This window comes from Coloeus monedula, assembly GCF_965178545.1.
Source record: "Coloeus monedula genome assembly, chromosome: 9".
NCBI classification, from domain to species: domain Eukaryota; kingdom Metazoa; phylum Chordata; class Aves; order Passeriformes; family Corvidae; genus Coloeus; species Coloeus monedula.
Window position 1 is genome coordinate 10,980,033 of NC_138789.1, and position 288,358 is coordinate 11,268,390.

Sequence of the window (288,358 nt, forward strand, 5' to 3'; positions counted from 1 at the left end):
TGTGTGTTTGTGTCTGTATAGATAATGACGGTCAGAAAAACAATAAAGGGAAACATATGCTTTGTACTGGAATTTTATCTGTTGCATATTATGGCAAAAATGGTGTCTTGGAGAACATACTGCTCTGGTGATGAACTTTCATTTCATTAAATGAAATGCACCATATGGTGCAAAATGCTGCTGTTCTTTGTTTTGCATATACTTATGTCCTCTTCTTTCTGATACTGTGAGAGGGTGGGAAAGGTGTATTGTTGGTTAATATAAAATTTCTAATTTATAATACTCGATCTGCATTGTAGTGGATAGATGTTTGCATCCATAAATAATTAAACTTACAATTTTTGTTGGGAATTAATTGATTACGTCTTAATATTTACATCTGTAAGTTTGCATTTGCAAGGACAAACATGAATGCTAGGCTGAAGGTTGCCTGAAAATCTGGTCTTGCATATTCTATGAAAAATATTACTCACATTTCTCACAGGTGAATAAACTGCATGCATGGATGAATCTAGTTAATTCAATGGTTTAATAAACCTAGAATCCCAATGAGGTTATAACAAATCCCCCTGACGTCTTGGAGTTATGAGAAAGATGTATAAAATTATATGCAAGCAGAAGAGCTCTTTCTAAATTTGAGGAGTCTTTTGCACATTATTATTTTGTTCTGTTCACTACATGAAATAACTTCTCACCTGTGGCTCAGTCATGATAAAGTATTAGATCAATTATTTTTTGAGGGCAATATCTCGGGTCAATTTGCATGTGACTAGATTTTTCTTCCATCTGGGTAGTTTTGAAGCAGTTAGGTAGGACGAAAACAGATGCCTCTCTCTTCCCTGTGAGAAAGATGGCTGGTGTGAACTGGAAATTTCTGCAGTTTGCTTGTCAGGGAGCAGCACCTTGCAGTCAGGTGCCCCATTTTCAGATGTTAAACACTTGTGGGTCCTGGATCAGAACCAATTCTCTAGGTATAAAACACAGGAACAGCAAGTTGACTAGGACTGACTGATTTAGCAAAGCAACTGGAACTAATAGAACTGAATAAATCCAATGACGAATGCTGGTTTTATGGTCACTGTACTCTGAACTATCATCTGGACAACTAAGCAGTCTAAAGCCTGGTCAGTTCTTGAATGCTACACCTTCGAGAAAAGAAATATCAGACAGAAAATCATAATTCCATCGTAGGTTTGTTTTGCTGCATTTTGATACAGAACCAAAATCCTAGGCTAAGGATTGAGTTGGCCTTTTTCAGTATCATGAATGTGGTGTTATTTTACAGGCATTCACAAGGAGAGGATACCCATTCCAAGAAACCAAAATATGTGGGAAGGGGTCTATATTTTCTGGTGGAAAATAAAGCAGACACTGCAACTGCATGTTGCCATGCACAAATCCTACTGCATGCTCAGGAAAATGAATCTGTTGTTCTTCACATCTTCTGAAATGGGGAATGAATTTTGCCTTAATTTTACACTGAATTAAATAAAAAAATGCAGGTAAAGCAATGCTGAGTACTGTTAATCTCTCTCAAAGATGCACTCATAATTTTAGAAATATACTTGGAATACAGTAGCAGAAACTTACACTCAGATTTTCATTTAGTAAAGTTCTGTGGAGTTTGGAGGGAAAAATAATGAAGCTGAAGAAAAGGACTTTTGATAAGATTTTCCACTGAATGTGCTCCTGTATAAAATTTTAATTTTATTAATAGGTTAGGGAGGATAAAATGCACAAAATGGTAGCTAAATACATGGAAAACCATATACTCTGCCCTGGTTTAGAAGATCCTAAGTATATGAAATTGAAATGTAGCTGAGTTGATTGTGATCTTATATTCATTATACTTCAGCACTGCTGGCAGAATCCTTTCTAACCAAATGTGCATAACATGCTTACTTAGCACTTCCACAAAGCCTTGAGTTTATAATGACAATTAAAGCACATCTTTTCCAATAATTACACAATCTGGATTTGGTCTGTGGTAATATAAGAAAAGTTAAATCCCCCATTTTAATATCAGAAATCCACTGAATTACAGGTAGTTTCCCATTCTGTATGTCACCTGCATTAGCATTTATATTCCTTCTTGAATCTGCTCAATGTACATTTCTGTTTATTGTCATGAATATACTTCTAAAATATACCTGCAGTCTCATGTAGGCCATGGCTGGGACCCAGCAAAGCACTTTGTTTATCTCTGCCTTATCTCATTTACCTCACAAACGAGGGCAAGTGTGAACAGCAAACTTTCTACATGACAAAGGGTCACGGTGACAGCCTGAAGAGGCAGCAGCTTGATGTCATCAGCATCTTCATAGTATTCTTTTAGAATCCTGTTTCTTTTTAGAAATGAAGACCCGCTTTTCCTACCCGCTTCTGGAGGCTGGGTACTGTCCTGCAAATCTTGCTTCCTCAGCAGAAAGAGGTTCTCCAAGAAAGCAGTGCCCTAAATTCTGCTGTTCACCATTTGAAAGAGGCAGCCAGGTAGAATTTATTTCTCTCAGGAATTTTTCTTTTGCTGATTAATTGTTTTCCACACTAGGCTATTATGTTGGTAAAATATTTATAACCATTATGATGAAAATTACTAGGAAATGAATTCACACAGTCCTGCTACCTTTAGATTGTTTTTTTTTTTTTTTTTTGCCAGGACTTCCAAACACTGCTGTGGTTTTGGCTTGCCTCTCTAGTCTTGCTATTCTTTTCTGTCACACTCAGTAATTGGCCTAATAAAAGGCAGTAACAAGAATTTATTACACCTTGGGCGATACTTGAAACAAACTTTATTTGCTGGAGCAGCACTTTTTGTCTACTCGCTGCTGTATATTTTGACAGTCCTTCTAAATATTAAATCTGACTTTATTAAAAGTTAAATCTTGGTGCTTTTTTTTGTGATTGCTGCTGTTTTTGCAGTTTCTTAACCAGACTAGTAAATATATAAACATATCTTTTAAATGAAGCTTTTGGAGAAACAATATGAGCTGTGGCTTCATCTGCTTATTGCCAGAATCCACAAAAAAGGTATGAATTAAAGACCAGCTTCTATGATACCTTGTTAATTTAGTTTTGCAATAATGCTTATGATTAATTAAGAGAACAAAGATGAGAACTATTCAACTTTTCATACCTTTTTCAGGGTTGGGATTTGATGAAATCTTCCTCAAGCAAATGATGCCCTTTACCTTTTAAGTTTGCAGAAATGATAGCAGTAAAATTCAAGCCAGGCTAGATTGTTACGATGTCATTTCCACTTTTGAAGCTGGGTTTCTTCCACATAGCAGATGGTAAAATCATAAACTTTTTTTTGTTTGTTTGTTTTCTAAAAAGGCCTTAAGAAATAGCAATACGTCAACCTGGAACTGTTTATGCAGGATTTTTTATTCTTTGAAATCTTCCAGTGTTAAAGCAACAAGAAAACATTTATAATGTCCTTTGGTGGAATCTTATTACACTTGTTATATATGTAAACTGATATTCTTTGATGCCAGCACGTTGCCCATACAGAGAAATCTCTGCACAATTAAATGAAAGGAAAAAGAAAAGGACTAAATAAAAAGTAATAGTTTTCTCTTATCTGATTAGAATTAAATACATTAATAAATTGTCTGGTAACACAAATAGGCAATAATACAAAAAATCTACATTGTACATTATTTCAAGAAAAATAACTTCATTTGAATACAAAAGGATAAATACACTTTTTGTCCTATAGCCACTCTTGTACAGTAGGTGAACACAGCATCTTACTGATGCAGTGCTGCTAAGGTATACAAGGATATGACTGGCTTGAATTTTATTGAGGGGGCTGTTACACATGTGCATCACTAACATCAGACAAAGAAATCTTTCAACCAACAAGGGTTACAGAGCAACGTTCACTAAAGCACAGGTTGGAAAGGATTTGGGGACTGAAGCAGGCCAATATGGCAGCTTTTACAGATTTCCTTATACCCACAATGCACTGACAGCAAAGAATGCCTTGGTTTGGTCTGTCCACACACGGCGGAGGTACAGTAGCGCACCGGAGAGGAGTAGCAAATGTTGTTGGAATTCTCTTCCCGTTCCGGGGGCTGTCAGAGCCATTTGTCCTGCAGCCAGCGCTGACTGATTTGGCAGAACAGGCAGCTGCCAGCGTCTCTCGAGCCAGAGGTGAACAGTCTTGACCCGCAGCCCTGTCCGTAACTGAGTGATATGGCTTAGTTCAGTTCGGCCTTCTTAGTTCGTATGTGGTTATTTTTACTCTTTTCCCCGTTTGCGGCTCCAGCAGCGAACGCCGGGGTTCCGTCCCGTTCCCGCGGGCACAGCGCCGTGCCCAGTCCGGGGCCGTGCCCAGTCCGGGGCCGTGCCCAGTCCGGGGCCGTGCCCAGTCCGGGGCCGTGCCCGGTCCGGGGCCGCGCCGGCAGCAGGCGCAGCCTCAGCAGCGGCCGAGCGCCGTGGCCGCCAGCAGGGCGGGCGGCAGCAGCAGCGCGGCCCCGAGCGCCGGCGGGCCCTGCCCCGAGCTGCGGCTGCAGCCGCCCGGCTCCCGCTCGCACTTGAGCTTCTCGCACAGGATGCCCGTGTAGGCCGGCGGGCACTGGCACCGCACGTTGTTGATGCAGGTTCCTCCGTTCTGGCAGTGCAGCAGTTCGTTGTCACACACGTTTGCTGCAAGATAGCAGGGGAGGGGGGAAAAGAAAAGAGAATAAATGTAAGTTCATCTACAGGAGAAACTGCACGAAAACCAGAATTGAATTGAAGCTCCACCTCCCTCCTCTTCCTAAGGCATATGAAAAGGGGCCGTGCTTTTTCAAATATTCGATTTTTTTTTTTTCTTAAGGCTGTATTCTTGGAAAACCATCTAATTCACTTAAGACCACCAACTATGATATTAATTAATTTTATATGAAGGACTGTTTAATAATGAAATAATAAGAATATTAATACATGCCTTGTGCTAATGTCCGTATCTTTATAGTTACTACTGAACTGGAACTGTAGGTGGTGTGTGTTACTTGAAAAGGGCAATGTAACTAGAGCTTCTGGAAACCATGAACAGTGGGTAAAAATGCAATATGGCTTTGCTGAAGTAAAAAGATTTGCATGAGAGGGCAAGGTTTTATAATCAAGAACTATGTGTATTATTGATCTGAAAAAATTGTGCAAAAAAGATAAGGCGAGCACAGGCAAGAAATTTAGCATGCTGTTGGATGGGGATTATATAGTATAGACATCTGGAAATAAAAGATAATGTTATTTCCATTATAGATCAACTATTTCATCCTAATTAGATTTGGTACTTTGGTACATGGCATCTTAAAGCTATCTTCGATATTGTAGGTATTGTAGCTGATAATAACTTCAGAAATCAGATTTGACAAGAGAGTTAAGAGAAAATAATACAGGCAAAACTTTTAGAGCTGCATAATATTATATTATTTGAAAAGCTGACAGCTTTACTTTGTATTGCTTAATATCAATTGAAATATTTCATGGGTGAAAATGCAGAGGTATGAGCAATGTACTAATTAAATGTGTCAATCAGTGTTTTATTTCAGATGATATCACTAGTAGATATGTGCTGGATTACAGCTCTGCCTTCCACAGGAGAGGCAATTTTAGTAAAGAACTTGCACCTACGATCTAGGTAGCAGGTAACAGTAAAAAATTTAACTTAGATAATTAGGGAAGAGATTATTTGGTTTAGAAGCAGACTGAACATCATAGGATGTTTATGTATACCTTAGCCTGAAAATACCCTAAACAATTCAGAATAGAGAAGGTGTTGGTAATTTTATCTTAAACATTACTGTTTATTGCTACAAAGAAGTATAGTTTCGCAAATATTAATTTACTTATTTTTAAAAGCAGTCCAAATATCACGAGAACTACAATTGAAATAGTCCAAGTTCTTAAGTGGTGTAATTTTACATAAATTTGTACAATTCTGTGCACCAGTAACCTCACTGGTAATCTTTTCTGTCCTGGCTTGCTTTCAGAAAAATAATTTTCTCACCCTAGAAGGTCTCTCCAAAGACTGCTGATGTTCTGCATCCAAGTGGGCCGAGTAATGCAATATGTTGGAAACTTGTAGATGCAATTGAGAGGGAACAGTAAATCTTTTTTTTTTTAGTGATTCCTTTAGCAATCAAGGGTTTTTACTAAGAGCTGTGGATTTAATATCGTTGTCCAGTTTCTGAATTGCAATGGAAAAATTTTAATAGTAAGGTACAATAACACATCTTGTTGATGACCCTATGTCTGAATTTAAATGTTCTATACATACATTAGAAAAAAAGTGTAAGAAACAGTAAGTCACCACCAAATAAATGTGATGAGATTAACAACCCAGAAAATACCACTGTGACAGGCAGAAAAAATTAACTGTATTTTTAAGTCAATATTTGCATTGCATCTCTTATAACTGAGGCTATGTATCTTTGAAGTCTAATTTATTATTCATATTGTATATATTTAGCCATCTCAAGATGCAAAATCAAAGTACTTTATCTGATGGTACAGCTACTGAATCTGCATGTTCTAGACTACTCATTGCTGGGATGCTTCCTACAGTTCAGGCAGTGCAAATTGGGAAATACCTGTCCTATCAATACAGAGCCTTGTTTACCTTGACAAACTCAGTGGGACTCAACAGTTCATTAAATACCACTTCTTAAACAGCAGAGGAGATGTTTCACTTCACATTTCGCCTGGAATAATTTATCCAAATTTTCTCAAATATTAAGTCAACCATAGTTTAAAAAAATTATTATAAAACAAATATCTTTCCTATTTTAAAATTTATTTTGCAGACTGTAACCTGTTATTTTAGGAGGCTCTTGGCCCAGATCTGATCTGTAGTTACAGGTTGCTGGAGATGGGTGGCTGAAGGGGTGTTTTGCTCCACACTGACTGCTCTGCCTGACACACCCATGCAGACTGCTACCGAAGGCCTCTAAAGACAGCCATCTACAAAATTCTGGATACAACATTACAGATGCTGGTTTCTAAATCAGACCACTTCTTTCTCATTAGAAAGTTTTTGAAATGTGCTTAAAGAAGGGATGGATCAAAATCTTTTATTCTTGCATGCTTTTAAATGTTTGCTCACAGGAATGCAGGTAGATTTTATTGTTCTCAGCAAAATACTGAATAGCTGAAAATTCTGGAATTGTTGATCTTGTATTGTCACAGCTTTCTTAATTTTGTGCTTGTATCTCTTTCTCTTGCATGCACACATATATGCACATATATGTATCATGTAGATAGCAATTGTGAGCTGAAGTTAAATGAAAAGATTTGTGAAGTGACACAAGTAAAAGACTTAATTCTGAAGTCATCACGTTGAGGACTATTAAGACCTGTGTGGCTGAACTAGCTGTTGGTTTGCTGGCAGATCTTCCCTAATTAGAAGACAGGACATCAAACTGGTCACTTAAAAACCAAAACAGGTATCTCATTTGTTTTGGAGAGCTTTGCAGGCCTTTTTGAGGGGTATTTCTGAGCACAGTCTCCAGATCTGTGCTACTGCATGAAATGAAATATTTAAAGTAAACTAAAGAAAATAGTTTTAAAGTTGTTCTCATAATTCATCAATTTACAAGCTAACTATGGTCTGGTTATAGGATGCTTAAAACACTGCACAAAGGAAACAGAAAAAAAGGCACATGCAGAAATGGATTGCTATTTGGATGTGTATTTGGAGCTTTGCTGTCCTTGGGGCTACCTCCCCCTTCCCACCCAACAAACCTCTGCAATTAGTGAGAGATATTAATAAAATCGTGATGACTCTTTTTTAGGGTAATAGCTCTGTGAATGATGGCAAAAGATGCCTTGCCATAAGTGACAAAATAGTCTTGATTTTTAATTGCAATGCTGATATGTTTAGGAATGGAATAAAAAAGGAAAACAAGGGGAAAATACCTGTCTTTGAGCTGGCTCAAGGGGTAGTCTTAGCCTTTCATAGATATGCTAGTGTTCCATAGAATTTATATTGGGTATTTAATGAAATGCATTGAGAGTAACACAGCAGTTAGACAAATGACTACTTCCCTCTTCAATGTTCAAATCTGAATAATACATGAAAATTCCTGAGTCTCTCCAAAACTCAGCTTTAATATCTTTGCAGCTTCTTGAAAGAAAAGAGTTAGACAGCTCTGGCTTGATTTTAGTTCTGAAGCAGCAATGGAGACAGGGAAGCACAAATGCAGGCATTGTTCTCTTCAGTCTGGAGGGGCACCTCAGGCAGAGCCTTGTGCTCTTGGCTTAAGGTCTTTCTGGTTACTGTGTCTGGGCAGCTGCAGGGTACATGCCCAGGGCTTTAGGTCTGCCTGCTGCCCAGACAGAAAAACAAGATGCTACTGAACTTAAATACAGTTTCTTCTGCACTCCTATCTTTCCCATAGGCCATCCAAGTGGGAAGAAAACAAAATTTGTACCTGTCTTTATGCTACCTTAATTTTGTACAGCTTGCCTACAGTAGCATCTTATTCAGGTAGGACAGGCTATTGTCACACTTTCTGAGCTGGGATAGATGGTGTTCTCTTTCTGCATCAAAATCTGGATTTATGATGAAATTTTCTTTGTGGGAACAACATAAAGATCATTAATGATAAAGTCACAGAAAGAAAAAAAAAAAAAAATCTTAGAGGTCCTTGCTTCCTTTCTTGAATTCTGAAGACTTAAATTTCAAACAATGTTTTCTACATTCGGTTCTATCACTGTTTTTCTTCAGTGTTTTCCTTTTGTGGCATCATTTGTTATGGCCTTCTCTCTCCCCTCTCTTTCTTTTAAAAACTATTCCTTCCCTTTTCTCCTTTTTGTCTCCCAGATCATGAGTACCACAATCCTTGGACAGGTTGGTGGGTTGACAGCTCTGAATATATTACACAACATATTTGTCTCTTCTAAAGCACTGCTGCAATCTTTACCCCTACTTCTGCTGCAGTGAATTTTCCATACTGTTCATCAGTGGTTTTTGTGACTGGCACCACTGAATTTTTGACCTTGGATTCCATCTATTGTTCATAATTTTGAGAGCATGCAGGTCTCAAAACTGAAGAAATTATTCTTGCCTGTTTTTTCTCTAATGCATTTTTTTCCTTGGTACTTCTTATTTAGTAAAGAATATTACTGGAACTCATGAATGAGGAAGGTTTCAGCACACATGCTAACAGAATATTGTCTGTGCATAAGTGAGTAAAAACCCAGCACAGTGAAACTCAGGTTTTCAGTAATGATGTTTATAGGTAGCTCCAATATATGCAGTGATTGTCTATATATAGGCACTGAACAGCACATTGAAATGTCATGAAAAAATTGGGAGGTTTTGTCTCGCTGCATAAATAAGTTCAGTAAATCCAGGCCAAGCACAAGCGATTTCTTGTCAAATGCAGAATTAGTTCCTATGAATACTATGAGCAGCCTGTAACTAACATGCATTATTCTCTAAAATTGTGATCCTTTAATCAATAAATGGTAAAAACAATCTCAGAATATAAAAGAAATTGCACTGAATGAAGCTTGTGTGTATGCCTAATAAGAACGTGGGCATCTACACATACATATATAGCAAGAAAACCTCAGCAGTTGTGACAGTATTAGCAATATTTTTCCCACAATTTGTCAAATAGGCAGAAATGGAATTGGGGAATGCAAAACACTTAGTCTCATTCAAATGCAAAGGTGTGAAATTCTTTCCAGTTGTATCCAGCTGCATGTTCCTGCTGAACATAAGTGACTGCAATCAAAATATTGTAAATTGGCAGAGTCAGCGACAAGCATCTTCATTATTTGGAAAAAAATCCTAAAAATACAATATATACTTGCTGTGTGTTGAAGATCTCTATGTGGAACTCCACTGACTCATGAGATTTCATCCATATAGCATAGATGTCTGGAAAGAGGGTATAAGGCCATGGGGAAAACAGAAGTAGTCAGGCTTCTCCTGAAAGGTTACAGCTACTGCTGTTACAGTTCGTGTTGCACAGCATATGACAAAACCTCAAGTTTTTATAGCTTAAGTATCTTATTCATTTGAATAACCAGTGAGTAATAACCGAGTTGAAGGCTTTGTCACTGAGATTTCTTCCCCTGCCTGTCTTCCAATTAGAAGTACTTACTTTATTCTAATTATTAGAATTCAATTTATTGTTACCATTTGCATTACTGCTAAATGGCTTTAAAATGTTTTGCTACCATGAATATGTGTTAGCATTGATGAGACTTCTTCAATGGTTTTAATCCATAAACATACCTGATATGAAAAACAGCTATTGCTCTTATAAATTAGATATTCGCAATAATTTCTTTGTTTGGAAGTGCCACTAATTCAACATTTGCTGTAGTAGTAAAACTATCTTAGGATACTGTCAAATCAAGACAAGGTAGATACTTTGATAGCATGTAAAGAAAACTGGTTTGCACTTATCTACCAAAGCACATTCTTATGTTAGGACTAAATAAATCACTGTAGACAAGTACAAGCCTAAAGCATATCTTACTGTGTCAAAATTATGGTCACAAAATGACAAACATTAATACAAAGATCTCTGGTGCAAAGTTGAAACAATGTTGTGATTAATTACATTTCCAGCAGTACAAGGAAATAAACATTGACCAAGTGAGAGTAGTTTCTAAGGGCAGACATCTCCATCTTGACTTGTCTTAGAAATGCCTGTTAGAAGCCACAATTGAAATGACACTGATGTTTTTATCAAACCAGTTTTATTAAGTTATCAGAGAGTAAATGAATAGGGGAGTAATGGAGATACTGTGTTCACTTAAACTTTCCAGTAAAATTTTTAGATTGTTTGCCTGCATGTAATTTTTGTTCTTTCTGCACAACTCTCAGTTCAAAGCTAAGCCAGTTCTAATCAAATTGCAGGTGAAATGTTCAGAGTTTCTACAAGATGATGTAGCTGTAACTCAGAGTTCTGCCCAGCACACAGCCAGAGAATGGATGGTGATTCCTCTCTCCTGCAAATAGGCAGCAATTTATCCTAGCATGCATGGGTAAGCTTAGCTGATTGTCTCACCACTGAAAATGCAAAATCCTTTACAGAATACGTGGGGTTTTTAACCATGATATGAGGATAGTAGAGGTAGAAAATTACTGTTTTTCACAGGTTGTGTCTGTGCTTTCTCATTTTTCATCTCTCTTCTTAATCTAAAATCCTTGGGTTTAATTAATAAAAAATAATGAGAAGAAATACATCTAACCTGTCAAAAGGACATGAGGGAGAGCTGAGTTTTGGAATCGATACTCTGACATGATAGCCATAGTAGCTTTGGTAGAAACGACACGTGATGGTGTATTAAAATGGATGAAAACAAATGCAGATTTAGTAATCTAAGAATTAGAGTTGAACTAATACCTTTCAATCTTCCTTGGTTTTGGGAAATGAATGATTTAACCTTTCAGTTTTCTGATTTTGATGGTTCCAGTTTTATACTTCTGCAAAAGAGGATGATTCCCAAAGTGTGGGGAAGAAAAATTTCCCTATTCTTTTTATTGCTTTGCTTATGGAGGAGCACCACTGAATTGGTATGACCCTGATCATACTTTAGGGTAATCTCAGGAGAGCAATAAGCTGCATCACAGCTTTAGTTGCTCAACAGGGACTACATGCCCCTATCATTCATATTCCACTTACAAAGCTGTAAGCTGCAGAGCCATTATTTCTATCTGCCTGGAGAAAAATGAACATTCTTACATGATCTGTCTTCTCTTTCCTTAACTAGGAAAAGAAGCAGTTGCAACTACAGAGTTGTTTGGTTTTTAATATTGCTAACAGCAAGGTCAGGGTTTAGATGTAACCACTATCAATAAAAACTGGCTAAGCACAAAAAGTCCTCAGATGCAAAAGATGAAGTCCTCAAAAGGCCCTGTGAATGGTTGGAGGATGGAATTTGGTTCCCTAAATACAAGCAGCTACTGCCACTGGCCATGCCAGAAAGCATTTGAGACATGTACATGGAGCTGGCAGGTATGTCCAGGAGCTCTGGGAGATTTAACTGGGGAGCACTGGTGGGAGGCCTGGCAGGGGCTCCTGGGCCCTGCTGTGCTGGCAGTCTCTGGCTCTTGCAGCTTCCCCATGTGAGGTACAGCTCCCCTGCTCCAGCTGTGCACTGCAGGCTGTGCCTGACCCTGTGGTTGCCACCAGAGCTGCTCTGATCCCCTGGCCTGGGGGATTGTGTGCTGGGAAACTCCCTGTCCTGCTGTCCCTCACCCCTCCTGTCCTGCTCCCGGCTCAGTGGCACTTTGAGGAACGCCCAGCTGCCCCTGCTCCTTAGACATCTACGGCCAGTTCAGTCCTATCCAAAGAGCCGTCGGTGTGGCCTTGCCTGCACAGCAGCATTTTCTGCTTCATGCACAACAACAGGATTTTCTTGTAAGTTCTCAGGATCTGTGAAACAGACCTGCAACAAGTATTGCTTTTACAGAGCACAAAAACACAGGAGAAAGCCTGGAAAGCAAACCAAAGCAGGATCATGCAAAGGTCAGCAATTCAATTACATGATTATGAAGTATATAAAAGGTTAAATGTTCCTGCTTCCTTGGCTGCTAAGGTGTTTGATTTGGAATAATGTTACAGACACAAAAGTATGCAAAGAATTTGTCTTTGTTTACAGAGAAAAAAAGTTTCTCGTTCAGCTATTCTTCCAAATGAACACTAATTGAAGACTTTCAAAATCCATGAAATAGTCCCAAACTCTTAATACTTTATTTGGTAGCACAACCAGACAGATAATCACAACTGAAAATACTTCCCAATGATTTAGGAGCTTAGAATTATTCTAAGTATCTTCCTAAATTTTTTAGGGAAGAGGAAAAAGAGTGTGACAGAATGTGTTGTTGATGGCTTCTATTAATAGTCACTGCTGTTCTAAAGTTATTTGTGATGTAAAATAATTTGAATGTTGCAAACTTTTGTCTCACTACTTTGGCTTAAAGCCAAGTGCTTTAAGCAATTGGGTCCAATGGGATCTTTTGAACAACTGGTAAAAAATTACTGGAAATATATGTTATGATCAACTTCTGAACTACATAAACCAGCATTTGTAATGGAAACACCAGCAATCTTTAATTGTGACGGGTATGTCACTAAATGGAAGTGTGACTTATCAGCTCTTTTACAGTGACCACAAGGGAAGGTAAAGCTGAGTTTATATTTACATGTCGTTATGTATTCCTTCTGTGTGCATTTTTCAAAAGAAAGGTTTAAGTTATCAGGATAATGTTCTACTACAGGAGACCAAAACACCAGTGTGCAAAAAGGTAATGGTGTAGCAGCTCTCAGGAGATGAACATTCAGAATTTATGTGAACATTAGTTACAATGCAAAGGTAAAGGTAAAACATTTACATAATTCCTACAACACCTATGAAGTGAGGGATGGGGGTTTTTGTTAAAGTAACAATGCTGGGAATCAGGAGATCTTTCTGAATCTACATTGATTTATTGTTTTGAGTGTGGATGAAATGCTGCAGAGTGCTTTTGCTGAGCCAGCTCTAGAATGGGGATAAAAACACTGTCCTATAGGTCTCAAAGTTCTTCAGAGAAAAACTTGTTATTGCTAGTGAACAATGGAGAAGTTGATGCCAAGGAAAGTCAAATGAGTTGCCTGTGCAAACAAAAGGAGGGAATGATGCAGGTCCTGTGAATTCCTGCTCTGTTTACTAGATTGCACTGCTGATTAGATAAACGCAAGAGCAGAGCTGAATATTGTTTCCAGGGGAGTTTGCTGACAGTCAGCTTTAAAAAGGTTTCTAAACTATGAAGTTTAAAAAAGGACTATGCAATCTTGTCCAATTGTCATATGTGATTGCATAAGATGATTAAATACTCTGACAATTAGAAATACCAATGTCATGTATCATATCTCCTTCTAATCTCACCAATCAGAACTTCAGCTGCTTCATATTCATACAGAAGGAGCACAGTAAAGATTTGCAAATTTTTTATCCACTCTGCTTCATCTGACCTATAAAAATATTGCCTGTTATTGTCTATTTTTGTATGACAGTAAAATTGAAAAATTAATTCAACAGGCAGATTCTTGTATCATAATTCCTGCCTGAGATATACCAGATGATAACATGCTCTCTTGTGAGTGGGATTTTAATTGGTGCAATGCTTTACTTTTCCACTCTTTTCATCAGAATACCAATAAGATGATTCAAACAGCTGGCATGTAGCACTCTGCAAAAATAAGAACTAATAAATTAATGTACCAAATAATTAAAGTTATTAGTTGCTTCATGCTAGTTTTCATCAACAATATTTATTGCTACACACAGACTTGCTTCAGGTTATCAGTGCATTAATCTTCATGACAGGGCAACCACTAGATGGGAAACCCCAGATAATGGTTGCTCGCTTTCCAACACAATCTTCTTCAGGCACACCAGGTTTTCTGCAGTGTTTTACCCAGGTGTAACCAGTGTCATGGTCTTAGCCAGTGTTTTACCTGAAAACGTTTAAAGAACTGACTTATCACACAATTAAACAGAAATGTCCATAAGACGTTCATTATCACACACCAACCAATAGAGCTGAAGCAGGCACACAGGCAACCTACAGAGTGTTCACACTATTAATATGCAGGCTACTACTACTAAGTTGTTGCAATAGTAACAGAATTACATTAATCTTATTTAATCAACTCTAAAATTTTGCTACAATGTAGAAAAGGATCTGAAAAACAACAGACCTGTCTTAGACTTAGAAAGAGAATACATAGCATGGTTTGTGTGGGACAATGTCTGAAAAGTTCGTTCTACGAGCCTATGAACTAAAGATAATGTCTCTAACCATGGATGCTGATATTGCTTACTATGATAAAGTGTTAAGATAATTCAGGATACTAAAAACACTAGAGTTAAAATATTCTTATGAGTAAGAGCTGTTTCCCCATGCGCTTTATGTGGTTCTAGCATTACTTTTGACATGCTGATTAATGTACTTATATTTCTGTTTATCAATTGTGATGCACAAAGGTGTTAAAATTTAATTATTAATGAAGACTGAAATAACCTGGTATCCTCGAAGAATAGATAACTGCCAAATGTGATTTCACTTCCAATTACATTCTTTATTTTGATTGAAATTATTTTCTTCAAATTTTAGTTCGTCAAGTCATGCCAGAATTGAAAAATACCAAGGATGTCTCCATTAATCTAGATCAAATAAATTACTCTGGATAGTGTGTTTGATATTTCTAAAGATATATCAATAGCCTTAAATTTAATGATAGAAAGAAGTAGTTGTGTTACTTAAAAAGCCTTCCACCTGCACTTAAGACTGAGAAACCAAGACCTTGGTCATTTTCTCCTGCTCCTGAGAGGCTGTGTGTACAGCAATGTCACAAACCTCTGGTTTGGGAAAGGAAGGGTCGCATGAAAAACTCTCAGTTTTTATGAAAATGTACTTTTATCTTTATACATTTATACTTTATACAACAGTATATTCTTTTAGAACATAATGTCTGACTATATTTCTTTTAGAACTCTCAGTGAAAAAGGAAACAAATTTCTGCACAACAGAACTGGCATGATTAACCTGTATTTCCTGACAAATTTACCTCATTGGGTCCAGTCCTGTCGTCTGCCCCAGGCAGCCCTCTACGTTACATAATATGAAGTCCCACAACTCCTATCACGTGTTTGTCCTGCTCTTCCAGCAGCCTTGGCAGTGATGGCAATGGAAATCTGCCTGATCAGATCCCAGCTCCTTGAGAGCTTTGTATCCCTTGACATTGCCTCTTATGGCAGGAGGGTGTTTGCAACATGCCTGTGCTGATGTCTGCATGCGCTAGCAGAGGACAAGGAAAGGCTGTCATTCCAGGTAGGGTGAATTTTTGTAGGCCTGGAACCTTGTGAGGGACAAACAGTGAAGGTAAACAGCAGTGGAGCCTTCTCCTTCCCCATGCAGCCACAAGGCAAGCAGGGCTGGCAAGCATGGCCAGCCAGCACAGTGCCTGCTCAGGTTTCAAACACAGGCCCAAAGTGAAGTGAGGGTACGATAGGAGTGTGAAAGGCAAAGGTTTTCTGCTGTGAGACAGCATTTCTGAAGTGGTACCATGGCAGAGCTGAGTGGGATGCTGGTTTTCTGAAGACTGCCAGAAAGCTATGGAATGAGTAGCTGTTTAGCTAAAACAGCAGGAGGAGTGCTAAAGGGAAGTAGTTAGAACTGGAACAGAGGGCTTTGGGCTAAAGCCAGGGTGGGTGGGAGTAGGTGAGGGAGGTGCTCAACACATCTTAGCTGGCTCAATGTTTTGTATTTGCAAAACACTCAGGGTCTTCTAATGCTGCAGTGCAGTGTGGGCTGCAGCATCATCACTAAGTTGTCATGTTGCCACTGAATAAAAGATATAACTGGAGTACACTTCTCTAAGCATCTTTTCACTTTGTTTTAAATCAGTAATGGTTTAGCATGAACTAGCAAATCTCTCAGGTCATTGCAGAAAAATTATTGCAGTGTATGGCTTTATTTTGACAGGTGGTGTAAATCTTGACCCAAATTTTCATACCTTTGCAGAAGTTATACAGTGTACATGCTGCCTTTCATGTTTCTCCCCAGTTGTGTACCAAAGGGCACGTGTGCAAATGTAATTGGAAGCATTTCAAAGCATCCAGCTCAACTTCTGAGATATTTGTGTTGCAATACGCTGTTGTAATCTGTCTCTAAGATATGTGGAATAGGAGGCTCTTCCTGAGAGCTGAAGCCTCCTTGCAGAGCTGTGCTTTGCTGCATAATGTCAACATAATGGAGCTGATTTAAGGATGCTATGCTTGCCCTCAGTATGAATTTCCTTGCACTCACAGCCCCAGTTTAAATCTCATTGTGGGATTCTCCTGTTCTTGCAGTCAGTAGGAAGTAAGTCAGGTTTTTGAATTTTGTGAGAGTAACTTGTCCTCCTTGGATGCTCGTCACTGCTTATTGTCTCATGATCAAAATGCAGCTTCAGCTCTTTAAAGGAACAGCTCCATGTGATGAAACTCTCTTTACTCTCCTTGGAAATGAAATTCTAAATTCTTCAAAGTAAGAGTCCTATTTCAAGGATCTTTTGCCTTAAAAAGGAAGTTGGATTCCCATCTAAAGTATGTGTGCCATTCAGAGCTCAGTGGGGCAGCATCTCATTAACAGACCACCCTGCTGAACTGTCTCCCATGGACTGCTATTTCTATACTGAGAACACTGGAGTTTGTTCCTCCTGCACTTGTCAGTGTATTTGGGGACTGGGTAGTGTATGTGGGGAACAAACCTGGTAGCTCTTTATTTTAGCCCCTGTGAGCCCCTGATCTAGAGCTGCTTGGTGCTATTTCTTAAAGCTCACATAAATATCTATTAAAGGGAGAATTCCTCCTCCAAACAGATTATGGCTGAACTCCTTATAACCTAGAAGTTTTGAAGGGCAAGAATAGATCCTTGGGTCTATTGGAAAAGATTCCAAATTTAAGCAGGAAATTGAGTAAGAACAGGGGTTAGTGTTGGATACTGGTTCCTCAAGATGGAGCAATATTTTGGGTTATCCACAGAGAGATTTTGTGAATCTGGAAAATAAACAGGGTTTCATAAATGTCTAAAAAGTGTGAAAGATTTGGAAAGCTATTCCACTCAGTCTCTAGGAAGTGAATAAAGTGGGTAAATTGATCTACAGATAAGTGCAAATCAAAATACTGGCTCTAGATTCAGCCAATGGCATCAGTGCAATTGTTACTACGTGGCTCTCCATGTCCTTCTGAACAAATAGACAGACAAGTCATTGGCAAGAAAAAAAAAATGCATATAAGGAACTGCCCTGTCCAATATGTAGTTATAAAAATACAACATAGTTTTGGGTATAACACTTTAATCATACTTAACCTCAGCTGCCCACTGAAATCAGTGATGTTAATGAATACAGTCCTTTTAATATAATTATTTCAAGTTGATTTCAGACACAAGTAGTCTTCCATACTTCTATATTTATATATATATATAAATGAATTACCAACAACTAAACTACAATCAAACTCTTCCCCCTTTTCTGTAGACAACTTTGAACTTTTGGCACTATCACATCTTTCTCTTCTCACCTGGTGATTATAGGTAACAATTTTATTAACAATTTAATTATTCTCTTTAGAAGCCAAGATAATTATAAGGGGCTTGACTTGGCTTCTGCTGAAAGTCTCTTTTAATGATTTTGCCATTGACTGTAGTTCAGCGTGAGAGAAGAACAGATCATAATCAACAAAACCGTATCTCAAAATTGTGCAGAGTTGGGAGAAATCAAAAGAGCAATGCCATTAATATTTTACTGAATATTTTGGTACTTTTGTATGGGCTATGAGTCCCCTCTAAATTTATACTGACGGGATCCTGTAAAGCTCTATTCACTTTCATAGTGAATTTGTGCTATAAAAGGTAGTAGTCAACGACCTGACAAAACCTGGACTGACATTTATGAGATGAAGCTTTTGTTCCTGATTTTATCATACCCATGTTCCGTTTCAAAATCTTTCCTTGCATGCTTAACCTGAAGAGGAATTTGAAATAGCTGGAAGGGCTGGTCCATGTCTCAGGTATATGGATCTGGGAGAAGATGGTCATGTAGATACTTATTAGAGAGATATGAAAGAAAAAGCTAAAGGGGCAGAATGCTTGCAGATGATTTGGTGAGCTGGTTGTATTTGAGATGCAGAGTAAAGTGACTATCAAAAAAAAGGGACAACAATTTAAAAGGATTCTTATAAAAATTACATTGTTCGCAGCAGAGTAAAAAAACTTTGTAAGAAAATACATTTACAAAAGGTAAAGAAAAATGTTGCAATTCTGATGAAGTGAAGGAAAAAAGAGTTACAGCTGAGCTGTAAGAACAGGTTAAAGTACCAAGGCCAGAAATGATTGAGCAATTTAGTAAAGTCATAAACATTAGCCATTAATTTTTTTTTTCTGAACATAGGGGAAGCCAGACCTTTCTAGAAAGGTTTTAGGGCATACAAATGCTTTTTAAGGTAGAGAAGGGAAAGATCTATTAACTATGGAAGAGCTTAGGAAGGTTACCAAACTCCTGCCTAGGGTGATGGGGGCACATTCTGGAGGTGCTTATACAACACCATTATTTATACAGCCCATTATTTAAAAATTGAAGTAGTCTGTTGCATCAGCTCACCAGAAGCAAATATTATTGATCCAAGAACTTTTAAAAAATGAAGAAACAAAATTTTGACTGCTACTTGTGATTTTTCTAATTTGATTTTTGTAATTGTCAGGATGGGCTTGATTAACTATAAGAAGGACCTGTGTCAGGTGTGATTTTTATAAAGGTTTTCAAGGAGATGGAGAGGAACTAGAGACTGGCAAGTAAAACTTCTGCAGCAAGCAAGTTAATGGAAATTATAATGAAGAACAGAATTAGCAGTTAGATTAGTGAATATGCTGAGTATGAAAGAGAGAAATAATGTACAAACTTAGGAAAAGAGTTTTTAAGCAATCAGGTAAGCATACGGATGCAAAAGATCAGGTTGATAATGTATCTTACTCTCCAGAAACTATTTTCCAAGATCCCTCAGCAGAGATTTTTTTTTCCTTTTCCTTTTTTTCTTTATAGAATAATCATACCTTGAGTAATAAGAAACAGGCTAAGAATAAATGTCAGGAACTACTGATCAGTCTTATGAGGACTTACACACAGAATTCTGCTAGAAGAGTGAGTGAAGCATAGTGTAATAAATTTGCTCAGACTACAAAGGTATTGTGGCTATAAAGACCTTCAGAAGAATTTCTAAGGTGCTGGGTGACAGAAATTAAGTGTTCAAGAGTAATGTACTCCTACAGATACTTGGCTCTACCATTAAGAGTAGTTCAGGGTATTTTATTGAAAATGTTGACTGAACGCTCTTTACCGGTCAGAAAAGCAAACAGATTACTGAATTTTTTAAGACAGGAAAAAGAGTGAAAGGGAAACACCTCAATGTCCCTATATAGCTTCATGATGTGCCCATCTCTTGAACACTGCATGAAGTCCTGATATTGAAAAGATATATAGTACTACCATAAAAGGTAGAATGAAAAGCTGTCACAGATATAAGCAGGCCATGTAAAAGGAGAGATTAAATAGATTGTTTCTTCAGCATAAGAAACGGAAGATAGATTGAAGGAAAATAAAATGTACATCTGTAAAATCACAGATCTTATGGAAAAGGTGAATTGGAAATGTTTATTCATTTATTCTTCCTCTCAAGAGGAAGGATAAAATGAAATTCCCAGCCAACCAGTTAAACAAAGACAACATTATTATTATTATTATTACTATTACTATTACTATTACTATTGTTATTATTATTACCCTTTGGGTAATTGTGAACTTGTGCCCAGAAAATTTGGATAGCAAAAGTGTGAATGTCTCAAGAAGTTATTAGGCAAATTAGTGGATGAAAGACTCACTGAGACCAATTAAATATGAAGAGACAGATGAGTTCTTTGGCTAAGAAAATCTGAATCCAGAGGTTGGATGCCTCTGCTGTATGAAGCTCATACAGCCCACCACTGTCACATAGAGGGCACTGGTCCAATTCAGAACAGCTTTAGTTGGTACTGTGAGATGTTCTATTGTCTGCAAGCATGCAAGCATGAAGATAAACACATGACTAGCAGGAGTGAAAGGTTTTGAAGACCAGCTTTAAAATAAGCCAGGGAAAATGGTCAGAAAATAGGGTGAGATGGGAATTGGGAAATGTAAAAAGGCACTTCTGTTAAGTGTTTTAGTTAAGAGCTCATATCTTGAAAGGTCTTGATTACATTCAGAAATTCTTTGCTGAAGTACTCAACTTACTGATACTAAATAATAACTCCCTTAGTTTGACTAAATTTCCTTAAAACCTTCAATCTGAAATTTTTAACCCCACCTCTACAGATTACTCATAACACTGTCAGTTAATCAAGACATCCAAAATATTTTGCACAAGTATGTCAAATAGTAGTAGTATAAAAAAAGAGTATCAATAAAAAAAGCCTTGAGTTCATTAGCAACAGATACTACAATAGTCAGCTATGTAGAAGCATAAATCTGACATGTGATTACTTTAGGATTACATCGATTCAGCATGTTTAAATTCAAAGCAGAAACACACCTTAACATCAGGTGTGCTCCTGTACCTAAAATAACTCTGAAATTCATCAAAAGTGCAAGCTTGTCTTTTAAAATTTAAATTTACAGGTGGAAAAAATCATAGTATACCTATTTCCATGGCATTCATTTATTCATGTGTAATGTTAAAAGGCATTTTTTTACTTTTGATACCACTGGGGGAGCTTAACTTCTGTTAGTGGAGGCTGTCAGCACCTTGCAATTTAAAACCCATCAGCTCCTTCTAAACTAAACTTTGGTTTCCATACTGTTGTATTTGCATGCGTGTAAAGGAAGTTAAAACAGTAACTCCTGAAGCCTTGATAATCAGCATGTGCTGGTGTCAGCAATGTCATCAGTTGCATCAGTGCCAAGATAGGAAGCCTTGGCTATCTTTATTTGCCTCAGGTCAGTAGTTTTTATCTGCTGTTAAGTAGGATGGAGATTACTTTACTTACTCCTAAATAGTCCTTTTAAGGCCCCTTCATAAAAATGTCCCGTCTGGGTGTGTCTGTGCTGCTATTGATCTTTTTATTCTGTCCTCATAAAAAGGCAGTGAGCAGGCAAATTACATACAAGTTATGGCCACTGAGCAGGCTTAAAAGGAAAGTGTGACAGATTTTTCAGAGGAAAAGAAGTCCTGCTCATCACTGTTCAAATGAACATTTAATAATTCATAACAACTGAGTTGTAAGTTTCCTCTTCAATACGTTTCCAAATGTGAATAGATTAAATAGTAATTGCTATCAAACTTTATGTTCTATTTCATGTACCTAATAAAAGTTTATCTGGTGGAGCTTGCTTTGTATCTTTCTGATCTATTCCTAACTGACTGCAATATACTCTATTAAAATATTTATCATTGTGTTATCAAATATTAACCATTTTAAAATCATCTGACTGAAGAAAACAAATAATGTTACTTGCCTAAGTTTTCATGAATTTCCTGATATTTAGTTGTTCAGAACTCTCCCTTGATATAGCACTAAAAATACCAAAGACCCTACAAATTGTATTCACTCTTTTTGAATTGGGCTGTTTTGGAAATGCACACGGCTCACATCCATCACCACTGTCCATTTTGGCTCTGCATGCAGAATCCTAGTTTTGTTGTCTGTAAAAAGTTATGATTCTGCTTCAGCACAAGAGAGTATTAGAGAATTGTTGGTTTTTCTATAGGTTAGTGGAATTTTTAAACTATTTTTAGGAGAGTACAGAATTTTTTTTTTTTTTAAGGGAAACCTTTTAAAGACCTTTTCCTAATTATCCACCTGCTCATTCATTTGAAATTATGTGGCTTTTTCAGGTAAAAATACTGGCAAGCTCCTAGGGCATAGAATGATCTAGTGACAGGGAGAGGAGAATATTCCTCCCCCAGATGTGCCACAGTTGCATGGCAGCCCAGCCCAGCATGACTGGCTGCCAGGCTTCCATCCCTCCCCAGCTGAGTGGGTTATGCTCTCCCAGGGTGCTCCTGCTTGTTCAACCAGTGGATGATTCATATCACAGAACTAACACAGCAGAAAACTATTCTTTTTTGGTTAGTGTCCTGCTGAGTTAGATCTGAAATCATTCAGTGAAAGGTCAAACAAGTGACTGAGAGATTGCTAGGGGTGTGGGACTAAATAGTGGGGAATTGGGAGAAGAGGGATTGCAGCACTTGCAATTAGAGCAGTTTGGACAGCCATGAAATAGCAGCTTTGAACCTGACACGTGGGCAAGATCAAGAGGAGAACAACCTCTCTGCTCCAATCCAATCCCTCACCTTGCTGGGGAAAAATTGTTCTGTTAAAGGTCAGGTGTATAAATGTTGCTACTGAACCATTTCCTTTTGCTTTGGAGAAGGCAAGTCCTGATCACCCGGTGATCAGAATAAATCTCCTGAAGAGCTGCAGTCTGTTAGGAGCCTGGTGCCTCTCAGTAACATGGTAACTATGCTAACTAGTCCCCTCTTTTGAGCCTGCTCTCTGCTTGATTTTATTTGCCTGTTATTTTCTTTGGCTTCTCCACACACAGGTATTACCTAATTTACAACCCCATCCTGTTCATACAGGCCTTCCAGCACAGAGACACTGAGATAATGAGCTCTCACCAATATACCCCTCTAGTCTATTGCTTCTGCAGGTTCTTCCATTTCCACAATATCCCACACACTTCATGGGCAGCAGTGCTAAAAGATTAAGGCATGGTCCCCAACCTAGACATGCTTCAGGAATTATGCAGATCTGTATAACTATGGAGAGCATCTTGTGTTTTCATCTCCTCTGTGCTCTTCATAGAAAAGAGGTGCCTCACTTAATAATTTCTGTTAATATACAGTGTTTGTGTTCTGACATGTTTACTCTGAATAAAATATCCTCTCCCCAGAGAGAGATCAACCTTCCTTTTCTCCTTCAAAACTAGCATCTCATTAAAAAATAACATTCCATGATATTCATACTTTGGTGAACAACTTTCTGTGTATCCCAGTATCTGTATGGTTATTCTCTGGATTGTGTATTTTGGAAGGAATCTATTAATAAGCACATTGACATTGTTGTTTCTCAGGTTTAAAAGACCCAGGATATCTGGATGGCATTACACCTATATAAGTCACCAGCGTGCTTCCTGAGGAGAGCAGAACCAGTGTTTTGCATCATCTGAGGATCAGGTGTGATAACACTGATTTTGTATTCTTGCCTTGCTTGTCTTACATCTGTAAGCCCTACTTTGCCTTGAGTTGCAGCAGTGGGGTTCTGGATTAATGTAAAGAGAATTATTCTGGATTTGAATTTGGAGCCATTTGAAAGAGAGTCTGTTCCTCTTGAATCCAAACCCTGGTACACACACACAATTTCTTTAGTCTGCATGACAACCATGCAAGATAGGTATTTTGAAATCAGTATTTTGTGTATAAAGACCAGGGGCAGTTGATTGTTCCCTGAGGACAACAATGCTCAGCCCTAACAGAACTTTATCCTTTTCAATAAATTCTTTTTATATTTTGCTTCCCTTCAGCTCCAAGTATGGCAGAGTGCTTACTAGCACCAGCCTTGGCACCAAAAGACACCAGAACTGGAAGTATATACAGTGCCTGTGCAGAGGTGAGTCCCATTTTATCCTGACCAGCTAAAAGCATTAAAAATGCTACTGGTAAAAAGATATTAAAATATATAGGTGGATCTTCTATGACTCCCCAAATAGGCAGTTGCAATGGTGAACTGGAAAGCAGGTCATCCTGGTTCTGAATTTCTATTTCTTTTTTTTTGTATTGTCCCCTAGGCACAAGTTCAGTGTGTAGGTATTGGATACATCTGCGTACAAATGTGTACAAGATCATAACATTCACTGGGGAGACAATTGCATTTATATGTATTTAATCTGTCTAGAAAGGAGTGCAGGGTGTATGTTTTTGAAGAAAGATTTTTAAAGAATTAGAACCATCTAATATGTCTTCTCCTCTTTTCTTGCTGAACGGTAAACCAAATCTTCCAAAACAAAATGTTAGTATGAGTTCCAAGTTCACAATTTCAAGTTTAATTTTCTTTGGCAATTCAATCTGCATGGTGATTTTGATCAAGTGCCTCAGCTTCTAACATTTGTAACACATGATAAAATCCACCCCAAAAAAGTTCATATTTAAATAATGATATAATTAAGTTAATGCACACTGTGACAGTTTATGAATTATCTGACAGGCTGCAGAGTAACACAAGGTTAGTCTGGAAGACAGATACAAGCACTAAGTGCAGTTTGATCACTGAAGATAAGAGTGCAATCCTTTGCCTGCTTCTATTTAAATAAACAAAAAAGGGTAAAATGAGATAGATTGTTCAGACATTGATATAAGGCATCTAGCTGAGAACTCATTTGCTAATTGTTTAAGATTAGCACCACTGAACCAAGATGATTTAAAACATGATTCACTATGGGGTGCAAGCTACCATCGGTAACTCTTACTCGCCCTAGGCCGTTGTAGTGCTGTGGGTTCAATGTGTTTACTTGGTCTTTGACTGAAGGGAGATAGAGAATAATATTAGTCATTGAACCTTCCCTCACCTTTTCTCCCGTGAGGAAAATGCCTAATGAAAATTCGAGCTATGCTGCCAAGCTGATATTGGCAAAAGAGCCACTTTTTCTTTACCTGATTGGATAAATATGCAGCTGGTTTTGGAATCAATGCTTCTGTGAGTGAAATTAAAAAGTGTTACTTTAAAATGCTGCTGTATGTATAAAATGGACATTAGTTACTTGAAATTTCATGGCCAAGAAATACAGAAGATGCAAGACTATGAGCAGTACCCGTAGAAAATCAAGTGAATGCTCCTGCTTAATATTTTGGCTGTGTGTAAATGTTTCTATCTTTTGATACAGGTTCCTTTTATCAAAAAGCACAAAAAACTGGCCCAAATCAGCTGTAGTTGCAGGTTAAATTTCTTGCCAGGCTTGGAGCTTTTAGTTCTGTTTTAATGTTCATTTTTTAAGGAAATAGTTCAGTTTCTATAAAATAGAAAAATCAAATATATGCTATGCTGTGTAATTTCTCATGTTCCAGGAGTTCTAAAAGGGTTTCAGGACCAAACTGTTCTGTTCTCAATTCATTCCCTGTGCTTTGATCTTGCTGGTGAGAAATCCATTGTGGGTCTGTGGCAGGAGGCCCCGCTGAGTCCCAGCACATTCCCCGCACGCCCAACGCCCGCAGCCTCAGGGGTTCTGGGGAGGGCTCAGAAGCAGCGCCAGGCACAGCCACATCTATTGTGCCTCTTCTTCTGAGGGCAGCAAACCCTCCTGTACCAACCAGACCCTGCTGACCGCTGTGTCTCTGCAGCACAAACCGTGAATGCAAGAAGATAACAGCTGCTATCACAGCGCTTCTTATCTGCGAGGCAAAGTCTAAAATTGCATCTGACCCCGGTGTGCGCAGAGACGCCAAGCGAGGAGCGCTCTGCCCGGATCCTCAGAGGGTTTAGATTAAATCACTAAGAGTGAGGTACCTAAATGAATAGTTCTGAGGATAATAGCTTCTGTGACTTCTACTTTGTGTGGTACAAAATAGACTCCAAACTGCAATTTATCAAATGATATATTGCAGGCCTTAGAAAACACAACTCGGCTTTTGTGCTGTTTTTTCCCTAACGGGTTTACTAATATATAAAATTATGACACTTAATTTACTTAAAAAAACATACATGTAATTAAACTACCTATGGTACAGATTTAAATTGTTTATTTACAGGTGAAGTTTCTGGTTGCCCTAGGTCAAAGGTTTTTTAGCAACAAAGTTCCATAAGAACAGATTTTCTTAATAATGCCAATAGCCTGTGTCTAACAAAAAGTAAGCACATACTGGTCTGCGTGTGTGTATCCATCTTTGCATATCTATGTTTCTGTACAGCACAGGCTTAGGGAAAAGCAGATCAAAACCACATGCTACGTGTCCAGACAAATAATCTTTTTGAGCTTTGCCAAGGCAACAGAATGAGTTCTTATTTTTCCTGTATATTGGGGTCTGCTTGCTTGCCCAGTCATTTGTTTAGAATTCAATGGGAGAATAACAAAGCTAAAACAGACACACTTCAAAATTAAATTAATTGGAATTCTGTTCCTCCATGATAAGACTTGAAATGAGATTTAAATCAGTGTGTGGTTGGTAAAACGTGACAATTTGATGTATGTTCCATAAAACTGACAACCACATCTAGTTGTTTTTCTTCTGAAATTGATCAGATAATTTGGTCAAACTTGGCGAATATCTGACATTTACACAATCAGACTGAGATTTGTTCAGAAAATTGCAACATAGTGAGGGAAACTCAATTAGTTTTGTCAGCAAATATAAAGGCACTAGCTTGCATTTCCAGAAACTGTCCAAAGCTTTTACAGATACTCTTGATTCAGCTAAAATCAAGCTAATTATATGCTGGGCTCAAAAAAACTCTCATTAAAAGAACATTATTTGTGTTATAATCTCCAAACCTGAAAAGATAGGAAATACTGAAATTAATAAACAATTTCTTTGTCGAGCTAGTATAAATATATTATTATATTACTGCAAAACTTGTGCCACAGCCTTCCAGACTTGTTCACTATCTCAGCTACTTACTATCTTTTTTAAACCCACTGTGTGGACACAGTGTTAACGTTATTCAAATTCTGTGCAGAGAACCATACTGATTTCTGTTTTCATTTTTTTCCCCCTTGTATTTCCTGTCACTGCAGTATTTCCAATGCTCCACAAATTCTAATAGTTGTATTATTGTTGTATTGCCAGTACCTAGGATAACGTACAGGGTAGTGACAACCTTCTTCTGCATACAGGGTGCAAGGCAGAGGGAGACTCTGTGATTTCTGAGTGCATTGTTTGGGAGGTAACTGGGATCTGATCTGCTGAAGAATTAATAACAGAGAATTTTGAAACACTACCTCACCTGCTTCCTGCCCAATAATTTTTTTAATCATAACTCAAGTAGAAGCAACAGGAGCTTGCTGGTAGAAGCTGAGGAAGTCCAGTTTTCTCAGGTAGCACTGAACAGTGTTGCCCACACAAACTTCTTTTCATATCCTATCTTTAATGCTATTTGGTTAATTATCACAGTATTTCCTGAATTTTTTTATTTATTAGTTTTCTTTCCAGATATAATTTGTTGAGTTGTCACAAGTCCAGGTTTTCTGATTCAGAGGTACTCATCACTTTGAGAGGCAGTGGTAATCTCTAGCTTTATCACTTTCTTTTTTTTGGTCTTAAACTTATATAAGATTTGAATTTGTTTTTGAGTATTTAGAGCATTTGTATGGCTATTGACCAATTTTATAATATTTGGATGACTGGTGTCAGTAATTCCATTTCCTTGTGTTTCTCAGTCTTAAGAATCAAAAGCAAGCTCTTCTAGAAATCTGTCTTTAATGTGTATAAGTTTAAGAATGCAGAGAGGCAGTGAAAGAAGGTGAAAGAAAAATGTGAGAGGACTCTCCAGAGTTTCTGGAAGTAGATGATCAAAATGGTTATGAAGAATAAATCTTAAGAATTTACTACAAACAAAATGTGCAATAAAAGTCTAATCCTGTATATACAGTAGTGATATTTCTACTCACTTGTTTACAAGACCCGTTAACCAGAAGAGAAGCTAAATTTATAACTAAGCATTGAAACAACATGTGTTCTAGTACCATTTAAGGAAAATTTTGGCGCTTATTTTAAAGGATGTCGAGTATACTTCCATTTTTTTTTCAACCAGTAGCTTTCATCTAGTTTTCACTAATTATTACAGGTACCAAGCCAGTGTTTTGCAGTTATTGTCCAGGGATAGTTTAAAGGTATGAAGGTATCATTAACTTAGTCAAGAAGCTGAAGATTAGGACAGAAAAAAGTGAACATGCAGAGAAATCACCTTCTTTTAGTAAGAATTCTGAATTTGGAGTTAATATGCTGATGTTTTAGTATACCAAACTCACTTCACAGTTGCCAAGACACGTGTATTTCCCTATGCCAGTGGGAGCTCCTCTGGCTGTTAGTGGGACAGAGAGAGGACACTGCAAGTGTATTGGATGAACGGGACGGCACTGCCAGCGCCCTCAGCTGGAGTCTCCCAAGGTTCAGGCATTATGGCATTGGTACGGCCCAGAGCATTCGCTCGTTCTCTGCTCCCAAGAAGCGGCACATGACAGCACACAGACGAGAGGCAGCGGAGCTGCAGGAGAGGGGCGACTCTCAGAGTTACTTACGTTGACAGCCCAAGCTGTGCCAGATATATCCCGGCAGACATTTATCACATTTAGGCCCTGATGTTCCCTCCTTACACTCACAAAATCCTTTGTCATTACAGCGATCATGGACTGAACCAAAAGGGTTACAATAACAGTCTGCAGAAACAAGACAACACATACACACTGGATTCAGGTCTACATGTGGAGATAATTCATTCAATACCAATAAAGGGTGCATTTCCAGTGCTAAAGGTAAAGGAAGACTGTCTATTAAGGATATCTAGAGTAGTGAATATAACTACTACATGTCCATTTATTTGTTTGCACGTGTCATTTCAGGAAGAGGCATTTTATGATGCAAAGAGAAAGTAAACAGAAAAGATATAAAGGCAGAAGATACCATGGTCTTTGAGGGTGATTGTAACAGATTCTCTTTGGCAAGAGTATTTTTGACAATTTAATGAACATTAGAAAAGCTTTGTATAGTATGGATATATCCATGTGCCATCAGGGTGAAATATTTTGCTTTATTAAAATAGGTTTCTCTGTATTACTCAATATTTTCAGAAGTGCTGAATGTCTTTACAGGGCTATATAAATGCACTTTACTTATTTCCAAGATAGTCTTCCTTTATAGGTTTGAGCAGTATAATAATTTATGTGAATATTTGCCATTAGATTGATGAGATTGTATTTATCAGTGACATTAATAAACCTTTTGCATATTCTGCAATGAAAAGCTTGAGATGAGCACTTATGTAATGCAAAACCTTTAAGAACAGGCTTTATGCAGCCATTTTAATTTCTCTCACCTCCCAGCGTGCAGATGGAAAATGCAGTGAGGCTCATTCCCCGCTGTATATTTTTCACATGTGTTCAGCTAATTAAAGAATAAGTAGGGTAACACATTTCCTCCCACAACACTTACTGTGTTGTTCATTCACAGCCCTTTTCTTTAATGTGATTACAATATCTGTGTTCGGCTTTTAGCCAGCTGAACAAAGGCAAGGAGCTTGCAGAGCTCATTTTTGGTACTTCTGTTCTTCACCTTAGTTACTCAGATTTTTTTGTTTTCAAATGAAGGACGATCTTATTTGTATGTAGACCCATGTAGACCCAGAGTAACTTCACTGTTAACTGAGACCACAGACACCTCTTGGGAGCATCTGATCTCTGCTGCTTCCTGGTTTGGGGCAACCTGCTGGGAGTCTAAATTTGTATGTCTGTGAATCAGTGCTACTTTGATGACTACGTTTGGCAGTTGTTCCCCCGCATTAGGTTAAACCTCAGTGGTACCATAAATGAAAAAATGGAGTTGAACTGGGAAGTTACATATGTACATATCTCCAATGAAAAAACTGTAACAGGAAAAAAAATCACCAGAAAGACATTTGTCGTCTGTTGTCTCACTGCTTATTAACTATAAATTGCAGATGGCACTTTGAACATTTGGGATGCTGAAGAAGAATAGTTACCTTTGGCAAAAGGGTTTCACAATAATAATAGAGTCAATTAGCTGGCAACATTCGTTAATGAAGTGGAAAACTGACATGCCAAAAATACTGTGCAAGGCTGAGTATTATAGCAAAGTGAGTGCCATTTGAAAAGCTTGGAATTCTGATGTTAATCAGATGTATCAGATGTTTATGTAAAAAGGCATAGACTTGCGATACATTTTGAATGCGGGAAGTAAAATTTGCTTGAAGAATATAGAAAACCTTGAAAGACAAAAGCTTGGAATTACATTAAAAACAGAGGGCCCAATTCTTGTTAAAAAATAGCTTTGTTAGACATAATGAAGTTACAGTGATTTAAACAAGAATTTGTGAAAAAATGTATAGCCTGTGTTACTGGATGTTATATTTTCCAGAGAACAAGACCCTGAACCAGTGAAACCTTTCCTTAGGAGCTCTATCCCATAAGCGTGTAGGAAGTTCCAGGCCCATTTCGTGCTATTCAAGGGGAAGTAGACAGTAGGAACAAAGCTTTAAACCAGGCCCTTTTGCAAAACTAGTAGATCCAATCAGAACACCCAACAGACTGATTCTAGCCTCCATCTTTCCCAGTTGATACCACAGTAATATAACCTACAGAGGCCCACAGAACATTCAGGGTCATTGTCCAACACAGTATCACAGGCTGTGGAACACTTCCCAAGGCCTACCAAATACTTAAGACATTAAAAATTTCAAAGGTCAAAATTTCAGTGTGCCACAGGGACACAATGAGTACCTCCAATGCCCTCACAACAACAGGGCACTAAATAACACTAAACTAACAGGTCCTGATCACCCTAATAAGCAAACCACACACAGGTTCCAGGGTGGGGGAAAAAGCCTCTGCAGATCTGAACTGAGAAAGAATTTTCCTCCTAACCTTCATCTGGTGACTCTTTGTAAGGTTGGGAAGATAACTGAAATAGTCAGCTGTTCTCTGGGGTTCCCTCTATCAATGTGATGCTGCCAACAAAACACAATGAAGTAAATAAAAAAGAAGATGGGGAAATGGGTTGAGGCTTGTAGGCTTGCTGCTTACCAGTCTGGGCTGGCAGTGGCTACAGGACAACCCTCAGGGTTCATTTAACCATTTGTCATTAGGGCTTCTGGTGTTAATTGAAGATGAAGCCTAACTGACTGCAAGGGTGGCTTTGTTGAAAGTGTGACAGCAATCATCAGGTCAGTATTTACGATGTGAGGCAAAGGCCATGTTTTATTACTCTGGGTCTACTTGGTGGTTTCCATGCTATCCTTGCTTGTCAGTGTGTGTATTTACTGAAAGTTACGAGGGCTTTATCAAGAAATAAAAAACTCTTCAAGCTGTTAAATTATTTTTCACATAGAATGAATAATTTTTAACTTCAAAATACCTTGCTTGATTCAGGAACTGCAGTTGCCCATATGAGGTAATTTTGCAGTTAACATACAAATCCACAAATTTTTGATATTTCATTTTTGGAAATAAAATCTATTTTGACTCTAAAGAAATTAACGGCATCAAGAATTTAGATTTAAGACCACTGTATAATACATTGCGTTTGGTTCACTGGTAAAAACCTTCTCGGTATTTGAATTCTTAAAAATTAAACATTTTACATTTTCTTCATTTATTTAGCATCAGCTAAGATTCACAGATTTGTTATCCATGTACTTACCATATGTATTTCTGAAAACTGTGTAAGCAGTTTTGATAAATCAGAGCCAAAGCCCTATTAATAAGCTGCCATTCAACTAGCTTATCCAAACATTTGTTACCTTTCTACATATATGGCTGAAGAGGAAAGAATTAGCCTGGAAAAATGACTTTCATACGGGAATAAGACTTGCATGTATCACTGGAAATCTGCTTATTAAAATGTTCATACCAACATTTCACTTGTAGTTAAACCACAGAACACTGCTTTTAAACTCGGAGAAAAGAGAAATGAGCGTTTCCAATAGAGCAAGACTGTGCTTGACCTTAGAAGGGTGGTGAATCCATCAACTCTCTCAGAGGTGAAAATACTCCATGTTTTGCCCAATTAAATATTAGGAGCCCCAGATCAAGACAGCACTTTAAGAACAAACTTCTCTGTTTTCTGAAAAGTGCTTAGGTGTCTGTTCATTTCACGAACTTTACACAAGAAGTAGGAAAGACCTCTTAAGCTGCCAAATCAACTAGGACACATACATTGGGAAACATACATTTTGTATGATAACTGTGATCCTGAAAACTCAGTTCAGCAAGAATGTTATTTATTTAAAATGAATTACCTAATATGTAGCAAACCAGGGTTTGATCCTATAGTCATTTCACATGGTACTATTCTCATGGGAGACCAAGAGAATTCTGCGTGCATTAAGGTGGAAACTCAGCAAATGTTTCACATTGCCTTTTTTTTGTTTTCAGATTCATGCTAAATGAAAGATTTTAAAATTTTATTTTCTCAGTGTCTCAGCAATTTCAAAGTGCACAGTTGTCTTACCATGATATTCTAAATATACCACTCATAAATTAATGTTAAAATTACTTATTTTTGGCTTTTTATTTACTAACTTCCTTGTCTTATGTAGCTGCAGCTGCTGTCGTAGCATTTCAGTGTACATGGGAAAACAACACACTGAATGAGCTGATGAAAAATTCCAAACAGATTAATTTAGAGTCGTATTCATTAGGCCTATTTAGGCAGCTGAAATTATACAGCCCTGATGTCATACCAATGATGTCTGTCATCTGCATCAAGCAAATATGTGGGACAGTGATTTTTTTCCAAGAACATTTGATTGTGTTAATCTCCTCAGCACAGTCATACAAAATCATGACTTGCCTACTAAAGTTCTTATTAGCTCAGACTAATTACTGTCAAAGGAGATCATGCATTTCCTGAATGCATTGCCAAGCAAAGTTAAAAGAAGGACACATGAAATGCAGTGCATGGATGGATCCGTGTGTTTATCACAAGATAAAAATGTAAATCTGTCAAGTTACAAACTCAGACAAATAATAGAAACCTAAATAATTTCTGGCCTGAATCTCAGCAATGGATTTTAAAAGACATTAAAATATAATTTATTCACCCATAGTCTATTTTGGTTTTACAATATCTGCTAGCTACTCTTTGCTTCCTGGAAGACAGAAAGAAAAAAAAGTCACAATGAAAATCCAGAACAAGTCCTACTGATGCTTATGTCTATAAGAAACATTATATAATTAAATTCTCCATCTCTGTTTGTTATTAGAACATATTTAGTGGCTACCTGTTAATTACTGGCCATTGTACAGGGCCTCCTTTATTGACTATGTTCAGGCTTTACCTAAAGTGTCTGACTTGTGCTGTGTACTATCTGTGGTGACATGAGAACAATCCATATTCTTCCAGGGTGATAAAGATCTTAAACTTTTTCCTAATATGCTTTTCTTATTATGTTCTGACATTTTCTGCATTTCTGCAGTTTGAATATTTATAGTAGATGCTTGTTTTAAAGCACTGTTTTCACCTAGGAATCCCTTTTCTAAGTTGACATCATGTCACACTGATTTGACAAATTCTGTTCCTAACTTCATGGGCATCATTTCAGTTTCTCCTCTAAGGAGAGAGGAAGTAACATTGCATTTACAGCCCTGTGTCTGGGAGCAGAATTAGCTGCAACCTGTTTTTGTGAAATTTAGAGAATAAAAGGGGTTAATAAAGATCCCTCCCCATGTCCTCTTGATGCAGCTGGCAAGTTTTGTAGGTCTCCAGGCAAATGTTCAAGAGTCTATACTAGTAATTGCAAAAGTCATATTGGGAACAGGTATTTAAGACTCAACCCCTTGATTTCCACGTGTGACCCCAGTGTGGCTCCCTCCTGTGTGAGGACAGCACATCCAGTTTCTCAGGGGCTTCTGGGGAAAGTCAGCCCAGGACCTGTAGCCAGAGAGGTTCGACATCATTTATGGATTCAAAATGCCTCCTTGGGGCTACCAGGGCAATAGAAATGAGGTGAGAAGTCCACACAGATGTTCTTATCCATTGAAAAAGCTCATTCTGGCTTAAGTGGCAAGTAAGCAGCAGTGGTCCCTAGCAGCTGCCAGGAGCTGAAAAGGCACAGAAGAAAAGGAGCAGTTATCCCGGGACTGACCTATGCACACATTTTCATCGTCCAGCTCTGCAGAAGCATTTCTGAAGTAGCCCAGCCTGCATAACTCGCAGTGCTGACCTCTAGTGTTGTGCTTACAGCTCACGCAAATGACCGTATTGAGCAGCTCGATGTAACTGCACCGGTTGGAGTGCCCGAAGCATTCACAGTCTTTCAAGGAAGAACAGAAATGTATACAAAGTGTATACAGCAGCAGAGTAATAGCACATTACATGCTTAGTAAAAATGAACCATGAGCAGAAGTATGAATGAATGGCACATACATGTTAATCAATGTAACATGGACAGCAGCAGATGTATATCTGCAATGGAAGTGGAGTTGGTTTCAGGCAGGTTAGCGTGACCCGACAACCATGGCATGACGTCGGAGGTTGGCTGTTGTTGGCAGACCTGATGGAACTGAAGCATTTGCAGTTGTAAACCTTTCAGGGTTACTGGAGGCTCAGTTTCCGCTGAGAGAAATGCACATATTTTTGCACGTTTGAGATGAATATAAATCAAGACCCGGGAAAAACTTCCTCATATTAAAAATGTTAAATTCAGTGGACAAAATTGCCAAACTTCATTATGCTTAAATCCACAACTGTAAGTAAAATAAAAGCTTTTTTTTCTGACGAAAATGGCAACTATTCAAAAATGCTACTGAACTTGAGGTGCTATAACTGGTAGGCACCTTTAGAACCAGACTCTTTTATTTCAAGGCCAAACAAATCTCTAGTTTGACAATTTTGGCCAATGCCTCCTAAAACAAGATTAACAGTGAAGAAAAGGAAGGAAGACAGTTACTGGAGAATGACATCCACTGTACTTTTTAGGTAAGCATTAACCGATTTTTGTATTCTGAGATGAAAAACAGTTGGGCCAGGAAAGATTATGAAAATTCTGAAATATGTACTGACTAGAAAGCATGCTTACTGCAGCCATCTGAAATGAGGTTGGCATGACAGCCACCTTCAAAAAACCCCTTCATTAAATACAGAATGCTAGTGCCTTTTAGTCTTTAATCACAAGCAATGCTTGGCTTTATGCAGAATGAAGGAGAAATTAGAAATGTATCAATAACATTGTGGAAGACACAGCTCTGCTTTGTGTAGAATGCTTGTGTAAGCCTCATCACTCAACTCTTGGGATTATGAGCCCAGAATGAATGCAGGAAAGGTTACTAGGATGATCAGAGAAGTTGAGTCTATTCAAAAAGTGAAGAGTAGGAAAATTTGGCTTGTTTAGTCTAGGAAACTGATGATAGAAGATATCACCGGGCTATAAATACATCAAGGAGATAAGCCTCCTGCCATCCTAATGGACAACACTGGCACAAGAACAAATGGGTGTTAAGTGGCTACTGAGAAATTTCAGCTGGAAATTAGGAGATGGTATCTAGCCATTTAGGGCAGTGAGGTTCTCGAACACTTTCCATTTGTAGCAAAACAACAGCGATGCATTACAGATGTAGTTTATTAACTGGTGGAATAAATTACAGGATGTTTTCTGCAATATTGGAGCACTGCATGCAGTGACTTGGAAGGGCTTTGAGGTCTTGAAGTTAACTTGTCATGTTAGATAAAGCTGTAGCAGAGGGTGTAAAATGCTTCCATATATGACAGAGGCCAAGTCCCCTGTGCTGCCTTTCCTCTGGTATGCTCCTGCTTATGCTGTGGCACCTGATCATCCCACTGATGGTGGAGTAGGGTATCACATACAGTATTTGTGCCTGTCTGTATTTTTGTAGAGAAACGACAGTCCCAGTACATGTTTCTGAGTATGCTCTGCACTCCTAATACATGGATATTTCTTTGGCTTTTGTCTGATGTACTGGACCATAAATAGATTGCAACGTAAATAGATTACATTTTTTCTTACACACTTAGCACAACATATGTTTCAATCTTGAGAGCTGCCTTTCTGCTGCCAGAAACCATTAATCCATTTTACATATACGCATTTACTTAACAAATATTTCTTGTTCTCTTCAATGTTATTCTGCTAAACCAGTGTTTTGTGGTTTGTGCTAATCTGATAATTTTGATGCCAGTAATGGCTGGAGTACAGGAAAACATTTGGTATGTCAGTCTCAGTATGTTGCCACTTGACACAATTGAGTAGGGAGGAAAAAAATGTAATGTTTCTTGTCTTTTGCAGCTGGTCAGTCTGATTCAGCATCTCAGCCAGCCACCCTGCAGCATTTCTCCCCAGGTATATCCATCTTGCAGTGAAAACTGCCTGTTGTGGAGCAGACGAAATCTAAAAGTGGAAACTAGCACTAGCAAACAGGAGTCATGGAAAACTGTTGTGATTGTGTTTATGTGTTTGATTTTTAAAGTAAGAAAGACTGACTAGTGATAAGCAATCTGATCTTCCTGAATCTTGTGTTCAGAAGCAAGGTTGTCTTAGTCTTTCTGTCTGACAAAGGACCTGTTGTCTGCTACCAACAGAGGATTTGTTTTGGTAAGATGATACTGTATTGGTATGTTGGTCATACTTGTTGCTAAACATTTTCATACTCCAGGTGAATTTAGAGGAAATAATTTGCCTATATACTATAAAGAAAAGCTGACTATGCTACATTATCTTCTGTATTTAAGGCAGCGGAAAGAAACGGAGAATATTATGTGAATGAATGACTCCACTACTTCCACTCTGAAATTGCAATATGACCTCCAATAATATTACTACTACTACACATAATTAACAATTACAAAAGCACAAGAAACAAAGCTGCACATTAAGCAATTCACTCTGTAACAAGGATTGCTCCAAGTTATGATTTGGAGTGAAGAAACATCCAGTAATTATGAACACATGCTCCTAAACTTATGCAGAAGGACTGCCCAAGTTCAGATGTGGATCATCAACATGAAAGGTAAACAATGAGACCAGTTCTTAAACTTGGTTGCATTTCTATGGGTATTGCTCTTTTGTAACAACTGTGCTGCGTGAAACAAAGTCTTTGTCTCAAAGTTAACTAATGCTAAGGTACAGGAATGTTCTAGGAGTCTTCATCAGACTAGGAAATGCTACATGGTGTAGAAAAAAACCACAGTTAACTCAAAACCAGTCTAACATCTGATCAAACATTAGCAATGGCAAAAGGAAAAAAAAAAAAAAGGCAAGTAACAATTAAATCAATTTTGTGATAACGTTTGCTTCCCCCCTGCCTCCCCACCATGTTAGTGCAATAATTTGTTGCTGTTGGCCTGGTCAGTGAATCATTTTTACATCCCTCTGTGCTTACAAAACTAAGCTATGTAAAAAGTCCTCCTATGATCAGACTGGAATTAGTTTCTCTACTGGCTACATGAGGTGCTACCCTAAACCACTCAAACATAGCACGTAGAATTGCATTCAGAACCATGCCAGCTGGGAAGCTGTCAGTGCTGTATGCCTTCTAGCTTTTCATGTGGTTCTCCTTAACCAGAAAGTTAGACCTGTCAGAAGCACAGCTTAGGGTCTTTAGGCACACAGCTCTGGCTAGCAGCCTAAGCACTTTCACGCACTGGAAAAGTCATGGAATCACTGAAAGAGATGGGGGAAAAGTATCAAAATCAGGCTGCAAATGGTTTACCAACCATTGTGAAATGACACGAGTTTCTTACAGTGTTAGAAAATGCTTTCAGTTTTGAGTACCACATGTCAGAAAAGACACAGATAAGTTGAATAAGGAGTGAATGGTTCAGAAACTAAAATCTCAGAGAAGAGGTAATAATGATAGCTAGATAGGTTTAATGTGAAGGAAAAAGGGATTGCCATGTTAGATATGATCATTGTTTTTGGATGATTCAGGGACTGTCAAATCCCTTGCAAACTCACAGAAGCATTGACTCTGAGCCTCCCTGGCTATTTTCCAATGCAATGATTTTATTGAAACAATCTCGATCCTGTTGCAGAAAGCATGATAAAATTACCCACTGAAGGAGGCTCATGAAGAGGTTGACAATCTAATAGTTTTGTTTCTATAAATTGCAAACTTTCCCCCATTCTAATGTTATGCATTTACATCTTTGAGATGACTTTGAGATACTATTATTGTGGGGACGAGGTTCAGCTGAAGCTTCAGCTGCAACCATTAAAACATGAAATGTCATCACATGAAACAATGGTAAACACACATGGAAGGGTAGCATCATTTCTAAACTAAGGTTGCATGAGATAGCTATCAGTGTCACTTTTTAATTAAAAGCACAAAGCATATTTCAAGAAAAGTGCATTCACAAATCATTAAATTTTCTTTTTCATTTTCCAGTCACTCCATGTTCTTCCTCCATATACTAAGGCAAACAAAGGAGATTTCATTGTAACCTTAGAAATTACCTGCTTCATAACAAACAGTATGGCTTATTACCATGATCTCATCAAATGGGTCAAACTAAGTTCAAGCATTTCTTAATAACCCTTTTCCTTGTTAATATGTATTTCATGAATAATGAGATATTCACAATAGCTACAGAAAGACAAAACATCTTCATACATACTCTACAGATAAATTGATGAGGAAAAACAATGAAAAGATCTCAGGGTTCAGACTGTGAATGACAGATATGCAAAATGAAACAGGTTGCCTGTAAAAGAGAATATTGGCATCCTTTATTATGTCCATATAATTCCATAATTTTTTTAAAACACTGGAACATCAGTTAAAAATGCAATGCCTGCACTCTGAATTTTCACACTTACAATAAAATGAAGACATAAGGCACACTTACAATGCATTAAAGGACACAACAATGCATTACATTCCATGGCATTTACAGATACTACTTGAGGACATGGACAATTGATGTTTTATGGATTGTTTGCCTTCAACTAATCTGCTTATGTTTCCTCTTTTACAGTTTATGCATATCACTGAGGAAAACAAGACTCTAGTAAACATTTGCTTTCTAAGAAAGGATCTGAACAGTCATATTAATATATTTAACTCCTTTAAAAATAAATGCCATGTCACTCTATTTGCCACCAACAACTGTCTAAGAAGCATATTTATTTTTCTTTGTATGGCTTGTGTTTTTGTGACTTAATGCTTCTGTTGTATTCAATGAAGATGCCTCACCAGTAAACTAATGGGTACACTTCACAGATATTCCAGATTCATACAGTGCAATGTTTTCACAACACAGAGCACTATGGGATCACCGTATGAATCCTAGAATTCCTACCTCTCTTGTGGTTTGCAACTTGAACAGAAGAAACAGTTGACATAGCTAATTTGGGAGCAACTGGATAGGTAATAAAATGAACAGCAAATTAGAAAAGGTATCATGTAGGAAAAAATCAAAATATTAAACATCTTTATTCTCTAACTTTTAACAATGGTTGGTTTTTTTTGTAAGGAAAGGGTAAAAGTTACAGAAAATGAGTTATACACTATCAATTATTGAATCATTTGAGCTGTAATATCCAAGATCAAGAAGGGAATATAATTCACATCCATGCACTTTGGCAGTTTTGTGTTAGAGGTTATTTGGTGGTTTCTCCCAACCCAAGACAAATGACTATATGGTAACCAGAGTAGTCTGAAAAGGGTTTTATTGAATTTGAATGCATATTTATTCTGGCTAAATAGTATAAACCTAAACCCCACAATAAATTAATTAGATATAGGCAGATTTCTGTAATCATTCTTTTCATACACAGTCCTTAACTGAAATTTTAATCTACACTATATGTTAAACACTGTGACAATATGTGGCAAACACACAAAAGCTGAATAGAAATGCTTTAAAGTTTTTGTGTTTTGTGCTCCCTACCAAAACATCAAAACTTAATTTATTTAAATTCTTTTTTTTGGGGAAGAAACACTGAATAATTCTGTGCTGTTAAAGATTTATTTTGCAATGAAGTTAGGTCTTAGATCACACACAGTATAATTAAGCAATGAAATCCATTAGAAATGCTAAGTATAATTTAATTGGGAATGTTTTGATTTAAAGTTCCTCTGAATAACACAGGCTAATCCTTGCAGAGAGCAGAGGAAAAAAGATCGGTCTGGGTGGGCTTTTTTTTTGTTTGTTTGTTTAAAAAACACATGCAAAAACCTGGAAAATACAACATGAACTAAATGAAATTATTGGAATTCTAGGTATTACTTTACCAGGGATAGTTACTTTTAAATATACATGAATATCCAAACTAAAGTACACTGCTAATCCTTACAGACAGCACAGATCAATTAATATTTTCTGTTTTGCTGGGCATATAGAAACTTGCACATATAACATGGGAGAGTTCACATGCACATGCATATGTTTGATCTGGTGATTGTGATCCATAGATTTAATTACAGCCCTTCCAGTGTAATCCCCAACAGATTCTCAATACATCTTATTTGGTTTAGTGGCTATTTTCTAGATTGCCTTTTCATTAATTCTATTCTCCACCTCTATAGCACGAAAAGGACACCCTTTGAAAATGAAAGCAAGCCACAGGCCAGATTTCTGCAGGGACTTTTGGGGGAGGAAAGGGCAGTAAATAAGAACAAAAGGACATTATTTTTATAATGAGCAATCACTTTGAAATGTGAAGTATAGCTGAATACTTCCACAAATAACAAAGAATCTTAGTTTTATTCATCATCTTAAAAAGTAATCTTAGTTCTTTCTGTGCTCATCATCATGCCATGTCTGTGAGTAATTTTTTGTGTAGCACTCAAATTGTAGAAAACCATGGGTCTGTCCTGCAGAGAACTTGCTTGTATTGTGGATGGCATGAAAGCTGAGAATGCTTCTCAGCTCACTTGGGAAAACAAAGTGGAAGCAAGACGTTAAAAATGGGTTTGATGTAGACAATGACAACCTTTGTTCACTTAAAAATCTTAAAACTTACTCAAAATATAGATTGTGCCATCTAAACAAGTCCAAAATGATCTTGGGCTTTCTGTGTATCACAAATTTTAATGTTTCTACTGTTCCCATACTCGCAGTAATGTGCAAAGTCGGAGTGTTGGAAGACTCTTTCAGGTAAGGTTTGTTTTATAGTTACTTTCTTACAGGATAGCATTACTTAGCACCAGAGCAAAATGAGTTGGATTATCATTGTTACTACTTTTGCCACCACGTGGGACTCGTTGAGTGCAATTTCAGTACTCTTAGACCACTAGGAATTTTACAGCATCCTACCTTGGTTTGGTTTAGAAACCTCAAGGGAAGAAATATTCGGCCATATCCTATCAAACTTTGGAGGATCTGCATGCATCAGGAAAAATCAGGTTTTGTTATTTACATCTGTGATATTGTTCTAAACAGGCAAGCATATGGACAAAGACAGAGATTACACACAGCTATTACTGGACTAGTCTAAGTTGCACTAGAACAGAACATGACTCCACAGTGAACAAGAAAACAAGCAATTGATGATTCCCAAAACACCAAATGGACATAAAATACTGTGCATAACAATTTCTTTTCTGTGGCTTAAAATATAATTTTTCGTGAAGAGAAGATATCCTAGGCCAATATATATGGTTCTAACACCAGGAACAAAACAGGAACATACTGTGTTAAATCTGCTCTGCAGAGATAAAATGACAGTATCAGACAAATATGGATTTCTTACCAAAGACACATATCTTACTGTAACATCCTGTTTCAGGGCCTTTTGAGTGAATTACATATCTGTTATCAGAAGAAATATATTTACCAGTAGAGTGGGCCTTTTCTTTGGCTCTCACACTTCGTGTGTTTCATCTATTTCCTATCACCTCTGCTGATGTATTTTACAGCTTGATTTTTTTTTTTTGTCGTAACGTTAAATGTCTAAATTTCTTGTAAGTTCTACAAAATGTGTTACTTGCATGAAGCATTTTGTGTGAACAAAAGAATTAGCTGTGTCTCTTTAGAGCTTTATCTCCTTTGGTTAATGAGTTATGGGGCTGGGAAGTGGGGAGTGACAACCCTTAGCAGAATGGTGCTGGGTGTTGGAGGTGAAAGTGAAGGGGATGGGGTTATAGGAAAGGAAAGAAAACTTTTTTTTCTGTGTTTCCATCTGCCTAGCTTTGAACATTAGATTTGGACCATGTTTTTATCATCTTCTCTGAGTACTGCAGTGGTTGAGTCTTGTCTGAACCAAACAGAAAGGGTTACATCAGCCTACACTGTGGTGATATTAGTGGGGAGAGAGCTGTTCCTTCACTTCTATTTATGAGGAATTCAGCTGGGTAGTGAGTAGATTGCAGTTCTCATAACCTGATTGGCATCAAGGGGCTAGGCCTGTATCTTTATCAAGATGGTGAATTTCACTGTTACATCCATCTTAGCAGAAAACCTGTAGAGAAGCTATGACAAAAGGAGCGGGGCTTCAAACATCTGACATGGAAGGAGGACACCCCAAATCATCTTTTGACCTGTATGTCAAGGGTGAAAAGAAATTGTCTGGGTGGGGCTTTCTGTCCCTAAAATCCTTCCACACAGAGAACAATTAAAGGAAAGGATGGGGACCTGCATTATGCCATTCACTGTTAGGCAGCCTTCTGCAATAGAATGGGTCAAGTTGTAATATAATCACATAACTACAGCAAATTCTTGCATTTCTGTGCTTTTTCCTTATCAATCAAGAAAACAGAAGAAAGAAAAACTGAGTCAGTTTGGTAGATTCTCAGTCTATGTATTGGCTAACATTAACCTGCCTCTACAGGTCAGATCCACCAATTCCCACACATAGGAAATGCAAATGCCCCAGTCCGAGTGGAAGACAGAAAGTATCTAAAAGCTGTACCTAGTGAGGTGGTGTGGTAACCCTCGCCCCCTCCACTGACAGACTGCCACCATGCACCTGGAGACCACCTTCCTCGTCCTCAAACACTCACTGACAAATTACTTGCACAATTAATTCCCTGTTAAAATTTTGGTAGCTTTAGGAACACTTAAGACTTGACCTAAGCATTTTAAAGTGACCTGACATTAGACAAAACATAAAAATCAGTAGGTAAAAAAGGAAAAGGAATCGTTATGGACTGTGTTGTCCTGCTGTCCCCTCAGCAGTTTTTTCTTTTAGCCATTGTGCAGCATCAGAGTTGTTGCAGAAGACTGGTCACATTTTGGACTGGAGCTCCCAATATCCTTGTGTTGTTGAATACTGTGTGGCACACCTGCTACAAAAATTCACATGTATAATGGTCTTCAACTGAAAAGGCCTAGGTATTACCAGAGGTAAAATTAATAGTGTCAAATAACTTTGTAATGCCTTAGAACTAACCCTCTGGAATTTGTCATTTAATAAACTATAGGTCCTATATAGTAAATCAGATACTTTACATAATCAAAGTGATATAATCAGTAATATTTAATATATAATTTATCCTGATTATGACTTAAGTAATCTCGTGTCCAAGTAAAATCACTCCTTGTAAGGCAGAAAAAAATAATTTACGTATTTCTTAGAGATTCTATAAATGCTATAGATCCATGCTTGTTTTAGCAAACTTACTTAAAATGGAGGTTGTGACTTACTGCAAAATAATTTAAAATTCCCTGATCCTTTAAATTAGATAACACTGAACTGAGTTTCTTAATGGGCACCCAAAACAATAGAGCATATTTATAGTGCCTGGAGAATACCATTTAAGTATTATTACTAGTGATTATTACTGGTTATTACTGATAATTATAACCATCTTAGAAGGGACTTCTGGAGGTCATTTATTTGCACAGTTTCTCATGGCAGGGTCAACTTTAAAGTTAGATGAGGTTGTTGAGGGTCATATCCAGCTGAGACCAGCTGCTGCTTGGTAATGTGGTTAATGCTCCTGAGACTTAATGCTTCTGTTATGTGCTCTTTTCAGTCTTTGGTAAAGAGGATATATTTTTCTCATATCCTTTATTCATGGCCTGTATTTCCATCAAGATTACAGGTTTCTTGATAAAGGTCTTTCTTCAAATCTTTGAATTTTTTTTTTTAATGGAGATGACTTTAAATGCTTTATCTGAAAAGGTAGGTGAGATGTCCAAGTCAAAGAAAGTTGGCTGTAATTCCACATGTATATTGGAGCAGATGAGTCATCTTTTGAACAGGCACTGGGAAGATTCATTTAGCAGCGAGTTATTCTTTCACAGCAACCTGTGAAAATATTTTAGTCCTTGGTGGTTACCACTAAGGGTTTTATTTATAGAGAAGGTGACTAGATAAACCAATCTTTTCCAGAACAGTTCCATGTCTGGAAACTGCATTTTGTAATTAGAGTCATTATTTGCCAGAGTAATAAATGAATCTTGGTGTAGGTATTCTATAAGATGTGCTATTTCAATCTACTGTAATGTATTCCTTGACAGTTATTCTGGGCAAAAAAGACTAAGAAATGTGAAAGAGACTTTCTATATGTATGTTTGAGTGTTATTATTTAAAAGTGAAGCTACTGTAGGCATCTTTAAGAGTAAAGGTATGCAAGCTGTGTGACTGAGCAGAAAATCAGATAGGACATTTTAAATTTGCATGGTATATTTTTGCATTTTTAGTTACTATTGTTCCAAAGCCAATTATATGTAGAAAGTAACTATTGGGGAAAAAAAAAATCTTACTTTCATGAAGTAAGGAAAAAACTTACTGCATTATATTTATTGAGTGTATGATAATTTCCTTTTTCTACTCCCATTTTTTTTTTCCCCCCTTACCTCTGGTATTAAACTAAGAAAATCTGTCTCAAATATTCACTGGAAGTACAGTCTGCACCATGGGCTACATCAAGGTTTCAAATTGGGGAAATAAAGGAAACGAATGGGTTGTTTCAGCCTAATTCCAACCAGACAGCTGCACTTGAAAAAACCTGTCACGATCTTGGCAGAAATTAATTGGCATTTTGTTGGTTTCTCACTCCAACCAAGTACTGAGCTGGCAGAAAAATTAAAATGTATTCCCAGTGAGAGGGGCTGTCCCTCCTCTGGGATGAGAGCAGAGGTGGTGGAGCGCAGGATTCTCCGCTGCTGCCTGGGCACCTGAGCTCTGCAGCCCACAGGGCCTGATCATTCCTCAAGTGATTCTGCGGGCCCAGCCCACAGCAACGCATCTGCTCAAAATTACTACTCATAAATCTGTAAGTCTTAAATAATGCTCACTAGTGGCAGACAGGGAGCACTTGTGTTGGCAACTATCATTATTAATTTAATTTTTAATAACAATAAGGAACGCTAGTGAGATACGCTGATTAAGGTGTTTTCTAACTTCTTTCTATTTAAAACAAAAAAAAAATTAGAAGTGTATCAGTATAAACTTAATGATTCAGTAGAACTTCATGTCTCCAGCCATAGAAAGCTGGCCTTGCCACTGCCTATTTTAAACCATGAGTAGGCAGCAGTAAATATCTGTTCTAAATTACAGATGTCTGCTGAGGACAGTGGAGTTATGACAGTTGTTTTAGGTGCTAATATTGGACAAAAAATTAGGATTACTAAAAAATAATGCTCACTAAAATCACTGGTAGATTTAGTAGCTGCTGGAGTAATTGAGTGTTTTTATATCAGATTGTATTCCACCACTTCTTGCAAGCATCATGATATCATTGTTACAGCATTTCTACCTCCTTTAGTATTTTTGAAGTTATGGTAAACTACCTCACATAAATTTTGCCTTTTAGCACTTTCATTAAACTGTAAAATCTAAGCCACTGAAAGAGAGAAATGCTGATTTTTTTTTTTTTTTTATCAACCCTTTATTAAGTTAAAAAGAAAAATACTTGGCCAATATTAGGCAATCTTTCTTGGAGCAATGTAGGAAGTTTCATACCTGTTCCTTTGAAGAAAGGAGAATTCTGCATAAATGTGAAGATGTGGTTGTTTTATGGTAGCTCCTCAGCCATAACAGCTTTTATAACTGTTGGAAGAATTTAAATGTAATTAGTCCTTTATGTGTCCACTTGTTGTAGACTAAAAAAGAAAGCGATCTTTTTAGAGGCTTAAAAAGATAATCCAATGATCCATCTCTGAAAACTTTCAGATATCAGAAAAAAAATCCACTGATTTGAACAAATTGTTGGCTGATTCTCAAAATAGTGAGGGCTGAGGGAATTCTTCAATTTAAAGTATTTCCACTAAAATGTTTGTAGAAGTGCCCAATGAATTCAAGTATTTTTGGAACAAAACATTTAGGTTCATTCTCATGAAAAAAAAAGAATTACTTTGTTGATAGTTTGCAGGGGTAGTGTTCTTTTTTATTTGGACTGCTTTTTCTTATAAAAATGCTGAAATTGGCTGATTGCCTGGAATTATTGTACAGTAATTCACAACTGATGAACAGTAAATCAAGGTCTTTTTTCTAAAAATCACTATGCTGATTTAGAAACCTCATTCTTTGCTTAAGTCTGTGAAATAAACTGATTACATGTCTAAGGAGCAGAAAGAAAAAGATGAGAGGGTAACACAGAAATGCATTTTTTTCCTGGAAATTTCTCCCCAAGCTTTATAGATCATTAGATTTTAAAATATCTTTTTGGATCATGTCAACTCTCTATAAACTTCCTTGAGTAACTGAGCTCAACTTGCCTATTGCAACTGCCATGTGTTTTGCATGGGTACCATGGTACATATTGAAATGTTGATATCTTATTTTCTAGAGTATCCCATCATTTGATTATTTATTAATGGTTAAAAGAAAGACAACTGTGAACTGAGTAATTTTCCATATATTACAACAAATCAAAAAGCATTGAAAACACTTCTTGATTGATAGACTGATTTAAACTAACTCAAGATAATGACAGTAAACTGGAAAGAGGAAACAGCTCTAAACTGTCAGTGGCCACATCTATGAGACTGCTGAGCACAGCTCTTCTTATCTGTTAAAATTGGTGGATCTGGCAATACCAAAACTGAAACAAAGGCTCCCCTAAAATCCCACCCAACAACCTCTCAGTGCTCCCTGAGGCAGCACTGGTGATTTCTGACCCTGCCCTCGAAATCACTGCAAAGAGGTGGTTTCTGCTCAGTGCTGGGCTCAGTTCTGCTTTCTCACCTTCAGGGGCCACATCCCAGCTATACAGAACAAAACTGGCTTTGTTGTGAATCCTACTAGGTGAAACTACCTGTAATGGATTTATTTGGAATGTAAATTTCTTTCAGATCCAGTATTCAGATGAGCACATCATATCACAAAGGCTGTTTGTATTTTCTTTCAGCTCAGTCATCTTTTAATATAATGGAAAAATCTAATTTTTAAAGCAAAAGATTCCAAGTTCTTCAAAGTATTAAAGAAGGGAAAACAAATACTGGCTTGATCTTATAATAAGTTATCTAGATAAGGTATGCCTTAGACTAGAAGCTTGACTAACAATATTATTTATTAAAAGATCAGATTTGGATAAAATTAAATTGAAATGAGAACATTTTGCTAATATGTCCAAAATAATAGATACAGTCTGAAGACAATATTTAAATGTGTTATGGAGGTAAATATCTTAGTGGTCTCTCAACAGTAAAGCTTTCTTTAAAACTTGACCTCAAATAATAATAGAAAAGTAATGTGCAACCTAGTTATGCATGTTTATACCCTGCTGACATGTGTTGGGTATATACTCTAGTCCAGAGCTTGGCATGGTGATGGCTTCGATCACATAATTGAAGATTTAATGAGAGAACTTCTTGGTTACTGCAAGAGGGCAAAATCAGGTCCAAAATACTTTGTGTTATTAAAAAAGAAAAAAAAAATCTACTAGTATTTGCTCTCACCACCTTTTAATATATATATTTACCATATTAAAATTTCATGAGAAATATGAAAAACAAATAAAGCTACACTCATCCAGACACTATTTTAGCTCCAGAAGAATACCTACTAGATTTTTCAAGGTTAAGAAAACAATAAAATAAGAAAGTGCCCATTCAGTTTTCTTTTTTTTTTTTACTTCTGTGTCTTGCATTCATTATCATAAAAAAAAAGGTCTCTTAATTTAAAATTGGCTATAAGGAAGAACAAAAACATAGAGAACAAAGCAGAAAATACTGTTTGATTATTGTGATTGCATCTTGCACTTGGGTGCATGGTCTGTCTCTAAACTCTGACTCATCTGCCAGCAGCAGGCTTTAAGGTGATAATCACCCACACAGAGCTATTTGCACATCATGTCTATCCTATCCTCTATCTAATTATACCCTTTGTAACAAACTGTTTAGCATAATTAGTGGAGTTATGCTTTACAGGAAAAAAAGACAGAAGCAATAGTTTAGAAGATTCAACTTTTTGAAGGCATACATGTATAGATTAGTAATGTCGGTATTTGGTCACAATAGAGAACATTCTGATGCACTGGTCTATGTAAAATCGTACAATCATTATTTTAGCAAGTAAAATAATGTAGTTTTCAGAATATTTACATATTGTATTTAAGCATTGCTTAAAATTATGAAATGGTTTTGGGACTCATTAATTGCTAACACTTCAACCAGTATTTTTTCAGACATGGCTGAAAAATGCTGAAAGGGCCAGCATTGTAATCAAGAATGCTGGAAATGGTCAGAGAACCTATTATTTAATTGATAGACAACAGCAGGTACAAATGACCTTAATGGGAAAGCTCTGGGTTTTGTTTGTTTTGTTTTCTTCTAGATGATCAGAAAGGATGTTTACTAATGACCACTCTTTCTTTGTGTTCAAATTTTAGTGCTGCTTTAATACAAAATCCTTTGAGGTAAAAAAGAAAAATAGAGAATAATACATATATGTGCACACAGATAAATATATTTTATTTTTCTTTGCTGGCTTGCATTGCAGTCTTGAAAAAGTGTTAAATGAACATTGCTTGAGGTGGCATCTTCTTTGCATGATGGAAGTTCAGTCTTTCTAGCCACCCTGCCCCAACCCCATCCTCCTTATAAACTAGAAAGAGCTGGGAGTACACAAAAGCCAATACCCCCCTGTAGGTGTTTGCTGCCAGGCAAAATGAAACCCAGACTGTATCTCCCGAGAGTAACTTCCTGTCCCCAGATGGGAAAAAACTCTGCTGATATGAAAACAAATACTTCATTAGCATAGACAAAACAAAAATCATGCAGAATCCATTAAAGCAGCCACAACTAATTAATCTTGTTTGGTTTTGTGTGTTAATTGGACTTCTGTTAAATTCTCTTTGAGAACAGGAGAAATTATGGATTCTATCCTTTTTTAACAAAAATTCTGCTATTCCTGTGTTATAGGAAAGATGTTCAGAACATTGAGCAAGTAGAGTTATTTCCTCCCTGAGCTCTTTAAGAAAAAACACATGGAAAAAACAAGCAGAGTATCAGTATTTACTTGTGCTCATGAAGAGATGCTCATACTTCACCCTTTTCAGGTAGGCAAAGAAATTTGTTGAATTCTACCATATATTATTCCAAGACATTTACAGCAGAGTAAAGATAAAACGTAGATTTGCAGAAACTCTTATACTTCCTACAGAATGTTAAGCAGAATTTTCTCCATTTGTAATAAGTAAACTGTGCTAATCACCCCAGTGTAAAATACAAAGAGGTCAACAAGGCATCCTTTCAGCTCACCATTGTTCAAAAGGTATTTGAGTTTCCCTATTAAGTTTTCAAAGGCCAACATCTGCTGATGCTCAGAAATGGTAGATGTGGTGACGAAGGCTGTATGGAGTGTGAAGTGAAAACACAACCATATAGACCATGCAACACACTACTAAGAAACTATAACACAATCAAACTCCAAAGAGCTATTTCCCATTCATCCCATTTCTGTTATTAATGGCAGGCATATTTCTGAGAATGGTGACATAAACTTATTCTCTTTCATTTAGTTAATTTTTTTTGTTATGAAATATATGTATAAACACAAAGTTTTGAAAATAGCATATCACTATGAATCTGCAGTCATAAAAATACCAGAGGAGACACTAGAGCAGGCAAATGACATTATTAAGATTGAAGGCTTTCACTTGCACAATGTCATTGATGCTGTTTTGCTGTTTAAAGCAGAAAACAGATGCTGTGACATTTAGCCGCTAACACTGCTCTCACTTGCAAGGGAGATAGTTTTGATGGCATTTAACTTGGCTGTCTAGAGCTTAACAAATCAGTGCTATTCATGAGCTTAAGTAATCTGAGTTGATTATAAATTGATAGTCCTGATCCTGCATCATAAGAAGTGAGACAGTTTTACCCAAATTATTAAAAACTTTTCAGTTGGATATTGGGTATGGCAAATTGCATTTAACAACTGTGATATTGTATAACTGATAGTCCTGCATTATGCAAGTTGTGTCTAAAGTATCAGCAAAGCTGAGGCTGTGGGGAATATTCTTTCTGTGAGCCACGGCAGGATCCCATTTCTCCCTCCCTGCTTTATTGGCAATTAACTAACGTGCCGTGACTGTGTGCCCTCCTCAGTTGTGGAGCCCAGCTGAGGCTCACAGCTGAGCTGCTGTGCCCTTGGTCTCTTCACGTGTTTTCTTTAAGTAAACATCTATTTTATTGATATAGTAGTTCTTTACAAAACAGTGTCATGATTTTGTTATAGCTTAAGAGTAGTATTTTGGTCCTTTCATTGCATACTGGAAAGCATTTTTCTGTAAAGGAACACAGTTTAATTTATTTTGTGGAGTAAAGCCGAGTTCAAAGCCCGCTAGAGTTAATGCAGATTCCAGCAGATACGCTGCATTTGCTAATGTACTTCATAGAAATGAAAGCTATTCCATTTGTAAACTTTTCCATTTGCTCTTTGAATTTATACACACATATACATACATGAAAAGTATTGGTCCTATACTTCTGTTATTAGCAAACACTTTTTTTCAAGATGCTCAACAAATATTTTCTCTGCAACAGTCTTAATTCTTTGTGTCACATTCAGTTTTATAGGACTCAGTGCTCATCTGCTGATAAGAATCGATCAGAAAATCTGGGGCTGAATGCAGATGTAAGGAGTGACATTCTCTCCAACCACGTAATAACAGTTACATGTTAATGCCAGAGAGGAAGGCCAATACAGAGCCCCTGCACCACAGGGCATGCTGTCAGAGGAACATTATCTACATCAGAAAGGGATGTTGGGAAATCAGATCCATGAAGCTGAATGACAGTGCAAAACAATACTGGTTTTATTACTTACTACCAATACTGGAAATACTGGGTATACCTGTAGAGAAAGAAAACACAAAGAAGTATAGTTAGCTGTTTGCTGTAGTTGGCTGAGCTATTACATCTAAGATTCTGAAAACATTTTCAGAGTACTTTATCAATACATAGTTAAACTCAAGCATCTGCCATTACATGCCCAGTCCTTTATAAATGCAGTCTTTAGACTTTTCAGTATGAGGCTGCAGAGACCACTAAAATGCACTGACAGATGGGGTCTATACCAGCTCTCTGAACTTCATGAATTTGTTCAGAACAGTTTTGTATTTCAACTAACCAGCCATTAGGTTTAATGCTCTAGATAAAAATATCAGTCATGCATGTATTATGCAGATCTAGGAGAGTAATTTAACCAAGGGATAGATGCATTGCTAACTGCTTTGGCCAGCTGCTTAAATCAGCTGGTACCTTCTGTTGCATTAATTGTATATAGCTATTTTTCCCTCTTTTACCTGACAGTTATCTAAATTAAGCTATGTAAAAGAAATGTAATTGAGTGGAACAATCTAATGCAGTAGGTTGGCCTTATTGATTAAGCCTCTCATTGATTTTTTTTTTTTTCCTGTGTTCATTTCAATTCCTAAACTGAATTAATGCAAGGAAACCATTCCAGAGGCAGGTGAGATTTACCATAAGTGGTGGGGCTGTAGAGGAGTAAAACTCCTTTACTGGATAAGCAATGTGGGATCTCATGTTGTATAATGCAATCCCAAGAACTAGCTTCTTGTCAGGTCTGCTCTGAAACCTAGGCTTTGTGTGTAGCACAAAACCATGGATATGAAATCTTTCCTGAAATGCCATTTTCTTAAGATAAATGCTATTGTAGGTTAACTTAGGTTAGTCAGAAACTGCAGATCAGCATTGAAATCCTGGATATTTGCATCCTCTTCCTTAAATACAGTTTGCCTTTTTAAAGTTTTATTGACTTTTGTGGCGTGCATTTTGTTGCAGGAATCTGTCTGTTTCTCCATTAAACATCTGCTACACTTCTTCAACATCTATCTTGAAGTTCTCCCTTACTCAGAGATGGCATGGACCTCACTCTACAATTAAGTAAACTGGAATGAAGGAGTATCTTGAGAATAAATGATATTCAATGTAAGCAAGGTTGCAGAGTCAAGCTGGGAACACTCCTAACTTGTGGCATGGCTAAGACAATGCTAAGTAACAGAATTTGCAGAATTGGGACCAAACCCAGATTTGTTACATTTCACCACATCAGTCCTGGGCCACATGTCAGAATTGCAGCTCTCTGGTTTCATATCCTGTGGCACCTGTGGCCTGACAGAGCACCTTAGACAGCACCTCCTGCTCACTCGGGCCCACACTCAGATGTTTGCAAACTTAATTATTTCTACTTCTGCTGAGATCAACATGTATTTTCTGACATTTTAGCACCATGAGCTATCAAAAGCTAAATGCAAATATCATCATAATAGAACAATGCAGTCATAGTTCTAACAGTAACAAAAAGTGTTTTTTTTAGTTAGGATAATTAAAGAAAACTTCTATCCCCTTGTTTTAAATGTCAAAAACACAATCAATTTTCAAATAATTTTCCCTGAAGTTTCAATAGGAGCTTGCTTAATTTTTTGCAAGTCATTGTAGCTGGTTTAAATTAGCAGAATTAGTTTTTCTTTATACACTCATGGAACCTACACAAATATTAGATAAAAGACAAAAACTGTTCTCGCACTCACACTTGCACTGTGAAATGGTATTTGTATTTCCTCTGGGTATACTCCCCCGCCTCAAACCTGTCTCCTACACACACATACAAATATCCTTTCCTTTCTCTCCTGAACAGATTGTAGCAAAAGAAGAGGTTTTCCTGCAAGTCTGCTCTCCTCATATTATCGTACTTCAAAATTTTCAATGAATTCACAGTGATAAATGCTTCCTGGGCAGAGAATAATGAACACAAGATGCCTGCTAGCCTGAGGGCTTTGTATTAACCTTGCAAAAATATCTTGAGGTTCTGTTTCAAAAGCTGTTTTGCTGTTTCTGTACAGAGTTTCTTAGTTAGTGTGGTCTTTTGTAACCAGACTGATTTTTGTACTACCAGGTATCCCTGTGTGGGGTGACTGGCCTTGGTAGTGCACTACTTTATGCCCTTCTTACTAAAGAGAGTGAGAATGACACTTCTGAGTTTGTCTGGAAAGGAGCTGGTTATGTAGGGCCATGAAGCAGGATCTATTAACACACTGTGAAAACCACACATATGATGGGGAAATTATTCTTAGAAGGAGTGTTTGTGGGAGATCTGGAGTTACATATTGAGGCTAGCTCTTGAATTCAGCTGAGCTGTATTTGGTGCAAGTCCTTAGGTAACGAGGCACAGGAGGTATGATTCTGCTCTCCTTCTCTGTCAGTGTGGAGGCAGGCAAGGGCCTGAGCTCACGGCTCTGCGTGCGCCACCGCTGCTGGGGACCACCACAGGCTGCGGGGTCATCCCCCCACTGCTGGGGACCACCACAGGCTGCGGGGTCATCCCCCCACTGCTGGGGACCACCACAGGCTGCGGGGTCATCCCCCCACTGCTGGCCCTTGGCATGAAGCTGGTCTGTTACATGGCATGGGTTGTTTCCAGTCAGGCTTGTACTGAAATTTGTAAGTACTTTGCAGCAGTGAAGTGATGGGGACAGGTTAGAGAGATGAAGGATCAGGCCCATTACCTCCTTTTATGGGCAATTTTATTGAGCAAGGTATAAAGAGTAAATATCCCCCAAAAAATCCCAAAGGGATTGAATTTACATATATTCAGTTGTTAAACCAAAGCAATGTTCAGCCTAAATTATCTTCCAGTTGAAATGGGATGGTTACTAATGGTAATAGATTTATAGAGAGGGGACATCAAGTAAAGCATACAAAGAAATTTCAGAGGTAGGTACTGCCCCTGAGATGGCAGACATTGCAGGAGAAAGTCACTAATACTATTTATTATTTTTGACTTGACTTGAGGGTGGTGGTTTGGTATATTACATGTTCACTGTAAGTGCATCTAAATATATATGCATTACTTGAGAGGAAAAAAATCTGCTGTTTTCCTTTCATATGATCTTCTGCATCTGTCCTGTAATTTTCTCATTTCCCCTGCTTCCAGAAATGGGTTGCTTTAGCTCTTAGCCACCATCGAGCTGGCTATTGAGATGGAAGAAAAAAGCAAATAAGATGCTAGCAAAGAAAGCCAAGTTTTTGATTTTGTCTATAGTTTGTGTCAGTGTGAAATCCTTAACACAAAGGAAATGGATCAAGCTTTCAGTGAGAAGGACCACGCTGCTGCTTCTCAGGGCAGGTCATACCCTGCAGACCCTCTTAGCACCTCCATTGTCAATGCCCTCATGTGCTTCTGCAGGACTCTTAAACCGGAACAAAACACAGAATTTTTCATAGGAGAGTCAGAGCAGGGATGTTAATGCCTCATCTGCTAGGATATCTGTCCTGCAGCATGACAGCACTCCCTGCAGTGAGTCTTTCTTCACTTTGCAGCTCTTCCATTGAGGCATGATTGCAATATCAGACACTCAGCATCAATTTCAGAACTTCTGAATTCTGTAGCAATTTAAAGCCCTGAGAAGCTCGATGATACTGGTGTCTTGTAATCCCTCAAAGGGACTGATCATTATGATCATAGGAGTAAACTTTTCATGTATTGTTAAACCTGTATTCAGACAAAGGACTACACACAGTGAAAGAAAATTCTTTGGAAATTTCATGTGTTTCATTGCAAGAGCCCCAGAACTCCTGCTACCATTAATTTTGCAGCTGTTTCTCTGTAAAGATTGAAAATTTTTCAATTCATAGAAAAAGAACTGCTTTGATGAAGCTTGTTATCCCTCACCTCTGCTTTCCCAAGCAGTATCACCAGAAATAAATGGGACAGAGGAAATATTGTTTTATTGGGTAACATCTTTTAAAATTTGGACTTTTTTGTGTTATATTTTAGTGAGTCCAAACCAGTATTGAAAACTAACTCTGTCTAGAAAACACCCAGTGAGATCAGAGGATTTTTTTTTTCATGTAATTGTAACTTACTGATAGAATATTAGAAACTTTGAAAAGCCTGAAACTCAGACCATTTTTAGCACTTTGAATATCTTAAAACAGACACTTTGGCTTCCCATGCTGCTGCTGCTTAAGGACCAGAAGTCTCTTTCATTTCACCTCTTCACTGTATATGGCAAAAATAGAGTTGTTTGAAACCAGTGACGTATGGAAGCAATTCATTTCCCAGCAACAGATGTCACCATAGCCAGCACAAACAGCCAGCTCAGCAGGGTCATGCAAGAGGGTAGAGTGCTGAAGGATAATTTTTCAAGGCCTATTTAAAAAAAATACAGAATGTTATTTATAGTGCATTGTTTTTAGGTAGGTACCTGCAATGTTTCACTGGCTACTGCACTGGGTACCCAGTTGAAGGAAAATGAGTTTATCACTTGCAGATTTTTGCAGTTTTTCCTGACACTCCTGTTTACCTGAATGCTCTTGATACACTGCAGTTTTGCCCTCACCACTAGGTTTCCCAGCCTTTTGTGTGACATGTTCCTGTGGCTTTATACCTCCTGCAAGCTTCATGGGCTAAGATTAATATGTAATATAAAATAGGAGCACTATGAAGCTTTGCTGTTTTGTAACTTATTATTGATTCATATTTTCCTTTTTCTGTTTGAAATACATTGCCAAAAGCATCAAGGAGCAATATTTTATAACTTTAACATAAGTGTCCCATTCCTTCAAATTGAGTCACGAAGAAGGCACTGGAAAACTCCTTCCAGTTGCTTGGGAGAATGGGCCCTGAGAAAATGGGGCACTCTCTGCTTTATGAGTCTGCTTTGACTGGAAAGCAGGATGTGTGATCCTTTCAGTTAGAGGGATGCTCGTTCCTTGGATTCCTGACAAGAAAGCACAACTTCCTGGCCAACTTAATTTATGCTGGTCCTTCAAGATGGTTTTGTGTCAGCAATGTTTATGGGAAAAACTGAACATTGATGAGATTAACCAGTGCAGTTCTGGAGGTGCCATAAGTTTTGCCAGAAACTGTTTCTGTGGCAGCTGTGCTGCATGGATGCCTTGTAAGTCTTTTCCCATGCTGGGAGGTTTAAGGCTGTGCTGCTGGGACAGAAGCTGTATGATGGGAGGGAGACCCACTACAGGAGAAATTCAGTAAACTGACTGAGACTGCCTGCCTGACTCTTGACTGAAAAGAACCACCAATGTTTCCCATGTTCTGGTCAAGTCTTTGTTTCATGTTGAACTATGAATTAGGAAAGTCCTGTAACAGCTGGGAGGGGGTTTTGCTGAGTGTCAGGCATACTTGATACAGGTTATTGGTTGTGCAGGCTTTGATCCATGGCAGCTCAGTGCAGTCTGAGACAGCTCTGTCTGATGGAGCAAAGAACATAAGTGCTAAAGATGATCTAAACAATGGGAGGAAGAAAAGGGCTAGTGTTGTCAGACACATGCAACTTCTGGGGAGAAAAGCTATCCTGTAATACCAAGTAGAGAGAATTCAATAAGTTCACTTTGTGTGTCAAAGCATATTGCAGAAAAAACTATCTACAGAATGTGGCAGCACAAGGGAATGAATGTAATCACAAAATAGTCAATAAGAAAGAGTGGAAATACAAAATAAATGCTGTGTGGAGACAAATGGAGAAATATTGTTAGTGCCAGTAAACAACAGAGTACTTGCTGTCTTTCACAGGCAAAGCATGGAAAAATGTTTTGCATTCTCCTGAAAAACTCATGATGACTTAAAATGAGAAGGATAAAGAAAACAGCTTTGTATCAGGGTTTCCGCTGTGACTACAGAATAATCTGGAATGGTCTTCTGTTTAACGAGCTGTAGGTTGAAAAGGTATGGTGAAGTCTTACTGGCCACAAAAAATGGCAGAAACAGAGCAATGGAAATAACAGAAGTTCCAGCTGGGAAAGATTTGGAAACAGCTGTTGAATCTGAACAATTTTCACAAATACAGAGAATCTCAAGAAAGAGTATCTTTTTATTTTGTGAAAAGAAGAAGAAAAAAATCCGAGAGTTTCATTAATACTGCTATTTTTAGCTGTATCTTATTTAAGCATAGTCATGTAAACTTCAAATATATTTAAATTTTAAAATAATTTTGTCTTAGATAAAAAAGATGGCCTTTGAAAATTGGAGGAAAGAGAAGTATCAAAGGGACACTGTATTACTGGATTATACAAAGTGCCCCCAGGGAACTGAAGTAATAAATGAAGGGAAGTTGCTTCTATCAGCATATTCGGAATTATTTCAGAATCCACACCTGACCAGGGAGACCGTAACACCATGGTTGCATTGCTGACTACACAATGGAAATGGTGACATAAAGGCAACAAGGTAAGTGAAATTACATTGGTTGTGCCGAGAGTTTACCCAATAATGCATAACTTCATATGCTCCAACACATGCAGCCATAAATCAGGAAGTGACAAAAGAAATGAAGCTTTTACATCCCATAAATGATTGCTGCTTGTAGCAAGGAGTCAGACAACCCACAAGAAGAGAAGCTGATTTAATTCTGAAGCAGTGCATAGAACATAATTCAAGAAGTAGTTATCAGAGAACCACTTCTGGACTGAAACTCAACATGCTTGTTGAGAAGGAAAAGGATAAAAAAAAAATCCACTGCAGTAATATTTAACTTTGAAAGAGCGAGGAAATGAAAATGAGGAAGTTTGATAAAAGAAAAGTGAAAAGAACTCTAAAAAGATATGCAGGAAAACAGCATGGAAGCAGGCTGGAGACAAGTGTATGAGAGGCTCAGAATAATCATACATAACTCATCTCTTTTTTTTAACTTGTAAAAGTTAACTCTCTTATAAGAAAAAAAAAATCAAAAAATCCAAACCAACACAAAATTGAAAACAACAGAATGTAATGATTTTGGAAAGATACCCTTCAGAAGTGTAAGTCTTCTCAATGGAGAAGATATAGGGAAAAAAGCATAAAATCTGTCAATTTATATATAAACCACAGTATTTTGAGAATCAACTTCCTATGGACATAAAAGTTAGTCATTATCTTTTGTTAAAAGAATCACACTAGAAGCAGGAGGCCCAGAGAGAGAACTGGGAAGATAGGCAATTGAGGTATAATGGTAAAATAAGGTAACACTATGACTAATTAATAATTAATTTAATATTTAGTAGTAAATTAATTGTTTTCACTGATGTTTGCAACAAAGATTCTCACATGCTGAGGAATTTTCTCAAAGTCTGTTAGCATCTGAAGTAAAGGGTATTGAACAAGAATTGCCATGAGGAGATGTTGCCCCAGGAAGTGTTTTAAAGGAACTCAAATACAATATTTCTGAACTAACTATTACAGCATATAACCTGTCATTTAAGTCAGCCTTGAGGCCAGAAGAAATGTTTTAACTGTGGTACAGTCTTAAAAAAGGACTCAAGGACTGATCCATAGGGTAACAAAATACAAAACAGACACATTTTTATGTTATTTTAAAAGAGCCATGTTGTTGTCATGTTTAGAATATCGTGTGTAGTTTTAGCCTTACCAAATAAAAAAGTGACATCATAGAACCAGAAGAGAACAAGAGAGCACAGATGACCAGAGATGTGGCATGGTTTACGATAAGATGAAATAGATCAGGATTTGTCATTTAAACAGGAGTGGAGGAGTGGGGAAGGTCAAGTCTATGTAATGATAAGTGGTGTAACAGATGTAAACAGAAGAGCATTATTCTTCCTTTCTTATCTAAGGAGGTACTGGCTTAGCCATAGAAAAACATTTAAGGCAAGCAAAATAAAATACCTTTCACTCATTCTCACTAAAATATGAAATGTATTGCCATAAGGTATCACTGAGTTCAAGCTTATGTCAGCTGGGTGTCTCTCTCTGTTCAGCAGCAAGCAACCCCTGTGGTGCAGCTCAGATAGCCAGTTTATTCATGGTAACTGAGAAGGTGAAGAAGAAATCCTTCATGCTTTTTCCTGTTTGCCATCAATTCCTGCTGCCAATCACTGCTGAAGTCAGGATTTGAGAGGGTAAGTGGAGTATTCGTCAGCTCAAACAAGGTTATGTTTTCATTATAATATCATCATCATCAACCCCAGAAATGACTACCTGTTATTTGCAAAACGTTTTGCTTTTTGATGAAACTGTATATTTGCTAAAACTCACTAATGTTGTTCTAACATAAAGTTGTTTTAACAAGCTTCAGACACTCTTTCAGTAGGTGCTAATTCCACAGTTCTGTCTGGTGTGTGCTCAACTGACTGGGAATGAGGTAAATGACACAGCAAGCTGCATTTAGCTAAAACCAACCTGGTAAATCTCACCATATTTCCCAAACATAGCTTTAAAGTATTAATTCTCTGAGTCACATTCACTTTTTATAACAGGAAAAAAAGTGAACACTCTTACAAAATGTTTTTCCTTGCCTTTTGGAAGTTCATTTTTTTCTGCTCAGTAAGAATTTTATCATAACTTCATGCCCCCACACTTCATGGTTTGTTACTTGGTCTATTACTCTCACATTTTACTTGATAAGGTCCTGCTTCCTATGATCTTAATTTCTGAGTTTTGATTCTTCACAGCTGCTGCTTTGAAGTCTTAGATAACATTCTGAGCATTGCGTACTGCTCCTGGTTTTAAACTTTTCATTCAGCTGCATACACAGCTCTGTTTCTCTCAAATAGCTTTTTCAATAAACTGTTACATCTAATATTCTAAAATGAATGTTTTGCCTTTAATCAGGGCAAAACTGTGGACTCTTTTCTTAAAATAAGCTAGTAACTTCTGTCGAAAGGTTTATCCTCATTTTCAGTCCTTTCTTCAAAGGATTTTAAGTCCGTTACTCAGTTCAGGAGGATTCTGAATCACTGTGTATTTCATATATTGCATGAACGGGAGGACTGATGTTCATACTTGTCTTTGTGCCCTCTCTTTCACCACCATGTTTTATTTTGACCCAATCCTGTCCAGGACCAGGAAATGCTGCTGTCAGTAACTTCTTCCTTTGGGTAATATGAAAGTGTGCTGGAATAGTACATATGTGTATTGTGGAGTGGCTGTTAGCTGGAATCAAGCAGATATAAAACCTCAGGTTTTGCCCTTGCTTTCTCTCTTCAACACTTGATCTACAAGAGTACATATGAATCTGGACTGCAGGTAAACATCAGGTAAATGTGTCCCAACCTTTAGATCTTTAGTTATTAATATGAAAAATTTGGCCTTAATTTTCTTTTTTTCACTTTTTTAAAATGGATAAAAAATGAGCAAGGACCTCATCTCACACACTGAGGTGAGAGTGTTGCCAATCTCAAGACAATAAGGATGTATGAATGGAGAGCTGAGGGCACCGTGGCTGGAGCAGTACTGCAGTTATTCACATTGCTTTCTCTCACTTGTGTGTGTTTTTTATGTGAAGAGTCCTAATCTTTTCACTCCTTAGCCCTTTCTGTGCAGTGTGCAGGGATGTGTCTATGGATATAAACATGTGGTTCTCCTGGAAGTCATTTACAACCATGTGAGAGGAACAGATGAGGTATACTTACAATTAGCACTTACAAATTGACACCTTGTCCAATTATACATGCCGAGTGATAAAGGAATGACAAACCTCTGCAAGCATTAATCTTCCTTCAGAGTCATGATATGGGGCAGAATTGTAATAATGAAATATCCTTATTATACAAAACTACTTACAGATATTAGCTGTGCCCTTAGGTATAGGCAGATAAGAACCTGGGCTCCATGGTCGGCCCTGGTAATTCTTCTTGCATTTTCCACAATCTGGGCCCGTTGTGTTATGCTCACATTCACAAAGTAGTCTTTTGTTTTCTTCTTTACAGCCAGTAGCGTGAAGGTTGCACTTACACCTAATTTTAAAAGGCAAAAATAAAACAAAGTGGGATATTTAGAGGTGAGGTGAGTTTAAGTTCAAGTTTTAGAAAAGCGTGTCCTATGGCAACCACTCGATTTATGTGTTGTGCCTGCAGTATTGTTCTACCATGAAAGCATGACATGACAACACATCACTGCAAAGAGCAAGTTGCAGGATCTTCAGCTCACATAGGTCTAAAAGCAGAAATGTCACCAAGACTCCAAGATGCTGAATCTTTTCTTGTGTTCACTAATGCAGCTCCACTGAGAGCAACTAAACGATTAATAATTTTTACTATAGACAGGTCTATAATCTTTCAAAAATTCAAGAGTTACTATTCTCAGGAATAAAAAAAGTCCTCTGCTTATGTCCTTATGGAATCTGATCCAAATTAAGGTCCAAATTGGGCCCTGGGAGCCTGAGAAAACAGACTTCATTTAAATATCCTCTGTAATGCCACACTTCAGTAGCAGGAAAGCTCACTATAATGGTGTCTTGCCATTCTTGTTCAGCAAGTACTGTCTTGTTCAGAAAGGAAATTTCTTTTCCTGCTTTAATTCAATATAGCTGTAGTAGCTGAAGGTCAGACAAAATATTTTGGTAGGCACATTTAATTTTACTTGGGAAAGAAACCTAATTGAGCCTTGTGACAAAATCATTAGATAAACCAGATTCTGCATCTGGTCTTAGAACAATTGTATTTTCCTTGAATTTCCGTCTTTTCCTGAAACTGGGACACTTACAGAATGGGAAGTGAGTTTCATGAACAGTAAGGTATTTTCACCTCTTTCCATCCCTTTCCAACAGATGTCAAAACCAGCTAAAGTCTATTCCTGTTTGGGGCTGGAGAGAAAACCAGTATTTAACGACCTTTCCTGTTTGTTTTCCTAATGACTGTACATCTAGTTATTTACAGGGCTCTCATGTGGGCATTTGTCACCTGTTCCATGCAGTGACCAATAATTAGAGCAGAACATCACACAGAATGGCCAAGTGCAAATTAACAGCTGTCAAGCTGACTGCCATTTGGAAGGAATATGACCTGAAGCAATTGGCCACATACATATATATCCCCAGGGTAAAAGAAGCTTGCAGTTGTCATAAGTAGCTGTTGGAGAAAACCCACAAGAATATGTAATACAGTAGATGGTGGAGCATTCTCCTCAGTGCTAGGAATTGCTGTTATTTGAGCAATGCTCATTCTAAAGAGAAACAGGTTCAACACCTTTGAAATTGAAATTACCAAAATGTATTCAATATGCTGGACAAGAGAAAGAGAGTAATTTTTACACAATTTCCAAAATATCAGTACTTGAAGACTAAATCAATTGTGAATTTTCAGTGACTAGCCACTGCAGAATGGAAGATGCCTGTCTGAGCATCAGTGGATGACATCTGCCTATTCACTAGACATTGAACATTTTGGTAAAGGGTACGCTATTAGAAAAAGCCATGGGTTGTTTTACTGTCTACAGGAATATGAAACTGGAAGACTCCAAACAGGAGACATATACAGTAAGAACAAGACCAAAAAATAGAGGAGAAAAGCAGGAGAGACTGTCGAGTAACTAGAACAAATTAGAGAGAGGAAGAGACTGGATTTCTGTCAGGAGGAGATTTCTGTTTTATTGTAGGGACTCATCAGTGTCAGAGGCAGCAAACTGATCTAGGCAAGAAGAAAAAAAGGTTGATTCTGAGGGAAAGTTGTAGTACTTAGTGCTCTGACAGGGTGCTGCAGACTTGTCGGGAAATGAGGTGGGGAAGATAAAGGTATGTCAATCTGCTAATTGGTGTAAATATGCACAGATCTTTTAACCTGAAAATAAAGAACAGTTGTGTCACAAAACCTTGTGCAAAATCTCTTTGCACTTCTTAGATGCTGTGCTTCTCATATGTTCCTGAGGAGAGACTGACCCTTCCTTAGTTTTTCTTGCATGGGTAAAAGTCTTGGGTGGACTCTGGCCTTCTCCATCTCCTCTGCTTCCATGCCTCTTCATACTATATATATATATATGCAAAACATATGCATATATTTATATGTATGGATGCATACATGCACACACAATGCAGTATAATCTCACTATTTCCTTTTACTGCCCACTTTCCCTAATCCCACAGTGTCCCACCTCTTTACAGGCTGCCTCCTCTCTTTCCTTATTCCCCAGGCAAGAGAGCATGGGCAGCACAGCTCTGCTGCCTGTTCTGGTGCCCAGTTTTTTCATTTCTTAGGGCAAGATTGGTGCAGAGGAAATGCTTCTCAGCCCAAGGTGCTGCAGCACGCCCACACCGGGCAGCTGTTCCGGGGTGCACATGGCAGCTCCAGCAATGGGCAGGGTTCTGCACAAGGCATCTTGTGTGACTTCAGCCACCAAGCCCCACCAGACAGAGAGAATGGGACATCCTGGAGGGCTGTGGTTGGACCAGATACCGGCAGCTTTGCATGAAAACAGCAATGTGCATTTTCTTCTAGAAGTAGCTGGCAACCTCCTGTCAAATTTTAAAACCCTGTTAACTGAGATTTAAAACCAACAGCCCCCATATGGGCATTCAGATTAAACACACACAAAACAGACAAAGTAGGGACATTTTGGCCACTTAGCTTCCTAAATGGCAGAATTGCTAAATGGCTTTTCTTGTCCTAAACCAGTAGAATAATCAAAAATTCATTCAATCAATGCCTTTATGGAAATCAACTTATTTATATGCTTTGTATGTATTTTTGAAAGCTTTCCTAGCAGAATTACCCAGAATACTGCATCCTGTCTTAAAAGAAAATTCCAAGTAATAATAAAAAACTGAAAAAAAAACCCCAAACCAAACCCCAAAGCATTCCCCCCCCCCCCAAAAAAAAAAAAAAAAAAAAAAAAAAAAGCAGTGGGAAGAGACTGTAGCCTTCTAGGAGTATGACTTAAAGAGAATAAGAGAAACAATAAATTTGATCACTGAGAAAAAAATAAAGGACTGATCTAGAGCTTTTCTGGGCAGAGGACAGTCCAAATCTAATGTTAATAACAGCAAAAAAAGAGCCAACAATGGTTAATTTCCAAAGAATCCTCAGAATACTTCAAACTTAGCTGTGTACACTTTCTAAGGAGAAGAAGGTATGGAACAAATGTGGTCATTATATTTTACTACAAGACTAGCTAAAAATTAAGGTTAAAAATATATTTATATTTAAAATGTCAGATTTGACTTACTGAGAGTTAGTTATACTAGGCACAAACAAAAAATCTTTAAAAAACCCCCTAAACCCAAACCACAAAAGATCAGATAATGTGTGGTAAAACTTTGCCTTCTTAGTGTATAGAGAACAGAAAAGTTGGGTTTGGCTCATGATTATCAGTGTTATACAAGTATGAAATAATCTGTAGATAATAAAATCTGAAGAGATTGAACTGAAAGTCTTGTTGATGTCAGAAACTGTATATAAGGAGTAAAAGAGTGGAAGTATAAGTAAAATAAGACATTCAGAAGACTGAACCAGAGGCTCTGATCTTGCTCTTGCACCATTTTTTTTTGTTGAAGCCACTTGACAGATCTTGAAGAGATTGATCATGATTTCCACTGCAAATCAAGGATGTAGCTCAATAGTGAATGTGTGTAAAATGCAGGCAGTGCTAAAACTGCAAGAGAATAAAAAGCATCTGTAGAAAGCAAACTGGAGGGCACCGTGTCTGGGGAAAACCAAGCCAATATCAAAATCTGTGGTGTATGTGGAGAGAGAAACAGGGAAATAATATTTCATATGCTTTTATCTTTTTAGGAAGGCTGCACCAGGAATTGGGCAGTCTGTCCCAGGGACCTCATCAGTGTACATATGCACAGTCTCAGAGACTTCTGCAAAGAGAAATGCCTGTTGTGCTTGAGAGACAGACTTCTCTGGATGACTGAAAGAGGTAAATGAGCGTAGCGGGGCTGAGAGATGACTAGAGTACAATAAAAAGCTGCTTCTATTTGCAGGATAGGCAGTAAGGGAAATAGAAATATTTAGGGTTACAGAAAGAAGGCTATTTTGGTAAAAGTAGCACCCAGACGGACCATGAGAGAAGCACTCTTGCAACGAGATACATTGGATTGTCAGCGGTGTGAAAACAAAGCAGCAGAGTCTGGACCTTAGGAACTTCAGCTGTCAATCAGCTGAGCACCACTGATGGGGGAGCTGACTTGGGCTCCCAGCAGATCACTGTCAAGATGTGCATAGCAGCTTCCCACGGAGGATATCCAAATGGATCTCTTTCTTATGGAAGATTACCTTTCTTTTCTACTCCAGAGGTAAGGAAATATTTTGTTACTGTATATGAATATCCATGGTGATAAATTATTTCTGAAAATCCTAGGTCCCATTTGTAATTTCATTAAACACTTGCTTTGAAGGCTGTTCCTAGCTATTACTGCTTTCAATCTGAGATATTAACAAAAGGTCTAATTACATTTACATACAAAACACATTCAACACAACATTTCCCATAGCCTGTGTTGACGCTTCCGTTAGCAGAATGTGGTTGCTTTGGCTGCTTGTATAAGAATGGAAAAGATCTGAAAACCTAAAAAACTGGTTCCACCTCCTGTGTACCGAGTTCCATATTATCCATAGTTATTCCATGCCTGTCTAGTTTCTTGAAATCCAAAGAAGAAAGTTCAAGTCCTGTACAGGGTATTATGTACACACACCCAGAAATGCAATTACTGGGTAGCAGTGGGTGGGTAGCAGCTGCTGGCACACCAAGTGGGTTTGTCTGTGCAGAGAAGGGATGACAGAGGGAGCTGTAATCAGTACAGAAGGTTTGAGAGCACAGGTTAAGGTCTGGCGAACAGAAGAGGATCGGTGCTGCAGCCTCTGCACTGCACTGGCAAACAGCTTAAGGGCAAGATTTCATGTAAGGACACATCAAATGTTAAGGGCAAAGTGCAGTTCTGAGATACAGTACATGCTCACTGTAAATGGCACTGCTGAGGTCTAATGCTTGTACGACTTTACAGAGAATGACTGAAGTCCATGATTATAAATATCAACAACTCCATGGACAATTAGGTCATGTACGGAGAGATGTGGGCCTTGAAATGGCTTTCTACCTGAAGGGAAAAGCTGTCTGCCATTTATATCTGGTGACAGTTTTTGAGACTTTTTTTATTACTGCTCCTGGTGGGGCAGCTCTGTCAGTTCTGAGCTTGTGGAAGTGAATGCCATGGCCCCACACTACTTGTCTGTATTTGGAAACTTCCACCCTGATGTTTCTGCAGCACAGTGAATATCCATCTTTGCACTTCAGCCTGTGCGGACTCTCCCTGCTAAGCAGCCTGGTTATACCACATGCAAGAACACATTTCCCTCAACGTGCAAATTCAATTTTGAATCACTGGAGATTGATATTGCTGTCCAATGCTATAAACCCTAATTGTGTGGGAGAAAAAATTTGTTTTTCTGACCACTCATCTCTGACAGACTCATTATTTTGTCATAAAGCAATTGAAATGATATTTTTGGCAGTTACATAAGGCCCAGGAGCGCTCTGGCACACTGAAGGAGCAGTGCTGTTGTAGTGGGAAGCCCTGGGTGCACTGTGCTCCTCACAGACTCTATTTACATAGAGACAAGTGACATTAAAATGCTGTAAATATCACTAAGGTAATTGCTAATAGCGTGCTGACGCTCTCGCAGGGGAGTGACAACCAACAGACTGGGGGCACGTGAGGGGATCCTTGATGTTCAGGAGACCATTCATGAGAAAGAATGACAAGAGAAGCTCTTTGATACATTTTTAACGACTAGCCATATGTTCCTCACTTAGATACATCTTTGAATCATTCTAGGTCATCGCCAAAGTTTAGAAGATTAACTTGAAACCAACTTGGAAGCCTTCTGCACAGACTCTTCACTTTTGCATGCCACGAGTCGGCTCCCTGCTCCCAGGTAAGCAAAGCCTGAACTTGCAGAGGAGTTGGCGTGTTTGCTCTTCACATTACTGCCCACACAACGTAAAATACCATCCCCACACAGTTTTAATTAGGCATTTTAAAACACTGTTGGCAATGCTGGGAGCCTTAGTCAGCTCCCCAGTGCTAGCAACTACTTCCAGCACCTTGTTACAGTTGTCCTACAGGACTTGGCTGCGTTTATGATGACATCAAACGTGTTAAGGCTGTCATCTACATTATGCCTCTCAAGCTTGCTAATGACCTTGAGGCAGCTTCACCAGGGAGATTTAGTTTTCTAATGTACTGTAGACAAAGATGAAAATCCCACATTACAAATACATTTGAAATGATACCTCAGCCAGGAAGGAGGATGAGATATAAGTTGAGAAAGCAACAGTCAAATTATAAACACCTTTAAAATATACCATGAAATCTTTTGAAACTGAATTATCATCTTTCAAGTTTAAAAAAAATTTTTTTTACTCTTTATGAGACAAATTTATCATAAGTTGAGAAATTATATATACAGGTAAGTTACAAAACTCTTGCACCATTGAGTGTATGAGGTAAACATCATTACTTAGGTAAGTCTGGTTATTCTTTAATTTTCTCTGACAAGTGAACACGTTTTCATTGAGGCTCCTGGTCTCAGAAACACCATGTCTGCTGAATATTATTATTCATTATATTGTAAGATTTTCCATGTCATGTCAAAACCCCAAAGTGTGCTGATCCTTATCCTAATCTCCTAAACTTAATAGATTTTGCAGGGATAAAAACAAGTATAAAGGATACTGTTGTGAAGAAATAAAATGACTGCTGGTCAATTTATTTCTGTGGGGATGCAGCAGACACACTTACATAAAAGTGGCAACGAGATAATTACTGCAATCTTGGCTACCAGTGTTCACTGTAAGGACTACCTGTCTGAAGAAGTTCTGAGCTAAAAGGGTCAAAACCACCTAAGGACAGTTGACAATCAGAAAATGGCATGGATTGCTGCGTGCAAGTAGGTCTGCTGAACACATGTGCCAGCTCACATGAAGCAAAAAAGTAACTTCTATTTTCTATTCATATTTTTTTGAGTCGTATGAATATCTCAGGTCCACACTGCTGTATGGAATCGAAATCCAAAGAGGGCACTGCATCTTTTTCTGGACATTAGGAATAAGACCCCTGTGGTCTGGTGGTAAAATGTAGCCACTGTAGTGTGAGTAATGAAATGAGAGTCCTTTTTTTCATGTGTTTATTTCTGGAAATGCATTTGGTCATCAGTTTTTTCTCCTGTCCTTTTCCCTGAATTTATCTAATACATCATAATCTCTCACTGAAAAAAAAGATTCCTTTGTGGAATAGGGCTACATCAATAATAAGGGATAAACAAATTCAATAATAACAAATATAACTTTGTATAGGTAAATATATTATTCTTTCATTTGCAAAGCAAGGACTAATGTTGGATCAGGTTTTTAAGCTTCTTAAATCTGTAAGTAGCTTTGTGGTTAGAAAAGAAGTTTAACCTGTGCTCAGTAATCCTGCTGCACCTTAGTACCTTAGAATCCAGAGATTTACAGAAGCCTCTTCAACTTTATTCTTTACTGTTTCGTTTTCACTGCAAAATTTGGGAGGAAATTGAATTAGATTCCCACAGGCAGTATGGAAAATTGGGGAAAATAGCTTCTTATTCTCCCTCAGCTGAATATAATGTATCTAGTGGGGAACAGCAAAGCCGAGGCACAGAGAACAGGTTTGCTTTGCTTTCTCAGTGGCCTACTTCCAAGCACTTTGGAGAGCTTGAAATTAAAAAAGAAAACAAAGTCCAAAAGGGCAGCATAATTCCCTTTCCCACAGTCCCAAGGCTCACAGAAAGCTTGCAGGGCATGGAATTGCCCACTGTTTGCATTAAGCCAACCCAACAATACGAGTATGCAAGTGCTGAATTTAAATATTAATGTGTTTATAAGATTTACTGTGTTCACATGCTAGTAAACATTTATATATACTGTCAAGTAAATGCTGGCCATACAAACAACTACAGGATCCCTACTGATCAATTTATATCTCAACCTGTATTTGATTAAGATTGACTATTATCTGATAGATGCATACTGTCTTGCTCTAGAAGCAAAATATCGAGGCAGGTCCTTCTGGCTTTGCTTCTCCTTTTCTCTTGCCCCCTGCAGACACAGGCCACAAGTTACCATACCTTGCCAAATAAACTGTAAATGTTTCTGAAATGCAGTAGTTTACCAGATGACAGCCTTCCAGACAAACAGAGGCAACTGAAAATGTTGCAGCCTAGACCAACAGCACTCATCACAAACACAGAAAGGAGGAGGCAGTAACCTGAGCAACACCTCAGTAGTTAAGCATTTATAACTGTTCTGATTTTGTGGCTGGATAAAAAATGTCACTGACCAACAGATATGAATATATTCAGGCTTTCTTCAGTCTCTTAGATCCGAAGTGTAAAAATAATCCACTGATGCTTATGTCGAGTAGAACAGAATGGCTAATTCTGAGTTATTTCAGTTTACCACATAAAAAATTACCTATCCTTAATATTAAATACTTTAATAAACTTAGCCAAGTGGAATGGACACATGCTTTTTCTAACTTTGATTCCATATTCTCTAAGTGTTAAAGTGGAAATAAATGTCTGAAAATATAGCTGCTGTTAGCTGCTGTAGAGAACTAACTTGCATTCCCTTCCTAAACATTCATTTTTGCTTTTTTGTTTCAGAGGTATTAGTGTTTATGGAAATGTGTCAATAAAGAAAGTGATTATAAAATCTGCTAGAGTTTGCCAGCAGCGTGTTCTGCAAATACTTTCACTGGTGAACACGCTCTGTCAGATTCTTAGCCGATGTAAATCCATCTGGATGCTGTAGATTCAGTGAATTTATGTTCGTTCACACTGCCTGAAATGAAGCCTAATTTGTTTCCAGCTTTCAGTCATATTATCCTAGGCATGGAGGCTGTATTTTTTAAATAGATAATGACAGATAATCTTTTTATAATTTTCAGTGGCAGGTGCAAGACCTTGAATAATGATGGGATGGAAACTGGGAGCCAGTGGAGGATAAGGAGCCAAGGTGTGATGTGCTTAGGGACAGGACTGCTGACAAGGCAGGATGCCAGTATTCCACATCGTTTCCATGCATCTATTTTGCTCTAATCTTTAACCTCAGAAATAGGAAGCTGTTCTTACCTACGTGAAGGATGCCAAATGGGAACAAAGGCAGTCATGTCTCTCCCAGAGAGGAAGCCAAACCTCTTGTGAAGATGAAGATCAAGCATGACAGTTTCTTCCAGTGCTGCCAACTGGTCATTTAACACTAGTGATTGTTTTGGTAGGTTCCCAGACTACCAACCAAGAACTGAGAAAAAGCAGCTGATGTAAACTCTAAGGGCATCAGTGTTACAATTAGTTTTGCTTTTTCTTTCTCTCCCACTCGAAAATTTCGTTCTTTCTCACTAGAATCCCTTTGGTCTCACCTACTGAGTTGCTGTACTTCACACAGCAATTGATGTCTTGATACAGGGATGGGATGACAGGGCAGAGGGGGAAGCAGGTGTTGCAGAGGTACTACACTGCTCAGGTGTTCTGAGTTGTCATGATGTATCTCCTGTTTTTATGTTTGCTCTAAATATAAAGAAAAACTTGGAGATGCTAAAAACCTGAATAGCCTCAGCTCCCCTTAGTGTTATATATCAGAGAGGCAAGTGGCACTGGGACAAGAATCTATCTCTCTCACCCAGCTGGAATAACACAGTCTGCTTGGCAGTACCGTGCTGTTATCTGTCAGTGCAAAGAAGTTAAGGAGCAAGTTATCTGAGATTTTACAACTGCTTATTGCCATCAGGACATTAAGAAAGAAAAGCTTTTGGTATTTTAAATTTTTTGGTGCTGTCCAATGTCCTTCTTAGCCAGTCTTAGTTTGCCATCCATCATTGAGCAGTTAGTCATTATCAACAAGTCAACAGACATGAAAAGACACCCAAAAACCACGCTCATGTTAACCATGATAATACTACCAGGCAGAATGTAACCACTGTATTGCAGCAATTGTAAAAGTCCGTACCACAACCTGCTAGACTGTTAAGACTGTGGCTCACAAACCTTGGATGAAAGGTGCAGCTATATATCACTGCAAAGTTTTATAGTTTACAAATTTAGAAAGAGAAGTTAAGAAATCTTTAGGAGTCACTTTTTCTTCTCTTTTTTCCTGATACAAATCTGAACACTAGATTTGAAACTCCCGGCATTGTGCTAATGTGCATCAGCACTTTTAAGTTTATTAAGAAATCCATTGTTCTGGGTTTAATTTAATTAATACGTACCAGTCTTACATCTGCTCAGCAGCACTCCCAAGAAAGATGCTCTGAGATGCTAGTTATTGCACCAAACTTCCTGTCTTTATTTGTAAGTAGTATTTCACAGCATCAGCTGCCAGCTGGTCCCAAATTCTTTTTCCCAGCACAACACTGAAAAGGAACAATTTGTTGTGTGGGAGGTCTAAAACTGTGGTCATTAAATTACCATCCAAGTGGACATGGTTTACAATACCATTCAATAATGTCATTTAACTATCTGCAATGGGAGAAATTTTATTCTTGCATGCAGTAATACCCCAAATGAGCTGTTACAAATTTGTCTCCATGACTGATGCAGGACAGACCTGGCTGAAGCAGAAATATCTTTACTAGCTTAGAAAAAGACTCAGGGCGTAGCACCTATTGTGTCACAGTAGGGAATAAAGTATATTTTGTCAAGAGAGCAGTGTTTCTGCTACATGAGAAACAAGCAAGGTTAATTTCATACTGATTTTGGTAACCTTTGGGGGACTTTAATAGAGAGAAAAGCAGCATAAAGATATCCATGGTGCGCAGAGAATTCAACACCAGGGAAACCAGCTCTGTGAAGCCGTACATCTGCTGCTCTTTTAAAAAGGTTTCAAAGCACTTCTGTTTAAGAGACCTCCCAAGGACTCATTTAAAAGCTCAAACGTGTCCCCAGTAGTCACTGCTGTGAATGGTATATATGGGAGACTGGGTATGGGCTGCAACTGGCTGCCTCCAAGGGAGAGAAGATATGCCTTGTGCTGCTCCGAGCAGTACTGCAGGAGGAGCAGTGGATGTCCTGGGCTCACTGCTGTCCTCACTGGCAGAACCTCTGCACCCCCGGCAGCTGCAGAGCTGGGAGGGCAGCACCCCTACATGTAGGCACAGAAGGGGTGCAGAATAGCCCACCACACACACACTGGCTTTTGGACACCAGGGAGCACCTGGAAAGGTGAGACCTCTGATAGCTTAAATGCAATGAATAGCTAGGTCCTGCTCCTACTGCATCAGTAACAAGAAAGGTTTTCCTGTGGGTGCTTCTATCAGGATTCCGTGAGAAACCTCCCCTTCTCATTCTCTGCCAGGCATCTGTTATGACCAGCTCTGCTTTAAAGCCCTCTTGTTATGTTTATGTCTGTAGGTGAGGGGATTTTACAAATCAGAAAGTCCTGAGGAGACTTTCACCTGCTGTCCAAACAAACACAAAGACCAGGGAAAAAATTTTTTCCAAGAGGAAGATAAGAAGATGTGTTATATTGGGGAAAAAAGTGAACACAAAGCAGAATCATTTAGGGAGCCTGTCTAACCCTGCCAGAGGTACTGGTTCAACCCAGCTTGTGGCAGCTCCTATGGCTGCCCTGAGTGGCCAGGAGCCATGCAGGATATGGAGCTGGAGCAAGGGAAAGGAGCCAGCAGGAAAGCTTCAGCAGTTAATCAGGAGACTTCTCTTTGAAAACAGCCAGAAAGAAGCCAGACTTTTCTCCAACAATAAAAGGTCTATTGAACATATCCTTGGTTTTTTGCTATGTATGTTGGCCACCTTTGCTTTAGGTGAACCACCAATACACACAACCAGCAATAAAGCACACCAAAAAACAAAGGCTAAGCTGTCTTTCCAGTTAATATTACATATGACCTAACAGTCCCTGAAAAGCCCAGGATGTAAGTGCTTTAAACAGACAAAATTAGATTTCCTTTCTTTTATCTCTCTTGTTTTACAGGAGATGTATTGGGAAAAGGTAAAGAAATATTGATAAAAGCACTCTTATTTTCAATATCGCCACGAGATGCCTAGGCACTGTTTGGCCATTTAGAAAAACCGCTGGGGTAAGCGAGGGCCTAAGTAGAAATGTAATTCAGGTGGTTGCCTTTTGAGACTTCTGAGAATCCAGACATGAAAACTTTTGGCATATGATTTAGTGGCCTGTCCTCTTACTGGATATTTTAAAATGATAAATATCTAAAATATTTTTGAATTGTGCAGACACAGCCTAGCGAAAAACTAATGCTTGATTCTGAAAACTAGCTTAACATTTCTCTTTTCAGGCTTATACCTTCACCTCATCCGCACAGAAGCCACTGCTCAAGGTTTAGCGCTGCAACCACTTTGAACCACCCTTTTTACCTAGGTAAACTGTGTCCTGCTGTTCCCCACCCATGGTTTGCTGTTCTGCTGGTTGTTGCTGGTATTACCTCTAGGTGTTACTGAATTTAAGGCTTTGGAATGCCCTCTCTCCCTGTGCAGCACTGCCGTGCTTCCCAGAGCGAGGAGCACCAGGCACACGGCCACTGCTCTCTGCTGGGTCCTGCTGCTGCCTCTGCTTGATGCCTTTCATGAGGGCGAAGGAGAACAAGGTGCTTACTGTGAGGGCAGGTTAACTGATCTCTTTTTGAAAAACCATGTTGCTGAACTTGAACTTTAAGGATAATTATAAGGCAGCTCTGTTCTTTTCTGGGCTGTGTTCTGGGGTATTCATGATTAAACCAGCAAAGCTGAGGGTGCTTAATGACCTGTTCAGAGCAAGTCAGGCTGAGTAAAGATTTCAAAAGTGGTTTTGTCCTGGTGTTTTCTTGTGTTTCATTAAGGTTGACTTTTAAAATGCTTAGGCTTCACAGCTCCATCTAAAATAATTGGGAATTGGTAGCTGCTTATTATCAAAGCAGACACTTCCAATCCACTTTAAAATACATACAGCTTTTACTGTTCCTCCTTTGCATTGTTTTCTTTTCGTTTTTCATCTCGATTGGAGGTCATAACTTGAAAGAGAAAAGTGAAAAAACAAAACAACATTTCTCAGTGTTTATCACGCTAGCCTCAATTTTTTAACTTCCAAATTCCACACAATATAAGCTCTTTTTCACAGAATAATTCTCTCTGGAATGATTATGATAAGAATCATTTGCCAGTAGTGCAGTTGCAAGTAATTGATTTTTCAGTTCACTGACTGAACAGAAAAAAAATGGGGGAAAAATAATTCGTGTCAAATGTGTAGTTTTATTTTCAGATTTTAAATCCCAATTTAGAATTTTTTTTGGACAATTTTAAAAGAAAAATATTTCCAAAGGAAAAATTGTGCCTTTTTAGAGTTTTCAGAAAAATTAGTCAAAAGTATTTATTAATGTGGGTTAAATTCTGAAGATACTTTCAGCCATCATGGACAGAAATTTCTTCTGTGAATAATTTATACTTCAAAAATACTAATCCTTTCTCCTGCTGAAGAAAACTCGATGAAAAGTGAGCTGCTGAAGAAGCAACTTAGCATCCTATAGCTAACTTAAGATACTGAGAAAGAGATACTGGGTCACCTTATCTCTAGCCCTGTTGGTATAACAACACAACAAACACAATGCTATCTGTTGGAAGTAATTTTAAACAGTTTAGGAAATAAAGTTCTAAGTGTATCTTTTTAATTTGGGAAAACAATTCTTCTTTCATCTAATGTATTTCAAAGGCTGATTTTGTGTAGCAAAAGCTTATTTTCTTTTTCAAAAATACCATATGACAGTACTTTTTAATTATAGACACTACTTATTGTTATCTTGAAGCCAATAAACTGGCTAGAATCTGCAAACGTTTTATTATGTTGTATTAAAGTCAGTGGAATTATACGAAGATGGGAAAATTGAAAATACTTTTTAGTATTAGAATTCTTGAGCTAGATGATAAAGGGTCACATTTTTACTTGCTTTTTTCCTAAGAAAAATCTGAATGTAATAATTTAAGTGCAGAATCACAGAATATCCTGAGTTGGAAGGGACCCACAAGGTCTAGATGGTCTGAGGGTGTGACTCCTAATGGCTGACGTGGTCTTCTCAGAGGTGGGTGGCCAGAGCAAGGCAGTCCTGGGCAGAGGCAGCCAGAATAGAGCTCTTAGACCTCAGATGGTGAAAGGCAGAGGGGACCTGGCTTCTGGCACTGACCTTGGAGCAGTGAGCGGGTTGATGTGTGGACATGAGCAGGTGACAAGTGTGGACATGCATACAGGCATGCGCATCGTGGTACCACCAACCCTGATTTTCCCTGAGTGCCAAAACAGCTCTGCCACTGTGTTTAGTACTTGTCCTAGCGTCAGTGTGACATGGGACAAGAGACATTGTGTATGTCATTGTGAAATGGGGTTGCTGACACTGCTTTGGTAAGTTTAAGTGGCAAAAGGCTGGTAGTTTTAGAGCCTTGTATTTTAAAGTCTTAAAACTCTGACCTAATGTCAGACAAGAATAAAATAGTGTTTGCTTTTGGCCTTCAAGTTCTCTGGAACATTCATTATTCATGTTTGTTTTTAACAAATACTGGGTAAATCAAAGAATGTTCACACAGAAGCTGCAGTGTCCACTGAGAGGTTGGGAGCATGTTTTTGTTTTCTATGAAAACAGACATGCTGGGGGGTTGAATTTGATCCAGTGACTATAATATTCCATGTACCAGAAGAACTAAACAACTTCATTTATATTTTAAATGTTTCAAATCAATACTTCCCTTCATATTCTGTGACCCCCGCCAGGAAACTCTTATAACTGAAAATTTAAAGAATAGATTTTAAGTTATGAATAATGTAAGGCTGTCATAGGGGAAAGCAACAGTGAAATACTGCTGACAGAAACAATCAGTACATGTTTATACTGAAGAACAAACCTTAGCAATTCCATCTTGTATAACACAGCTTTTAAAATCCTATACGAACTTTTCAGTTTTCTCTGAAATGTCAAGCAGGTTTCCTCAGCCTCCAAATCCACTGGAAAATATACAAGCTGTTTCTGTTTCTCAAAGAATAAGCTAATCTGGAAGTAAAATGCATGCATATATATATGTATATATATATAAATAGCACTATGAAAAATAATAGAGAACTAATAGATGAAGGTAAAGAAAGAGCTTATGTTTGAAAAAAACCCCAAAAGTCCTTAATATAGGGAGGTCTAGCAGTATCTATTTCTCAAGCAGCAGCTTATTACAAGGAATAGATCTAGCAAGATGGGACAGGCTCCATTTTGGGGCACAGACAGTCAGATGGTGAACAAGAGCTTCCCTGCACTAAAGCATTCTTCAGGGCATAAGAGTGCTGTTCAAAATGAATTGAGTTTTGTTTGCACACTGACAGAGCATTGCCATCCACTGAAAATAAGAAGAGGTATTTGTCCTGAAGGCCTGATGAGCAGGAAAAGACACAGTGCCCTGACAGAATCCTTATAAAAATGCTTGCATGACACAGAGCTTTATCTTTAATGAATTTGGGCATAATTATCAGAAACTCCCTGAATTATGCAAATAAAAAACCCCAAACCAAAAATATAATGCTGCTTCACTAGAAAACATTTTTGTAAGTAATACTTCTGGGGATGAAGGAGTTATTGTTTGTGTCTGAGGTGTTTTATAGCTGTGTTCTCTTTCTCAGACAATGAGAGCTGCAGAGGAGAAGGAGGGAGACAGCTCACTGGGATTTAGGATGGTGCCCACAGCAGTCGTGACCTCCTTTCCCCACCATTGCTGTTCATTTTCGCTCCTCATCTATTCTCATGCCTGCTCAGCGTTTCCTCCTGTTGACCTACACAAGCCAGGAGGGGGGAGCATTACACAGGACTCAGAAGTGTCCGCAAATCTTGTTAAAGCAGTTCTCTGCTTGCAAGCTGGGCAAAAAACATCAGGAGAGAAAAAGGGCAGCACTTGTAGATTTTCTGGTCTACACTGATTTATCATGATATATAGCAGATTGACTGAATCAAATGACTTAGTGGCCATATAATCATATCACAAAGGGGACAAGCTTCTGGCATCTGTTCAAGCTGCTTCTAACAGAAGTTGAATGTAGCTTGTTTTTTTTTTTTATTAATCTTTTTTTTTCCCTATGCAAATCACTCCTTTATTTTGTCTCAGTTTTATTCCTTCATAATATTCTCTGAGTTTTCAGATGCTGACATACCTGTGAAGATAAAGAACTCTATAAAATAAGGAAGATAAGTCTTAGTCTGTAACAGGTTTCTCTTGAGATGCAAGCACTGCAGAATGGGATCTCTGAGAACACCCGTGACAAAACAGCTGCCCCCTCTCAGCCCTTGCTCCTGGCTGGACAAGTGCCCTGCTCTCCCTCACACCTCAGGGCAATTCTTTCTCTTTCTTGCTTGGCTAATGTAGTTACAGCAGCTGAATTTTCAAACCTGTTTTTTTAAAAAAATGTGCTAAGTTTATGAGGATATAACAAGTCCACATTTTATGTGTTTGGAATTAGGGGGAAGCTCCTGCATACAGGACACTGAGACTGGACTTTATGTTGTATTAACTGTTTGCATTGCAGCAATATTTGAACAACTCTCCAAAAGGTCTCTCTCCTGTTACAACATACACTCAGCCCATTTTAAATTGCTGAATCTTTTTCAGTGGCAGTAAGGCCTTTTTTTGTGGGCCTAATATGTGCAAGAGATTTTTCAAAAGCCCTGGTATAATAAACCAGTCAAAATTTACAAAATCTCCTATTTTTTCCAAGAGTCAGCACTAAACCACTGTTACATAATTTAATTTTAAATGCCAAAAGTCTCTAAAAATCTGTGAGTGATGCATCGAGTGATGCATCAAGTAATGCTCTTTGGATGAAGCCTTTAGAGCATATGTATCTCCTCTCCACAATTCACAAGCCAGCTGAATGTCAGCCATACACTTCTTGTGCATTTGTTAGTCAAACCCTGGGTAGGACTGTGCAGTGAGGAAACCAGTGAACAACATCAAAAGTATATCCTTTGGAATCAGAGCACATAACCCTTTGTCATTCCCGTGGTATCGCTGTCTCGTATCTCTCCTATTTAAAGCATCTATATTTTATGAAGCACTAACAGACAAACAAACAAACCAACATATAGACCACAAAGTCAGCATTAGTCTCCAAAGTAGCTGTTGGAAAGATGAGATACTTCAGAATCTGCTCACTCAATATAGGGATTCAGTATCTTCAAAAACCAAAAGTTTGGATCTATATTTTAAGGCATCAAGTCTAAACATGAGATATTTGTACATGTCAGAACGGAGGCTGTTGCTGTCACCCACCTGGAAGGATTACTGTTGGAAAGAATGACCACATTGCAGGTTACTCCTGCAGTGTCTAACTGATCTACATGATGAGAAGCTAAAATGATGCAAACTGTTTTGGATATGTAAGGGTTCCTTCTTTCAAGACCTGTACACTAGAGGGGAAATGAAATACTATTTCTCATTTTACTTTTAATTTCATCCAACTCTTTTTCAACTACCCCTTCACCATTCAGGAATAAAACAAATGGAAAAGGAGGATGAAGCCCTTTATTTACCCCCACCCCAACTCCCTTTCCATCTAGCTTCTGGATTAGGTTAAACATTTTCAGTAGCAGAATATTAGCAGTTAATGACACTCAGATTGTTTCATCTTTAGATCATTACTAACTTTAACCCACCATTCCCAAACCACAGCTTCCCATCTTTTAATTCTTCTCCTGTGTTGCAGAGGGGAAGGAGCTGCCCTTGCTGGCAGACTGCAATTCCTATGGGACACAAGTGATTAAAAATGTAACTGGCTCCTTGCTGTTTTGCTGTCCTGCTGGAAGAATTATTTCAGGGGCATTCAAAGGAAGGAAGGCATGGTTCCATAAACACAGGATCCTTAATGAAGCTTGTTAAATGATAAGCAATTTTCTGCATTGACAAAGTATAATAGGATTACTTTATTATTGTAAAGTGAGATGCTCCTCCTGAAGGTTTCCATTCCTTCTTTGAGCCACATGGGCAGTGATCCCCATGCGCTACAACTGAAGGAGTGATGATCACATCACAGAAAGAGAAACAAAGACAGTGAGAAACGAGCAGCTGGAGGTATGCAGGGTGTGGGAGGAGGGAAGGAGGATTTCCTGAAGTGGGTCACTGACAAAACAGATGCCTTGTCATTCTGCAGCTCTGTCCCCTGTCCCACCCGCCACTGCTGCTCGCCGTTCCTGCCGTCTCCACTCCCCCAAAGGAGCAGAAGGTTGTGGGACCTGCTGTGCTCTAACTGGGGGACAGAAACGGTAATTTTTTTTAAAAAAAAACTTTTTCAAGTCAATTCACGGTTGTGCTTACATGGCAAATTCAACAGCTCTAGTTCTACCTAAGGGAAGAAACAGCCCACAGTTCAATAAATATGAGAAAAATCTAAGGCAAATTAAAAAGATCAGCCACTGAGGGAATGCATTTCACATTTCCTCTCCTGCACAAAAGGCTGCCAGTTTCCTGGACTCCAGTGCATGTTCATGTGCTTTGGATTGGCTTTTCTGAATAGGCCTAAACAAAGGCACTATAGAACCATTACCAGATCAAAGAAGTTAAATTACTTTGGTTATGACAACTTCAGTAAACACCATCCCAACTTCTAAAGATCCTTAATGCACAAGAGAGTTAAAGGGGAAAATAAGTAAAATCTGTTTTACCACATATAAAAGTCAGAAACAATAAACGGTACTGCAACCATTCTGTATCTGGTAACTCACATTAAAATATATATAAAGTGTTCTGGGAACTGAAGCAATGCTTCAGTTCAATAAAACTAATGTAATTAAAGAGAAAGAATCCTGTTTTCCCTCTGCTTGCAATTTCAAATGAGTGCTTCCTAAAACTTGTGACCATTGCTGGAATCCAATTCAGGACCTCAGCTTATCAAATTCCCAGCTCTGGCACCATGCCTTTGAGGAATTATAAAGTGCTGCTCATCACAACGTCTCTGTCTATGAATGCTCCAGATAACTTTAAAGTGCAGACACCCCATTTTGAAACAGGCAAGTGTTCACTGTGAATCAAAATGGAGTCACCAAACGTGCAGCTTTCAGCTGGTGCTTTTCTTTCAGGGCAACAAAGGAAAATGTGTTAGCACAAAATGTCTCCTTGTAAAATTTTTGTAAACTTAGAAAGCTTTGCAGGACAGCACGCTTACACAAAGCCACAGCTTTTGAGATGCTGTAGACCACACATCTTATTCTCTAATTCATTCTGGGACTGAGAAACTGCCAGGCTAATGAGCTCTCCTGCAGCCTCTTCCTCTGCAGGTGCTTCCCTGGAAGCACAGTCTTAAATCAGACACTGCCATGCCAGATGTAACCTCCTGAACAAACACCAATCCTCGCTCCCAACGTGGCCTGAGCAAGCCACAGCAGCACTAGTGTCTGACTTTGATGAAATCACAAACTTCTTTTCCATTCAGGCAGTGGAAGCCAAATTAATTCCTTAGCTTCTTTAATGCTGAGAGCCACATCTTGGGAATTCAATACAGGAACATATTAATCTCTGTGATAGGTGATAGTGCAATATATTACTGATGGGGGAGCCAGCACTGTGATAGTGACCCTGACCAGCAGATGACTGACTGGGTAAGGGGTGAAGGAGCTGCTCTGGCTTGAAGGCATAGCCTCAACTTTGGCAGGCAGTCCTTCACTCTTGTCCCACTACTAATTTTCCAACACATTACTTTGTCGCTTGGGTATCCAGGAAAGCTCATTATGAAGGTATGTGACAGCCCCTGATAATACATGTCTGTGGCAAAATAATTGATCCCTCTTTGCAGTGGTGATCTTTAATGCTCATAGGGCATGGGAGGTTATTAGATGGAGGCATCCTTTGATGGTCGCTAGTGTAATACGTTACCAGACAGCAATGTGCCACCTATCTATCACTTACAAAATAATGTCATCCCTGAAAACAGGCCTGGCAGCCAGGGTTAGGGGAGGAAGAGGGTTTAATTATATTTGTGGATGAAAAGATGTCCTGAGAAAAGTGCACAGCCTGATTATTTATTGGCTGTTCAAAAGCACTCAACACCGTTTAAGGAAAAGATCAGCCTCTGCAATACAGTGGTTCATGTTGCTGTTACAGACTCTAGCCTTGAAATCAAGTTCAAGCTGAAGAACAAAATTACCTCTTACAATATGTGGTTTACTTCTGAAAATGAAAAGGGTAAGAAACATATTAGCAATGTTAGCATTAGTAGAGGCAGCTGTTTTTAGATATTTGGTATTTCAGGGATGTGAGTTTAGCATCATTACTAGAAGTACAGCTTACTATATTCCTCTGCTAACTTTCCAACAGTGAGCAGATGGTTACCCTATTACCAACCATTTGCATTTAACATATTGTAATGATTTATATACCACATGTCACTGAGCAAAGTGAAAACAGTCGATGGTAACTAATTAGTTGAGTGTGAAGATGCATATCTCAATGTATATTTCCTTATTGTGATAAAATTTTATCTTCTTGGTTATTAATAGGTTTAATGTGTGGTGTAACAGAAATGCTGGTGGCAGTTAAATGTGAACCACCATGTCATTTTACCATTGGGACAGTATTGGTATCATTAACATTTCCACCAGCACTCCCTTACATGCATGTTTTATGAATGATGGTGCACAGAGGACAGGTTATAACAATCCATTGTGCTTTCTCTACCAATCCTTCTGAAGTGTACTTCAAAGTACTTTATAAATCTTAATATATAAGATATGGGCTCATATTACAGGACAACACACATCTGGAGAGGGTGGAAGTGGGAATGCTGCTTGGCAGAGAGGAAAGACACTCAGAGCTACCATAAAGACAGAAATGGATTTAAGGGAGAAAATGAAAAGAATCACAAGGTCTTCAAGGGAGTTTGCAAGGAAGAAGCAGACACTATTGACATTTACACAAACATAAAAGCCAGAAGATAGGCTCAAGGGTTCAGAGGAAGAGCATAACTTTGGAAACCTGCCCTCCACAACTAGAATATGGGCAGGTGTATGTACCATGTATCGCACTATCTGTGGTATGTCCCAAGGCCTGATCAGATGTAACCTACAGTATGAAGCTATGGATTATCTGCCTTATCCTGAAATGGTTTTGTTTACTTTTGTGCATATTTTAAAATGGTGGCCATCACCCCAGAAATGTCAAAATAATTGTCAGTGAAGTACGGCTGGTTTACTCCAGAGTACAGCACCATTTCCAGCATAAAAGTCTGGATGAACTGTTGTGTGAGCAACCAGGTGCTGTTGACAGATTGACTCTAAGGCTCCAAGGACTCTGTATGCTGCAAAAATTACAGGTGGTCTCATTCAGGAGTGGTAGTATGTCAAGTAGCAAGTTCCTGCTCCCTCCTAATGTGATTAGGACGCCTCTTGCTATTCAGCATCCTTTCATTTCTACCATATCCCACAAACCTCCCGGGACACAGCCCGTTCTCCTGGAAATGGCTGCAGGCAGCATTATGCTTTCCTGAATGTGTCAGCAGCCAGAATTTCTCTTGGGAATACGACCTGCAGTGTAACTCCTTGTCTCCTTTTCCCTGATGGTATTTGCTGCCTTCTAAAATCACAGCATTGCCTTTTGTTGTAGCTCTTTCCTTACTTTTCCATGAACAAGATGATAATCTATGGGAACAGAATTACAGCAGTGTTGAAAACTTACCCTGTAGTTCAGCCCAGTTAACAATACGCTTCACCTGTGTTGTACTGAGGATTTTTCCCTACAGCCTGCTGTGATCAAGTAGGGACTGTGATGATTCCCTTTGTGCATGGGTCACTAGTACTGCTGGGGCACATCAATCCCAGAGGTGGACTCCAGAGGGAATGATAGGAAGGGTCTCACAGGCCCCACATAATGATACTATTAGACCTTGACCTTTACTAATTCACTTTCTAGTTTCCAAATAGGTGTGACTCTATCACTGGATTTAACACAACTGGCTGCTTTACATCAGCTCTATCATACAGACATGAGACAGGATGAACATACTGAGAGGTGTGGGTTTTTTCTCATTTTTTAAACAGAAGCTGGGATAGTCATCTTCCTTGTGTCCTCCCTTCTTTTTTTTCTCTTGTTCCTTCTGTCCTCCCTTTCCATCACTTGTTTTCCCTCATTCCTCCTACATGCATTTGAAACTCAATGGGTTAATAAGGGTAACTTCACTCAAAGTACTCCTAATTTACAGGATGGCATCTGAAACTAGTATCAGGACTTGTTTCTTGTTTCAATACTTAACTTTTTGTACATACAGGGAGTGAGAGAGAGCATACTATGGCACTGTTCTAAAGGGAAATGAGAGGAAAGGCAGCAGAGTTAACCCTCTTAATTTCAAATATTTCCTAGATCACAGCTGAATGATGGGTTATTTATTACAGCTACCAAGCAAAAAAATTAACAGAGAGAGAAACATCACCTATGTCAAGATAAAGTATGTAGATATTTTGGGTTCAGCTACTACCTTCTGAGGCACTTCACACGCTCAGAAATGTCCAGGAAAAATCAGCTCCTAAGCAGATGCAATCAGATACTGACATGAACAAAACTAATGGCAGGAAATACCACCACACTGGTACCCATGGCAAGGAGCAGAATGTAAACTTATAAAAAACCCAAACCAACCCACACTTAAAAGTTGGTAGTTCCTATTACTTGTGAAATAGTTGGAAATTTTTAAACTTTTAATGTGATAATATGTTGTACCACTCCATCTTTAACTTCAGCCAGAAGGACATCCCTGTACCAGGAATCGTTTTGTGTATGTGATACAGGAGATCCTTAAGCTTATTTCAGTGTTGCATTAAGTTTGCACTCTTTTCAAATGAAAAGCTTAAAGGAAAGATAGTTTCTGCAAGCTTTTGGAGTCACTGAATTTATTCAGAAAGGCTCTTTGGATTGCTTTTCAGCATACAAAGCAATACAGAGAGAAAAATCCTCATTTCTTTCATCAGGATTTTTATCTCTAGTCCTCTAATATTCAGTGGCAAAATATAATTATACTACAAAAAGGCTTGGTGCCTCTCCTCAAACACCCTGATCCTGCACGATACTGAGCTTCCTTGAAAGACAGCTGGGGGAGATCGGTGTGGAAATACTTCATGGCTTGCAAAATGGCCCAAGAAAAGATGACCAGATGCTAATGAGCAAAGGTGGTGAGTGAAACCTGGTGATTTAAACTCACTGATTTCAAAAGCATATAGCAGAATGAGAGCCCTAGACAGCATTCAGACTCCACTGCTCTGCTCCCCTTCCAGCCACTGTGACTGTGGCTGCACTGAGCTGATGTCACCAGGAGTTGTGTCACCAGGATGGAGGGTGGAAATCAGTATTATCTGAATGCAGACAGGAGTAAAACCCACCCAGGACACCTGTACTGAGTAAACCCCTGGAGACTGCTCATGTGTGAATAAACACCGTGACCATTTAATTATTTCGATTCTTGATGATCCTAGATTTGCTTACAGAAAATGAAGGACCATTTTCTTTAGTGACATATTACAGTAGATATATTAAAAAAGCAAATTGCACTTGGGAGTTACAGATAAATTGACATGCTCTTAAATACATATGTTACTTTTTCTTTCCTTTTCTCTAATGAGTTTATAATTTAATCAGAGAAATGCTAGATTCCCTGCAAATACTAGTGAAAATCTCGAAGGAGAAAAGCTGCTTATGCAAGTGTTCCTGTAAAACAAAGAGTATTCAAGTATGGTAAATAAATACTAGAGCCAAGAATGGCATTCAGTTGTCTCCTTAAAAGCTTGAAGCCTACGTATCTTAATATTGATGGTCTGGTTCTGAGCTGAACATCAATGAAAACATTCTCTATTATAAATAAAACTACAGCATTTCTATATATTATAACTTCCCTAGGGCAAAGTTCTGTTTTTGGGTAAGTTACAGAGGGACATTATTATATAGTGTTCCTAAGTGTAGGACAGAGTAACATAAGAGATTTACTCCAATTCATCCATCCATAGACTGCATCTGCAGGATAAGCCAGAGGAGGGGACCCAGTACAGCCCAGCCTCCCTGGTGCAACTGCCTGCCCGAAGCTGCACTGTGAGCTCCCACTCAGGGCAAGAGCCCTCACCCACCCCAAATCCACCACAGCCTCAGGAGCAGGTCCGGTTCACAGCTGGCAGGAGGGGCAGGCTGACTAAGACGACAAAAAAAGCCCCAACTGCCTAAGTAGCAAATATATTTTCCTTCAGAGTAATTTATTCAGATGCTGAAATGGATTTAAATTTAGAAGAGATAATGTGAGAGCAAGGAAGTGTTAAAACTGAGGTTACTTTTCATTTGCGTTCTGTGAGTTAGAGGTTTCTATTGCAGCTGGAACTGCAACCGCAGCGGAGACATGGTCAGAAAACCCTGGGGCTTAAATACAGAAGCTTCAAGGCGAGAAGAGTATAAAATAAATTCCAAAGGGCTTAATAACATTGTGCAGAGACTGGATATTCTGGTGTCAGAAAGAAACTGGTGGCTCTTAGATCAAAACCTAATCATTCAAAAGCAATAAGAGCCTTTGTTTTACCCAGCCAGTCATTTTGTTACCCACTGGGGCCATGTTTTTTTACAAGCATTCTGAATTAAAGTTAATTTACAGTGTATAAATGTACATGTCACTGGCAATATAACAGAACAAAAAAACTTTAACATGGTTAAACCTTCAGCAGTCTGATGCAAAATCTGCTAGGAACCTTTAGCTTGACTTCAAAGGAATTATTATCAGCATTTTAGTGAACTTCTTCTACAAAAAAAAGTTTAAAACTGGGAGCTGTACCTCACTGCTTACTGCCAGGACTGTCCTTCATGTGGAATTGAAGAGAGGCAGAGCCTGCAGACAGCTCAGGCCACCTCTGCAGACAGCACAGTGAGAGAAACCTTCCTGAGGTTATGGCACAGGACACCCTCTAATCCTCTGCAGCAAGGCCAGACGAGGGGAAAATGTCTGCTCTTTCTTAGCTTCCCATCCCAGAAGACTTTATTTATGCATTAGTCGACCTTTCTAGCTGTTAGGACCATCTTGCTTCAGCAGTTAATTAACACAAGTGCCATAATTTAATACAGTTAATGCTACTTTATGCCCTTTAATGTACCTTCCATTAGTGATATTATTGTAGTATTACCCTGTAAATTAAAATAAGATCAAGAATAAGAGAGGCTCTCTTTAATTAAGGTACTGGCACACCGCATCGTCCATTATTCACTAGAAAAAATCACCCTGATTTAGTGAAGCAGACCATCAGTAAGTCAGAATTAGTTCATGTGGATTATTAGGTTTCTTGAATAATGTGAGCACAATGGGGTTGCTGAAATTGCTAACAGCCATGTTTCCTTTTTTTCATCACCTTAATAAATACACAATGGAAGTGGTAAATTGAAGAAGAATAAACAGGTGGTAATGGAGGAGGAAAGACATTCTTTGAGAGTACACAGGTTTTCATTTCCAATGCAACATACATCAGGCTTATTTCATACCAAAATGCAAAGCAATGACAAAGCAAACCCTATATTAAGTGGGCAAATCTCCTACCTATAATTCATTGTGAAGTATTAACCACCCCAGTATCCTGTATATTTAACATAGTGGCTTTAAGATAGATGCTTTTCACTGTCATTGATGCTTAAAACACAGTGTGAAACAAATTCCATTTTATGCTGCCTTTAGAAATATGCTATTATGAGCTTTGGTGATTTTAACTATACTTAACCTACAGGTTATGTTTTTCAGAAAAAGAACTAGCTTTAAAGTGTGGCTGCTAGCATCCCTCATCTACTGCATGTCAAGCTCCTTGGTAGCCTCCCTTTGTATCCTGTCTTCATGGAGTAATCTAGTCTAGTTTTACCAAATTTATATAAATAGCTGTGTCTCAAAGCCCAGAACATGAATCTTGGTAGCAAAACAAAATAATTTTATAACAATTTCTAGTTAACTTCCTAAATTAAGGAGCAAGAGCTGGAAAGCTCAGCTGAGCTGGAAACAGTGGCACAACTACCCTGGTAACCCTTGCTTCCCTCCACTAGTTCCCGTGCTCGGGGCATACCAGGGCACATGCTGGGAATGTTGATTGGTGGGAAGAGGCCATAAGGTTTCTGGAAGAGACAAAAAATACCTCAAACTAGGTAACAGTGGGCTTATAGCAAGTTACAATTGGTGCAAGTAAACAACCAGGGGCTGTGTGTTGCAGCACCAGAGCTACTCAGCAGCAAGCAAGCCCTAAAGACTTTAACAAGGAAAGCTCACTAGATATTGAAGCAAATGGCACCAAATCCCAAAAGAGCTGTTCTTCTCATTAGCAGAAAAGCGATAAGAATTCACATGAATCTAATCTAGTGAGGTACTATTACACATCGGATACTTCTTTTAAAGCATGTGTCCAATTACTGCAGCATTTAGACAACAAGCATCAGCATCAGATAAGTTCTCTGTACAGTCACGCTTCATTTCTATAGATAATTTTTCACAAGATTGGTGAGCCCCAGATGTGCTCAGAAGGCTTCTGTTTCTAATTTGCATGCAATGCACTCTTTTTTAATCCTTCAGATGCTTTCTTTGATAAAGTAATGATAATCTAATTGAAGTCAGACTAAGCTCCAAATGGGTTTTTAGATGGGGAACAGGCTTTCCTTAAAGCCTACAGACCTACAAATCCTGAACTTTGATATGATGCCTCAGTAGAGCTAACCTATGTGGAGCCCAGTGGAGAAAATATACACATTAAAAAGGTGTTATTTTTTTGTACTGAGGCTAATTTTACCAAACTATTTCCAACAGTATCTTAAGCTGTTCATGATCCACTTAGCCCTCCCAAGTGACTTCTGAAAAATAATTTACAATGAAACTAATGAGCATTGCAAGAAGAATTCTTAAAACAGCAACATTTATTTTAGATTTTCAAATGTATGTATGGATATATAGTTGGTGTGGACACAGAAGACTGTAACTGCATATTAAATCTCCAGTTCTAAGAAATGTATTTTGATGATTTTAATTTACACTACAGGAATAATAAAAATATAGTCAGCACTGTTTTATATAATCACTGTCACTATTTTTTTTCACTCCATTCTGAGTCTGCAAAGAAGGTCCCTGTCCTTCCAAGATAGATTTGCTTTTCTGTTTGTTTTGATACTTAGATTCTCTTAAGAAAAAGAAAAAAGTGTTTTATAAAGGAAGTCTAAAACTCTGTATAGAAGAAACAGAGGAGGAAGAAGAGGTTTATCAGACTGGTGAGTGAATTGCTAATAGAGGTGATCCCACTTATTTCTTCTAAACAAATTGGCATCCAAGACCCATACAAAGGGAGCACCCTCCTGCTTGAGGGCATCAGTCAATTGCTAGTTTGAGTTGGGAAGAAAATTTCCCAATAGGCATGTCACTGCAGTTATTATTTTTGGGACTACAGCACCTGATACCAGCCACCAATTGCCCTAGAGGGAACCATTTATCTTGAACCCAGCTGAATAATCATCTTTGTTATATTCAAATCAGTCTATCTAAAACACTACTTGTTTTTTCCATTTTCATTCAGCTTCTCTGCATTTCAGAGCTAATTAAAGTACAAGGAATGGACTCTAATCTTTGCTGCTTTCCTTGTTCACAGCCAGACCTAGTGGGAAGGGTTTGTGCAAGGGCTGCTGAATCAATCAGAGCTTCCATTAGAAGCCTGGAAAAGTGAAATGATAAAACAGAATCTCTGTTTTTAGTTAACTGCCACTGGATCAGACTCCAACTGCATCAGAAAGGAAAGTGTCCCACTGCTCAGGTGAATTCCTGAGCCAATGCCCTCCTGCCTGGGAGACCCAGGGCTCAAAATCCAAGGCAAGTGCCAGCGAACACTCAGACCTTGTGCCACTGAGTCAGGAACTTCTGATGGGGCAGCAATGGCCTTCAGCTGAGGCAGATTTCCAATGAACATTGGCAGAAAATGTCCTCTTGTTTGAGGAAATAAACAGTTCTGAATAATTTCTCAAATCAAACACATATGCCTGTTTCTAAAGTTATATATTCTCTTACCTTCCATATACCCTTATGTCTGAAATTGCATAAAAGTAGCGTGCCAGGTGTTGCTCATCTACATATATTTCACCAGTTGCTGGCCTAAGCAGTCTTATCCTCAGATCTGTGATGGTAAAGAAATCTCTTAACTTCTTGGTGGTGTCAAGCTGGCCATAAAGAGAAGCCATGTTATGAAGCCGAGGTCCAGCAAAAAAAGCAAATCTATCTTTGATTTCAAAGTGGATTATTTTACTATTTGTCATGTACCCGGTAGAGTATTCCTCTGTGCAAATGATTTCTAGGACTGTGTGCTGTGATAAATCCCTCACTGATTTTGGATCCATGTGAAAAGCATCTAAGCAGTCTGTGGCATAGTATTGGTAGGGCTGCCATGTTCGTCCATAGTCGAGTGATTTCTCCAGGATCATTTGGTCTGGACGGCCAGATTCAAAGGTGATAACTATGTTATCTGTAAGCTCAATGGTTTTGTTCCAGGAGAGTGTAATATTAACATGAAGAGGTTTCGGATAGTCCTTCCAAGTTGTGGACTGCCAAAACGTGGAGGGATGTCTTCCTTCCAGATCGAACATCAGTTCTGGAGGATGAGCCAGTTCTTGGGTACTCGCATCACATTCATTATTGCACATGTAGGGATTCCCCTGGAAAAGAGCAAAGCAGTGTTACAAGGGGCACCACAGAGGTGAGTGTGACATGTAAGATGTTTCTTGACTGAGAACTGCTTTTCTCCAGGAGGGAAGCCAAGAAAGAAAAAAACAAATGCTTGCAAGTAATAACTTTATCTTAATGAGATTAATCCTGGCTGTTTTGCCCGTTAAAGTAAATGTACAAATACAACATAGAGAGCACCCTTGCTTCTGTAATATAAACATTTTTCTTAGTATAGGTTTAAAAAAGAAAAAAAGACTTGTTTACCCTGAACAACTCGGACCAGGGATTGAGTCACAGAAGACTGAGAACAGTATGCAAGTCTCTAACAGCTCAGTAACTCCAACTCTTCTTAGAAAGATAGCAGCCAAAGAGAATTTCTTTTTGAAACAAGCATGTTCCTCAGAGCTCTGCCCAAAAAAGAACTAATTTTTAAGGCAAGTGTATTTTGTTAGCAGTGCAGCCTGTGTGTACTCAGTATGGCCAGTATTCAGTACACTTTCAAGTTTCCTTTCACCCAGGTGGGAAATTTATCATGCTTAACTTGTGCTCCCAGCTCAACACTGCCTTGCCTTAAAACATTTACACTTGCAACCAAAAGCCATTAGAAAAACAGTGCTCTGTCAGGTCTGGGGCTTGATTCAGGTATCTGCCATCTTATTACAGCGTACCAAAGTACTTCAGAAAAGACTTTTCATGAGGCAGCAGGTTCAATTTATCAGGACAAGATAATCCAGCACTTGATTAGGTGGGAGATATCAGTGGTTCCAGCTGGAACACTGCCGAGGTGGCAGGAGCTCTGAACTGAGGGTTGAGTTAAAAACAGCAACAAAAAAAAGCTTGCCAATAGTGCACAGCTTTTACTGCCACTTGTCCACTGCAGCAAGGTGAAAGTGAATTATTCTCTTTCTGGCCTTTTGATGCATTAACTTTCACACTACAATCTTCTGCTTCTTCACAAAGGCTGTTTTGTCTGGAGATTGGGGATATCTTGCAGCAGTTGCCAAGATATCAGACCCTGTAGGCTGCACTGAATCATGTATATCTAATTTCACCTTTCAACAGTACATAAGTATTTTGCTACTTGTTCATTCTGTGTTTGTTCCAGAGAGCAATTGCTGCTCTGTATCCTTCCCTCTGCCTGACGTACAGACTGTGGAAGAAGCCTCTATTCCCTTACAGTCAGCACTGCTGGGGAAAAATACGCACATGCCTATACATAGCAGAGCTCGATGAGGTCATAAATGTAGCTTTGTCATTAATCAGTGTTCCCTGCACCTACCCTGAAAAGAGAACAAGCCCTGGTATGATGATCAACCTTTTCTTTTCTTATAATTGCAGTTATAATTCTCTTCATCTCAAAGCCTGACGGCAATGAAGTGACTCAATGCTATCCAGTGTGGAAAACGGGTTTCAAACGTAAGTTTCCACCTTGGCCACTGCTCTGCTCCTTGACATACTCCCACAAAACACAAGTAAAAGAACTTCAGCACTCACTTTGACCTCCCCACTGGCAACTTCCTCTCACCTGGGCTGGGAAATACTATTTTCTTTCTCTCTCTTTCTTTTTAATACAGCTGAATGCTAAAACTGACAACGATTCACTGGGACTGGAAGTTAGGAAAAAAACCTACAAGACAACAAAAAGGGTTATTTGAGAACCAGCATGCTGCTTGTTACACTGACAGCTTCAAAGCATGCAGCTGTAACTGAAAGTACTCTGCAAAATATTGTCTATAATAAGTCTGTTACAGCTCTGATTTCAAGCCCATGGTTGCTATTTCTATGCCTTCCTTTTGAATAAAACAGTGACAATTAAAAGTAAGTTTCAAGCAGAAGAGAGAAAACACAGAATTTTTAAATATTTGAGATCCATTTAATATATCAGATACAAATGCCAGAATCTGCTAACTTACACAGGCCTATTTTCCTCAGGGAAAATATACATATTGTGAAATTTGTAAGGTTCCAGACCCTTTGGCTACATGTAAACATCAGTTTATCAGAAGATGCTCAGATTGCATAAATCACACCTTCTGAGGTTGCCCAGAAAGACCTGGTCACTTCTATCTGTGTACCTCTAGCCTATATGCTTTATGCTTCTGCCTTTGCTTTGGCAAAAGCAACTACACTGGGAAGTCACAGGTACCAAAACCCAGCAAATAAACGTTCCTGTGTAGCCAGAGAGACGCATTAAGCACTGCTGAGGGATGGCTTTAGTTCCCTGCTCCACAAGCAACCACTGAGTCTGTTGTGATTCTTCGTGCTAAACACTAAAGCCACTCTGATCCGTTAGTCCCTGCATGCTGGAGGAAGCATGTTTTATGACTTCCAGCAGGTAACCCAGGTTGTATGGGATGTAGTGTTTCTTGCTGTATATTAGTTGATTTATTTTACTCCCTTTGCCTTTTATCTTTTGCTTTTTAGCCAAAGCTGAGGTGCCAACACAATCAGAATAACTGGGAGAGGGGCTCTAAAAACACCCCACAAGCTAATGTGAATACAGTAAGGCATTGGGAGCTGGTAGCCCTAGCTTGCAACTGAAATGCAATCTACAACTCTGTGCACAAAGCTTTTCAGGGAAAGACCAGACCCAGTTAATGGCAGAGTATTGTGAGAAATAGGTCAGAATCACTGTGCTCTCCTGTCCTGCACCTGAAACTCTTACCAGTGGTAACAGTGGTGCCACAACCTGCCACACTTGGGTAAGGACATTACTGCAAATGAGAATCCTAATAAAAGCTTCACGTATATCCTCCCCAATAAACACAATTATTTTTTTAATTTTATGATACAGAATTCTCTTTTAAAAGGTGAATGATTTGATGACACCAAAATAACCTGTGTGGAGTTGAAGTGCTTGAAAAAGAAAATTAGGAGAAAAAAAATCTAAGCTGATTATAAGCCAATAAAACAAATGTCCTGAATTCTAACAGGAGGAGGAGAGAAATTACAAGTTTATGTAAATTCCCCTCTGTCTACTGACATGGCAATTGCTGATGTAATTTTGAAATATTTAACATAGTTATTGCTTCAGAGGCTTGGAATCAGGTTCCCATTTTCTCTACCAGCAACTTGGCTTTCAACTGCTTCTAATTAATCTTAAATGTAATTTGCATGGTAAGTCATACTTACATTACCAAAACAATCTAAAAGGGTCTTACTCTACACAAATGTCTCTCAGTACATGCTATTATGAAAACAATTAATTTAACTGGGATTAGTTACATATTTTAGTGTCTTGATCTCTACGATAATCCTCTTTTAAGACTTTTGTCTCAGTAAAATGAATACAACAAAGACAAACTTTGCCCAATTTGTGCAAACTAAGCTCAGTCTGTGTTGGGGCCGTCTGAAGGACCAGAACATTAGCATCTCTAAGTAATTTTGTGACTATCAGGCAGCCATAAATAGATCTTCATTTAAGCCTTCCAAGGAGCAGCTCTTCAGTAGGGCTAGATGGAAAATAGTTATAACTTTTCAAAATTATATTTAAGCCATTAGGAGAGTTCTAAATAATTAAATACTGATAAATACTTCTAAACACTTTACTGCCAATTAGCATAAAGGTAGCCGAGTCTTTCCCAACACCACAACCATGACCATCTAAAAGAAACCTGCTATTTTCCTGTACAGTAATGGGAGATTGATATTAAATAGCTCCTTGCAGGCAGGCAAATTAAGCTGCTATTTATTTTCGTTTTGGCTGTTCATGGAATTGAAAATAATACTGAAACTACTGCCATAGTCTAAGTGTTGGCTTTAGGAGGAGGTACCCAATTTGCAGGCACAGCGAGGGCATGTGGCTGTATCACGACTTGATTGCATTCAGCCCTGGCTGGAAAAAGCAGAGTTACCTGAGAAGCTCCTGAGTAGGGCTGGCTGGTCCCAGTAGGGTTTCCCCTCAATTAGCTGGATTGAGTTTGTTTTAGCACACAGCAATGTCTTTGTGCCAGCCAACTCAAACTTTTAGAGTGGTGTCGGAGGTGCTCCGCAAGTGTCCCTGGCTGGGACAGGATGCCGGGCTGGCCTTGCTCCCCCTGGGCAGCAATGTGTCCTACCAAAAGCCCCTGCAGGAATAGCACAGTGACCCTAGGCTGAGGATTTAGGTCAAAAACAGAGGTCCAGCAGTAGTGTGACCTTTGAATGTCAGCAGGGGAGCAGCAGCAGTGCTGCAGCTGCTGTTCAAGGGTTGAAGTGTGAGTGCTGCTGCTGCTGCTCAGGTGAAGCCTCTGGTCTCTCCCCTGTACAGCTCCTCAGTGGCCTCCACACAGGCTTAGGGTTTGATTGAAGATGTTGCTTGTTTCAATGTATTCCCTGTCTACATTAAGACCTCATGGACTTTTTCACTCAGGAACAAAGGCAGAGGGGCTTAACTCTTCTGTAGTGTGAATATTGGAAGCTGTATCACAGATTACACACTGTAATGGACACCTGGCTAAATCCCTACAGAGGATTATAACTTGCATTTTCAAACTGGTGAAGGCTGCTGAGGTCAATCTGGCCAAGATTTTAAGAAGAACCAAAATAAATTTTTAAGAAGTGAGTCACTACAACTGAATTTTATACCACTGCCATAAGGTAATTAGCTCAGATTCCCAAGACAAGAAATAAATACAGCCTCACTCATGTTTGGAATGTGGCTGTGTGGTAAATTACTGCCTTCAAGTCACACTTTTGGACTAGAGTATTTCTGTTTTCCTTTTCAAGAGATCATTACAATTGGTGCCATGATGTACATTGCAGATGATTAACTAGACAGTAATAGCTACTGGCAGCAACTGCCCTAATGCTTATATTTTACATGTGGTTTCTAACCAGGAATTACTTATTTACCATGACAGAGCCAGATTATGAAACCATTAGTTGTGAGATACTACTTATTAGGTGTTGTCCTGCTAAGGGCAAGCAGTCAGTGAGGTGGAGGATTTGGAAGGCCCAGGAACTGTTGCATGACAATTGATGTTATCAAAGCCACTACATCCATTAGCTGGTTTGAAAGCATCTTGGTCAATGTCAGCAGAATTATTGTTGTGATGATGACAGGAATGGCTGTAGACAAGAACATTTTACCATCAATAGCCTTTCATCACTGCAGTGACAGCATTTTAAGTTGAAGTGATTTAAGTTAAGAAAGAAAAAGTGCTAAAATCTGAGTGGAAGATTTGATGGTCTTTCAAGAGCTCCCAAGCGAGAGGCATCTGGTTGCCCAGACTAGCACTTTGAACTCTGAGCTGCAGGCTGAACCATGTACATTCTTCAAAATGAGCAAAAAAGAAAATAAAAGCATGTTTAAATCAATACCTTCTGGGGAGACTTAAAAAGATTAAACCAGGGAGGATATGACTGGCCAAAAATAGACAATAATGCTTAACAACTTTGTGCACTTTTAAGCTTGAAAGTGCATTGCAGATTATGGTCCTGATCCTGCAACAAACTTGGTGCAAGAAGGCCCTTGTAATTCAGATTTAAAAAATATATTTAAGTTTCTAAAAATCTTTGCCGTGTGGCACACAAACCTAGATAATTATTCTTCATGACAACACCCCCACGAGGTATGGAATCCTATACCAAATTTACATATAGATGCAGAATTAGAGAGAAATGCTTTTGCATGATGAACTCTGTAATCCCTGATTATGCTGTACTGTTTCTTGCAAAGCCTTTTGGTAGATCATGTGAAGGTATTCCTGGCATGCAGAGTAGTTCTCAGACTACTGCCTCTTTTCAATACTATGGATTGAAAATGTTGCATAGGAAAACATTTTAATATTTGCAGCAACAAATGCACTGGTGCATTTGCCAAAGGCATTCAATTCCTAGCAGAACATTCTCTCTTTTTAGAAACTTTAGTTACTTTTTGAAAATTATTTTCAATTTACTTTATGTGGCAAATTGAGTTTTGTTTTCTCTGAAGTATTTCTACCCACTTCTGGGGGAGTGAAAATCCTTCTTTTCCTCACTGGTATCTTTCTGTTACTAAAACTATCTCTGACTTGGCAACCTTGCTGATGTAACTTTGGTCACTTGATCATTCTGGCATAACCTTATGGCGGATCTACTGGCACTGACCTCAGTGTGGTTTTGTTATTTCAGAAGTTTTCCTCTTGCATCAGCAGGTATCTGGCAACATAATCACTTTCCTATTTATAGTTTTGGCAGTGTCATGACATGCCTGATGCTGGAACCCCATTGTGCTGAGCTCTGGCTGAACAATACGGCAAATGTTCTAAGAAAACCTGAGTTTCTTTTACACCAGATGCATACCTGGATTTAAGATCCCAGCGATCATGGAAGGAATGAGAGCATCAAAATCCGAGAAATTAAATCATCCTGGGGGGGACAGGAAGAATCAGAGTGCTGGAACAGTAAACATTTTTTTGTTGGTTTTTTTTGTTCCTTTGTAGTTATAAATGATTGTGTTCAGAGTTTAGGTCCAAACCAGAAATCTGTGCATACCAAAAAGTCTGAGAAACAGGTTTTGATAGCATGGAAGACCCCTGCAGGCCTTAATGTCTCTGGCCAGCCCCACCTGGGAGCAGGGGTTGATGCCCCTGAACAACCCCACCTGAGCCCCAGGCCAGACCCTATTTAAACTCAGGCTGAGGTCTCTACCTGGTCTGTTCGCTACCCTAGGCTTGTGTTGCAGTCCTGGATTCTTCTTGCCTTGTGAGGGGGCTCCCTTGATGACCCTGATTTGCTCACTTGTACCTGGGACTCCTGGTGGGATGTCAATATCCCCCAGCTGTGCTCTGGCCTTGCGGGGTGGTGCTGAGGTGTGTCTCTGATGGCACATCTTCCCCTGCTGTTCCCTGGCACTTGCTGAGGGATATACAGGGAGTGAGGGGATAGCTGTAGCAGAAATGCCAAGCTTCCCGCTGGCCCTAGGGACAGGTATGTAGAGTGGACCTCTTTATACTAGCTGAGTATGGTATCAGGTCATGAGATACCAAATCATGGGAGCATGGAAATTCTGTGTTAGCAAAAATTTCTGGAAGACTCCTGGTGTGAGGAAAGTGGAACACTGCAATCTGAGTGGACTCCTGACCCTCCCATGCAGGGTACAGTGGCTGCCGTGAGCTGCACTGGGCTGGTGCTCCTCTCAGTGTGTGAGAGTGGCAGGAGGACCTTTTGTGGTACGCAAACAATTGAGTGTGTAAATGCAACTAGTTCTGTGTTTTTATTGCCCACAGGCAAAGTGAAGAAATGGGCCTTGTAATAATGCTGGAGGCAGGTGGGTTGTAATGGCTGTGGCTTCTGCAAAAGGTTGTTCTTAGGTTTCAAACTGGTTCCCAAGAAAGCTCCATCTTCTGCCCCTGTGGCCCCACTTCTGTGGTAAGGGTTTCCTTGTCCTCCTGGTGGCAGCTCTGGAGTAGTAACCATGGAAACTTGTGCAAAGTATTGCTGCTGCAAGTCCTGGCTGTTGAGTACCTCCAAGTACAGGACACAGATTTCTACCTGATTTTTGTGTAAATCAAATGAAGTGAGCAGAATACTGATGTGGTGTTTAACTGATGACTTGCAACAGTGTTCAGTGCAATCCTATCCTGTGCTCATTTCAGTAAATGCATCTTACTTGGACTATTCTTTATGTAGAGCATTCATCACAGCCCTAAAAAAGTCATGCATGTGTCAAATGCCATGTGAGGTTAGAAGTGAGCAGTATAGAAACACAAAACCCCTGAAGTTAATGGAAAATAAATGTACAGTGTTGTAATGAAAACTACGTGGCTCTGGATCTCACCATTAAAGGACAGAACCATGATTTTTGTGTATACGGTTCCAAAGGAATTACAGTGAAAACTTTTTTTACCAAGCTGTTATTGGTTAGTTATATCTTATTATGGTAAGATGTTGGATGTAACAGGATGGATTTATGCTGCGGTTTAAAAGTCTTCTGTCCATAACAGATCTGGATTAAAACTCTCCATCATTGAATTGCCACTTAAGTAGCTTAATGATAATGCTGAATGCATTATTTACTTATTGTGAAGGATGTACAAAGCTCCTAATTCTTTTTTTCTCTTAGCCATGGTATTTTTCAATCCAGAAACTTTCTAAAATGCTATGCAGCTTGTTAACATCACTTTATTAACTGAGTGTCCACCAAAGCAGACTGTCATAGCTTTTTTTTATGGTACACAGCTATTCTACAGTGTCCAAATACTTAGAGAAGAACTGCTGCATTAAACTTGAAAAATGTTTTACAAAGCACATACAAAAATGTGAAGTGCAAAACAAGCTATTCTAAACAAGCAAAGCTTTTGTGTCTACTTCTACTGTATTTAAATATAGAGTAATAAGAAAAGTCTGCATTATTACAGAGTTACTATAAAGCAAATAATACGAAGAATTTAAAAATAAAAACCCCATCCACTTAACCCCTATATTACTGGCTTCTATGCCAGTTCAAACTAGGTCGTAGAAGTCTGAAATGCTAACATCTCTCTAGAATTATGTAAAAACAACTTCAGCACTTCTCTGTGTAGTTCATACAATAGCTCAAGTTTCGTGTTAGGCTTGGCTGATGGAACAACATGGTAAGTAATATGCTTTGTAACTAGCATTTAATAAGTTGGGAATTTTCAGATTCAGTGAAGCTCAAATTATGGTTACAAAGCAGTATCATGTAGTTTCAAAGGGGTGGTTTTGAGGCCACGCTGCTAAGGGTGGGTGCATGTGTATGCAGACAGGCCCAAAGGGCTCCCAGCCATTCACCTTCTGCTCTTTCCCTCAGCACAGCAAAACAGACCACGGGCTTCCAGTCACTAGAAGTAAATTTGCACTAAATTAAAATAAGGCTACTCTTTAAAACAGCACAGATATAATTCTTCTGGGTTTGGGGGAGGGGGGCTTGAAAAAAACTGGAAAACAATTTAAGAAATCCTGCTGTGCTACATTTCTGGTCCAGCAACTTCCAGTGGATCTCTTTCCTTGGGGATTGCACGTTTGCCATGGGCTCAGTCCTGCCTCAAGTGAGCGTTAGCCTGACATGTAGCAGGGTGCTGCTCGCTCAGCCCTTTCCCTGTTTGCCTGTCCCTGCAATTCTGCTGGTGAGCTAATGGTCTCTGAGCTGGCTGCTTCTTTCTAAGCACCAATCCCACCTTTGTGCCTAGAAATTATTCTGATGTATTGGTGAGCTGCATGTGTCTGGAAAACAAGTACTTTTTTCCCCAGTCTAAAGTTTTTCACCGATTCAAGTCTCTGTTCTGATGCACTGCTTGGCCAGATGAATACTGGTACTGCCAGAAAGGATGCAACAGCTGGGAATGAAGTGAAGCAATGCAGATAAATTGACTGGCTTAAGGACAACCCGAAAACGCACCCTAAATAGTGAACAAAGAGCTAAATTATGCCTGTGCTGTTGTAGTCATGCGTATCTGTTAGAAGGTCACTTACATCCAAAAACAGCTACTTGCATGTGCAAGTGTTGTTTATGGTGTAAGACTGCCCAGGGTAGTACATGTGTGTTGGACTTAGACACAACTTCTGTCCCAACAAAATGAATTTTACTGTATATATCCCCCCAAGGCATCATTACAATTTTATTCTTACAAAGAGCAGCAGGATTTAGGACAACAGAATCAGATTATTTCCTTTCTGACAGATGTAAACATAGCACCTGCAAATGCTTGCTCTGGTCTGCACTGCAGGTATTGCTGTTGCAAGCTCTACAATTTAAATTCTGGTATGAAGAATTCTGTTTTTTCTGCTGGCAGTATTTTATTTCCTCTGTATTTACACATCTGTGTGAGCAAGCTTTATATTTTTAATTTTCTTCATCTGATAATTTTACTCTTTCCTGAAAGTGGAACTGTAGAATATGCTACCCCTGGGAAGCACAGCAGTGTGAGGGAAGGTATGACATGTTATGTCATTGTGACTGTAGGTTTTATGTTTTACTCTGAATACTGTCAGACTGTGTTAGTGGAGATAGCCAAAGGCACTGTACCAAGCTATTCTGGTTGACAAGAAGCTTATACAAAACTATTTTCATGCACAAAAATGCACAACTCCTGTTCTGGGAAGTTAAAAGGGAAACTAACAAAACCAAATCCCAAACCTTACCTAGCTTTGTAAAGACAGAGTCCTTGTTTAAGTATTCACCATCAGAAACAAGATCTTATAATTTATTTCTCACTTGTAATTTCCACCAACTTAAAAGATGCTGTTTGCTTGCCTAGATGTGCAGCTACACAGACAGACATTCTGCAAAATCTGTGGGATACTGACTATGAATTATGGCAAGACAATCAGCAGAAGGATACCAAATCCCCCAAGGTATTCATTAATGGTTGCCTGCGACAAACCACTGTCAGCTTTAATAGTTTTCCTGGGGTTATTCCTGCTTCCTCTGTGGGAGACTTTTGAGATTGCTAAAGAGGATTCCTAAGTAGTAGCAATAGTTAAATAACTTTCATCAAATGTAATGCAAAACATAGGTAGACAAAAGTTATCTTCAATTATATTTTATTTCTTCCTAAACAAGTAATCTTCGTAGAGCAGATGGTCTAACAAATACCTGTACAACCTACACTAAGTAATGTGTATATTCACTAGAGCATTACCAAAACAGTAAGCTGATGTTTTACTAATCACCCCAATGAGAGAAATGCTGAGTGCCATTTAATAAATAGGTAATTTCCTAAAGCTGGACTAACTTCTACTTTGTTATCATTGAAATTAGAGAGCTTTGCTAAGCCAAGGCAGGGTGTCTTCCCCAGCTCTGACAGTCCTTGATTTTACATGCTATCACACCAGTTTGAATAGGATGTAGTGTAGTAGCTATGAATGTGGATAGCAAAACCAGGTCACTTAAAGCTGTAAAAAAAATTTTCAATCCACATTTATGTAATATTGCATGTTTATGTTATGTTTTGCATGTTACTTTTTAGCTCTAAATCTCCAGATGCCTTGTAAGCAGGTGTATTCAGCTGCCCACAAAGTTACAGGTGGGGGAGATCAGACAAAGAGGTGAAGTAATTAGTACTTAGACAAGTGGTGGCTAAGCCAGACCCTTTTCCTTTGTCTCACAGGCCTTTTTTTCAAAGAGAATTTTTTTTGGTCTTTTTATTAATTCTCTGGCTAATGCCATAGAGAAAAGAAGCTCCAGAGCCAAACAACAAATAAAAGGGACTAAAGAGACAGAAGAAATTATTTTCTTGTTGGGGATGTCTCAGCTGTGCTTTTGGGACTGTCTGCATCTGTAGGCACTGTTCATCCTGCTCCAGAGTGTTATTGATTTTGTGCTCATGGATCTCATGCAAAATTGTATTTCTACAATAACTGTAATTTTATTTCTGATTCTTAATGTCAGTATTATTTTTGACAACTTTGGACCTACTAATACGTCCACTGCCATTTTTAATAAGTTTCAGAGCTGATGGATTAACACTGAATGTCAAACACCACAATTAGAATTGCTGATGTAATGCAGAAACACTGCTCTTGATATATATTAAAAAAACCCTGTCTTATTATTGCTACAGAATCTGCACTCATTTCTGTTGAATTTGATAAGTTTTTGTTACAGAATTCCCAGGTTTAGAGGACCCTTGCATGTATGTGAACCACTTAAAGGAAGAATGAAAAGGAACATAAACAGTAATGACAGTTGAAAGTGAAATCCAATTTCACCTCATTTCTCTTAAAAGGTAGGCCACATTGTTTTCCCTTCATTTGTGTTTGTCAGGATGATAAAACAAATATTTTTAATGAGTCACAGTGTATACCTACATAATGTGGAATTGTTATAGAAACAAATTTGAATGTTGAATTTCATTATACAGTGAAGGGATGTCTTATTAGTATTCACAATGAATTGTGTGATGTCTCTCCGCTTTCAAATTAGAGCACATAGTGCTTTGAAAAAGGATGAAGTCGCTCATCAAATCCACATTAGGATATTGCACCAATATAAGTAATTCAATCAAAAAAAACCCCCACATATTATCTTTTGAGGAAGGGTTGCAAACTTTGTGATAAACTGGTAATTTGTTCAGTTCTGTGCTGGAGAATGTCACGTAATTTCCTTTATTACACATGTCTATAGTAAAAAATAACCACACAGCTCTGAAAAATATATAATGACTTCCTAAAATCATTATTACTGTTATCTGCAAATTTACACTTCAAGTATGGTATATGCTTACACTGCCTCCTAACAACCTGTCATTTTAAAAACTTATTTCATCACAGCTGAAATATGGAGAAGCCCAGCTGGCTGGGGGGCAGTGCTGCTAAAAGGGGAAGGAAAGCAGCTGCTCCTGTCCCATGCAGAGGGCAGGGGTGTAATGCCTGCATGACCCCTGCTGCTGCCTCAGGTGGGCACCTCAGAGCAATGGGGATAAAACCAATCCCCAACAAGATTTCATAGCCTCAGGTACTGTCCCAAATGACACAGAGTGCCTCCCAAGTCTGAATGTGAATCTTCTACCTGAAGCAAAGCAAGGTAGAAGCAAATGCAAGGAAGGCTTATGTCAAGATATGTAACACTTGAACTGAGGTAGACTTTCTTCTTGGGTTGATTATAAAGTAATTCGAATCTGGAGATGAAGAGGCTTCTTTCCCTGTGAGCTGTGGCAAGACTTCTGCAAGCCGGGGTTTCCCTCTGAACCTCTGCATGCCCCCACTGTAACAGGAGCAGTCACTGGCACATGACCTGGGCTAACTCAGGCAAGCTTGTTAGTAAGACCAGGGCAGCCTGGGCCATGTTGTGGTGCTTGGCGTTTCAATGCCGCTTGCCTACGGGGATGTTGTGCTGCCAATTCTTTTTCTGTGCTATTAACCCCCTACAGAGATTAAATCTGCATGTGTATGCTAGACAAGACAACTGTAACTCATGAACACTGTAGGATGAATATAATCTAAAAAGTATTTGACTTTTGGTAAGCATTAGGTGGAGGAGTTTCTCACAAGAAGAGACTGAATGTAATTTTTCTGTAGTGGTAAAAATAGACTTTCTACAATTGCCTGCTGGGATGCCTGAAGGTAAAGTTTAAGGACAGGGTTTCCTTTTATCCTAATACATTTCAATCTGTTACAGAGCAAGCTGATAAGAGGAGCTCTAAGTATGCTTCTTTCCATTGTACCACCCTGGGAAGTAATAAATTACAGCATATTATGTTCCCTATCAGTTCTAGCCAACCCACGTCTTACGGAAGATGTGATAAAGAGAAACACCTTGGATAGAGTAATGCAATTAACTGCTGCCATTTGAAATGTGAAAAATTACATTCTCTTAGCCTGTCTAGTTGCTCAACTAAATTTGAGCAAAAATGCTGTTTAATGACTTGATGGTTGACTGTATGACTAATTTCCAACAGACTCTGTTTCTTGCAGTAGATACAAGAAAGGTCAAAACCTTGCACCAGCCTCCCGTGTCCTGGCTGAGCAGCCCAGAGGTCAGGGGTACTAAGAGACAGGAGTGTCCTGGGACAGCCCAGCTCCACCTCAGCAGCCTCTGTGAGGGGCATAACAGAGACAGCCCCTCCCTGACACCTGGATGTGCTTCTGATGTCAGGTGGCAGCTGGGCAAGGCAGCATCTGAAGCCAGAAAGGGATGAGTATGATAGATTTGCCTCCATGTGTTCCTACAGGGACTCTGCAATTTAAACAAGCCAGTGCTGCACAGCATTTATCTTTAAATGGAATTTTAGGTTCCAGTTTGTATGAAAGGAGCTGTATGAAGTGCACTTACTGGAATGAAAAGTATCTGTTTATAAAAATGAGTCAGTACTTGTAAGGGTGCAAAAATAAAAGACCTCAGGGAAGGTGAGGTATTCTTTCCTCTGACAGAGAATTTAAGGCTGTACTATGCTACAAACCAAAGCCATATGCCCCTTTCTTTAAAGGTGTGCAACATTTACATTTTTTTATATAAAAAACCCCTTTGCGTATAGCATCTGAGTATTTTCAGGCTCCAATAAAGTGTTTAATGGATAAGAAGTGGCATAGCTCTGCTTATAACAATGTCTTTAGACAGCATACAAAATCACCCTGTTCCACATGGCCATCTGTGATATGTTTATGCAAAAGTGAAAAAGGAAAAAGCAACTTCAAAAGATATGCCCTTGGATTTCTTTAATTTTCATTTCTCCTAATTTTTCACTGGGCATTTACTGAAAGTGCTGCAGTGAGATCAATGGAAAATAACTCTAAGTTTTAGCTTATAATGGAAATGAGCATAAGGCTGTAAATAATTTTAAATGGATTTGAGATTATTTTTGTGAATTCTGTTATATAGCAGTTGAATGCACTAGTTAATAATACTTTGTGGGCATATGCAAATTAAAAATGCTGGCCAAAAATTAAAATATATATAAGAAAAAAGCAAGCCTGTTAAGGTATCTTTGATTTTAATAACTCATAGTGACACAGTAATGTTATAGTAATTATGTATTAATGTAATTTATTCAAGAAGCTGGAGAGCTACTTCTCTTTGTCATAGGAGTTATTAAAGAAAAAAAATCTGCTGTTTACCTCTCATCTCCTTGCAAACATTTGTGACTCCATATCTCTCTATTTATCTGTATATTTTCTGCAACACAGTACTGACTAGATTTTAATCATAAAATCAATCCCTCCATCTGATATTATGCCTACTCAAGTTCCTTTCCAAGTTCCTTCATATTTCTTAGACTGCTTTTCTAGACTTAATTTTGTAATCATTATTTTGTGGATATAAGAGAATCACAACTATATCTATATCTATATGTAAAAGCTTACAAATAGCTTTAACTCTGACTTAGCATTTCCTTGTAGGGTCCAGTAACCCCCGAAACCTTGAGAAACTGCCTGCGTACTTGAAGGTGTCTGGACTTGGCTGATGCCAAAATTTTGGATATGATGCTCAAAAATAGAAACTTCTGACTTTTTTTTAAAAATCTGCAAGCACATAAGAAAACCATTAAAACTGTGTGTTGAATATATGATGGGATATTTAAGTAGTTATAAAACAACCCTATGCCATAGAAAATATTTTATTAGGACTTTATAGTTTATTTAAATTCTCTGAAGTTCCTTTCAATGAGGCAAATCCTATCCTGAGATCCAATTAATTTAATTCCTAGACATGAATTTGCTGAAACCAACAGATGTTCTTACTGAATAAAACCTGAATAGCAATTGCATAAAAGCTCCGGGAGGTATCCCAGTGCTTATGAGGTCCCAGATCATCCTGTCGCTTCCCAGCAGCTTTAACTCCGCATACATTGCGCTTCTCCGAAGCTGCCCTGCTTTGCCATCAGCTGCTCTCCCTGGTGTCAGTGGAGGAAAATGAGGAGGCAGTTTTTGACTGAGGAAAAACTAAAAGTCATTGTTCTGCTCCTGGAGCTTGTGGATGCGGCAGGGCTTAGGACAAGATCCCTGTGGCATCCCGAGGCAGTGGGGAGTCCATGAAACCAAGGAACAGGGGTTGCAGCCCCACCTGAAGGCAAATAAAAAGGCAGTAAAACAAGTGTGACTCAAGTAAGTCTGAAGAGTAATTGTGTTTCATACCAGTGCTTGCCTTCTCAGCTACTGCCTTTGTTAATTAAAGAAATTCTTTATAATAGAATAGGTGTCATAGATAATATAATGCTATCACTTTGATATCTTAATTAAATTACGCTGCAGGCTCTAAGTCCTTCAGGACACCTTCATTTAAGATGCTCTGTGTTTGTCAGTCACTATCACAAATGGGATTTTGTTTTGGTTTTTTCTTTCTTTTTTTAATACCTACACCTACACATGCCTGGCTTTATTAGTTGAGTCTAGGCTAGCAGAGTGAAGGTAGGCATCGGGTGATGCAACTACAAGAGATTAGACTGAAAAGGCAGATTTGTTGAGGTTCTGACTAGCTTTTATACAGTAATGAATCTTATCACCCTGCAGAAGAGTTTAGCCGAAGTAATGGTGTTAAAATGCTGATTACATACTGGATAGTCCATATTTTCCATTAAAAATCATAGCTGTCAAAGAGTCTAAACTTATTGTCATCCTGCTTCTTATTTGCAGCTGAGGAGCCAATTTTCAGCTCAAGCAGTGGCCCAAGGGGCATAACTATGCTGAATACCATAGGTCTGTGTAAATGTTTACAGTTCAGTTACACGAACAAGATTTATACAATGGTTGAAGCTAAGCAGAGAAAAAAAGCTTTCTGCTGGCTGTCATTTTGTTGAATGTCTTAATTATTACTATTTGTTTACATATTGGTATTGCAGTGGCATGTCATGGAGTGGTGCAAGCCCACAGCTTGCTGAGAGCCATTGTCCAAAGAGGGGTGAAGACAATCTCTGCCTGGAGGCATTGCCCCTCTTGACAGCATTTTAATATCTCTCATTGTCAGTTTTATTATTTTGTTGATGGCCAGCTGCTCTTTTGTCACTATAACTATGACAAGCTGTCAAGCATGTGCTGGTCTTAGCAAAGCTCAGGTGTTTGCTTGTTGCTGCGCCTTGGAGAAGGGGATGCAAAACAGCCACATCCTACACTCCTAAGCAAATCCAAGCAGGAAAACTTCAGGAAGCAGCAGAAGCATAAGAAGAAAATATATACATATATGTATTTGGTGCTGTTACTCTGGCATTTGTGATGGACTAGTCCTTCATGTGTCACTGTTAACTCCCACTGAAGACTGTGGGAATCTTTGCACTGATTTAAATTGAAGCAGATTTGCTCCTAGATGCTCCAATTATGTAAACAGCAGAAAGTTTATGAGACAAAATTTTCTCACACTGGTAGAAATAATAATGAAGGGACACACTGTTTTCGATGTGGGACACTGAATAAAATCAGTCTCTTAATGATGAATAATTGCAAAAAAAAAAAAGACATTGCAACAAACAATGTGCCCCTCTAATCATCTCAGATGAGGACTGATCTCACACTGTGTTTCATTGTTTAGAGTTATTTTATTACTGGACTTAACTTGATGTAAAATTAATTATTCCTTAATATATCTGCATTAAAAAAGTGCCGAACACCAATTATGAATTATGACATTTAAAATAATTCACCAAGTGAGTTTAATTAAGTTACAAATAGAATGTTCTGCAAATAGAACTGCTGCTTTGAGGGCAGGCTGCAGCACACTGCCTGCATGGCATTAGCCAAACAGGCACTCATGATGCATGTGTGTGCTAGACTTTGGAAATGAAACTTTTTTGAACTGGTGAGATACCAAGAATAATTATTTGTGAGAGGGATCTTGCAAGAAAATATACCATTTGTCTATAAAGGCAGTACCCCAGGCTGCAGTGTCCTTAGTGGTTACGTGCTTTGTATTTATAAAGTAATTCTTTAAAGGGCCACTGCAGTATAAGCTAACTCAATGGTGAGAAGGCCGCAGAAAGGATTTATTTTGGTTTTGAATTTGTGGCAGAGCAGAGGAGTAAGAAGGGCTGGGGAAGGCTTATTAATTTTTGCAATGAGCCAACACAAGCAGGTACTTGTAAGAACAATACATTTCCCTTCTTTCAGTAGAGCTGCTTTTTCAGTTTTAGAGGAAACTCTTGTTTTTAACACTCCTCCATGACATAATATGGAAGAAGTTACATACAAAGGAGATTCTGTGTTGCATTCCTAAACTGCTCCAGAGTTTGAGGGAAGATTATCTGTAGCCTCCTGGATGATAGCAATGGTGACTAAATAAACTCTCTGGAAAAATATATGTTTACTCTTTAGTGCTGTGAAAATATAGATAATCTGCACTATAGTGCTTATATTCTTATCTTTAATGAAATGTTATGGGAAATCAGTGTAAACCAGGATTAAGTGGGAATAACTCTTGTGACTTTGTTAAAGCTGCAACAGACAACAAAAAAATTAGGAAATTAAATCTTTAAACATGTATTAGGTTCTCCTACAGTATCTTTTATCAAAATCAATTTTATCTGAAAAATACATTAAGATTTCAGAAGCTGAATATTTTGATATTCAAATATGTGAACTAAATTATATTTTGGATGCTTGACCAATCACAACTGATGCTGGCATCATTACTGGGATTTTTACTTTTCAAAGTGCCCCAGAATGGATAACTGCTGCAGAAATGGGAAGTTTCAGGGACAGAGGAGCAGTGGTCAGCTGAGCTTTTCCTAGGCAGCATTTACTGATGCATGCTGCTGATAATCTTCTGGCCAGAGAATTAAATGTGAATTCTTTATTCACAGCTCAGAGCCTTTGCTCCCTAAAGTAGCCTCCGTAAAGCGACTGCAGCTGTATCTGAGAGCTGATTGTGTGAGCTGCATGTGCTGCTGCATAAATAGGATCAGTGACTGGAGTGTCACGGCCGTGCCTGCTCACAGGAATCCAGCTCTAGGGACTGCAGTCCCTCCTCCTGCATTTCAAAGGTAGGCTTTGGGGTGTGTCCTTGGTCGAAGGAAGTCTGCAAAGAGACTGGGGAGGAGCAGGGGGGAGGAAAGAGTACAACTAAATTTTGAAACAAGTTAGTGACAACTGTCTGCAACACCGGATAAAACTGAAATGCAGAGGTGGCAATGGTATGAAACAGGAAAAGAGGAGTGTGAAGCACTGGGGTCATCAGAAAAAAAAATTGCAAAAGCTAATTGAAGTTTAAAAAGACATCTTCTTTTTGTTACTGTTTTGTTCTTCTTTAGTCCTCAATTATTTCATCTCATTCCCCTGAATATGCGTCATGACTTAACCCAGCCAGCCTCCAAGTCCCATGGAGCTGCTCACTCACTCTCCCTGCAGAAGACTGGGGAGAGAACTGGAAGGGTAAAAGCCAGCAAACTCGTGGGTTGAGATAAAGAGTTTATAGGGAGAGCAAAAGCCATGCACACAAGCAAAGCAAAACAAGGAATTAATTCACTGCTTCCCATGGGCAGGCATTCCTGCCCCTTTTTAAAAAAAAATCTGTGCTAACACAGTCGAAATTGCTGAACTACATCCATGCATATGAAATCCCACCTTCATTTTGCTGTGTATGAGGCAAAGAATTGAGTGTCCAGTCCGAAGGCAGTGGAGGAATTTTGCACACAAGAAGAAAAGCAAAAGGAAATAAAAGGTCACTGTCATAAGTGGGTAAAGAAAATGGGATGTAAAAGGGCTAATTTAAAAAAAGGGAGTTACCATTAAGTAATTTTCCCTACGGACTAATTTCCTTTCACTCCTCTAACTTAGTAGACATTATGCTAAATGACAAAACAAATGGTAAAGATCAGGACAAGAACTTCTCATGTAGAACAGCCAGAAGTGCAACTTTGTAAGTTATATTTTTTTCCCTTTTCCCCCAGTAGTCTAAAGATGCTCTTATAAACGGTATATGCTTGTGAACGGAAGTGGGCTTCTAATGGAACTGAACTATAATTTATTTTTATAGCTTGCAATGCTCAGTAATTTTACTTAACATGCCATTTTTGAAACTAAATGCATGAGAGAAGGAAAAGTATGAGACACAGCAAATGCACTAAGGAAGGTTTATATGTTTCCACTGAAAAATAAACTGATGGTCTGGTTCACTGACACCACATTGCTCCACCATTAGGCAACTCTTGCAGGTAAGTCTCCTACAGTATTTGACAAATAAGTCTACCTGGTGCTTCTAATTTTTTTTTTTTTTTCAGATGAGGGAAAGATGTTACAGTTTAACATCAACTGAGTTACTGCATGGACCAGTGTGAGAGTTAGCACTGATCACGGCGTTAAGAGGTATCACAACACAACATTTTGCTTGCTGGATGCAAAGATTTAGCAGCAAGTCACAACTAACTTGTTAACTATCTGTTTGGTGCTATTGTGTCACATCCATCATCACCACACCCACTACCCTCTACTTCACAGTCTATCTCATTATAACAACTAAACAGAAAAGGGTCCTCTAAACCCTTTCTGACTGGGGCTGTTACTGGCTCCACCAGGAGAACAATTAGGAAACAAAGTTCCTTTGGCAATGCTGCCATCTTGAATGTTTGCTAAGATCTTTTATCAGGCTCTAGTGATTATTTTTAAGTTTAAAGAAAATTTTTTTTTCTGCTTCATTAGCTCCCAATTAAAGTGAGTTATATGAATGAATGAAGACAGACTTCACATCTCCTGCAATGTTATACATAGGCTTATAACTTATTCCTATTTTTTAAGTACTGCATTGCAAGGCACTTTCTAAAACCTACTTAGAGCATACATGGTTGCTGATTTGTTTTACTTTTTGTCTTCTTTTCAGTACCTCATACTTTTATTGCTGGAAACAACTGTATATGATCATGTGTTTTGACAAAAAAGATAAAGAGCAGGTCAGGAAATATGAACTGTGAGTCTATCTGGTTAATTAACATATTTCAGGAGAGGTACAGGAGATAAATGAAAATCTAATGGTTCCTGCCTTTATCCTTTGCCAGGCTCAAGGATGCCTCCTAATTTGACTTGAACATATTTTTGAATTCCTTTAAAGCTAGTGTTCCTAAAAATACCTGTAAAATCATCTAGATACTAATTGGAACATTGTGGTTTTTCCCACAGGAAGCTTCATATTCCTAGTTCTGCCTCAAACCAGCCAATTTCTAGGAGAAACATCAAGCAATTCATTGCATTTGCCTGCACAGCCTGGGACAATCTGTTGTCAAATGATGAGATTCAAGGCCTAGAAACTTGTATCTTTGCAAATTGTGTACCAGCTACAGCCAGGATTCAGGTGGGCTCTTTTGTAAACCATTTGTCTCACCTATACAAACCTGCCAGTTCGCATTTTTCTGTAAGCTTTTTAATTTCTTTTCCCTTATTTTAATTATGGGAGGTACATCAGTGCCTGAGGCTATGTTACTATCTCTAGACTGAGGCACTTTAAAGCAAATACTTGTTTTATACATCTTCTGCTTTTTAACCTGGTATTAATGCAGACGTATGTCACAGCTTCTTGATGTGGCAGGTGTAGGTATCCTCACTTCTCACTGGCCCTGCTTGGCCTCAGTATGTTTGTAAATGTTGAAGCCTTAAAGATGTTTTCCCCACAGAAACCACAAAGTAAATGTAACAAGTAATCAATCTTCTGAACCACAAATCAGGAAACCTCCTAACAAACATCCTACACAAATGCAATAATTAATCTGAGCTATGACCTGAATGGCAATGAATATAATCAGCTTGAAATGATGTGCATACTGTACTCATTTTTTTGGCTGTCACAGATAGTCTGTTATATGCAATGCAAACATATTGGTTTGTTTTGAAGAATACTAATTTCAGGAGGGGAATGTGACACAAATGGTGCATGCAGATCAGGTTGTCTGTTCTTACATGTTCAGACTAAAGCAAAACACAATGTCAAAGCAGAACAGGAAGGATATATACAGTCAGAAACTAAAAAACCCCAAGCCATCAAACCTAGCACAAACCACACAGCAAACCCAGTCCTTTAACCACAAAGCCTCAGACAAGCGATCGAGGGCTGTGAACATTAAGTGGTGGAGAAAGAGGTGTTTGGCACAGGTTCAAATTAGGCAGTGTAAGCTCTCCTTTATTAATTAGGAGGACATGTCATTTGAGAACTACAGTCTGATCTTCAGCTAGTGTAAGTCAGCCTAGTGCCATCTAACTCAGTCCAGTTGAAAACAGTAATGAGACAATAAATTTTTTAATCTGAATTAGTAAGTAGCACTTAAAGATTTTACAACATGAATGTGTTTCTTCTTCATTTGGCATCAACGTTGGGTAATAAAAGCAGGTGGGCAGGTTTCAGTCCCCAGTGAGCAGGCTGGAGGCCGTTGTGCACAGTAATGTTTCCAGGGCAGCGTTGCAGAAGTGTTTTTAAATAGGAGAAAAAGCACTTTCCCTAAGGATGAAAATAATGTGTCTTTTAACAGACACATTAACAACATTAGTTGTCTTTTAACAACTTTTCTCTTACATAGATTTTCTTTTTATAAATCCATCCACCAAAACTAACATAGGAAATGCCTAAAGAAATGCCACCAAAAATAAACACCTCCTTGAACAAATACAGGTGACTCTTACTGACTTTCACTATCAGACATGCAAAGATGGGATTTATTATTATATAGTAATTTATATTATATATTATTTATATTATTTATTTTATATATTATTTAGTTAGTTAGTTTTTATTTATGTAACTTGGCTGTCATTTCAAAATGATGTGGGGAAATAAAAAAGGAATTCCTTGTACTTTTTCTGGTGGTAGCTCACACTAGTTGAGATTGGGTGGATGCTCCCTAGGGACTGTTGAGAAATGCTTATCATGACATTTTCCTCAAATGACATTGAAATTTTCTTGTGAGTCATTGGATCCATCACTTGAATTTAACTATGCATTAAGTGTATTATACCAGGTCCATGAAAAGGTAGGGCTGGCCAAAGGATGGAAAAGTCTGACAGGTAACCGTTGAACAAATACATGTCAAGAAGAAAACTGATTGTTAATAATAACCTTGCTTACTCACAAAGAAAGAGGAAAAGGAGCAATGGAAAAGAAGCGAAAAAAATCAGAAAATGAATGGGCCTAGAAAGAAGAGTGGAGTACAGGAACAGGAACACACTAATGATGGTTCAAGAAACATCCTAGCACAACTAATAAAATTTAAATATATATTATATTAGGTTTTTTCTCTTCAATAATTATTTTCTGCTCTTTTCTGTGGTGTCACCACACACAGCTCTTGTTTTCACTTCCTCTACCATGGCTAAATGTACATCTATGTTTTCCTTCTCCATATAGTGTGAAAGAATTATTTTCCTCATTTCTCAGCCGCTGAAAGAGTGCCTGTTGCCATTTCCACAGTGGCCGACACTTACTTTCACTTCACCACTGAAGGAATCAGCAACTCCAACGTCAATTTTTTTGCCCTCCATTCCACAGAAGATGTGAACTGTAGAAAGCAAACCTCTGCTTTCCCTTTGTGCTCCCTGTCTCACAACACTTGGCCATTTCCTCTGGCTTTCTCTGTGGCCACTTTTATCTATGAGTACCAGCAAGAGCTCCTTGTGCCTCCCGCCTCCCGCGGGCATGGTTCACACCCAGCTGCCCCGGGAGCCCAGCAGCCGCTCTGTCCTCAGAAAGCCTCTGGGATCTTCTCCTGCACGCTCCAAGGCATAAGGCAGGCAGATGGGCTCTCAGATGGTGACAGGGACAGCGAGGCACAGGATGTGCAGAAGCATCCCTTCCACAGAGTGAACAGGAACAGACTGTGAAAGGGGGGTCAGGCAGTTTCCAGCCGTGCTTTGAAGAGGCCAGAACTTGTAGCTTGTGAAAGACTTTGAGATTTCAAAGTCCAGGCTCTGAGCTGAACATCAAATTGAAAATTTGAAAATTTCACTTGAAAGAAAATTTCCACCAACAATGATTTTTGTATCTAGCAAATATAACTTTTTCAAAATGTTGGCACAAACCACTTTGAATTGTTTCAGGTTTTTGGAGGAGGAAAGAAACAAAAAAGAAAAAAGTGGGATATAGGGAAGCAAGACATGCTCTAGACAGACCATGACTTTTATTTGTGAGATTTTCATAGCTGTGGCAACAACTATGAAATACCTGACTTTTTATTTCAACAGATAACATAATCTATTAAAAACCAAATAAACCAAGCCAGATCTACAGACTATCCCTCACCAGTTCTGTTGCTCTGGTACATGTGAGTAGATGAAGTACGTCAAGGGTATCCCTGCTGAAATGTAAAATGCAAGTGCCGAGAGCTAACCAAAGCTGTATGAAAGCATACCAGCTGGGCTGGGACAGCAAAGGAGGAAGGTCAGGAACTCTGAAAAGAAAGTCGATCAATACCAAAGTCTTGAGAGGAATGAATTCAAGTCCTACAGAGAAAAAGAAAACTACCTTAGGTGAATTGTCAGAAGCAGCTGCCTGTTCAAAAAATAATGGTCCTTGCTCTTTTGCTCAAGTTTCTTTTCCTTTCTTTTTTATTTTTCTTTTCTTCTAATTTCCTTTTCTTCTCTGCTTTCCCTTGATTAATAGAGGAAAAAAAATGGTGCCTCTATATGCTATTGCAAAAGTGTTGAAATCTGGCAAGTGCAAAAAGGCTAGAAAAATGAAAGATTAAAAATGTTAAAGTATATTCAGCAGCCAAGAAGCTGACCCAAAACCACAGGTAATAAGTTCATGCAGATGTCAACTTAAAGTTCAGATGGATCAGCATTTCAAGCAAATTTTCTGCAGGGTTTTTAGAGTGAAAGAAAGAAGGTAATAAAACCGGAAATAAGCTTTCAAGCCTATTTGGCCATGCAGTCCTCTCTGCAGTTGTGCTTAATGGAAGAAATATTCAAATAGTCTAGATTTTTTTTTTCTTTCTGCAAATTTCTCAATTAGAAATGGTTTATTAATTAATGGAAATTAGTGAGAAACCCCACTAACTAGTAATCTCCAGCTCTGAAGAATGGATTACTTTCCCTAGACTTGGCATCAAGGGAGAGAGCTTCAGTACCAATCCTGGGCTAGGGGCAAGGTGCAGAAGGAAGGAGAGGAAGCACAATGCTTACCCCATCTTATCTCCTGCTCTCACATCTCTCCATCTTTCCTGAGGCTCAGATTTTGTCTAAATGTTTTGATAACCCTTGCTATGGTGGGGCTTGAAAAATACTAATGTTGATAGAGAAAATGAGAGCAAACTTGTACTAATTCTGCTAAAGCTACTGATGTTAGTCTGGATTTAACTCGTGCAAATCAGAGCACAGCACGGACCTAACCAGCTGAAGAATAGGAATTTCTGTACAAAAGGCAGCATCGTGTAAACCTAAGATCTATAAGGTCTCTTAGTTCTACAGGGTCTTTGTATTTTTAACTTAGTTACAGCTATGATATGCAATGAGATATGGATGATGCATGCTAAAGACCTCGGCTATCAATTAGTAATAGGCAGGAATGAAAGATGAATATCTAATGTTTGACTGATACAGTCTCCAGTGAGAGTGGCTGGGTATTTTAAATGCATGCCTGCATTTCTGGGGAAGATACAGTGAGCGACTTGATGCCCACAGCAGTTGGCACCAAACAGTTGGCAGCTTCTTCATCTGCCTCCCAGGAGAGTGCCTGCTTTACACCAGGGTTTGGTTTCATGCTTAAACCTGCCATGGAGAATGACAATGATGATCGGCGAAGAGACAGTCAGCAAAGGCACCCATGTCAGGCGCAGTGAGAGAGAAATGTTGCCTATGCAGTTCAAGTGACTGCTCAGAAAGAGGTTAAACCTCCTGTGGCACAGTCACTATGGATTCCATGGGGCTTGGGGGGCTTTGTGCTCACTTGCACAGGCAGGAGGAGCCTGACCCCACAACCTGCCCCCAGCCCCAGCACAGGAGCACAGTGAGCAGGGCTGCTCTCCATCCCCACTTTCTTAAGCTCCCCTGTTCAGAGATAAATTCATATCTAAGGGGGTTTAATGCTCTGAACGTGTGAATGCCTGTGTGTATGCCTGTGTCAGACCCCACCTGACAGGATCTGTTGATCATGTAAACCCTCAGGTATTCAGACATCCTTTTAAATGAATAGCCCACATAATGTTTAAATACCTGAAATGGAGACCAATGAACTTTTTCTACAAGAGAAGTTGTTTTTAAGACACACTTCATTACAAAAAGCCAAAAGCCAGCAAGACTGTGTTCCTTGTAAAAGTAGCAGCAGCTAACACATACAGCACAAATAGATCTATTATTTACTAGCCACCTAAAGCTTTATCAGTGCCAGCGGTGAACCAGACTGAATCTTATCAGAAAAACTGCTTTGATACCAAGCTGCTTTTCTCACAGAGAGTTTTCCTGGATTCTCCAGGCCCTGCAGTGAGAACTGGAGAAACATGGAAGACAGTGTATGAGCTCTCTGCAAACCAGGCTACAGAAGCAGCCTGTGCTAATCATTAGAGCTGTTGGCACACTCTTAACCTCTTGCCAACAGCTGTGAAATTATTCTTTTTTCAGATGTGAAGAAAAATAATCGCAGTTTTATTTTTTCCTCAAAAAGTTCCAGAAACATTGATATGACCTTTAGGGGAATGCTACAGAAAATGGGAGAGATAATGGGTCCTTTGAAACAATGAATCAATGGGGAAAATGTATTTTCTTACATAATCCATCACCCTGATAAAATTTGCACTTGCTCTGTTAGGGAAGAAACTGGCTATAAACTGTTCTGTGCAGGGAGAGTGGCATGGTGTGTGCTGCAGTCTGTAACGAGGACACACAACTGGGGATATCTTGTGCTCAGCAATTTACATAAGCAAAGAGCCTAATCCTGTGCGTGCAGGACTCTGGAGCAAAGGAGAAAGCAGGAAAGCAAAAGAAGGAATCACCTAACTTCCATGCACTCCCATGACTTTGGTATCCAAAAGAAATGAATGGAAGATAATCTGGCTGCGTGTGCCACAGCTGGTATGGGGTGCTGGCCTGGGCACCACACTCGGCTTTTCTGCTTGCTGGTCAGGTAAAAGATTCTGATGGTTGCAAAGATGAAAACTTTCACTTGTTCTTCTCCAACAGGCTCACACCTTTTGAGACATGTTTTGGGAGCTGTATATCACACAGTTGAGGATTTTTAAGCACGGTCTGTGGAATTCGGTGGCAGTCAGCAGAAGCACCAAAGGTAACCAGAGCAGGATTTATGCAGGTTGTCTTGGACTGCAGACATGAATCACACAATTGCACTGATACCTTAAGAGTTAAGCTTATAAAATACCTAAATATTACAGGTACAGAGCATCAACCAATCTCAAGAAAAAATGATGCATTTGCTAAAAATTACTAGAGCTCATACAATATAAGGTTTTCTCTACAGTCTTATGGCTGTCATCTTCCAGACAGAGTTCCTTTGGGAATCAGAAATACTTCATGCTTTTTAAATCTTTATGAATCCACTATGTAAAGGAATCATAGCACAGCACTATGCCTAGAAAAAAATCTCCAAACTACTATTCTTTTTAAAAGCTCACAAAATTAATAATTCAGGGTAATAAAATGCAAAATAATTGCCCTTTTTTTCAATCTTACAATGACATTATTAAACAAATAAGCAAAACAACTCTCAGATTTATCTTTGCTTGATCATTTGAGTGAGTTTTAGACAATTACTGTGAAAAATGAAACCCCCAAATTACTACCAGCATAAAATAAAAACAATAGAGGATTTTTTCCTTCTGCTTTTTTATCCCTTCATCATCTCTCCATTGGACAGCACTGTGGATTTAGTTCATTTTACTGTGGCCAGTGCTGGTTTGCTGCAGGTTAGGTCAGGCTGCTTGTCTTGCGCGGGGTGTCAGAAACCAACACAAGAAATGAACGCAGAGAAAAAAATGCTTTATGGTAAGAGTCATGGAAATTGCTGGGAGTGTTAAGCAGGCATCACAGCTGAAATAATTTTTTGCCTTTTTAAAAAGATAATGTTTCAGTTTGGTACTGTCACTTCAAAACAAAGCAAACTAACATTTCCTTGAAGAAAATAGTAATTTCTTAAAAGACTAGTCTTAAAGTTTGTTTAGATGTTCCCTTTTCAGAACAGGAATAATTCATAGCAGAGAGACAACATGTTGAAAGGTGTGTAGTTTGTTAGCAGTAAATAGTAGTAAATACAATCCTGCTCTCTCTGTCCTGCCATTTTATAGTGAAAGCTGGCTGGGCTGGCAGCTCTTCTGTCCAAGAATACATTAGCAATTCATCAAAAGAACAAATGTCATTATACATGGGAAGCCCAGGGAATTATTTTGCATTTGATTTCCAGCTCTGATAGCATTATTATTGATTTAAATATTCTCCTGCATAACATGCACTAGACACAAAAGATCATTGTATTTTCGAACTTCCAATCACAGTAATCCTGAGTTGTCCAAATACTGATGGCTTTAATACAGCTGAATATACAAACCCCTTAGGTCAGACTTCTAGCCTGCTCACTGATGAAGTTCATCGGAAGCTGCCAGACTAAAGCATAATTTCTGAAATATCTAAGAACACAACCCTAAAGTAGCTGTATGGGTATACTGTATACCCACAAAGCCAGGCATGAATCCTGTAATGCAAAAATCTGGTTTAGGCAGAAGTAGTGAAAATGAGGAAGAAAACATTTCCTTGTGTTTCCTGTCTCAAGTAAAGAGTGGCACAGTGGGCTCGACACAGTGAGGTCACGTGTAATCACAGCTCAGCCTCCCTGAGGGATCGAGACCAGGCCTCCCTGTGAGCACAGGGCTCTAACACCTCCATTAGAAATGCCCATTTTAGGAGAAAAACAGGAAAAGACCAAGCTGATAGAGATGAAACGTGATAATTTGCTCTTTAAGTGAAAAGGCTTTTTAAACCGTATTCCTTGAAAATGCAGCTTTATGCTTTATTTAAAGCACAAAACTATCTAGCTGCAGTGTTGGCTGTACAACGGGAAGTTATGCACATATTGGGACTCCTGGATCATAAGGAAGGTGTTCCTTTGAATGTTTCTGACAGATAGCCATGTGTCAGAGCCCACCTGACAAGACCTGTGAAGAAGGATGGCCAAGGCATCTTCAAGGACTTCCCAAGCTGCTTTAGGAAGCTCATAGTGCTCCTGAAAACAAGGACTCATGGGTACCCTTTGGTCCTCTTGAAGGATAAGCATTAACTCATCGCCTGAATGTGAAAGAGACTTGGCAGGAGACTGGGGCACAAAACAATTTTGACAGTGGTTTGCAAGATGTCCAGAAGAAAGATGGGGAGTTGTTTCTGCAGCTAGTGAGACACTATGTTCTGCCATGGGTGGAACAGACAGGACTACGGCTTGCTGCAATTCAGGGCTGTGTATGGATTTAAATCAACACAGCTGCTGAAGGAATTGGGAAAAGGAAACAAAAAGACCTTACAACTCCATGTGGTTATATTGGAGAGGACCAGCTGGGATGTTACCACAAGGCCAAAATAAAAAAGTGAGGGTGAGAACTTGGTATGAAAAAGCACAAGTTCCTTACTCTGCTTGTAACTAGTATTGGATACAGAGAACTAGTACTGAAGGAATTTGATCCCTCTATCTGTAAATGCCAAACCAACAAGCAAACAAACAAGCAAAGAACAAAACAGAGAAGGAGCTTTGTTTAGATAAATGCACCCATCCAAAACCAAGAGACACAAAGCACTACTGGGCTCAGACACAAAGATGCTTCCAGCTCAGGGAGGGCTTTGACATCTGCTCCCCAGTGACTCTGGCTGGAGGGATGAATTCATGGCCCCTCCCTAGCGGCTGCAGACCCACAGCAGCTGGCAGATGAGACTGGCTGCTCATGTCAGCGCAAAATTCATCAGCTCTGCTGACTGCCCTGGTGGCTGTGGTTTAGAACTAAACCAGGAGACCTCAGGGCTGAAGCAATGGGGGAGTCCTCTCTGTGGCCTCTGCTAGGGGAAATGGGCAATAACCCCAGCCAGGATCGAGAAGAGCAGCAGCAAAGGACAACTCATCTTCAGCCATGTGGTACACTTGTTGAATGAAGGTTAAAAGACACTCGAAACATTCTAGATTCTGTGAAACTAGAAAACCTTCAGAGGTGGTGGCCTGTAGAGAGGAAAAGAGTGACAAATACTCTAAGATTACCACCTCTCTTCCAGATGCTTCACTAGATTAGCTTCCACTTTATTGAAATGTGTGTCTAGCTTCAGCCTCTATTCCTGGAAGTGATGGAGTCAATCTTACTTTTATCAGCAATGAAAGAGGACTGTGGTCCCAAGACAAGAGAAGACAGGACATGTACAGACATGCAGATTACTGCGGTTTCCAGACCCTGCTGGCACAGCTCACCTTTGTCACATTTATCCACAGACAGGTTATAATTATTTTCTGTTTTCTTTTTTTCTCACTTAGCAAATTGCACTGGAAAAGTTTAGTTATCAGAACTAACTTGTTTCTGCCACACTGGTAATGACATACATAACTGCCTACATGCTATATAAAAATTCAGTGATCCCATACCTAGAAAAACACATGTATGTGGGCTAGGGAAAAAGTGGGATGAGGACAGGTACAAACAGCATGATTTAGTTAGCTTGACTGAATGTTAAGCATCAGTGTGCTATTCCAAGATACCTATTTATTTATAGGTTTGGATTTTTGATCATACAACTTTTCAATAAAATTAATACTTTTTAATAAAATTGAAGTATTCTTTACTGAGAAAGCATCAGAACACACTTCAGATATCCAAGGATGACAGTAGATTTGCTCTGCTTGATTCATTTACTGAAATTTTATCCACCTACGTGTTTCACAGGTGCTACCATTCTGCTTCCAGTTTCACATTTTAAAAGGAGTATTATCCTTCTAAAAAGAGGCATTCTTCAAATCCTATGTAATCTCCACACTAGACTGTTACTTCTAAAATGTTAGTCTAAAAATGCAGTGCACAAGTATATTTTCATCACATAAAAACACAATACTGGTGGATTTCTCCATTCATGGTTAATTAAAGTGTGAGTTTTACAGCATGCATTAATATTTTTCAATTCCATTTTTTCATTTTTAAGGTTGACTTCTTTTGAGAGCCTTGGTGAAAGCTTTGCCTCACCATGGACCCAGTTTTCAGAAATGAGGTCATAATTAGATGTGGATGATTCTTCTGTTTGAAAACCTCAACAAATTTAACCAATTAAAGTTGGTAATGGTGGTTGTTAACTAAGAGCTTAAGTGAGCATGTCAAGGGTAGTCTGTAGGTGTTGCCAAGTGTTTGGAAGGCTGTGATGGCTTCTGATCAGTTCTGAGCAAGGTGAGTTTCACATTACTTGAATAGGAATTGGATGGTTTTTATTCTCCTAGAGTTCTGCAGCTGTTGATTTATGGATAGTGTTTTATGGGCAGCCAGTACATTTATTTTTAATGCTGTGGTTACCTGTTGAAAGTATTGTGTGCTAACCTCTGCTGGGTGTTACTGTGTCTCCTGCAGGAATTGCTCTCAGCAAGTGGTGCTGGGTTAGAAGAGAATGCTGGTAGGAAAGAAATCGGTTGTTTGATGTTGAGTCACTGCTGGTGCTGGTACTATTGCCGTGGGTGTGTTTGGGATGTCCTCAGCGGCATTACTGTGTCTCAGTTGTGCAGTTATGTTGGTTCTCACATTCTTAAAGCCAAAGGCTTGTGAGGTTGTGTGCAGTGCCCCCTTGGCTCACCAGGGAAGGCTGTAGCATGTCAGGAGACACCAAATCAAAAGGCAAGCCTGGCATGAAATGCAGCTGCAGTAGTGTATCCAAAGTGCTGGAGTATCCACCATCAGAATGTCTCTTTTTTCTAGTTTAAAACACGATATGTGAAAGTAAAAAAAAACTTCAAACAATATGTGTTTAATACCCTGCTAGTGAGGTGCTGTAAATAAGTTTAAGTAATAAAGGACTCTCTATTAATCCAAGGTTACCCTACTTCATGAAAGAATAGTAAGAGCCGGCACTTGGTATCAGATGCTCTGAAAGCACCTGGCTGCCATACAAACTGTTTTCCAAGACATTAAAATCATATGACTCCTCCAGTAAGTGATGGAAAATACCAATTGCCAAAGCTTTCTCAGAAAAGCTTCTTCCTAGATAAATTTAAGAATCTCTATATTGTATTTTGTTTAAAGATGATTTTGAAGTAGCTTAGCTTAAGCTTTGAGGAGTTTAGTGCCTACTAAATATTTTTAAAAGTATTTTCTGTGGTAAACCAAAGTTCTTTCAAGTTTATAAAAGAATCTAAGACAGCATAATGTGTACGGAGCAGAAATTTCCATGGGGAAAAAAAAAATCATAACATTAGGATGCAAAAAGAATAGGATAAAAACATTGGAAATACTGAGATGTCATTCCATAAATCATCGCTGTACCCTATCTTAAAATATATTTTTGCTTTCCTCACCTGACATAGGACATTGCAGAAATAGAAAAAAGACTCAAGATCATGTGATAGAAATGATTTGATGTCTGGACTGACTGCTACAGGAGGAAAAATGAGAACATGTTTAGGGAGAAATACAACAGCATAGTGTGACTTGCACAAAAGTAGTAAATGAAGGGCTCTATTTGTTATTTTACCTAATGAAATGTGGTAAATCAGTGGAACAGGCAATATATTTAAAATTAATTACTGATGGAGCTTAATCCTCTGATGTTTAACTGAAAGCCTGGGCATTGCAAAAAAAGGTAACAAATGTGAAGCAGAAATGCAACAAAGCACCATTTAGGTCAAGGTGTATTCTGGACTTATGCTGGTTGTAGCAGAAGGCAGAATTTAGTACTGAAATAGAATAAAATGGCTATTTAAAACTTGAAAAGAAAAAAAAAATAAAAACAACAACTCTTTCAAACCCCATCTTCAACCCTCAAAAGGTCAAACTCAGCCCCAGAACAGCAGGTACAAAGTATAAAAAAGCTGAATTTGGTTCTAGAAGTGTATGACTTTAACCTTCATCTCCAAGGTTTTACTGGTTTGTATTTTTTTAAAAATTTTTGTTCAAAGCTTAGACTGAGTTGTTATTCTCAGCACAGTCCCATATGCTTTAATGTGACTATCATACTTTATTTGTGCATTTTATTCAAATGTATTAGTCATGTATCAGAGATGACCTTGTAAGGGATAATGTTGAAAGCAGGAGAATATTACAATATTATGAAAGGTAATGTAATTAAAATTACATAAGTTAATAAAGACAGAGCATTAAATGAAAACCAAGAAAAACAAGACCAAGGAAGGCACCAACTCTAAATGGAAGTATGCAGTGAATATTGCCATTCTGAATTATTTTTGCTCTAAGTATGTCCATTGTTATGGACATTTGCAACTGAATGCAGTTCACATGTTCCACTTTGTCAAATACAGGGCAAGCTATTTTACACTGACTTTTTCTCTTGCAATATTAAAAAAAATTAAAATTGCCCATTAGAAAATACTTAATAGCCACTGTAGAATACAAACCAACTGAAAAAGGAAATAAAAATAAGAAATTACTATTTTCTTTAAGAAAACATGGTGGACTTGGTTGTCTGTTTACATCCGTGCTGCAGGACTGGGAGAGACAATGCACAACTTGCTATAGAATGCAGGCTCTAGCCCATGCCCCTGGCTGTGGGATGGCAAACAGCTTTCATGTGCCAGTGAGGGTACTGAAAGTGCAGAGCAGCTCTGTGGTTATTACTAATGCAGAGCAGAGCTGTGGGGAGCACAGGGTTAGCATGGCTCTTCCATACACCCTGCGGGAGGAGCAATGGCAGCACTGTTTTGTCCCAGGAGTCACCTTCTCTGTCCAGGCTGACTGAACTGGCTGGCCCCGCTCTCAGTACTGAAGATGTGGGGTCGTGTCTGTGCCCAGAGAGCACCACGGGTGCTCTGAGCACCTGCTCCGCCCCTAGGCAGAGCTATGTAAACAGGATACACGGCAGGATGTGGAGGTTGTGTTTGTGTACTGGAAGCCCAAAGAGAGGAGCCAAGAGGTGTATTTCTATCCACTGCCAAGGCAGAGAAAGAAAATGTACAAAATTCTGATCCTAACTTCCACTGAAAACTTAGAAAATGCCATCATTACAGTCTTATGTACATTATTGCCTGAGGATGCAACCATGGCAATTTGCACATCCTCAGGAAAACTAGTGATTATCTCAACATGGCCAGAAGAAAAACTCCTGACAAAATAGAAATGGAATGAAAAAACTCGATAACACAAACACCACCAACACATATGAATCTGATTAAATGCTGCCCTCACTGAGGAGAACTGAGCTTTACATGCAGAAGATGTGCTGTGCCCTGAATGAACACTCAAGCTATTTAATCCAAATATGGTTAAACTGAAAATTGTGTTATCCCCTTTTTAGCCTACATTGTGGGCAGAGCTTGGCACATGAAGCTTGCCTTTGGAAATGTGCCGATCGCATGTCACTGCCTCTCTGCAGCGATGATGTGATTTTGATTAACGAGAGGCAGTGCGAGGGGGATGCTGACTGTAAAGAGCAATCCCATCACCTGACAATAGCTCTGTGATGAAATCTCTTACATAGATTAAAGAGGGAAGGGCAATAACTCATCTGAAAAAGAAGAACTGTCTGCTTAATTACTTGAAAAATGTCTGAGCCACTACCTTTTATGACACCTGGTGGGTATAAACATGTCCACAGTTTTAATTAATTTTACCTCTTCTTTCATTGCACCTGTATAGCCTGGAGAAATGGAATTCTAATGAAATTACAATTGTGCATTTCTGTGTGAGTTTGAAATGCATCTTGGCAATAACCAAAAAATGAGGCATTTCCATGGATTTAATTAGGGACAGAAAGTGTACTTGGAAAATTACTTCCCAACAATTATAATTATTCCAAATCAAGCCAGAGTGCAAAGTCCCTTCTCTTAATTCATATAACATCTCTTTTTGGTGTCCATTTTAATTTAAAAAGCTAATGGAGGAGGCTTTTCTCTGGGGTGAAGCAGAGTTGCAGTGAAAATCCCTCTTGGCATTTGCAAAGCAGCAACAGCATAAGCTCATACCTTTGACCTTGCAGTCCTGCTACTCGCATTTAAAAGTGACGAGTGAAACCCTTGAATTTATTCTGCTGAAAACAACACTTTTTATAATGACTTTTATAAACATACCATAATTGTTCAGCATCCTGAAGTGTCAGATCTGCAGAAAAATGAAAGGAGCAGAGGTGTTTCTCACCCTCTTTTTTTTCTTTTTTTTTTTTCTTTCTTCCTTTTTTTTTTTTTAAGGCAGGAGCAGGTTTGCTTCCATTCTTTGGGGACGTGAGGCAGGAGCCACTGTCTTGTCAAGCGCAGCCTAAGTTTGTGCCAAAGCTCAAGGGAACATACCTTGCATGTTCCTTTTGTATCACTCCAGGGAAGTCATGCTCATTCTGCTCTAAAGCAGATAAATTGAGATAAAACCCTAAATACAAATTCTAAATAGAAATCCAGTGTTCTCTAACACTCACAATACTCAGTCACAACAGGTTACCCTTCTGCAGCTGAAATCTTTCACTCCCTTTCTGTATTAATCTGTGAATTTGTAAAGAAAGCAAGTGCTTTAGAGGTCACAATCTATGTGGATGAAATCAGGAGAAATTAAGGAAGCAGGGCAAATACTGGGGGAAGCAGAATCCAAAATGTGCAGGAACAGTGCAGTCACAGCAATGTAGTACTGACATTTTCATCAAACCTCAAACTCCATAGCCTGGGAGTTTGGGTTGGTGTAGGACCAGTGCTTGGGCAGCAGCCAGGATTTCCAGTGTTCCACGGCACTGCTGATGAATATAACGATGGCCTCTGGCTTCGCTAATGCTGACCAGAACACTTTCCATGGGCCCCAGCCACAAAAACACAAACCTTCTGAGCTGCTGAGGAATGGGCTTGAAGCTAGCTCCTAAACTTTATTTGCGTCTCAGCTGTTAAATTTCTCATTCCATGGACAGGTGCTTCATAGTAAATGCAGCTCTACTTTCTCAAAAACTCACTGACTGATAATGTTTGAGCATGTTCGTGCAGATGTTTAGCTAGGTCTTATTTTATGCAGTCAAGCACATTACACTTGTTTTAACTTTTTGCTTCAAAGGCTTAACATCTGGAAGTTACCCAATTAATAACTATGAAAATGTCATCCCAAGTATATGAAATAGTTTTAAAGATAATTTTGTATCCTGGTCATTCAGAAAAAAACCCCAGTATACTGATGGTAATCAGATTCAAAGTACCACAGCATGAATTTTCCAGGGTTTTTGGCACCATTTTTAGCAGGATTTTGGATTCTATGTTTTCCCCTATCCAGAATGCCTGTGTTTATCATTTAGCCGAATTAGAATGCTTTCAAATATTATCACATATATAAAATTCTTTACCATAAATGCGCTGAATTTTTTGGGCCTGCGATGATGGAATGTGTGCATCCTGTACCAGCGCAGCCTGGAACTGCCAAATGACTCTAAGGCAGGAGTGTCTCAGAATGACCAGTATATCCTTTGGGAAGTAGGCATCTGAAATCTCCATATGCTTAATTGCCCTGAACAAAGCCATGGCATGGCAAACCTGACATGCTGAGGCAAGAGAAATGACAATATGCTGCTTAGGAGAAATACAGCAAAAAGACAGATCCAGAAGATAGCTATTCCTTTGCGTATGTCACTCCTCCTAGTGCATGTCATTGCTGAGTATCTGTCATGACAAACACTGTTTGTCATGACAAGGAAGACAAAGCAGAACTGGACCCTCAGTTTAAAACTTGAGGTACTGGGGAGGAAATGGGGTTACTGTAGGGAAATTGATTAGCAAGAAGAGAGAGGCTGGAAGTGACTGAAGTGGAGAACTGTGAGTAAAAAGCAAGACTGCAAAGAAGGGGAACTGTGATTGCAGGAAACATTCTGCAAAGAATGACTTAAAGCGAGCATGATCTGCTGTACCTCCCGCCTGTCAGGTGGATTAATTTGGAAAGTCACACTTTGTCTAAATATGTTTCCACTGTATTTAGTTGCACAGAGCAGAGAACTGAGCTAGCTATAAATCTGTTGTTTAGATGTTCTTGTGATAGCTAAAAACCCGATAGCTTGGGTAGCAGACGCCTCGCTTTGGCAGCGCAGTGCTCATCATGGGCTAATTGGCCTTGCTGACAGTGGACTGGCTCTGCCAGATGATTTATGGCTTCCATGCTTCATCACTATCATATCACTGCGATACAGTCTTTCCTATCCATCTTCCTAGTTAAACTCTCTTTGAGACTCTTCCCATACCGTGTTTTGATTACAGCAACAACCTTTTTTTTGATGAATGCAACTTAGCCCTGTTGATAACCATCCAGAAATCCAGAAGGCTTCTGCTAAGATCGTTTTTCTAGCTCATTGCATGCTCTTGTTGCACTCCAGCACCAGCTACTCCTTCTCTATCTCATCAGCCATCAGCTGTTCGCCCTCACTTTCAAAACCCTTCACTGCCTGTTCCTGCCCCACTCATCATCTCCAGTTTGATATCAGAAAGTCAGTGCTGCCCCCATATCACTGCTTGGTGATAAGGGCCTTTACTCCTTACCTGTTTGATTTTTACTTACTTATACTTTTTTATTACACAGGAACCCTTTTACTTTCTTCTGTGCTGTTTTTTACGCTTGGGAGGAGTTCTCCATAAAAATCAGTGAAATGAGATCATGAGTCTCCTTAAAGGAACCTCTCTTTTTCAGCAGTGACTTTCAGGAAGTGGAACTATGCTAATGCAATATTGAAACTAAATATTAATAGGGTGCTCTGTTACAACTAGTATCTTTGATGCTGGCTAGTGTTGATTCCTTCTTACTTCCCTGTACTTCACAACTTGTCCATAAAAAGAGAGCTTGCATTTGGGGTAGGGGATCACCCAGATGTTTGGACAGCATGCAGTTAGCACAAGAAGGGCTCATAAATACATGTTACCCTAAATAATACTGTTGTTTAAATATTTTTACAGTGATAGCATAGAAAATTCTTACTTGGGAAACAATCAGTTAAACCCCCATCTTCACTAAGTTTATGGAAATAATGCATCATTAAGTGCCGACACAGAGTGTGATACTACTCTCCGCCTGACTTCCCCTGCAGACTCCCACAACTTTTTAGACATTGTTACTGCTGTTGTTCTCATTCTATTTGATGTTCAGAGAACTCTGATTACCTTGTGACAAAGAAGGGATGAGAAGCATGGAAAGGTTTTTAGACAATCTGGACTGCTTGGCTGAAGGAGACATATTGAGAAATGATAGATGCAAATATATTAAGTTGCTGTAATAGCAGCATCAACTTTTAGAAAAACCAAACATCTAACTGGAATGCCTCAGTTATAGTAGTAATCTCCTAAATTTAGCTGTCACGGCAAATAAGTGCTATTCCTTGAAAGCTACCACTGTGACTGACTTTTAAGAATTCTGTATGAAAGCAGGCACTTTAATGCTCTATGATCTCCTGTATAGCTTCCAAAGCACTAAAAAAAATATACTTAATTCCTATGAAGGTACCTGGAGTGAACAGTGAGATAGAAAAGGAAATATGAAGTATAGCTTTCTATAATTTTCTTATATTAATTTTCCTCTGGGAGAATCCTTAATCACAGTATTCAATAGGAGCCTGCACACTAAAGCATTTAGAAGCAATGCACTACTGTGGGAAGTTGACTGCTCATCCATGGAACTGGCATGAGCTGAGGTGCAGGTGCTGACTCCAGTTCAGAGCACAGTACTGAAGGTGCATGGATTGTCATAGGCACTGCAAATGAATAGGAAGATCATGTATAAATCATATTATTTGAGTCAGAGGTCTTCAGGCTTTAGAGAGTACCCCATGATGCATTTGCTCCACAACACAAATATTAAGTGCAATGAAAGTCCATCAGAGACTGTATTTCTCAGGAGCAGGCTTACAACTCTGTGCTTCAGCTCAAGGTAAGAAACTGTAGTGTAATCAGCTACCACTGTACATGTTTATTTCTGGTCCTTGCAACTGAGATTAGTTCATGCCTCTATGGGATTTCTGTCAGACACCCTGGTTACATGTGAGTCATTGCTCTGGAGAACGGACCATGCACTCACAGATATCCGCATTTATCACGGCACAACACCTACAAACACTTAGGTCTGCTGTGAAGGGCAGGAAGCAGCACTGATTTATGTGCTATGAACTGAAAAGAAACATCATAAAGGCAAGTATTTTAAACTTAAAATAATGCTATTCTTAGCTGGTAAGACTGGTGATTTTGATCCTTCTCAGATACATAGCCAACAGTGAGCTATGTGGCTGCACAAATGCCCCCGCTTTTCTCCTCTCTGTTAAATCTGTGATTCGAATGCACACTCCAGTCCTCAGGAACATTATGTAGATTTGCAAAACTTTTGGAAAGACTTCCTGTCCATTAGCTATTGGCTGCTTTACAAAAATGCATAAAGATAGCGTTTCCCTCTTGTAACAGATGTAAGCTCCTTGCACTGTTGTTCGAACTGCTTGAAGGAAAGCAATATTCCTTTTCTCTTTTTGCTGAAATAGTGGCATCTCTCAACATAAACTGAAAACATACTTGGAACTTAATTTGATTCAGCTCTCAGAATTTCACACATGAGGGATGAATAAATGAGGATCAGCTTTCTGTAATTAGTGAGGCATGTTAGAAGGGCTGCATCCTGTAAAGTTTTCTATGCTGCAAATGACTTGTTCTTGTAGTACCAAGAAGCACTTAAGATCTGTGTCCAGTTCTGGGCCTCTCACTTCAAGAAAGACTTTGAGGAGCTGGAACATGTCCAGAGAAAGGCAACAAAGATGGTGAAAGGTCTAGAGATTAAGTCCTATGAGGAGTAGCTGAGGGAGCTGGGGGTGTTTAGCCTGAAGAAAAGGAGGCTCAGGGAAGACATTTTGCCTTCTAAGAGAACCTGAATGGAGGTTGTAGTCAGGTGGGGGTTGGCCTCTCTTTGAGGCAACCAGTGACAGGACAAGAGAAAATGGCTTCAAGCTGTGCCAGGGGAGGTTCAGGACATCAGGAAGAATTTCTTCTCTGAAAGGGTGGTTAAGCACTAAAAAGGGCTGCCCAGGGAGGCGGTGGAGTCACCATTCCTGGAGGTATTCAAGATGTGGTCCTTAATGCCGTGGTTTAGTTGACAAAATGGTGTTTGGTAATAGGTTGGCCTCAATTATCTAGGAGGTCTTTTCCAGCCTTAGTGTTTCTATGTATCTGGTTTTGAAATTTTTATTTGTTGAAGCTTATTTGAAACAGCTTCACTTTTGAAATTTATGAGCATACTGTAGAAATTGTTACCTGCAGAGTGAGCAAATTCCTGTATTTTGGTTTCCAGTTTATGCTCAACACAAATGAAGAGGGAGAAAAATAGTCCTAAAGAGCATTTCATCTTGACTAAGACTTGCAAGAACTCTAGGCATAATTTAGAGCATCCTAAAGGCTGTTCTAGCATGTGTTGGTTACACAAGTCCCAGAGTTCTGACTGTCTGGAACAGTTTTTCTCAGGTCTGCTCCATGTCCTCCAGCTGCTGGCATGGTCCATCTCCTGAATAAGCTTCTGAAATAGGAGGAGGATCAAAGAGCAGATGGCATTGAGCTGATTTTGCCAATCCTCTGCCACTGGAGGAATTTTTCCTGTGTCAGTAAAAATCCTCTGCTCCATCCTAAAGCCTGGTTGGTTTTTTTTTTTTTTTTTTTTTTTTTTGTCTACTTAACATGGTGAAGGCAGTATGGAGAAACCAAACCAGGGTCTAGGTACTTCCATGGTGACTTCAGTAGGCTTGCTCCAGATTCAGAGGTGCCACTGGAAGTGCAGAGAAGCCCATGGCAAATAAAATAGGTGGTTTGTAATGAATGAGGCAGAGCTGTGCAGTAAATTCATCAGGGACACTGTGGCAAGCCCCAAAAGAGAAAGAGGTCTAATATTCATTGAAGAATGATGATAAAAATAAATTTTGAACAGCTGCTCTCCTCACTTTGCACTAGACAAGGACATTTTTAAGGGTATATATTGTTTAGAATAATCTAAAAGCTTCTGCATAACGAATTATCCACCTTTTCTGCAACACCCTTCAGAATAGCTACCCTGAGTTTAATCACAGGACTGTCCACAACCATTTTTCTAAAAAAAATTTAGAAAATACATTCTATAGTTCAAAATCTGGACAAAGTGCTTTGACAAACTTCACAGCAAAGCAGGAGCAGGCTGCTGGGTGAGTGGTGACAAGGTGTTTCATAACTGAGGATCTGCAAACCCTTGCTGACAGCAAGATCAGCACAGCGGGACCAGTGTTCAAGGAAAGATATTTTAAGTCTGCCAGAAATTTTACGGCTCTTCTACAACCCAAATCATCATAGAATCAGTTAAGGCAATTTTTCTTTCTGAAGGGCAGCATCTGGCCTACTTGGCACACTTAAAAATTTCAAATGTGTATTTTTCAAAGCAAAAAGCGTAACAAAAATATATAATTCAAACTGGCAGAACATTATACTTTGGATGACATTTTGTAGTTAATAACAATTTAATATAGCATAAAGTGTACTTCTGCTGCACTTCAGCCTGGTGCAACCTAGAAAAGCATCGCACAGTTTAGAACAGACACACTAAAAGTTCATTTTAAAGAGGTGGTGCAACCAGGCTCTGCGGCTCTTGCAGGAGCAGTAGCTGCTGCATTATTGTTAGTGACTGTTGGGGTCCCTCCCCTGCCATGGAGCCCTGGGAGAGGGGCCCTGAGGGGAGACACGGGGTCTCCCTGGCCCTGGTCAGCCTCATTCCCCATTGGTTGGTTTGGTGTTCCCTGGTGTGGCCAAGGACCCTCGGGTCCCGTGACTGCAGAGTTCCTGAGCTGAGCCCCGGCCATGCGGCTGGAGAAATAAACATCTCTGAAACATCTACCACGAATCTGTCCATATATACTTCGGTTTCCACGGGACTCCTGGTTTGAAATATGCTTGTTGCAGTAATCCCCGCTGTAACAAGTGACTGGTTTTAGCATTCCATACTTGTAAATGGAAAAGATTCTGAAATCAAAAGGGAATGTGAGGGAGCACACCTTGGTCATAGCCCTGCAAAATTTATACTATAGTTTCATCTGTTCACAAAATCAAAAAGGCTGTACAAACTTTAGAAGACTTATACCAAATACACTGCATGGGATTTTGACTCATGTCCTCATTCACACACAAAGCCCTCTCTGTGGCTGAACCTGACCTTGCCTGGTCCAGGACTGGCTCATGCGTCATTCAGCCCTTACATTCCCCTGCCCCGCTTTGCATTTGGTGTCACTTGCACTTTATTTTCCTTTCACCAAGTGCCCAAACATAATCTGGGCATGTCTCGGAGAGCTAAGCTGTGCCTGAGCAATGCAACTGAGCACCAGCTGCCTTTGTTTGTCCTCAAGTACCATGATACTCCTCCACTCAGGACATTCTGGAAAAATCTGAGTAGCCCCTCACTGTGCCTGGGAATGGCCAGACCCCGGGACGTGTATGCACACTGCAGGCTGGAGGAAAGCCAGACTAGCTAATTCCTCATTTGTGTCAATGTAGTTAAGCTTCTTCCTAATGATATTTTGACCTGGGTAGAGAAGAGGAGCCATATGGCATCTTCCACCCCTGACAACAACTGCTGTTAGTGCAATCAGCACATTACCTAGGTGATTTGTTTAGATTCAGCTGTCACTAACTTGTGGCAAACTCAATTATAATTAAGTTGTGTATTAGGCAGGGTCCTAATATAAACTGGTATAATTTTCGTATGCCATTTCAATTGTATTTTCTGCCACAATCCTGCTTACAGATGAAGTGTTCTGACTAACTGTTCCTCAGGGTCATTGCCTTTCCCACCTTCTAATTCAAGGAGTGAATTTGTCTAGCATGGCACCCTAAGAAATCAGAGAGCTTCAGCATCAGCCAGAGAGCCATGCAAAAATTTCAACAAAAAAAATGCACAATCATGAGCCTTAACACATGCCTAAGTCACCCTTCAGAGCCTCACTTTTTAATTGCTTTTGACATCTGTGTTTCAATTATGCTCTAAGCTATCTAAAATTGTGGCAATGTCTTTGCTTAGTTTTGGGCAATATACAGCCCAGTGCAGCATCAGGTGTAACTAAGGGCTTTGAAAGTCGCAGAATATTCTGAGTTGAAAGGGACCCACTAGGATCATTGAGTCCAGCTCTTAAGTAAGTGGCCCATAGGGGGATTGAACCCAGGACCTTGGTGTTATCAGCACCATGCTCTAACCCACTGAGCTAATAAACCACTGCTTATTTTTGCAGTTTGCTGTCTTTGGAGGTAAATGATGGTTCAGGGAATGGCTCTGGGTTGCAGCAGCACTTGAAGGTGTTGATCATCTAGGTTTTCTCAAAAAACATTGATGCAATCATGATACTGGTTTAAGTCCTTTAAAATCCCCAATTTCCCCAGGCAGTATCTTGTATTTAGTAACAGGATGAAAGAGCTCAATACTGCTAACCCCCATCCTGCACAATTAACCTTCCTTCCCCTGTGGATAGAACAGTGATATCCACTCCTTTTTACAGTATAGATTTCTGAATCAAATATTAATGCTAAGCATAATGTAAATGGGTTTATAAAGCTAAGAAAAGAGAGAAACAATGTTGATAATTATCTAGGGCTATATTATTTCTTTACTGCATTAACATGCTAGTTAACAGAGGGCATGTAGTTCTTAAAAGCTTACTGCTCAAGAATACTGAACGACAAAAAAAATTGTAGGTACTGTCAGATCACCACAGTTGATTTACAACTGCTTTTGAATCATAACCTCAGAACAGGGAAAAAGATTGTAATAATCACAAATAATGATCAAGTATTGAATTATAGCTTTGAGAAATACTTTCAAAATTGTAATGATAAACAAATTAGCACCCTTTTACTATGCAGTAAATAGGCACAGTTCACTATTAAAAGAACAAAAGGATGTAATTTCTGTAGGTATTTAAGGTAACTGTGGGACAAAATACAGAGCAGCAGACAATGGAGACTTAATCCCAAATGAACACTATTAGTATCATTCAAAAATTCAGCAATTCTGTGAATTGCCTCATCCCCTGCCTGGAAATGGAGGAGACCAGAATGAGATGCAAATCAGTGCGTTTATCTAATGAATAATGCAAATGAGTGCTCCTCTTATGGCATGGCAGTCTGCAGGAATCCTCTCTGCCTCACCTCACATTTCGTGTGGATTTAAGCACCATGTGTCAGAAGAAATTAGAGAATGGAATTGCCAAGAAATGACAAAGCCTTGGAGCCCCAAGTCAGTGCAGACAGCAAGGTACATTAAGATGCATAGTAGGGAGGAGGAGAGAGCAGACATCTCATTAAAATGAAAATGTTGCTATTTTTCTTTCACCTCGTTAATCGAGTTGTACGACACTTTAATCAGCAATTATTTGTGCAGCTACTAATTAGAAACATTCTCGAAAATGATACCAAGGTGAGATCTCAAAAACTTGACAAAAATCTTTCAGTTTGGCTTTTTTTTTTGTAATGCTGGTGCTATTTTATCTCTCTGATATCAGTTAACTGCATCAGCATTTTTCTCATAGCATCACAGAGCATACTGCATCTTATCCATTAGTCACAAGCCTTGCTGTAACTTTCCCTCAGCATCTAACATTACCCTCCAAAAATATACTCAAGCAAACAAATCTAAAGGCATGCAAGCCCTGAATATTAACTCATTTTTTTTCCCCAATCATATTTTGCCTGAATGCATACATGATTCAGAATCCAGGATGGATTTCATCTGCTCCATTAAAACATCTTAGCATGAAGACCAGCTATGCTGCCACAGCTGGCATCAAGTCACTCCTCTTCATCTGCATTGAGTCCCCAAACTGGGGATTTGTGAATTTATGCTTTTCTGACTGGTACTCTTTTAAAATACAGAGCTGGTACACCCAAATGAACAAAGCCATTTGCTCCTTGGACAATTTCTTAGTTATCAAATACAGAGTGCTAACGGAGCTGCCCAGCTGTGAAAGGATTTGGGATCCCAAGGATTCGGGATGCTGGGAGAGAATCTCCCACCACCGAGATGCCCAGGGGATGCACAGAGACCAGAGGTCTGAGAATGCAGTTTGGCCAGGTTCAATCAAGTCCAGTTTGGGGTGGAGGGAAATTACCTCTCACTTGGAAGGGGAAGAGCACCTCAAAGTTCTGAACTGTAAAGCTGAGAACTTAATGCAATCACTGAACTTTGGGGTGCCCATTGTATACAATACAACCTTATTGCCATGTACCAATGGGTCACTGAGCTTTGTTGTCAACCAGCAGGCAACAAATTGGTGGTTTGATTCAGCAACCCATCAAAGAGATAAATCTATGTATTAAGCAAAAGAAGAGATTAGAGGTATCTTACTACATGTACTTCCAGGAAATGTGGAAAAAAAAAAAAAAGCCAAAAAACAAAACCAAGATCCAGCCCTTTTTTCTCACAAGCTGACAAAGACATCATCGTTATTTATAGTTGTGCTTCAGTTCATCAGTTGGAGGCACACTGCAGAAGATGCTAAAGCACTAGCGACATTGCTACTAAATTAAGAGCTTGCAGTTTCTTTATAATAGTTGAAAGCAAAGCTATTTCTCCATTGGGCAGCTTGTTGTAAACTCCATAATACTGGAAAAAAAAAGGTATATTATTTTGATGGATTTTCTCTCAGGTCAGTCCTAGTGAATCGAGGTGGAATTGCCTGGGATGCAGGTCTACAAGGATTTTGGTGTGAACTCCATGAAAATGTGACTTGCAATCAGTAGCATTTTCACTCCCTTAAATTAGAAGGACACGGGTAGGTTCTCTGCTCCTGTTCCTGTTGGCAGTTACCATGCCAGAAATATACAGAGAGTTTAGGTTTCTTATAGCAAGGGCAATGGTAACTATAGCAAAAAAAAATACTGTTAAAGCAAACTAAGCAGTTGATTTGAAGCAAGGAGACAATTAAAGCACAGCATTTCTGAAAGAGTAATAAAAATGTCACTGCAAATGACAGATTGTTACAAGTCCTTGGCTGCTTCCTAGCACTGCAATAGAATACGGTGTTAAATCAGTTCCCAGAGATTATCAGTGGTATATGTTATTTTCCTGAACTCAAGGAACTCAGTACCATTTCATAAATCAACTGCAGGTTAAAATTAGATTTTTTTTTTTTTTGCAACCTTAGTTCTGTGACCCTTGCACATACAATTAGCAAAGAAAATTATATTAAAAAAATAGCTGAAACCTGACTCATCAGACTTGGAAAAGCTAAAATCATTCCACCAAAAACCCAAACCAAATCAGAAAATAGCTCTTTTCTATGGCTTCTCAACGTCCGTGAGTTTCACTGACTGCAGAATAAGATACTGAGACAAAGATATTGTAGGAATGAACTCTCATTTCTCATCAGCTTAAGGCTCTGTAAATTACCTGTAAAGTGTGCCCATACTTTGTTGTGCTTACTTTCTGTACTGCTTTTCTGTAAAGCATTAAGAAACCTAGGTCAGAAAACTGTAAGTAATTAAAGCCAATAATAACTGAACCCAACTACATGGCATGTGAAGATCTCCAAAGTGCAGGCTTGAAATAAATTTCTGTGTTGTCAGGTACAGTGGTACTGTAGGCTCAATTACAAGTTCCTCTGTCTCGGGTGTTTATGGGCCAGATAATGTCTTCTAACAAAGTCTCTGTGACGATACTGTTAGAATCTCACAAGCATTTCTTATATGGCAGAAAGCTGATTTCTGCTGGAAACAAATTATCCAAGAATCCTTCACGTTTCACACAGAAATAGAAGGGATCTCTGTTACCATCTTCTGCCATGCAACTGTATGCTTCTCTGCATGTGCATGGGTTGCCTGGGGGTGCTGTAACACCTCCTGGAACGCTCTGAGTGTAGGATTCAGGGCAGGGTCTGCCACCAAGACCAGGATTCCCTTGTAGGCTCCTTACTAGCTCAGATGAGGAGGTTTATTGCCCTCTTCTTCAGCAGCTGCCCTTTATATAGCTGCACTGCCAATGCTTATACATGTTTCAGCAAAATGCTGTGCACCTGATCCTTGGTTAGGAGGGATAATTTTGAATTCCAAAGTGTTTCCAATTAATGATTTACTTAATCACTGCAAAAGTAAACTTGTTCTGCTAATCTTGCAAGGCTTCACACAGCTCATAATTATCAACACAACAATTACTAACTCAGAGTAAAGGCAGTGACAGCAAAGGCTGGCTCAGCATTGCTCTTACATCTGCTTTCTGTGGCCTTGGTGGTTGGCTAGGCTGAAAGACAAAAAAAAACCAAACCAACTGTGGCTTGCATGTCAGGAGTTGAGAGAAGCTCATGTATGGTGGTGTCATCAAGAAAGTGTTAAAACAGGTCATCACAGGCACAGGTGCCATTCATCTCTGTAATAACTTGTGAAGAACATTATTTTTTCTTGATCAGCTTCTATAAATCTTCTTCTAGAGTTATGAGAACTGGCCTGGCAGGAGAAGGATGTTGATGGCTGCATTAGTAGGGGTGCAATGACCTTGAGGATGGGAACTGAAAAAAACTCGTGATATTAAGGTAAAATTCAGTAGTGACCTGCTGCTTTCTGATTTTTTTTTTCTGATCTTATGCACATTTTTATCATTCCAAACCCATCACTTAGTAGGTCAAGGCCCTTGACAAGATACAATCACCAGAACAACATAATTCAACTTCTTAGCCAGATAGTTATTGATTGGGAGAGCCAAACGCTGCCTGTAAAAGGGCTATGCCTGCTTTCTCTGAGCTCCACCTTCGAGAGTGGGTACCTGGGAAAAGCAGCATGGTGAGCAGGTCCTCATTCACCAATCCACATTCCAGCACACCCTTCTCCCATCCTACTGCTGAACTCTTTAAACTTAGAAAACATTTAGGAAATTCTTTACCTGTACCCATCTAAAGTCCAGAGATGAGGTCTGTGTGGTCTGTACCATTTCCAAAAAGAATGTTAACCAAAAGGAGTAACAGAAGTCTACGTAAGAACAAACCCCTCAGCCCTGGTGGCTTCTCAAGGTGTGCAGAGCATTAAAGGTGTGACAATAGAGGGATACAGCCAGAAGGAAGGCAGGCAGGCTCTTCTGTTCTTTGGAAAAACTCCCCATTTCTCTCTCCAGTCTTTGTTTTCTCCACCATTTTCAAGACAGGGACAGAGGGGCTGGCACCCAGGAGGGCTGCACGGACTGCACAAGTGGCAGATGTGTGAGAGCTGCCTGCCCCACCATCCCATTAAATGTGCATACACTGCTTTACACCAGCTGAGGACTTGTAAATTGTGGAAGTGGGGAAACAATTGTGTGTATGGCTTCAAAAAACCCAAACAAACTCCATGTTGTATTTCAGGCATCAGTCCACTGTTTAACACTGAAAAATGGCACACTTTCTGTTAAGGCTTAACATTTGACAAAATGTTATGCTGAAACCCCCACCTTTTCTGATAAACAAAGGAAGGACAACTGTTGTAGTGTTTTTGGAGACCTGTTTTTAAACTTATAAAACTTTGAGTTCATGATTGATGACGCTTAGCTAATGTTCAAGTGCTACAATCAATGATGGTGCAGTTATGGAGAACTACAGAAAGATTAGTCAATAATAGTCTTGTCCTTTTCAATTATTTACAAATAATCCATGAGATGCATAAAGCTAAAACAGTATTTTAATATACAAACCCTGTTATGTATTGTATATATATATATATATATATAGTAGCTGGCATTTTCCAGCTAGGTGGTCTAAAATATGCTTTCAGTGTATTCTTGTATGCCCCAAAACTGTACCCAAGAAAAGATGGATAATGTCCTATTATCCAAAACCTGTTTTGTCACTAGGGACAAAGAGCCTTGCAGTGAAGCTCACAATGGCTGAAGTAATCCAAAACCCAGCACCAGTAAAACGAGTAAAGAAGATTTTAAAACTGAAAAAAGTGGAAATAAGTAAACTTCAGTGAAATTGCTTCTAAGAAGAAAATTATTAGAATATAAAGGCATACAGTTAACTTTACCTTTACTTAAGATGGTTTTATGGTTTCCAGTTGAGATTTCAAACTGGTACAGTGCAGAGGATAATGCTCACTACTAAGGAAGAAGTACTTTGTTGCCATCCATTGCTGTCAGTAGGAGTCCTTCTGTTGCCTAACACAGGACACATTAATTTCGGTGGAAGATCATATTTTAAGTCCTGTTGATGTAAAGTCAAACACTAGCTCTTAGGCATGAAATATACATGATGAGTCACTTCTAATTTCCTTTTAGTTGTTGAAGCGTATCTTTTTTAAAAAATCAAAGCCACTGCTTCAGATAACAAAAAGCTTCTATGTTCTTAACATTTTATTTTCAAAGACTTATTCCACTTCTTTTTCAGGAAAACAGGGTTTTCATCTGCAAGTGGTTGGCAAAAATTTACCCCACAAATTTAGTGAGGAAAGCTACAATGCTTAAACCCCTTAAACCTGTTACTTAACGTGTCTGGAAGTCTGAATCAACCCTTGCAAAGTGAGACACCTTGCTAGGATATTTCTGCAGGCTATCCCTACAGTATTCATACCACTTGGCAGATCCATATGGTCAAGGAAGCCAAGAGGCATGTCAGTCTGGAAGCCTATGATAAATATAGATGAGGAAAATAGCACGTGTAGAAAAAGTTGTTTTAGCAGTTAGAAAATTGCATTCTGTATGGTTTTTTTCTATAGCTATGCATGTTGCTGTTTTTAGAGGATGAGGGCTTTTGTGTAGCTGTTTGCTATTCCTCTTTATTTATTTTTTACCATCTCCCCACCCCCAGTCACTTCTAAATGTCACCCACAAGTAGCTCTGTTTCTAGTTTTCACTGGAGGAAAGCGTCTTATGAGCAGGTGTAGCTGGTAAAAATCAAATTGATGAGTTAAAATGTGGCTCTTGACAGTTTTACAGATAAAAAGCTAAAATGCACCAAGATGTTGGAAAGACACAGCACGTACATGTAAGCAAATGCTCCTTTCATCATAATGGTGTCTTCTTTTAGAGGTTTTACAACTACTAAGCTATAAAAATTCTCTCTGGGCTGAAGCCTGACATAAAACATCCCTGATATAGTACGATTTCTTGCTTCTTGTAGTAAATATAATTAAAATTCATTTGCACCCTTTTCTCTCCTCCCTGTTTTTTATTTCTAAGTTCCATATAAACAATCTGCCTAAAGAACTAGAAGAAATAAAACCATTTTCCAGAAAAGACAACACAACAAACATCAAAGCTACATGAAATCACTTATGCATGTTGCCAAGTCAGCTCAATGCCAAGAATTTTTGTGTCCTTAGCTATATTTGTACTTGTAGATCAGGATGATGTCACTGCAAGTGACCTGTGAAAGCACAAACTTCCATACCTAAAATGTGTATCAAGAGTCATTGTTTCTCCAAGAAAACCGGGTACAGAGCTACCCCCTATTTTTTAGCTAGGGAGATGAGCATTCCAGTGTACGCGGGGATCTGCATCTCATCAGTCAATGGTCTTAATGGTATCTGGGATAATCTTTTATTTGCATATTCAGGCAGGACTTATAGGCCTTGAAACAAGTCAAGAAGTATTTGGATTAACAGATCTCTCACCTGGTTTTAGCTACTCTTAAGTAGATATGGTATTTTGTGTATTGGAAATGGCAGTTTTGGCAAAACAGCGTTGGTATTAAAAAAAAAAAAAAGTGGTAGTGGTACTCACACTAAAATTGACCAGCACCCACAAATTCAGCCCTTTCTAAACTCTGTGGGTAAAAATAAATCATAGGTTTTAATCCTCACATAATGAGATGGGTAATTTCCATACTTTGTCAAGAGGGATTGCTAATGCCTGTCTGTATTTCTCCTCCTCTGCTTCCCAGCATAGAGCAGAAGGGATGGAAATGAAGATTATTATCTCAGTTTGTACATTTATTTTTTCTTGAATGAATGAAGGTGATTTGGATTGCATTAGGACTGGATGCTTTATAAGTAACGTAAATGTCTAAATGTTAAAATCGTTACTTGAGAGTCAACTTACTGATTTCTGCCTCCTCGAAGGACTCTGGGGAGCCCACTAACCAGAATGGTTGTCCTGATGCACACTAGGTTTGTAGAACTCTAAGCTGAGTTCACTTGGCTTTGTTTCAACAAGATGCTTACAAATGGAAATTTTAATATATGGAACTTGCATTTGGTTTCCAGTGATTCTTAGCTTTTACAAACTGCAAGCTCTGCAAGAAAGAAACATGAAACTCTGGGGTTCAGAGATGTACAGGTACTAAATGAAGATGGAAAAACATGTTTATCCAGATAATTTGGACAAACCTGCAGCATAAAACTATCTCTGCTCCGTTCTGTCAAGTAAATCCAAAATTCACGCTCTGAGACTTGTCCACCACAGTGGGAAGAAATATATCACGCTCCTTGTACAGTGTCCTCAGCCTGGAAAGCCTGACGCTGCACAGCTCCCTTGGGAGGGCAGGGCATTGTGTCCCTGACCAAAATGTGCAAAAGCAAACCGAGGGGGCAGTGCTGCAGCTCTGCTCCTCCAGGCTGCCTGTGTGACACCAGCAGGTTGGGAAGCAAAGGTCACTCTGCTGAAAGTAGGATTTAGCATCCTGGAAAAAATTCTCAGTTCAGGGTTTCTAGCAGAGGAGAAATGGGGTCACCCAGCTCTGCCTCCCATCAGCCCTGGAGGGATGTGCTGTCCTGCCCCGGCCAAGGAGCACCGTTTGGGATGTGCGGCTGTACTGCACTGTCTCCGCAGTAGAGAGCAGCAAATCTTGTCAGGAGTCTCCCTGCAGTGAGCCACAGGCTCGAGATCACCTCTGCCTCACCACCAGCAGTTCAAATTACAATAGGTTGCTAGTAAATCTTTTATTTATAAAGTAGTATTTTTTACTTCACTAAAGGTGCTGCTGAGGGGACATTTCTGGTCCAACTGCATTGACAGCAAGCCATTCACATTCACCATGGATGTCTTGAGTATTTATTTTTTAGTGGAAGATATTTATTTCTTTATAAAATTGGTGTTACTGGTTCCATACCCAAACAAGGCCAAAACTCCAAGTTCCCACAGAGTACTTGGGCATCTCCCCCCAGATACTCACCTTGGTGCTTTGGGGGGCCAGGGAGGAGGGGAGCGGCGGGGGGAGGCACCAGCTCAGGTATTTTTAAGAACCTTGTCCATAGAGCCACAATCTCCCCCAGCATGGTTCCTTGCTTTTTAAGATCAATTGTTATTCAAATAATTGTCTAAAAATGTCTACTATTCCCAGCTAACTTCAGGGGAAAAACAAACCAAACTAGAAGAGCAAGTAGCAAATGGAATAAAGGCAATGCTAGAAAATGCTTAACAGCTGCTTTTACAAAGTATATTTATAAAATATACATTTTCTTAAAAAGATGTACTTCTACACATACTAGTGACATGTGTTTTAAAACTGCAACTGAAAATATGTAGAAGCTCTCGATTTTCTTTAGGAGCCCTGTTCTGATCGCAAATAATTTTAACAAATGAAGTACCTTGTGGGCGTGCTTTTTTGTTTAAGTCTTGAAAACATTCCAGTACTCAAAGTGTAACTGAGGAGAAAAAAAAAAAGCAACTGGACAGAGTGTTGTTAATGATTTACTGGAGAATCTTGATGTGTGATAATGAGTAAAATGCAAATCTGTTTTACTGCCAATCCTCAGTTTTGATTTATGAGCAATTATTAACTTTTAGATTGCTTCCAGTTGGAAGAGAACAGAGATTTTACCAAGCTATTTTTTAATTCCTGCTGTCATTAAGTATATCCTTTTTTTATCTTCTGGAAACCAAGAAATCCTTTCCCATGAGGACCAAGGAGCCTTTGCAGAGTGTGCAGCAGGCTGCTGCCAGAGGCACAGGTAGGCTGGCGTGTGGCACTGACCAGTGGGAGGGAGCTGGGGCACAGCACAGGGGCAGTCTGTGCTCCTCACTTTCCTGGGGCACAGCACAGGGACAGTCTGTGCTCCTCACTTTCCAGGGGCACAGCACAGGGACAGTCTGTGCTCCTCACTTTCCAGGGGCACAGGGACAGTCTGTGCTCCTCACTCCAGGGGCCCTTGCCCTGCTGGCTGCTGAGGGGCTGTGAGAGGGGCTCAGTGGGGCTTGGATGGGAACAGCCACAGCAGTGGGGGCTGAGCTGTCCTGCCCTATTAGGGACAGGCCACCGGGCAGGGGCTGTAGTTCACAGGTCTTGGGGTATTAGAAATGAAATTAAATGTTCAGTATCTTAAGAGGAGGCACCATAAAATAAATAAAATAAAACCCCCACTCCCTGAAGAGTAAGGTGTTCTCCTACAATGACAAAGAGACAGTTGTAATAATTATCCGTGCCCAAGGAATTCAAATTAGATGAATGCAGATGTTGTAAATAAAGTCTGGAATAACTTTGAGCTGTACGTGCTTTAAAAAAACAACTATGAAAATCCACTTTAAACAAGACAGTAGCAATAGCTTCATCTTTAACTTCCTGTTCCCATTCTAACTCATGCCACATAGTAAGACTATACAGATAAAATAAAATGAAGGATTCTAAATTCTAATTTAGCCCATAAAAGAAAAAAGCTTTTTTTCTTAACAGCATCTCTTAATGATATTGCACAACACTCTTTTAAAATGTCTTACTTGAGAAAGTATGAATGTCAAAATGCTTTCAAAAATATTTTTTGTTTCACATTGTGATTTATCCATTACTCAAGAGTATCTGTTAATTTAATTATTTCAGTAAACATAATAATGGTATCAGTATCTATGCTGCACCGTATTTCCTTTTTTTTTAGGAATATGAGCCTACTTGTAATTAAAGGAATGCTGTATTAATGATGCTGAAAGTCTCAGAGGGAAAAATTTAATGTCCACCTCATAATATTATGCCAGAATTACATGTGCAGAATACTTTTTAATAATCTTTGTTTCTTAATTTAGTTTTGATTGGCTATGAAATATAGAGTAGCACTCAAGGGCTCAAATTTCTACTGTCATCAGCATTTCTTTTCTATAAATTGTACAAATGCACAGGACTCCCATCTGCAGGCTCCTTTTCAAGCTTCTGTTTAACCTATGAAGGAAATTAGCTGCAGGCAACTATAATTGATGATAATTTCATAATATTTTAGCCGTTGGGATGGTGTTATGATAGCTAGGTCTAAACACAAACAGAAAATTATATTTTCATGTTGCCATTTGAGCTGCAAAGACAGGTCGGTAATATAAATTCGTCTCTAGTTTGCAAATTACAGCAATAGCCACTAGGAGTCTCCTGGTTAAATTCATAATGAATTTGCACAGTAATCCCGGCTCACGTTTGAATGCAAACCCCGTGCTAAAGGCTGGATTTCAGCAGAGGGGCCAGTCCATGTGCAGGGCAGGGGGAACGGGGGTGACAGGATCCCTGAGCTGTGAGCAGCATCATCAGGTTCCGATGCTTGTACCAAGGATATAGATGACAAATATTTTAGAAGGAAAGCCAGCAGCCACCTACACACTGTTCTGGTAGAGCAAAAGATGGTGACGGTCATGAGAAGTCAGATTTGTTTCTCTTTATGACTGGACAGAGTATTGTGGAATTGTTCTTACAAAGAGAGAAGTAGATTTTACCGACTGTTAGTTACTCCCAGGGATTTAAAGCAGATTTGTTTCGCACTGAAATACTGCAGGCCACAAGGACTAGCACTGCCAGGTACTTCATAATTTGTTTAGTGTCTCTGCAAAGTGAAACCTGCAGTTCAAACCTGAAAATGTAAATAGCTTCTTCCTCTCCTCTCTCCTCCCAACTATGCACAAGCATATGGTGCCAGACACACTCTTAGCAATGCCAAATGCTCAAAGTTCATAAATTACAGACCTGCAGGAATGGGTCATGCTGGCTCAAACACTGCGGCTGTTCAATCCAACTCTGTGACTGACAAAGATGTCCAAATTTCCTTGAAGGAATATCACAGAAAGCAGGCACCCACCTTCTGCCAGCACATGTACCTCACTCTAAGCAGCTAGAGATTGCTTTAAAATGTACAGGGAAGCCAGAGCTGACCAGTGAGCCCTTTCCCCACAGTGCTGGTTATCCTGTAGGCAGGAGGAGTGCTGTTTATTGTGGAAGGATGCTGTCACATCCTTCTTACAGATACATGCAACTCCACATCTACAAATTATAAGTGTTCACTGCTCTTAGACACTTATTTGTTTATAAGTTTCTTTTATGCATCTCTTCTCTTGAGCAAAAATCCTTTCCAAGCCATAAAAATCCTGAATGACTTTAAATATGATGAGATTTAAACAAATAATAATTTGGAAGGCTATTCATTTAGCTTCTGCTTTTTGAGCTTCTTGGTTTCATTTTCAGACTTTTCCCTGCAACCAGAAGGACTAAGGACATAAAGATGATGTTTTAAATGAAAGCTGAGAATCTCACATAATCATAATCGTAGGACTCCAGGGGTTTGAGGTTTCAGAATAATCTCATGAGCTGTCAATACTGAATGTCACTAGAAACTATAGTGTTATTCTCAGGATGCCTAAAAGCGACTGTGGGATAGTTTTCCTGCTGCATGCTCCCCATAAGACCTACAAATGCTGTTCTGGGGAGACACCCCAAAGGTACCTGCAAGTGGTGAGCTGCCAAATGCTGGCTTTAGCTGCCAGCTAGGGCTGTTATATTTTGCGACAAATTTACATATGTAAAGCCCTGTTATTCAGTCTGTCAACTAAACAAGCTTACTAAGTAAAAATTCATCATGGGCTTGTAAGAACATTTAAGTCCATGGGGAACATGCAGAAATAAGTAGTGGGCCAATTTAACCACTCATCTCCTCTGTATTGTATGCTTGCATGCATTGCAATGCACGGCTGTGTGTTATTGAAGATTATTATCAGCTACTCTCACAGACTGCCTTAGATTTTACCATAATCTCCCAGCAGGACTTGAATGAAATTCCCAGTCTGGTTTGTTTCAAGGATCTAATCTATATTACACTGAAGGCTGACAGAGACTCAACAGCTAGTACCTTAGTCCATTTGGTGAACAGAAAATTATTAAACCTGATCAGGGAACTGACATGCAAATAAAACAGGAGGCTGCTTCAACCTCCTTGTCATCCTGCAGAAGCAGACTTGGCTGCTTGGTACCCTTGCTTATTGTTAGAATATCAGAAATACCCTGTTCTTCTCCAAGTCAGTGTTAACCCAATTTCAATAGCAAAACAGTGGTACAGGTTTAGCAGGCACATAGCCTGTACTTACAACAAGAAAACCAAGCTCTTGTGTAAGCCAGTTTGGCACTTCACCATGCTGAAAAGAAACCTTTGCATCTTTGTCACTTCAAATTTGGGATTTTTAGCACAAGAACACGCCTAACACAAAAGAGCTCTTTTTTCCACTGCCCACTTTCTCCAAGTATGACAGTGCTATCTTCTTAGCTCATTTTCTAAAACCAGAAGTGAACACAAAAATAAAAGATCTCCTCAAAAATGCCAAAGGCTCATCCCTACAAAATATATAAAACCTCATTTCGAAGGAAATATCTAATTCCTACAGGTAGCTATGGTACAGACAGATATGAAGCATTTTTAGGGATGAGCATGCTCTGCTGTGAGCCACGGGGGCAGTACCTTAGGAACGTCAAATATTTGTCATTTTCCGTATGTTTCAAGCAAGCCAAGCCATTACCAATGCATATCTAAATATAGTGTATATGTACAATATACGTCTACAGCGGAAACAAATCCAACAGTTTATCATGTAAGAGTCAGTCACTCTACACTTGTGTAGCTAAATACTCTCATTCTGCATGCTCTCTCTCTCTTCCCCAGTTACTCCTCTTTCTCTGCTTCTCATGTGAGGATTCTGGTGGCCTTCTGCATCTCACAAGCTTAACCTACAGCTGTAACCTCAGGTCATTCCCAAGCAAACTTTCATCCCACATCACAGCATTGGTGACCTTGTGCGGTCAAATGTTTTCGGGGGGAGTTTTGGCACCAGTTTAACATTTAGATTTAATCAAAATGTCTTTTGTTTGGCTGGTTGTTTTTTGTTTAAAATCATTGTTCTAACTAGAGCTCATACTGATAATAAAGGCCTCCAGAAACTTACAAAATTACTCAAGATAGGAACTGCTGCAATGTTTATCTGCACTAAAAGGAAAAAACAAATTTTACTGAGCAGGCTTGTTTGTTTTGGTTTTTTGTTTCATTAAAAGAACAACTTTTTGCATTACATGATGAGTTACTAAACATTACTGAGCGGTAAATCACAGCTATTACTATTCAGAGGGAGAAAATAAATTTCAAGATTAAGAAATAACCTGTAAGACAATATTATGTGGGGCATATGACTTTTATTTGTTTTTAAACAGTGGCTGCTTGAAGTTGCTCAGAGGTTTAGTGTGTCAAAGCATGTCAGCAGAGATGGATTGGTGGGCAGAGAGCAAGTGGTGCAGTCAAAGGTTCATAGTGAACGTAATTTATTCATGTAGCTCCGCAATTTATCACGTGGTTATTACCATAATGTATGTGGGAAGCAGCTGCATGCGTGCAAATAATGCCTTAAGTGTATGTGTGGTTGGATCTGAACTCCTTACAGAACAGCAGCGGTGGAAAATGATGCCACAAGGCATTTAAAAGCAAATTTCCTTTCTGTGGGGATGCTGTCACCCAGCAATGATGATTTGTACACAGGCAAATAAATATCTTGTAGACTTTTCTCAGTTGTGATAACCTCACTTACCAGAACTCATTGGTTTTTCAAACCTAAATAATGTAGGTAATGTGATGCATGTTTCCAGTGCTGTATTAACAGAAATAAGTATGCATGTTTTGTACCCTAAACTCATATTTTCTAGTCAAGGAACTCAGTATTTTCCACTCAGTATTTAACAGAAATATTCAGTGGCAAGAAAAGGAATCCTCTGGGGGTGTGAGAACAAAGAAGTTATCTACAAGTTAAAGATCTCCTTTAACTGAAATGATTTCTCACAGCCTGATCTGTGAAACACTTGGGAGCAGCACAGCTGTAAAAGATTGATATACATACATATATGTATGTGCGTATATATATAGTGTCTGCCTGCTTTCTTATACCTGTGCAATTATTTACCAAGCCAAACATTTCCAAACCCTATCTATTTCAGAACCGTGTAAAATAAGGAGCTTTGGTCTCTTTTAGTTTGCTTGAATGTCTACAGTTCCAGTTACGAAGAAAGCTGTGAGTAGTTGCTAGAGCTTGGAGGTGTTTTTTGCTGTACTGTCCATACACACCTGCTGCAGCTCTTTGGGTAGCTGGGAAAACTTTAACAGCCCAGCTCCCACCAGCATTTTTTAAGCTTTGGCAATTTGAGTTCAACTGGTCTCAATGTTCAGAAATTATGCCATGCTAAGATGCTTTGAACTGATTTTAGTGGAATCAGTTCATTCAAGTCTTTCTTGATAAGGAAAAGGCCACCCCAGTTACGGGTTAGCGCATTAGAAGTTTTATGCTGCTTTCTTCTGATACATTAAAAGTTGATGTAGAGAGACAGTGAATTCAGACAAAGTCAGGTTAGGTCCTCATAAGCAGAACATCTCATTGCTCAGCTTTATGTACTACTCAGAGTTTTGTACAGCAGAACCTTTCACATTTGGAATATGATGCAGGTTTTCTTGGATAATTTCATGTGCGCTCTAGGGCTTCTATTTTGAAGCCATCTATCACAAATATATCCCCACTAATTATGCAAAATGAAAAGCTTGCCTTACCATTGCACAGAAAGTCTCAGGAGGATCTCCACACGTTATGTCTGGGGGATCCAGAGTCACTTTTACGTATTTGATCATATCTCTGGCTTCTGGCTGGCAGGCCATGTAATCCCATACTTTTCCTTCTTCTGTGTAAATCTGAGTCTTACACACGTCATAATGTCCCCACACAGAAGGGTAGTGCTGCATCACGGAGGATACAGTAACCCAGAGGGCATGAAGTGACAGGAATCTTGACAAATACATTTCTAAATCCTTTTATGTCAGCTTCGTAAGGATGCTCAGTGCTGGCGTATGTGCAGTCTAGCAATTATATGTACATATACAAGTATACATTTATAAAATAGGTTCCAACTCATATGTGAAGCATTAGGACAGGATGTTTGTTCACTATGTTAAAGACTTTGGTAGAAGCCACCCAGGCCCTGATGGCAGCCTTTCACAACAATGCAGCACTTGTCCTTCGTCTTATAACTTATCTGTCAGGGCTTCTTGTAAAAGATGTCCAATAGCAGATAATAATTTGTGAAGTTGCAGGTCTTCAGCTACACTGTCGATAACCCTGAGTGATCCTCCGTGTTCAGGGCTAGCAGGGGATGCCGGGACACACTGATAAATCAGTATCCGAAGGAAAAGGGTGAGTGTCTACAGGCTGGTGTCTGTTTCCCATCAATCATTCTTTTCTTCTGGCACCAGCACCCTTTTAGAAACAATAAAAATTAGAGTTATTGTCCAAGAATCAATGCATTACAAATATACAATATGTTGACATTTTGGATGTTAGATGCAATATAAAGCAAATTGGTATAATATGGATAACCTTTACTGTGGGTTCTGTGCTAGAATGAAGGAACTACCAAAATCATTCACAGTAAAAAGTATTTTGACATGAAGGATTTAACAGTTCTCTAACAAAGACAGATTTATAATGTTCCAGGTGAGTTAGAGGTTCCTGCTTCCAAAACTGTATTTTCACCCTAGCAAAACTGGAGAGCGAACTACTGAACTCAGCCATGGCCCAGATGGTGCAGGCAGGCAGGGAAGCACGCAGCCCAGCACAGTGGGGAGCAGCAGCAAGATTCTTTTATTAAAGTGACACAGAGATGGGTATCAGGGCTAGCAGGTGCTGGTAGTTTCTTGGCAAGTGGACCTCATGGAACTCCAAAAGCCTTACGTATTTCTTTTGTATTATTATTATTAAGAATAACAAAGATATGGCAAGTACAATTCAATTTCCTTGGCATTTCTCATTAGTGTTGCAAGACCTTTGTTTCCTTTTTTTTTCCTTTGAACTGTGATTTACTGAGCATATTAATGACAAACTACTGATAAAGATAATGGCTTATTTTGTAGCTTACTATAAGGATGTTTTCCCCTCCTTATTTTCTTAGGTTTGAGGGTGGCTGTACCTGAGTACTCAGCATTTATTTCACAACAGATACATGCCCTTTCCCCTTTTCAGAAAGCAACTAGAAATTCCCTTGCTTTGTAGCACCTGAATCACATAATTATAGGTATACAATGCTAGAATGTTATCATAGCAACTTCAAATATATATTTCCTAAATAAAACAGGTAAAGATCCAAATTATGTATGAGGAAAACTGCAAAGGCAGAGTAAGTACCCTGAACAGGGACAAGGAAAACCAGGGCTAGGAATTCCAGTGCATTGGTGTCAGCCTGTGCCTGGTGTCAGCCTGTGCCACCCGAGGTTGGGGAGCCAGGGCGCTGGGCTCTCGGCAGGAGGTTTCAGCCAGCCGCTGCAGCACTTCCCCATTTCCTTTGTCTGGATGCTGAAATCTAGGCAGACCCGCCGGACAGATGTTCAGAAACAACCGCAAGTTGCCACTTTCTGCAGCCTGCTTTGCTTCCCAGCTTTAAATTATGCCCAGTGTCATGAACCCTCCTACACCTCACAGCCACGGGAAGAGGTATGTGACCCGGTAAGCTCCTTAACGTGTCACGTTGGGAATACGCATTTTCAAAACTTATCTTCAAAACTATTCACAAACAGCCTCCCTATATTTAAATAATGCTTCATCTTAAACTGAGCTAAACTACAGACACCACGAAATGCCAACAGATGGTTGAATTGTGTTTCCATAGCAAAGTAATTTACAATAATTGCTGTATGGACGTAAATGCAATTTTCCATTATATTCATTTTATCAAGTGTTACCATACAACTCTCATGTATTTTATCAGAATACACAGAGAATATCTGAATTTTCATGCAGTAACAATTCTCAATTTGTTCAAACATACTTAAGCTTCAAATCTGAATTTGACACAAAAGCAGAAATCTCTAAAACCAAACTAAATTTAAATCTTTTTCAGAAGCACGCTGTGTAGTACTGTTGGTTTTGTAGCAACCTTACATTCTTTTTTTTGTTTTGTTTTCAGTGGGAGTGTTTGCATATTATTTTGGAATTTGGTAATTCAGAGAACACCTTCCACGTCATTCTAAAGACACCTCATCCCCTCTGTTTCTTTTCCAATGTATGTTACTATTTCGAAGGGGAAAAAAACCCATCCCCAAGACCCCATAGCTTAGAACAGTCACTATGAAAATGGGAAACAACTCCTTGCTAGAAAAGGCGCCAAATTATTTTAAATCTATGGCAAATCAAATACCCTTTACTGGAGATGGCTTGGTCATAGTTGGAATAAACAGTAAGTAAATATAATTTTTCTGTGTAGAAATAAGAAGTTACTGAGTTTAATTATCTTTAGACTGCAAGCTTGTATATTCAGCAAAAAAAAAGTTTGTTTTCTTCAGTATCTTCCTTTCTAGCTCTTCAGTTGCCCGTAACCTTTTATAACTGCTGAGACTCAGATCCACTAATAAACAGGACTGGGTAGGACTAAAGAATGTGAAGCAAGCCACTACCTTAACACACTGTGCTAAAATACTTCCCATATAACGAATTCTCATTAAAGTAAGCCAGTCATAATGATGGTCATTACACAGAATTATAGACTATAACATCGATTGAATTTAGTGCACTGACAAGAAAAAAGTGCAGAGGAGTGCAGGACATCTGAGCATTAAGCAGCTGTAGTAGTGTACAACAGACATTCCTGACAAGAAGCAGCCAATTATAGCTTAAATTTCTGGCATATAACCAGTTCTGATTAATAGTTTGCCATTACATTACAGACATATTATTAATGTATTAAAAATGTCAAGCTTTGGCAAGAACTAGTATGGCATGGCTCAGTTAGTCTGCAATATCTTCTTTTAATGAGCTTCCATTGATATAGTGAAAGATATTGACCAAAGCACATTAAGGATCATGTGCTGAGCGCTGCCAGGTTTTCTTCCGATGGAGCTGTACAATTTGTCTTGCTTATGTTTGTTCCTGCAGAGTCACTCATGATATGCATTTTACATTTCAGTGCCCTATTGCTAAGGACACATATATTTGAATTATTTTGTAAAAAAAACATTTAGAGTAACATTTCTGAAGTTTACAGCTGTGCTAGATGTGTTGCGATAAGCCTCTAGCTGTGGACAATGCACAGCAATGGAGTTTTTTGTCCTAGTACTGCCTGTGCATTTGACCTTAGAAAAAGGTAATCAAACAAATCAGGAATAACGACTGTCTGATGCCCTGATTCCCTCCACCCTGCCCTGCCTAGTTGCACACCCTGGGTGTTGGGGGCCACGGAGGTGGCAAAGAGGGTCAGGGTCCTTGCTGGCCGAGGGCGAGGGAACGGCAAACTGCCGGGAGGACTTCAGCTAATGTATGCAAAGCCTCCAGAGCACACAGCTCCCAGCGTCTTCTGTGTGTGGCAACAGCGCTGGGAACTGCGGCACGTCTGGGGCCTTGAACATCCCCATGTGTCACAGCCTCTGCAATATGGAAAGCACTAGGAGGCACCGGTGCAGAAGGCCACATCTCTCTCTCTGCCTTCCCCTCTGAGCGCTGCTCTGTCTGCGAAGTGCTGGTTGTTCTGGCCACAAGTGAGTATGTCACAGCCATTTGAGAAGAATGGCAGGCAGCTGACCCCCAGACTAAAATCAGCTGTGAGGCGGCTCTGAGCACATGCATCCCTTTCCAGATGGAGAAGTCGCACCTCACGCAGCGTCTTAATTCTGCAGATGCAGGAGGCACCCCCTTTACAGAGTAGATAAAATGCATCTTGGCACAATCAGTGCCAGGGAAGAACTTCAGGTCTCATGAGGGGTTGTTAGCAAACACTCCTCCTTTGCCTCCTTCCATCAGTATGAAAATCCACCCCCTTCCCCAAATAACTCCCTCATCACAAGCCACAGCGGCTGGATGCCCTGCCTGAGCTCCCTGCTGGGAAATCGCTGGGAGATCCATAGGGGTGGGCTCTGGGCCTCTCTCTTTAGCAAGCCACAGGAACGTGAAGGAGGTAATAAAAATAGAGTGACCACTTCTCACACTGACCATGTTTTGGATCGAGTGTATCCCCCCACCACACACGAGCAGGAATGAGAGCCAATACCAGATATTACAGTGCAGCCTGAGGAGAACTGGCTCAAATAACGAAGCAAGGCAAGGAGTGCCGGCTGTCACCTCCCAACAGCGGCAGCTGCAGAACAGATTTTTCCAAAGGAAACATGTTTCAAGTTTGTATCCCTAACAGCTTAAGCAGATAAATGTATCCAATCAAGCCCAAGTAAAAAGCTCCTTTCCTTCCATTCCAGTTATTAATTATTAAAAGCCAGTTTAGAACATAGGAAATAATGTGTATTAGAAAACAGAACTAACCCTCATGCAACTTACATTTACTAAACCTCATGTTTTAGACCATGCTACACTTGAGAGGCTGGTACCTATACAAACCAACTCCTATAAAGGCTAAATTATTTACCTATTCAAAGAAGAAGGGAACCTGTATTTAACGATTCAACACACATTATTTCTGTCAATACTTGTATGAAATGCAGTATATTCAAGCAACTGCTTTGGTGTCTTTGGCCTCAAATGCTGTTCCAATCAAAGTTTAGCTTCTATTCTTATCCAGCTTATTTAAGTATTTAGCAGAAAAAGATTTCTTTGCCTCAGGAGAAATTTTAAATGCCAATACCTATTGGCTAAAGAAAATAAAATTCAGCTACCAGAATAAAAAAAATAAAATCTGCTACCAGAAAACTGGGATTTGGCACTATACTTGAAATACTTTTGGTTTTCACACATTATTCTCTGCTGGCTGACACATCATACTACCACTGCCATTACTTGCCAGGTATCATCAGCTGTCAGAATATGGAGTAAAAAGCATTTCAGCTATTTAAATTTTAGAGCCTTAGTACATAGCTGCATTTTTTCATCTAGCACCTTTATAATTCTAGGTTATTGCCTTAAATATCTCTGTACCTAGCATCAACCTGTTCTGCAAGTTTTTCATCTGAGAATTTAAGTTAGCATTTGGGGCAGTTACAGGCTTTGTTTTTGGGTTTTTTTCAATGATTTTTCACGCTTAATAAGCTGATGCACGCTCATCACACAGTGTATCCAGGGTACAGGGCGCCAAAACTTTCAAGTTACAATGTGAGCTGATGACTTTCTAACTGAAAGTTCTTAGCCTCAAAAATAATGCCTACTGGTTGCTGAATTTGTTCTGTGCTATTGCTGTAATTTACATAAAGAGCTAGAAAGTTGGTGCCACTTATCAGTATCAGAGGGCTGAGGGTTGAGGCAAAGTTCATAACTCCGTGAGAGTATCACCACTAACTGCTGGAAACGCTCTGGTAATCATCCTTTTAAGGTCCAGAAATCAGAAATCAACGTTTATTTTTATCACATGAAAACCACAAAACGAAAAAAACCAAAACAAACTACCACCACCACAACAAAAAACAAGCCAGAGGAAGTTGTGCTGTGGTGTTCTTCCCTTTGACGGGCTTCCCAGGCCACAGCTTCTCATCCTCAACCGCATTGTCCTTAGGCAAGACAGTGACTTATTCCCTCTTTAAAAGCATTTCCACCGCTTGTTCCACTCACTGTCTCCGCTAACATCTCTGTAGAAGTAATGCTGGCTCCTACCACATCAGATCCGGAATAGCGAAAAGTTGATTGCAGAACAATAAAAGTATATTCATCAGAGGCCAAAACCGCACACGCACCAACTTTGAGAGTAGAAAAGCATCTGCTTTATCGCGTTTAGCCGATCTGCGCTGCTCACCGCCATGAGGGGTTTTCTTTGGGGGTTCTGTGTGCGTGTGAATGTTTAGAAAAGCCGCCTGCAATTTCCGATGCAAGGGAGGAACTGTTTCCAGGCTGGGTACCAGTGACCTGCCCGCTGCTCCTCGCCAGCAGGGCGATGCCCTGCGCCGCCACCTCTGCCCAACGGGACCGCCGCTCTCCCTCAGCGCCCGCGGGAGAATCGGCGCTGCGGGGCGGGCGCCGGCGCGAGGGACGCGCCCCTCCCTCAGGGCTCGCGCTCCCTCAGGGCTCTCCCACCGCCCGCGCCCCGTCAAAGCTCGGCGCGGCGCAGCCCGGCCCGGTTCGAGGTCCAGCTCCCGGTTCCGAGCTCCGGCGGAGGAGGCACCGCGCAGGTACCGCCCCAGCCCGGCCCCAGCCCCGGCCCCCGCCGCGCTCCGCTCCGCGCGGGCGGCAGGGGGCGCGCGGCCCGCGCCGATCCGCCCGCGGTCGGTGGCCCGAGACCGGCGGGGCGACCCCCGCACACAGCCCCCGGCACCCGCACCGGCCCCTCCGCGCCGCATCCCGCGCCGGAGCGGCCGGCAGGCTGTACTCACCCTGCGGGCTCGGGCCGCTGGAGCCTCACCGCGGGGCGGCGCGGAGCCGCCGCGGCGCTGGGACGCGCTGGGGCTACCTCGGTGGCGGCATGAAGGGCCGCGGGTAGGGCGTGAGGAGGGGGGGATGCTCTTCCCCGAGAAAGTTGCCGGTGGGTCACGGGGGGGCTCGGCGGGGCCGCCGCTGGCCCCAGGCACTTGTCAGCGTCGAAGTTTGGCGGGGCGCGGGCGGCGCGCGGCGGGCGGGCTGGCGGCCGCACTCCTCCGGCGCTCGGCGGGGCGGCGGGCGGGTCCTGCCCGCCGGGGCTCCCCGCCCGCCACCGCTGCTCAGGGCGGGGGCGGCCCCGCGCGGGGCGCCGGCGGCCGCGGCATGAGGCGCGGGGAGAGCGGAGCGGACCCCTGGCCGGGGGCTGCGGCGCGGAGGGCTCCGGCGGTGCGGCCAAACTTCGGGGGTCGGCGGCGGCAGCACCTCCTCACTTCGGAGCGACCTCCCCGCGACTGCCGGCGAACGGGGCGGCGGCAGCTACCCCACCTCCGGGCCCGCGCAACGCGCGGCCCTAGCGCCGCCGCCGCGCCCGCCCCCCCGCCGCCGCGCTCCCCGCCCCGCCGCCCCGCGGGCGCACCGCCGGCGCCGCCTGCCCCGTGGGGGGGGCAACGGGACGGGACCCACCGCCCCGGACCGAGCGGGAGCCGCCCAACAGCCGGCGGGGCTGCGGCCGCTCCCTGCCCGCTGGAGTAGCCTTAATTTTCCCGTGTTATTTCGGCTTCAGCCTGGTAACGCACAGGTAGAGGTGCTGTCCGTGCTGCTGCCGTCCGAGCCCTGAGCCCGGCGGGCTGACCCCAGCGCCCCGCCGCAGCCGCGCTTGGCCGCGGGGACGGGGCAGCGTCCCGCCCCACTAGCCGGAGGGTCCCTCCGCAGTGCTGGGCACACCGGGGAAGCGCCGCTTCGTCCTCTGCCTACAGCACCGAAGTGCCACCGACACAGGGAGAGAGCGCGACTTGTGCCGTTGTGGTGCTGCTGTGACCGCCCGCCCCGTACCAGCCCTTCGGGTCTCCTGAAAGACGCGAAAACTCCGTCCCCGCGTTCTGCCGTGCTTTCTCCTTCACTCCTGCATGCCCTCTACTTCTGTCGCTTAAACGAGAGGCGCACACACTTCTCCCTTTCAGATTTCTCCAAGCTACAAAACAGCATCTAAAACTAATAATGACTAGCGAGTCCCGTGTAGGAATTGCGCTTACTCCTGGCAACTACCTGGTTACTGAATTTGACCGACTGCAGCTGGCAGCGCTGGGCAGTGGGACACTGGCTGCATTGTGAACGCTCAGAAGCTGCGTTTATCGTTTGTTTGAGTGTTTTGCATGTTAAGAAGTGTTAAATGTATTTATGTAGGCAACAGTGCCATTGTATTTTGTTGACAAAATTTAGCATTTTGCAGTGCCAGTAGGTAATCAGATGAAATGAGGCAGGGGATTTCTGGAAGAGTAAGAAATTTGTTCTCCATTTGAGCCATGGAATTTGGTAGGTTGTGGAAATAACTGGCAGGAGCCATTAGGAAGGACAGTTTTCTTCTTTCCTTTAAGCCAGGTAACCCAGCAAAGTAAAAAAAGATGCCTCATAGTTCCTCCCAGGTTTTGTTTCCTTGCTTGGGCAGTGGTGTTGGAATGGGCGTTTCCATTCATTCGCTGGAATCTCTGTGGCCATGTTAGTGCAGGTACCACATACATGGAAAAGTTCTTGGTGTGGGAAAGCCAGGAATGTTCAAAGGGGTGGGAAAAATCAGCTTCAGGGATTTTCAATCCCCAAAAGCAGTTCTTGCTTTGTTTGCAGCCTCCTAGTCCCTGAAGTAGTACAAACGGATAGAAGATGGAAATCAGTAATTTTTTCTTCCCACTTGAACTGGAAGCATGTCAGGCATCGAGGTTCCATAGGGTCTTTTGTAAAGAAGAGCGGCAGAGTTTCACTGCAGTTGGAAGAAAAGGGTTGTTTTCCTAATTACTAGGCAGATGGTGGGCTGTACAGCAAAGTGCAAGAGACTGTACACACTGAGCCAAGTCCCTGCAGTGGCACGTGCGGATGGACCAGCCCTGCTGCCTGCGACAGCTGTGGGGTTCCTCTGCCTCGTGCTCCAAGTGCAGTGGCTTGGTCTGTCTGTGGGCCAGGCTGGATCAGCTGTTTGCAGGTGCTGCAAAGGAAGTGGTTTGGGAGTGTTGGAGGAGTGTTCTCTTGCTTTAGACTTGAATGGGGAGAGGATGCCTTCTTTCCACGTGTGGGGAGCATAGCTCTTCACGTCACAGTAATGCCACTGGCAGTGGTGTGCTTGGAGAGCAGAGCAGAACCATACACACTGGCTGTGCCACACACACCTGCTCTGCACCTTGTGCTGCTCCAGTCACATGCCCTAAACCTCACCTGCAGGGATGTGTTGGAAGTTTTCTCTCCTCTGCGCAGAGCCTTTGGCCTCTCTCCTGAGACCATTATTTGCCTGGTGGGACTGGCTGGCCACAAAGAATAAATGCAGGACCGAGTCATCTGATATGTCAAACATCATTAAGATCTTCATGCTAATGGTATTGGCCTCTTCTGCATCAAAGCTAGAGCAGCTGGTTTGAGTGCAGTGTCACCAAATCTGAGATTAGATGTGCCTTACTGGCAAAAATGATGGCCAAAAATCAAATCTACTCTGAGAATGTGGCCAAACTTTACAGCCAAATTTTAAGCTCACTAGAAAAAAGGGATCTCATTTAAATTCTTTGTCAAAGGCTGTTGAAAGGATGGAAAAGCAGATGGAGACTTGTCTGTGTTGTTTCTGTTCTTTTTAGAGTCATAAGATGGAGTTAAAGGGAGAAGGGACAATGCTTTTATAACCGAACTGAAAATACTGTGCCAATACCTGTATTAAATTTCTGACAGCTCTTTTAGTAGTAACTAGTGATTGTTCACATGTAAACGGACTGGGCAACTCGCTATCACAGCACCTTGAGACTGGACTTCAGCAGGATTCCTAAAGCAGATTTGATATGTAGACAGAAGATAAGATTAACCAAAGTTTGAAAGGAATATTTAAAAACACTGCAGGTCCCACTGCTTGCCTTACAGGATTGGAAATTGACTAAAATGAAGATTTAGCCAGTTGCTAAATACCAAAGGATGGAAAGTCACAACACTGGGAAAGTGTTATCTTGAAAGTGCTTCCAGCAGTATTTCTTATGTCTTCTCTGTAATAGCTGGCATTGGCCCCTAACAGAACCAGGGAAGGGGATTAATTTTTGATTACTGGCCTGAACATGGGAGCACCTATGCCTATTAGGACACTCCTTGCTACAAGGCATAATTTATACTAGAAGCAGCATAAATTGCTGGTACAGAAGTGATATCGCTGATTGCAAACTTTTCTGTGAAACACCAGCTGAACTGCAAGTTTTTAAGCAAGTCCTAAATCTAAACAAGCTTTGCATGTTTTCAAGCTGTGGTTTGGCTATTTAGTGCATCCCCTCATGTGCCATTATGAATCTTTTATTACTTGCTGTAGTCCAAGTTGACCTCTAATGATACAGCAGAATTATTTTATTAGTGCCTTTCCCCACAGCGGAGTACTGCTGCACTGAGCAGTAACAGAGTACCTGGCTTTGCCTGAAGTAGCAGCTGTCCCTGGAAATGTATCCAGAGACACAGAGAGCTTCCCTGCCTGAAGCTCAGTGTTTCAGCATGGTGGTATCTGAGGGCCACAGTGAAAAATGCAGGTGTGATATGGTGCAGTGGCTGGGGCCTGACCTCAAAACAGAGAGGCTGATGATGGTGGGGCCAGTGCCCTGGCAGGACAGAGGAGAGGAGGCAGTGGGTGCAGCTGGTGGGGGCTGAGCAGTGGGAGGGAGGGTCCTGCTGTGCAGAGAGCGGCTTGGTGCTTCTGTGCAGCTCTGCTCTGCGGAGCCACTACCTGCTCCATATGCTGCTCTGCTCCTCCATCACACTGCATACATATTTCTGACCTCTTTTTCCACCAGGTGAAGGAGGTTTTGCAGAGCAGCAGGCGAAAGGTGTGGGAGACAAAAGCAGGAGTAGTGCTAATTTGGCCCTGCCTCCCACTGCTGAGCTGAGACAGGGGTAGAAATGGCAAGAAACAGCAAATTCTCCCAGAGGCAGCACTTGTCTGCCCACTTTATTGCTGCTTTGCCCCCAGTAGTTTAACCTTCTGTAAAATCAATTGGCTGTCTAGAATGTGAACATTGGTCTGGGCTTCCATCTTTAGTGCCTCCAGTGCTTACAGCAGAATGATTGGAAAATTGTATTTAGATAAATGAGAAAATCAAAAGGTTTCTGCATTAGAGTTGGAGTTGTTCAACCTGGAGAAGGCTCTGCAGAGACCTTATAGCACCTTCCAGTACCTGAGACCAAGAGCAAGAGAGCTGAAGAGGGATTTTTTGCAAGGGAATGTAGTGATATGAAAAGGGGAAATGGCTTTAAATGAAAAGGAGATAGATTTAAATTAGGTCTTAGGAAGAAATCTTTTACTGTGAGGGTCGTCAGGCACTGGAACAGGTTGCCCAAAGAAGTGGTAGATGTCCTCTTCCTTGAAGTGTTCAAGGAAGAGTTGGATGGGGCTTTGAGCAACCTGGTTTAGTGGAAGGTGTTTTCCTGCCCATGTTGGGAGGATTGGAACTAGAAACCAACCCAGGCCATTGAATGATTCTATGATTTGGACATGCAGGGAGATAAATCCTGACCTCTGTTCAGCGAAGCAGTGAATACACAGACATCCCTATGTTGTGTTTTGACACTGCTCGAGCTTCAATGTAGCTCAAGGGCAGGGGGCAGGGAGGCTACTGAAAAAAAATCACCCATTGCTCTGAAACCTCCATCATGGTACAGTTTATGAGAGGTATTCTCTGAGCAGGCTGAGTGACAGAACAAAAACATGCTGGCAGCTACAGGTGCCTTGTCTAGACCACGGCTTCCATCACAGCACTCTGCACCAGCAGACCCAGCTTAGCAGCCCTGGGAAGTCCTAATGGAAAAGGCCTGTGGAGGCACGCCCCTGAGTAAGGTAATCTGGGCAGCCAGCTGGGAGTATGATGTTACACTGATGAACACTACATCAAGAGATATGCGAGACATCCTACTCCTGCCTCCATTTCCATACAGCTTGATAATGACTTTTTCTCCTTAGAGGGTAAGGAGATCTTTCCCAATGATGTTTCAGGGCTGAGAGCTTCTCTGAACAGAGCATGGGGGTCTGAAATCTTGAAATAGCCTATGTATGAAATCTGGGAGAAGGACTACCTCATCAGCAGCGTTGTTCATTTGGCTGGGACTGTTTCCTGCTAGCAGGCTGCGGGACCCCATTACTCTTTCCTCAGGTCCAGGATAGAAAATGGACCATTTCAGGTCTCCTGGGAGCAGTGTTTCTGTAATTCCTATGCAGTTCCCAGGGAATGTAGGCAAAGAATTTCCATGAGATGTGCCCTCAGTGAGAAGGCAAAGTCAGTTATTTTTTATACAAAGTGTTGTTCTTAAGTATTGTACTTGTTGATTCAGAGATGCACGTAAGTTACAGCCTGGATTTCCACTTGTAGACTGAAAAATGTTTTGTTGTAATAATAAATACTGAATCTCTGCTGTTCCCATTTACATAACATACATGACACAATGTGTAAATCCTCAACAATATTTTTCCAGAATTTAGCAGCTTGTTTTTCTGCAAACATAAACATTTATTTTTGGTGTTAATAATTAATAATATGCTGCATCCCCATAATAAATGCAAAATCTAATCTTGTATAGACATAAATGTATCTGCCAAAGTAGTCTTTCTGTGCTGTAAATGACTTTCACAAAGTGGTAGCATACATTTTATTTTCAATCACTGTTTTTTTATTTTGTGAACAGATATGTCATTAAATCAAATGTTTTCCTTTGCAATCAACAAATAATTCACACTTAAAAAAAAAGAAAAATCGTTAATAATTATTTAAAAAGGGGACATGGCTAATAGAAAAGTCTTTGCAGCTGTATCCTAAGCAAAATACAGACAGGAATGTGGAAAATCCCAGCAATGGAGGGAAGATCAGTTACGAAAGTATCAGTCCTTTTCTGCAGTAAAAAAAGGAAATTACCTATTTGGGGTCAAAGTCACTCCTGCAGCTGGACAGAGAATGGCTCTATGCTGTGCAGAACAAGATACTGGAGTGGTGCAGGGTAGCAGATCGAGCTACACCCTTCTCTCACTTATTGATTCCTCCCTCCAGAGTCCAGTATTTTTAAGTTTCATCACTTCCTAGAAACCAGCAGTAGCTGAGAAACCTCCTGACTAAGTCTTGGGGTTCTATTGCTGCTTATGGCTGTCCCACCTGGCAGCCGGGGGTGTGGCTGCTCTCGGTTCTGCTGTGACTGCTCTTCCTCACAGTGTGACTGCTCTTCGTCACGGTGTGAACACAGACAGCAGCAGCCGCTGGGCTGCAAGCTGTGCCTGTGCTCACGAACCCTGGCTAACAAATTAGATGGTATTTTAGCGCTGATTTCTGAGTGACAAACCCACTGAGGTTCAATGGGGTTTGTCTCATTTTCAGGGAAGCCACATGGAACTGTGGTTTGCTAAACTGCAGAGGAAATAGCCATCTTTCCAGAGTAGGCTGAGCTGACTTTTTGGGAAAGGTAGTGATGTGCTAACACCAATGACTTAACAAAACATGAGATGTTCTCTTAGGCTGTTTTAAAAGACTTTATATATTTGTTTTGCTTTTATTTATACTATTCCAACCATTAACTCTTGTCTTTGTTGGCAATTCATTGGTTGTGGTTAGTAGTGGGGGTCACATAAGGGTCCTCAGAATATTTGTCAAACCATTTAGAAACAGTAAACCTTAATATTTCACCATGAAATAAGAGAAGAGATGAAAGAGATTTATCTGAAACGTTTTCATATTATCATTATGCATTCTGTAGAAGACAAAGACCATAAAAGTCCAGTTGCTATTCATGAGCCAATACTTATTAATCAAATGAAAATAAGGTGCCCTAAGAAGGCTGAGTGCAGAGTAACTGGGCTGAGATGACTCAGCCATCTTTACAGTGACAAACTCACTAAATGGTATTGTCCAATGTGCTTTGCCGGAAAGTTTTCAAAATTCCCTATTTTCTGTATTTTCTCTCTGTTCACCTTCTGTTTGGGCACTTTTTCTGGAAACTCTAGACACTCTCTTCATGGAAACACCCAGTCACGTAGAGCTTCACAGAGGCTCGTGTTGCTGTAGCCGAACCGAGTTCTGGGGGAGCCTACTTGCCTGCATGGGTGATCATAGGGTATAGCTGTCAATACAATTGATCCAAAATGTGCATAGCAAGATCTTTTTGCACTTCCAAAAAGGCTTTTAAAAATGAAATGTTCTATAGAAATGGCCAGCACCAATGCAAGCTTCAGCCATTTTTCAAACATAATAGTAAACACAATATATTATAAATAGGAATAGATTATTTGTCAAAAAATATTGAGCCTGTTTTTGAAATGGAAGTTCTATCTTTTGATTCTATATTTTCAAAATATTTCTAGTACTTGGGCTTTTTTTTAGCAGATAGACTTGTCAGGACTTGGAGTCAGGGACTACTGCTTGTGTTTGTGTACAGAACTGAGCACTGCTCTCATCTCAGTTATGCATCTAAGGTTGGACTTGCTGCATATAGTACATACAGTAATTAACAGTCCTTCATCATCTGTCATCAGGTACCTTCTAGCTGTTAATGTTATCCTAAATGTATTTCCTTTGGAAAAATAGCTTTTTTAAAGACACACAGGTCTCAGTATGTATATGACAACTAGCTGAGACAACCAACTAATCCAAATTCAGTTCCCAGATGAAACTTAATGTCTGGACACAGTGAGTATTACAGTTGCTGTGTTAAAGAACCATCTATATTTTGTTCCCTCAGTGGGGCAAAATGCACATGTTGGGAAGTACTGGTTATTTACCTGATTCCACCTGTTCATACACAAATGCAGACATTATTTAGTACCACTTTTAATCTGTCCAATATTTTAATATTGAATAGAAACCTTCCTGTGATAATTTTCATTATTCTATTATTGATGGATTTCTTTCATGGAGGGAAAGTATAATTTAACACTGAGGAGGGGATTACAGTAGTGCTCTGACATGAGACAAGAACAATGGGCAGGGATAGTATTGGCAACTATCTTATCCCTCCCAGTGAAATGGATAGATAAGTATATAAAAGCATTTATTACTTGAAAACTTGGATTATGAACAGGCAGTTTTGGGTGCTCATTTGATAGGAATGTGGAAGTCCTGGAGGGAGAAGTAGGGAAAACTCAGTTTTCACACAACTGAGCCACAGTTTTGTCAGGTAGCCATTAGTTTTGATTTGTGGTATACCATTATGAACCAGTGAAGGGCAGCACTATCCAACTGTTCTAGGTAACTAGATAGATCACTAATTATGTTTTCAAGTTTACAGTGATGTAAACATTAGGTGTTTGACTGGATTTGCTATGAAAATGGTTGTGTTGCTGTATTGTTGCAAAACAGTAACTTCAAGAGCATTTTGTAATCATCACCAGATTTCTGCAGTTACAAATTAACATCTTACTTATAGTGGATTTTAGGAAAGGTCATTTCATTTATTGAAAAGCTGAACTTCTTGCCAAGAGTATGGTCAGTTCAATTGCTTTATTAGTTTGCAACATAGGGTCTACACATCAAAACAGATTTTAGCAAATTGAAATATCATTAGTATCAGAAATATGTAAACAATAATACAGATATTTTTGTAGTGCAAAACACTGGAGGTATGGTTTTCTACACAAATTGGTAGATGAGATTAATACTTTTATTTCTGAAGTTTCCTTCAGCATTTTTCAATAGGAATTAATGATCTGCATGTCTGATACTCGTATTTATGCTCAATGGAACAGAATATTGGAAAGAACTTTCATTAACAGTTTTATGTTTTTCTTCATGTGTGAAAATGTAGCTGTATAGCTTATACAAACCCTTCCAAAGTGCTATCTTATTTACTATGGTGTTTGGGAGGGAATAAAATTAAAAGGTGCTCTGCTATTTAGTCTCTTTTTAAAGGTTCTATGCCCATGTGCACATCTAAAAATTACTTTAATAGTGTTTTGGTTTTTACTCCAAAAATAATATCTTGGGGATATTGTTCCAGAGGAAGCTATGTTATACCAGAAGTCCATACTAACAATAGTTCATCTACTTGTAAAGCAAAGCTATACTTTGTTCTGGATTTGAAGTATTTGTCATGTGAATTCAGATGGTGACACCGTGTCCTCGCAATTTTTTGCATGATGTGAGCACTTTAGGTTTTTTAAAGATGTCTTTCTGGCATACAGCTGGCTCTTCTGCCAAAAAGAAAAGTCTAACTGGTGTGTACCAGAGCAGGAATTTCACCTGTGGTGCTTTCAGGTGCTACAGAAAAGTAGGTGCTGGTTGAGGAAGCTACCCTTGGCTCGGGGATTAGATAGGCAAGGATTCATCATCCCCTGTAAGAGATCTGAGTTAGTGAGAATCCAGCTAGGAGCCTTCTGTCTTAGGGGTGGGCTCCAGGGGAGAGAGCCCCTGGGTGCTGCCTCTCCAGCCCCACAATAGCTCTCTTAAACTGCATTTGAGAGAAGTCCTGGCTTTATTTCTTTGTCTTCTTTTTCATGCAGACATACAATTCCTTCAGCCTTGCAGTACTATAGAGAGAATGTCAGGGCCAAGATGATGTTAGTTTCTTTCTTTCTCTAGCAGACTTGTGTACTTACTAAACATAAATATCAGGATATTCCCATTCCTACAGCTGACACCATTTATTCATATTTTAAATTTAAATTTCACCTGCATTGCAAGACATTTATTACTATATTTAATATGCAAGACTGTCCAATTAATTAATGAAAAATTCTGGGACACTGGTTAGAAATTAAAATGGCAACATTTGCTGCAATAATGGTTTTTATGTTGGAGAACCAGACCAATAGATGAGATTATAGAAAGATGAATGAATCCACAAATGAACTAAATGATTAAAAGCTTAAGCTGGCAGTGAAGTTTATATGTTTACTCTGATATGTAAAGCATCTATTGATCTGAAGTTTGATCAGTAGTATTTACAAATTTATTCTCATATACATCATTATGATTGTATTCTCTTGTGCTAAAAGTTTGCTAGCTTACCTGAGTAGGGTATACTGATTACCCAGGCTGCTGGAGATGCTCAGACATCTTGGGGAGCTCTGCTGCCCATGCATTCGTAGGGCTTCCACCTGAGGTGGGAGGAAAAATGAGCAGGAGTGCAAATGTTCGTCCCAGGTGAAATGATACCATAGGGATGCATCAGTTCTCCAGGGGCGGTGTGTGCTCTGTGTGACAGCCAGCTGAGGGCAGCTGCTGGGGCTGTCCTGGGCCCCAGCTCTTTGTGGTGGAGAGGCAGGGAGAGCAGACTGGGACTCTCAGCCCTGCCTCCTCCCTCAGGACAGGGTTGTCTCTCCTTGCAGGAACAGTGGAGTGGAGAAGGCCACAGAACAACGACTGCATGAGTTTGGCCATTGGCATAAATAAGAGCAGGAGGAGACCAGACCTGAGTCAGGCTTGTGAGCTCAGGCTGCAGTGCACTGCATCTCTGAAGACTTCTGGTGTTTGTTCTCAGAGGTCTGTTTATCCAGGGCTTTTAAAAGTAGGGTTCCTGAGGGTAAGCAAGTCTTTTCCTAGTCTCTTGTTCTTAATTTCCTTGATGCTCTGAAAAGACTTTATACTAAACTTCACACATGCCCTCCCCTCCTCTGAGTTTGGACATTTTGAGGGATCCAAGGACTGATTCCAGGACCTGAGAGGATGGGAACTCACTGTATTATGCTCCAAAAAGGCATGTAGAGAGAGAAAAAGATGTGAACCTGGAGGTTTCTCTGTAAAATAGAGCTTAAAAAGAACTGTGAACAACAGACAAGTAATTTCAAAAAAGCAAAACTGGATTAAGCAGAACCTGGGGTTTGTTAAGAGAGGAAAGCTGGGCAATGGACATGGTCTGCTGATAAAAGAGAAAGTACAAAGGATCTCTGAAAGAAAATATTTTAACAGAATTAATATTTTTCAGAATTATTCACAAACACATAAAAAGGATTAGAAAGAAAAGTTTCTGAAATGAGAAGTTAAATGCCAAGGGGATGCATCTAGCATCCATACTGTCGTTGATGGTAAAGCTATAACTGCTGTCAACCGGTGTGGGGTTCAGACTTGGCTCTTTCAGAGATGCCTGCCAGGCGTACTTTGGACCATCTACCCTCTCAGGCTCTTTGATTTCAGCAGCTTTGTTTGCAGATCTGGGGCTGGGTTCCCAGGGACTGAGAGCTGGGAGAGCAGGTTTTGACATTAGCATTTGTCCCACTGGGGAATCTGCCATCGGCTTACAGTCCTGCCCAGCATTTCATGCAGATCAGAATCAATATCAGCTAAAGCTGTAGCTTTACATACTGGCCATGTACATCCTTCTGACTTATGCAAAAACATAAACTAAAAGATGTGTTCTCATTTTTCATATGCTTCACCTGATGTCTGAAATCACAAATTATATCCAAAATGAGAAACATTGTGTGCTCAACTAGTATATATTGTAACTGTTAAAAAATGTATTTTTTATAGAGGGTCATATTATATTATATTTGTATATATTCAGTGGCATGGAGCGAAGCAATAGTTTTACAGGAACTATAAATGTGCTGCTTTGATTGGAATCTGCCGTGGCCCTGCTGGAACATTCCATAATGGGCATCACCAGCAGGCAAAATGGGGCAGGGAACCAGCAGGAAGGGTGAGGTAAATAAATACTCATAGCAGAGCCGAGGCAGTACAACTTATAACAGCAGATGCTAAAGCTTGTAAGTAACTTCACTTAGGGGAATAATTTCATATTAGTTCTTAAGGGTTCTTTTGTCTTTGTAATTGCGTTCTCTTGTAAATAAATATGTAGGTTATCTTACCAAACAGATAACACAAAGTCTTTTACAATAGGAAATTAAAATATTTAAAGTCATGTAATGAAAATATTGAAAGTCAGGTTGTTGCCTGAACGCTCATTTACTTCTGAGAAACTTGGCCCAATTGCCCTAAGAGAGCTACTTACTCCATTCAGATTCTTATTTAAAAATTATATTTAAAATAGGGATCTGAACTAGTTTTTGTTTTGTTGTTTTTTTTTATTTGGTTGGTTTTTTATTTTGTTTTAAGGCCCTGTTTTACTCAGCCCAGCAGTCTCAGAGTTCAAAAGATAAGCATTTTGCGACATGAACCTGAACTATATTTTAAAAGAAAGCCATTAGAAATACTATTTTCTAACACATTTCACAGTTTATTGATGCTGAGTAGCGAAAAAAACATGGAGAAATACATGTAGAGTAATTTTGTCACTGGATCATTATAGAAAGTGTGATTAGTCTCATAATTAATAAACAAGGTGCAGCTGAAACTGCAGGGAGGAGGCATGTGCATGACTGCAGTAGAAGTCTCATGGGTTGTGTGTGTTAGGGTCCTCTCTCCTCCCTCAAATGAAGAAATGAACATCTAGCAGCACAAACAATTGCTGTTCTGTTGTCTTTCATATACAGGCTGCGAAAAGAGTATGGGAAATGAATTGAGTTGTGTGTCAAAAATGACATTAGCATGGAAACTCTATTTTCTTTCCTTGGGACTCTATGATAACTTGTGTGTGGATGTCTCATTGCAGCTGTGGTCTTATCATCACCGTCAATTGCATCTGCTTGCTTATTTCTGCATCCTTTTATCCACCACAGATCAAAATCAGAAGGTCCATTTCAGCTGTGTGCATGTTCTCCAGTCAATCCAATAGCTTCATCTTCTTTCTCCTGCAGATAGGCTTTTTCACTCCCATCTGCTGCGTAGATTTCCAAGGTGGTTTGGAAATTGCTTAAGCAACCTCAGTGTATCAGATGAGAGATGCATTCACTGTGGAACAGATAGAGAACTTTTCTTCCCTTTTAACAGTTTGGAATCATTTGGTTAATAGATGGTTAGTGGCTCGTGTAGCTTTATGGCTTCTTGGCAGCTTCCTGAGCAGGTGGGAATCCTTGGATGGTCTTACTGCACGGTGGTTACATAATATATGTGATGTCAGCCTCTACCACAATGGTTGCTAGCAGGAGTATGGAATTATTTCTGGGGATGTCTGAAGAAGCTATTCGAGTTTTGTCCCAGTGGATACTGAAATTATTAACGGATGAATAGAGTGAAGTTTGTGTTAATGCCGTCTTTGCTCCACCCTGTGTGGAATGTTAACCATAGCTCAGTCATCTGTCAATATCTGTGCCTCTCAATCCTACAGCCAATTACTGGAACCAGCCCCTCTCTGTATGTATTTTAGAAATTAGTCTCTGATTATTAAATCATGACTGCATGTTAACACACATTATTTTTATAAACCCACTGCAGACTCCCATGCATTATAAATAAATTGTATTAACTCCAGTTCATATGAAATATTTATAAATATTATGGAAAGGGCTCACTTTCTGTGCATAGTTATTAGACATTTTAGATTATAAAAGATTGCAAATGGTCAATTATGAAAAATTATGAGAATACAAACTTAAAACCAGGCTCATAATCATACAATGAGAGACACAGAAAACCAAGATTCCAACTAGGTTCAAGAAGAGTGGCATGCTTTATGTTTCTTAATTATCTTTATTTCCCAGTAGCATTGCTATTGCCAGAGCTCAATTTACTATGTGCCAATGAAAGAGTAATAAGTTGCAGAGACACTCCTATATCAGATGAGAAAGTTTCACTCTCCTCTGTTGTCAGAATGTAAACCCATAGAGGTCAGATCATTTTAGCTGTACCGTGTTTGACTCAGAGCAATTTTGTAATTTAGGGCAAAAATCAGCTGTGAAGTAAATGGTTCTTACCAGAAACCCTTCCAGAGATGGGCAATGAGGCTGTTGATGTCACTTAATGTTAAGCAGCTAATGGGAATTACAAATCTAAATATTTTTGTAAATCTAGGTCATAACTCCTGAGTCTTTGAAATTATACCCTAGTGTGATAATAAACCCCAGAAGCCAGAGCAGGACTACTGAGCCTGCTGGTTTGCAGTGCTCTAGTTTATGGACTAGGGAAGGACATGGCTGAGTGACAGGAAGAAGTTTTTGAAAATATATTCATTGATGTTCCACTGAATGCAATGGAAATCATCTTTTCTCCTCTGGGAGAACCTGGGGAGACCAGTGAAAATACATCTGAAACCCTCAGCCTGGTGGTCTGAGCTGGCCTTCATAAAGCTGCCTGTTAGTTTCCCTGTCAGGGATTAGAAGGTTTTGAGATGTTTTACCTTTTTGTTTTGGTGAGGAAGCCCCTCTAAGAGGACTCTGTATGGTCTTTTACATAAATATGATAAACCTGTTTACCAAACCTCTCATCCACAGCTTTCTTCTAACTAAATCTAGGTTATGTCCCTAGTTAGAAAATTAATAAATAAGTTAAATGTTTGTACAGCACCTTGAAGCTGTAAAGGGCTGTCTAAATCCCAAGTACTAGCAACCCTCTCAATTATGATACAGCATGTTTATACAAATATGTTTGATGTCCTCAGAACATTTGGACTAAGTGGAGCATACTTCCTGTTGAGAATAGATTTTGCTAGTTGGAAGCCATGCCTTATGAAATGAAGACTGCTGTCACAGCATCCAGTTCAGAAAAATAATGACATAAAGAAACATAATTTGCTACATTATACCCACATTTTCTACATATTTGCAGGAATAAAAGATTTCAAAAAATCCCTTCTTCCTGGTTTAATCAGAATTGTGTTACCTTGCTGATTACAGAAGCACCTGCAAGTTTTATTATAGTGACATTGCATTTGACTTTAGTTAATGGTCTGACTATTTTCATTATGTATTTTTATGAGTTTATTGTTTGGACATTTTAAAATGGAAACATAATGAAAATCATAATGGAATTAGGAAGCTTTCCTCTAGAAGAGCAATTTTCACCATAGCCTGCTCCTACCAGTACTGTCTTTCTCCTTGTAAGCAGAGGAGAGGGCTGGCTTTGGGAATACTGGGATTTGCTGTGAGGTCCGGGACTGCAGCCAGGGAGAAGGCTTGCTCTAAAGCAGTTCTTCTGTCACAGTTGCAGGAGAGATGTAATAAGGTGCATGAAAAGACTAAAAGAAAATGTAGTTGAAGTCAGTCTTCTATTTTCACTCTTAAGACAATGACTTCTCCCTCTATATACCAGGCTATACTTTATTATCATAAGCTTACTTTGACTCAGAATATCTTTAGCATTCTGATTCTTGAATATTGAAGCTGTCAGGCAGTACCTCAGCAAGCAGAATCTATTTTTTCAGGGAAGTATTTCTCATGATTACAATGCTTTTTAGCCCCAATTAAGGATGGTTTATGAATTACAATATCACTGCTAATGCCAGTAAAGAGGTCACACTGTGATGGAGAAGAAAAATTGTGCCTAAGGACTCCAGAGAATGCATGTACATTTTGGGTAAAGAGCTGTTAGACTTCTAACAGCTATGTCGGAATTCATATGCTCATCATTGAAAGCTGATACTGGATAATTAAGCCATGCCAAGAGATAGCCTCAAAGATATGCTACCAAGGATACAGCATGCTATTCATGGCATTAAAAAAGCTCTAAGGTAGAAAATTCTGATTTGCTCACCATTAGGGTGGCTCTGCTGCCACTGAAGTAAAAAGCAGAAGTCCTGTCAGCCTTCACAGGAACCATGCTGCTCTACTGACACGTGTCAGATATCTTCATAATTAATTTCATGACCAAGTATCTTAATTGTACATCTGATTCAACCTTACTCATCAGTAATGTATTAAAAGTCTAGATGGGCAAAAAGCAACTGTTCTTGCAATGACTATCAAGCCTTCAGCATTGTTTCTTTTTGCCAGACTAAATTGAAATTGAGAGGAAATAGAGAAACCCCCTTTCAGGATAGTGTTCTGATAAGAAAGAGCTGCTGAGAGTGATTAGGGAGTCGCCTAAATGATGGTTAAAAGAATGATTCCCCATACTTGAGCACTGGCCGGCTTGTGCATTGCTTTCCCTCCACAGCCTGGGAGCCACTATGCCCCAGCAGAAGTGATAAATCACAGCAGGCAGGGCTGCAAGAGGCTCTGCTGGTCCCCATCCTGCGCCCTCCCTCCTGCAAAGTCCCTGGGTGTCCCACTCCATCCTGCCTGCCCGAGCTCCAGGCTGCCGGCAGTGCCCACGCTACACAACTGCTTTCACTGGCAAAAACATCCTGCTCTACACCCCTCCTTCTGCAGCTTCACCATCTTTTGTCATGCTACTTTCTGAGCCCATGATTAATCCCCATCTTTTAAATCAACTGTTGCCCTGAAAAGCATTTCTGAGTGGTGCTTAGGCCCCTGGGATCTTCCCCCTCCCAGGCCACTGCCTTTTGCTTCCTGCAGTTGCTCTTCATCAGCAAGGCTGTTAATTCTGCCTTTTTTTTTCTTTTAGCTCTTTTCTCTGATATTTTCTATTCTATGGAAATCAGATGACAGTCAGAACTACAGATGGAATTAAACTGAGTAATTCATTATGCCAGACTTCTACCTATGTTTTCCATATCTGAAATCTGGTAATAATTTTTCTGTCGATAATTTATTGTTGATGCAACCTTTTCTTGTCTCACCTTTTTTTGTTTATCTTATCAGCCAAGACCAAGCCTGCAGAATAGAGCATCCTTCATACCCCTGCCTAACTCTGTACAGAGACCTGCTGGTTTCTCTGCCTGTGATTCCATACCTGCTGCATCACTGGACTTCCCTCAGCTATCTCATGATTTTTGTATTAAACACATGAGATGGTATCACAGACAAGTTGATCTGTCTCAGTGTATGCTTTTTGTTCCCATACCACAGCCGTCATGGGAATGGGTTGCCCTTCTTTAGCCCACTCCATGTGTTCATCCCATAGCTGCTTAATTGCCTAAATGTCTGATTTTCTGTTTACTTTAAATCTTGTTTGGCACATGGATGTTTTGATGTGTCATTTGAGTGTAGAAGCTTCTCTTCTTTTCCTGTGAGTGTCTTTCAGTTGAGGTAGCCCATCAGTGCAGGCTCCCTGTGTGACCTCAAAGGACTTGCTGTCCATAAGAATTTCAAATCATTGTTTAAGCTGATTAGTAAAGAGCATTTACTATAGATACTAAAAGCCCAAATGCTTAAGAGATCTTCACACTGCATAAACTATTATGCAGTATCTTCACTTATCTCACAAACAGTATCACCCCACTGTTGGAGTTTTTTTTCTAAAATAATCAATATGTCTTATAATTGGGTGCTCATCATGAGCAATTTCCAGAGTTGGTCAAATATTTTATGGTGATCCTTAAAGCTTTCTGGCTGTCACCTGGAGTAGTGACCTAATATGTGTATGTTATGCAACTTTCTTCTTGGGAATGATCAGGAATCCTAATACCGAGTTGGGAAATTGCTGTATTTTGTTCCCAAGAGCCAAGCCTCTTTACCCATGAGGTTGTCCGACTGGGCAAAGTTGCAGCTAGTATCTAAACTACCTGTTTTAATGATGGTGATGTGATGGATGATCACAGTGTGGATCCTTAACTTGTTTCTTTAGTAAATACTCAGACTTTTTCATGCTTTACTGGGTGAAATCCTATAATCATAATTACATAATTTACATGAATGTGATAGCATTAATATACATTGGATTATGTTGTTAAAACTGAGCAGAATTTATTAAATTTTACTTGATTAAAAGCAATTTCTAATTAAAAAGTAGTTCCTATGTTATTATTTGCATTCTCTGTAGCACATGTGCATTTTAAAGAAACAAACAGTACATATTAAGATCATACTAATTGGCATGAGGGTTACCAGAGCAATAGCTTTAACTGAAATCTACAGCAAATAGAAGAATAAACCCCAAGGTAAATATCACTAGCTTTATAGCTCCCCATAGTGCAACAGGGACTGCCACAGGAAAGCAGTCAATTTCTAGACAAGCTTTATTTTTCAGTGCTGGTTTTACAGCAGTTATAGCACTTTGGAACTGAAAATGCACAAAAATATTGCTTTCACATAAGCAAAATGTTTTCTCCAGCACTCTTGTCCAATGGCCTGATGAAGAAATGGCCAGTGGGGCATGGAAGAGATGCCCGAGCTTCAGCTCTATTGACCTGGCTGAGATGAGGCTCCCTCCCTTGCCACACTTGTGTGACACTGTGCAGTGTGAGACTCTCTGCCCATCCCAGCCAAGGCATTGTGCCCACAGTGCAAGGTGGAATGTGGAGGGACCACGGGGTGCATCTCAGACTCTTCCAGAGGTGAATGCTGCCTTTCAGCTTGCCCCTTTGAGCTGCTGTGTCTAATGACTCCTTAAAAGCTACATTTTTTGGTTCCAGTTCTAGTTCTCCAGCTTCATTCTTTGGTTCATTCATATCTATGAAATACTTATATATATATATATATATATATATATATATATATAAAATATATATAATAATATTCCCTAATGAAGTATACAAAGAGAATTTTACTTCCTGGTATTTATTAAGGTGTTATCTAGATGTGACTTTTGGATGCACATTATAATATAAATGTGCATTGAAATACATGAATGATTTAGCTGTTGAAATGTTCTTAATTAACAAAATTTATATTATTGCTTTCACCGACCAGGGGAAGAAAGGAATGTTTGGGCAAGTGAAGTTGTCTGATTTTGACAAGAAATATGAATTGCACTTTCTTACACCAGAACATTTCCCAGTTTCCCTCCCCACTCTGAAATTCAGAGTGCAGGGCCAGAAGGATCTTGAGGTTGTCCAGTCAAACCTTCTCTCTCTGTTACATTACTCAGTTCCTCCCTGCTTACTATCACACACAATAAGTTGCTGAATTAATTAAAAATATATTCTTAATTTTTAGTTTGAATTGATCTGCTTTCCTCCATTGCTTCTTGTTATGCTTTTTTTCTGCTAGATTAAAGATCCCTTTAGTGCCTGGCATTTTCTCCCCACGAGATGCTTATCTGTTGTAATCAATGTACCACTCAATCTTCTTCTTGATAAGATAAACAGATTGAGCTGTTCGGGTTTCTTACTGTAAGGTATTTCCTCCAGCCTAAAATAGTGTATGTGAGCCTCTTCTGCACATACTTCAATGTTTTTGTTTAACATCCTCTGCCTTACGTGGCTTTTTATATCTAAAAGGAGCAATCTAGCTCAAAAATTGCCTTTTTCTCCCCCCCCACCCCCCCAGGAACAATCATCATACAATGACCCTATGCAAGCCTCAAAATAGCAAGAACTGGATTTCTTTTGACAGCATTCATTTATTAGGCAGCAAGGGCAGCTGAATGTATCTGAATCTTACTGCTTTGTATTTGGGTGAACCAGGTTGTGGTAAAATCCTCTGATTCATCAGAGGGGAAGGTGAACAATGACACGTCCCAGGAGAGGCCACCTTGCTATGTCACAGCTGCCGATGTGTTGGACAAATGTGAAAGCTTTGTGGAGGGGATAGGAATTGTGTCCAGCACTGGGACAAAGCTAGGATCATACCATGGCCAGCCCTGCTGTGCCAAACCCGGGAGCATCTTTGTACCATAGGGATTTGTGGATTTTAAACAAATCCCATACCAAGCAGGAACAAATGCATTGTGGGTGCAGAGGGCTCTGGGGAGGAAGACAAATCACATGAGTAATGCTGATGCTTCTTTGGGGCTGGGGGAAAGGAAAGGTTTATCCTGGCTGTGCAGGGGATGACTGAGAGCAGAGGGAAGCTTTTTCCCTGCTTGCCAAGGTCATTCAAACCCCTTGTTTACTACTCTTGTGATACTCATTGGTATTGTTGGTAGTGATGTGGTCCAAGAACCAAATGGTATCAGCTACGGTATGTTGAAAAAAAATGTGATTTGCCCAAATTTGGTAATTACCTCACTCTAAAACACAGAATAAGTTGTAGATAATTAAAAAGGCAGTTTTAGGACTAGTAGAAAGAATAGCAGAATAAAAGACATAGTAATTAAGTTTCCTCTCTAATCTATATACCTGGTGGAAACAAATTGCATTTTAGAAGGCAATGTCAATTACAGGTGAGTTCCTCCCGATGCTGTCTTACAGAACTTGGCTTTTCTGCTGTTTATACCTGCAAACCTCCATGTAAGGTGCAGGAAACTGCCCATAGAGACTTCACTGTGTGGCTGTGTTCTAAATAACCAAAAATTCCATCACTCTTATACAGGAATGCTATATGTGGTGAAACACATGGCATTCCTGCCTTCAGCTGCTGAAGCATGGAGGAGATGAGGTGTTGGGATTTCAATAGTTGCCTATGACTGAACAGTCACGGTTCAATAGTTTTTCCCTGATGTTAAAAAAAGCTATTTAAGAAATTGCTAATACCTCATTTAAAATCTTGATCCCTTTGATGTGATGACAGGGGGTCAGGCTTGGAGGCGGTGTCACAAACAGAAAGATATGAATGTTCAGCATATAGAAGTATTCATTAATGACTCATAAGCAAGTATGCCTGGCGACTAATTGGAGATTTTTGTGCAGAAAGATTGTATTTATGGGCTCCATGGAATCAAACTTATTTTTGTTCTGCTGCTTGTGAGGCTATCTTTTTGGCAGGAAGAAGTCATTAATCAAAATCATTCCTTTTGTAAATGACAGAGTATTGAGAGGATGGGGAGAGAGGAGGGCAGGTAGAACATGCATCTGAAATGCCAGAGAGATTTTGTACTGATACAGCTCATACCACCAAGTAGAAGGGATGTCAGAAAAGAGGCAAACCTCTATTCTAATGCTCCTTATGTACAGGGCATCATTGATGAAGCTCTACTTCTCTGTGTGAAATCTGAAGTTACACTTTTATGATCTCCTTCTATTTGTTCATTTTTTTTAAGCAATGTAGCTAAAATCCAGTCTGCTTACCATCAAAGTATCTGAACTAACATTTTACATTTTACATTCTCAGCTGATTTCTCACTGTCTAAGGGTTCTCGTTGGAATAAGGGTTCATGGAGAGCTGTGGGGTTTGGGCAGGGAACCTGATCCTGTTCCTACTGGGTATAGGGTATGCCTTCTCTGCCCACATGCAGCGGTTGCTCTTCAGCTACCAGAGGCAGCGCAGCCTGGAGAGCAGGCTGCACAGAGCAGTGGTGGAGTGCATGGGGTACCTAGAAACAGAGAACAGCTGTGCATGTGCCTAACAATAGCTCCTCTCGAGCTAAGGCCAGTGCTGCTTTCACACTATATTGTTATTGAGCAAGAATCAGGGATACTTTAAACAGGTTGAAAGGTATCTCCACCCTTTCAAAGGACTGAAATATGCATTATCTGAAGCAGTTTCCTTGGAACAGAAAACTTGGTATTTAAGCTCTTCTTGCTTATGCTGTATCATAGCCTAACAGATAAGGATTTCACATGTTTCTACTGGCAGAACCACCTTATATCCTGTTCTAGCAAGGCCCGATTAATCTATTTCTTAAGATAATAAATATATCATTGACCCTGTCTGCTCCCATACTTTACAAATTCATTAACACTTTTCTATGTTGTATTATTTACTGTGCTATACAGCTATGTAAAGAGAGCTCCAGCCATTGTACTGTAAATCACTAATACTCAGACTGAAAGCAGCTGCTGTTAATGAGATAGCTCACCTACCACTCGCATGTCAGAGATGTTAGTAAAAGCAGGATGATGTGCACAGCTTTGGTGGAGGCTGAATTTGTGTCTTTAATAAATACAGAAAAAATGGACAGGATGCTTGGCCATACACATGAGCAGCCTGTCTGCAATGCCAGCACTTTGCAAAGAACATTAGAGAAATTAACGGAGATGTCCTTCTGATTAGCCAGCTTTTCTAAGTCTAGCTAGAATAAGCTCTTTACTCCTTGGAAGGAAATACTTACAAGGAGGATAGAGAATTGTTTTTAATGGTGGTAATCTTCTAATAAATTATTTCTGACCAAGGGAAGGCTTGGAGGGGCAAGGTAATCCCAGAGTAAAGTTGATTTAACTTCTCCATTATCCTCAGGAAGGCTCTGGGGTTGGAGCTTTGAAGAGCTGTATGTGACATTTTTAAAAGGTTTCAGCAGAGGCTTAAACTCCTATAATATTAAATATATTTTCTGAAGTGATGAGATTCTCATGCCAGGGGCAAGACATGAGGAATGTTTTGGTGTGTGCACTAAAGTTGATGACATTGACTTTTTGACGAGGTCACAAGATGCAAAAGTACTTCTGAGTACTTATTACTTTCCCAATTAATAACAAACAGGGGGTTTCCATTTTTCCCTGGAATTAAGCAATGTGCATGAAAGGAACTTATGCTATTGGACACGAGTGTACATCAAAACTGTGCCTGATGCAGCCTCTGCCCGCGTGCTCTAGGTCTGGCGTGGAGCACATTGGCAAGGGTCAGAGTGTAGCTGGCTGCCCCCACTGGCCTGTGCATAAAGAGGATATGACTTTGCAAGTCTTGAGAACTGGAGCCTTTTTCATTCAGGTACAAGAAGGAAAACTGAAATTGTCATTTTTTGACAGGATGTACTGATTTGCATTACAAGGCTGGGAAGAAAACATGCACTTCATCTGCTTTGACAGTTGGCCTTCTGAATTACACTTATCAGCTGTATTAGCCCAGCGGCCTTTGGCAGAAGAGGAGCAGGGGTGGGTAGTGTTGTTCTTGCTGATCGGGGATGATGCATGGCTCTGGATTTCTGCAGAAAATCCACCTTTGGCACTTTGGTGGCATTTAAAAATATGACAGCTGTGAATTAGCTCAGCTATTTACAGGCTGGATTGCGCATGGCTCACTGACAGGCAAGGTGCAAAAGGTTTTTTCTTCTCTTTCACTTAGTGTTTGATTTCCACCAGGAAGGCTGTGGCAGCCAAATATAATAGCGGTCACAAGCCTCGATAAAATTCTGCTGATCTATTTGCCTTGCTAATTTCTGTAGACAGTTATGTTTGCATCTGCAGTACGTCTCGGCAGGAGGATCTTCCTTTTACAGCTCTATGTGCTTGTGTTACGGGATAATGAAGATGAAGGAGGCTGCACACCTGAATTCCTGCCCTTACAGAGGACTCTCACCCTTGTTGCTGTTTGGGTGCTAATCATGCTTCTGGCTTTCCCATGGCCTGTTTTATTGGTGCTCCCTGCTAGATGGGCTCTGTAATGAACTGCAGTGCATGGTGAGGAGCTCACATGGCCCCTGCACCATTACTTTGTCTTCCTTAGTAGGAGTAGGGGGGAAAAAACTCCACAACCACTGTTGCTTTTAATTTCAGAGTTTTTCTCTATTCTCCACTTAGTTTGAAAGTTTAAACTTGTGCCGAATTTCTTTGCTGTCATAGACAGAAGTGACTTTTTCCTTAGACTGTACTGGCATGTCTATATATGAGGGTGTGCAGAAAGCGCCTGGTGTTGTGGGCGAGGAGAAGATGGGAGCTCATTAGCAAAAGCAGAGGGGCAGAGAGCAGCCACAGCCTCAAATCCACCTGGGATAGGAAAGAATGGAGTCTCCTAAAGCTCTGTTTTGCTTTGCAGCAGGCTCTGTCCTGGTGGGATTGAGGCTGGGCATTCATCCAGACTGGGCCACTCTATGAGTGGCTGGCATGTTCTTGCCTACTTCCCCTTCTCATGGAGAGAGTGCCTGTAAGTCACCAGGAGATTAAACAGGGAAGACATGTTCCTTCCTCCAGACACTAAAAAGTCTCACTGCTGTCTTCCGTATCAGCCAGGAAATTATTCATGTTCTTACTGATGCTGGTAAGGTTCCCCATGCAACAGTGTCTGAGGATCTTAAAAATAGGAAGATGCTTTCCTCTCTCAGCTCTTGGGGAAACCTTCTCTTGTCAGATTGTACCTCAGCAGCACCTCTGCAATGCCTTGTTGTATAGATGTAATCAGATGTCTCTCTTACATACTGTGCGTTTGTGGCACAGAGTAGAGGATTGGCGTGGAAAATTATTTTATGTCTTACAAGAGTTATTTCTGTGTTTGCACCCCCTCCCCCCATCAGACTGTTAAGAGTGATCTTTTTAAATTTTTTCAGTATGTTCCATACAATTTTGCACAGTCACCACCAAAATCAGTTATCATGGAAAATCCTTCCCCTTCTGCCCCCTCGCATTGCTAAAATCTAATTTTAGACTGGGGAAAAAGGTTTAAAGGATTCATATGGGTAGGGTGAATTTTGTGACAGACTGGTCCAGAACACCATCCTGGAAGCAGTCCTGCCTGTCAGCTGAGCCACTGCAGTATCTGTAATTTTTATGTATTAGGGATCTGGCACCTTTCTCTGGCATCTTATGCCATACAAAATTAGCCCAGCATATGGGTACTGTAAATTGGAGGACATAGGTTTGAGTAATGAACAAACAGTGACTATGCTAATTGGCTTCATGGACATGGAGTTCAGTGTCTTCAGAACAGAATCACCTCAGCTGTTTTACAATCAAAAATAATAAAAATGAGAGTCCCTGATTTGGTGATTTTTGTTTTTTCTTTTTGTTTTGGCAGTGGCAAATATTTCCAGCCTCCTACTTATTGTGATTAGAGTTTGTGTGCAGCCCAACTCTCTGCATATTGTAATGAATGGGTCTTACAAACAGGTGAGCCAGCATCCTTTTCCTTTAAGTTGTTTAGTGTAGCTGCAGTTGATAATAAAGATCAGCACATCCAAAGGTGTTTCATCAAGTTCTAACATCAAAATAGTAAGGAAAGCAGGAATCGCTGTGCTCATAAGAGCTGTAAATATCTCGTAAAACTGAATATCAATTTTCAAAAAATAAAGCTTGCCATAAAAAGAAAACCTCAGAAAGATATATTTTGCAATAAGATTCATTTTATGAATTTCTACTTACTACAGTGGTTTCCAAACTTGCCAGGCTGTTTGTTTTTTGGTTGTTTTTTTTTTTTTTTTCCCTTTTTCCCTGCTAGCATTTTAATGACCCTCATTCTTCCTCTGCCTGATCCTAATTCTGCTGCCCATGGTCACTGCTGGCTTCTGCACGGGAGTGACCTCCGGCACGGAGAATGCTGAGTCAGCAGCAGCGCTGTCTCCCTTGCCAGCCCTGTTCCTACACTCTGGCTGGCAGAAGCACCCTACTGTTGCAGGGCTGAGTGTGTTCTTTGTCCTTCCAAAAGTCGTGGGCCCTGTTGGGTGGGCAACGGGGATCTGGCACGGAGTGGGAAGCTGGGACACCTTTGGGAAGTTTTTCACTGCCATTTAGGTCCCTGGTCTCGGTGCGGACAGGTCTTGCCAAGCACTGGTGTTGGGATTAAGTGCAGGCTGAACTTGTACAAAGGGAGTGCAAGCAATTTCAGTTCTCCTCTCACTATACAAAAAAAAGATGGGGTAGAGGGAAAAGGAAAGAAAAAAGATGGTTTTGCCTTGTGAAAGCCAGATCCTTGAGAGACAGAACACTTTCTCATTGCTGTACATGCACACCTCCGTCCTCACATTAAATTTTGCAATCTGTGTTTTGGGGAACATAAAAAGTGATCTTTCAAATGGGGTATCCTGGGTTTTGTCTGTGGCTCATGTGGTTATGGAGGTATTCAGACATTAAGAAGTGTGATCTAAATGCAGTCTACTGAGGACTTCTCAAGCAGCCTTTGTTCCTTGTATTGGTTTAGAACACCAAGTACCTGCATTTTAGGTGCCGCTCATGTAGTTTTACTTGTGAGAAAATGGATGAATTTGATAGTCACATCTGTCCTGGATGGGAGGTAGCTCTAGCTTATACATGTTTCTTGACTGGTCATAAATCATAATCCCATATCTCAGAATGCTCTGAGTTGAAAAGGACCCACAAGGATCATCAAGCCCAAGTCTTAAGTGAATGGCCCATACAGGGACTGAACCCACAAGCTTGGTATTAGCACCATGCTCTAACCCACTGAGCCTGTCTCAGGGTCATAAGAATCATAAGGATTCAAAAGGATTGATCATTATTCATGGTAAATGAACTAGAAAAATTCTCCTTTCTGTCATACCCTTCCTCAATAACCTGATGATCACTACTGTGCTAAAAACCTTAAGAAATATCCTAAACAATTTGCTTGTCATTACAAGCCTTTATAATGGAGATATGTGTATATTTATATATGTATATGCAAAAAGCTAATACAGGCTGAAATAATACAGCCTGTGTAATACAGGCTGAAAAAAAGGGCTGTTTTTGTAGTGCTGGTATTCTAGGATTTAAATGGACAGGGTTTTTAGAACAGTAATGATTGGATCAGCAGCTTTAGTTGGGGAACACTGCTAAGTGCTGTTCTCTCTCTGCCTTGCAACAATAGTGCCTGTTAGTGCAATGCTCACATAGTTGTTGTCTGTTATTACTGATGCTGGGGCTTGGGTTCCTCACCAAATCATGATCAATTAAAAGCACATTTTGGTTGCTTTACATTGCACCTTCTGTAATTATCTGTGAAAAAAAGTCCTCCCATTAGCCCCTCTAGCCAAGGGCATACTCACAGTATGTGTTTGAAATTTCCAAGTCATGGTTGTTCACTATTCTTCTCAATTATTTTTCAGGCATACTGCTCTTTTCTTAAAATTGAATTGCAGAGTGCTCCTCACCTTGCAACTCATGCAGTAGGAGCAGGACAGCAGCAAGAGCTGTAACTGCTGGCCAGTGTTTTAGATCACCAGCTGGGCTGCTCTTTGTTAGAGGAGGGCCTCTTTGTTACTGTCCATGTACCTCCACTGCTGCGCAATAACTTCATCTGCTGGGAGTGCAAGTAACCTAATTTTGAGTAATTTTTAGAACAGACATGGCTAAAATTTCCTGCTGGCCTTGATATCTGCAAGATTTTATGAAGTAGAAGAGCTAAGACTGTTTCACCTCCCATATGCTAATTTCTGTCTTAACTATCTGAGGACTAAGAGAAGAATCAGATGGGTGATGTAATGATAATGATAAATTTGTCTAAACACGAGCACCGATTTGAAAAGCAAAAAATCATAATCTACACTTGTTTTGCCTCACACTTAGTTTTCATGAGTTCTTATACTGAGCACATGGAACAATGTGTTCTTTATACTCTGATGACCAAGAACAGCCACTTACTCCAAAACCCAAGCATCAAACATTTTCAGCCTTTCTAGTAGATAACTTTAATTCTTTCCAAATAAAGCAGCACAATTCTTCACAAAGCTTGGCAGGTAGTATGATGATGAAGATTGAACAACTAAATTGTGTTCCAGATAGAAAGTGCCAAATGGAATCAATGATATAGGAGCCAGTAAGAAGCAAAGTTGGGCAGTCACCCTCTCTTGCTTTCCATCAGGGAATGGGGTGGTTTGTAATTTAGTATTCCTGCATCAAATATTTTTTCTTTTTCTTCCACAGAGGTGTTTGTAGGAGAAATTCAGAAACCTTTAAAAATGCTTCATTTTTGATGTTCCATTATTATTATTATTTATTGTTATTATTCTGTTTGTATGGGCATATCTAGCAAATCACTCTTTTTATATTTTTAGACTTTGGTCCAATGTGTAAACTGTATTTGAAGAGGCCCATTTCAACTTAATAGCTGCCCACATCTCCTAAAACAAAATCACAGCTTAAGATAACTGCATTTTTCAGGTCACAAGCACAAGCTTGGTGCAAAGCATTTCCCAATTCTAATGTTTTTACCTGATTTATTTTTTTATAAAGAAGTAAGGCACACACTTAAAAAATGTATTTAATAATATAATACCTAGCAATTTCATGTAGATAGTAAGGAAGTAGCTTACTGTCTTTAAAAATAAATAGACGCATACCCTTTAGGTTACCTGCTTGATGTGATCCATTGAATGCCAAGGTTACAGTGGCAACTCTACAAGAAAAGAAACAATAATGAAGAAAAAAATCCTTGAACAAGAGAAATACGAGTTTTCAGTTGGAGAATAACATCTCTGCTGTTCCTTTTGAAATATAAGAGATTTATAATAGATTTACTCATCCCAGAGCTGAGCTGCTGGTCACCCCCCACCAAGTACTGTTAGAAATAAATGAGGATACCATACAAGCACTTTAGTCTTACACATTTGCTTTAATGGTATACAAAATAGAGTTAATAGGTATCATATCACTACTTCTAGATTTCAATTTTAGCTGCTCTGTAAGTTAAAAAAAAAAATAAAATAGGCAAGACAGGGAAAATGAAGAGACACCTTTCTTTCCAAGGCAGAAATCCTTTCACCTCCTTCTGGTCTGGGCCACAGTAGCTCAGAAATATCATAGAACAATTTGGCAGAGAAAGAAAAGATAATTCTGCATTTGACTGTAAATCCAGAAATACTTTTGTCTATCCAGATTGCAATTTCTCCTGGATACTGTTACATTTAACACTCCTACACTTACAGACAATGCTGTGGGCTCTTATGTAGTCAGTGTCCCTGGGACCTTGGCATTGAGAAGCTGGGCTGCCTCCCCACACCGGCACTGGGGTTGCTCCTGAAATCCCAATCTTCCTCTCACAAACTTCTTTACTGGGGGAAAGTACCAGGCTCGTCCCTGCCAGAGCTGAAATATCTTGACACGTCTTTTGTTCCCGGTGTCACGATTCTCAGACTCGCCAGACAAGGCCCTGGGGGCAGGGCAGGACCTGGGGGAGCGGGGCAGGGGCAGTGACACCCCCGGCCTGGGTGCCCACCGAGGCTCTTGCACATCGCCTACCCTGTTGGCAGCTGAGCTGTTAAAAATGCTGCGCTGCCCTCTTGGCAGGTGAATACTCACAAATCGGCCCCAGGAGGGCCCTGTGACCAGTACCACCTTCCTTCTTCCCACGCCTTTCTGAAGCCTAACGAGGAGGAAGCTGGGGAGATGCAGTGTGCCAGCTGCCCGACCCTTCTCTTTCCCCCGGGCTTTAGCTGTGTTCCTGATGAAGTAGAACTGCTGTGGCAGATCCTGTTCTTGGAAGAAGCTGTCTTTCCTGGTGGCTCAGTTGCACAGTTTTCAGGAGCTGTTTATATGGTCTCCTCTCTGCCTTATGAATCAATGAACTGCAGCAAGGTTCCGGTGTGGTTTGCCAGCTCTTGTGTTGCTGGCAATGCTTGCAACACTTTTGGTTGGATGTGCTGTGAACGTGACAAGATTTGTAGCCAGGCTGGGCAAGTGTCTCCTCACAGGCGTTTTAGGGCATTGCTGACTCCTCTGCTTTATTTCCCTAAATTAATTAGATGCAAAATGGAAACCTGTGCCTTTCAACACTGAGTGTAAAATCTGCATTAGTTTGGAACTGGAATAAACTGTGTGCATCATTCTCATTAGAAAAGAGGGTCTGCTCAGGTAAAACATGGAGATAAGTATATATGGCAGTAAGGGGCAAAGAATCAGAAAAGCACAAGCAGTTCATGTGCTCATTCATGGCAGCAATTTACTATTCCCACCCTGCTCTTACTCTGTGTCTGAAACTGAAACATCCCTCCATGGGAAAGTAAAAATTTGGTAGTATCTCCAGTTCAAATTAGAACAAAACTTTATGTTTTCAACAATTCCACAAGAAAAACAACTTTCAAAAAGTTTTAGATCAGAAATGTCAAAGCAGGAGGTTCTTACTGCCCCATCAGTCAGAGGCAATTTCACATGTTAAAATCAAACCTCAGCAGTGTTCCTCCACATGACCTTGGCCTCCGGCAGTGAATAGCTCCCATGTCTCTGCTGGTGGCACCCATCCTGGAATCTCCCTGGAACTGAGACAGCCACCCAGCTCCAATCACTCTTGCAGGCACAATTCCAAGTAGGAATTCAAAAGTTATGAAGGGATGAGCACATATTCCTCCCAGTGTCCTCTCAGCTCTTTTAAAAGAGTTTGGATTAAATGCCTACTTAACATTTTCATCTATTAATAGAATGCATAACAAAGATTATATATGTTGCTGCCTATAGTGTTTGCACTATGCTGTTCCAGTAAAGGTGTTCATATCAAGAATATACAGAACTGGAACCTTTTTCCTGATGTGTTGGTTATTATTTGAATAGGTGTGGGCCTACACAGGATGGAATGGAAAGTGTGTCTTCAAAATGTAGTGACTGATCCTACATTTTAATGCTTCCTATTATATATACACTTGTTTTTATTACAGCATAAAGTACTTTTCCACAGCACAATCAAGAGAAATACAGTATATGCATGTGTATTTATTACATTTTTGGCTGATATACTTCTGGTGAAAATTAGGAATAGAAATAGGACTATGAATACTGGGGCAATGTGACAAGTAAATTTAGAACAGGAGAGTAAGCTGCTATCTGGGACTAAACTTTGTACAAGGGTTTTCTTTGTAAGGATATAAGGATAAATCTAAAAGAATTCCACAGAATTTATGAGTGTGAAAAACAAATATAAAATTGAGGCAAATAAAGCCCTAATTCTGAATCCTCACCAGTTTGGGGGAGAATTTTAGAGACTGCTATTTAGGCCTAATTCTCATCAAAATGTATGTTCAGATATAACTGTTTATAGCTGAAGTCCAAGCCCAGGAATAAAACCTGTGCATGGCCTGAATTTATATGAACTATTTAATTATATCTGTAGTTATAAAAAAATTGGAAATAGTTTAATTTTGAGGAAAACAACCATTATTCAAATCCCACTTTAATGTCGTTCTCGCCAATTTGCCTTCCATAACAGATGCTACTTCTCTTGACAGTTTATTGAGGCCAAACCATTTATTTCTAGCCAGAAAACTGAATAAATGGCAAAAGTCACACTGGAGGAAGAGATATGTTCTTGTCAGTGGAAAGGCTTTTCTTTTCCCCAAGAAGATGCTGGTTGCACAGGAGGTTGAGTGCTACCCAAGTGCACGTGCAGACGCACACACACATACTCTCATTTGCCTTTTTCCTCCCCGGTGTTCATTAGCTTAAGACTTGTTATTTACATTTTTGCTCTTCTAACTTATTTCTTTTTTGTTTGTTTGTTTCCTCAAAAGTCTGTTTTCTCTCAGCTCTTCCTCTTCTACTCCAGGCTAGTTTGGAACATTTTGTCATTGTTTGGTCTGATGGTCCATTCCGTCCTCTTGCGTCTTTACATCATGCAACTCTGCATCATGCAACTTCACATCTCAGTTCTTGGCCCTTCTATAAGTTGTCCAACTCTTTTCCTAGATTGAAGGGTGTACCTTGCTCTACAGGGCAGTGCTCTTTTCCTACTTTTAGAAGATATTATCAAACTCTTCCACTCAATAGCAAAATAACTTTAGTAATCACTCGCTACTAAACCAGAGTTGCAGCCTGCTGAAGGTACCATTGTGTGAAAGATCCAGAAAATTGTAATTACATAATAATTTACTAATTTATATTTTTCCCTTTCAGAGATTCTAAGCAGGTCATTACACTGCTGTATTTGTGACAGCAGCAAGAATTTTAACATGGTAGAATACTTTATGAAAATAAGCAAAATTGTCACATAATGGGTTTTATTAGGGTTTAGAGTTATTGCAGCCAAACACAGAGAGAAGCAATTGCTTTTAGTGGACAATAGTTGTATAAAACAGAAGAGAAAAAACGCAAAGAAATGTTTCTGTGGGAGTTCTACTGTCACACCAGTGTGCCCAAATTTCCCTCTGCTCTTGAAGAAACAACTGATCCAGATGTATTTCACTCTTGAATCAGGAAAAGGATCCATGACCTTTGAGTACAAACTGTCCTCAGAAAGCTTGCCTTCTCTGAACCAGAGGTGTATCTGTCTTCTCCAGTGTCCTTTCACAGGTTTAACACACAAACATACAAGAAGCTTGCAAAAGCTGAAACCATCTTGACCCCAAGAACACCAAAGTTTTCTGCAGAAATTCCAAGGAATTTAAATATTTTTCCAGAAGACATTGGGAGATGGGTACAATGAGAAGTAAAGATTTTGCAGAGGTAAAAGCAATCTCAGATTCATGGACAGGATAAGACTTTCATCATCATGGTTTCTTCACTTGTGCTGAGCTGCCAGGATGCTTCTGTCTGGGCTCTGGACAGATAGGCACAGTCAGGCACCAGGGCCGAGCCCAGCCTTGAGGGTCTGAAAACAAGATCCTGGCAATGGTTTGCCAGTGTGACCAGACCCCTCTGGCCAAAATGATCTGTGGAAAAGAAAGATGTTATTGTTACTAGTTAGACTTCTCAGATTCCCTTTGTTATAATTACATTCACAACATGAGTGGAGGCATGCTGCTAAGACTAAACTTGATGCTTGCATTGTAGTATAATAAAAATTGAAGATAATTTTCCACAGAGAGTAAAAAGAAACCATTCTGTCTTTATTGATGGCATAGCAAACTACCAATTGCTTAGCCTTCCACCAGCTCTATACTGCTGTGTTACATGGGACGGAGGCAAAGGTTTCATGCACTTTGAAACCTTTAATTTCTCTGACTAAGAAACTAATTTTGCATTATTTGTAATTTTTCACATTTCATGGCTTGTCACAATCTTACTTGCATTTGAATGCAGTTTCTGTATGTGTTAAATATAGCCTTTTCAAATAAGTGACATTTCCTGTATTTTATGCAGTGACAAATTGCAATTGTCAAAGTAAGGGTCTTAAAAATATTAAATGACGTGCATGACAGGCCAGCGAAAACAGGAATCTTGGTGTTTCACCTCTTTGAGGGGGTTCAAGCAGTAAGTAGTCCATAATCAAGGTGTCAGCAGAGATACTACAGGGTGTCATGTAACATACATTGTTGTCTTATTCCTCTTCGTGCCAGTTCCTAAAAGCTGGAGCCATGACTTGAGTTCAGCGTGTTCTTGGGTACTGTGTGGAAAGGCAGTCTGCCCCAAAGGGTTTGTGGTCAAAGCCAATCTCACTCAGATTTTTAATTTTGTTTTTTTCCTGGAATGTTATAGATAAAAATAAATTCTACTGCCAATGGTGCAAAAAGTTTCTCTTGATTTTGCTGAGCATATAAAGTGAACTATTTTTTATCAGGTTTAGGAAACATTTAACCCTAAATTGTCTGATTCTATCCTACAGCTGTGCATGCAAGGAACCACCAAGGACTGCAGTATACTTGCAACATTATAATTCCGGAACTGCTGAATCAAGTTTTTCCCTCTGTATGCCAAGGCGACAGATTTTACTTTCTTTGGCACAGGAAAAATCAAAGGAAAATGTTGTTCAGAAATTTTTTAGTAAAAAATCTCTGACCATCACTGACATCATAGATAGGGGTGGGCCAACATTAAATGAAAAAACCCAATCCAGACGTGCACACATTTAAGCTCACAGATGATTCTAAGCAGTGTAGCACAGCTCTACTGCATGTTGCTGTGTCTTTTTAATGTCAGCCTGAAAACATTCCAGGCAAATCTGTTCAGAAAAAGAGCACAGTATGTACGAATCTCACTAATCTAAACAAGATGGGATGCTACTTACAGGTATGCAGTTTACAAGGCATGGAACATATGTTGAGTGAGGAAAACAAAAGAAATCGTGATCATGTAGCAGTCGACCGTCTGAATAAGGATGCTGTGGACAAATGTCTTTCATCAACTAAATGATCACCTGCATTTTCAAAAGGCTTTATTGATGTATTGGACGACTTTTTTGCCTCTAATGCCATTGCTTCATATTCAACTGAAGTAGTATTCAATATAGTTCACACAGACAACAAGCAAAAGCCTTAATAAACTAATAAAAAGTCTTAATAGACTGTAATTATAACAAAGTGTCTTGATCAAGAAACTGCAACACTCCTAACCCTCCAAATCCATCCTGATTGTAACAAGATGTTTGCCAGCTGTTCACATGGGAATGGGCCAGAATTCATCATTTAAAGTAATACCTAATTAATATTTTTCTGCAACAGATGTCAAGTTTTTTTTTTTTTTTAATCTAGACCTGAGTGCCTATAACTTTCATCATGTATTAAATATGTCCTCAGAATCCCATTTTTGACCTCTGTTTTGTACAGCCCAACCAGAACTTGCCATAAAGGAATAGCTGTGAAACACCCTGGTGTTCAGATGTGCAAAGGTCAGAGCAGGCAGCAGCTCTGGGGACCAGAGCTGTGCCCTAGGGCTGCTGTGGGGTGTATAATACACAGCCCAGGTAACAGCTGGTCACTTGCCTCTGCTGCACTAATTTGGCTCTGTGACCTCCTGGGGTCTTAGGGCAGCAGGAGGCCAGGGGCACAGGACTGTGGTGACGCTTTTTCCTCGGTTGTGTCCATTTCTGGGCCAGTTAGTTCTGCCCATACACTCTTATGGCTTTTCACTCACGTGCCTGCAGAGGTGTCTGGAAGTGCGTGTTGTGGCCAGGCTCAGCAAAGTGAGCCCGCTGCAGCCTGCATGGCAGCACTGAGCTGTGTCCCAGCAGAGCTGGTGATGTGTCCCAGGCCTCCCACTGCAGGTAATTCTGTTCTGTAGTCAGGAGAATTTGCTATAATTTGCTCACCCTCAGCGATTTCCCTGGCTGCCCCAGCTCCCTGTGCCCAGCTGCCATGTGGGCACTCTGAGGCTGGCACTGGCAGTGCTGCTCAGGAGCAGGTCAGGGGCCTGTTTGGGCTGGACTTGCCAGGGACTGGCACAGTGCTGGCACAGCCATGCCATCAAAGCCACAGCAATGCAATGTGCGTGGGAAGTTATTTACAGGGGCATCTGAGGAGTTTTACAGAGAAGCCCCATTTTACAGACTCAGAGAGCTAAAAACCACACCCAACCGTAAGTGAAATGACAAGGAACATGAAGTAGATGAAAACTGGAGAGACAGAGAGTGCAATGATAGGGAGGCAGCTCTGAAATGCTGCATTGGTTTTGTTTTCTCTGTCATCTCATCTGCTGTCTAACCTGTAGCTCTTCCAAAAAGAAATAAAATACAGCTTAGCTTGTGGAAGTAAGGAGAGCAAGTCTGGAGTTGGATATGAACCACTTTGTACACGGCACAAAATTCTAGGGATAACAGTGTAAGCCACAGAATGATGGATTAGAGTGAAGCACAGAGATGGGCATGGAGGGATGCTCAGCAGGGCAAGCTTGATATTTTTAAAACAAAGTGCAATAAAAAAAGGCACATGTGTCTGTATGCAGAAAACTGACCTTAACTCCAAAAAAACTCCAAAAAACCTCCAAACCGAATTTTGCAAGTGTGACCATAAATTTAAAAGGAAAGGCTTGTATTTTCCTACTCCAGACCTTATTCTGCTTCCATTTTCACCTGTGAGAGGGAGGGGAAACTAAAGTGGAGTTAACCCATCTTGTAGTGGGAGCAAGACGACGTTTCTACAACCTGACAGCACTGGCTAAGGCTGATGTTGATAAACTCCTTTTGGTTTTTTTGCTGATGCTTTTAAATATTCTAGGGGCAGTGACTAAAATGTTTGAAACTGAAAAATGGCAAGGAGAAACCAACCTTTGAGGAGCACAATCTATGTGCATATTTTAAAAGACTAATTTCTGGAATCTAAAGTCCCTCCAATTGAGACATTAAGAAAAGTGCTCTGATCAGGAAATAGTATTTTTCTTTATTTTGAACTTTCCAGATTTCATTGGCTTATAGTGTGCAGAAGTATAATAAAAACCTGTTTTGCATATACCAAGCTGCTTTAAAATTTGTCATAAAAATATGAACTATTTACCTTCATAAAGAACTTACTTCCTTTTAGGAGCTCTCCCTTCCCTCCTCCCCCAGTTCATAAGAATGCATGGGGAGAATTTAAAAAATGAAAACTGTGTGATGATGGGATAGCTTGCTTGACATTTCTCAACAAAAACTGAGTTCTTGGTTTCAGGCTGTTTTTCTAGCCTGAATGAATTTTCATGATTACATTATAAACCCTTGAAAATCACAGTTTAAAGAGAAATGGGTGATACAACCTTAGTTATGATATATAATGAGCTGCCATTCTAAAAAAAAATTGTTAACTCCTTCTGGGAACTTGTGACTATATTGTGATGTTCAGGCACCATCTGTTTGGTTATATTCCAAAAAAACGTGATGGTGAAACATGTATAGTCTAAGTGTCAGTTTAGATTAAGTGATCAGCTCCATGAACTGCAAACACAGACACACACCTACGCAGCTAATCAATCTAGACTTCGTTTGTCAGTTCAGTGCATATCATTTGCAGAGGAGAGAACAAATTCATATGTTTAGCATGGTTAACTTTGCAATGAGGAGGCTTTTCCTGATCCATATGTTTTTTTTCCCTGGGCTAAAATTCTGTTTTGGTAGCAAAATCTGAAATTGGAGAGTCAAACTCCCAGGAATGTTGGCTTAGAAATCATGACTTTCAAGATGTAAAGACTCGGAAATCTTATTAATTGGACTCTAGACCCCTTAAAAACATAGGCATGATTCCCACAAATTAGCAGATGTTCAGGGGTGGGACTTTGAACAAGTTATAACAATTAGCAATTATTTGGCCAAGCAAACACTTTCAGCAGGTGGTTAGTAGGGTCTGCCCTCTGACCCCATGGTGTCCATGAGGCAGGAGCTGGAGCTGCAGGGCTGAGCCGTTCCCCAGCTTTCACCGCTACACTTTTACCGTGCACACGCTCAGCACTTGTGGGTCACAAAGCCGGCAAGACTGCAGGTACAGGAAATTTTATTGGCTTAGTACAGCTGTCAAAAGTTACTGGTCAAAGAAATCTCAGCAGCTGGGGATGGATCTATTGGAATTCCTGGCTGAAAAAAAAGCAGAAAGGGTCTTCCTCCTCCCAGCTCTGCAGACGAGGAATGAGTGAAGTGTAGAGATTTCAGTTAAAGTTAATGCCGTGTTAGCTGACGCACAGGCAGCTTCAATTCTCTTTAATTAGTGCAACATTAAGTGACAAAGTATTTAATCAGCAAGTTAACAAGTGCAGCAGCTGATTGCTCTGTGCATGCACTTGTGTGGGGGTGCAACTGAAAAAAGTAAATAAAATTACTTTCCTTGCTTTAAATGAAATGGGATCCCTAATTTTATTACAGCTGCAATCGGTTTAGAGGCATGATAGAGCAATAAAAATTGATTCTATCCTGTTTTATTCCTTTAACAAAGTATTTCATTTAAACAGCTAATACTGTAATTTAACTGTTTAGCTTCTTGAGGTATGAATTTAGGTCTTATTTCCAGTGTCTCTGGTAAGGGAATGATCCAACAGTCTTATCTTGATGTACTCTTGCATCTAAAGGGCACATGTTTCTACTTGCCACTGATCAGATTGAAGATTGAGCCCCCTTTTCTTAGAAAGGTCTAGAAATCATGATCCAAGTACATAAGCTTATTCACTTTCAGTATTGCAATTCATTACATCTTACAAGGTCTTAAGATAAATACTGTGAAAACCCTCTAACTGCTGCAAGCCACTTACTGGCTTAGCGATGCAGATTACCATCAACATGTCACCCTGCACTACGCTCTCTGCTGGGTTCCTGGTGAATAAGGTCCAGTTCAGGATTTCTGTCTCAGATCCAAAGCCCTCTACATAGACCCTGCAGTTGCCTGTGAGATTGTCTCTCTAATGTACTAAACCAAAACTGCACGAACTGGCAGAGGATGGTTTGTAATGGTCCTTTATTGCCACTGAGCTCCTGGATCTCACATGCATGAGCTGGAAATGGGCCGTGCACCTGTTCACTTTCAGACTCAGAACTTCCAGTTCCAAGTGGAATTATTGCTGTACCTGATGCTCCAGGCACACGGGGGACTCCAAGTGTCAGGTACATACCAGTCAGAAAGGCAAACCTTGTCCTAAGCAATTTCTGAAACTAAATTAGACAGGAGGAAATGGTGATAGGTGGAGGAGCTCAGAAAATAGTGAGTCTGTATTAATTTATGTGGGCATTAGTGTGAGAACAGGAGAAACTCGAATGGACTATGAAGTAAATGAACCAACTACTTTAGTATTAGCCAACTGCTTTACCTATTCAAGAACTTCCTTTGTAAGTCTCTAAGAAAGAGAAAGGATACTTTTCAATTACTTGATAATAAACATGACTCACAAATGCAAAATGATCCCTTGTAGCTGAGTGGCAAAAATCCTAAATATTCATTGAGATTTTTGCCATTGGTATAAACAAGCTCACAATTTCAACCATAATCGATAATTTATAGTAGGGGCCATCCCAGAAATAGAGTTTGAGCCCAGCAATGGGGGCTGAAATAACTCAGGTGAAAAGGCTGAAGTAGCTCTGATGTGACTAGGCGATTTGTGGAGGAGAGTGGTGCAGAGCCCACACCATCCAGCCCTGGCAGTGGGGCACATGCCCACAGCTCTTCCTAAGTCCATGCCTGAGGCAGTGGAAGACATGAAAAATCTGTAACGTTTTCTCCACTCCTTGTCAACAGCAGCACTCCTGGGAACTTTGTTTTTTGAATTTGCAGTACAGTGCTGAGAGAGGTTAGCTTGAGAAGACAGACATGGAAAACAGACCCTTGAATATGAAGTTGACAGGTTTTATTTAGAAAGCTGGCATATGCACTGGCTGCATTCATATCTGCAGTGTTCCCCAACTTGACAGGCAATCTAGAGTATGGTGTATATTAAAGAGAAGTAGTTTTGAACTCAGATTTTGGTTCCCTTCATACAATTCCTGTAACACTGAACATTTTTAGACAACTACTGGTTTTGTTTTCCAGTAAGGACTACATGGCTTTTTTTTTTTTTAACAGCTCACTGAAAAAAATTGTGTAGTAGCATAAGTCTGGCTGCCTAGTTAGGCAAATTGACTCACATTTTTTTAATGCAAATATAATACCGTTGGAGTTGATCATAAAAGCCTGCCTGAAGAGACTATAGGAATACATGACAAAATTTTTATGGTTTTAATTTAATCTCAGAAATAATGTCCAGCAAGTAGAATACTCTACATAACTACATAAACAGTATCAACATAACCAGAATTCCTTTGAATGACCTTAGGAGGATGGGGGTTGATACTGCAGGTTTTGTCAGGCTCATTCCTCTCCTCTGAGGTGAAAAAGTAAATGGCCTGTTTATGGGACCTAGTGTTGAATTACATAATCTCATTCACAAAGAAATAAATTTATAAGAAATATATGATTGCTTATCCATGTGCCATTGACCTCGGTTCAAGTCCTTACTCAAGAAAATGTCTTTAGGAGAGCACTTAAACACCACGCCTGTGTTTACATGCCTTCCTGAGGGGAGGTGGGATGCAGAATGTGTGCAAGTTCTTTCTTCAACTAAGATAGAACAGAATATATCTAGTTCTGTTTGTAAATCTTCCAGAATGGGAAAAATTAGGAAACCTCAAAAAACCTGCCAGACATAATTGCTGAAGTGTGTTCATCCAGAGTCAAGGTGATCCTCGATCTGTGTAATGAAGACTACCAGCTTCTACTTTAAATTTTGCACTTTAATAAATTTCTTTCAGTTACTAAAGAGGAGGTTCCCACACAAGACCTCTGTGTTTAGAAGTGTTACTGAAGAACTGTATCATGTAATTTCTTAACCTTCACATGCAAATTCTGATTGCACACAGAACTCACCAACACCATTGTGATGCTCCTTCATGATCCCAGAACCAGAGGACTAGCTGCTGGGAAAGATGTAGATCCTGGGAAAGTGGCTGAACAGTTCTGTAGATTGCCTTAAATTGGTCCCAATGGTTAAAAATTATCAACTATTTTAGAGTTATTATGAAATGACTTTTTAAAAGTAGCAAACAGAGAAGCCTTCTGCAACTTTCAACTTAAACCAATCTCAGAGATGGCTCAAAAGCAAATAAAAATAAATGGAAGATAAAATTTTATTATGTAAGTTAAAACAATTTAGGTTTTGCATTTTTCTCTGTAATATTTTTTTTCTTGGACTTATACAGACTTATCATTATATCCTATGAGTTTTACAGTTCTCTTACAGATCTTCATTATATTGATTCACTGAGTGTAAGGGTAAAAAGAACAGAAAATAAGCATATAACAAAAATGAATTATTAGGATTTCTCCCAAAGTGGGGGCTTAATGTCTGTAAGTAATCTCACAAGGAAATAACCCCAAGTGTTAAATGCTTTTAGCTCAGGAGATGCTGAGAACCAAAATCTGGGACCTGAGTGACTCACTCAGTGTGCAGGTGGGGGTAATTCTTCTGTGACCAATCAGATCATTCCCCAAGTAACATCAGGGAACTCTCAAGACAGGTGTTGCTGGGTCAGAGATTTTAAGATTAGGCAAAGAGGTTACTCCCTTTTCACCACTCCCCCCCCTCCCCCCCCCAAACCCAAACAAACAAACAAACCAAAAAAACCCAAAACCAACTCCAAACCCCACCAACCAAAAAAAGGGTTATGTAGTTCTTTGGAGTATAAAGTGTTTTAACTTCTGTGTGTAGCTATGAATCCTGAATAGCTGGAGGAATTACAGAAAGCTCATTGTTTATTGACTGGTAAGTGAAATGAACTTGTGGGTTTGATCCAAACATCACAAGTGTGTGTTCAGATAATGATTCCTGTAGCTATGCTACTTCTGTTTAGGTAATCTGAAGAGAAAGTTCCCTAGAATTATCATTTGGGACTGAGGCTGAAAGGCAAAAAATAAGGGTCAGGAATCACACTGTCAAGAAGGTCTCCACTTTCCTTTGTCCACTAGGGGCTGCTTCTGTTTACAGCTAGAGATTGCTCATAGTAAAATGGTGCTTGTGGGTGAGGATGCTACTTCACGATCTGAATTGTCTTAAATGAGCTTCTGGCAACATGGAGAGTTATTCCCTGACAGGAGAGCAGAGCTTCTGGAGAACCCTGGACTAGGAGAGAAGGTGTTAGCACCAATGTAAATACTCTGTCTTTTTTCTGCAGACTGAGTTCTGGCTGGACTAGCCATGCAGATTTATGGCATCTCAGTGGTTTCATGACACTGCCTGCTGTGCAAACCCTGGAGCTGGTTTCTACTGAAAACCGAGTACAGCAACACAAGGAACATAGAGGCACATAGAAGTGAGAAGTACAAAAAGAAATGATAATTTTGGAGTGATCCTTTCCTAGATTTTTAAGGTTCTTGCTGTACTACACTGGTATGTAGGAAATATTTTTAATATACGCTTGCTTTTTCCTTGGTTAAAATGAAATCTTAAACATAACATGTTTTCTGGGTATGTGGACAAAAGGGAGTAAACAGAAGAGGGGCAAGGACAGGGAAAGGGGAGAAAAAAGACTCTCTGAAGAAGCTGAGGAGCTTTCCAAAGAACAAAACATGATCTACTTTGTGGCTAAACTGATTAGCTCTCTTATAATCACATCTCAGCTGATGAACTTTGCGATCTTCCTCTGTAGAGCCTTCTGTGGCTGTTCTATTTCATTCCTTAAGAAGATTAGGTGGGTAATCCTGAAGCTCCACAAAACCACCTGTTGTTTGGGCTGCTGTATAATGCGGCTTTTGAGACAATCCTTTGACACAGTTCAGAAGGAGGATTGTGAGTGGGCTCAGATATCTGTGTACCTGCTGGTTCCGGTCTGTGTGTGCTGCATGGCACTCTGTGCTGTGCTTCCAGCAGTGTAAGTAGCTGACCCTTAGGAAAACTGGACCTAATCAACCTGCCCTCTCTTCTCTTCCCCTTCCCAAGGGAGCATTTCTATCTGCAGCAGCACTGCTTTCATTGCTGTAATGACATTTGCAGAGAGTCTGTCTCTTTACCGTCTGGCTGTTCCAGAGTTTAAAATGCTCCAAGTGTTGGTAAATTCATCCACTTCACCAGGAAGGGTGCCTTGCAGCATGTCTAGAACAGAATTATTAAAGAAAACAAAAAATAACCTAAAACCAGATAAATACATTAGAAAGACAGAGGTAAATCCAGGAAAGCCTGTCAGCTGCAGGTTGAGCTGTAAACAGCAGTCATGCCAAAACTGGGTCAAAATCCTTGTTTTACATAATCTGCTGGGACACAATGGTAACTGTTCAGGCTGGGATGTGTTCCTGTAAGCCACACCGTCTGACCATCCTACTGAAAATGTCACTCACTACAAATGAAATTCCTAAATTTAAACCCACAACTCTTACTCCAGAACAATGTAGAAACTTTTTTTTCTCTCCTCTGAAGAGTTCAAAAACCTGTGATGATAGAATGTATTTGTAAGATATGAGTTAAATACTCTGGGTTTCCTGTTTTTCTGCTCTGCCAATGTTAAGGACACAATCTAACAATATGTTAAGCTGGTGCTTAATTCTAAGCATCTTAATGATATAATGGTAGTAAGCAGTAGTGTGGCTGTTTGTCTGCTTTGATTTAAAGACTTCCTTAAATGCATTGCTGATTTTGGCCTTCTCCACCACAGGTTAATACATTGTGATTAAAAATGAATAAGTGCAGTCATATCATCATCCACAAAATTGTCTTTGTCAATCCATTAAAATAAGATTCTTCTCATCATTATGTTTTTTCTTTTCTATCTCCCCTCTAATGAAGCCTGTGAAGGAAGGAAAAATAACTTTCAGGTTATAAATCTTATAAATGATAGAGGTGTTTCAGGCAAAGGTCTTAAGAATGTCTTACATTTAGTGCCTTTTTCTATGAAAATATAAGACAGACATTAAATTAGTTCTCTGATGTCCTGCTTACACCTCTGTCTTTCTTACCCTAAAACAGTGTGTTTTGGTCAAAGGATTTTCCAGCACCTGGAGAATACATCCTGGGAGTAAGAGTTGCACACTGCTCATGTCTTCCCTTAAGGCCATGATGACAGGTAGAGCTATACAGCTGCTTGCTGCAGTTTGATTACAAACACAAGATTTTGTGAGCCATAGGTGCTGAGCAAATCATGCAACAACTTGTCAGTGCTTTTCTGGCTGTGGAAATCTGATTGCTTTAAAAAAAACAGAGTAAACATATGGCTATTGTGTTTGATTAATCTGTTTCTTCGCATTCGCTGGCAAGGAACGAAGGGGTCACAAGACTTGAGCATAGATAAGTCACTTCTGGTTGCCCTTCAGTTTGATGTCTAGTAATCACCATTAATGTTGGTGCAGCTTAATTGAATGTTTTGTATTGCAAAGTGGATCTCTATGGTTAGCACTTTTCATGCTTAAAATGGCTCAGTAGAAAAAGAATTATCTGAAAATGTTTTTGATGGGGTGTCTTAAGTGGCAGAGTGAGAGACTAAAACGAAAGATTGCTGCTGTGAGGATCAGTCCTGTCAGTGGTGCTAAGGGTAGATGGAAAATGGATTAATCATCCTAGTCCTGACAGCGCAGGGCAGAGAGGGTTAATAACAGGAGTATTCTTCCACAGTGCTCTTCTGGCTGAGGAAGCTCAGGGTAACCAAATGTAGGGATATGGTTTGATTGACAATTTATTCATCAAGGCATTGATTATTTCCTGCCATTCAGCTTGAAGACAGGTTGTTGAGTAAAGAAGTGTCTAATTAAAATTCCTTTATGGTGTGAATGAAACACATGAAACCAACAGCTGAGACAGCAGGAGAATTTAAAAATACTGTTTTCCAGTGTTTCAAAGTACCTGTTTTGCATCAGTTTAGAAACCTGATTCTGGAGGTTTGTTCTTGGATGTAGCTGCCCTGTGAAGTTTCAAGGCAGGCACGTGCCTCTGCTTTCTTTTTTGCTTTTGGCTAATGGCTTCGTATTTTCTAATGATGACTTCACCAGGGGAGAGCTGTGACAAACTGGACCTTCTCTGAAGATAAGGAGTAAACAAACCAGGGAATTTACTCTAGCTTTGGCTGAGGAGGTGAATTTGAGTTGTTGATGGCTTTTCTGCCTCAGAAATTCATGCATGAACTTGGGAATAGAAAGGAGCTTACCTGTTTTAGCTCTCTGAAGGGTAGAGACTATAATAGAGGAAAACAGGTTTTTTTGCTTGTAGCAATTATATGAACAGCAGCATTTAAACATTGGAAACTCTCCCACTCCAGGAATTGAGCTTGCTGTAGCTCAGCCTTCAAGTTTCTCCCATTATACTGATAGTAATTTGCTGTCCAATGGTTTCTGTAAGGCAAATATTCTCTATATTGCAGATATCTCCTCCTGTTTACTCAAAGAATTACGTCAACTGTTTCCCAGCCTTCCTATCTCCCAAAGGAAGTGTTAGATGAACTAGGCTGTCACAGGGATTGTAAACTCCCAAATGTTTTGTATGAAGAGCACTTCTAAAGGGTAAATTAATGCTGAGCAAGCACAATTTTTTATCTAAGTCTCCATTGCTATCTTGTAATCTGTAAGACAGTAAATAAAACCTTTTCCTAGTAGAGAACTCTAAATTGTATCTTGCAGAACACTGAGTGGCATTATATTCCAAAGTACTGAGCTACAGCTACAAAACCCTCGCAGGAGACAGAGCTGGTGTGTGTGTGTGTGTGTATATTTATATATATCACTAAAGAAAAATTGACTTTCCCCCCATGAATTACTAGTTCCTATTCTTTAGCTGGCAATGGCCATATTTTTTATTGCAATGAAATATATGGATAAAGACCCATGAGTGATACAGTGATTGTAACTATATTTAATGCTGGTATTTGCATATTCCAGATAATAAAGGGATTAAATGAGAATTCTTCTAGAGCAGTATAAAAGGATCTTTCAATATTGTAGTCACTAATTCTGGATTTTGCATAAAGTACTTGTAAATCAAGCAATTTTTCTTCATGTCTAGGTATTTCTAGAAGCTGACTGCAGTGTCATTGAAGTGTTTGAAGTAGGGGGAAATATGAGTTGTATGGCTTGAGACAGTGAGAAAAGTCAAAAAGTCACGTCTTAGAGAAACAAGGTCTGGACAGATGAAGAAAATAAGTTGCTGGATACTTTATTTCTTATTAAAGTATTCAGTTGTGTAGAATCCGTATTCCTTAACAGGATCATTTCTGATTATTTTGTTGTAATACTTTCATGAGGATGCAAGCTGACCACAAACTGCAGTTCTTCTGATTGTACAGGGGCTCTGATAGAAGGCAGCAGATAGAGCACTGTCCCTGCAGGCAGTGCTACTCATAGACCTGCTGTTTTCTTTTACCTAAAGAAGGTGGGGTAAACCTCCCTTGGCACTTAAGTGAAATAGAGAAAAATAAGTCATAACAAAGATCTGGAGCTATCAGAATAACTAGAATTACTTTCTTTTAATTTACTATTTTCTTAAATGAAAATGGACTTCAGTCCCAATATTATCAAACAAATCATTTGACTACATTTGGGAAGAATGTGAATAATTCTGTGGTGTGATTTATTATGTGCCGTTGAAAGCAATTTTGGTTTAATCAGAAATCATAGAAAATGTGTAATTAAAAAGTTCTCAAAATTTATGGTTTAAAAATGTCACTTAGTATGGGTTTGTAACAGCTTCATTTGTCCATTTTGTACTTGGAGCTCTGTGGCAGGACACAATCACATGTATAGCGCAGTGATTTACAGAGCTGAGAGGAGACACTAATGAGAAAAAGCTTTTAAAATAAAGACTTCTATTATATCATTTATGTAGCTGTGGCCATAAAGATAAAAAAAAAAAAAAACAAAAAACAACCAAACCTGAACAGATAGTTTCTAGGCTTAAATGTGAAAGTGTCCAAGATTATACCCTTATGGATATAAGAATTATAGTAGGAAAGAGCTGACAATAAATTTAGAGGACAGCTATATCTTGCTAAGTGGCACTTCAAAACTTGTATTAATTCTAAACGCTAAAGTCAAACTTGCATTTTCCCTCCCTTCCTTATGCAATGAGGAGTTTGGGCTTCAGCTAGTGTTGGGTTTTTTGTATGGTAGATGAACAAATATCTCTTGCATACACTATAGAGGCATGGGTCAGAGAGAAGCCTATGTTATTCAATACAATACAGGCAAAAAAGCTTTTAATAAATAATTTCTCTAAAGAATTTTCATGGTAGTGAAGGTGATGCCCAGCTTTTGCTGATACAAGTCAGCAGTAGTGACATTAAAAGCTCAGGGCTGGCTCACATCTGCTGCCAGGTGATAGAGCCCATCATCTGAGTTGTAGCATCAGCTCTCCCTCCTGTCTTGTAGTTGGCTGGAATTGCTGTGTAGTATTGGGGAAAGGAAGTGGCAACACAGCTGGAACACAGCTCTGCACACAAGTAGGAAACAGCTGTGGAGGGAATGCTGCTGCCTACTTGTCCCAAGTTATGTGGACCTTCTGCAGTGAGCTGGGTTTGAACCATACCAGATGTCTTTGCTGCTGTTAGCAGTTGTATCTCTGTCAAAAAGTCCTGCTTGTGTTTTTGAGTTGAAAAAGGTTTTTCTAATGACAAAAAAGTAAAGGGAAGAAGCAAAAAATTGTGAATAACATCACTAGTAGATAACTTCAGCAGCAAACAAAATCTTACAGGAGAGTCGAGTGATCTGTTGTCTAGGTGCTTTGATGTACAAATAGATTCCCAGTTCTTGAATCTCAGTTTACCAAGGCATGTAATGCTAAATATGTTTGGGGTTTTTTTCTGACTGACATCTAGGAACTGGCTTAGTAATACCAGACAGCTGTTCTCAAGGGTATTGCAGGGCATTCTGTGCATTTCATACAGCTTCCATAAGTAATGCTGCAAACATTACAATGCTATTCCAACCTCAGAGCGGGGCAAGCTTGAGGTCCCTGTGCAAGAGGGACTCGAATGATGGTTAGTAAACATCTATTTATTACAGAAATGATAAACTTCTACTATACTTTCTTAAAAATTCTAAAAACCCTCCAAAAACCAAAGCAAATTCAGAAAAACAACTAGTTCAAGGACTAGTGGACTCTCGATTTTATTTGTGGAGTGGTAGATTTTATTTGTGAAGGAAGGGGAGGTGTTTTTTCTTTGTTAATTGCTTTTAGCAGCAGGATTGAGGAAGCTGTGTAAGAAACTCTAATGAACGTCTTTATAAACCAGGAATAGGACAGATTTATAAAGCTCACTCTTACCTATGGAATTACTGGAGAGCCTGTAGGGCAGATAGCCTTCCTTTTGGGTCAGTGCTTCCTTTCACTAGAAACTGTACAGGCGCCCAGTTACATATCCTGATGCATGTTGCCTCATCATCTGGGAAAGACCTTGACTGCTTCCCTAGGTAATTTTTCTGTGAATATCACAGCTGAGGAGAGAAGCAGTCAAGTCTTTTGCCCAGCCCAGGAGCCTGAGCCTGGCTGGAGGCCAGTGCTGCGTGGTGTGGCATCCTGAACGACTGCTAGTAAAACCACTGCCTTGTTCAGATCCAAAAATATAGTAAGTCTTATTTTGGCACTGTATTTCTGAGGCAAGTAGTTAGGAAGGATGGTCAGAAACATTCTGTCAAACCTACTGCATGAGAAGGAACTACTGCATTCCCAAGTACAACCTCTAAATTTTTGGAAACTTGGGAGCTGCTTCAGCCATGAGGGCTGTTTTGTGTAGTATAAAGCCTAGTGTGAGTCCTTTGTATAATATAGCGTGGGTAGGCTTTTGCCAGGAGTATTAGTAGAAACAGTAATATTAATATACCTGTTAGTTCACATACCTGATGAATTCCAAATTATTCTACTTATAAAGCAATTTATCTTGTTTTTTTAGAGTTCTTCATTCCTAAACAATAGTCAGTCTTAGAGGAAGCTACCAGGGGACTTTTCAGCCAATTAATAAGAAATGCAGTGTTTCCTGAATGAATGATCTTTGCTTGGCTTTTGTCAGATTAATAATTTAGTAAATATAGTTGAGTGTGTTTAATGCAATTTTCTCCTCTTTAACTTTAAAATGTTCTTTTAGGTAGGGAAAAATCACTTTTATTTGTGCTTTCATGAAAAGAATGCCATTTTCCCTCACTTCAGGATGATCTAATACTGCAGCAAATGGGGGTGGGGGGGTGGAGGGGGAAGGGTTGAGCAGCCAGGTTTTTGAAGCATTGCTGTCAAGTTTGAATGGCCAGTGGAAATTAATTGCTTTTCATAGCTTCTATCTTTGTAAGCACTTTGCATATCACCATAGCTTTAACTGAGGAAACCTTGGTGACAGTGCTGTGGCAAAGCAGGCAGTAGGGAGGTCTGGAAGTACAGGTGAGGCATGAGGACAGCTGGAGAAGCAGAATCTGCTCTTGCTTTGCCTGCCCCTCGTGGACACAGCAGAAGTGCAGTGTTTTATGAGCAAGGACTTGCTCCTCTGCTGCTCTGTGCACAGTGCTGTGGTCAGGCTGATTCCAGGTACTGGTGTACTGACAGCTTCACACATCTGTGGCTCTTAGTGAGTTCTCCTGGCCTGCTGCCCTTTCTCCTTCGCTGTGTGCTTATACCATGAGCTCCATAAAAGAGGACAAGTTCCCAGCTGCTCCAGTCACTGCCCCAGAGGCTGTGAAGGGTCGATGTGTACAGGTGTGGCTGCCAGCGGGTGACCCTCCCTCACATGACTCATGGGCTCCAGGGCAGATCATGTCATGGAAAAGATAAGGAAGGAGGGCTATGGCCATGCACCCACCTGCAGCTTGGCTGAATCAAACATTGTATGGAACAGGTCTACTGTTTTCTGCTGGAAATAGAAACAAGCAGTAAGCAGAGAGTAACACGGGCACTACTTTCAGCATTAGCAGAGGTTTGTAGTGAAGGATGCTGCCTCTTGTTCCCCAGAGGCTGTCCAGCACATCATCTGCTGCTGTGGGCTATATGCTCAGCAGCCAAAAATTACCACTTGGGGAACAGATATTAAGTATTTTTGCCTAATTCTCCAGAAGTCCTATTGGAAACTAGACCAGGAATTGCACTGCCTGGTATGAAAATTTTAAGTTAAGTAGTTCAAATGCTTAGTCCAAAAAATAAAAAACTCTTGTCTTTTCACAACTGGAATACAGAGAAGAATATTCAGGTAAAAATAATTTCTGATAGTAATTATGGTGTAAACCAGCTTTTCAGCAGCTAGTTGCTTAAATTCCTTCTTCCCCACTCCACTCTTATCAAACCTGTAGGGAAATCACTGTAAAAAATACCCCTTCTGCCTGCTATATTCATCAGAAATAGGATGTTGTATGTGAATGCTTAACTGTGTAATGAAAAAAGGGTCTCATATGCAATGATCTAGAGTATCAAGAGGTCAACCAGTTTTTTGAAATGGAGTCTAATTTTTACTGGCAACATCTAATATTAATTACTAAAGCTCACACCTTTCCCCATTAAAATCTGAACATTTATGCACATAATTGTAAGACATTTAATGGCTTGACAGCTTTAATTTTTTTCACTGTGTGCATTTCATTTTGTTTAACCACAAGAAAACTGAACTTCTATTTATTATGGGGAAAATTGATTCAGAATAAATCCTGACAGTTCGAGTTACTTCTGAGCTTTTGTATTTAATGGAAACACAGTATGAAATCCCTTTCTATGCTCCCTCTGTGGAAAGGGGGAGATTTGACAGTAGGAGAGCAGATCTCACTGCTAATAAAAGTGACTGCATGGCAGGGTGGGACAGGCATGTTGTGCAGTCATTTTGCTTCAGGACCCTTCCCCAGCAGGGAAGCCCCAGCATGTTGGTGCTTAAGTGCAGATAAGCAAGAGCAGTTTCAGCAGGCAGCATTGGCCATGGTAAGTGTGCAGGATTGGTGGCATTGCTGCCTTTACACCAGGAGTATCTGCAGATCAGAGGTCTATAGATGATCAGATGTCCCTTCCCAACCATCTCTTGATATCTCCAGGCAAGCTGAAGCCTGTATGGTAGATGCAGATGCTGCATTCAGAAAACAAGCCTTGTTTGGTTGAGCTCTTCCTCATTGCCACAATAACCTTCCAGTGCAGTCCCTGAGGTCTGGTCTGGTGCTTGCTGGACTTTGGCTGAAATGCTCAGTCTGGTGTGATAAGCATGGACGCCAACTGGACTATGTATGTATTGCTGCAAAACTGGAAAGAGGTCACCAACTCATTTCTCACCAGCTACTGGGCAGAAACCAACGTAATAGGCATAAACATGGCATGGGATTTAAGAAAGGAAAAAAACCCAAGCCATTTTGTAATCATTAAGAAACAAAGCATAAATATAGTGCTGCCTACTGAAGAAGGCTAGGTGAGGACATTGTGAGGCCCCAAAGAAATTCCTTATAGGAGAACAGTTACTGCAGCAGAATTCAGAAGTGGTAGGGAGATGCTCAGCAGCAAGGAGAGAGTAGAAAGAGTGGTTGAGCAGTCCTTGATATTAAATATCTATTAAATAGCAATTTCTGCCCTTGCTTGCTTGTCTGCCTTGTTTTTTCACTTTGAGTCAGCATGAATAGTAGCCTAATAAGTACTTTTGTATTGGTAGTCCCCTGACACAGGAGTACTATCAGGGTGGATAAGCTGTAAGGAATTCTGGGCTCCTGAAGCAGAGGTGACTCTGACCTCAGGTGCTGAAGCTTGGTCCCTGCCCCCCTGTTTCTTGTCACTCCTGCTCTTGTTGCCAAGGGGGGGATTTCTCCTCATCACTCCTCTGCCACTTTTCAGTCTTTAAGATTGTTTTGTAAATCATGGATGTTGTAAGCACATATATCTAAGCTGCCTAGAATTCAGGCTCTTGTGCAAGGATATTGCTTGACAGAGGGAGAAATCCTTCATAGTCCTTACCCTGCACTAACATAGGATAGTGAGCAGGAAATGGTCTGATAGTTAAAGCAGATGGTTTCTCAGCAAAAGCCTTCTGTGTCTTGTGTTCTCTGTAACTTTTTTTAGTGAGACAAACCAGCTTTCCTGATATGACAGCTTCATTGCTGTGCCTTGTGGAAACATGCTGCCACTTATACTAATTTTACCTTGTAAGAATATGAGAGCACAGTGGTAAAGCAAAAAAGTCAACGTTGCTATGATTTGAGAGGTGCTTTTTTTTTTTTTTTTGTGGCATAAATGGTTGCCAATACAGGGAAGCAATTTGTTAAACTACGCAGAGAACAATAGCATTAAAATATAGATGTGTTCCTGTTTTGCCTGATTTTTACATATCTGCATCATGAGCCAATGCAGTTGCTAAAGGAGTGCTCCCCAAAAGGGCTGTTCTACAGCTATGTGGTTTGTAAATGACAACAGTTAGGGGGAAAATAAAAAAGACAAAATTATTCCAGAAGACTGCACTAACAGGGTTTAGAGCCCGAAACAGGGTGCCTGTAAGTGAATGTCGAGCACTAGTGTTGGTAAAGTCCAGGGACTGCTGGTAACAGGGCTGGGGAGCTGCGAGATGTAGGAGTGCACTGGCCTTCCAGAGAGTGGGGGGACCAAGAAGGTGGTGACACATCTGACACATCTTTGTTTGTGCAGACCAAGGGAAAGGGCAGGACTTCTGCCTTTCCTCTGAGGTATAAAGGAGGAACAAACTGATTCACATTGTCTTCTGTAACTGGTGCATCGTACCTTTGCGGAAGTTGGAGATGAAAATATGTTAATTGGTTTCTTTTAGGCTATATTGACTTCCATTGAGTATATCCAAAACTTTCAGTTTAGAGCCTGAGTGACACTGAGGCGTGCCTTCCTACAATGCTATCAACCATGTCTTCCTACAGTGCCAAGCACTGTCTGTGTTTGTTGGGAAGGGGTCATGGTGGTATCTGATTACATTCATGCTTGTTCTTGGACTTACCCTTTTTTGGAGTGATTTGAAGTCTCTGAAGGTCAAAGTACAGGAACTAAAACCAATAATCACCTATACCAATTCAGAAACAATCTCTGGAAATGGATTTGCCTTCACCATATTAACTGTTGGTGTAAAATAAGAATTCTTAAATGATTATGCATTCATCATTCACATTTCAGCTCTACGAGGCTGGATTCATTGATTTTAAATTCATGTCCCAAGACTCTTCCTTCAGTTTCTTAGCCCTGTATTAGGGCTGTAAATAACAAGTTGATGACATCATGATCATTTTTCTTATGTAATAAATGGCGAAGGCATTAACACATGACTTAACAGGACCATATGACTTTACACCAAAGAGAATAGGTTCTCAAAGAGAAGAGTTCTTGCTTGAAAACATCTTCAGTAATTGCAGGGAAAATACAGAAAATTACTGTCAAAGTAAATTGCATTTTGAATGAATACCATCTCCTTTCAAGCTTGCCCCACCATGATAATCCTTCTTTATTTACTGGTGCTGCCCTTTTCTCTTTAGAGACCTTTAGTGAAGACTTATTTTATATTTCATGTATCATTAAAGTGACTTAAATGATCAAGGATGTGGTAGGCCTGACATTTATTTTTAATTATTAGCATAAATAAAGAGCCATCTATGCTCCACACCTGCTGCAATTACAAAAATATATTTTCTTCATTTATAAAACAAATTATGTGCTTCAGGGAGTCAACCAGAACGATGAGAGGCTGTTCTTTTTGGTAATCTCTCTATATTGTCAATGTTTATCAGATCTGACCGCAAAGACCAACGATGTGATTTTGATACTACTCAATTAATGAACTCTGTGCAGCTCCTGGGCAGGGTATCTGCATAGTAATGAAAACAGAACTGTAGAAAAAAATACTCCGGAAGTGTGTTATCACAGCCTCATATCTATACTGCTGGGCAGTGCAGTCTTAGATATTGTATTTCTGAAAAAAGCAGTTTTTTCAGAGAAATTTACAGAGAAATGCTGTATTGGTCACAAAAATCTCAAGCTTTTAGATACCATCTAAAAAGCACTTCAGTTTAAATTTTAATCACTTTTAAGATGAAAAGCTTCCTATGAATTGAAAAAGCAGAGCTATGTTTTGCTGAGCATTGCTTTCTATTTTTCATTTCATTTTTATGTGTAAATCAGCATTAGTTATGAAATGTATACATAATTACATTTTAGAAAATACAACACTTTCAATAAATCTAATCTGAGGCTTCATTTCTCAAAGTCCCCTTCTTTAGTAGTCCATACTCCCTTCTCATGCAGGCTGTCATATTTATTTTTTTTTACTGAGAAGTCTATAATGAAATAGTATGGTATTCTTACACTCTTGGCGAGACTGGCTACAGCACAACAGTGGAATCAGGTAGTTACAACTAAATAATTCCTCTTCAAACTGCAGTGCTTTAGGTTAAACAGTCTCACCTAACAAGGTTGAGAGAAGTTTTCTGTACTCTTCTGCTTGGTGGAAGAAAGCCTCTTTCATATTACACTAGATAATTTCTATTTCTGGAGCTGCTCTTCTGTTCAAATTCAGTGAGCTGTGGTATCCTGTACAGCAAATGAAGATGTCTTACATTTGGATGATTTCAGTCTGGACATTTCTTGTGATCCCATTAGATGTAAGGGGGTCACATTGTCTTCTGAGGTGCGTGTGACTCTTAGCCTTTCTGAGGCCTCTTCACACTTGTGAAGGTTTTCACAGTATGGGCTGTGTAATGTGACATATTTGCCTCTTGTGACACGCCAAGATGGTCTAGCATTTGTTACAGTGCAAATTATCAGATGAATACCTTTTGATAAAATAAGATATGATGGCAATTTGGTAATTTAGTGTAAATTCATAAATTTGTTGTTTAAAAGTTAAAGTAATTAGTTAAAAGCTTTTTGATTAATGATAGCTAACAGCTTGTATGTATGAATATTATAGTGCTGAGTGGCTGTATTCCAGGTGAAGTGATTGATTGTGTTCTGGGGGCGCACATATGTTCCGGGTGCATATAAATTATTGTTAGTCATGCAGTTTCACTAATAGGATTATTTTCAGTGGTGTCTCTGCCATTTTAATGTGCTCGCTTTTCAGTCTGATTCTAGATATTCAAGACTGCTCTGTCTTGCATCACTGTAGTTATTCTCTTGTTCTCTTTCATATACCTGTCATGCCTTGGGGACAATGGCAACAAGAAAAATGAAAAAAAAAAGTATTTTGATGTTGTGGAAACAGAAATATAGACAAGAAAAACCCCCCAAACAAAAAAAAAACAAAACAAAACAAAAAAACAACCAAAAAAAAACAAAAAAAAAACCAAACCAAAAACAAAAAAAAACCCCAAAAAAACAAAAACAAAAAAACAACCACAAAAAAACCAACCAAAAAAACCCCCCCATAACACTCTATATTTTAAGCAAGTAAAAGGTCTACTTTGTTTTTTTGTGACAAGGCAATTTGGCTTTTAGGATAATGTTTTCACATATGTTCAACATCCACAAAAGTAAAACTCTTTGTATGTCTGTCTTCCATTTGCTTCAGTTTGAGATAGGAATCCACACTATATGGTAAAAGAAACTGGTCTCTAAAATGTTCACACAATTTGGTCCTCAGGATGTAGACCTGTATATCACTTGACATTGAGGGAAGCAAGTGTTCTTTTGTTACAAAACATTCCTCGAAATTTCATTTAAAGGCAGCAAGCTGAAATGCATGGGCTCAGCTTACCAAGCATGTTGCAGCTGCTCTGGTGGCTTTGTTAGCACAGAGAGCCCACTTGACACCTCTGGCTATACCAAGAGGTCTGTGTGAGCATTGAGCTTCTAGGACATGGCCAGAGTCCATGAGTTTGACTGAGACTTTGCTGCGTGGTGTTAGACATCACCTTGACCCACTGGGGGTTTTGACATGTAATATAAAATGGAACAAACTGTGAGGGGGTCAATTTAATACCAAGCCACCACAGGGTGGAGGGAATGTGGAGGTGGCATCATTTCTGTTTTGGCCCCACCTCTGACCTGGGCAATAGTTCTTTGGCTGCAGCCCACAAATACAGAGCTATAGAACATCTAGCACCAAGCCCAAGGTGCTAGACTGACAGCAATTGCTGTGCAGTGCTCAATTGTCTCAGTGAGGCAACTAAAAAGGCAGGGACGGGGCATGTCTTCTGCTATTCTCTATTTCCATGAACCTCACCCATTTTTAGACCTACAGGTGTCCCTTGTGTCCTTTTAGGATTTGGCCTCTATGCTCAGACTGTCTGGAATCTTGTGGGGAGGATGCCTGTCTCCCACAGCCCAGACTGGGACCATCCACTCATTTCACACAGTGAGGAGAGCAGCTGTCCAACAGTAACTGCTTTCATCCCTGACCCTCTCCCTCTGTTATTTGCATATTACTGTCATTTCTGCCTCTCTTCTCATGTGCAGCATATCTGCTTCTAGATGTTCAGAGCAGTTTCTGCATGCAGATCTGGGGCAGGTTTCCTATCAGAAATCAATATTTTAAATGATGTTTTCCCCACAAGATTATTATCATTGTAAAATCAAAATATTTTGCAGATCTTGAAAGCTCCAAGAATATTCTGTGTATGAGCTGACAGGAAACCATAATCAAATTGTCAAGCAATTGCTTCTACTGTGGCAAAGTGAGAATGTTAGATTACATGTGTCAGCATGTGAAGATAAAGACTGTGTAGTGAACAGCACGCTGAAGGCTTGATAGGAGATGGGAAGTTTATCGCTGTACACTGTAACCTATTGTAGACAGTTCTGCTACCTCAGCAGTCCTCAGTTTGCATTAAAAACTATGGTCAATAAAATGCCTCAGTTTTGTCATTCTACCAACTTTATTTGGTCAATTAAACTGAAAACTAATTGCTATTCCAAAGGGTTAAGTAATAAAAGATGCAGAATACTAATGTATGTTCACTAGTTGTTTACTGAATCTAATATTATTGCTGCTCTAATCTCTTCAAACTGGCGTCAAAATGTATGCTGCTGTGATTATTTGAGTAAGAAAAATGGCTCATTTATTCAACATATGCATTGGCTGCTGATCTGGGTTTTCAGATGTTTAAAGATTTATGTTCAAATTATTTTTTTCCAGTTTTCCTGTCCTTTTTCCTATTCTTCTGTAAACTCTTCAATCTTCCTATGGCTTCCTATCTCTATGGCTGCTCTATGTTCACTGAGAACTTCTCACTAGTGTTTGGTTCTGAGCTTGGGACTCTAACCCAAAATATGCTGAGAACCTGAACTCATTAAATTCAGTCAGAATTAATGACTCATCACCTTGCAAGATCAAGGCTTGTGGGACATGTTCTCAAGTAGCCCAATCATTCCTGTAGCTTTTTCTCTTGCAGAGAAAGAAAACATATTCACAAGAGTGGAATTTAAAAGGCTTTTAACTCTGATAACCAGATTGCCATTCAGGGTGGTTATTAAACTCTATCAGAGAACAGGCACATAGTATCAGTTAGATAAATTAGTAATTTTAGAAAAGTACAGTGTTTAGCCAGTTAACTGGTACAGCCTTTGTCTGACCATGAAATGACTTGTAATTCCCCAACAAAATTTAGAAGGGAGTAAACAGTGATACATGATGGGAGAAGAAAAATAAATAGTAGACAATCAGAATTAGGTTGCCAATGGTAGATTAAACCACTATTGTACATTGAGAAGGATGGCTGTTGAAGGGAATGTGCAAAATTCCATCATTTTGGTTGCAAGGGTATTGTTTAAAAGTATGTGGAGGAAAATATAATGGAGAATAACAAATGCGTGAAGACTGGAAGCATTATGTGTATTTAAATTAAAGAAAAAAAGGATAAATTGTGAAAGTTTAGACTGATTTAGGAATAGATTTCTAATCTTCCTGGGGTAAGGGCCTGGAGTAGCCTTCCAGCACCACTTGTAAGTGGGAAATGTGCTTTCACCTGAGCCATGTGACTCAATTTCCTCTGACTTGCACTACAGAGGGCAAAGCAGCCAGTGTTGGCTGTGCCTCTGCTTTTCTGTCAGTGGGTGTTGCAGGTGGACTGTCATGTTAATACTAAACAAGAAGGTAGGTTGATGTTCAAACTGGAAATTAGTCAGCTAGTGAGACGATGTAATGTGGGGTTGGGACTAGACAGCGTGTCCAGTGACTCAGCTCTAGTTCTCTAGTCTTGCATATTTTATCCCAAAGAGCACATTATTTCTCAGAACTATTCTGTATCTGGTAGGGCCATTAATTCACAGATTGAAGGGCAAAGTCTGTGCTTCTGTGATCAGTATGTCTGCTGCTTTAGAGTGGGCATTTGAGAATGCGTACTGGGGAGCAATTGGGCTTAGGCTTGTACATTTATTTAGTACCTGCCAGCTGAACTCTCTCTAAATCTCAATCCCTTTGCTCCTTCTGGGGGTCACATGAATTTATAGCTGAATCCTATCCCCATTAAAACAGTAGGAAGATGACAGATGAGATTATCTTGATCTGGAGAAAATATTCTTTGTCAGGGTCTTGAAGGCTTATCAAATATTAGAATCTGAGACTCAGAAGAAGAGAGACTGAGGCTGACTGGTCAAAGATCCAAGTGCAGTGCTAGGGGGAAAAAAACCCTTTTTCATTCTAAGCTCTTAGTTCTCTAAAATGAACACTTCAGTGTCTACTGTCTCCTTGATCCCTCTCCATGAGAACACTCTTTTCCTACAGTCAACAGCAATCTCTCCTCAATGTAAACAATTTGAGAATGTTGTTGAAAAAGGTGTGATTTGAACCTGTATAAAAATGATCATATATGCACAGTATTCTAGAAGAAGTATAGAATGAAAGTTAAGAAAACCCTGTGAGCTGGAAACTTGCTGTTGATACAAGTTCAGTACACTAGCTTAGTGCTCAGAAACTTTTGTTTGCCAGCAATCTGTAGGCCTTTTCATTAGCAAATTACTGTTCATGTTCAATCACTGTTTTCTCATCCCAAAGGCTTATCAACTCTATTTCACTAAGCAAATGTATCTCTTCAGTAAAATTTGTTATCATCATGCACTTGCAGCCCAGAAAGCCAACTGCACCCTGGACTGCATCCAAAGCAGTGAGGACAGCAGGGTGAGGGAGGAGATTCTGCCCCTCTGCTCCGGTGAGACCTCACCTGCAGTGCTGTGTCCAGCTCTGGGGTTGGAAACATAGGAAGGACATGGATCTGTTGAAGTGAGACCAGAGGAGACCATGAAGACGCTCAGAGGGCTGGAGAACCTTTCCTATGAAGACATGCTGAGAGCTGGGGCTGTTCAGCCTGGAGAAGAGAAGGCTCTGGAGAGACCTTAGAGACCCTTTGAGTACCTAAAGGAGAGTCTATAAGAGGGACTTTTTACAAGGGTGTGCAGTTCTGGGACAAGAGGGAATGGCTTTAAACTGAAAGGGAGTAAGTTTATATTAGACTACAGGAAGAGTAGCCACTTGCTTTGAGAGTGGTGAGGCACTGGAACAACAGAGAAGGTTATTCACTCCCTATCTGTGGAAGTGTTCAAGGCTGCAGTGGATAGGGCTTTAAGCAACCTGATCTAGTGGGAGGTGTTCCCACCCATAGCAGGTATATTGGAACCAGATGACTTTTAAGGTCCCTCCCAACTCAAATTGTTCTATGACCTTAGTTGATACCTAAACAGCAAATAAGTTTTGTTCACAGTTCCTAAGCAATGAATCCTGGCTGGCGACTTTGTGCTGTCGCAATAGGAACTGCAAATGAGTAGGAATTAAGTAGCAGTTACTGTTGCTTTAACTCTTGGTTTGAAACTGCTTACTTGTGGTTTATTTTTGCACAGCTCTCCAAGCTGCTTAGCTGAAAAGGCATTTAAAATGTTTGTTGTATTTCTGGGAAGGACAGCCTGCCAAGGGCTATTATGATGACAAAATAAATGCCAGTGACTGTACTTTGCCAACAGAATATTGGACCATAACTTTTTTTCTTCAGCATTTTCCACAGTCACTCTCTGAACAGAAAATGGCAAGAGTGTTGGGGTGAAATGCCATAGATTCAGCATTCTCCCTTGACTGGCTCTCCTCTTTCATTGGAGGACCTTAAGTACACATCTTCCTGAAACATCTTGTACAGGACCCAACTTCATCTTCCTGCCTCTTTCAACTGCTTTGATAATAAGAAGAATTTTAGCATTAGAAGAATGCCTTTGTAGTATCATTCAAGGAGGAGCCTTTGTTGTCATACATCTTAATAATTTATCATGCTCTTGATAAAAATTCTAGATCAGTAGATAAGAGTAAACAGGCTCAGGGAGACAGCCGTTTGATGCTGATGTTAATTTTACAGCAACTGAATTGGTCTTTTGTCATTACAACTTAAGATGCATAATTGCAAGATCATCATTTTGGGGAAGTTACTACTGCCAAATGTTTTACAAAATGTGTATTAATTAAGCAGTTTAAAATAAAATGCACCTTTCCTTACTAACATGAAAAAGAGAAAAAAACTGTAGTGTTGAGACCTTAAAACACTTGTAAATGAGGAGAGTGTGCTGCAATCTTTATGCTAAAATTAGAAAGAGATTTTTTTTTTTTTTTGGAATATAACCAAACCATTAGAAATGAGCAGACTAGTTTAGATAAAAATAGGATTAAACTGAACCTATAGTTAATATTCAAAAATACTGAATGCTTGAGAAACTGATAATCATTTTTGCGTATCTCAGTTACCCCTCTGATTAGTAGGAGCTAAGGAAAGCAAGGAAATATGTCATAAATAAGGTAATTCTGGAGAGGGAAGTGGCTTAGTGATCTGAGTTTAAGTATTTGGAAGTTTGTGTGCTTTTTTTGTGATCATGTCTGTTGTTGTGTTTGCAAATAACTATAGTAGGAAACCATATGGAAAAACAGTATGAATGCAACATCAGCTCAGAGAGAAATGCCTGCAGTTGCTTGTGAACCTGACTGTATTTGGGAATGATGCACTTTGTAATGCCCCTTGTCAGAGGTAAAAAGAAGGTGGTAGTTCTTAGCTCCCTCTGCTACACTCCTTACGAGAAGTGGCAGTGGAACTGAGTGATCTGTGAAAAAGGAGAGCACAAAATCTGCGACTTGTATCAAGTTTCTGCTCAAGTGCAATGAGAACAGCAAAAATGGCTGTTGGATGTTAATTAGTCTGTTCCTACCATATCAGAATAATCTTAAGCTACTACAGCATTCTTGTTAAAGAATTCTAAAAATCCATTTGGGAGAGAGCAGACAATCGTAGCTGGGAGATAAAGGTGCAGCATTATGTAATATTTCAGGAAATTTGAGGAAATGAACCCAAAACCTCCAGGATCAACCCTTTGAGAAGTTTAACAATTTTGGAGCATGATGAAAGGGAGATAGCACAGGTTTATTCATTCTTATTGGAGAAAACTGGAGCTTAGGTTCTCGTCTGAGATGCAGTGGTTAAAAACCAGGAATTATTTAAAAATGAAAGGTACTACGGAAGTATAACAAAATCTGATCTTGTGGCTCTGGTAATTTGGGTTCTGCTTATGGAGCTATGTTTGCTTTTAAAACAATGTGTTCAAGTATTTGCCTCATTACTACTCTGAGCTGGTTCTGCTTTTACCTTTAGGCAGATACTTAGGAATGGGCAGATGTGTCTGTTGATCCATTTTGACTAGACCCCACTACTCAGACCAGCTTACTGCCCAAAGAGAAGCCTGGCCTGTAAATGTGCTTTTTTGTGCCTTTGTAATCCAACTCCCTGCCCCAAGAGAACTTTTCTGGTATGAGGACAGCAGTAAAGACAGCTATTACAGTGGAAATGGAAGCAGCTAAGAAAAAGCTAATTAAGAATGAAGGGGACAAGGATTCTGGAAGAGGTAATGGGTCCCGGAAAACATTTTGGTCCTAGAACAAAGGGTTATTTCTGATAGGTTTTCTTAAAAGCATTGTCAACATAAATTCCTTCTGTTCTGTAGAGGTCTCTTTGTTTCGGGTATCTTTCACAAAACCACCATCACTATGTAATTGTTGCTGTCTCATCTTTTCCATCTGGACATTTTCTCTTCTTCAAAGTGATTTTAATTCTTGCAGTAACATAGCTACTCTATGGGCCTTTGTTGCATTCTCTAAGAACCTTTGCCCAGTGTCGAACCAGGGTTGAAGCTGTCCATTATGAACAAAAAACAATGCAACTTCACAAACAGCATTATTGAAGAGGCACTTTGCATTATTCCAAGTACCCACTTTACTAACATGTGTCTATTCTCAAGAGTAATAAGGGCTGCATTTGATTCTCTGCGAACAATTCAGGGGTCAGGGTCTAGACTCACTTGTGCTGGGATGAATGTAGTGGAACACCACAGAAGTCAGTTGTTGTTATGGTTCTGTATGGCAGGAACAGGGATTGAAATGGTTTTGTCTGTATCACAAATAGGGCTCTCCCAGACCAAATACATAGATTATATTTCCTAAGCACTTACCACCAAATAGAAGAAATATGTATTTAACAACCTTAGAGAAATGAAAATAGGATTTAGTAATTTAAGATATTAACATTTTTTGTCATTCTCAAGTTGTTTGTTTGCCCTTTTCCTCTAACATTATTGCTTGCAGCTTGCCATTTTATTTGGGCTAAAAAAAAAGATGAAAGAGAGGAGTAATATCTTCTAGCATTTTTATAGTAACAGTTATGGTAATTTTAGAACATTGTCATGCCACTTGGTGTGTTAAGGTAATTTGAAGACATTACAACAAGATGGGAAAAAAAAAAAAATCTTTTATGCCGATGATGGCTGATTTACTTGCAGTGGGAGCTGGGGTTTTGATCACTGTTAGTGTAGCAGGCCTGCTGTTACACCTGCCTCACTACTTCCCAAAATATGATGGGCTTTTTGGAAGAAGATTGAGAAAGTCAGAACAAGGAATTAGCCCAGTATAACTCCTGGTTTTCCGACGTTCCTGACTGAGTCCCCACTGTTGGGAGTCTGACCTGTCTGGAGCTGCACAGTGATGTGCTATATTATTTTAATGAAGAGGTCTGAAAGCAAAGAGATGAAGGGTATCTTTCTCCAAATCATGCAGCAGTCTGTGCCAGAAAGTCTGGGGTCTTTTGAGGCTGTCAAAGCAGGGTTCTGGTGTGCACCCTGGGTAAGACAGTGTCTCCCCTATTTGTGCCCTGTTGCCCCCACTTTCCCAGGGGCTGGCTCTCCTTTTCTTTACATCTCATTGTGGGCAGGAAGATGTCGTTCCTTTGAGCTGAAAAGAAGAAAATGTCACTTTTCCATCTTCAGTTTTTAGTGGTTTTAATGTGCATGGCAGGTATGGGAGAAAGGCTGGAGCTTGCTGAGGGGTAGAGGTGGATGTGGGATTGCGCTGGGATGCTGAGGTGGCACATGGGGCTGTGCACTCAGCCAGGAGCTTTGCTGAGGAAGAGTGAGGCTCCCCCTCCCTGAGGAGACAGGAGAACTCATTGCCATGGAAATTGCTGAACCATAAAGGCTGATCTGTTCAGAAGTGCTTTCAGTCCAGGGCAGTGTGTGGAGCCACCTCTGCCTTGACCCTGTTTTCCAGGAGAGCATGATGGAGGGGTGGCCATGTGGAAGGGAGAACAGAAAGGGGCCGAGAGATTGAGGTAAGAGCTTTGGGGATTTGCAGAGGATCTTCAGAAGTGAGCTCTTCCTGCAGCAATGCTTCCTTACCAAGGTGAGGACTAACTGCTCCTTCCTTGTGAACTCCTGCTTCTGCCTTAATGCCAGTGTCTTTATGCCTGTTGGATTTAACCTGTTCAGCAGGCTGAAGCTCTCAACCCATGTCTCTCTTGGAGGATCAAGGGGGTTGGTTTTGCCTGTCCTGTTTAGCAGGACAAATGCAGCAGAAGTTTTTGAAGGAAGCTGGTGCCTGGTTCCCCTGTGAGGGAAAGGATGTGTAACCTGGGGAGTGCATGTATGCAAAAGCCTTTTCTCACCTACACAGGGAGGAAGAAGGAAGGAGAAACAGGGGCAGTCTGTTGAGAAGTTAAAGCTTAAAGCATCCTTAACAGGAGAGTGGGAGGGAATGCTGTTTAATCTGAGTTTTACCACTCTCAGGAGATAAGAGTGGAGGAGTGAGGAAAGTACATCATGACATACTCTGTGACATGGCAGAGAAATGTACTCTCTTTTTCAACATTGCCAAGGAGCACAAGTTATTGACTTGCACTCTGTTGTAGCCAGGTACTGTACAAACACAGCAAAACCTTGTAAACTCCTTGGGTAGGGGGTGTCCTTCTAAACAAGGGAGTATAGACACCTTGCTTTATGGTCTGACAAGCTGGCTTTCCTGTAAGTCAAGCAGTATTTCCATAAAAATCAGAAACAGGTGCCTGTTTCACATGTTTTCAAGTGGTACCTGGTTTTCACTGCCCTCTCTAAACATGTGCACCATGTGTGTGCCCAGGGGGCTCAGCCCCTTTTCCACAGTGAATTACCCATTGGACTTATCTGAGCTTCCTGTGGTTTCACAGCAAATAACTGAGTAAAGCATTCTCCAAGAACCAACATTTTTTATTATTTGTTACAGATCCCTATATTTATACACAGTTATTAAAAAAGGGAGAATTTCTTGATGTAGAAAACATTAGTATACACTATTCTCACAACACAGTGATAGCAATTCAGTGTTGCCTTTTCTGTAGGATAGGCTGTCAGGTGTTACTGTAGTGCCACATAATTCCTTCTAGAAGGACAGGGAATTTTACAATAAACTGAAGAGGAAAAACTACAACTTGTATTCACTTATAGTTAGGATTCTTGTCCAGTACACACTTCAGATGGAGCAATAGGCTTTCAGCTTCCATGTAACTATGCACAGCAGGTCACCCATTTGGCCTGCCTGGGTTTAGATGAGAAAGGAGATTCCTGTCAGAAATCCAAAGAATGCTCTATGGACCACATTTTTAAAAGAAGAGCCATTATCCACAATGTGAGCCAGACTTTCTTCAAAGGCTTATCCCCAGTTTAGGCACCAAAACAAAGTGATCATATTCAGCCCAAGAGCTCAGTGTTGTGTGTGTGTGCGCAGAGTCCCATCTCTGTGGCACTGCCAGGGCAACGGGGGGCAGCTGCTTCTTGAAATCATGAAAGTGTCTAAATATGACCTTGGCATATTGAAAAATCTGTCCATCCACAAGGGTGCTGAGCCCTTGAAGATTAACCCCCTGGGCTTTTGTGGAAGTCTGGTCCTGCATCTGTTTGATCTGGAGCTGGGAGGGAGCTATCTTGCTATGCAGATTCACATTCCTTGTTGAATTCATTTAGAACTGGTTATCATATTTTGTAATTACTCTGTCATAAGTATAAATATATTTGGGGGAGTAAGAATTATTATTAATTTGTTAATGTACTATTACCAATCTCTTTGGCACAGTTTTCATTATTCTCTGTTTTGTTAGAAGCATGTATCTTTTTCACAGCAAATTACACTTCACTTGATTGAATGCTGGGAAAAACTTTGCTCCCTATCAGTGGAGCAGCCTTTACAGTGGTTTTTCTATACCTTTCACTTTGTCTAACTTCAGAGAAGTAAGTTTAAGAAGTAATTAGGAGTAGATTGCATCTGAGAGAATTTTTTTCTTTTTATTTTCTTTTCCCTATTTTTTTGCTTTACCTCCTGGTGATGTTGATAAAAGAGCTCCGTTCAAAACTCTCTTTCAGTTTCAACGTGTCAGAAGGTCACCACAGGGCCTAAGGGTTCTCTGAGGCAGACTGTGGCCTGACTTTACCTGTTTTATTATTTTTAACTTAGTTTATTGCTTTCTTTGCAACAACTCAAAAATTCTGGGATGTTGTAAGGAGTTCTTAAGAACACAAACCTGTGCTCAGGAGAATGCAGAGAAGCTAGCAGCTTAGCTGATGTCATGCACACAAGCAATTGGTACAATTTAGAACAAGCATGAGCCTTGCAACCAATTACTTTTCAGTGTTTTCCAGAATGGAAGCCCACTTATTCAGACAGCGGGTTTGTTCCATGAATACAGACAGTAAAACACTGTGATCCTCCGTCTGACAGAGTTCAATCCATATGTGGAACTGTGGTTATTATTAATGATACACTTCACCCATTGCTATAAATAGTTTGTGGTTTTGCTAAAATAGTGCTTTGACCCATTATAAACCATAACACACTTTCAGTATATTCCTTCAAGGCTTCAGCTACAGTCTGTAAAAACTTTTAATTTTGTTCTGTAGATTTTTATAATTGTTGATAAACAGTTTGAGTATACACTGTCACATACACCTTACGTGGTATACATTTCTTCTCAGTTTCCCTTGCATTGTTGAATAATTTGCCAGAATACAACCAGTACAGTAATCCAGCAGAACTTGTGCTACACTCTCTTTGGTTTGCAGTAAGATAAACACTGGGAGGCACATTCCCTTGTGGCACTGCTTTAATCTCTCTGGATTTATCCTAATTGAGAATATCATCCTTGCTACAGAAGCATACATTAAAATGATCCCTTTTTTATAAATCTGTGGATATTTATTAACATGAGGGAATATCCTAAACTTGTCCTACGGTGAACCTTTTAATAGCTGGACAAACAGAGGGAGTATTGAGAGAAAAATTTCTGTCTGATAAATAAATATTCATTTCTCTTCGTGCCCAGGGTTCAAAGATTAGGTCACACAACTTAAGCAGTGATAACCTGCCATCCATGAACGTCAAAGATCCCTTTCACTCAGAACCTGTATCCCTGTATAACATTCACCTCTTAACTTCTGTACATGCCATGGATAGCCTATGCTGCACAAAAGCTACATATAGCACCTTCTGTTTCATGGATGGTTTTTGTTGTTGAGAATAGAAATTGCATTGCTCCCCATTTCTGTAGTTCCTTGTTGAAGAGGGAAGACTGTCAGTGGAATAAGGTTATGGTTCCACCTCTCTCCTTAAACAAGAGTGTGCAGTAAATGGTGGGTGCTTTGATTACTTAGCAGCACACCTGGGCATGACTGGCACCAAAAAGAGCTTTTTCTCTCAGAATCTCAGACCCTTTGCAAACACCAAACAGTGTCATTAACTCTATTTTATACATGGGAATATGAGAGACAAATGTTAGTTATGACCATTACATTTAAAAAGTAACTTCTGATGTTTGGATGCTTCAGTTTTGTTTTAAGTGATTGAAAAATGATCTCTGCCAGGAAACCCCTTTTATGCTCTTGCCTGCATCTTCTGCATTTCTACGTCTTGGACTAATCTTTCTAAGTAGATGACTGTTTGAAAATATTGGTTTTGTTTTGGGTTTTTTTAATAGGCTATTTGAAAAGTTTGGTTTTGATGTTTTTTAATAGGCTATTATTAATAGGTAGTATTTAAAAAAATCCCAAGTTTTAGTAGAAGGAAAGGGAGAGACTTTATCTTAGTTTTCAGGCAGTAAAATATGATGAATAAAAAGTAAAAATAGCAGTTTGGATTTGGTGTTTCACATACTATGGTGGGTTTAATGTTGAAATGACACCAAGGCATTGCAGAAGGCAGTGAAACTCCTGGAGTACAGTGTGGATCCAAGCTTTTACTGACCTAGCACAGACTAGGTAATAAGTCCACATGGACATTGTGGACAGAGAAAACAAGAAGTGAAGGAAACCAAAAAAACATTCAAAACAGAAACAAAAGTGTTTCTGACAGGCAAGAAACAAACCAATGATTTCACTCACCGTCAGCCTTGAAATGAGAGGATCTAATTCCAAGGCCTTCTGTGCTTGTTGCAGTGTTTGATTTCAAATGCACAACATAATGCCACTGTCTTTACATGTGATTTCGACACCTGATGTAAAAATATTACTAAAATACTTTATCATTCTTTTTACAGTAATTCCAAGTGTCTTTTCAAAGGACACCATCATGGAAATGTCATTTTTATTTTTCTCCTAAGTGGTTATAATTAGCTTGGAAAAACATCTGTGATAACTTTAGAGTGTGTTTGTTTGACTTGTGGCCTTTATTATTTTAGGTGATTAAGAATAAAATGGCCATTGTTATTACTCTATAAAAATCATGGAACATATTAAGTTTCAACTTAAGAATTTCAGCTAATGCTGACAAATGCTTGTCTCAAGTGTGCCCTGATTTGCTTTTGCTGTTGGCAAGGAAGGAGTGTGGGTGGGGGGGAATTATATCTGCAGTTCTTCCTTTCCTGGGGAGCATATTTGAGGGATGAGTTCTGTGAACACCTGCAGCAACACTCAGTATTTCTTATATACTCAAAATTAAGAGCCATACAAAGGGCTTTTGCATAGGAGACACATCCTCCAGTGAACTAGACAAGAACTATGGATATCCTCCAATAATGATAGATAGGGTGTGCATCCACAGTGATTTAATGTGCAACAACATTGTTTATAGATATGAATCCTTGTCACTTCTACGTGAGCGATTCTGTACAGCATCCTAATGGGTACCCAGCAGCTTGTGAAATGGTCTGTCTCAAACTGGTCCTTAAAGGGACCTTAAAGATGCTCTAATTCCAGCCCTGCATTCCTCAAGTATTCCAGCACCATGAGGACTCTTGTACTTCTATCTTTCTTTAAAAAACTTCCATGTTGGAGACATGATTGTATGCATACAACAACTCACTTGCAGAAAATGTTTAGAAATGTATATTCACTATTTCTCTGTAGTTATTTCAGGAACCTGGACCACCTACTTAACCTGTAATTCATTAAGTAAAGAAAACATTTTAAAATTATTTTTTAATAATCAAGATATGGATTTAGAACCTTTATAGCACCACTTTAAAATAGACAAAATAGATCCTATGGGTGCATTCAGACTGTTAAACAGCATTTGACAAGGCATATCCTATTAAAATCATAGGCTGCTGTCTGGAAAAAAAAGAGCAGCAAGAATGTAATAGAAAACAAAAAAAATCAAACAAATGCACACTGAATCTTAGCTATGAATCTGGCTTTAGGCAATTTGGCATCAGTTTGCACCCTTGGAGATCAGCTGCATTGCAGAGGAGCTGCTCTCGGATGGGAGGGTGCCTTTACAAGCCTATTCAAGGCTCTGCTGCAGCCCTCTGCCAAATGAGTTTCTTCTGCCCAGGGACAGGTGCTGAATCACGTCTCTCTTGGTCAAACAGGAGCCATCTGCTTCTGACCAGCACTGTTGTTTCCTGGTGGAGATGTTGGCCTCTCCTCTGCAATGGAGAGCCTGCAGGACAATTGTGATTTTGAACTTAAGAAGAGGGATCAGTGTCTGGGCAATGAATCTAATCCTGTGTTCTAAGGATCTTAATTTTTTTTTTGTCAATATTGTGAAATAGTCACTGATTTCACTAACCAACTGAGAGGATGATTCTGGAGCCACTGGCACAATATCTATCTACCAAAAACTTTGTTAGAGACACTTATTTTTAACCAGCGTCCCTGAGGTTGTATAAACTTATTAATTTGAGCAATAAGCACTAATTGAGGGCACCAGTTAAACAGGATGATAAAGTCAGGCTTATAATACAGGACGAGAAATTTCACCTGTTTGTGCATCTGGGCTGTTTCTACAGGTCCCAAAATAGGGTGAAGAAGCTCAATTTTCAGTGGTAATGAAGTGCAGTAAACCAGCAAAACCTAAGTCCTGTGAGGCTTCAGGTTTAGTAGCATTGTTTGAAACCATCCTGCTTTAGTTCCTTCTTAAAGATGTAAATGTGACTTGTACTCAGACACTTTTGTGACTGAAGTTTTAAACCAAGGCTATAACTCTGCAGAAAGGGTGTTTTTGGAGAAAGTGGTTGACTGTGGCCTAAAATAAATGGCTGGTCCCAGAGTCCCCAGAGCAGCTTGCCTTCCTTGGACAGCACCGGACGGCAGCACGCTAAGCTTCAAACACTGACAAATGTTTTTTGAAGTGCTACCAGCTATATTAAACCTGCAAATGCTCACAGTAGCCCCATTTTAGTCACTTACCCTCATTTTTCCTGTAGTCATTATTTGTTCCCTTCGTTTTCCTGCAGCTCAGCAGTTCTCTGCCATGAAAATGGCACACAGAAACAATATTGACAAAAAAGGGGAGAACACATTGAAAAAATATATATAGATGTAAATGTTTATGCATCCCACATTAGCTATTACCATAGAACGTGCCAATTTAAACTAGTCTTCATTGATGACTGCTATACAATTGCTTGAAAATATTGCAAAAGAGGAACTTGATCTGTAAAGAGCGCTGAGGAACAAATGCTGGACAGCCTTCTGGTACAGGAAAGTATATGTTTCATTTTAAGGAGGTTTAAACAATCATGCTGAATACCTTAGGATTCACCCATTTAAATGCATTACTAAATCATGACCTAAACCTTTCCAGCTATCTGAAGATATGAGTAAAAATAAGAAGCGTGTTTAATAAGAGACATATTTTAAAATAATAAAACCAATAAGATGTTGATTCTGTGTTCCTGGGATTATCAAAAGACCATTGGCCTTCCTCATCCATTAATTAATCAATCCAGGAGGAATTACATGAACTTTTGTTGTCATCTACCTCTTTCAGGTGAAGAGTAAACCTGTGCTTCTTGGCAGAACAAGGAGTTGCTAAATACCTCCCTTTACCTTTTATAAGTACAGAGGTGTTCTTCCACTTTGGGGGGAAAAAAAAATCAGATCATTAGCTGTTTAAGACCTACCTAAATTTTACATTTTGCCAGACTGAGCAAGGACTGCTATCTGTCTGGGCTGTTAGTAATAAATAGTTCTTTTTTTTTCTCAAAAAGATTATATTTATACTTATGGTAAAAAGGTTTGCTACATTTTATAGGTAAATAAAAGTTGGATTTGAAAAGGTAATTCTTACTGATAAGAAAAGTTGTTCCTAAGTAATTTTTAGATGCTATGAAAATGTTTTGGAAAAATTTTTTTAAAAAGAGCCTCATACCAGAATACTAACCTTCCATAAATATTTTTTGCCTATGAAACATTCAATAGCAAGAAAATTATGGCAAAAATTAGCACAAAAAAAAAAAAATAGATTGTTGTCAACCAGAGCAGAGTGCCTGCCAGAAATATTTAAAGCAGATATTGATTGAGATACCATCTTACAGTCTTGGCAGGGGGATAACTTTTACACAGAACAGGGAAAGCCAAAAGGCTAAATTCTCTGAAGAGTAGGGTGTTCAGAAACCTGCCCAGGCTCATGACCCAAGAGCAGTCTCTGCAGAGTACTTCTGAGTGAAACAGTCTATTATTGATTCAACAGGCTTTCTTGCTTTCCTTGTCTTTAGTTTCTTCTGCTGTCCTTCATTTCAGTCATTTGGGGCTTTTCAGGAAATCTCAAAGAAGAAGTATCTGATCTCTTGTTTTGCAATTTCTATTATTCCCATCCAGAATACCTTGTCGAAGTGCTAAGAAGTTTGAGGACACAGTAGTAATTTAAAGATGTAGAGCATTAAAAGAATATTGTATACAATTTTGTAGATATAATGTGTAATTTTTGTGTATTTTTATATCTAGAAATATATTTATAAAGCCCTGCAGTATTCTCACAAAATTTAAAATGCAATCCAATGCACTATCAAGGCTGAATGTCAATGAAACTAGAGAATTCTGTATAATGGAGGTGCAAGGTTAAGGTCACTCCAGCCAACTTCTGTGCTGTTCTTGTTAGTAGGACTATGAACAGCCTTTTGCATGGTTTAGGGGATTAACCTGAGAGGAGGAGCACTTTTCTGTAATATGCAAGAGTATCATGGTCTTATAAGGAACTCATTGCAAGTTTGCCAGAAGCATAAAGGTACATTTTTAGCTAAAACAAATTGGTCTCTTTCCTGTAGGAAGCCACGTGCTGAGCCACTTCTGTTAGCAGAGGAATTAAAGTCAGTTTTTAGGAAGGAATGCCAGAATAATAGGGCTGTTGCTGCCCCACAGCCAGTGCAGTCTAAGTGGCTGTGCATGTTTGTTAGCTTGTTGGGGTTTTTATTGTTGTTCTGTCAGGGTATTGAAATTTTTTGTGGTTTGGTTGGTTTTAATTTTTTTTTTAGGAACAGTTCTATTCATTGAGGATTTCATTCACTGAGGTCAGTCGGGGCTGTAGCTTTGCAAAGCTTCTTAGGAATGTGTTATTTGATGGGTCCAAACATCTTTTTTGGAATTGAGGAAAATGGGGCAATTCAAGTACCAAAAGATTTCTATTTTTTTTTTTTTTGAGGTGGAAAAAAAGAAGTATTTTTTCCCTGTTTCTGAAGGACTGAATTACAAAATGGCAAATACAGAATGCATGTAGAAAATGGGAAATGGAGAGGAATAGTGAAGATGTTTGGAAGAGGGGGTGGGGAAGAAACACAGCTGATTTTGTTAAAAATCTTTCTGGTTATAATCAGATTTGTTACCATTTCAGGCACTCAAGACTATAGAGCTTATATTTATTTCTTAGTGTTGACTTAGAAGATACATTATTTTATTTGATGTTCTGGATCCATTAACTTCATCCTCAGCTTCTTTCTATTTCCATTGGAAGACTTCTATTTTACTACAGGTTTCTGGAGCAGAAATATGTAAACTTTTAAATTTAAGTTTCAGTTTAAATTGACCATACAAAAGAAAGAACTTGAAGACTTGCATTGAAACTGGCTGGGCACATGTGAGCCTCCATCTTTAACAGCACATCTGTGCCCAGTGCAGGTTGTTCTCTGAGCAGCTCATGTCAGAGCAGTTTTATGAGAGCCTGGCTTGGAGCAACTCAGCCTGGGGCTTTTCCAAGTTGCCAATCCCATTCTCTCTAGATCTTAGTGCTTTTTAGTCCCACCTCTTTTTATAGGACTATACTTCTTCACAAAGGCCATGGAACACGTAGCAGTATTTCTAACACTTCTGGCTGTTTATCAATGGTTGATGCTAAGTGGGCACATGGGACAGTATAGGAGCTGCTTTTCCCATATAGTTACCTCTATATCTTTTAGACTCTGAGTTTATGATCCAGTAGGGGGCAAAATCTTCGAGATGCTATGACTCCATGGGGATAGACTAGTTACTGAATTTCCTTTTTTCTTACCATTTTAGTACACATCTGTATACTGGGGTATAATTTTATGGCACTATAAATCCATTTAATTTATAATTATCAATAGTTGGGTCTATCTGCTTGTCTCTAACATGCTTAACAATATGATGCATGAACTGAAGATCTTAAAATACAACTAATGTGTTGAGTTCAATCCTCAGGATAAAAGGTTCGGTAGATTTACTACAGCTGATCTTCCTTAAATTCCTGACATTTACTAAATTCCTTAGAACTGAGACTTTGCATGCTGTGTAGGAAACTTTAGAATGATTTCCTGAATGTAATACAGCAAGTCAATTATATAAATTCATTCTTTATAGGTTATTTGCTACTGGCTGCTTATTGATCTCTGATGAAAAAGTATTATGAAAGGAAATTTATGTGCCCGTAAACTTGATGGCGGTAGTGATAAACAGGATTTGCATGCAGGCATAGCTACTGCTTGCATTCCCACCAGAGAGGTTATATTGCTTCCCTCCCTGTGACTGGAAGCAACAAATAGTGCTCTACCTTTTAAATTAATGAATTTGGTGTCTGTGCATGTGTGCAGGCATGGAATATACTCATCTTATGGTGTATTAGAGATACTTATCTCTCTCATTTACATTTAGTGACTGTAAAGCATATCTTGGGTAGATCAGGCCCAGTTCAGATTCTATGCTACCGACACACTTTCCATACAGGAAGTGTTCCCCTGTTTTTCAGGCTTTTCACATTCTTTCTGCTGGGGACATATCTCCAAGGGCCTGCATCCTTTCTCAGTTTTTCAGAGGGGGAAAAATGGTTTTTACATGTTTAGTTTATTCTGCAGTTGGGAACCATGAATTGAGTATTCTCTAAATGTTTGCTTCTGTACTGACGACAAATAGGGATGTGAGCATAGGAGTTGATGGCACTTTGGGAGCTCCCCACCAGCATGGGGAGATTTCTACAGAACCCTTTGGTGCATGGCCTGTTGGGCTCAGGCAAACACAGCACGGGGTCAGCAGAGACTACCATTTTTTGCCACGGTTTAAAGCAGAAGTAACATGAAAATTGGTGACTTGTAATAACCTTGTGATCCATCCTCAAGGTGTTAATCATCCTCACAGTACATTAAACAATCAATTTGATCTATGCATCAATCTCCCACAAAATGATGGGAAAAACAACATCATTGTAAGATAGCCCAACAAAATAATTAATATGCAGTATTAAATCTCTCATAAACAGACTTTGACGAAAAGAAAGCTCAGTCATTACATTGGATTTAATTTGCTGAGGGAAACAGCCTTCACACCTGAGCCACAGTCACAGCTTGGTTTTCTCTCAATTAAATCCATGCTTGTCTAAAGCAATGAGGGTTTGGAGGACAAGATCAGGGCGCATGCTAATGAAATTCCCTGCAGAACAAGGACATTATGCAGAAACTGTTACAAGGCATAGACCACATAATCTGTTTTTAAAATTCTATCTAAAGCAATGAATGTAAAAGCTTGGTGAATGTTAGATATAGACCATGCTATAAATAATAATTATTTTTTCTGAGTAAAATTCTATGGATATTCTAAGCTTTTGCTATAGGGTATTGCCATTCAAGAGTACTTATCACAAGATTTATATTTTTATACCTACCCTTTTGAAATCTAAACAAAAAGCTGTTGCTTAGTCCTATCCAGATCCATTTAGAATTCTTCCCTTCATAAACTAAGTTGTTGGCCAAATCAAACTATAGCACTATGATCTACTGCAATACTGCTCTACTAATTAGGTTTTCTTGCCAGACTATTAGAATTTCTGGCAGTATCACACAGCTCCCAGAGAACCTCTAAGTTGGGGCTTCCAGAAAGTTGCAAGTAGTTACTATTAAGGATTGCTTTTCCTTTACTGAAAACCATGCCTTAGAAGGATGAGGAGCCATTGAATTCAAAAAGACTTTGAGGTATGCCAAATGCAGAATGTTCTCTATCTTTTTTTCCCTTTCTCAAATATGGCAAAGATTTTTCAGGAACTTTTTCAAGGTTCTTCATCTGTGTACACATATAAGCAAATACCCCTATTAAATAGTTCTCCACCACATGGCATATACATTCACAAATTCCCTCCCCAACTCTAGAATAGAATTTGAACTGTTTCAAATCATTCCTAGCTAATCCCTTTATTTAATTCTATAGGGCATTTTTTGGCTTCTGTCCGTAGCTCTCAAGAGAATGTCATAAAAGAAATTTCAAGGAGCTTAAGAAGTTTGTTAAAATGAAGACTTTTACATTTAAGAATGCTTGCTTTGCCTTCAAAATATTAATTCTGAGGGTGTTGTTTTTGTTTTTTTTCCCCCCCGGAGCCAAAGTCATGAATCTCAAAATTTGGCATTGGAGAACTACAGTATTGCAAGTTTGCAACTCTAGGAATCCCATCCTATTCTGACTGGCTTCACTCCAAATAGTTTGTTTAAATATAAATATAATAAAATAACTGTAACTGATTGGCAACAGGAAACCCATTTTAAGAATTTGTTTCTTTGGGAAATTCTGAATTAAAAATACTAGACATGAAAAGAGAGTGTCTAAGAAATCAATTAGTTTCTCTCTTCCCTTTCCTCCTTATCTCCAGGCTGCTCTTGGATTTGCTTTATTTTATGCAGGGGTCTAGATGACCTATTTCCCCTCTATCTCAGGACATTTTGTCAGCCATATAGCTATTTTTATCATTGTCTTAATTTGATCCAACTTGTGTCATATGTCACTTTTCTGTCATTGCTGTTTTTTGTCTAGTCTTGCTATTTATACATGACAAAATACTTCCTAGCTGAGCCTAATCATTGGGCTCCTATCCATAAACTGAATTTCAAATAGTGAGCTGGGTTTGAAACAGGAAACAAAACCCTTAAGGAAGGATTAAAAAGAACCCAAAACCAAATAACCCAACAAAAACATCACCATATGTTGGTAGCCACTTAGGATTACATCTTTTGAACAGGCTGAGGTACTTCTGCCAGGATCAGTGCTTAACTAGGCTATTTAGAGGTTTGTTATTTAATAATTTACGAAAATCCCCCAACTAGTAATTTCCACTTCAGTGTGGTTTCATGATTTGTTTGGGGTGTTTTTTGAACACTTTCTCTGCTGGTAGGTTGTTTTTTTTATTGTATTCTGACCTTGTCTGGTTTCTGTAATCTGATGAGTCATCAAGAGTTGGACTCTCTGCTTATGTGACTTTATTTGCATATAAAGCCCAAAGCAGCAGTGGTCTGTTCACAGAATCAAAAAATAGCCTCAGTTGTAAGGGACCTGTGAGGATCACGGAGCCCACACAGGGCAACTGTTAAACCATGGATCTGAAAGCATTGTCTGAATGCTTATGGGGCACCAATAGGCTTGGGAACGTGGCCACTTCCCAGAGGAGCTTTTTCCAGTGCCCAACCACCCTCACACCTCTTTCACATTGGCTCTTCTGGATGTTTTGTATTCTTCTGCTTTTTTGGTTCAAAGGCATAACCCCACCATTGAAAATTCATGTTGGCAGAGGAAAATTGAAAATTATAAATTCTTCAGACTGTGGAATGTGTACAAGTCAGCCTCAGAATGTTTATAAAGCCAGCTCCATTTCTGGGATATCATGTTAATGCCACTCCCATGGAATCACCTTGAATCTCCTAGCACTATTGATAATAAACCTCAGTAAGACCTGAAAAAAAATAAATAACTAACACCCCCAGGGACGTGAATTCTGAGATTGATGGGTGCAGCAATAACCAATACATGACTCTGCAGATTTGAATATGCAAAGATAAACAGAGTAAGAGATGTGAGAAAATTGCCAAAAAATAAAGAGCTATTTTTAAAAGAGTCTTAAATGATGGAAACTTGCAGTGTAAATGGATTTAATGATTAAATTTAAAACTTCTTTTCACCTCAAACTACAAAATAAAACTTAGGTATAGTCTCGCTACATCAGAATATGAAAAACTAAAAAAGGATGAGTCTGTAAAGGATTTTGCTCTTGCCCATAAATACAGAGGGGACAAAAAAGAAAGAAAACCCCCACATCAAGCACTAAAAATTATCCTAGAAATAGAAGGATAATAAAAATGTGATACTGAGGGAAACTTAGCAATATGACTGGAACTCTAACCAGTATTAGTGGTCACAGCTAAGAACTGGAAAACACAGAACAACAGATCAGTGCAAAATGTTTTCATGTTAGAATTTGGCATTGAAGAGATGGAATGCTTGTGTTCTGCTTTTCCCTTTTCATGCAAAAATGTAGTAATACAAATCATTATTCTTTAATTCATTCTGATCAGAATTACCCCTAAGAGGATGTAACAGCCGAAAATAGTACCTTATACACGTTTGGGTTTAGGTTTCGTTAGCAGCATCTAACCATGGCATGAAATTGGGGAGTAAAGAATTAGTAAGAAACGGTAATGTGGGTGCATAAATGATAGAATCAAGATATGTGTGTGCCAAACCAGTGGGAGCTTTAGTGGGTTAAGGATCTGAAGGAGAGTCTGGTAGCTATCTCAATAAACGTAATATTTTCAAAATTCTCCTAGACTTCTTTCTGGTTTTCCTTCCTAAAATTTACAGCATGGATGATTTATTTATTTTTTTTACTAGCTAACTAAATAAAATACGTGGCATGTATGACATGATTGAAGGTGCTTTTTCATATTATGGCAGATAAATTTCATATGTTTTTAAGGAGAAAAAAGAAACAAAAATTTTAAGAGTAACTACACTTTAGTTTCCAAAAATATTACCTTTCTTTTTCCTTGTGGATTTCCAAGGGCAGCTGTCCTCCAACCTTTTTCCTTCTGTAAAAGAAGTCCAAGAAGAAGACATGTAAGCTGGTAATTAAATCTGCTTCACACTATGTGGTTCAAAATGCAAAGGTAAAGCAGAACAGAGCGAGAAGAGCTCTCTGCTTCACCTATTGAGCTGCAGAGAATTAACTTCTTTCTGAGCATCCTGTTATCTCAAAGGAAGGACTGCTTCACAGAAAAACCAAAATGAAATCCCAGTAATCACAAATTCTCAGTGGTTTATAAACAAGTTGTTATAGTGGGACTGAGGCATGCACAAAACTAATTTTAGGTTAGAATGGAAAGCAGTCTTCATGCTCACTGTCATGTTAGAAACCAATGTTTGTGACAGGCCCAAACTACAAAAAGGTAGTTCAAGACTCAGTTGTGACTGGTCATGTTTTCCTATTACTGTCATCAAACGAAACATTTAAGTATGAATTGCAGTGTCAAAGAGTATTAGCCTAAAAAGTAAAAATCAAACATAAACTTCTCCACACCAAATAACCCCTAACCCCCCCCCCCCCCCCCTTTTCCAAAGCAAAAGAATCCCCAAAATAGACAACCAAGTTTCTTCATGTGAATAATGTTTACAATTACTTTTGCAAGGCCTCCTCAGTGAGCAGCCAGAATGAATAAGATATAAACTGATCTTATTTGTGAAGAAACACTGAACAAAGATTTTTATTTTTTCCTAACCAAGACACTGTTTCTGTCAGTGCATTTTCTGACAGAAACATTGGCTCTGAAGCCAGCTGTAGAAAGTTATAATGAGATAATAAACTTGTTGCAGAGGTTAGAGTAAGAAACTGGTGATATCATTTTAATAATAAGCTTACAAAAGAGGCAGCTTCTAAGGAGTCCCATAGGCAGATAACAACTTCAATAATGATAATTTTCGAGACTCAAAGTATTACTGGAAATACCATGAGTGATTTCTGTGGTTCATAGCTTAACTGTAGAAGGCATCTGATTGTAATGTCTTTAATTTTGCACAATGGTATGACATAGACAGAAGTGCATAAGAGCGATGGAATGCAATGGTCAAGGTTTCTAAGATTATTGAAGGCCTTTGCCAGCTCCTGGCTCCCTGTGTGCAGCAGGGGCCTCTGTCAGTCTCTTCCCATGTGAAGGGACCCAGGGTTGTGGCCCTGATGACCTGGGACACCTGGTGGGAATCATGATATGGAAGAATCTTCCTAAAGAAGAAGAAATAGGGTTTAGACTAAAGACATGATGTGACGGCAAATGCCCCCAGTAGTACTCTGAAAAGTTTTGGCATGTTCTTCAAATGATACATTGCCATTCCAAGCTGGTAATTGACTGTTAAGGAAGGAAAGTTGTTTTACCTTGATAGGTAGGATTGAGGTACAAGAATTAGAGGGTTGTATCTTTATATTTTATCTGTATATTTATTATGAAAACTGTAAGGGAGGAATGGAAGCAGGTAGCTGAGAATAAGTTAATCAGGACACATCATGATGTACACCAAGGTTTCTGTTGAGCTAAGAGATGTGCCCAGGACTGGAAGTTAGAACTTGCTGTGTTATATACATTATATCATGATATCACATGCGGCACTTAATAGAGTTCGAGCACTAAATTAATTATATAACTTTGCCAGATATGTTGTTTTTAAATACATTTCTGAATAGAGAGATGTTACTGTGCAAAGAGCAATGGGTACAGTGCCAGCCATGGAATTACTTTCACAGGAGAATTATGACTGCGTCCGTTGGATGCAAGCCTGAAGAAAAGGGTGTCAGAGTAACCAGGAGCTGAGAGGACCAAACTGTCCAAAGCTGCATGGGGAATGCAGTCAGTCTAGAAAGGGGGTGGCTCTTGGCTAAAGGATAGTGAGTCCCAGCAGAACTTTATTAAACTTGCTGAAATAGTTTTCTATATTTTGACTTTTTAGGGATATGCAATGATGGCATAACAAAAGAGAAATTTAAGAGAACAGAAATCTCTGTCATGTATTAAGTTGCACAATGTCATAACTTGTTACAATATGGGAACTTAATTTTCATAGGTGGTGTTGTTGTTTTGCCAATTCTTATGCATGTCAGCATTGTTTGTTGTTCTTGTTGTACCGTCTCAGTTTGAATTTCCCATGGGAGTTTCATCTGACAGCTAGAACTTGGTTGAGACTTCGGTGATTAAGATTTGAGTTTGTCTTTTTTACTACTGACTTCTTATATCCATGGCTTTGGAATGACAGTATTAAGAGAATAACTAAACTAGGGCTTGTGCTCAAACCAGCAGGAGCAGGGATTGAAGAAAAAAGAGCCTTGTGGAACCACCACAGACATTTGGAGATAAACAGAACTGAGACCGTGAAGGAGTAAATGGTGAAAGGAGAGAATCCAGAGCGACAGCACTAAGCAGAAACCATAATATGATAGCATTTCAGCTTTTAATTTCTTGGGTTGGAGCTATTGGATGACTAAGTGACCTATTAAAGAAAATGTGACTAAATTAACATTTGAGATGAGGCTGATCTTTAGAGATATTTGCCTTGTAAGGACAGGGTTTAAAGAAAAATGAACAAACTAAAAAATCTATGTTTTCAGGTGTAGGTATCTGAATTTCAAGGTGTGTTCATTTTCAATGTAAAATTTGCCTACTGATTTGCGAGACTGTAAGGAAAAAACATTACAGTTATAAAGGATGTTTTCTTCCTTTCAAGTAAACTACCAGCTTGATTGTAGTAACTGTAATACTAAGAAATGTGTTTGGGGCAGAAATCAGGCAGATCTCAGATATTTCACATCCAAAAGCTTTTAAAGGTTTGGCCTTCATAAATTCTAGACAGGAGAAGTTATCAGATTGATTGTCAAGTGTGTGTTAGTAACTGAATCGGGATAAAACAGTGCTAAATCTAGATATTTGGCCATAATCCAGTAAAATCTTATTTTGTCCAGATTTTTACTATATACTTGCTAAATTAATTTCTGTGAAAGCCACCAACTGGAAGGAGCAGTAGAGCAGTACATGGGGGAGGTATGCTAGAGCATATGCTCTGGTTCTGCCCTTGAATAGAACAGTTCTGAAAACAAATTATATAATGTGTTGACAGAAAACTATAATCCCTGAGGTAAATTTGGCTTCAGAAAATATTCTCTAAGAATCATTTGACAGGTCCTTTGAGAACAACAATATGGTAAGAATGGTATCTGATGAACTGTTAGCAGATTTGAATCTATCCAATCTTTTTTAAGAGATCTGAAGGATCCGTGATTTATAGTGGATATAGGGCAAATACTATAATATTTGCTTAATTTGGAAGGGAAGTTTTTCCATGTACAGGGTTATGTTCTAACACATTTGTTCTTGATCCTATATCTAGCAAAAAAGGGTGCAATTCTGCTAAGAGTCCTGCTGAGACTTTGGTCAAATTTAGTTCTCAGCTGAACCTCTAGAAATCCAGAACAGCTGCTTTAGTTAGTAAGCTCTGTGTGAACTTGTACAAAAATTACTGTCAGAAGAACCTGACTCAGTGAAGTATTACCAAGTGGTGTGTATTTTATAAATGACTGGTATCAAACTTACAGTCTTCTCATTGATGTAAGCGGGAAATATGATAGAAGTGAAGGAGAGTGCGTGGTGCTGGGTCATGGCTCGTGCTTCAATGGTTTGTTTTCAGAGGTTCTTACATGACACTGTTGTAAAGAGTGAAGATTCAGCAAGGAAGGTTTAATACAGTTATTTTGGTATTGGCTGGATTCCACTGCAATAAAAACTGAATAACCCTTCTTACATTTTAAACCCCTTGTTAGTCATAGGAAGAATATTATATACTATCATATTTACAACAAACACCATTTAACTGCTATCTGGTGTGTGAGCCCAGGATTGAGAAACTCTTATGCTCGAGACCATTATCACTAAATTCACTGGCATGGGTCTGTCAGAACTGATCACAGGTACAGGTGTTCCAAAACTGACTATGACTGACACTAAACTTCACAGGAAAAAATAGGAATTCATATAACAGGCAGTTTTGGGTGGCTTCTTTTGTAAAGAGAGGCATTCAACCTGCCAGTGAGTTAATAAACTCCTAAGGGTTTAGTGGAATTAGGGAATAATCATTACTGGTCTGCTGAGAAGGTTAGACAGTTTTGAAGAAGCCCAAAGGGCTGGTGGCTTAAGCCCACTTAAGATGTGGGCTTTGCTGAAAATGAGCTTGGTGGTGTTGATGTTTTTAATGATACTTTGCATTTGTGCCTTGAAACATAGGCAGCAAACGCATAAAAGTCAAAGGATGCATTTCACTGGTGGGAGCCATTTAAAAATGGAAAGGCTCTTCAAAACCTTAGTGAGAAAATGATAGTTTACAGCAGATTTTTTTGCTGTTTTATCAGATGTGTTCTTACTTTTTCATACTTTCAGTGCATGGTAGCACTATTTGGTCTTTGTTCAGTGCATTAAATGGCAATTGAATATTACTGGGAAGCCTTTTGTTTGGGTAAAACAGTGAAATAGCGTGGTTCACATGCAAGTTCTTGCATGCTTGAAATAAAGGAAGATCATGCCAGTCCTTGGGTCTGTATTTTAGTTTATCCATACTTACAAACTCAGGATTTGATGTATTGTTGAGAATTTTATTTACTTATTCCAAAGAGATGAAACTTTGTTCCGTTACTAGAATTGAAATGCTCACTGAAACAAACTGACACCTCAAATATAGTCCAGCTTTGAAAGGAGTGCAAAAGGAAGATGATCCTTTTGAAAACCTCACATATATCATATCAGAAATATAAAATACTAAGGAAAACTGTTCCTTCTTGCATAATCCATTAGGAGAGATATTTCTATTATTTCTACTTCAATTGCTGTTTTACTAAAATATACTTTTCATTTTTTTGCTTATGTTAGCTGTGAAATTGTCATGCTTCCTCCGTTGTAACCAGGTATGTATGACTCTATCCCAGATATCACAAAACTTTAATAGGGTACAGAAGGCTTGAGGAGGTACATTTGCCCTGGTATTGTGACTATGTCCAGCTGCCCTACTGAGACAGCAAGACTGTCGCAGCATAAAAATCTTTTCCTGCTTTGCGAAATGTGTTCTATGCTTTTGTATTAAGTACTGGAAGGTTTTTTTGAAGCTACTTCTACTTTCTCTTACTATTCTGTTCGTACCTACAAAGTGTTTCCAGTCTGCACTTGTGAGGTCTTCTGTGACATTCATTTGGTCCTTGCAGGGAAATCTTTTACCTGCACAAATTCAAAGCAAGTCAAAGGCCACCTTGAGGAGACCATGGTGGATGAAGTTGCAGTATAACAGTATCATGCTCAGAATAATGATCCCTCTTCCACTTTCAATAGAAATCAGAGGTACTTCTCTGCAATGTAGAATTCTCATTCTGCTCACATTCTTTATTGATTTCCAGTGCTTGAATCTGATTTTATTGAAGCATCCTTCCCACCAACTGCAAAATGTCAACACAGCTTACAAAATTTTTAATCTTTTCTATGACCAAATTCTATTCGATTAAACATACAGCATCAGCAAACATTAAAAATCCAGAGTTTCCTGAAGGAAGTAATGTGGTATTGTTTTGTTAATTTTTTTTCTTTTTCTTTTTTTTTTTTTTTTCCCTGTCCGAGGTCTTAATTCAAACGCGGTTGAGTAAGACAACTGTCATTAACAGGCAGCCTCTTCAGCAGCTGAGAACGTCTGTGGAACTGCTGAGCACCATTTATGTTTTAAAAAAGTCACTCTTAAATAATTATTTAGCCAAATTATATGACCTGACAATTTATGTGACTTCCAGGGATCAGAGCATCTGTGAACAGGATGTTACTAAACCACTGTTTGTGCTGGGACTGATTTTTGATCTGGTGTTTGTTGAAAGTATCTTGACTAAGAGCTAAATCCTGCTGCTTTACCAATGATAACGAGTACTGATACTGTGTGTTCAACAGTGTTTAAGGAGAAAGACTTTGCTCAGCATGAAGAAAGAAGGTAGAGTCATGCTTTACAGTATGAGCCATTTATTCCTATAGCAGGGAAAAACTGGGTATCATTAAAAAGAAAAGAAAAAAGGGATACTTTAATTTTCTTTTTCTGTGTTGGAAATATTCAGCAAGGAGCCAAATGATCCTTGGAAATCTATTCAAAAAGTCAAGTAAAAGTGTGTTAAGATGACTGAATCTCACACAGTTCAAGTATCTTACTCCAGCAGCCCACAGTGCCTGCTGCAGGGGTGTTTGTGTGTTTGTTGGCAATTAGTGATATTCTGGCCAGTCCTGCTCAGCGGGTACGAAATGAAAGATTTTCCTGCTGAACCTCACTCTTCAGATGTCATTTTAACTTTTTTTCTTTAGGGATCACATTTATTTGAGTCCCAGCTCTAAAACTGTTCCTACTCTCTGCCTTAGTGGACAGCCAAGTTCAAGTCATGCTATAATAAATCAGGTACCTAGAAAAGAATAAACAGGAAAGCTGAGTCAGAGCTCTTCTCCTGCATAGCCCATCAGTTTTTTGTGGCTTCAGGCAAACATCATCCGACCCACACACATTTCCTCCTGAGCACACCGAGGAAGGGATGCCCCTTTCTGCCCCAGAAGAAGGTGAGAATAGAGGCACTGCCTGCAGAGTTCAGAGATCCAGTTTCTAGCTTTCTGTGCTACTTTCCTGGCCCTGCAAAGAGACTTTGAAAAGGATTGCACAGGCAGTGACTCAGACTTGTTGATTTAGTCACATTGAATCAGCCCACAGGAACTCAAGCGCAACGTATACACTTATCTGACCCACTTGAGAAGATCAGATTTAAAAGGGAGATGACTGAAACATGGCAAAGGAGAGGAACAAAAACGATATGAAATTCTGACCTATACTAAATTTATCAGTGCTTTTTCATTTAAATCGGTTCACTTTACACAATAGGTCAAAGGAGCTACACAAACTTTGCAAGAAAAGCTTGAATTTTAACCTTTGTCTCCTAACCTGAGACACAAGCTTTCCTTTACACCTTGCTCTCTTCTAATGACAAACAGGACATTCTTTTTTTACTTATTTACTTCATATCTGGGGTCTAATTCACTGGGTCAGATTTTATGACCAACTTAGACCAACAACATACAGTAATTTTTATTTTATTAGCTTTGTGATCAATTTTTAAATTCTTCTGGACTTGATAGTGATCATACAAATGAGCATGCATGAATAAATATTGAAAGGGTTTCTGTCACTCATACAAGTGATACATTTCCAAGTGATTGAAGGACTCCCTTCGGAGTTAGGGAAGAGAAACAGAGGATTGTCCCATTGGAACTGCTGCTGCAGGTAAAGAAAGGGTCCATCTTTTTTTTTATAAGATCTCTGTAGAGTCTTAAAAATGAAGAGAGTTCGTGTGAATAGTGTAGACAGCCACCTATTAATCATGTCAGGTTAGGTGGGAGGAATCCCGGGTTGTGTGTTTTGAAAGGATTGTTTATTGTGGTGCCTCCTGAAGGAGTATTTGTGCTGTTATGGGAACTTGCAGCAGCTCCCAGCCTCTGCCTTGCAGTACAGGTGCCTGGGCAGGCACTTGGATTCTCCCAGATCAGCTCCCTTGCCCACACACAGCAACTTGGATTTCTCACTTTGGAATTCTGTCGTCTTTTTCCCTCTGTCAAGATTATTTCAAACTCTAATCCTGCTTGTCAAAGTCACCTGCAGTCCCTCTTGGTTCTGTGTCAGTTATCTACTTAATTTTACATCTGTCTCATAGTAATTTCACTTGCATCATATTTCTGAAGCTTCCCTATGAGAATGTCATGCAAAACTGTCAAAAGCTTTACTAAAACCAAAGAACATGACACTTACTCCTTCTTTCCTGTTCACACAGTCTGTCTTGAAAGGAAACTGGCCAGATTTGATGTTTGCTCTTGACTTAACACAGTGGCTGCTGTTAACCTCCCTGCTGCTGTCCCAGTGCTCACAAACAATTTTTAGTAAGTATTCCAGATTTTTTTGTACATTGAGCCAATTCACCTAAAATTATCCAGTTCTTCTGTTTTCCTCTTTGAATCCACAAAGAAAGCGGGTCACATATAGATGTATGGTTTATGGCATAATAGACCAGAAATTTGTAGTGACAGCTTTTTTTTGGTAAAATTCTATTAGTCAGAATTCAGATTTGGGAAAGAAAACTGCTCAGAGGCAAGCTTTTGTTTTGGTGAAAGAAATGACTAAATTTGAATCTGAGTGAAATCTACAAACTTTTTCTTAAGCAATAGCGTCTTTGGTGAAGACTGGTTGGGAAGAAAGTGTAATTTCCCTTAGAGCTATTGTGATTTAGTACAGGGAACCCAGGTTCTAGGACTGTTATTACAAACAATTTTGGCAACATATGAGTCTGAATCAATTATTGCCTGATGCAAGGTCAAACTTTTAATGTTTGCAAAAAATAATACCTAATTTTAGTAAATAATCTATATCTGAGGATATGTTTGGGCCTTTTAAATGTTGCCAATAGAGAAAAGGTTCTGTGGATTTTATTTTATGCTGGTGCTTTGTTTTTCATTGGAAAGTACTAACTCAGAAAAGCCAACTATTTGCAGATTTTTGCAGCAACATATCTAGGTAATAAAAATTTCCATAGAATATTAAAAAATTATTTTGTCTCAGCAAGTTCAAAACACACAGTATTGCACTCTTACAATTTGAGAGTTGATCCTAAATACACATTTATGTAAAATGCATCACACAATACTTGCAAGATTTATAAAACACTTGACAAGAAAGAGTTAAGATATTACATTTGTTTAGCACAGAAAAGAGAGGCTGGAGGAAGACATTTTCGTAGTTTTTAAGGATCAAAAGGCTATAAAAAAGGTAGTAATTACCTTAATTTTAAGAAAAGCTGATTTAGATCAAGTAAATATTAAATATATGGATATTTAAGAACCAAAAAAGGCTACCTGTGGAGGCTGTGAAATGCCCTTAACTGCAGAATTTTAATTATAGGTTAGGCAAATATCTTGCATGGACAGCACAGTTATACTTGACTTTGTATCAAGTTCTGGGGTATAAATGGGATGACTTCTTAAGGTTCTTTCAGGTCTTTTATTATTTTTGTAATAAATATCGAAGTGGTACCATCCAAATATTTTGAAAAAGATAAAGTGACAGAGCATAATATATAACAATATAAAATGACCTTCAGAATCTCAAAGGGATTAAAGTTTTTTTACGTCAGCCTGGGCAATCAATATTGTTTGTCTCTGTCTATTATTTAACACCATCATTTAGGCTTCTAAAAGCTGTGATTAAAAGCTTTCTTCCCACAAATAGATCTTGAACTAATTGGCTGTCTTTGATAGAGTTTAACTAACCAAAACCGCATGATTTCAACTGTTCAGGGACACATCATTGCATCTGGGATGAGGGGAATGGATCAAGTGTTTTACCAGAATGGGATGCATTATTATCTCTTGTGCACCAAGAGCACTACGGGACCAAGACTGACCCAGGTGCTATTGAGGTAGGCAATAAAACAAAGAGGAATGAGCTCCAGACATAAATGATGCTGTTCTGCACAAACGTGGTTCCAGGCATAAGAAGGGAATGAGCTGAAAGAAAAGCAATAAGTAGCTTTTAGCCTGAAGATGCAGCAATTACTATGTGTAGCCCATTAATGCTGTGATGTACCAGGGTGCAAGATGGCATTCCGGGGGTGATCCTCAGAATCATTACGGAGGTGATGACATTTCTGCAAAACTGAGCATGTCTCTTTTGGAAGTGGCAGTTATTCCCCTGAAGGTGGACCAAAATGTGTCAAAGGAGAGAATTTGCAGAATCATGCAAGCAGTGCCTGTATGAATAGACTTGTTTTGAATACAACAATCATGACTTTAATAGTCAATGATTACAAAGAGATTATGAAACCTGAACCTGTGCTTTATGACTGCCAAAACAGCGTTCAGCCTTATGTTATATAAAATCTTAGGAATAAAAATGCAAAATTGTTGTCAACTGTCATTTCAGAAACTTTGCAACTGACAGTAACTGCTTTAAAAACAAAAAGCATCCTCATTAATGAACTCTGCTGTGAAAACTCATCTGCATGTAAAGCATAATTTTAAGAAGAATTAACATTTTTCATATAAAAGGAGGATTCCAGTTGCTTTAACAAGCAGTATCACTGGTTTATCCTTGTATCTAGGGGAATGTGAAAAAAAAAGTTCCATAGTTTCAGTAGATGAAACTTAGTTACTGCAACACTCATGAGCCTCTGTTCTGTAAAGGTCATGAAATGAAAGCTGGCAGGGTCAGTCCAGCACATCCTTCAGTCCAAGGCAGGACATACCTTCTACTCTCCAGTGAAAAAAACATCCCTGCAAGTATTTGCTCTCTTTGCAGAACCAGCAGAACATTTATTATGATTGCAAGGTCCCTCCTTTTTTTTTTTTTTTTTTTTTAAATTTTAATTTTCTCATTCTGGAAAAAAAATGAGAGTATTACTGTCTTGTTTGTTTCTGATTAAAGTACAAATTATTCATGATTTACATTACAACATGCTATTGTCATGGTACTAGGAAGAATGTGTGAAAGTATCACATGAGCTGGCATTTGAAGCAATCAAAACTGAAAAACAGAAAAGAGGGTAGGGTAGGAAAGAAACTTCAAACAAGTTGTGTTTTTCCTGCTTTTAATCTGCTTTTTTCAAATGCACCTCAGTGAATCAGAAATGAGACAGAAGACTATGCAGGGAAAATGAAAAAATATTAAAACACTGAAACATTAAAGTCATTGAGCAACATTAAAAAATTAATAAATACCTCAATATTGAGCCTGTAACTTGTAGGACATTTAAGACACTTCCTGTTCTTTATAATGGAATTTTTGAGCTTTTTAGGACATGTATTTTCAGCTTTTCTCTGTAGTTATGAGGCTTTTTCCTTTTACCTGTAAATCAAAAGTTGACCTACTGACAAAATCACCAGATTCTAGCATATAAAAGTCTTCTCACAGTTATGAAATACTGAATGTTGCAAAACTGAGAGAGTGAGCAATATTAGCTTGAAATCCATAGGATTTAAAGGCAGATGTCCCAAAGCAGAAGGTGGGAACCGAAATAATGGAAAAAGAAAGTAACAAATTCAGAGATAAAAGGTGTAATTTGCCCCATCTGTAGTTTACCTTGGCCACAAGGAACAGATACCTCATACCAAAAAACCAGCAGAAAGCTCTTCTCAAATGTAACCTTTTGTTTAAGGACTGCTTCATCTTATTGTCCCTGGTTCCTCCACTAAGGGATGTGCAGCGCTTTCAGGTGTTTCTTTTCTCGGCCGCAATGTGACACTCTGCATGTGGCCTCTTCACTTCTCCTCGTCTTTGAGCAGAGCCCTCACCTCCTCCCTTTGAAGTGTCCTTTTCCTGTGAGTCTTGGGGTTTGTGCCAAAGTGCATCATGTACCGAAGGATGAGTGACTGTGCTGGGGACACGGGCGCTGCCATTGGAAGCATTGAGGACACATTGTGCTTGTAGGATAGAAGAGGTGAAACAGTGGAACAGGCTGGTGACAGCAAGATAAGTCACCCTGCTGCGTTGTTGTAGTAGGAAATCAAGGAAGTACGTTTTCTGTGAAACTTCAAAAGAATGGCAGCCCAGGTTTCTCCTATTCCAGATGCTGCTGTGTGCCTCTAAACTGGAGAAATATGCGTCTTGTTGTGAAATACCAATGTAAAGATCATCCTGACTCAGTTTCAGAAGCTTTCTCTGGCCTCATGACAGGGTCAGATAAAGCTACTAGTCCCTGTGATCTACCCAGAGCAGGGAAAGGATGAGCAATTAAGAGAAAACACTACTGATAAAAACACCTGTCTTGGAAAGTATCAAACCCAAAGCACTGTGAAGTGCTGCCTAAAGTATTTTACATGAGACGTTGCAGAGATTCTGGGCTCCTGCAGATTGCTGTTTTGATGGGCAGTAATTGTAATTTTGAAGCAGTGATGTAGCAAACCACAGAAGGCTGTAGTGTTCATAAACTGCCATGTTCTTTAAATCACTGAGACATAAAATGTTTTTTGTTTTACAGAAGCTGATTTCAGTAACATAATCTTGTTTTGTTTTATAATGGCCTGCTGGGAAACAACTCTACCCCATGAGGGGTGTGGTTAAAATAGCTCAAGGCCTGCTGTGATGAGGCTAAAAAAATACCACTGTTTGTACATATGATTCACATGTTGTCTTTCACAGGGTGGAGCAACGTGAAAAAAAATTAATAGTTTTACTAGATAAATTATCTTTCTGCTCAGGAAGTCTACCTGTCTAAATGGGCTTTTAAGAGACAGGGAAAAAATGGTCATACTTTAATACTGTCCCTGCTCTGCTCTGAGGGGTCCCGCGTGCCCCCACAGACGCACGGGTGGGTTCAGTGTTACAGTCGGCAGCAAAGAGTCGAGAAGGGCATTGGCGTGCGTTCCACCAGGAGCATTTACTGCTGCCACAGTGTCCAAGGGCGCAGAGGCAAATACCAACATGAGCCAGAAACTCACAGTTTCATCCGGGGGCAGGGAAAAGGCGGGACTGGGGAACGGGGACCAATGGGGAACTCTGGGGGAGTGACGAGGGGGTAGGGTCTGACAGCCAACCAGGGAATCCAAACTGGGACAGATTAACGTAACAGGACAAGCATCCTGGGAGAAGCCTTCTTGGTCACCCTAACCTAAGTGGTTCTTGTGGTACTAGGGACTTGTCTTGCTGAGAACTCTCTGTCCCTTGTAATGTATGTTCACCAGCCACCACAATACTTTTTCATTTTTAGTGCTGGTATGAGAATAACCTGAAGTGGATTTCATAAAACAGCTTAAGGTAATGAAGTACAGACAAAGTAGGTGATAAAATATATGTATATAAATAAGTTACTTCTCTGATTATTTAAAGCAGTTACTGACGCTATATCCTCGACTGGTGAAAATTAGGTTGGCTTAATTAGTAAGTAAGGTTAAGGTTTGTTGGTTTACTCTGATTTTCATCATCATTTAGTGGTTATAGCTTTCAATCAAAGCAGACCAAGAAAAAGAAAACTAATGTGAACTCTTTGCTCTTTAGCTGTGGAGCAGCTGCTGTAATAGGGTTGTTTGTTTTGTTAAATAACCTATGTGCTATGTTTTAATACAATTACGTAAAAAAACCCCCAACAAGAACAAACCCAAAGAAAGCAGCATGGAAAGGATGACGGTGATCTTCACTCCTGGTTGACAAATAAGTATAATTCTGTAAGAAACAGAACTTTAAAACTTCTCAAGTTGATTTTGCACAGTGCAGAGACTCTGATGTGAGGATGGGGGCTCTGCTGTGGCTGGGATTTTGGGGCCCCATGAGATGTTTCTGCCAGCTGGGGCAGGGAGGGCCTGTCCAGGGCCTTCAAGGTGGGGCTGCTGCCTTCGCTCTTTAACCTCAGTCATAAATATTGTCTCTAGCAGCTCCATGCTAGTTTCTTATGTGAGGAAAAGGCAATATATGGGGGTATTAAATATTAAATTATTATTAAATTAATTTAAATTAATAAAATATTTCATTAAATTAATTAAATATTTAATATTTTTAAAAAATCTCTGACTTGGATGGAAATAGGAATATGGAGAAAGTTCTCCTTTCCTTTTGCCTTGTCTGTGTGCAGACTTTCAGAGTTACTTTACTACAAAATTATTGGGCTTTATTTCATTCTCACTTCATTTTAAAATGCTATTGGTTTTGCTATATTTTTGCATATATTGTGGATTTTCTCCTAAAGCATTAATGGACATAGAAATAGAATAGAAAATTTTGTGTTGCAGAAGCTAAATTTAATTAAGCTGCTACTCTTCAAAATTTTGTTTGATTCAAGTCGATGAAAGACAAGAATTTTACTTTAAAGTCTTTATATTGCAAGATTTGAAGGCTGAGGCAGGTTTATTTGAGGCTTTTGAGAACTGGAAATATGTGTGGGGGTGGTACTCCTGTCTTGAACTTAACAATTTCTGAAAAGAAGACAACTTTCTGCTTGCAACCTTTTAAGATGGGGTTTTCTGTCCATGAGTTTCTATTAAAAGTCTGACATCCATCTTGGCTCCATCTGTGTAGTCTCGGAACTAGGTGAAAGTGTTGTTTTTACCAATAACATAGTTATTCCATTATGATCTTTCCTTAAGAAAACCCGATAAAAGTAATGGGAAAATAATTTGTGTACAGAGCTTTTCATATATATCTTCCCAGGCATTGTGGAAGTGTAATGTAGTAGGAGGTTAAACTTGCTTGTGGTGCACTGGATCAATATTTTTGTCCTAACTAATTAGTGTCAATAAATCTTTTCATATGCCTTATATATGAAAACCTCATTTTTTTAGTTGATAAACAAATACCTATACACACACTTTGCAAATTCTGTCCTGAATACAAAATTTCTTATTCTTCCTCTGCTTTTAACAAAGAAAGGAATTGAATGAATTCCTACAGTGATTAACTAAATGCAGACGTGATGTAAATAACATCATGCTGGTGTAACTTCTAACGGAATCTTATAATGCATGTGGTGCTTGGGGATTGTGACCGCTGAGTTCCTTCTAACTTTGTCTCATTTCCGTGTGCTACAGAATTTTTCTTTCATGCATATGTCAGGTTTGATAAAGCAGAAAGAAGTAACAAATAGTGAGTAACCAGGTAAAGTGTTAATGCTTCATCTTAAGTCCTTATTTTTATTTGCTCTTCTGCTTGGAAAGCACCATCCCTTGGTTCAGCTTGGAAATTACACCAATGTTCATGAGCTTCCTCACACCAGTGCAGGATTTTAAATTAAGGTCTATGAAGGGATGATAAGCATCTGCAGGTAAGTGTTATGGCTTCTTGGCCAGAGTCAAAAATCTGTAATTTTATATTTTTTTTTTTTGTGACAAGCTCAAAGAGACAGAGAATGATAGGAAAGTTTTTAGATCACCTTTGATGTCTTTGTTAGGCCTACACAAAGTAGAGAATTTTGGGTTTTGTGAAGTACTTTATGTGACAGCTATACTAATACTTGAAGAACTTATTCAACAAAGACAAAATCTTGAAAAAAAAGAAAAAAAGAGACCTTCAAGGAAAGAGGCATGGCTCTGTGTATGAAATCTGCATATGCTTCTTCCAAGGCAGAGATCAAGGAGGACAGAAAACTGCTGATCCTTGTGTGACAGCTAAAAAGAAGAGCCATGATGAGCACTATTGGTGGGATGTTCACTATGAACTGCCAAACTTCAGGCCCGAGTGAAGCTTGTTGGTAAGCAGGAGACAGGGTAACCCAAGGCACATGGTGGTGGTGAGAGAGGGGTTGAAGTGGCTGAGCTGGGAAAGGAGTGCTGTAGGGTACAAATCAGTCACACTCTTTAAATCAAATTGCATCTTGTGGTGGCCTGTTCCCCCCCCTAGCCTTGGCCACTCCCTCGGTTTCCCCCTATTTGTTCTGTACCCCAGCCCCACCCAGGGACTGCCCTTGGGCCCCTGACAAAACCACCCCGCACTCAGACCTCGTTGTCTCTCTACCTCTGAACGTCGTGGGGACAAGATGTGATTAAAGCCATCTCAAACCCTCATGAGAGACCCTTCTCTGCCTTCTTTACCCCCCCTGCCCTGTAACGCTGCTGGCTGCCGGAGCCAGCTCGCAGGGCTGTCCCAAATGGACTCTGGGATGCGACTGCTCACATGGCCCTAGGAAACCTGGCTGAGCTCTCAGGGAGCAGCAGCCTGCTAGGCAGAGTCCAGTGGTTACAACAGTATCTCTTATTTTACTTAATAATAGAGAAGAAAGATTTTGTGGACAGACAAATTTTTAGACTTGATTGTACCTGCTAGGTAAATTCTGGCTGATTAATATTGAAGTCAGAGGTAACTTAAATGAGGACAGCCAAGAAATGATAGCATCTGTGATTTCTGGAAGGGTTCTTACCTTCCAGAGCAGAAACAACCTGATCCTCCCAGGCAAACAAAAAAACTCCAAAATGTGTAGTAAAAGAACCAAGGTATTTCACAGATAGCTTTCAACTGTCACAGAAAACTCCTAAAGTGCTTTTTCTGAAAGGCTGGTCCAATTGAAAAAAGTTACAATGATGTAGCAGATCTTTCAAGGAAAGTAACTTTAAGATACTCTAGGGGATCATAATATAGCTGACGTTACTTGGAAATCCATACCCAGACAGTTGCTTGATGGTCCAGATTCAAAATGGAGGGCAATGTTGAACAGTGCTGTTCAGTTACTTGTCTTGGGTCTGGTTATTTTCTGTGTGCATTTTTTCATTTTTGTAATGAATGAGCTAGAGGGTTGAATAGTGTGACAGCTTTTTAAACCTGGAGCACATCTGGGAGAAAATGTGGGTGTGTTGGAAGATGGAAATGGAATCCAAAAATTGTATTGAAAAATTGGAGAAATACTATGAAGATGATGGATGAAGTCTTATGGTTATGCTCTGTGGGAGGGAAAGCAGGATCAGCTGGCTACCAGGTTCTGCAGGAAACTCTAGTGGACTCCTAGAGGATCATGACTTGGACATGGCTCTAGTTTGTCTAAAGTGGCAATCTTGCTAGTTTTCCCATGGCTGGAAAGAGTTGTCATAGGTAGTCTAGGGAAACATGATCCCAATAAGGCTGTGAGACTGATATGAACAGCAGTGCACCCTGCCAGATGCACGAGGTAACTTTTGTGAGTTCCTGAGCAAGCCTCAGCTGTAGTGCTGTTGTTTGCACACTGCAGTTCGTGACTGATACAGACAAAAAGGGAGATTCTGCAGAAAGAAAAGAGAACTACTTGGTATAGAAATAGAAGCTTTACAAATAAAAATGGAAAGAATTGGGAAAGACTGAAGAGGGACATCTCTTCAAGGATATTAAATGCTGCTGCAGACCAGAAGGGAATGAGCCATTCTCCATCTCCACAGTGAATAGGACAGGAAATAATCATAGATTTCTGCAAGAAAAACTGATGTTGGGAATGGGGATGAATCCTGTTAGTGTGAAAATGAGAGAGTTTTATTGTGGGAAATGATTTGCTTTTGTAGGTTGTGGAATGGCAGCGATGGAGACTTGCAGAACAGAAACCCATCGGGACTCATGGTGGCACTCAGCAGTACAGTAGAAGACTGCTTGAAATATCTTCCAGGTATGTGTTTAAAACATTCTTTCATCATTTTTATGATTCTGTCAAGAAAGCACAAGAAATGAAAATGAAGAGGTTTTGCCAGGCCCAAGCTATCCTGTTTCATTGCTTCTTACTGTTCCAGTGTTCCAGTGGGTGCTAAGTTACTGGGTAAACTGATTTTACTGAGTTGATGCTGTAGCTTTTAGTAATGGAAGTAGAATCTCATAGAGTTTTTTCCATTCACTTTTGACCTAAGAGTCAATCTCCATGTAATCACTACTTTAATTTACACAAGCAGTATTGGAATCAGAAACTTTGAATTTACTTTGCAGTGTTTCTATACTTCCTTTCATACATAAATTCAAGAGTAGGATAAACAGAATTTGCCACCTCCAATTTTAATTATTAACCATTGTGCGTCTTAACTGTCTAGGAGTTATCTATATATCTATTTGTGTTTTTTTAAAATTTGGAGTTTCTACAAGTTACTTATGTTTTAACATGTCTGGTTTAATTTTGGCTTAGCAACTCTTTTAATTATGATGAAAGACTAGGAAAAATTCATCTTTTGAGCTCATTAAATGATTGTATGAATCTGATAGATTTGCTAATCAATTTCAGTTGAAGAATGCATCATTGGACAATAAGTCTGTCAAATGAATTCAAAAGCTTGACAGAATCTTTTTATACAAACAAGTGATGTCAAATGGGCAGCTGTTATCTGGCACAGAGGCACTGATCTATGTCTTGCAGAACAGCAAATTCACATTTTTATGAAAGGATTATTTCATAAAGGCAGCAGGTCCTGGTCTTTATGACACTTTATTACCCCATGCTTTTCAAATCAACATTTAGTTGGACTTGGTAAACATTGTTTAGTATTTTTAATCATTCACAACATGCATGAATCTGTGTTCTCATGGAGGCAGTAATGCATTCATCATAAATGATACAGAGTTTTGAGCATATTTTAACAGAAATAACCACAGTATACAATAATTTAAAAACACATTTGCAAAATATTGTTTTGCAACTAAAATGAAATGCAAATGCTGAATATAGACACAGTATTTCAGATGTGACAGATTCCACTTTTCCTTCTCAGTTGCTAACATTATTGTTACGAGTTGTCATGTGTAGCTGAGTGCTTGGTGATTCTGAGTCCTTGTGATGGTGCATTCAATTTCTGCAATGAGCTTTGCATTTAGAAAAGTTGAGTAACACAGAGTTGAGAGTTGGTTTCTTGATTCCTTTTATGTTCTTTAAATACTGGAAGTGAGCAGAAGTTCATTAAACTTAGGGGTCTCTCGATTCAGTAGATGTGGAGCAGGGTGGATTTTAAAATTTGGAGGAGAGAATACTTTTTCAGAGAGAATAAATGACAAAGACAGAGAAGCTTCACTTTCTGTGAGAAACACTTGGAGAAGGACAAAGGGGAGGGGTTTTCCCCACTAATCCAGAATCTAATATGTTGCTGGAGGCTTAATCATATCCTTGTGTCTTAGGTATTTGTTACCAGCAGTTAGAATGGTTTTACTTCATTTTCTAAAGCAGGCACAGACAATTTGGAATAAAGCTTACCCTCTTGAAGCTGGTCACAGTTGCAGCTCATGCAGTGGCTTAGCTCATACTCTGGTTTACTCTGTGGACTTTTTGGGATCAAGTGAGTGTGTCTGTACCACTTGCTGACCACAAACTGCCCTTACCAATCTGAGTACTGATAACCAAACTTAGGTTACAGCAACTAGCACAAAACATTTGTAGCAGGGCCAGTGTGCTTCTGGCAGTCTTAGCACAATGCAGTGATGCTTGGCTTTTGTGCACATGAGGTGGTTTGATGGGTCTTTTGGTGTCCCGTTTTTCCGTATTTTTTTTCTGATGTTACTATCAGATAGTAAGTTTTACTTTATCTGCTAAATTCTACCTGAGATTAAGAAAACTATTCCTACTTTCCATTCTTATAAGTACAAAGACAGTCAGATCTAGTTTGTGTATATCTGTTTATTCTTTAAAGTGAATTTATGTTTTAAAGGAATTGCACAGTTGGAATTAATTTAAATAACCAGTGGACATTGCTGCTGCCTCTGCCAAAGACAGGAGCAGGCATATTTCTCTGGCTATTTAAATAAAGACAAGTCTAGGTCCAGAAGTTCTTAACAGGGCAGTTTTGGAAGCTTGCCTCATGTCTCTGTTGCCCAAAAGTTGTATTTTGATTTTAGTATTCATAACCAGCCATTGATTTTTCCAACCTAATTTCCTCCCTGATGTATTTAATATCAAGCCAGATCTGCCATCTATCTACAAATCACCCTGGCTTTACAAGCCAGCTCTGCCATCCATCTACAAATCACAATGGCATTAGTCAGGAAATTAGAAGTAGGCTTAATTTTTTTTGAAAGTAAAGGATTGTTAAACCACTTACTTCAGCCCTCTCTCATGACTCAGCTTGTGTTTCTATTTGTTGCAGTTCCTGGCTCATCAAGTTATAACAGGCAGCATATTGTAGCTGATTCAAATTCTGGCAATCAGAATGGTTGTTTGCATTTTTTATTTTTAAAGAAAGAGTCTTCCTTTTTGGTAATAATTCTAGAAATACGCATTTGAATGACAAGACAGAGTCAAAATTAATTGTATTAGAAGAAGGAAACATATAGTATAACAACAGTACCTCTTTAGTAAAGAACAGGAAACTATTTAAAATTAATTACTGATAATTAATGACTCTAATTATATCCTGAATTTCCTTGATATGATAAACTCTATAATCAAACCCTTGTTTTTTGTAAAAGTCCTCTCAGAATATATTACCAGAAGTAAAACTGAAATTTAGTAAAACCAAAAATATTGAAGTTCAATGATCTTAATTTCCGAGAGATTTTAAAGATGATTCAAAAGCATCACGATTGTTCCAGTCAAGCATATGCCAAAGACATGGCTCCCAGTGTGTTCCAGCCATAGAGGGATGGTCCATCACCTGTCTTTGCCACCGAGAGCAGAAATTTATGAAAATCAACATTTGGGAATTTACATGGACTCGCTGTGCCATAGAATTCCATAGCAAATTTAAGATGCTCTGTTGATATTGATTAATGTTTAAGATCACTCTATAATTATGTTGTTATTATTATATATTAAGCTCATTGTACTTAATATAGAATATTCATCAGCATAATATATACCATCTCATGTACTCATACTTTGGTTTCATATGACAGTATATTTTTATGCTACTTTGGGGGTGGAAAGACCAGAGAACTACTTTTAGAAGAGGTAGGTATGTACCCAGATGGATTTTCTAAAGCATCTGAAAAACAGTAAAGTCTTACCTTTGAACTGTGAAAAATTTTCTAGATTTGAAACTCTTGTTGGGGCTATCTTCACAAGTTTTAAATCACATAGGGTGGTATTTTCTAAGGGACAGATTCTGTTTATGTGTTTTTGATGTTATTGCTGCAAGAGGCACCTTCCCCTACAAATAGCTCATCTGTGCCCTACTCAGCAGGGTGCCCTGCAGTGTTCACCCATTGAACTGAACCACTGAATCTCTAAAGTACAGAGCTATACATTGTAAAAGAGAATTATCTTGAGCTTCTGCACATAGATTAATAAATAGAAGACTAAATTGTAAAGTTCTTAGCTTAGGAAAAAAATCCACCCTCTAAATAAAACATCATGGAAGTCTCAAAGCCTGAAAAACTGTGTCTGAGTTATTAAGGGTCAAGAAAGGTATGACCTGAAAACAGCTAAGAATTATTGAGCAGACAGCTGATCTATGCACCTGGAGTACATGAGCATCATTACCAGGCAATGTCTGTCTGTGGTGCAAATCAGCTGTAGGAGGCAGCTTTTTTTTAGGCTGTTGTCCTTCCAGTGTTTTTCCTGAAAGACCGAATATTCTTGCTATTCCTTTTATGACATCATTGCATATTTTTGCTTGTACTTATTGCTTGTGTGTTTAACTTTTACACTCCTTGTAAACTAATGATGTCCTACAGAGATATTTACAAAGATGACTCAGTTTAGTTGTATTTTGGACAGATTTCTTGTAATACATCATTTACAGTGAAAGGAGAATTCATTTGATAGAAGGCGGCGGCTGGTGCTCTACAAAGTCTGCTTTGCTGCTGAAGCCTTTGTGCATATGGACTGGCTCTGTGTTTTGGCAGTGTGTGAGGGGAATACCAGATGTCAACAAATCAATGTATACAGCAATCCAAAAATTTTTATTTACCAATAAGAAGTTATGCTTTTTTTTTTCCTTTGAGGTGCTGGTTGGAGCTGTTCAACAGCTCCATTTGGTTATTGTTGGGGCTGTATTCTCAAATGAAAGGGAAAAGGTACTACAGGAAAGAGAAGACTTGTCTCTCTTCTCCATGGGAACATGAAGTCTTGGGGAATGAGATAACAGTGTTGAAAAAGCACCAAGTGAAGGTTTAAAATGTTGTTATAAATCACTACATAAAAAGCCAGTCATGTACAACACCTCAGGATTTAGAGATCAGAAGTATAAATTTCAAGCAAGTTAAAATTTTGCTATATAGGTAAGAGAGCAGTGGACTTCAGATCAGTTGGCTCTACACCAAACATTTGAAGATTTTAAATATTTATCAAGATGTACCTTTTAACCTTCACTCCCACTGCAAAGCAGCCTAAACTCTGTCCAAATCATTAAATTAATCCTTAGTGGCCTCTTCAAAATCAAAATTTCATTTCTTTAGCATGCAAATGATACTATTAATGTTTGAAAATATACAGTACAAAAAAAAAAAAAAAGAAATCATCCACCTGTCTAGTTTGGTCTGGTCTGAAATCTTCAGCATTGTTAAATTATAGACACATGATATAAAACGTAATTTAAAATTAATTATTGCAATTAGATGGCAACAACTAGCTTTATTTGAAGGATTAAAAGATTAGTCTTTTTATCTGCTTTATGCTGCTGAAAAGCATATGTGGACACTGTAAACTGAATGATGTAAGAGGAAAAAGTATATTGCTATGAAAGATTTTACTATCATTTTGATTCTGCAGTAAGTTTTGGGATTGCCTCTCTGAATGCAGTTCTGGAGGGTCAGCTTTAGAGCAGGGCTGCTGAGTGCTTTCCTCTCTTAGAGAACTTGGTGCCAGGGGAAGCCTGGGGATCACCCTGGCTCCAGCTCAAGTGCCCTGGTTCACCTCCTGAACTTCTTCCTTGGGTTTCCAGTAGCAGCAGCTTGGTGAGAGGGACATGTATGTTCCCCATGGCTGTGTTAAACTGGTTTTTTTAAGCTCTCTGTGAGAGCATCTTCTCGAGGTGCCCCATTCGAGGGGAGCTGAGGCCTGTGCACAGCTGTGCTGAGGTGGCAGCTCTCCTGAGTAGCCACGGCCTGGATGCTGCTGGTGCCTGGCTCATCCTGCAGCACGGAGACCCACCTGTACCTCCCAGCCCTGGGTGCACAAAGCCTGTGTGTGCCACTAGTGAAAGGGGCACTGCGGTGTCTGCCACCTTCTTGTCCAAGCCTGGGTGGACACCTGAGGCTGAGCCTGGAGCACTGCCAAATCCAGCAGCCAGAAATGTGTAAGCCTGGGCTATTGGCATGACCTGGAAGAGGAACTGAGCAGTCCTTGCACCTGCTGCTACTCTTCTGGGTGCCAAAACAGGCAAGCGAACATCATCATGTTATGTGTTTTTCTCCTGGCTGTGGCCTTAGTTTCAGGAGACATGGGTGGTGTCTGAGGGATGGCCTTGGGCAGGAGATGTACTCAGCCCACAGTTATGCACAGGGAGATGTTGGCAAGTCGCAGGGAACTGCAGCTTCTGAGAGTGTGCATGAGGGTCTGGGCAGTGTGCTGGAATGAGGGGGAGTTCCTGAGAGCAGCCCAGAGACGTGAAACTGCAGCAGACAAACCCCTTCTATGCTGCTGGGCCCTGCTCACTTTGCCTTTCTCTGTTCTGTCCAGTCCAGCCACTTTAGCTTTTCTCCTTTTGGAAATATATTTTAAAAACATCTTGCTATTCTGAGTTTAGAAACTTTTGGTCATCTGCTGTAAAGTTAGATAGTCCAGACAGGTCTAATTGAAACATGAGGCCAAGCTGGGGTCCTGTCAAACTGTCAGGTCCTTAAGTTTTCATGCACTTAAAATGAGTAAAGATGCTGATGTGAATAAATGAATGATGTGTAGAGAAAGGCCACTAGTGCTAAGTAACCTGAAAGACATCTCCTATTAAATGGGTTCCTGCTCTGTTTTTGAGACAGGGTCCATATTTTGGGAAACTTTAGTTTAAATCTAGACTGCCTGGGGTTAGTCTTTTGCTGCTTAATGAAAAGAGAAAGGCCTAATGGAGTTATTGTAAAACTAAATCAAAATACTTTAATTGCTTCAAGAAGAGTTGGAGTTGAAATGCTTCAACACTTTATGATTTAGGGAATTACCATTTACATTAGAATCAGAAATCTTTGTGCCGTATTTTTGCAAGCCAACTTTCCTTCAAATATTTACAATGCTTTCAAGATAAGGTAAACTAGAGTAGTATTGAAAACTAAACAAAGCTATCCAAAAAAGTGCTTGTTATGGTTGATTGCTGCCTTTGTTCCACATTACATGAGCAATATTTTGACATATTGTAAAATACTAATACTTCAAAATACTTAGCTTAATAATCAAATCTGTTAGTATTTCTTAATTTATTGATTTTAATAACAATATAGTTTTTTTTCCTCTTCTGTCACAAAAGTAATATCAAATTCTGTGGTAAGCTAGAGCACACTGAGGTGGGGAGGAGCAGAAAAGAGATGATTGGACAGGGAAATGTTTTGGTGCTTTCCAGCCTATGCCCAGCTCCTTATAGACCTCAAGTATGAGGTCGCAGCTGATGCAATTGTGAGAGTGTTCGTGAAGGTTCTCTGCTTTCTATGCTGAGATGATCTCAATGCTAGGGAGAATTTTTTACTGAGTATTTACTTGCATAAAATATTTTTTGAGTAATTTTTAAAGAGTCTTGTTGGATGGAAATGATTTTGACTATTGTTTTACCCCATAAATCCTTTATGAAGACCTGAGAAAGATTGTTCTTAGTTCTGTTCCCTAATGAAGTATTCTTAAATAAAATCTAATTAGGGGGTTTTGGTCTCAAATATGCACACACAGGCAAGCTCAATATTGTTTCGGTAAGCATATCTGTCAATGAATATACAGGTCTGAGAAGGATGTAGATGTCAGAACTGAGCAATCTAAACTGCAAAACTATGTTCCTGCTCGAAAGCAGGCATTTCTTGTTAATGGAAATTATTGGAATTACATTTCTGATTTATTGACAAAATAAGAAAAGCAAACATATATTTGGTCACATTGTCTTTTTAAAATAGCTTTCTTTTGCTCATGTCCATGGATCAATGAAAGATACAAAAAAAGATTACAGCTATTGTACTTATAGCAGGGAGGTTTCTTCAAATTCATCCTTTCCAGAAAGCAAGCAAACAACATTTTTTAATGTTTGTTATACCTATGACATAATCTTTAAAATATGATATGTGGTAGCATGTTAGCAAGTCATGCTATATATTAATAAAAAACCTTTGAAAATGTTATAAAATTTGGGTATGAGGAAAAAAGACTAATTTAGTTCAAAGGTTTACACAAAACAATTCTCTTGTTGATGTCTGATCCCAGATTTAACTGTGTTATGAGATACCATTCAAAATCATTTCACTTGAAGTTACAGCTATTTGTTGGAAAGACCTAGTTTTGGGAATCCGAAAGCTATAATCAGAGGAGCATCTGAATTTTTCTGGAGCTAGTATGGAGGTAAAGCATACTACTCCATGATTAAATTTAAAGCTTTGAAATGGTTTAATAGAAAACAAATTTATCAATTTCTACAATTTTTCTAAAGTTGATAAACAAATACTAAATTTAAGTTAGTTTGAAAAGTATGTCAGCATTCTTTTGTGGAAATCAATGGAAACAAGCTTCTCTTTTAACTTCACTTTGTCTGCAGAGACATTTAAAAATTTCTAGAAAGAGAGACAAGATGGTAATTTATAAAAAAAAAAATGCATGGAGAGAAACTTATTGATGAGAATTTTGATCATTAAGGAGAAATTTTCACATTCAAGGTCTTGTTCTATAAAGTGTTGGCTTTGAGGTGTTTTATTGAACCATGGGGCAACCAACATATGTCCCTGAATTTCATACCCTTAATATATCTAGAACAATCATCCTCCCACCTACTGCCTAGCAGTTTGCCAGAGATGCTATGCTTTACGTAAATAAAATACTTTGTGTTATACTTTACTTTCAATGTAAATAATATAACTTACTATGTACTAATACATAAAGTCAGATTGATATTTTATAGCCTGGATAAATAGCTCATATTAATAACCCTACTAAAGACAGTATCTGCTATCCATGTGAATAACTTCTGCATAACTTGGCCATTTTTCTAGCACTTGTACACTTAGCATGGAATATGTCAGAGTACCAGGAGGTCATATGAGTAATTTTTGAAAAACCTTATTAGGAATATTCATGATAACTCGTGGCTCCATAACATATATTTCTGTTATGCCCCTTGAAGGGATAAATTAAAACTTGAAGAGATTTTACAAAGATCAGGTAGGTGAAGCCTCATGACCCTGGTCTGCGGAACCTAGTATTACTGTGCTTTATGGATAAGGAAACATCTGGAGAAACATGGAAAAGTTCTGTTCTGCCAGCAGGCAGTAGTGAGACCTGTGTGATTTGCTCAGATAGTCACAGGAATCTCTGGCAGAGCTGGGAAGAGAAACCAAATCTCTTCTAGTGACCAGGGGAGAGGATGACTGAGGCAAAGTGTCCCAGTCCACAGCTGTTTGTGGATGTGTGAGGGTTCCAATTTTGCTGAGTGCACACTGAGGGGAAGTTAAGGGCATTTTGATTTCATCTGCTTTGCCACAAAGGGGTAGATGGGATTCAAGAGTAAAAACTTGTAGATTTTTTCTGCTGAGCTTATACCTAACAGATCACCATCCATGTATACTTACAAGGACTATATGCCAGTCTGGAAGCAACCTAAGGGATTTTGGTTTAGATCTCCGTGTGGGGATCAGCGATTTTTGGGTTCAGATCCTGTCTCAGCCACAAGTTACTTTTTTGAGGTTAGTTTTCCTGGAAACAAAATGGGTTTTGTGCATTGTTTCATCACTAGTGAAGTTGTTTGCATATTTATCTGAAGCTGAATGTTTTAGCAGTATAGTCAATCAGTGCTTATATGTTAATTACAGAGGTGTGGGAATACTAAATTGGCTTATCCACAAATGTAACAGGATGAAACTGTATAATGGGCATTCATTGGTACAGCAGCAAGACGGTCTTATGAGTCAAGATTTCAATTTCAAAGTATTTAGGAATTAAATAGGTATTCTCTTTTATTTTTCCCAGAAAATAATTGTCATAGGCATCACAGTGATTAGTGTTTTCATAAGAAAAATATTAATTACTTGAAAGAGCCCGCTGGTTCCTTACTAGACCTCCCAATCATTCTTTCTAGTTTGCACAGTCTATTACTCTAGAGGGTGAAGTCCAGAAGTCTGCACTCGGTATTTATGCAGTTTCAATTGAAATCAAATCCCCAGCAGCTTCAGTAGGACTTTTACCTAAACCAATTTCTGAATAAGCACTTCAGAATCTAGACCCTAGTGGAAATATGTAATCTGAATTTAAAAAGAATTGCTCTGAGTATACAGAAAGCTATAACGTTCAGCAGCTGACGAAGAGAATTCACAGCATCCTAGGTTTTAAATTATTAATTCCTATGAATTTATAATCTGCTACTTTCCTTCAAAACTTTTAACTGCAAAAGAAATTATCCTTGTTGGTGTCAGGTTTCTGTCATTAGAGCTTGCAGTGCTCTTCCTCACTAGTGGGGTCTGGTTACTCTTTGCTAGCCAGTCCCCTGCTTATGCCACACAACCCCAGTGAAGCCCAGGTCAGCCATAATTTATTATGGTAGATGAAGCAATATCCAGGATTCATGTGGGCTGGAGTGGGTGATACAATAAAGTACAGTAGTGAATACTATCTGTGTTTGGCATTTAGAAACCAAAATATGTCTCTTTTGCTTAAGCATAAGTGTGACTTGATATATTTGTTTCCCACTTCTGTAACTCACCACATTCTTTTCTCAACAGAACTCATTGTCACAAATCCCGAATCCCAAGTCCTAAAGACTTTGGTTTAATGGGTTCAGGTTTTGGTTTAGAGAAAGAAGTCTTGCAAAAAGTTGTTTTATGGGAACCTAGCGGAGTCATAAATGAGAAAATGGACACAATAGTTGGATGAGCACAGTCTATGCATATTGGCTTAAGAATTTGGATCTAAACCTGTTGCTGAAGGTTTAAAGTGAATGTGCTGTGTTATGCAGGGAACCATATGGTGCTAACACCTTTGCTGCTTGGATCAGTCTACCCCTCAGATGACAAACAAATAAGAAAATGGAGCTTGATCATCTGCGTGAAAGGTCTGACACTGAGTTTGATCAGAAGAAATAGGACCTTTTCTCCCTGCCTGATACTTTCTACAAAACCTCTGTATTTTGAAAATTCTCATACTGAGACTTAATATCTTTGAAAATGTATATATATATATTTAGAGAAGGAAGAAATTATAAACATGAGAAAGTGGAAAGAAAACCCCTCACAAAACTAGAATAGTCTCTGAGGGCATGAGGGAAAAGGTCTTATTTCTAGCCAATGATTGTTTTATCTTTTGATTTTCTTTGTAGTTATTTCAATCCCCTTGGTCTTAAATGGTATCAGTACTACAATATACAATCATCCAATACACATTAGGAAGCTGTAAAAAAATAACTGCCTTCTTCATACATTTTCTAATAAACATAAATTTAAAAGTGTTCTCCATTTCTTAGTACAAATGAAACAGGGGAAATATATTTTTAAAAGAAAATAATTTTTCAAAATAAGTTGTTAAATTGAATTTCCTCTTTCATATAGTCAGCTGATAAAATCAGATTAGTCTACGTGGGGTTCTCTTTTGGCAGCACAGGCAATCCTCCATAATGACTCAAGCGGTATATGAGCAGTCACAGTTTCTTGTGCCATTCCTTCTGAACACCATCTTGTTCTGTACTGTACTCAGTTAAGAAAACCTTTGCAGTACAGAAGTGAAGCACAAGGACTGGAAATTTACTGGTAATTTTTCATTAGCTACTTCTCTGCAGTATGGAACAGCAACACATCATAACCAAAAACTACCTAAAGCCTGTCTTGTAGGCAATGTAGGTGGTACAGGATCCAAGGAGTTAGTATACTGAGGGAGAGTTTGATCCAAAATGGGAAGGTACTGCATGAATTGTTAAAATCATACTTTTCTCTTGTTTTCTATAGATAGGCTGGGGATATTTTTAAATTCCTCCTACCAACCTGCCAAATCACAGCATGGAGTTACTCAGTGTCTCCTTTCCATTGAATGTTTTGCCACGTGCAAGCTTTCATCTTCTGTTTCAGTGTACTTTTGTGTACTTTCAAAGGTAGGTATCTTGCTAACACATGAAACTGCAAGGAAACTTAATCATGTAAATAACAGAGTTCAGAGTCACAGGTCTAATTTCTTTGTCAAGTGGTACATTTCTTATCACTGTGTGGTTTGCTAATGATAGGAATTGTTTTTTATTGTATTATACCCTGCAAATTCAGTGCAAAGAAAACTAACTTGTATAGGTTGTAATTATAATGGATTTTTTTCTCCTTATTGTGTGTGGGTTAGAACCAAATTGAATTATAATATTTCTCTTATGTATTTTCTTTGCATTAGGAATGGAGGAAGGTTAAATGTATCCAATAATATTTTCTCTGTGGAAAGAATATACTAGAGAGCGAATTGCAGCTGCAAATGGGTGACACCAAAAACCCTTTCATCCTGGCTCACAGCTTCAGTGTCAATAGCTAGTATCCCTGGACTAGTAGTTTACAGTTAGTGTCAAAAGGACCTGACATGTTGCTGGAAGCATGAAATAGATTGACTGATAGTGAAGATTACTTCTGGTCTACAAATTTTCTTAATCTAGCTGTATTAATAATTCCTTTGAATGCAGGTGATTTTGTCAGAAGGAAATAGTTTGGATATAGATCTTTAAAGGGACATAAAAGGAGATGAGACTGTTCTGGTGTGTTAGAGTACAGTTTCAGAGCTTTCCTGGTTAGTTTGATTACTTTGAAGTGCCAGCAGATTGAATTAATTATGAACTTGTTGTTATTAGTGGGTCTCTTTCTGCTAATTCCAGTAATCTTACCTAGAAGTAATAAAAAAACCCTCAAAAAAACTCCAAAAACCACCCACATCAAAACCTGCAAAAGCAAGAAAGCATATTGTTTGCAAAGACAAAATAAAAAGCTTTGGTATTTATTGAACAAAAATTATGGTAGGTTATTTCATCATTGTTCTCTTTTTGGGGTTGAAATTTTTTTCATAACTTTTCTGCTGAAGCATTTAGATACAGAATTTCCTTATTATTTAATGCCTGATCAAATATTACTCAGCACTACCCACAATTTTATTTCATTGAAATTTTATTCTTATATTCTCTCAGGTGAATTTCAGATATCATTACTCACTTTCATTTGGATAAAACATTTCTTGGGTAATACTGGAGGCCAGAATGGTTTGGTGTATTTCAGTTCTGTTACAATATTACACGAGCCTTCCTTGGGCCATTCTACCTTGTGCCCTCCAATCTTAAATGAAGCTTCTCCAACTCCAGTAAAGACATAGAATTTAAATGAATTATAGAAAACAGTCAATATGACTACATATTTTTCCCCATTAGTTTGCATTGGATAAACAAAAGATGCTCTGTGTCTTGTATCAAGCCAGGCCTATCTTTATAATCCTGTTGTTTCATCTGAGCCCACAGCAAAAGGAAGTGGCACATGCTGAGCACCATTTTATGCTCACGGTAATCTCACTGTGACACATTTTTTTTAATCTGTCAATGATTCGTGTTTGACACAGACTTGAATTAATGTTAGGAGAATTAAAAGAATAGGCAAACCTTTTATTTTTAAACTAGGTTTTGCAAAACAGGCAGAGAATTGAATGCCTCTAGCCAAGACAATATATGAAAGAATGTTCCTTGAGATAGACCCAAAAATCAGGTGCTCTTGCCATGAGGGAGAGGAGTTTGTTTGGAAAAAACACATAAATAAATCCAGAAAAATTTAAAAAAAGGCATTTACTCTTCTTCCCTAGAATGGAAACTGCAGTAAAAGATGACTACGTTTGCATGCAATGGACGTAACCAGACTGAGGCAAGATGAATTATTGCATAGGCAATTTCTGTAGCAATCACTTAACACACCAAAGAAGCCTGACAAACACAACAGAGGAGTGTCTTTTGTTTCATAAAGAGAATCTGGAAACATCAGCTTGGTGCCTGACAAAGGGTCAAATGAAAAAGTGACCAGATGAAGAGGGAGGATGTTTTCTTTAAATCCAAGATTTTGGCTTCCACTCTGTAAAAGCACCCGATGAGTAGCATGCTGCTGGTGCTGTCATGGTCTGGCCAAATTTGTGACATCTCTGTCTCTAAGGGATGATGTTGGAAGCTTCGTAGGTTTCAAATCTACTTCATCTTAGTAACTGAGAGAGTCTCTGTTGATACCACAGATGTTTAGATGGTTACTCTTTCTCCCAGGTCCAGCAGGCTGTAACTGGGCAGTATTCATAGGAGAGAGGAGGATTTACGAGTGTCTCCCAGTGAGGGAACTTGCTTTCAGATTAGTACCATATTCATTTTTCCTTTTAACTAGCTAGAACCAAGAACATGATGATACTATTTATCAGCATGTTATTGTTCTGCTCCATAAACCTGATACAGAAATCTGGCCTGCCTGGTCATCAGGTGAATGTTTACTGAGCTAAATCCTAAATAATGATTGTTGACTTGTACTTTGACAAATATCCAAGTGAAGCTAGGGCAAATTTCTCTTGAATAATTGCTTCTGAATTCTGTGTGTTTTGCTTTGGAGAAATACTGGTTGGCAGTATTTATGCAAGAAGCATTTTGAGGTTTCATTAGAATTTGATAAAAAAAAAAGCAATACCTCTTCCCTGTCTTTTTACTAGGAAAAAAAAGCTCTATAATTTCCAGAAGAAAATTATCATTTTAACTCTCTTGTTTCCCTATTTTCTTGTCAAGGTTAAAAGAATGGAGGCTACTGGAGCCAGGAAAGCTCGGTGTCGGTTGGAGGTGAGGTCACCAGCATTGCATTTCTGCACCAGTCACAACTGATAAGTTCAAAACCACATCAGGTGAGGTTATTGTACTCTTGACTTGAAATGTGAAAGTCAGTGCATGTGCAATCACTTATCACTGTTAAACCTCTTCCTTGTCAAATCACATATCACTAATGAGTTTTTAACTGCAAGTTCAGCTATGTAAATTGTCAGATTTCTTCTGCATTCATATGGTATGAACAGATAGGTAAAAATGCCAATGTTATGGTAATTTCTGCATTTTAGGTTAAAAAAGTGCATATAATTTTCCTTTTTACTCAAAAAAAGTTGCTAGCAAATCAAAATAGGAAACACAAGCAAACAGAAGAGGGAATATTTGAACTAGTACATGCAAAATAATTATTCAGTGCTGCAGACTAGCCTTTTGCAAAGCTTTAAATAATATATGTAGAGAGATTAGAAATCCCCGCAAGGAAGTTTTTAATTTTTTCCTGTATGCCTCTCCCCACTATTTTCTTTGAAGCTCGCATGCCATATCTTTTAGCCTAATTCAAAATGGTGTTTTTACATCAAAAACTGCAGCCAAGCCAATGCTTTTCCTTAAACTGGCTGTTCAAAGGGGAAAAAATTGTTAAAATTTGTGGTTTAAAAATATTCTGCTTCATGATAGTCAACATGTGATACTACTTTTTTCTTTCTTTTAAAATTTTTTTTTCCCTAAATAAAAGAAATTTAGAATGTGTACATTGAGAAGTGTAGTAGTTTTGGAAATAAACATCTGTCCATACAATAGATTATTTTTAAAAGATATCTTGGTATTTCTTCAAATGTTATATTCATTGAAGTAATTTCTGCTTTAAAACATGACAAAGAAACAGACCTTTTTCTTTAGGTTATGGATGGCCATCCACTAGTTAAAAACCCAACAATTCTTAGTTGGAAAGTCCTAGTAAATTGCACAAACTTTTTTTACAAAATTCTTTAGCTGAATTACAAAGTGTGTGAAGGAAAGTGCAGAATGATCAGGGGTTAGAAAGAAAACTAGAAAAACAAAGGTATAAAGACATACTATATTAAGCCTTGAGGCAGTGCACCTTATTTATACAACAGAGAATGTCTACAGAATAAGCAACCAGCACAACAGAGGTATGACTAATAGATAGGTATGAATCAGTGGATTTGTATTCTCCTCACACATCCCTCTTCCCAAAAGCAGAGAAAATGAAAGAAACCCCCTCCTGCGCTTTCTCACACATTCATCCTTTTCAAACCTGATGCTCACAGTTATGATAGTTAAATTTTAGCTCTGGGCAACCCAGGGTACTAATCTTGCATGACCTGTTCCAAATGAAATCACACCCTTATGACTCATTTGCTTTCCCTGTCTAATTTTTTTTTCTCTTTGAGGATCCTGTATCCAAGGACTCTCTCTATCAAAATAATAATAATAATAATAAAATCTAGAATCTCTATCTTGTTGCTGTAGATCTAAACATGAAGAGGTAGAGCTTAGGTTTTGATATGGTGGAATCTCGATTACTTCTAGATCACAGTTTTCCTGCTTCAATTTAGTTGCATGGAAGGACATTTTCTTAATATCAGGTTAACTACTCCTGAGTGACAATAAATCAATATCTAATTGCAATGCATTTAAAAACAATTGATAAATTTATTTTTATGGTTCTAATAGGGAGGCAACTACTAAGAATAAAAACTACCATCTCTGCCATGATAAAACACCCCCAGCAAAACAGGGTTATCCCAGTTCAAGGTGGCCACAAAATCAACATTCCAGCAAGTGGTTTATCTCTAAAAATATTCCAGATATTTTATCACTAATTATCTATGTAATTCAGATCATCTGTGGTTTTTTTGCAAATGTAGTATTTATGGGTTACTTGGAGGTACGTGTATGGGTTTCAGCCTTTCACAATACCTTAACCCACCCCTTGCTCCCCCTCACCAAAAGAAAAGAACACTTACATTTTTTGTTCTAAAAGATATATATCACTATAACCAGTTTGTGCCTTAAATGTGCTTTTCAGTGCAGCTGGGGTTTGAGAAGGACTCCAGTGATTCATAGGCCTTGTCCTGGATCTTGTACAATAGCACATTAACCTTCGTGGAATATGTTAAAAGAACGGGGTCTTGACCCTGCAAACGTTACTGCATGTGTGAAGCTTTCCCTGTGGGACTCCCTGCATCTCCCCTGGAAAATGCTTAAAACTGTATATGGGAGTATTGATTTTGCAGGGGGAATAATGTTAGGATACAAACCATGCTCTGCTACTTCTCTTGCCTTTCCAATGAAATACAAAACACTGCAATCTGCTTTCAGCTGTGATTGGAATTAGCCGATGAATACAGTGGGCTTGTATAAAGGATTGTTGGTTTTACCCAGCCTCCTTGTGCTTAAGCTGTTCTTGTTTGCCTCTGCAATTAATGACAATGTGTCTTTCTGGTGTTTCTTATCTATGGCTGGGTAACACCAGACACAAATGCCAGATCTGATGAACCTGAAAGGGAAAGTAGGTGGGAGCAAATTTTCCAAGAGTGTTATTCTAGTTGACAGGTCTGCCTCTTGTGACATTAATAATGCTTCACAAATGTTGATATAAATCAAGATAAAAGCCAGAAGCAAACCATAGGCAGGATGGGGAGCCATTGGCTCTGCAGTTTTTGCATCCCCAGAGCTGATAGTAAGACTGCAGGTTTCAGCTGTGAATACCTTCCTCCTTATCCCAGAAACTTATAAAACAGGTTCTACATCTGCCTGTGTATAATGAATCACATCAGGCATCCCCAGGGCCAAATCAGCAAACTTGACTGAAAATTTAATCCAAAATACAGTGTTCTAAAAAAAAAAAAAAAAAAGTATTTTCTTGGATTTTGATGGCCTCAATCTCAGTGTGTCCCTGAAATCTACTTCTCTGGCTACTTCTGTGACCTTGGAGGTCCAAATTTCTGAAGCACTTTTGTGTCAAAATACCAGCTTGGTCCTCCAGTCCTTATGTAAGAAGGCACATCTTAAATTTCCAGAAATAGGAATGTAGCTGGCAATCTTGCAGAGTTTATGTGCAAAATAAGTTGGTTTTAGGCCTTATTCTGCTTCTGCAAGTAAGGACAAATATTAGTTCCTCTTGGTGCTGCAGAGCCCCTCTCTAGCTTTTGCTGGTGTTGAAGTGCTCAGTCTGAGATTAGTAAAGAACAGGGCAATCTACAAAGTACACAGTGGAGAGGAATGAAACTGGAGCCAAAGTAAGTGTTTGCAGTGCTGTGTGAGAGTCCCTGCCTGATAATGAGGTGCCTTTTGGAAGTGAAGGGCGTTACCTCTCCTGAATGTAGCATTCTGTTCCTAAAATATGTCTTTTAACACCTGCAGCTGCTGATTTTGCTTTTCTGATGCTGTATGGTTAAGACAGCAAACACCAGAGGATAATATTTTGGCAGGAACTACTCTGTCTGTGCTTTTTCTTCCATGGAAGATGCACGAAGGTCAAAAGATTTCAAGGGACGTTTTGTGGACAAGAGAGCTGCATGTTCCATAGTGGAAGGTGGATGCCACAGTAGCATATAAGAAATAGGCATTGTGAAAGGGACCGAGTCTGGAGAGCTGGTCGGATAAACGACACGTACACAGATACAATTAAGCATCGTTCTCCCTTTATTATTCAACTATGCAAGCTTATATCTACTTTTGCAAAGTCCCTCTGGACAGCCTCTAATCAGCGGCGGAGCCAACCAGTGCATAACTTTGCCAAGGACTCTCAGGGCTGCCTGCAGCCAGGTGCTTTCCAGGCTTGCCTGCAGCCAGGGGCCTGTTCAGGGGCTTTTCCTCAGCAACCCTGGGTTGTCCAATCTTTCCACGGGTATCATATGCTCCTGTTGCACTAGGAATCCTTCTACACATCCCCCGTTTTCTTTTTTGGCAACCCAGGCCTGGTCGATAATCTTTCGCAGCCCTGCTTTGACGCAGGAAAAAATGCACCCAAATACTATTAAGTCTATTATAACTACAAATAGCAATTGGCAGCCTGCTACTACCAAGGTACGCAGCCATCCGGTGATACCCAGACCTTTAAGCCAATCTCCAATAGGGTCGTCTGTCTCCCGAAGGTTGTGCAGGCCCCTCTGGAGGTCGGAGAGGTGCTTGTGAATCGAGACAGAGTGGTCAGAAAGATTCATACAGCACATACCTTGGAAATCTTCACAGCTGTGGGCTAAGAGTAGAAAATCAATGGCTGCCCGATTTTGTAATACCGCATGCCTAACACTGGTGACATCTGCGCTTCGCTCGTGAAGCATCTGCGAAGTTATGTTTAGTTTGTCCCTCGCCCAACAAGCAAGTTTGCGTAACGTTGCGTGCGCCTTAGCTGCTGAAGCACCAGGTAAAAACATGGATGCTAGCCAAATTGGACTGCGACTCCAAAAGATGGGCTCTTCAGTCCCTTCACATTTGAGCTCATGGACTGAATGCCGCACCCTGGTTTCAGTGCGGTGGGTGATATTTAAGAGTTGATGCAGGTTTGGGTGGAACAGGGTGAGTTTCCCTAAGTAGCATGGTCCCCCATGTGGGCTGGTGGGAGCCCCATTCCACGCGCGGTCCCTGCATATTAAGAACGTACCAGTGGGGAGGCGTTTCGGGGCTTGACCCAGGAGGTTGATTTGGTAGTAAATTGCTTCGGACTTGTAGTTTCTCAGAACCAGTCTGCAAGAGGGTCAACAGTGGCCCAAAGGCGCCTATTAACATTTAATTGACTGGTAGTGGGTGGCTCGAATGTCATATAACCATCCCCAGTTTGGTTTGTGGAACCCAGTAGATCTAACTCTTCTGGTGTCCCCATGGTGATATTGATGCTTTTCAAGAATGCAGCTTGCCAGCAGGCACGCTGCTGTGCAGGCTTGAGTCCGATCAGCCCTGAACAATTGCCATTGCCTGTGGCGTTCCCTATCAGCGAGCTGTTGTCTGGCATCCCTCGGAAGCCTTGCGGGTTAAAGTATGGGACCCCAATTAAGCAGGTGTGAAATGGGTCCCCTGGCGTGACCAGGCTCAGACACACAGAGTCTTGCCCCGCTAAATTAGCTAGGGTGACCCACATGTTTTGTCTCTTCTGGATTGCTGTCAACATTGCATAGGACACTGCTAGGATGCTTATGAGAAGCAAACCTCTCAGAACGTTTGCGGGCCCAGCGTTGCTTTGTTGCTTCCCAGTGCTCAGAGACCACCACGTGCTGCCCACGGGACACAAACCTGTGTGCTACACTCTCGCCCTAACACTGCCACACTCTGTACTGCCTTCACTCGATCTAAATGGGGGGACAGCTGATCGAAGATGTCTGCCAATACCCTTGTCTCAAGACAGTCAAAACAATTCCCCACTCTACCTCTGTGTCTGGTGCTATACCCAAGAATTTACACAGCTCCCCTTCTTGGTTCTGCCTTCGATCACGGTCTGCACAAGCCGGGCACGTATACCACCTGCTTTCTAACGTTAGTTTGTGTGTCCAGAGGGTCCGCCGACAACCGCCGCAAGTCACTAGCAACCACCCAGGGCAGCTGCTACATTCGCCACAGGGTCTTGCTATTTCCCCCACTACAGAGAGTGGTGGACCTGGCACGTTCTCAGCCCCCTCACTCAGCCACGTCTGCAGCCTCTCCCAAGGCTTCTCGGGACGTGGGTCCCAGAGTTCCAGCTGCTGCAGTAGTGGTGTCACTTTCCTCAGGAGCCGATGCTGACTGCGCCTTCTTGCTGCGGGGTCCTGCATGAGTAGCACAGCACCACTTGCTGGGCACCCACAGCGGTCCCTCTGGGGAGGAAACACACATATATCCTCGGCCGTTAAATAGCACTGGGCTGGGACCTTCCCACAACCCCGTTCGAGGGTTACGATACAAAACACTTACTCCTGGAAGAGCTTGCTCGATTCCCCTACAAACCGTCTGATGATGGATTGCCGCTGGAGGCTCCTCCCTATCCCCGGCCAGAGAGAGGAAGTTCAATGTGAGCAGCACTTTGCTTAGCCGTTTACTTGGTTCCATCTCTTCCCCTTTTTGTCGGCCCAGATATTCTTTTAGTGTACGATGGGCTCTCTCTACCACTGCCTGACTGGTGGGCAAGTGTGGGATCCCCGTGATTTTGTTCTACCCCCCACAGCTGCATAAATCTGGCTAGGCGACCGCTGGTGTATGCTGGCCCATTGTCCGTTTTGATCTTTTTGGGTACCCCCATTATTGCGAAGCAAGAGAGCAGATGCCACTCCACATGCAATGCCTTCTCTCCTGTCTGAGTGCTAGGCCACAGGAAGTGTGAAAAAGTGTCAATTGTTACATGGACAAAGCACTGTTGGCCGAACTCAGGGACGTGAGTGACGTCCATTTGCCAGAGCTCGAGGGCTTTCAAACCCTTGGGGTTAACCCCCACTCCCAACCCAGGGCCGTGATGGCTACAGCGGGGACAAGCCCGCACTATGCCTTTCGCATCTATCAGCGGGATCCTAAACTGTCTCTGCAGGGATTTTGCGTTTTGCTGGAACAAATCATGGCTACATCTGGCTTGCTCAAAAACGCTTGCAGGCGGGAGATGCCAGGGCACAGAGAGTTGTGTTTTTCAGATGTGGGCAAGTTTCTCCTACATTCTTGGATTCCAACCAAGCTCCCTGCAATTTTGCTTTACTTTCAGCAGGTCCTTGTGTTTCCAGGGAACACACTATGACAATCTGGAAAGGGTTTAGCCTTGTTTGGAGTTGTCTACCAAACTTTGACTTTGTTCCCCTAACAAATGCTTTAGTCCTCACTTGAAAGAATTTGCAATTTATTATTGCAAATATTGCACCATTAAATTGTCTTTTTCATACAATCATTGAAAATTTCACTATTTTGTTTCATTAATTGCCTTTCTTTTTCTTTAAATGTAAATAACCCCCAACAACTTCAGATGATGGATTCTCTTCATTTATATAACCTTGACTTTACCAGGTGCATTTATCCCAGAAGGGCCTGGCAAGCCCCAGGGTTCTCATTTTTCTTGTAATCTCCTTTCATTGGCATCTAAAGTGGCATTAAGTATACAGACATTTTGACCTTGAAGTCTTCTCGATAGAACAGAAAGACAAGACCCCTTAAATAATAAAAGAGTCAGTTCATAGTTTTATGGTTATAAAATTAGATCCCATCTCTTTTCAAATGCTGTGGTGATTTTTCAGTGTCTACGTTTACTGTCTCTTTGGAGACTTACAAGTTTTTTTCATTCACCTCCTGAAAACACAACTAAAGTCTAGAAGGCATTTTCTTTTTTAAAATAATGCACCCCATTTTCATTTTTGGAAATGCTAGTTCTCTTCTACCATCTATACCCTTTCATTCTTCCTATAATAACCACTCCTCTTTTTCCTATTACTTTCTTTTTCTTGACAAAATGCTTTGTGTTTCATATTGTCATGTTCCATTTTGATTAAAGATCCAGTAGCATTTTGGATATTCAGTATTAGTCCTTAACTGCTCACTGCACAGACTTCATAAATACTATATTAGCTTTCTCTTTAACAAAAAGAGCCAAAATGTCCTATTTTTATTAAGAGTACAGTGATGAAAACTCATGTAATTTGCTTTTGGTACAGTCTCTCATTAAGAGAAATGGAAAGCTGATTTTGTAGTCTGAATTGGTACCTTGATAATATAATAGCATATGTCTCATTGATAGAACACAATAAAATATATTTCATTGATACAACACCCCAGTTTCATTTTAATAAGTAAAGAGTTCACAGTATTCCAGACAATTCATTCTGTGATCAAAGTGTTGGCAGAGACTTAAAAAACGTTGCCTGCTGGACATATTCTCCTACATTTCTCTATGGCACATAAAGCATTTAGGACTAATTACCATTGTCACCTTTAGAAACCATGGTTTGAAAAACTGGAAAGAGAAAAATTCCGACCCCACAATTGCGGCTCTGTGGCCACGATGTCTCCAGGGCCAGGGAGGAGCAGATGTCCGTGTCTCTTCAGGATGGCTCCATGTCTGCCAGGAGAGTGGCTCTAGCACAGCAGGGCAGAAACCGCCCTGGGAGTTCATGGCCTCACCAGCAGCAAGCTCAGCATCTCAGGTGCCTCTTCTGGGGAGGGCTGCAGCTTAGAAAGAACTCACTGCTTTTAAAATGGACTGAAATTTCTGGGGTTTTGGGCATAGCAGTTTGGGTCCACTGATAGGAGGATACCCAAGGATGGGGTGGGGGGCTTTGCAGAGCCTGCAGAATTGTATTTTAGATAATAGTTGCAGTTTGGAAGCCCTTATTTTGATGTAATAAACTTTTCTTGAGTGAAGCTTCTGCTGAATCAAGCTCTGTGCTAGGTTACCACTGAGTGAGTTTACTAACCCTTGAAAAGTGAAGATGGCACAGCTCAGTGGCCTGTGTAAGTTTCTTGTCCCTTAAATGCCAGTGTATGAGAATTTATATTCTCCCTCCATGCTCCTGTTTTTCACACTCAGTTGTTCATTCTTCACATCCTCAACTTTGTTTTCATCCTATTTCTCACTGGAGTTTTTCTCTGCTCCCTCACTGATCCTTCATTTGTAGTCTCTCCTAAGCAGAATAACAATCAAGTGATATTCAATTTTGTACCAACCTTTTCAAAGCAGTGTGATTTGAAATTAAAGAGCTCAAATATACCATTTACAAATCTGTACACAGATGTGTTGTGGATAAATATTAAAATATTTGGGGAATTGTTTTGAAAATTGCAGCTTACATATGAACTTATTACAAAGATAGTCTTTAGCCTTGAAAAAACCTTCACTGGAATTAAAATTGTGCAGTGGACTAATCCCACTAGAAGACATCCTGCAGATACTAGATAATTTTTAATGTAGGATAAAACTGCAGAGATTGAAGCTTTACTCTGTGTTGTAAAATTATATGTAATTATATTGTTTGTCCATGTCTTTGTATGTTTGTTAATTATATATAAATGTGAAGATTAAACATATAAGATTTCAATAGGAATTTGTGTGCACATAGAATTCAATTCCACAATACCACCATAGACAAAATCACTGTCTCCAAACTATCCACCCATTCTTCTCCAGCAAATAACTTGACACGTGGTTAAGTCCTTCAGTTCCTTTGAAAAGTAGCCTTCTAAGCACATGCTTGTGTACTCTGATATAGATAAAAGTGCTTTATAGTCTGAATTAAGATGTCTGGGCATAATCCCTTACCACTGAAGTAATTGAAAATTTAATTGTTGAATTTAGCAGTCACGTGAGTATTAATGTCTGAAAGCTGGGACCTCATTTACACCTGCAAATTCATTTAGCATTCCCCAGTAAAAAGGTTAAGGTGTATAAAGCTTTATCTGCAGTGCTAAAAGATATTCTTACAACATACCCATGGCAAAATCAACTGCAAAAGTTTTATACAAAGTCAGATACCTCATCTAGTGTGTCTAATAGTTCTGAATATGTGCATGTATTATGACTTATAGCTATAATAATTCTGGCTTATTTCACTTGTATAATGCTACGTTTGTGAGCTAAAGGACTGGATTCTGTGGTGCATGTAACCAGACCAGGGTAAATCCTGAGAAATGCTTTATTCATAGTCATCCTCTCTAGATGATTCTTTTGCATTAAAGCTACTTTCACAGTAATGTCTTCAGAAAAAAGTTTTGAAACAGCTATTCAGATTATCATATGAAACAACTCATGCAATTTTATCTTCTCACACAAGACTTAAATCTCTCTTGAAAGACATAGTTAATTTTTAATGATTTTTCTCCAGAACCAGCCAAATTTTTAAAAATAAAGCTGATATTAGCCCCATGAATGAATGACATCAATTGAAATGTACTTTTTTTTTTTCAAGGTGATTGATGTAATTTTCTATCAAAGTGACCTTTGTTAGAAATGTTTTGACTATAATGATTTTCTGTCCTTTTTGCTCAGCAATCAGAACAGGAGAAGTAGCATAAGCCTGTTTCACCTGCTTGCTGTTAATGCTTGAAGGGAAGCAAGCTGCACTGAATGCCTGCCTGAAGGATGGGCAGCAGCTACAGGTAAGTGTCAGCACCAATGAGCAATGGCAGTGTGAAATCCCAACCTGAGAGGTTATTAAGGAAGGGGACCTGGGCCTCACACCACTGAAAATACAGTCAAATTGCTATCTTGAATTCAATTATGGTACCTTAAATTCTTAGTAAGAAGTTTTGTTCTCAAGTGAATTGGATTTCTGACATGTGTATGGGCTGATTCATATTTTTATAGACTGATCTTCTTTGTGTTGGAAGTCTGGCACAGAGAAAACCTGTGATTTATGCTTGCAAATGATACCTATTATATAGTTGTAGAAACATACCTGAATCTGTAAAACTGATTGATAGCTCCTTATATGAAACCATCTTATTACGGGTGACTAGAAGTACTAAGTATGACAGTGATCTTTTTTAGATTCTCTGGATGAATGTTGTTTTAAAGATATTTTCATTTAACAGGGAGAAGTACAGTTAAATTTTTCTGCATGAAATTAATTCTAAAAAGCATGAGTCAAAATTTTATACCATTCAGGAAAACACAGTTACAAAAAAAGAAGAAGTCCATTCCCACTTCAAAAGAAAAATTAAGAATAGTCCTAAAACTTAGGTGAGATAGGTGCTTGGATTAGGTGCCCCGTGTGCCCCCTCTGGTTTTAAAAGGCATAGGCAGTACTGCGGGCTTATTTTCCTTTGAACACTATTAAATATCATATCCATACAGGCAGAATACTGAGCAAGACAAACTTACTATGGCAGATGTTATTTTTTTCCTTCTTTACTTTCTTTTCACTGTAGAGAAGAAAGTAATCTTTAACATGTAGACCCCTCTTTATCACCTCCTGTTTGTAGGGAGAGATGTAGCAACATTATTGCCATGCTATTCTTTCAACTGTGAACTGCACTTTTTCATAATAACTCTGTGATCTGAATATTTTAGTAAATAAATCAGAAATACATAATATAATAGAATTAAAATGATCTGTTTAAAAATAAGGTTGTAATTACAAGCTACCAGGATTTATTTCATAGAGCATATGGCTTCTCTAATTAGGAGGAATGCTGTTATTTTTTTATCTTTTAAGCTGCATATAATACTCTAGGTTCTATTCATGTGCTGCCAAACTTGTCAAATGTGCCTGCTTTTGCAGCTAAATTTTTGCTCTTGTTCAACCCCCTCTTATCAAAGGCTGAAGTTAAAAAAAAAAAGCACAAAATATAGAACAATACTTTGAAGCTAATGCTGGACTTGCTTGCTTTTAAAATTCTTCTCCTATTCTAACTCTTTTCAGTTTACTGTCCTGAAGTTCAGTGCTCCCATCATATTTGAAAGTGTTCACCTGATGTTCATCCTTTATTTAAGGCTTCTGTCTCCTACTTTTTAGGAGGCAGGTCTATAGGATGATGCATTTATTACGTGATTATTGCCATGTCAGGTAGTCTGAACATAATTTGAGTGATAACATTAAGGATATTTTTGGCTGTTGCAATAAAGTATAGGACATAGTTTGCATAGCTTAGAAAGCAACATTTTGTCTTTTCTGTTGTCTACTTAGTAAGAAAAATCCCAAGAGTTTAAGTAGACTAACAATCTAGGAATAACATTTTAGGAGAAAACTAGGCTACAGTTTACTTCAGAATTTTCCTTGCTTTGCTAAGTATACCTACCAGAAGCCCCCAGCTTGCCAGCTGTTAATCGTTGGGAATACTTTGTGGCCACATTGTGTTTTATTTTCTGTGCAGAATGGAAGAAGATTAAAGGAGCATTTTTGTCACATACATCTGACTTTGAAGATAGTAAGATTTTGGTGCTGAATCCTGTCTTGCTGGGTCATAAGGCACAAAGGGCATTCCAAATTACACTAAACTAGGAATAGTAATTGGCATAGCCTTGTGCGCAGTGTTTTAGGAAAAATGCGTCTCTCCTCGGTGCACCCCTCTACGTTACTGCTCTTCAGCACAGTGGGTCTGCGGGTTGCACACTGACCAGCAACCCAGCTCCAGGGCAGGTCCCAGGGTGGCACAGCTACAGGCATGGCCCTGAAAGAAAAAGGCTTCAAAATACTTCAGTTTGGAGATCTGCCGAATAATATATGACACGTTTCCTTAAGCTGATCCTGTGACATCTTGAGCAGCTGCTGATGATCCTGTGAGGCTTTTGACTGTTCATATAACTTCTGAAGTATTTAGAGTTTTACAGTAGGAGAGTGTTGGTACCTCTAAGAATTGAGGTTAGATGCTATCCAGGAGTTGCCCTTGCCCTTCCCCAGGAAGCAATGTGTTTATCACCTAATAAGTCTTGCTTCATCTGCCTCCAGCCTGCTACCCTTCCATTAAATAGCACTTAGTGCACAAGTCATCTTTCTGTTTTCAGTGGGGTCACTCATGTGAGTATGGTTTCATGCAGGAAGAGTGATGGGATTGGGATCTAAATTGCCCACAACCTGGTTGTTATGACATTAGTGCTTATTGGCTTGGATTTACCCACAACTTCCACTTATAAAAAAACCCTAAACCAAACCAAAACCCCAAGCAAATAAAAATCCCCCCCTCAAAAAGATAGAAAAGTAATGGGAATTGCAGATTATTGATGTCTTTCTCTTACTATGTGTGACTTTTTTGTGATGCAACCCTACGCACACTACTCTTATATTTATGAATTCACATGCTAGGCAGTCTTGTAATGATTTTTTTTTGGTAACAACAAGTCCAGCCTGTTCTCTTTGTATTTATTTTGTACACTTGCTTATCAATAAATCATTCAAATGATCTTAGTCATCTACTGCAACATGAAGAAGCTATTCTTTGTTTCTGTCAAATCTGCTTCTGAAGTTATCTGTTCACAGGTAAATGAATATTTATACAGATGACATTTTCAAGGCATTTTTGGCCCTAAATTTCTAATAGAGAATAATATTCCAGTTTAAATGAGTTTAAATAGTTTTCTTTTAATTTTCTATGAAACATTATCACTGCGCATAAACAAATGCTTTGTTCACTCGTTTTGATCCCTAATAATGTAATCATGTGCAAAAATTATAAGCAAGCTATAAACATTGGTGAATTATAATTAAAAGCAGATTTAATAAGGTGCTCTTAGCTGCTAATTGCCTTCTTAAATTGAAATCTGAAGATTCATGCAAGATGTCTTTAAGGAAAGTAATGTAAGGTATAAATTTTGTGAATATATTCTTTAATGATGTCAGTAACGAGGAAGGAGGTATTGAGTTATATTCATAACACTGGTGCTGCCGATGTCTACAGCTGAAGATCTACCCAATTATTGCATTACGTGTGGAGGAAAATATCACAGACTTGGCATTCAAGTCCTGGATCTGACCATGTTCCTTTTTTATCACCTCAGGTTCTCACTGGGGAAGGGCTGTAACAAACATTGCACTGGGATCTGTTGAAATGTGTCGTACTTGATCAGTTTTCTGTTAAATGTGCAGAGGTCTTTGCACAGGAATGGTACTTAGGAAGGTATAACATATTCACAAATAAGTGTTTTTTCAAAGGAGACCTTTAACAAGGTGCTTCTGGGATGTTATCCATTCTCTGCAACATCTTTAACCTCCATGCTCAGGGTCATCTTCAAAAGCTGAATTTGTGAGTAAGCATGAATCAGATTTGTCAAGTTGCTGTCCACAAAGTACTCAACAACCTGCATGGTGAAAGGTGGAGGAAAAAACCAGATGCTTATAGCTTGAACACTTATTACATTTCAACTATCAATTTGTTTAAAAGGGGATTATGTTGTTTAAATAAAATAATGTAAAATTAATATGAGACTCAGTAACTGTCCCGTTTGATCATAATGGACTATTACAGTGACAATATTTTGTAGTATAGATACATATATCTATCTATATCTATATACATACCTTAGAAAAATACCTACAAAGAATCCAGTAGCTGAAATTGATGGGTCCTTTGCATCGTGGGGCCTGTTGTGTGAACTCCCTGAAAGGAGCCTTTGTTTCCATAGGCAACAGAGCTGCTGGGGCACTATGGATCAAACACATCCGGATTTACTTTTATGCCTGTGAGGTAAACAGTTGCCTGCTGCACTACATAAATACTGAAAGAAAAACTCTCTTTCAGTACAAGACCTGACCAGCATGAACTGAGAGTAACTGCAAGCTGCTGAGGAGAGCCTGGTGCAGGCGGTTCCTGGGAGAGCGCCACATGCACTGCCATTTTTGCCTATTCTGTCATTTAGTGCTCTAACCTTTTTGTTGTGTATTTCACAGCTTAAAAACTGATAGAAAAAAAATCTTTAATGTGATCATTTTTCCTTCCCCCATGTCCAGGGAGAATATGTTTTGGTTCTCTTGCTGCAGTGAGGCTGGAGACGGAATTATCAAATGTTTCTGCTTTTGACTCTTTGAATTGTAGAATTAACTGCACCTTCTGATCTCAGCCATCCCAAACTGTTTGATACAGCTAAATGGAGACTATTAGAAGACAATGCAAATCTTGCTGGTTTTTGAAAGCATACCCTTCCATTTTAACCAGAGTGAATGAAATTACAGCAACATATTATAGAAGTAGGCACAGGAAAAATGACCTTTAAATAAAAAAATGAGATGTTTTATGATTGTTGTTGTACAAGAAAAATTAACCATGAAGATCAAAGAGGAATGTTAGCTACTGATAAGCTATGCCTGACTTTGCTGAGTTTGCTTATTCATCTGATTAAAATTATGCCATTCCATGCAATCTATGTTTATTTTATTTTGCACTTTCTATTTGTCTTGCTAATGTTTTTGTTCTCTAAAAGGTAGGTTTCCAGAGGTGCAAGCCACAGACACCTGGTACATGCTGGTGATTCGGTACAAGTGAAGGCTAATCCTGAGTGAAGTACACAAAGTTTTACAGATATCGCGGTGAGAATTTTTCGACTGATTGTAATGGTATCCACTGTCACATTTCTGAAACCACTGTTAACCCCCAAAATTATCAAAACCATCCAGTTTTTGTCTCTGTGATATTAGATGGAGACTCATAAAATAGATTTGTTCTGCTGCTAAAAATGCTCTTAGTGCTTACTTATGCATCTTAATGAAAAGTAAGTACTTGACCTGTAGGCAGAAGTTTGTGAGAGGTTCAGAGCATGGAAACTCTGCTGGCAGAGGGCTGCCTCCCTCTTTCAGGGGCGGATTTGTCAATTGACCAACTCATGCCCCCTGCAGAGGTGGCACCACGGCATCACAGGCACTGGACAAGGTGCCCTGCTGCCTGCTCACCATAGGAGCCCCAGCCTGTCCCTTCCTGGCCCTTCCCCTGGGGCTCCTTTGGCATTCTGCTTCTACTGGAATGACTTCTCTTCCAAAAGGGGTGATGGAATGTGCCTTTCGGTCTTTGACTTTCTCTGTCATAAGAGGTCAAGTGGTGAATATTTTCATCCCAGCTGCTCTTGTCATAGAAATACTCCTTGAATTCATATAAACATTCTGTTTATTTGTTCTGATTAAGGCTACTGAATAAATTAATAATTGAGAGAAAAATTAAAAACGTCATTTTAAGGTAGAAATAAGTGATAAATCATAAAGTGAATATGTGATAATCCCAAAGTGATGAGCACAGTCTGGATGGCAATGCATATTTTTTGAGTTCTGTGTCCTAGGTCTCTACATCCTTTTCTGGTTAACATGAAAGCTTTTCAAGGTCAGCAGTGCCATACAGGTAATGATGAGCCTGGGGAAGGCTTATGTTAAATGTGTCCTCAGTGTTCAAGTTAATCTTTTCATTTGTGATTTTTTTTCCATGAATGGATACATGGGAAGACATTACCTGTGTTAAAAAAGTAATTTTTATGTCTTTAAATATTATGGTGGTCTATTTTTCAAATAAGAGGTTAACCTATGCATTAAAAACTGTGACATTCATTAAAAAAAACCAAACTTCAAGTATTTGATTTAGGAAAATGTAAACTCTGCTTACTGCAAGGTTGTATAGATGTAAAAAATAAAGAGATAAATAAAAATAGGGCAGCTTATCTGCACTTTTACATTTAATCCAAAATTGCATGTTATTTTATCTGACCCAAATTGGTGGAAACAATAAGTTAGTGAGTTGAACAGATTACCAGCGTCTTGAAAGTGGAGATCAGTTTAGATACTGCTGGGCTGAGCCCAGTAGTCCTTATTTGATCTTGTGAGCTCTGCCTGCTGCCTTCACTTTCCATTTATTTTAGTGGGATGCTGATTTTCATTAGCATGAGTAGCATTTGGTGTTATTTTGTGAAGATTTGCAAGGGCCAATGTTTGCCAAAACGGTTTCAGCCACTAGGAAATCATGTATTGTTATTCTCTCCTCTGAGACTCTTTAGTCTTAAACCACAATCAGACTTGTTTCTTAGGGTTCCTTTTTATAAGGATCCAGCTGGCATATGTTTCTCTGTGCATGAAACTGAAGATAAAAAGAGAAATACTTTTTTTGAAAATACTTTTAGCCTGTTTTTTATAGCAATAATATTTTTGCATTTGTTTGTGTATGACTGTCTAAATATCTTGTCTAATAACTTTCAAACCCACTGACCAATGTCAACCAAATTTTACAGAAGGGAAGTAGTCTCAAAGATAATTGAGTTCTCAGTAGCTTTGGAAAAATAGACCCCATAAGCATTTTGACTGAAGGAAAGACAGCAGTGAAAGCTCACGTTTTGTGAGAGGTTATAAATTCCCATACCAGAAGAAAAGCTCAAATTAGAGCTTAAATCATGAGATACAAATCCACAGAAAACCAAGCTGCATATATTTCAGGCTTCATTGTTTCACTTTTGTTTCTAATAACATCTTATGGGATTTAGAGATCAGAAAAATTTTAATCTTTTGTATTTGTCATTATTTGCACTGTTTATTTAGCTTTCACTGTCCAAACTTATTGAAAAGAGATTATTTTTCTCTTTTTGTGTTTTGTAAACATAAAATGAAGCATCAATTTATGGGAGATGCAAATGGTTGTGTTTGCTATTTAATTACTAATTTCTATCTGTTGTGTGCTTTAATGACATTACTCCACTTTTTATTTTCTTTTAATACAAAAACTATGTCATAATCTTTCTTTGAAAATTGATTTGAAAAATCCGCAACCAGTGAGCTGTGGAGGGTATTCTGCTTGTTGCCTCTGGGTCTTTGAATTAGACCTGGAGAAATAATTCTGAACTGTTGTTTATTTGCTACAGGCACCTTTTGCTTCCCCTAAACATGCAATGGGATTTGGCATCGGTGCTGTTTCTCCCTGCTGGTATGGTGATTAAACTCCCAGATTTGAGCAGGTATTTGAGCATGCCAAACATATCCTTCACCTTTTCTAGTCTTCCCCAACCAAAGGCCACTTTCCTGCCCACTTCCCCACGACACCTTTCCTATGCTGAGCAAGGAAGGACCCTGGAGAGAAGATATGGGAACCTGGGGTAATATGCATTTGCAGTGACCTCTCACTTTGGTGCAAAATTACCAGTCTATGCTGTTTTTTCTAAAATTTCCTCCACATGTTAGATCCTGTCAAAGAGGTAAGGGGGACTGTGAATTCCTGCTTTCTCCTGTATTTATTCTGGCAGGATGAGCTCTGCAAAAGTAAGCATTCTGTCAGCAGTGTGCATACTGACAGTATCATTGTAGGTGGAGACTGTGCTCTCTGAACAGAACAGTGCTTAAAATTGTGCTAAAAAATTACAATAGATAAATTATCCTGAATGTTTATTGTCTAATTATATATTCCAAGCAGTTATTTAAAAAACATTTTGCACTTGGCACAAGCATTAGTTCAAAGTGAGTAGGAACTGAGAGCAAACAAGAAAAGACTTCAAGGTCCTGGAGTAACTTGCATGCCTATCATCTAAGTGACTATCACGTCACACATCTGCTTTGTGATATGTCACTGCCTTTCTATAACATGCCACATCCTTATCAGTGTGCTGAGTGACAGTATGTCACTCACCTCACTGTCGTACATGGAGTATGTCTTGTACTGAAACTTTCTCAGGCAATGGATAAAAAATTGAAATTTGCTCCATGTTTGCACAGTGAGTGGTGAAAGAAAACAGGGAGAAAACTGTATTAAAGGAAAAATGAGAACAGACTCCCACTTATTGGTTGCTTTCTGTTACCAGTTAATTCTAGTCCAGTAAGCATACACTTCATACCTGTTTGGTACAATGTTCCGCCCATTGTCCTTTGGAAAAAGCTGCCTGTATTGGAGGCACACAGGAGCCAGGCATTTTATAAATGTAAGTCAGGGTTCTGACAGATTTAGATGCAGTGATAGAATGCTCACACTTTACACCTTGCTTCTCAGATGGAAGTAACCACCTGAAGAGCAAGAGCACCAGAATGGACATGTGATGTAGCTGATAGGCCAGTGGCAGTCCAGCTTAAACTGCTTATGAAGATAGCCCTCCCAAACTGGGAAGAAGCATCCCATTTAATAGTACTGAGTGGAGATGGGTGGAGGAAACACTAAATCACAACAGGTAAATACTTGAGGCAAATGTAGCCCTTCTGCTGAATGGGCCAGGGGATCTGCTGAAGGACAGGGGAAAGGCCAAGGTACTCAACATCTTTTTGGCCTCAGTCTTTCCTGATAAGGCCAGCCTTCAGGAATGCTGAGCCCACTGCTGTTTAACCCCCTCACTGAAGTGGACTGAAGTGGGTGAGAGTGCACCCTGTGGAGCTTTGCAGTTGATACAAGATTGGGAGGAGTCTTGGATACACCAGGTACTGTCATTCAGAGGGACTCTTGAGAGGAGCTCACGGAAGTCTCATCAAGTTCAACAAAGCAGAGGAGAGTGCTGCACCTGGATAGGAGTAATCCTGTGTGGTAGTAGTTGCTGGGGGACAGCCAGCTGGAAAGAAGCTGTGCAGTGGAAGACTTTGGTGTCCTGGTGGACGAGAACATTGCCACCAGGTCCAAGGACATGATGTTCCCCCTCAAATCAGCAGTGGTGAAACACATCTGGTTGCTGTGTCCAATTCTGGGCTCCACAGGGCAAGAGATAGGACAAGAAGAAATGGGCACAACTGAAATATGGGACATTCCAGTTAGATGTAGGGAAAAATATTTTACAGCAGACATGATGAAACATAGGAACACATTTTCAACAGAGGTTGTGAAGTTTCTTTCCTTAGAGATAGATATTCAAAACTCATTGGGACCTGACTCTGAGCATCTTGCTGTGGCTAGCCCTGCTCTGACCATGGGGTTGGACTAGACAATCTCCTCCAGAGGTGCCTTCCTGCTGCAGCCAGTCTGAAAGTCTGAGATTCTAAAGCTCACACATCAGATTCCCCAGTCTCTAGACCTTTGTTGTGCTTTCAAATTTGCTTGCTGAGTTGCTTTACTTTTGTTTGATTGTCAAGAGAATGCGATGTGCAAAATCCAGTAATGGGCAAGTGTTTGCTAAAGAGTCATACAACCTCGGGCTAATAAGGGTAACAAAAGTAGGCAGTGGTGCAAGCCACAAGCTGGAAGTTTTACAAGGTGTCAGCTCGAAAGAAAGTCTTTATAGGTATTTCTTGAACATTTTCTTGCAAATCTGCGAGATAAGTTTCCTTTCTTCTTATGCCTTTAGACAGATGCACCAACTGCTTTGAAACCAACCATACTGGAATGAATAGTTTCTTCAAGCCATTACAGACTTGATACTTTTTTTTTTTGCCATTTCTTCTCTTAGAGACCTCTTTAAGAGATTTAACTTTGAAGCCTTTGTCCCCTTGAATGTGATCGTCTTTTCAGCAGCAATTTGTAACTCCCAGCATTCCCTTTCTACTGCAAATATGAATGTAAGTCTCTACATTATTCATTCTTTGTAAAGTGAGGAGGGAGAGTTGTAAACTGCTGAATTACAACCTGCAGTTGCCAAGAGGCAGGAACAACTTAAGAGCAATTTAATTGTAGATGTTTTCCTCCTTTCCCCTTTAACTCTTTCCTCAGGGAAGGATAAACACCACAGGCAGTTGAATAGTAAAGGAGCTGTTCTGGAGACAGAGACAAGCAGGGATACAGAAGGTCAGGATGCACTCTGCAGCTAGGAGAGCAAAAGACAGCCAGAGTATCAGATCATCTTTAGAATGGCAGGTATTTGAAATTAGTTCATTGAGTTACTCCGTTCAAGTTTGCTAACATGGTAGACTTAAAAAAAAATTTAAATTTCAGTTTAACATTAAGAAGAAGTTAAAACTGTTGCATAAATGTTAGTGGATGAGATTCCATCAATGCCCTACACTAGCCCAGCCAGCTCAAGACAGAATTTTGTGAAGGAAGCAGATCTGAGGTAAAGGTAAAATGAAGCTAACAGGACATCATTATATAATCAAAGGGTATAGTCTCAGGCCAGTTGATGATGCCATAGTTACACTCTTACTGACATTTATGCTTGTGTGAGAATGTCATCATGAAAAGTAAGTGCTATTCTAGAACAGCTTAAAGAGACTGCTGAATTGGTTCTCCTTCTCTTAGATGGTTTTTTATCCATTCCATTATTTGTATATGACCATGGGAACTTCTCCTTGTGCATCCCTCGCCATCGTTTCCACAGTAATGTGGATGTAACCTGCCTCCTATCAGTGAATCTCTAGAAGATGTCCTCTCAAAAAACTGACATCTGGAGAACCTTAGGCAGGTTACACCCACAGTTAACACTGCAATCCTGAGCTACCTGTGCTGCAAACTGTAGTGCCTGACAGCAGGGTGAGCTCTTCCTGTTGACTGAAGATATTCTACTTTTTATTTAGATTAAGGAGTGTTTGAAAGGGACTTAGAGAAGCACTTATTTTAATGTCTTCCATAAGCTTCATGTTAAAAGCAGTACAAAACTGCAACTTTTTTACCTGGGTACCCACCACTAGAGAGGGACAAGCCGTGAAGCCAAGCGCTTTTGTCAAAGGCATGGATAATATTAATGCTATTACCATGGTTGAAATAGAAGTGGGCATATCTTTCTGTTGTTGGCTTTGTGAGAATGCCTTATTTTCTACTAACAGCATGAGCACTATGTACTGCCAGCTAAGGATGACCCTTTTTTGTGCACGCTTACATGCTGTATCTGTGAAGTGCAGAGGCATTTTTGCATGACATTGCATACTGTATTTTTGCAATTCCTGAATATAGCTAAAAGGAGGAAGTTTGCAAAGAAGATGTAATGTAGGCACCTGCAAAAAGATTTTTCTTAGGTTCTCTGCCTGAAGTGGAAGGTCTACAAACCTGCCAACACAGTAGTTCATTATGTGAGGTGTCTGCCATTTTTAGATAATCTGGTTATACCTCTGGTCATCAGAGTCTGGTAACAAAAACCAAAATGTGTACAAAAGTATTTTAAAAAAATCTTTTTGTTGTTTTCTCTTCCTTTTTGTCTAATTAATTGGCTTCTCATATACTATTCTCTGAACTAAAGAAGGTAGGAAGACAAAAAAAAAATTGGCTTTTTTTTTTTTTTTTAAATCCCTCTCATTTTGATGACAAGTCAAATATGGGGTCATTTGTTTTGTCTGAATTACAAGGCAGTGCTAGCCTTGAGCTTGTTTCCTCTAGAGAAGAGAGATTATGTTACAACCCTAAATGGTGTTAGTCTGGACAAATAAATAAACAAACCTGGCTGGCCCCTTGAAGGTAGGTGGGGACGAATATATACCAGTAGTGGATAAGGGAAACTTTTCTGTGAGTGGCTGAAATTTACTTGTGGAGCTATACACTGCTGGTTTCACTTTAGCTGTCTTCTCCTTTCCTCCTGAAGAAAGGTCACCAAAATAATTCAAAGGGAGGGCTTTTGTGTAATGTATTCATCTTAAACCTCCAGAAACTAAATATAGGGAGCTATTCACATACATATACTTCAAGATAAGTATATGTATAAACATAAAGGACATAGACTCCAAAAATAAATTTAAAACATTTCTTTTGATTTATTTCTTATAACAACCAGAACCTGATCTTAAAATGAAGAAACATTTCAGGAAATAGTTCTCCTCCCTTAACTTCTGTTTTTCTTGGTAAAACATTGTTATTTGTGGCATTTATATAATTATATTCCAGTGTAATTCAAGTATGTAATGACATTTCTTAAATGAAAGCATTTAAATAACCCAGGAAATTGTTTTACTGTTCTGTTTCCTGACTTAAAACCCATTTTGTCATGTTCATTTTATTGTTCAATCTGTCTGAGCTCATCTAGGTATATTCTACCCTATACAGAGTAAAATGAAATATTTACTAACTGGTCATCTCATATATATATATGAAAATATGCTTGTTATATTAGAACCATTCATATATATCCATATATCTTAATATAATTATTATTTTCACCCCTTACTCATTTTAGTTTACATAAAAACCAGAAATCTCACTCACATAACACCAGAATGTGACTAGACTGTAATAAGAAAAAAAAAAAAAAGAGTAATTTCAAATGAAGGAATATCAAATAATAAATTTATTGATTATAGAACAAAAATGAAAAAAAAAGAAATCACTTAAATTTTTCTTGTAGTACCAATCAATCTTAAGAAATATAGACGTTTTCTTTGTATTTGGGAATATAGTAAAACCATTTTCTTGCGTGTGCAGCCCAAAAGGATGCTTTGTTTTTTTCAATGAAATAGAATAGTTTGGTACAGAGGTGGCATTTTTCAGTAAAAAAGGGAAAATTTACCAGACTTGCAAGAAAACCGAGTCTTCTTTTACCCTAAAGACCCTTCTGTGAGACAAGTGATAGGTTAACCTGTCTCATTTTTATCCAGAGCTTTTTTAATTTAGTGGATAAGATTAAAGAACAGCTGAATACCACAGGTGTAGCTTGGGTTTTTAATCTGCTTGACTCAAGTTAATCTAGTTCCTGAATGGGGCTAGTAATAATATAGTTTCCAAAGTAAAATAGGAAACTTAAGTAGTGCAATGCTTTTATTCAGCTTTGAATAAATCAGAGGAGCATAAAATATACTGAAATAGATTAAATTTGATTCCTGCAGGAATCAAAGTTTAAGAAGTGTAGTAGAGATGGAGAGAAACTCAACAGTGGAGATCAAATGCTGCCAAGGGCAGACAGACTCTGCTGGGGTGTGACGATGCCCAGAGAAAGCCCCTGGGGCTGCTGCAGGGCCCTGGGCACTTGGCCTGAATAAACAGCTTAGTGACAGCCATGCTCCTGGTTTTCATATAAAGAATAGACACCAGTGAGATTATGGTACTTATTTCTGTGTCATCCTGCACTGGAAAATATGTCTCCATGCTCCAGGACAAAAATGGAAGGAGAGGCAGAAAAATACCCTGAAATAATTGTGGTATCTAAGTAGTGTCTAATTCGGCACTACAGCATGAATTCTTGGGTGTCTTTTCTAAAAAGCACTTTAAATTTTATGTATTCCAAGCCAAATTCTTTAGCCCTTAGGTGAGCAGAACTCCTACTGTTCATGCTGAGAGGTCTGCTCAGTTAAAGAGCACAAAAGCTTCATTCTGTGTTACACTGATAGCTTTGATATTTCTGCGAGTTTTCAGATTTTTTTTGTGAGCCCTGTCTGTGTCACCCAGCTCCTGGCATGGCACTGGAAAGGCAGCAGAGTGAGCTCTGCCCCACGAGAGTGTCTGCAAGGGGCACAGGCCCCAGATGCATCCCCCTGTGGATTGGGATCAGCTGCCAGCAACACCCTGGTGGGGACTGGAGTGAGAGCAGGAAAGTGATGGGAGAGAAAAAGGCATTGTATTGGTATCAACAATTGCAGGATGTAGTTCAGAGGAGCAGTGGGTTTTGTAAAAGCCTTTCCTTGCTGGAAAGGAACACTGGAGTGTTTAGTTTGGTCTGGGAAGCAACAGGGCTACAGGCATTGCCTGGAAAGAGCTCTGGGCATCCCTGAGCTCGTGGGAAGGAGAGCCAATGCAGGCCCTGCACAGCGAATGTGGAAGAAAGGTGGATGCATCAGCCCTGATAACAAAGGTTCCACCTGAAGAACTTCTACCTGTCCTCAGAGCTAAGGGTGTGAAATGCTGATTCTGTGAGTTCTTCCAAGTTTTTCCTACATCTTAAACTTCAGAAAGAAACGTGAACTTAATCTGTTTTTCTTGATTGGCACAAGCTGTATTTCCCACATGTTGGCTCTAAATTCGACAAAATAAATCCACTGGGTATGACTGTAACTGTGATGGCTCAACTTCATTTTATATACTAACATTATCCTATTCAGGGTAAACTGAGCAACTTGAATTTTTAGTATTTAGCTCAGCAGTCAATATATACTTGCATGTTTTAGTCAATCCTCATTCATATATATCTAAATATACAGACTTTTTTTCAGTCTTCAAGTTAAGAAACTAACATGTTCTTTTAACCATGTTATTTACAGAACTTCTTGAGAAAAATTCATGATCTGAGCAACTGCTACAGCTTGTTGTAGCAGTGAAGGGCTAAGGCACTAACAGAAACTTGAGTGCTTCTCTAATTTATTGAAGAAGATAACTGTAAGTATTTGAGAATCAATGTAAATATACGTCTTTAAATAAAAATACATGCATAAGTATCTCATGGGAGCCCTGGGTACTTGCTTTGTGGTGAACAGTAATTACTTATATTTAAAAAGATAATGTGCATATTAAGCACTTAGTGTGCTGTGGTTAAACCAGCCTGCTTATTTGATGTTTAGATAATTTTCATCAAATAAAGAAAACTTGTTGGTCTTCTGCTTAGCAGTGTATGAGTGCAAAATGTGGAATAGTTTTTAGTTTTCCATAACTTGATCCTCTTTTAATATTTTAGAAATATAAATTCTACCACTACTATATACTTGGCAGATATTTGTTACAACAATCTTTGGAACAAATTTCCATATAGCTGTATTCTCTCAGACTGCAAGGAAGGAGGGAAGAAGCTGAGGTGAAGAGATTTCAGATTAGATTTCATATAGAAGAAACTGCATCCCCCCCCCAGTGGAAAGATGTTACCTGTTCATGGCTAACTCGCCCCTCCTTAACTGGCCCAGAAGACGTTTGTAGATGTTGCTTTTTTTGTGATCTCTGTTCCTGTGAGGAATTCAAGCTTAAAAAGTGTAAACAATATTGAAAAGTCTTTCATTTTTTAAGTCAGATACCATTTGTCTAAGAAATACCATATATGATGGTCTGCAGGGCTCCTCTCAGATAGAGCAGCTGGGGCCAAGAGGGCTCAGATGGCTCCCCTGTGTGATCAGTTATGATGTACTATGTTTGTGTTAATGGTTCCTAACTTAAATACTGGCAAAAAAGGCCATAGAAGTCCCACTTAAGTATCTCAGTAGGTGCTCCTTAGAGGAAAAAAATCTGTTCAAGAAACAATAGACACTACTAGAGTTATTCATGCTTGAAAAATATTGCAGCCTGATTGTTAGAAAGCCCTAAGGGTAAAAATGGTGACTTCATCCTAGCATCTCTGGAGAGGGAATACAGGACATTTTCTGTTGTCTCCTCATTGGAAGGTAAGTTGTGCAGGGTTCAAAACCCTCTGGTTAGTGGGGAAGTCAATGAGAACCTCATCAGTTTCTGCTAAGTGCTCTCTGCTTGTCTTGCATGGGGTGGGTGGTTAGACAATACCTGACTGTCTGACAGTAGCAGATGTGATGCAAGCTTCAGCATGCAAGGAAGCAGAGTTCAAATTCCTTTTGTGTCTATAAATACAGAGTTTCTGTGAAAGTTGTTGTGAAGAGCTTGGGCCTCATGCATGAGGACCCTTGAGGCAAAAGATGTGATAGAAAAGGGAGGCATATAAAACACACACCTGGGAACAATTGTTTTCACTCATCCATTCTAAGAATGGTTTCAAGTCTTTAGTAAATGTCATCCATCAGCAAAAGCCACACTGTTTGGAACAAACAGGTGAGACCTGTAGCTGTCAGTACCCTAACACTGCTCTGCTAATGACAAGTTCCACCCTGCTGCGGTTACTTAACTACTTTACAAAACTTTTCAACTTACTCAACATACCTGTC

The 288,358-nt window shown here is 39.4% G+C and overlaps 1 protein-coding gene across 1 annotated transcript; it reads right to left on the bottom strand.

The window, feature by feature from the left end:
* Nucleotides 1-4,420: 4,420 nt before the first annotated feature.
* Nucleotides 4,421-148,352, bottom strand: NTNG1 (netrin G1; the record flags this gene model as incomplete). The annotated part of the gene is made up of 9 exons (XM_082287020.1): nucleotides 4,421-4,650; nucleotides 28,800-28,937; nucleotides 34,379-34,546; nucleotides 39,550-39,609; nucleotides 41,509-41,574; nucleotides 51,413-51,439; nucleotides 61,127-61,299; nucleotides 89,348-89,988; nucleotides 148,107-148,352. The coding sequence occupies 9 exons, from the start codon at nucleotides 148,350-148,352 to the stop codon at nucleotides 4,421-4,423; spliced, it is 1,749 nt and encodes a 582-aa protein (XP_082143146.1).
* Nucleotides 148,353-288,358: the final 140,006 nt, after the last annotated feature.